The 287,154-nt window shown below is 41.5% G+C and overlaps 9 protein-coding genes, 1 long non-coding RNA gene, 3 other non-coding genes and 2 pseudogenes across 35 annotated transcripts; 8 read left to right on the top strand and 7 right to left on the bottom strand.

Annotated features, from left to right (window-relative positions):
* Nucleotides 1-25,786: 25,786 nt before the first annotated feature.
* LOC112646041 (E3 ubiquitin-protein ligase RING2-like) lies at nt 25,787-27,492 on the top strand (annotated as a pseudogene).
* Nucleotides 27,493-50,722: 23,230 nt separating this feature from the next.
* NUPR2 (nuclear protein 2, transcriptional regulator) lies at nt 50,723-51,600 on the top strand. Its single transcript, XM_025425717.3, has 2 exons — nt 50,723-51,078; nt 51,382-51,600. Exon 1 carries the CDS (start codon nt 50,776-50,778, stop codon nt 51,070-51,072), a length of 297 nt encoding a protein of 98 aa, XP_025281502.1. The 5' UTR covers nt 50,723-50,775; the 3' UTR covers nt 51,073-51,078; nt 51,382-51,600.
* Nucleotides 51,601-56,180: 4,580 nt separating this feature from the next.
* Nucleotides 56,181-60,207, top strand: CHCHD2 (coiled-coil-helix-coiled-coil-helix domain containing 2). Of its 2 annotated transcripts, none has more exons than XM_025425716.3 (4): nt 56,181-56,316; nt 58,131-58,377; nt 59,120-59,270; nt 59,902-60,207. In XM_025425716.3, the coding sequence occupies exons 1-4, from the start codon at nt 56,267-56,269 to the stop codon at nt 59,910-59,912; spliced, it is 459 nt and encodes a 152-aa protein (XP_025281501.1). In that variant the 5' UTR covers nt 56,181-56,266; the 3' UTR covers nt 59,913-60,207. The 2 variants fall into 2 exon arrangements, with proteins under 2 accessions (XP_025281501.1, XP_048966733.1); XM_049110776.1 differs by having other exon boundaries at nt 59,120-59,274; nt 59,908-60,207.
* A 3,744-nt stretch (nt 60,208-63,951) lies between these two features.
* On the top strand, nt 63,952-76,116 carry PHKG1 (phosphorylase kinase catalytic subunit gamma 1). Of its 4 annotated transcripts, none has more exons than XR_003127450.3 (12): nt 63,952-64,146; nt 66,235-66,339; nt 66,852-67,030; nt 67,677-67,731; nt 70,578-70,643; nt 70,890-71,053; nt 71,434-71,524; nt 71,661-71,814; nt 71,990-72,115; nt 72,489-72,750; nt 74,853-75,453; nt 75,830-76,116. XR_003127450.3 is itself a non-coding variant. In XM_025425697.3 (11 exons), exons 2-10 carry the CDS (start codon nt 66,257-66,259, stop codon nt 72,732-72,734), a joined length of 1,164 nt encoding a protein of 387 aa, XP_025281482.1. In that variant the 5' UTR covers nt 63,952-64,146; nt 66,235-66,256; the 3' UTR covers nt 72,735-72,750; nt 75,830-76,116. The 4 variants fall into 4 exon arrangements, 2 of the variants coding, with proteins under 2 accessions (XP_025281482.1, XP_025281483.1); XR_003127449.3 differs by having other exon boundaries at nt 75,827-76,116; XM_025425697.3 differs by lacking the exon at nt 74,853-75,453.
* Nucleotides 73,117-84,177, bottom strand: SUMF2 (sulfatase modifying factor 2). Of its 5 annotated transcripts, none has more exons than XM_025425704.3 (9): nt 83,988-84,161; nt 82,104-82,260; nt 78,671-78,785; nt 78,219-78,263; nt 77,703-77,853; nt 76,854-76,909; nt 75,488-75,572; nt 75,155-75,299; nt 73,117-73,964 (listed from the first exon to the last, which is right to left on the bottom strand). In XM_025425704.3, exons 1-9 carry the CDS (start codon nt 84,049-84,051, stop codon nt 73,880-73,882), a joined length of 903 nt encoding a protein of 300 aa, XP_025281489.3. In that variant the 5' UTR covers nt 84,052-84,161; the 3' UTR covers nt 73,117-73,879. The 5 variants fall into 5 exon arrangements, with proteins under 5 accessions (XP_025281489.3, XP_025281487.3, XP_025281488.3 ...); XM_025425702.3 differs by having other exon boundaries at nt 83,883-84,155; XM_025425703.3 differs by lacking the exon at nt 78,219-78,263 and having other exon boundaries at nt 83,883-84,177.
* A 184-nt stretch (nt 84,178-84,361) lies between these two features.
* CCT6A (chaperonin containing TCP1 subunit 6A) lies at nt 84,362-95,694 on the bottom strand. The gene is made up of 14 exons (XM_025425695.3): nt 95,444-95,694; nt 94,926-94,989; nt 92,976-93,110; nt 92,053-92,226; nt 91,455-91,558; nt 90,732-90,842; nt 90,288-90,447; nt 90,113-90,195; nt 89,085-89,181; nt 88,608-88,755; nt 87,824-87,957; nt 86,987-87,089; nt 85,687-85,759; nt 84,362-85,424 (listed from the first exon to the last, which is right to left on the bottom strand). The coding sequence occupies exons 1-14, from the start codon at nt 95,578-95,580 to the stop codon at nt 85,352-85,354; spliced, it is 1,596 nt and encodes a 531-aa protein (XP_025281480.1). The 5' UTR covers nt 95,581-95,694; the 3' UTR covers nt 84,362-85,351.
* LOC112646404 (small nucleolar RNA SNORA15) lies at nt 88,423-88,562 on the bottom strand. Its single transcript, XR_003127633.1, has one exon. It is a non-coding gene; the product is annotated as a small nucleolar RNA SNORA15 (small nucleolar RNA).
* LOC112646405 (small nucleolar RNA SNORA22) lies at nt 92,331-92,464 on the bottom strand. Its single transcript, XR_003127634.1, has one exon. It is a non-coding gene; the product is annotated as a small nucleolar RNA SNORA22 (small nucleolar RNA).
* Nucleotides 95,695-95,789: 95 nt separating the features above from the next.
* On the top strand, nt 95,790-149,292 carry PSPH (phosphoserine phosphatase). 12 transcript variants are annotated; one of them, XM_035718405.2, is made up of 8 exons: nt 95,806-95,947; nt 132,855-132,909; nt 141,768-141,803; nt 143,347-143,505; nt 144,182-144,316; nt 144,783-144,928; nt 146,386-146,534; nt 148,820-149,292. In XM_035718405.2, exons 4-8 carry the CDS (start codon nt 143,366-143,368, stop codon nt 148,925-148,927), a joined length of 678 nt encoding a protein of 225 aa, XP_035574298.1. In that variant the 5' UTR covers nt 95,806-95,947; nt 132,855-132,909; nt 141,768-141,803; nt 143,347-143,365; the 3' UTR covers nt 148,928-149,292. The 12 variants fall into 12 exon arrangements, with proteins under 12 accessions (XP_035574299.1, XP_035574297.1, XP_035574298.1 ...); XM_049111037.1 differs by having other exon boundaries at nt 95,807-95,947; nt 132,519-132,909; XM_035718404.2 differs by lacking the exon at nt 141,768-141,803 and having other exon boundaries at nt 95,805-95,947; nt 132,519-132,909.
* A 7,654-nt stretch (nt 149,293-156,946) lies between these two features.
* On the bottom strand, nt 156,947-190,492 carry NIPSNAP2 (nipsnap homolog 2). Of its 2 annotated transcripts, none has more exons than XM_025425690.3 (10): nt 190,334-190,492; nt 176,724-176,863; nt 176,596-176,641; nt 173,369-173,463; nt 172,944-173,014; nt 172,001-172,141; nt 170,656-170,687; nt 162,204-162,298; nt 159,765-159,848; nt 156,947-158,107 (listed from the first exon to the last, which is right to left on the bottom strand). In XM_025425690.3, exons 1-10 carry the CDS (start codon nt 190,423-190,425, stop codon nt 158,043-158,045), a joined length of 861 nt encoding a protein of 286 aa, XP_025281475.3. In that variant the 5' UTR covers nt 190,426-190,492; the 3' UTR covers nt 156,947-158,042. The 2 variants fall into 2 exon arrangements, with proteins under 2 accessions (XP_025281475.3, XP_025281476.3); XM_025425691.3 differs by lacking the exon at nt 190,334-190,492 and adding an exon at nt 189,861-190,327.
* Nucleotides 164,201-166,751, top strand: LOC118355145 (probable protein BRICK1; annotated as a pseudogene).
* Nucleotides 190,493-194,855: 4,363 nt separating the features above from the next.
* On the bottom strand, nt 194,856-197,241 carry MRPS17 (mitochondrial ribosomal protein S17). Of its 2 annotated transcripts, none has more exons than XM_049111040.1 (3): nt 197,086-197,241; nt 196,487-196,626; nt 194,856-195,290 (listed from the first exon to the last, which is right to left on the bottom strand). In XM_049111040.1, exons 2-3 carry the CDS (start codon nt 196,607-196,609, stop codon nt 195,021-195,023), a joined length of 393 nt encoding a protein of 130 aa, XP_048966997.1. In that variant the 5' UTR covers nt 196,610-196,626; nt 197,086-197,241; the 3' UTR covers nt 194,856-195,020. The 2 variants fall into 2 exon arrangements, with proteins under 2 accessions (XP_048966997.1, XP_025281478.1); XM_025425693.3 differs by lacking the exon at nt 197,086-197,241 and adding an exon at nt 196,704-197,074.
* A 50-nt stretch (nt 197,242-197,291) lies between these two features.
* LOC112646071 (uncharacterized) lies at nt 197,292-202,379 on the top strand. 2 transcript variants are annotated; one of them, XR_007411087.1, is made up of 4 exons: nt 197,293-197,555; nt 197,878-197,985; nt 201,038-201,253; nt 201,599-202,379. It is a non-coding gene; the product is annotated as an uncharacterized LOC112646071 (long non-coding RNA). The 2 variants fall into 2 exon arrangements; XR_003127446.3 differs by having other exon boundaries at nt 197,292-197,985.
* Nucleotides 202,380-212,924: 10,545 nt separating this feature from the next.
* LOC112646406 (small nucleolar RNA SNORA51) lies at nt 212,925-213,054 on the bottom strand. The gene has a single exon (XR_003127635.1). It is a non-coding gene; the product is annotated as a small nucleolar RNA SNORA51 (small nucleolar RNA).
* A 13,420-nt stretch (nt 213,055-226,474) lies between these two features.
* On the top strand, nt 226,475-281,189 carry ZNF713 (zinc finger protein 713). The gene is made up of 6 exons (XM_025425689.3): nt 226,475-226,574; nt 231,633-232,106; nt 252,002-252,090; nt 269,761-269,887; nt 270,226-270,318; nt 279,750-281,189. The coding sequence occupies exons 1-6, from the start codon at nt 226,475-226,477 to the stop codon at nt 280,775-280,777; spliced, it is 1,911 nt and encodes a 636-aa protein (XP_025281474.3). The 3' UTR covers nt 280,778-281,189.
* Nucleotides 281,190-287,154: the final 5,965 nt, after the last annotated feature.

Raw genomic sequence — 287,154 nt, 5'->3', positions numbered from 1 at the left:
ATTTCAGAGAAAGCATCTTGCATTTTCCCAAGATGCTCTCTTTTTTTAAAATTTTTATTTATTATTTATGATAGTCACAGAGAGAGAGAGAGAGAGAGAGAGAGAGGCAGAGACACAGGCAGAGGGAGAAGCAGGCTCCATGCACCAGGAGCCCGATGTGGGATTCAATCCCGGGTCTCCAGGATCGCGCCCTGGGCCAAAGGCAGGCGCCAAATCGCTTTGCCACCCAGGGATCCCTCTACTCTTTTTTTTTTAAAGATTTATCTATTTGTTTGAGAGAGAGAACTTGAGCGAGGCACAGTGAGGGAGGGGCAGAGGGAAAAGGAGAGAGAGAATCTCAAGCAGACTCCACACTGAGTGTGGAGCTTCATGTGGGGCTCCAACCTAGGATCCTCAAGATCATGACCTGAGCCAAAACTAAGAGTTGGATGCTCAACCAACTAAGACACCCAGGTGCCCCTGAAACTTAGCTTTTAATTCCAAATGCAAAATAAACAACACAAAAATAGAAGACAGCATATTGAAAAGACCCAAGAATCAAAGGAGGAGAGGTGTATCCAGAGGTGTTCCATGAAATTGAATGTGAAGAGATAAGGAAAGGAAAAAATGGGATGTGAAGAAAGCAATCATTGGGCAGGTATTTTTATCAGAAATAGTGTTTATTGGACTCTTGTCCATAAAATATTGCCCATGAAATGAGATTAACATATTTTCCCTTTGGTTCCCAGAATACCAAAAAAGGAGTGGAAAGGAAGACAGAAGAGCAAGGAGAGAATGAAGGACTTGGGTGAGAACTGGGGAAATCCCCAAGAAAGTTGGGGACAGGTCCATGCTTTTGCTTCTCTGCTCTCCCTTTCAATTCTACAATTAGCACAAGAAAGGATTCCAAGCCCTACTTTGGCTTATCTCTTATATTCCTAAATCCATGCCTGTTCCTCAAGTATTTAGTTAGGAAGGAAAGCTGTAAGCTAAGTAAAATCTGCTCCCCCACCACCTCTGGAATTTTCCCCTCGGAAATAGGACACAATAAAGTCCGACAATGCAAGCATTCACTCCAGGGCAGCTAGGGATGCCTTTGTTCTGCTGAACCAGAATGAAGCTTAACTAAATATGCTGGGGAGCAACTTAAGCAAAATGGAAAGAGAAAATGATTTTCCACGTCTAGATGTAGTAAAATACATTAGCAATAGCTTTTGGGTCTAAGAAAATCCAATGAGTTACAAGTAATCAGTTTCATCTTGGCCTAGTGAGATCACAGTTGAAGTAAGTTAATAATGATTAAAGTTAATGAAAAATGTGCCCACATAGTTTGTTTTCTTTAAAGTTGTGTCTTTTTTTAGCCCTACTTTATCGAGGTATGATTAAAATATAAAAAGCTGTGCATACTTAATGCATACCACATGATGAGTTTAGGAGTCAAATCGTGTCCTTTTGGGATCATATGGTAATTAGAATGCTTAAACATTTTAAACATACAGAAATGCTGCCTGGATCACTTAAAAGGCAATGTATGGTAATACTAAGTGTCTAAATTTAGCTGTTTTGTAAAAACTCTCTTTGGTTAGGAGTTTAAAAGACACTAAGTAGGAGTACTCTAGGCCAGAAATTATGTTAGTGAAATTGACACAGTGGCTGTGGGATGAAGGAGAGGGGAGGCAGACAGGAGAGGTGGTCCAGAGGTACAACTCAAAAGGACTTGGAGAGCAAGCAGATCTGGTGGGGAGAGTGAAAGGAGAACTAAAGAAGGCTCCTATCCCATGTCCCCAGGTTAGATGACCAGTGTGACATGTGGTATCAGTCACTGAGCTGGCAGGAATGCATGCCACCATGCAGCCAGTCAATGCACTCTGACCAAGCGCCCGCAGAGGGCTGTGTGGTCTCCAGATTGCTGCCAGATTATGGACAGTTCACTCATCCTGGCTACCTATCTTCACAGTTACAAAATTAAACTTGTTTTAATACTCTAATAACATCGTTGTGTTCAACAGTTGGTGTAGATATTCAGAAGCCCTCAGATAATGTGCACATTTAATAAATTTTATGAGTAGACAAAATAAAATGAATTCCATGAGGTCAAGAGTTATGCCTTTTGGATATCCCATTTGGTAATCCTTCATTCTGCACCCTACACCACTTAACAAGCATGCTGCAAAGTGGCCCTTGGCAGGAGTGGGACAAGTGGGAAGGTCGGCAGGAGACTAAGGAAGTGGCAAGGAATAGAGGGACACAGTCATAGTGACACCCTCCTCTACCTTGTCTCCAGTCTTGTCCACTTCCTTTCTATATAATCCAATAATTTAAAAATTATTTCCTAAGTGTATAATATTTGCTTCATTCAATGACAGAATAGATGATATTTGAATTTACTGAGAAGGAAAACAAGTAAAATACTATTTGGAAACTTTTTAAAAAAATGTACATAACTCAAAGAAACTGAAAAAAAAGTTCAATCAAAAGTTATTAGAGAAAGTAAAAACAATCTTAAGGAACTTAGTGTTTATACAAATCAGTCTGGTTGGTTTCTGGTCCTTCTCTCTTCTCCATTTCTTTCTCCCTCTCAAAGTGTGGGTTTCATTGACAAACTTGGGAAAAAGAGGTGTTGAGGGAACATTCATTATTCAGAACCCCACTGCTGCCCAAGGTCTGCTATGAGTCATAACTAATATACTTCAACTGGGAGCCTGTAACAATGATTTCTCTTTGTGTGAATTCTTGAGCAACACACACTCCTGAGCTAAAAGATACTCCACTCTGTTTGCAATTGGATGCAGCAGATGTGTGATGAAAGATAGGCTATTGTCTCCAACATCAAAGGAGTGAAGGAAGATATTGGTTTGAGAAGCCAATGAGTTCCCAAGATGCCTCCACAGCCTGACCCTGCTGGGTTCACAGGCACTGAATGGGAAGATGAAGGTTTCTGGTCTGGGTCCTATTTTCTCAGAGGCCATGCTCAAAGCTTGGCCTGATCAGAGGAAATTGATGTGGAAGCTCTTCACCATTGTTCTGTCCCATCTTTTGTCCCTCCGTGTCCAATTTCTCAACAAGCAACACTAGAATGTTAAGACAAAGAGTAGTTACTCGACCCTCCAACCAGCTCCAATATTCTTAGAATAAAAACCAAAGACCTTACAGGGGTGCAGAAACTCTTCCTGACAGGCCCCCATGATCCCTCTGACCCCATCTTCTGCCTCTCTCTCCTGCTCCCGCCACACTGGTCTCTCTTTACTCCTCTAACACACCCAGGCATGCTCCTTTCTCAGGGACCCTGCGCTTGCTGATATCTGTGCTGGAAGACTCTCAGATCTTCACGTGACTCCATTTCTCACATCATTCAAGTCTTTGTTCAATTCACCTCCTCAGAGAGGCCTTTCCTACCCCTTCATCTAAACAGTGCCCCCTCACTTTTTATTCCCTTGCCCTGGTTTATTTTTCTTTAAGACTTATCATATCCTAACTTTACATTATATCTTTAATGCTTATTGTTTGTTTACCCCCACCTTCTGGGAGAAGAAATCTACTTGATCAGTGAACGAATGAATGAAGAGAGTGATTGATGACAATGAGCAAATGGTTATTCCCTCTTAATTAGTTCAGATTCAGTAATAGGAAATGCCATCAGATGAAATGTTTTGACGATGGGTAGGATTTCCATATAAAGGTGGCAAATCCCAAAATCTCCTTGTCTTGATACTTATACCTTCTTTTTTTTTTTTAAAGATTTTATTTATTTATTCATGAGAGACACACAGAGAGATAGAGAGGCAGAGACACAGGGAGAGGGAGAAGCAGGGAGCCCGATGATGTGGGACTCGATCCCAGGACCCCAGGATCACCCCCTGGGCTGAAGGCATCCTTATACTCATTCCTTCTAAAGACATTTATTATATGCCTACTATGTGCCAACCACTATACAAAAGGTTCTGAGAGTGAGCAAGATAAGACTCCCACCATGTCATGCTTATGTCCTAATTTGAGGAGGACATATAACTCAAAAAATAAATAACAAGCTATTTAGTGTGGTATCTGCTCTGAGGGAACTAAGCAGGGTGATATGATGGGAAGGAGGATAAGTTCCTTCTTTAGACAAGATAAGAGAGAAATCTTCTGTAGAACTGATACTTGAGCTAAGACCTAAGAGATGGCATGGGAAGTCCATTTTATGCAGGGAAGAACATATGCAAAGGTTCTATGGAGAGAAAACACTTGGTATTTACAGAATCAGAAAAGAAACTCTTGTGGCCAGAAAACAATGAACAAGAGGGAGATGGCAGGCAGAACCAGATCTAGGATTTGCTTTATTTTATTTATTTATTTTATTTTATTTTATACTCAATTCTAAACCATTAAATGCTATCAAGTGGAGGAGTGACATTCTATCATTTATAGTTGAAAATCACTGTATCAGTTATCTATTGCTATATAACAAACCACCTCAAGCTTAGTGGTATAAAATAACAAAAATATTCATTATTATTCTCACAATTCTGGAGGCTGACTGGACTCAACTGGGTGGTTTCAGATCAAGGTCTCTTATGCAGTTGCCTTTAAATATTGGCTGTGGCTAGAGTTATCTCAAGGTTTCCTGGCTCAAATATCTAGTGGGCGGTCTGTTGGCTAGGACCTTAGTTGGGGCTATCTGATAGAACACCTATATATGACCTGTCCCTGTAGCCTTTACTCTCTTAAAAAAAGGCAAATGAGTTGTGAGAGAAACAATCCCAGGAGAGAGAGCCAGGTGGAAGTTATATCATTTTTTATGACCTAGATTTGGAAGTATGGGCATGTGACTAAGTCCATGTTCAAGGGAAAAAGAACTAAATTCTACCTTTTGATGACAGAGTGTCAAAGAATTTGCAGACATGTTTTATTTATTTATTTTTTAAATATTTTATTTATTTATTCATGAGAGACACAGAGAGAGGTGGAGACATGGGAAGAGGGAGAAGCAGGCTCCCTGTGGGGAACCCAATGTGGGACTCGATCCCAGGACCCTGGGATCATGCCCTGAGCCGAAGGCAGATGCTCAACTGCTGAGCCAACCGGGCGCCCTGCAGACATATTTTAAAGCACCATATCCTGGTTCCTGCATGGAAAATAAATTGTATAGGGACAATGGTGGAGGAAGAGAGGCTCCCTAAGCATCAGTGCAGTGTCCAAGGGAAAAAAATGACAATGGAGTGGAGATGAAAGACATTCAGAATGCCAGGACACATTTGGAAGGTAGAAATATCAGGACTTGGTAGTGGATTGGATGTGGGGCACGCGACAGATAATTCTGAAGCCTTTGGTTTGAGCAATAGGGTGAGTATTGGTGCCATTGACTCTGATGGAGAACATTGATGGAGGAACAAGTGACTGAGAGGCGGGAGATGAAAACCAAGAGTTCTCTGCAAGACGCTTGGCTTTTGAGATGCATATTAGATATACAAGTGGAAATAGCAAGGAATCAGTTGAAATTTAATTCGAGTTCAAGAGATAGATGTACTCTTAAGGTATAAATATGCCAACTGTTAAGTTATACATAGCATCCAAAATTAAAGGTTAGAAGAAATCACCTAGCCAAAGGATGTAGACAGACAAGAGGACTAATCTTAGAAATGTTACAACATTTAGGACCCTGTTTGGAGGAAAACATAGCCCAAAAATCACAAGAAAATGCCCCTACAAGTGCTTTGCACTACAGATGAATCAGAAAATAAGAGCACAAGGATAAGAAAACACCACAGAATGAGATGAAAGGAAGATTATAGAACCAAGAGAGCAAAGAGAGGACCAAAATACCACCATTAAAATCTAATCAATTAGAAAAAAAGGAAGAGGATAAATATGATGAAAAATAAAAATTAATCTTGAGATAATCATAGTGAATTCAGAAGATACAAGAAATATATTAAAGCACCCCCAAAATTATTGATTATGGAAATTAGAAAGAGACAATCCAGGTTGTTAATTGATGGCCCTGAGGTAGAGAACCTGGAAAATGAAACAAAAGTTTGCAGAGATATGAAAGAATGTAATCAGCAGTCAAAGGGCACACCATATACGTGGAAAAATTAATATAGAATGGCTGGCCAAGAGCCAATCCTAGCTAAGCTATTAACTTCAAGGATAAAGAAAGCATTCCACAGGGCTTTAGGTAGGAAAGCATGACCTATACATGAGAAAAATCTTCAGCTAGCCACTGAACTATCCATAACCACAGCCAGGGCCAGGTGATAGTAAAGTAATAGCTCAAAGAAATACTACAGTCATAACTGAAAGGATAGGAATCTAGAATATTCCACTCATAAAGATGTCATCCAAGTATAAAATTATTAACCAGAAACTCTCAAACATACACCAACTCGGGAAATAAAGCATATATGAGCTAAAATGGAAACTGCAGCTTAAAAAATCATAATATTTTCATTATCTTTTTTATAACCTTATTGAATCTTGAAACATATCACTTGTGCATAAGCATTTATCTGAAGTTCAGAAAATCCCCCATCTTTAGTTTCATTAGCTTCTATTATATGAAGCAAAATTAAAATAACATGTGTATTTAAAATGCATGTAAAATATGTAAAGCTATTTTTTAATATTTTATTTATTTATTTATTTATTTATTTACTTGCTTATTTATTTGAGAGAGAGAGAGTGGGGAGGAGCATCAGAGGGAGAGGGACAAGCAGACTCCATGCCCAACTCGGAGCTGCATGAATGGCTCAACATCATAACCCTGAGATCATGATCTGAGCTGAAATCAAGAGTTGCTGCTTGACAGACTGAGCCACCCAAGTGCCCCTGTATAGTTACTTTAATCCATTTGTCTATCTACCTATTAAACTATGTATTTGCACAAAAAGATGTATGAAATAATTATCACCTAATGCTAAAAACAGGTGTTTCTTATCTGATGGTAGGAAATTTCATGATTTGTTACTTTCTCCTTTGTACTTTTGTATATAACTTAAATTTTATATAATTACAAATTATTTTTATAAAAACAATAGTCATAAAATTTTTTAAATTAAGCAGTCACTGGGACGCCTGGGTGGCTCAGTGGTTGAGCTTCTGCCTTCAGCTCAGGTCTTGATCCCGGGGTCCTGGGATTGAGTCCTATATCAGGCTCCTTGCATGGAGCCTGCTTCTCCCTCTGCCTGTGTCTCTGCCTCTCTGTGTGTCTTTCATGAATAAATAAATAAAATATTTTTTAAAAATAAATAAATTAGGCAGTCATTAAGAAAGAATTATAAGCAATAATATTTGCTCAGCACTTATTATGTAATAGATATTTTGCACATGTTGGTTAAACTAATCCACATGTAACACATCAAGGTAGGAATTATAAATTCATTTTCCAAAAGAGGAAGCTGAGGCCCATGGGTATTTGTTAATTTTCTAGAGTCACACAGCTAGTAAAGGCAGAGTCTGAACCTTGCCTGATGCCAAAGCCAATGTCCCTCCTACTGGCCTAGCCTCCTGTTGGTTTTATCAAGTTCAACACCATCTCCACGATTTGCCAAGAGGTGGGATGCTGCATGAGTGATCACACACACACACACACACAATACACACATACACACACACACATTTTTACAATATTCCATCTGCCCAGACCAAGAACTTATTATGACAAGCCAAATGCAATATCCATTTCCTGACCAAAGCTGTTATTCAATGTCTTGTGATTTGGGAAATAGTTGCTGATTTCACCCTGACAAGGGTCATCCCTAGGTCTTAAGGGAAGTAGTAATGACAGAGCCTTCTGATCCATGTGGAGGGTTATGATATTCATGTATATCCAGCCCTTTGAGATGCTGTGTTGGCAGGTGGTTGAAGTACAAAGTACTATTGACTCATAGTCCTCTCTGTCCACTTTCATTAGTAATGATATTTTGTTCTTTAGTGTTTGTTCTAAGAATGATTTCAAAAGCCCAAGGAAGCTTATCAGTTTCCAGGTATTCAAATATTTCTTTCACATTGAATGTTTGTGTGAATATATATACAGATTGTATACTCATGTATTCATTGTGTATTCATATTTATACAAATCAAAAAGTTAATTCTTAATGACAGATGAAAGAAAATAGCAATAAAAGTGTAACCCATGCTTTCCAGGTCATGTTGATGTTAGCCTGGAGATGAAAAATGAGGCCATCACCACGGTCCTAGGAGAATGTTATTGGTTTTGTCCTATCCACCTGTTTTCTGGGAACTCCATATGCTATAAAATCCTGAGATGCCCAGGGCATGTGTCACATGTGTTCTTGGCTATTCCTCTGGACCTTCCTCTGATGTGGCAGGCACTTGGTTATATCTCCTGCCATTGTTGGGGTCCAGCGTACCAATGACTGCCAAGGTTATGGCCCACTGAAGGCCCCATTGCTTCCACAATATCCACACAAAGCTAACTCTACTTCCACCTGTCCCTCTACAATCTAGTTTCCATAAGATAGTCAGAGAGGTACATGTAAGACATGAATCAGATCATGTAATTCCCTAATTCCAAGCCCTACAGAGGCATCCCACTACACATCCTAAATGGCTTGTCATGGCAAGGTCTTGTCCCGTATACCTCTCTAACAAGTCTAATATGACTGTGGGCTGGAGGATGATGGATGACAAGAGGAACAGACTGAGCAGGCCTCTCAGAATTACTTTTCCCTGACCCTGGTCCATCACACTTGAACCAAACGTATGTGCTGTGGTGCTCTTCCCTCCTGATGAGTCCTCTATAATATACCCTGACAGCCCCACACTGTCTCCAGGATTTGCCAAGAGGTAGATGCTAGGAAGATTCAATACGTTCATCACCTTTAACATCCCTTACTAAAGTCATATCAGATAAATCAGTATAATCTAAGAGACAAGCCAGGACAAGTCTGGTAGTCACAACCACCTTCAAACTCAACCACTTCCACCCAATTTCTGCCTCTAAGTCTGCTGAAGTGGAGACTCTAAAGCTACCATGGATGCAAACTGCTATGGAGGGTCACCTGGGTGGCTCAGTGGTTGGGTATCTGCCTTTAGCTCAGGGTGTGATCCCACAGTCCCAGGATCAAGTCCCACATCGGGCTCCCCGCATGGAGACTGCTTTTCCTCCCTCTGCCTATGTCTGCCTCTGTGTGTGTGTGTGTGTGTGTGTGTGTGTGTGTGTGTGTGTGTGTAAAATAAAATAAAATAAAATCAGTCTTAAAAAAAAGAAAACTGCTATGGAAAAAATATGGAAAAGGACTATAGAACCATAGACAGAAGTCTCCAACTTGAACAGAAAAGTAAAGAAGATAGCCCAAGTTTTAAGCTCAGTTTTAATGTCAAAGAAAAGTTACCATGAGGGCTTTGTCAAACTAAGCAGTTCTTTTGCCCAATTAATTAAGTGGTATCTGGAGTAGTCAAACACTCCCCAGGAGATTCCAAAAATAACTATTGAGGCATAGAAAGAAAATACTAGAACTTCTATTTATATTTATTTTTACTTTGCCCGTTTCATTCCTCTTTTTGTGTATATCTTATATTCATAATTTTGAATAGAAAATGTATATAACTTAATATACATACATTGTGGTTGCATGGTCAAAAACATTTTATTGATGGGGGTGCAGGAACAAAGTATACAGACCACTACTATAAAAAATGGGAACCCAGGGCAGCCCGGGTGACTCAGCGGTTTAGTGCCACCTTCAGTCCAGGCCTGATCCTGGAGACCCAGGATCGAATCCCACGTCGGGCTCCCTGCATGGAGCCTGCTTCTCCCTCTGCCTGTGTCTCTGCCTCTGTGTGTGTGTGTGTGTGTGTACGTGTGTGTGTGTGTGTGTGTCTCATGAATAAATACATAAAATCTTAAAAAAAAAAGGGGGGGGGGACCCATTTGAAGAGCCTAGGAGCCAGGATATGAGATGAGATATTTTAGTAAAATCACTCTGAAGTGTGGAGAATGAATTACTTTGAGGTGAAAATACAGGCAGAGTCTTTAGATTAGGAGCTATCCAAATCCCCCAGGTGAGGCTTCAACTGAAGCAGTGGGAATGGGAATTGAGAGGGAAATTGTGAGGATGGGGACAGAGGGAATAGAGGATAAGAAATACTCAGCAGACGCAGAATCCACCTGATGATCAATGTGTAGAACAGCAAGGGAAACAGAGAAGTTTCATATGACTCTCAAGTTTCTAGCCTATGTGACTGAGTGGAACCAGCCTCCAGGATAAGGAAGCCACCCATGAGGCAGGAGCTGGATACTAGAGAAACTGCCCATGTCATAGAAATCTGTCAATAGGAACAGAGCGGAAGCAAGAAGGAAAACTTCCTGCAATGTCCTCTCTGTTACCCTCTACCAACAAAGCTGAACATCATCCCAGCTGGCCAAGAAAATATATTTTAAAGGGTCCATCTTTATTTCCACAGATCAGGCAATGAAGAATGGCTTTGAGCTGAGAGGCAATAAATTAGTAATAATGCATAATTCACCTTTGGCTTCTCAGCTACCATGAAAGATTTGCAGTTTCATCTGGGTCCAAATATATGTTTCCATTTCAAGTTTTAGAATTCCATTCTTTTTTTAAAAAAAGATTTTATTTCTTTATTCATGAGAGACACACAGAGAGAGAGGCAGAGACACAGGCAGAGGGAGAAGCAGGCTCCATGCAGGAGCCTGATGTGGGACTTGATCCCAGGACCTCAGGATCATGACCTGAGCCAAAGGCAGACGCTCAACCGCTAAGCCACCCAGGCATCCCTAGAATTCCATTCTTTATCAAGTGAGGCCCCAACTTTTACATAATTCCCTAGTTTCACATGGGAATTTTTTACTTTCATTTAGTGAGACTGTAAATTCTTGTTGTAATTCAGCAACCTACACACTTAAATTTGTATTCAATTTTCAAAAATAGCCCTGTGGATACAAGAAATAAGACATTCTTTTAAGGCTGTCATGGCAACTCTTGGGTTCCCAGACCATGACTTAAGCTGAGTATCAAAGACTTGAGATTATTGGTTTTCTCTCTGTAAGTAAGTGCTCAAGTGCACTCAAAAGGACCACACCATTGTCTTCTTAGTCAGTATTACTGTCATAAACGTCAAGTGCAGCAGCCACTCAGCCTCCAAGGCATGTGTTTCAGTTGGCATTTCATCACAATAAACAACAAATAATAGCTTGATTAATTGTGATGTCACTTCATGTCATAAATTACCCACATCCTATTTTCACTGACAAGGATCTCAGCATTGCACAAGGACGAGAGCATGACCAAACTCATCACCAAATCCCATCTTTGTGGGTCTATCCTGATATCAGTTCTGCCTTTGTCAGGGTCTAATCAGGACACATAAACCACACAGAAGTTGAACAGGTAAAGTTTAATATAAAGAATTATTGTAACAGAAGATCATAATAATGAAAGACTGGCTAGTAAAAAGTAAAAAGAACATTAAAGAATATAAGAATAGCAGATAAAAAGAGTAGCTACTATTTCTAGGTAGAGATAGAGTGCTCAAGGAAGGGCTTATCCTTTAGGGCTGAGATCCAGACCTTTTGGAGGAGGCACAGTTGTGGGTTATTGAAGCCAGAGAAGTCATTGTAGTGCAACTCTAGTGGAGTTGTTAGAAATCTGCCCTCTTGGGATCCCTGGGTGGCGCAGCGGTTTGGCGCCTGCCTTTGGCCCAGGGCGCGATCCTGGAGACCCTGTATCGGATCCCACGTCGGGCTCCCGGTGCAAGGAGCCTGCTTCTCCCTCTGCCTATGTCTCTGCCTCTGCCTCTCTCTCTCTCTCTCTCTATCATAAATAAGTTTTTTTAAAAATGAAATCTGCCCTCTGGAAGTTGCTGGAAATCTATCCTTCAGGGTCCTACATTAAACTGTTAAGTAGATATGTCACTGGAGGCACTCCACTATAAAACCACTCAAGTGGAGTACTAGGGAAACCTACTGACCATAGGTCCTGTAGGAGCCTGGTGCTGGGAAGCTCTGTCTCTACGAAATTAGTACACCAGGAAAAAAAAGTCCCTTCTTCTTGTAGTGTTTCTCCAGCATCCTCTACTGACAGTGTTTCATGTTGTGTCAGCTGGCAAAAGAAACATTTAAAAGACACACCTCCACGTTTGTAAAGCAGGCCTTGAAGGGTGAGTTTGGAACTTAGAGGCAATCAATTGATAACCAGTAGATGATATATCATCTCCACCTGCCAAAGAAAGAAGGGAAGAAAGAAGAAAGGGAGAGTGGAAAGAAGAGAAAGGAAGCTGGGTCCTCCAGGTTTGCAGACTCAGTCTGAGAGAGATGGGAGAAACACCATCGTAACCACACAGGCTAGAGCCACCATAACTCCAAGTCTGCCACCTTTCACTGGACCCTTGATGCTTCCAAGAAGTGGTCTGCATGTCTCGAGTCAGCTTTTTAATCTCCCCTGTTCCTCAAATGCTTCTCTGTGCTCTTTGTGTCCCTAACGCCATGAGTTTGCCTGTCACTTGCAATGACACCATCCATTTCACAAAAACTTGGAAACCCTCAGACAGAAACTTCCTCAACTTTTTGCCCCTAAATCTACCTACTGTCCTTTATTTCATCTTTTTTATTCAGGCTATAAAGCAAGCCTTAATCTCCCATCTGGTGGACCTCCTTTAGCCTTCTCTGGAACCTCACATCAAAAGTTTTCCCACTTTCCTGTATCTTTAATTCATCCCTCCTTTTTTAGTTCCTTCCCATTAACATTAAACTATTCATGTTTCTTCATTTTAAAAAGCCTTCTTTAGACTCAATGTGTTACCCTGTTGCCATCCCCCTCTTTCCTCCATTTCACAGCCAAACCTCTTCATTGAGTTGCCTGCGCTTGCAGTCTTTGCTTTCTCACTTCCCATTTCCTCCTTAACCCACCCAGTCAGTTCTTGCCAGTGACCACCCTGGGCCCTGATCTGCCAGACCCTTTCTAGAATTTACCTTACTTATTCTTTCAGGAATAGTCAATGCCCTTGATCACCTCTGCCTTCCCAATACATTTCTTTGGGTTTCCACTATACTTTTTTGACTCTCTCCTATCTCTAGGCCCTCTTGTTTTTCTCTGTTTGGTTAACTGCATTCTAATCAATGAAGAAGAGTTTATTTGTTCATTATTTAGATCATAATGTCTATATTTTCCCGTTGTCTCTAACACATGATTATCATTATTTACTTTGATGGTCAAATTGTCCCAGGTTTGGCAAGTGGGAACTCCTTCAAATTACCTTCTGTGTCTTTTTTTTTTTTTTTTTTTAAGATTTATTTATTTATTTTAAAGAGAGAGTGAGAGAATGAGCACAGGTTTGGGGACAGGCAGAGGGAGAAGGAGAGAGAGAATCTCAAACAGACTCCTCACTAAGCAAGAAGCCTGATGTGGGGCTTGATCTCACGACCCTGATGTCATGACCTGAGCCAAAATCAAGAGTCAGACGTTTAACTGACTGAACCACCCAGGCATCCCCCTTATATGTCTTTGACATGTTCCCATCATTACTTGAACATTTTTTTTACATCAGAATTTTCCCAGTCCATCTTATACATTCTCTGCCCAAGCCTCGTCTGAAATTAGTCATTTCTCAAGGAGCTCTTTTTAAGTGGGGAGTAGTATTTAAAGCTAGGGTCTGGGCACGAGGCATGCTCATTGCTGTTAGATGTCACTGCTCCCAGGCCCTCTTGGGACAGCACAGGAAATAACTGTAGGTCTACCACCACCCCCAACACACACTTTTATATCTATACTTATATCTTTCTCTACATCATAAAGGATGAATTTGCACCAACAATTCCAATTCCAAGCCAACATCACAGGGCTCATTCTAGTTCCCCCTTTCTATATCTGTACCAATCTTCAAAAGTAAGAAAACTGGCTTCCAGTACCTAATATATACATATCTCTATGAGTTCAATCTCTTGGCTGGAGCCAGTTACTTGACCCCACTCGGTTGCCCTTGCCACCCCACTCTCATGCTGTCTTCAGACATGCCAATATTATTGCCACCTCATTTGGTCTTGTCAAGCCTAAACTGAATTGGAATCCAGGAAAGGGAAAGAGGAAAGGGAAAGAAGCAAGGGAGGGGAAAAGAAAGAAGCAGGGATCCCTGGGTGGCGCAGCGGTTTGGCGCCTGCCTTTGGCCCAGGGCGCGATCCTGGAGACCGGGGATCGAATCCCACGTCGGGCTCCCGGTGCATGGAGCCTGCTTCTCCCTCTGCCTGGGTCTCTGCCTCTCTCTCTCTCTCTCTCTCTCTCTCTCTGTGACTATCATAAATAAATAAAAATTAAAAAAAAGAAAGAAAGAAAGAAGCAAAGAAGGGAATAAGGGAGGGAAAAAGGACAAGAAGTTAGCAGGAAGGTAAAGGAAGCTGGTCCCTCTGGTTGCCAGAGGCCTACCCTGCCTTTCCAGCCTCTCCAACATTTGTGCTTCTTATCCTATGACGTCCTGTCTTTTCTCTCCACTTCTGTCTCTGGGAGAAAGCATCCCTTAACATGACTTTCATCTATTTGATGTTTACACCAAAATATGTATCTCCATTCTGTACCTCTCTTGTGAGTCTCTAACTTAACATATTTGTCTGCTAGAGTCTGCTCTAGGATGGCCACAAGCATCTCAGATTTAACATGTCCCAAAAGCATCTTATTATAGCTCCTCCCCCAAACATGACCTATTTCTGCACTTTTGTGTCAGTAAAAAGCACAAACAAAAGCACTCATTGCTCAAACAGAAACCTAGGCATTACCTTTAACTTCATTCACCAACCTTCATGATTCTGTCTCAGATCTTCTATCACTCATCTTCTCCCTTCTTCACTGCCTCTCCCTTGTTTGGGGTCTCCAGCACTCCCATTGAGCCATCTTCCTATCAGTGCCTCCTCTGCACAACAGCCTGAGTAATGGTTCTACTTCATGAATTTGATCAGGTCACTCCCCCATTTAAATAGTGCTCTACTCACCTTCTGGATAAAGCCCAAACTCAACAGTCCTACCTTGCAAAGCATCATCACTGTCTTCCCCTCTCCATTTTGTCTGTTGTCTAAGTCAACCAAATCTTTTCTCTTCCATCTAGATAACCCATACTCTCTCTTTAAAAAGCCTCTGGAGTGTTTTATCCTCTCTGTTTGGAACACTTTTTTTAAACCATCCACCCTCAACCTGGCTAGCTTCTGCTCATCTGACTCTTGCCAGCTTTGACATTACCTTCTCCCAAAAGCTTTCAAGCCTTCCCCAATTCCCCAAACCTAGGAGAAGTGCTCCTACCATGAATGAATGGAGATTAGGGAGTGTTTCTTATTCATGCTTAATTTCCTAGTGCTCAGCTTAGCACTTGGCCTTGTCAGCACAGTGACAAAATAGTCACTGTAGTAGAATAATGTTCCCCCAAAAGAGATAACCATGTCATAATCCACATGTAACTATGTTACATTAAGGGTACAGATGAAATTAAGGGTGCTAATCAGTTGGCTAGAGACTAAGATTCCTTAAAGGGGCAAGCTGTCTCATTGGACCAAGTTGGTTTCATGCTCATCCTTGAACCAATCATTGTGACCATAGGACTAAGACAAGCTCACTGAAAAATGCTCACTGTGGAAGGACTCAAGAGGAACAGAGGCCTTTTAAGATAGGCCATGAGAGTAACCAGAGAAATAGCTGATCAGGGTCCCAGGGAAGGCACTCTGAATAAGCCAAGGAAGCACAAAGGCTGGAAGGTGGGCTGATATTTGTCTGTATCTTTTTCAGCCATAATCAGGTTGCCCGGGGCTGTAGGAGGACCAAGGAAGAGATCATTGGTAGCTCATGAAGTGAGATTTGGTTAGGAAAAGGAGTGAGACCATGGGGGAACTAATGGGCCAAGTCAAGGCACTAAATATGTCAAAAAGGTTGATGAGTGGGTGGAATCAGTGAGGAGGGGATTGGTAGAAAATAAAATATTAGAGTTCAAGGCTGGAGTGAAGGAGCAGGTCCCCTCAAAGGTAAGACTCTGGGTGTGGCCATGGAAATAGGTGGCTCAGAGAGTTAGATGTTGGAGCTGTTGCAATCATAGTTATCATCATGATATAATAAGTACCTCTTAGGAATTTTTTATTTGTTTATGCTCAACTTTGAAACAGAGAAGATTTAAGGAGGCTCACAAAGATACACACAACAGGGGGTGCCTGGGTGGCTCAGTCAGTTGAGAGTCTGACTCTTGATCCCAGCTCAGGTCATGATCTCAGGCTAGTGAGATCAAGCCCTGTGTTGGGATCTGCACTCAGTGTGGAGTCTGCTGGAGATTCTCTCTCTCCCTCTGCCCCTCCTCCTGCTTGTGCTCTATCTCATTCTCTTCATCTATCTAAATAAATAAGGAGCACCTGGGTGGCTCAGTGGTTGAGCATCTGCCTTCAGCTTAGGTCATGATCCCAGGCTCTGAGATCAAATCCTGCATTAGGCTGCCTGCTTCTCCCTCTACCCATGTCTCTGCCTCTTTGTGTGTCTCATGAATGAATAAATAAATCTTTAAAAAAAAAAAAAGATACACACAACATGTCAACAAGCTAAGGCTGGGTGAGACAATGCTAGAAAGAGAAATTAAGGGTAGACAAGTAACAAGGAGTTGAGAAGTAAAGCTAGTCCATGAAATCCATGCTATGAATTCCTATACACTTGATATTCAGGGCCACAGTTTTGACTCTAAGCTTTCCATTAGCCACTGTAAGGAAGGGAGCAACATAAGCAGTTCCCTGAACATCCTAAAGATTAAAATAAACCAGTGAACAATAATAAATACAACCAGTACTGGTGTTGACTTCAGAAAAGGGTCCTGTTTAGGCCTCAGAGGGGAGAACCCCCATGACATCACAGGGGCTTGGGAGTCCAACAGAACTTACTCCATCTCATCCTGGTTCTGCACTGAAACAACTTCAATAAGCTCTGTAAGCCTCAGTTATCTTGTCTCTTAAGTGTAATAGTCCCTACTTTCCTTGGGCTGCTGTGAGGATAAAATAAGGGACCATGTAAAACACATTTTATGTGAACAATTTTGGGTAACTATTGTGAGTCCAAATCAACAAACTGTTCTGTTCTCAGGTCTGTGTCTTACAGCCAGAAACTTACAAATCTTTTACACTGCCCCTTATTGTACTTTTTGAAAAATAGCAGCCTTAATGAAAATGAAACACAATGGTCCAAAACCTTTGGGACACAGCAAAAGTGGTTCTAAGAAGGAAGTTTATAGCAATCCAGGCTTACCTTAACAGGCAGGAAAAATCTTAAATAAACAACCTAACCTTGCATCTAAAGGGGCTAGAAAAAGAACAACAAAGGAAACCTAAAAAAAGCTGAAGGAAGGAAATAATAAATATTACATCAGAAATAAATGATATACAAACTTTAAAAAATATATAATACATCAATGAAGCCAGGAGTTGATTTTTTGAAAAAAAAGTCAATAAAATTGATATACCACTAGCCAGACTTACTAAGAAAAAAAAAAAAAAGACCTCAAATGAATACAATCATGGGTGAGGGGGGAGAAATAACGACTAACACTATAGAAATACAAATAATCATGAAAGAATATTATGAAAAACTATATGTCAACAAACTGGACAATGTAGAAGAAATCAATAAATTCCTGTAACATATAAACTACGAAAACTGAAACAAGAAGAAGTAGAAAATTTGAGAAGACCAATAACCAGCAAAGAAATTGAGTCAGGGTCACCTGGGTGGCTCAGTGGTTAAGCGTCTGTCTTTGACTCAGGTTGTGATCCCAGGGTCCTGGGATTGAGTCGCACATTGAGTTCTCCACAGGGATCCTGCTTCTTCCTCTGCCTGTGTCTCTGCTTCTCTCTGTGTCTCTCATGAACAAATAAATAAAATACTTCTAAAAAAGATATTGAATCAGTAGCTAAAAAACTCCCAACAAAGTCCAGGGCCAGATGGCTTCACAGGGGAATTCCACTAAATATTTAAAGAGGAGCTAATATCTATTTTAAAACTATCCCAAAAAATAGAGAAGGAAGGAAAACTTCCAAACTGATTCTAAGAAGCCAGCATTACCCTTATACCAAAATCAGATGAAGACACTACTTAACATGAGAATTACAAGCTAATTACAAGCCAATTACAAGCCAATTACAAGCCAATTACAAGCCATATCTGTGATAAATATAGTTGCAAAAATCCTCAATAAAATACGGGCAAACTGAATCCAACAATACATTTAAAAAAATCATTCAAAAAAATAAAATAAAATAAAAATAAAAATAAAAAAATCATTCATCATGATCAAGTGGGATTTATTCCGGGTTGCAAGAATGGTTCAATATTCACAAATCAATCAATCACATCAGGACAAAAAAGGGATAAGAACCATATGATCATTTTAATAGATGCAGAAAAAGCATTTTACAAAGTACAAATCCATTCATGATAATAACTCTTAACAGAATAGCTCTACAGGGAACATACCTCAACAAAATAAAGGCCTTACATGAAAAACCCACAGCTGACATCATACTCAGTTGGGAAAAACTGAGAGCTTTTCCCCTGAGGTCAGGAAGAAGACAGAATGTCCATCACCACTTTTATTCAACATAGTACTGGAGGCTCTAGCCACAGCAATCAGACAGCAAAAAGAAATCAAGGACACCCAAACCTGTAAGGAAGCAGTAAACATTTCACTATTTGCAGATGATATGATATTCAATGTAGAAACCCCAGAGGTGCCTGGGTGGCTCAGTTGGTTAAGCATCTGCCTTCAGCTCAGGTCATGACCCTGGGTTCCTAGGTTCAAGCCCATGTCAGGCTCCCTACTCAGCAAGGGGTATGCTTCTCCCTCTCCCTGCCCCCATTCATGCTCTCTCTTGCTATCTCTCTTTCTCTCAAATTAATAAATATAATCTTTAAAAAAGAAAAAAAAAAAGAAAACCCGAAGATTCCACCAAAAAACTGCTAGAACTGTAAATGAATTCAGTAAAGTCAAAGGATACAAAATGAATGTACACAAATCTGTTACATTTCTATACACCAATAATGAAGCAGCAGAAAAAGAAATGAAGAAAACAATCTCATTTACAATTGTATCCAAAATAATAAGATACCTAAGAATAAACATAACCAAGAGGTAAAATACATATACTCTGAAAACTATAAAACACTGGTGAAAGAAATTAGACACCAAGACATTCCATGTTCCTGGATTAGAAGAACAAATATTGTTAAAATAAAACACCCAAAGTAATCTACAGATTTAATGCAACTCCTATCAAAATAACAGCAGCATTTTTCACAGAACTAGAACAAACAACCCTAAAATCTGTATGGAACCACAAAAGACCTTGAATAACCAAAGCAACATTAAAAAAGCAGAGCAAAACTGGTGGCATCACAATTCCAGACTTCAAGCTATAATACAAAGCTGTAAGTGATCAAAACAGTATGGTACTGGCACAAAAAGAGACACACAGGTCAATAGAACAGAATAGAAAACCCATATATAAACCCACAATTATATGCCCAATTAATGTTCAACAAAGCAGGAAAGAATATCCAATGGGAAAAAGACATCTCTTCAACAAATGGTGTTGGGAAAATTGGACAGTCATGTGCAGAAGAATGAAACTGGACCATTCTCTTACACCATACACAATGATAAATTCAAAATGGATTAAGGAGCTAAACATGAGACAGGAAACTATCAAAATCCTAGAAGGGAACATAGTCAGCAACCTCTTTGACATTGGCCATAGCAGTATTTTTTCTAGATATGCCTCTGAGGCAAAGGAAATAAAAGCAAAATAAACTATTAGGACTTCATCAAAATAAAAAGGTTTCTGCGCAGTGAAGGAAACAATCGACATAACTAAAGGCAACCTACAGAATGGGAGAAGATGTTTGCAAATGACATACCTGCTATAAAGGTTAGTATCCAAAACTTATAAAGAACTTATGTGGCAGCCCTGGTGGTGCAGTGGTTTAGCGCCGCCTGCAGCCCAGGGCGTGATCCTGGGGACCCTGAATCGAGTCCCGCTTCGGGCTCTCTGTGTGGTGCCTGCTTCTCCCTCTGCCTGTGTCTCTGCCTCTCTCTGTCTCTGTGAATAAGTAAATAAAATTTTAAAAGGAAAGAACTTATGCAACTCAACACTCAAAAAATGAATAATCTAATTTTAAAATGGTCAGAAGATATTATCAGACATTTCTTTTTTTTTTTTTAAGATCTTATTTATTTATTCATGAGAGACACACACAAAGAGAGAGAGAGAGGCAGAGAGAGGGAGAAGCAGGCTCCATGCAGGAAGCCTGACATGGGACTTGATCCCGGGTCTCCAGTATCACGACCTGGACTAAAGGCGGCGCTAAACTGCTGAGCCACCGGGGCTGCCCATTACCAGACATTTCTTGAAAGGATATATATAGACGGCCAAAAGACATATGAAGAGATGCTCAACACCACTCATCATTTGGGCAATACAAATCAAAACTACAATGAGGTGTAATCTCCCACCTGTCAGAATGGCTAAAATCAACACACAAGAAACAGGTATTAGCGAGGATGTGGCAACGCAAACTGGTGCAGCTACTCTGGAAAATGGTATGGAGTTCCTCAAAGCTTTAAAAATAGAACTGCCTTACAAGCAACTATTGCACTACTAGGTATTTACCCAAAGAATGCAAAAATACTAAATCAAAGGGATATATGCACCTTGATGCTTATAGTAGCGTTATCTACAATAGCCAAATTATGTAAAGAGCCCATATGTCCATCAACTGATGGATGCATAAAGAGAGGTGTCATATATATACAGTAGAGGGTTTTTTTTTTTTAAGATTTGAGATATTTAATTTTATTTGAGATAGAGAGAGCATGAGCCAGGGCGCAAAGGGCAGAGGGAGAGGGAGAAGCAGGCTCCCTAATGAGCAAAGATCCCGACATGGAGCTCAATCCCAGGACCCCAGGATCATGACTTGAGCTGAACATAGACTCTTAACTGACTGAGCCACCCAGATGCCCCTATGCAATGGAATATTACTCAGCTATACAAAAAAATGAAATCTTGCCATTTGCAATGATGCGGATAGAGCTAGAGAGTATAATGCTAAGCGAAATAAGTCAGAGAAAGACAAATACCATATGATTTCACTCATATGTGGAATTTAACAAAACAAGTAAAGGGGAAAATGAGAGAGAGAGAGAGACAAAGCAAGAAACAGGCTCTTAATTATAGAGAACAAACTGATGGTTACCAGAGGTGAGGTGGGTGGGGGGATAGCTTAAAAGGTGATGGGGAGAGCACTTGTGATGAGCACAGGCTGATGTATGGAAGTGTTGAATTATTATATTGTACACCTGTAACTAATATACCACTGTATGGGATTAAAATAAAACTAACTAGAATTAAAACAAAAACTTAGAAAAAATCAGCCTTTATTCATATTCACCTGTGAAAGAAAATGTCTAGCTACACTAGACAGACTTCTCTGGGCCAAAGCCTCACCTTGGGTGGGTCTTCTATATTGGATGGTGAGTCTTCTCTTATGTAACTGAGACTTCCAATTGTGGGTCTTCCATTGGATGGGACCCAAAGAAGGGCTGATGATGAAATAAAGAAATAAAGATGCCAACAATAACAGAGTAGCTGGCTGGGTACTAGAATTTCTTACAAGAAGTCTCCCAGTCTTCAGATTGCCCAGTCATTCCTTGTAACCTGAAAAAGCCATATGGAATCAGCCCCTCAAAAAGAAGGTACAGCCTTCTCCCATCGCCAAGCCATTCTCTGTGTGGGGGAGGGGCACAAGGACATACAAGGAGCCAAGATTCATGTAAACAACTCTGCAATATTTATTTATGTAAACAAGGACATACAAGGAGCCAAGATTTATGTAAACAACCCTTCCTGTAAAGGAAGGGTTATTACTCCCCTTTCACAAATGAGAAAACTGAGACTCAGGAAGAATAAACACAAGTGGTAGAATCCAGAGGTATGCAGTTAACATCTTGAGTTATAAATAAATACAGTATCCATTTTTATATCACTCTCCTGCACCTCTCTGTGAGCTAGGTGAGGTCAAGACCAGCCCTACTAAACTTTGTGTTTCCAGTTCCTGGCACAAAACCTATCACACAGTAGGCTCCTACTAAAGGCTGAATCAATTAGTCAATAACTAATAACTCAATAACTAATTGACATGAACTAATAATCATATAACCCAAACAGATGCAGTACTATATAATCCCACCCAATACATTTATCCAAACTCTAATAACCCTTGGGAATTGTCCCCTGGATCTGCTGCAGCTTCCAAAGAATTCTGGGATCCCATGGAGCAGTCTAGAGACTCTTGGTAGAAGAAAATGCATTACCAAAAATGTCAGTCCATGGGACTGGGACTTCCAACTTCATTTCACTGCATTGCCTGCCTAAATTATTCAGGTCATGGAACAGTTAAGCAGATTTCTTTTTACCTAAAATTATCCTTCCCTCAACTCCCCCCACACTATGTAGTCCATCAAAATTGTTTTATATAATTTAACCCCAGTGAGAAGCATGATTTTTTTTAGGTCCCAAGAAGCAAAGTGTTTCACGGCCACCTGATGTGTTGTGCTCTGTGTCTTGCTGCAGACCAATAACTCAGCTGCTCCTTGGTGTTGGCTAAGTGCTCCTCCATATCAGAGTGAAGAGGCTGTATTCCTTTACCATGGCCAAGCATTCCCAGAGTCCACCATTTTATAGAAGTCCAATATTTTAAACTAACTGCCTATTGCTATAAAGGTCCAGTAAATACATTCATGATTTCCCTGTTTTTGTGACTTTTGAAGAAACCAAAACCATAAATAATAACTGTTTTATTTTGTTTTACTATATGGTCAGCTATTCTTTGTTTTTAAAGATATTTGTTTATTTACTAATGTTGTGGGGTGAGGGTGGGAGGTGCAGAGAGAGAGGGAGATAGAATCTCAAGCAGGCAAAGCCTGCCTCAGGGCTCAATCTCACGACCCATAAGATCATGACCTGAGCCAAAACCAACAGTTGGACCCTTAACTGACTGAACCACCCAGGCACCCCTATGATCAGCTACTGTTAAAAATAAAAATTGATACCTCTGCATTAATTTATTACTTCATGGTTTATTAGAAAGTATTATCCTGGGGGATCCCAGGGTGGCTCAGCCTTTGGCCCAGGGCACGATCCTGGGGTCCCAGGATCGAGTCCCACATCGGGCTCCCGGCATGGAGCCTGCTTCTCCCTCCTCCTATGTCTCTGCCTCTCTCTCTCTCTCTCTTTCTCTCTCTCTCTCTATGTCTATCATAAATAAATAAATAAATCTTTTAAAAAAAGAAAGTATTATCCCGTATTTTGGTTTATTTGGCCCTTGGAACAACCTGGGAATGTTATTATCTCCATTTTACAAGTGAGAAGTCAGAGGTTGAAAGAGGTTTTATAGCTTGCCTAAGGTCACACAGCAAAGCCAGGACTAAAATCCAGGTCTTTGAATAGCAAATAGCAATCTCTTTATATTGGAAAGAACCTTAGTGATATTTAATTCTGAGCCCAAATGAGAAACTAGTTTGGAGAGGATGAATGACCTTCTCCAGCTCATCCGTCTGGCAGATTTGCTCACAGCAGAGGAAAGGCATTCAATCTCCACTCTTCACACTCTACCTTAAGGATCTGCCATGTTCAAAGTCACACATATACCTCGAGATATAGAAATTATTTGTATTAGTAATCATTTAGTAATTAGGCTGAGTAAACTGAAAAATACTGGTCCCATTCCTTCATCACAAACCTCCAAGGGACTCTCAAAATATCTCAGCTGTGCTAAAATATTGTACTGGAGAATGCTTAAAAACAGGCTGAAACCATTTTTAGATGGTGCTTGTGATATTTTTGTGGTGCTCAAATAGTACGTATTTTTCTGTAATTTGGACAGTAAAATGGACACTGTGGGGATTTTTTGACTGCTGTGCCTGGTGCCAAAGCAGATAAGCCCTAACAGAGCAAAATCCATGGACATTCAGGAAAGGAGGAAGCGAAAGAAACTTCTTTGATAGAAGTACAATGAATATTATTTTGATGTATGTTATGGAAAGTCAAGAAACATCATATTACTCCATTTGTTCAAAACGTTAACTAAAGCACTTACTTCATGCCAATCATTTGAATCACTTGAAATGTGTCAGACAAGTCCCATTTGCCCCTGTTGCTTTATCTTGAGCCATACAGCGTATAGGATTATTTGGCAGGGTTTTTTTTTAAGATTTATTTTTATTTATTTATGATAGACATAGAGAGAGAGAGCGAGAGAGGCAGAGACACAGGCAGAGGGAGAAGCAGTCTCCATGCCAGGAGCCCGACGCGGGACTCGATCCCGGGACTCCCGGATCGCGCCCCGGGCCAAAGGCAGGAGCGAAACCGCTGAGCCACCAGGGATCCCCCTTTGGCAGGGGTTTGGGCCGTGCAGCTCCCCAGCCACCACACTGTCCAGCTTCCACAATACCCACCCCCGCTGCCAGCTCCCTGGGCGGGCTAGACTTTCTCAGGAGTCACATGGCAGTAAAGCACAGGTCCCAGACCTGCACAATCCAACCCCCGAGGCCATTCCCAAAACGCCAACTCTTGAGTTTGCCACTCCACTTCCTCCACCCTTAATATAGTCTCTTTGAAATGATTTGTACTCTTCCAAATCATTATGGGGTGGGGGAGCTTGGTGAGGGGGCTGTAAATTTTATCCTTCACTTAGGGTTATCAATTGAGTAAATATATAGAATATGCAGCTAAATTTGTACATCAGATAAACAACAAATAATGGGGGGAGGTTACTTAAACTAAAAAATTATCAGTTAACAGAAATACAAATTTAACTGGGCATCCCATATGTTACGTGGCAATCCTACTTGTACTCCCTCTTTCCCCAGCTTTGCAACATAAAAGCCATCAGGAGCTCTCAAAGGATGGGGAGCCCAAGCTCAGGACACAGAGGCTTCTTGGATGGAGAAACAAAGAATATTAAAAATCTCTCACCTTTATTTGAGTCTTCCTATGGCAGTGAGACTAAAAGCACAAATGAATAGCTCAATAATTATCTTGCCACTGAAGCAAGGAGATAGCTAAGGGCAAGATTCTTTCTTTTTTTTTTTTTAATTGGAGTTCAATTTGTCAACATATAGTATAACACCCAGTGCTCATCCCGTCAAGTGCCCCCCTCAGTGCCCATCACCCAGTCACCCCCCCCCACCCCGCCCACCTCCCTTTCCACCAGCCCTTGTTCGTTTCCCAGAGTTAGGAGTCTCTCATGTTCTGTCTCAAGGGCAAGATTCTTAAAATACTGTCTCTGTGACAAGGCAAATTTAGGATTCGAACCTGGATTAGATTCTTGGCACTCACAGGTCCAGTCCTGAGACCTTTACAAATCCCCAAACTCATGAATATTACTACAGTGTAGTTTAGTTGAAAATTTTAAGTTATCCTTCAGATTCTCAATGATTCCTATATATACAGGATTTGAAAGTCAGTTATAAAACAGTCTTCCGGCTAAAAAACGATTATATGCCTCTTAGCTTTTCCTACATTTTAGTCACCAGATCTAGCACTGACTTTCACTTCAGGTCATTTTTTCATTAAGAAATATGTTTTGATGGGGTGGCTGGGTGGTTCAGTCAGTTAAGCGTCTACCTTTGGCTCAGATCATAATCTCAGGGTCCTTGGATTGAGTCCCACATAGGGCTCCCTGCTCAGCGGGGAACTTGCTTCTCCCTCACCCATTCCCCCTGCTTGTGCTCTCCGTCTACCAAATAAACAAATAAAATCTTAATTTAAAAAACAGAAATATGTTTTGATATCATGTGGCTGGTACCTGAGTCTGGATGTGGCAGTGGCCAGTGAGTCCTGGGCTGGGGGCAGGAGCCACAATGTCTCAGAATTCAACCATTAAGCAAAATATGGGAACTCTGTTTATATGAATTACAATGAACATCTCAGGTGGCAACAACAGATGGCTTAGAAATTGTAGTTTCATCTTCAAGACTACACAGTCAATTAATATACCCAATTTGTTTGGATATGTTGGAGAACACCATGATTGCAAAGGAGTGTTTACATAGCTTTTGGGCAGACTACACTATCACAGCCCTCAGAAGTGGCAATAAAGAACGTCCTGAGGTGCCTGGGTGGCGCAGTGGATTGAATGTCCACCTCTTGGTTTGGGCTCAGGTCTTGAACTCAGGGTCATGAGATTGAGCCCGAAGTCAGGCTCCATGCTGACCGTGGAGTCTGCTTGGGATTCTCTCTCCCTCTCCCTCTGCCTCTCCCACTCTCTCTCTCTTTCTCTATTAAAAAATAAATGTAAAAAAAAGAATATCTTACCTGTCGAAAAAAGCTAGTTTCTAAAAGATCACGAAGACCAGATTCAAATATTGATGCATTCATCAGCAAGATTTATCCAAGTCATGGAGAATATGAAGTTCATGGAGAGAGAGTACTAGCCATGATCAACAAGCACAATGATCAACAAGCACTCAGTCACAGCACGGATGAAGGACTGAAGATACTGTCCATGAACAGATCATTGCAAGGCAAGAAGCAGCACACTGAAAATGGAACTGGAGCAGAGGACAGTGGCGACAGTTCTTACTGTAGTGATGCTTCCACACACAGTGATCAGGAAGCAGGACCCAAAGATCTGGTCATTCCCAGCATCAGCTTGATAACAGCAATGCAACAGTGGCATTTGATCCAGTCCTAGATGGTGCTACTGAAACAGGAAGTATTCAGGTCTCCTCTCACACTAATGGAAAAAGATGACAGTCCACAGACCAGATATATAAAGGTTTGAGGTGATGCCACTGTTGATCACTTGTCAAGAATCTGGCTGTGAAGTCAGCTTTTGAAGAACTTTGAAGCAAAGGAAAACCAAACCAGATGAGCTGATGCATACCATTTACATAGTAACAGCCAATGGGGAAGTCACTGCATTAAATGGCTCTTTTTCTTTGGAACTGGTCTATGAATAATACTGGAAAGTGAGCAAACTCATGGAACTTTATTTTGTGCCCACAAAGGAGCACAAAGGACCTTTTACTAAAACCATGTCTGAGAAAGAACTTTTTTTTATAGCCTATTTCTTTAATATTAAAGATGCCATCCATGGCTTTACTTTTATGGACAGAATCTTGGATACATTGTTAGGTTTGCTTTATGAGCCAGGCTCATTTACACTATCAGAATCTTTTCTCCTTAATTTGAGATTTCCTCTTTTTTTTTTTTTAAGATTTTATTTATTTATTCAGGAGAGACACAAAGAGAGAGGCAGAGACATACGCAGAGGAGAAGGAGGCTCCCTGTGGGGAGCCCAATGTGGGACTCGATCCCAGGATTCCGGGAATCATGGCCTGAGCGGAAGGCAGACACTCAACCACTAAGCCACCCAAACGCCCTGAGATTTCCTTTTTGGAGGGAACTGTAATTATTTAGTACTTTTTCTTTCCTTTTAAAAATATATCTAAGTTGTATGATTTCACAAATTATTCCATTTTGGAACACCCTTCTGACCCAGCAATGCTTCATAGTTCTGTATTCTTTTTTTTTTTTTTCAAGATTTTATTTTTAAATAATCTCTACATTCAACATGGGGCTTCAACTCACAACCGTGAGATCAAGAGTCACATGTTCTACTGACTGAGCCAGACAGGAACCCCCTAGTTCTGTATTCTTTTTTTGTTTTTGTTTTTGTTTTTGTTTTTGTTTTTTTGTTTTTTTGGTTTTTTTTAATTTATTTTTTATTGGTGTTCAATTTACTAACATACAGAATAACCCCCAGTGCCCGTCACCCATTCACTCCCACCCCCCGCCCTCCTCCCCTTCTACCACCCCTAGTTCGTTTCCCAGAGTTAGCAGTCTTTACGTTCTGTCTCCCTTTCTGATATTTCCCACACATTTCTTCTCCCTTCCCTTATATTCCCTTTCACTATTATTTATATTCCCCAAACGAATGAGAACATATAATGTTTGTCCTTCTCCGACTGACTTACTTCACTCAGCATAATGCCCTCCAGTTCCATCCACGTTGAAGCAAATGGTGGGTATTTGTCATTTCTAATAGCCGAGTAATATTCCATTGTATACATAAACCACATCTTCTTTATCCATTCATCTTTCGTTGGACACCGAGGCTCCTTCCACAGTTTGGCTATCGTGGCCATTGCTGCTATAAACATCGCGGTGCAGGTGTCCCGGAATTTCATTGCATTTGTATCTTTGGGGTAAATCCCCAAAAGTGCAATTGCTGGGTCGTAGGGCAGGTCTATTTTTAACTCTTTGAGGAACCTCCACACAGTTTTCCAGAGTGGCTGCACCAGTTCACATTCCCACCAACAGTGTAAGAGGGTTCCCTTTTCTCCGCATCCTCTCCAACATTTGTGGTTTCCTGCTTTGTTAATTTGCCCCATTCTCACTGGTGTGAGGTGGTATCTCATTGTGGTTTTGATTTGTATTTCCCTGATGGCAAGTGATGCAGAGCATTTTCTCAGATGCATGTTGGCCATGTCTATGTCTTCCTCTGCGAGATTTCTCTTCATGTCTTTTGCCCATTTCCTGATTGGATTGTTTGTTTCTTTGGTGTTGAGTTTAAGAAGTTCTTTATAGATCTTGGAAACTAGCCCTTTATCTGATACGTCTTTTTCAAATATCTTCTCCCATTCTGTAGGTTGTCTTTGAGTTTTGTTGACTGTATCCTTTGCTGTGCAAAAGCTTCTTATCTTGATGAAGTCCCAATAGTTCATTTTTGATTTTGTTTCTTTTGCTTTAGCGATGTACCTTGCAAGAAGTTACTGTGGCCGAGTTCAAAAAGGGTGTTTCCTGTGTTCTTCTCTAGGATTTTGATGGAATCTTGTCTCACATTTAGATCTTTCATCCATTTTGAGTTTATCTTTGTGTATGGTGAAAGAGAGTGGTCTAGTTTCATTCTTCTGCATGTGGATGTCCAATTTTCCCAGCACCATTTATTGAAGAGACTGTCTTTCTTCCAATGGATAGTCTTTCCTCCTTTATCGAATATTAGTTGACCATAAAGTTCAGGGTCCACTTCTGGGTTCTCTAGTTCTGTATTCTTAAGTGAAGATTCTAGTTCTGTATTCTTAGGTGAAGACTCAATTGGCTATCCTTTTCCTTCACCTCAAAAGTTGTCTAGGCCTACAGAATGTTAAATAACATGTGTTTTGACTTTTCCTGGAGTCCTATATATTTATAGTTTCTTACATAAGCTATTGTATCTTTATGAAGACCAGGACTCAAATTTACTGGGCCTAAAAATTCTCATGTTATTATTTTCATGGTGTTTTCTTCCATAATACCTAATTTTTTGTTTTCATTTTTTAAGGCTTTTAAAAATAAATGTATTTAAATTCTATTAATTACCATATAATGTGTTATTGGTTTCAGAGGTAGAGGTCAGTGATTCATCAGTCATATATAACACCCAGTGCTCATCACATCACATGCCCTCCTTCATGCCCATCACCCAGTTACCCCACCCTCCCACCCCCTCCTCCCCAGTGATCCTCAGTTTGTTTCCTATGATTGAGTCTCTTATAGTTTGTCTCCCTCTCTGATTTTGTCGTTTTATTTTTTACTCTCTCTCCTACGATCCTCTGTTTTGTTTCTTAAATTCCACATATGAGATCATAGGATAATTGTCTTTCTCTGATTGTCTTAATTTGCTTAGCTCCTCTAGTTCCCTCCACATCATTGCAAATGGTAATATTTCTTTTTTTATGGAATATCTCATTTCTAAAAAAAGGTTCTTTATGAATTTAGGTCTATTTGTCATGCAATGTTATTTTTCCCCCATTTTTTCCCCTAAGATTTTGGATTTCTGATCCTGGGAAAGAGAAAACAAATAAAATGGCAACTTCTATGAAAACTTGATTTATTTACAGATTTCACTGAAGAAAGAAAAATTGAATTGGTCTTCTGAATTGGTTTTTTGTATTAGCTTTACTGTCACTGCAGTTCCTTTATTATGTGTTTGATGTTTTTTCCTATTAAAATATGGAAATATTTTGTGCTTTAGCCTTGACAAAAGGTACAAGATGTGGTCAAAGCTTTCCTAATTTTTTTCTTATTGGTATCCATGCAAGTTTGAAGAATAATATGGCACATGAAACTAACAATTGGGGGCGGAAGTTTGCTTCTGTTTGAAAAGTGTGTTCAGTATTTTGAGCAATCCTATCAGTTTATAAATTTGGTTCTCTGCTAATCACACTCAAGAGAAGCAAGTTAATGGAGCTTGAGCCTTGCCCTACTGAAAGATAACTCTGCAGAACAATGTCAGCAAGTAGAGTCACTTTGCTCTTCTTAATTTAGTTTTATATTGGGGACAGTGTTGGGCGTTGGCACCAGAGGGCTTTACGAAGACAGATCAGAAATAAGATTGGCTTATGTGTAATTTTTCATCACTGTCTTGATTCCAAGTTTATATTATCACAGTATTTACAAAGACTTGTTTGCACTGAGAAATTAACCTCAGAGAGGTGTGTGGTTTTTTTGTTTGTTTGTTTTTGTTTTGTTTTTTGTTTTTGTTTTTGTTAAGGATGAGTAGTCCTCCAGTAACACTGTAATTAAATAACCTGCCTAGTCACTGTAAATATTTATCTGTCATTTTTTACAGATTGGGGCCAGCTTGATATTTTAAATCTTCAGCCTGATATGGAAACTAAAAGGCTCATTGAATTTTTTAGCATTTTGGGGATCCCTGGGTGGCACAGCAGTTTAGCGCCTGCCTTTGGCCCAGGGTGTGATCCTGGAGTCCTGGGATCGAGTCCCACATCAGGCTCCCTGCATGGGGCCTGCTTCTCCCTCTGCCCGTGTCTCTGCCTCTCTCTCTCTCTCTCTCTCTGTGTCTCTCATGAATAAATAAATAACATCTTTAAAAATAAATAAATAAATAATTTTTTTACCATTTTATTGAGAATATTTAAAATGTTTTTTACAATTTTATTGGTAACCGGTGCCATGATATTTGATGACCACCAAAAATCAGGGGAAATTTGCATTCAGTTCCTTTTCTGGTGTAATGTTAAGTTGTATAGATTGTTAATGTATGTCTACTGAATATAACCCTGGTTTTGTGATATAACTGCTTAGATTTTATTGGTAACGTTAGATTAGTGGCTGCATTAAATAACTAAATTCCTTTTTTTTTTTTTTTTTTAATTTTTATTTATTTATGATAGTCACAGAGAGAGAGAGAGAGGCAGAGACACAGGCAGAGGGAGAAGCAGGCTCCATGCACCGGGAGCCCGACGTGGGATTCGATCCCGGGTCTCCAGGATCGCGCCCTGGGCCAAAGGCAGGCGCCAAACCACTGCGCCACCCAGGGATCCCAAATAACTAAATTCCTATTGTGATTAATGGAGAGTTTTGTTTTGTCTTTTTCTAAGAGGGATTGAGACAGCAAGAGAGAGCATGAGTTGAGGAGGAGTGGGGCAGAAGGAGAGGGAGAGGGAATTCCAGGCAGACTCCGTGTCCTGTATGGAGCCCACGTGGGGCTCGATCTCATGACCCTGAGATCATGACCTGAGCCAAAATCAAGAGTCAGATGCTGAACCACTAAGCCACCCAGGCACTTCTAGGTGCTAGGATTACTATAATAAAAAAATAATAACAACAAATATGGGTGAAGATGTGGATTGGAACCCGATATGTTGTTGATGAGAACATAAAATGGTGCAACTGACCACTTTGGAAAACAGTCTGGCAGTTTCTCCAAAGGTTAAATATACAGTCACCCTATGATGCAACAGTTGCACTCCTAAATCTATACCCCAAAGAAATGAAAACATACGTCCACACAAAAATTTGTACATGAATGTTCATATCAGCAATTTTCCTAATAGCCCAAAAGTGGAAATAAACCAAATGTCCATCAACAATGAATGAACAAATAAAGTGTGGTATATCCATACAATGAAATATTATCCAGCCATAAAAGAAAAGACATATTGGTACATGGACAACATGGATGAACCTTTAAAACACTATGCTAAAAAAAATAATAATAAAATAAAATAAAACACTATGCTTAGTGAAGGAAGCCAAACACAAAAGACCACATATTGTACAATTCCACTAATTTAAAATGTCCAGATTAGACAAATCTATAGAGACAGAAAGTAAGGCAGTGGTTGCTGAAGGCACGGCACAGAGGAATGGCAGAAGTAGATGCAAGGAAGGATAGCAGGTTTCTTTATAGAGTAATAAAAAGCTCCCAAATTGATTGTGGCAATGGATACACAACTCGGAATATTCTAAAAACCACTGAATTGTATACTTTAAAGAAGTAAAGTGTATGGTAGTGACTTACAGCTCACTACAGCTGTTATTAAAAAACAAAGCAAATTTCGGACCCCTGGATGGCTCAATCATTTAAGCATCCAGCTCTTGCTTTCAGCTCAGGTCCTCATCTCAGGATCATGAGATTAAGCCCTGAGTAGAGGTCCACACTCAGCATGGACTCTGCTTGAGATTCTCTGTCTCCCTCTGCCGATCCGCTCCAGTGCTTGCACACTCTCTATAAATAAGTAAATAGATAAGTAAATAAATACGTAAGTAAGTAAATAAATAAATAAATAAATAAAGTATTTTTTAAAAAATAAAGCAAGTTTTTATCACTTGTGACTAAATTTGAGGAGGAGTAGAGAAAACAAAAGAGCACTGAGATATAACACTGGGTGGTTGGTTAACTGAGTCATTAGCTAAGTGGCTTCTGAAACTTCACTAGTAAAACTGCAACCCTGGAAGGCACTCATGCAGAGTCAAATTATGAATGCTAAAGCCATTACAAATGCCCATAGTCGGGATCCCTGGGTGGTGCAGCGGTTTGGCGCCTGCCTTTGGCCCAGGGCGCGATCCTGGAGACCCGGGATCGAATCCCACGTCAGGCTCCCGGTGCATGGAGCCTGCTTCTCCCTCTGCCTATGTCTCTGCCTCTCTCTCTCTGTGTGTGACTATCATAAAAAAAAAAAAAAATGCCCATAGTCTACTTTCTTTGTGTCTTCAAATGAAAAAACTTCAAAATGCCTAAATAGCAAATAATGTAAAATGATAACAGTTGTTTTTTTTAAAAATGATTGTATTTATTTATTAGAAAGAGAGAACAGGTGGAGGGAAGGGGCAGAGGGAGAAGCAGACTCTCCACTGAGCAGGGACTCCAATAGGGACTCCATCCCAGGACCCTGAGATCATGAGCTGAAGGCAGATGCTCAACCACCTGAGCCACCCAGAAGCGCCAGTAGTAGCTGTTTTTTAAAGACTATTTTTTAAATGAAATCTTTAATAATGATACCTAATATTCCATGATAAAGAAGCTGTAATTTCATATTTGCTCAAGTATTGATTTGACTTAGCCAATATGACACCAATCTTGGATAAAGTATGCAAACAACTTAATTTCATTTCCTCATTAATCAAAACTGATGAGGGAAAAATCAATGAGATGTTATAAGCTGTTCAAAGAATCCCCCAAACCACATATACATAAGATTATCAAAAATGATGAAATAAATTTGATTAAATTTAATCGACTATGTGGAGGCCTCCTAAGCCTTAGCATCACAAACCCAATTGCATGGTTGTAGAATTGCAAGGGCCAAAGAGGAACTGATCTGACTTGAGATTTCTTTAATCTAGCTTCCTGTAGTTGGTAAGTTTGGAAAAGACAGTATTATTTTCAAAAATCATTTAAGAATTTCACAAGACTAGGGCACCTGGGTGGCTCAGTGTTTGAGTGTCTACCTTTGGCTCAGGTCATGATCCTGGGATCGAATCTCCATCAGGCTCCCTGCTGGGAGCCTGCTTCTCCCTCTGCCTATGTCTCTGCCTCTTTATCTCTCTGTATCTCTCATAAGTAAATAAATAAAAGCTTTAAAAAAATAACCTACTAAATTATAATACCTCATGTTGACAAAGATGCCCTGAAATGGGCACTTTTTGTGTTTTTAGTGACATTTATATTTATATAAGCCTTCAGGGATAAAAATTGGCAATTTGGGGATCCCTGGGTGGCGCAGCGGTTTAGCGCCTGCCTTTGGCCCAGGGCGCGATCCTGGAGACCGGGGATCGAATCCCACATCGGGCTCCCGGTGCATGGAGCCTGCTTCTCCCTCTGCCTGTGTCTCTGCCTCTCTCTCTCTGTGACTATCATAAATAAATAAAAATTAAAAAAAAACATATAAAAAAATTGGCAATTTGTATCACGGGCAACAAGAAGGCTCATGTTTTATGACTCACTTCTGGAAATATCTCACTTTGGAGATAATTCAACCTAAAGAAAGATCATATGCATAAAGGTAGTGAAAATTTGGAAGGAATTTGAGATAGAGTGGTTATTTTTTTTTACAGATTTTATTTATTCATTAGAGACACAGAAAGAAAGAGAGAGAGAGAGAGAGAGAGGTAGAGACACAGGCAGAGGGAGAAGCAGGCTCCATGCCAGGAGCCCGATGTGGGACTCAATCCCGGGACTCCAGGATCACACCCCTGGGCCAAAGGCAGGCGCTAAACTGCTGAGCCACCCAGGGATCCCAAGACAGAGTAAGGTTAAATAAAATAAAGGACAGTTGTTGTGGGGAATTAAACAATTCTATGGGCACCTAGTGAGAGCTCGGTACATTTTAGATACAGCAATTATTATTATTATTGCTGTTATTATTATTATGGTAATTGTACTCAATATGAAGATTATGTATCATTAAAAATTATCATTGTCAAGTCTATGGAGAACAATGTGTCCTACAGTATAATCATGCAAAAATATATAATATTAAAATATTGTAAATTAATTTACAAGATGACCATGGATGTGTTGGGATACTAGAGTAAGGGTAATTCTTTTTATTTTCTTGTGTTTTCCAAACTCTTAATAATATTGTTTAACATATATATATGTTTATATATATAGAATATAGAATATAATATATATAATGTATTTTATATATGATATATAAATATACAATTTAAATTACAAAGTAAATTATATATAATTTAAATATATAGGGCAGCCCCGGTGGCGCAGCGGTTTGGCACTGCCTGCAGCCCGGGGTGTGATCCTGGAGACCCAGGATCAAGTCCCATGTCGGGCTCCCTGCGTGGAGCCTGCTTCTCCCTCTGCCTCTCTCTCTCTCAATCTCTCTCTCTGTCTATGAATAAATAAATAAAATCTTTTTTAAAAATTTAAATGTATATAAATACTCTATATATAATTTAAAAATAAATTTAAAACATTTTCAGCCCATTATTCATATATATAGCCTCAAGTCCAAATTTTAAAAGCCATATACATCTCCCAAAGTTAATATTATCAAAATGTTCAGAACCTAGTAAAGAGATGTTTGGAGGTATTTTGAGTTTGTCACACACTCGATTGTGATATTCATAATATGAAGAATAAAGTTACTGTCTAAGAATTACACCAGTAAACATTAACAAAATGAAAGCTATCTATACAAAAAAACCTAGCTTAGTACACTTTTTGAAATTTTAATGGAGGTTTGAGAAACACCTGAATCCAAATAAAGTGACTATAAACAAGTTGTAAATGGAGATGAAAAAGCTGTAGCTGAATTAACTTATTGAGAATTGGACAAACTAGAATAGCAGGGATGTACGGGCTAGGTTAGTAGTTCAAACTTAAGAAAGGCACTTACAAAAAAAATCTTTAAAAAAAAAGAAAGAAAGGCACTTAAATCTTGTAAAGGAAAAATTATGACCCTCAAATGTTGACCTATATTATTTTTATTATGATGTTACATAATTACATACAAACAGAAAGCTAGATATAAACACCTTATTCTGGTTTTTGTACCATTCTTTATGTATTTATTCATATATTTATTGAAATGTCACAGAAGTGATTTCATTACAATGACATAAGTAACTGTACAGACTGACTCCAAGTACAGAGTCAAGTTGCCAAAAATCAGAACATGAGGAGCATGCAGTTCCTTAACACCTGTGCACGTGTGCACTCTTGCCCACAACCATCCGTGCTCCAACAATCACAGCACTATGTTCAGACATATCCCCGAGAACTTTTCCCTGGCTTCTGTCAAGTCCTGGGGATGAGAAGAGGTAAATGATCAATGAAAAGAAGCTAGGATGGCTCGACACATCTCTGTTCTGCCAACAACTCACAGAAGGCTGGATATGGAACACTGAGGCAGTATTTCCTTATCCATGCATTATTCTTTTTTTTTTAAGATTTTATTTATTTATTCATGAGACACAGAGAGAGAGAGAGAGGCAGAGACACAGGCAGAGGGAGAAGCAAGGCTCCACGCAGGGAGCCCGAGGTGGGACTCAATCCCAGGTCTCCAGGATCACGTCCTGGGCCGAAGGCGGCACTAAACCGCTGAGCCACCCGGCTGCCCCATCCATGCATTATTCTTACAGCAGCTTATACAGGTATAAAACCAAAGCAGATTTTAAAATTAAATGTAATTGTATAAAATAAGTGAGATTCAAATGAATATTTAAATAATTTAATACAATAGGTGATGTTTTCTGAAAAGGAAATTCAAATCAAACCCACGAGATGGCATTTCCTATCCACTAGAATGGCTAACATTAAAAACAATGACAAGGAAACAGAGCAACTGAAACAATTGTTGGCCGGAAGTGGAGAAACTGAAACAATCATACATTGTTGGAAAATGTAAAATGGTAAAACACTTTGGAAAATGTGGCAGCTTCTCATAAAGTTAAATATCATCTACATTATGACCCCGCAATTTCACTCCTAGATACTTTCCAGAAAAGAAATGAAAATACATGTTTCTTAGATTTCTTCTCTTTTCCCCCATGTTCATTTTTTTTTGTCTCTTAAATTCCACATATGAGTGAAATCATATAGTGTTTGTCTTTCTCTGACTGACTTTACTTAACATGATACTCCCTAGCTCCATCCACATCATTACAAATGGCAAGATTTCATTCTTTTGTATGGCTGAGTAATATTCCATTGCATATATATACAACATCTTCTTTACCCATTCATCAGTTTATGGACATTTGAGCTCTTTCCATAATTTGGCTATTGTAAAAAAACACTGCTATAAATATAGGGATGCATGTATTTTTGTATTCTCTGGGTAAATATCTAGTAGTGCAATTGCTGGATCATAGTGTAGTTCTACTTTTAACTTTCTAGTTTTAACTTTCTAATTTTTTTAGATTTTACTTCTTTATTCATGAGAGACACACAGAGAGAGGCAGAGACATAGGCAGAGGTAGAAGCAGGCTCCATGCAGGAAGCCCAATGTGGGACTTGATACCAGGCCCTGAGCTGAAGGCAGATGCTCATCCATGGAGCCACCCAGGTGCCCCTATTTTTAAATATCTAAAAAATTTTGGATAAGTTTTATATTATATAATAATAGTTTTTTCTTTCAAATTCCACTTGCCCTTATCAAAAGTATATACAAAACGCCTTTTTTCCCCACAATTAACTGAAGTCTAGGTAAAATTGCCTTCATAATTAAGGTTAAGTACCATATTATACTCAAAAATATCTCACTATGCTAGCTAAATAAGGCATAAAAACCTATAAAGCAAAGTGTAATAAAAATTTATGATAAAATGCAGCTACCATACATATTAATAAGCAGGTAAACAGGTGATTATTAGCTGGATTTAGATTTTTTTTCAAAGGCTTTATTTATTCATGAGAGACACAGAGAGACACACAGAGAGTGTCTCTTAACATCCAAATTACCTGAGTTCCTCAAATCCTCACACTTTTAAATTTTTTAATTTAAATTCAATTAACTAACATATAATGTTTCCTGTGATTAAGAGTCTCTTACAGTTTGTCTCCCTCTCTGATTTTGTTTTGCTTTTTTTTTCCTCTCTTCCCCTATGATGTTTTGTTACTTAAATTCCACATATGAGATCATGTAATAATTGTCTTTCTCCAATTGACTTATTTCACTTAACATAATACCCTCTAGTTCCATCCACATTGTTGCAAATGGCAAGATTTCATTTTTTGTTGATGGCTGAGTAGTATTCCAAAATATATAAATAAATAAATAAATAAATAGCTCACATCTTCTTTATCCATTCACCTGTCGACAGACATCTGGGCTCTTTCCATCATTTGGCCATTGTGGACATTGATGCTATAAACATTGGGGTACAGGGGTCCCCTTGGTCACTAGACTTGTACCTTTGGAGTAAATACCCAGTAGTGCAATTGCTAGTCATAGAGTAGCCCTATTTTCAACTTCTTGAGGAACCTCTGTACTGTTTTCCAGAGTGGCTGCACCAATTTGCACTCCCACCAATGGTATAAGAGGATTCCCTTTTCTCCATATCCTTGCCAACACCTGTTGTCTCTTGTGTTGTTAATTTTGGCCAAATAATGTATTTTTAAAGTACTATGTTTCCCAAAAAAAAAAAATAGTGAGAAAAGTGGACTCATTTTTTCAGTTTTGCATGTTTCTCTAATGTCTGGTTTAATACAAGACAGCTGGATTTTCATATCAGTATTCAATCTGTTGTGATACCACACTTCATGTAGGCTCTGGAAAATTCCACTCTACACTAGTGAGAAAATGAGAGCAGCAGATAACATCTTTAACATTGTCATTGAAATAGTTTTCACCTTGTGGATCCCCTTTGTTCACAGTTTGGAAACTACTGACCTAAGCCCTTAGACACATCTAAATTTAGATGGCGTCAATAAAATTAAAAAAGAAAAAACTGGATTATACCTTTTTAAAAATAGTTTTATTTATGAACAGTTATCTGTTAAAATGTAGAGTGAAGTATGCCTGAATGATGGGAAATCTACAGTATGTACTTAAAATTGTCTCTTACAAAATGGGTTTATTATTCAGGCACTCATATAGCATTATTTGGTACTGCTGGTCCAATACCAGAAATCTAGTTTTCTGTTGTTACTTGCTTTTTAAAAAAAAAATTATTGGGCAGCCCTGGTGGCTCAGCGGTTTAGTGCCGACTTCAGCCCAGGGCATGATCCTGGAGACCCAGGATCGAGTCCCAGGTCCAGCTCCCCTCATGGAGCCTACTTTCTCCTTCTGCCTGTGTCTCTGCCTCTGTGTGTGTGTGTGTGTGTGTGTATGTATATCATGAATAAATAAATAAAATATTTAAAAATAATTCATTTACATATTAATTTGAGAGAGAGAGAAAGCATGAGTATGGGAGGGGAGGGACAGAGGGGAGGGGAAAGGAGAGAGAGAATCTCAAGCAGACTCCAAGCTGAGTGCAGAGCCAATGTGGGGCTCGATCCCACCACCCTGAGACTATTACCTGAGCCAAAACCAAGAATCAGATGCTTTTTAAAATTTTTTTTAAGTAGGGGATCCCTGGGTGGTGCAGCGGTTTAGCGCCTGCCTTTGGCCCAAGGCTCGATCCTGGAGACCCAGGATCGAGTCCCACGTCGGGCTCCCGGTGCATGGAGCCTGCTTCTCCCTCTGCCTATGTCTCTGTCTCTCTCTCTGTGTGTGTGACTATCATCAATAAATAAAAATTAAAAAAAAATTTTAAGTAAATTTATTTTTTATTGGTGTTCAATTTGTCAACATACAGAATAACACCCAGTGCTCATCCGGTCAGGTGCCCACCTCAGTGTTCGCCACCCAGTCACCCCCAACCCCTGCCCTCCTCCCCTTCTACCACCCCTAGTTCGTTTCCCAGAGTTAGCAGTCTTTATGTTCTGTCTCCCTTTCTGAAATTTCCCACACATTTCTTCTCCCTTCCCTTATATTCCCTTTCACTATTATTTATATTCCCCAAATGAATGAGAACATACACTGTTTGTCCTTCTCCAATTGACTTACTTCACTCAGCATAATACCCTCCAGTTCCATCCACGTCGAAGCAAATGGTGGGTATTTGTCGTTTCTAATGGCTGAGGAATATTCCATTGTATACATGAACCACATCTTCTTTATCCATTCATCTTTCGATGGACACCGAGGCTCCTTCCACAGTTTGGCTATTGTGGACATTCTGCTATAAACATCGGGGTGCAGGTGTCCCGGTGTAAGAATCAGATGCTTAACGGACTGAGCCACCCAGGTGCCTCCATTGTTACTTGTATTTTAAGCTTTGTTTAGCTCTTAAAGAAAAGCTGTTTATGGCACTATTGACTTCAAATAAGTTCATAGGCTTGATTTCCAACTTTAAAAATCACAATTAGTTTTATAAGAAACTGTCATATTGTCTTTCAAACTGACTGTACCATTTTATATTCCCACCAGCAATGAATGAGAATTCCTATTGTTCCACATCCTCACCAACACTTGGTGTGGTCAGAGTTTTGAAACTTAGCCATTCTAATAAGCTTGCAGTCATGTGTCATTGTTTTAATCTGCAATTCTCTAATGATGTATCATGTTGAGCATATATTTTTTTTACTTTGTTTTTTATTAAGTAGGCTCGACACCCATTGTGGGTCTTTAACTCACGACCCTGACGTCAAGAGTCACAGGTTCTATCAGAGTCAGCCAGGTGCCCCTTGAACATATTTTCTTTTTTTCTTTTTTTAAGATTTTATTTATTTACTCATGAGAGACACAGAGAGAGAGAGAGATGCAGAGACACAGGCAGAGGGAGAAGCAGGCTCCATGTAGGGAGCCCGATGCGGGACTCCATCCTGGGTCTCCAGGATCATGCCCTGGACCGAAGGCAGCGCCAAACTGCTGAGCCACCCGGGCTGTCCTTGAACATATTTTCTTTTCTTTTCTTTTCTTTCTTTCTTTCTTTCTTCTTTCTTTCTTTCTTTCTTTCTTTCTTTCTTTCTTCTTCTTCTTCTTCTTTTTTTTTTTTAGATTTTATTTATTTACTCATGTGAGACAGAGAGAGAGAGAGAGAGAGAGAGAGGCAGAGACACAGGCAGAGGCAGAAAGAGGCTCCACACAGGGAGCCAGATGAGGGACTTGATTCCAGGCCCCCAGGACCACACCCTGGACTGAAGGCGGCGCTAAACCGCTGAGCCACCCAGGCTAGAACACATTTTCATATGCATTTTTGCCATTTGTATATTTTCTTTGGTGAGGTATCTGTTCAGATCTTTTGCCCACTTTAAAAAAAAAGATTTTGTTTATTTGACAGAAAGAGAGAGCACAAGCAGGGTAAGCAGCAGGCAAAGGCAGAGGGAGAAGCAGGCTCCCTGCAGGACTCGATCCCAGGACCCTGAGATCATGACCTGAGCTGAAGGCAGATGCTTAACCAACTGGGTCACCCAGGTGCCCCCTTTTGCCCACTTTTAAGCAGACTGTTAATTTTCTTATTGTTGAGTTTTTAAAGTTATTTGTATATTTTGGATACCAGTTTTTTATCAAATAGCAAGTTCTGCAAAGATTTTCTCCCAGTCTATGGTATGCTTTTTCATTCTCTCAACAGTGTCTTTCACAGAGCAGGAGTTTTTAATTTTAATAAAGTCCAAAATCAAATTTGTCTTTCATAGATCATGCTTTTGATGTTGTATCTAAAGATTTTTCATCTATATTATCTTCTAGGAGTTTTATAGTTTTGCCAGAGGTTGGGGAAGGGAAGGACAGATATGTGGAGTGGGGGGATTTTTAGGGCAATGAAACTATTCTCTGGGATTCAATAATGATGGACACATGTCGTCATTTGTGAAAACACACAGACTATACTACACAAAGAGTGACCCCTAATGTAAACTATTGGACTTTAGATAATAATAATGTATCAGTACTGGCTCATCAATGTAACAAATGCATGACACTAATACAAGATGCAAATCCAGACGAAACAGTGAGCGGTTTGTGGAAACTTTCTATACTTTCCCATCAATTTTCCATAAGCCTAAACAGCTCAAAAATAAACTCTATTAATTTTTTAAATTACATCTACCCCCCAAAACTACTACAAAATAATCAAGTATTACAGAATGAAATTACTAGGGACACCTGGCTGGCTCAGTACGTGGAGCATGCAACCCTTGATCTCAGGGTTTTAGACTGAAGCCCCACGTTGGGTATAGAGATTACATAAAAATAAAAAATCTTTTAAAATGAAATTAAATTCAAGTGAGGCTTTGTTTGTTCATGATTATCAGAACTCATATTTTACCAATACTATGCACAGGCAATTCTTAAAAGCCCAATCTGAAAGGATCAACTCTATCTTCATGGAATTGTTCTGTTCACTTTAAGATATGATTAGGATTGTGGCATATGGAAATCTTCATGAAAATGATTATCTAATCCAATTTGTGCTGAAATTGGGAGCAGAGAGTTTGTTCATGAAGTATTTACTACTTCATTTGCTGTTATAAACTGTTGCCAGTGATATTTACAAAGCAAAAGCCTCACTCTAAAGCTACTTGCCGTGAAAGGTGGTAGCTGGGGCACAAGCTGTTGGCATGCCTCAGTTGTAGGTACTGAATGGGGCACATTTGTCCATCCTCCCTCTCTGTTCCTGAGCCACCCAGGGATCCCCTAAAATATTTTTTTTAATACAAAGATTGGTAGAAAAGATTTTTAAATTTTTTTACTTTTAATTTTTAAAGATTTATTTATTTATTTATTATTTGAGAGAGAGAGAGAGTGAGCAAGCCAGCACACAGAGGGAGAGAGAGAAGCAGACTTCCTGCTGAGTGGTGAGCCCAACTGGGGTCATGATCCCATGACCCCAGTGGAAGGCAGATGCTTAACTGGTTGAGCCACCTAGGCATGGCTAGAATAGATGAGCAGGGAGCCTGATATGGGGCCTGATCCCAGGACCCTGAGATCATGATCCAAACTGAAGGCAGACTGAGTCACCCAGGCGCCCCAAGAATAGTTTTTAAAAAGATTTTATGTATTTATTCATGAGAGACACACACAGAGGGGCAGAGACATAGGCAGAGGGAGAAGCAGGTTCCCTATGGGGAACATGTGTGCGTCTCTCATGAATAAATAAATAAAATCTTTATTTTAATTTTTATTTTTTATTTATTTTTTAAAAGATTTTATTCTTTTATTTTTTTATTTTAAAAATATTTTATTTATTTATTCATGAGAGACACAGAGAGAGAGAGAGGCAGAGACACAGGCAGAGGGAGAAGCAGGCTCCATGCAGGGAGCCCCACATGGGACTCGATCCCGGGTCTCCAGGATCACACCCTGGGGTGAAGGCGGCGCTAAACCACTGAGCCACCCAGGCTGCCCCAATCTGGGGCATATATTTTGATTAGATAGTTTTATCCTTCTATGTTTAAAGCAATTGCTCAAAGGGAAACACTTATTTTTACCATTTTGTTATTTGTTTTAGTACGTATCACACAAAATTTTATGTATTATAGCTTTTTTCATTCCTCATCTCCTTTGTTATGGCTTTCCGTTATGTTTAATTTTTTGTAGTGACACTTTTGATTCCCTTCTCTTTTCCTTTTGTATTCTATAAATATTTTCTTTGTGGTTACCATGAGGATTGCATATCATAAAATTGTAACAATCTATTTCAAATTGATACTATCTTGACTTCAATCACACATATAGGCTTCTTTTATGAAGCTGGTTTCTTGCAAGTGATGGTTCATAACAATTAAAAACTGCACTTGATACAACTAATGCTATTTGTTATTAATATCACAAATTACATCTTTATGTATTGGAAACCCATTGACATAGATTTATAATTATCCCCATGCATGTCTCTTAAATCTTGTAGAATATAAAAAATATAAAAAATATAAAAATTATAGTAACACTGGCTTTTATATTTGCCCATGTATTTGCCATTTACAGAGACCTTTAAATCTTTATATGGCTAAAAGTTAGTCTAGAATCCTTTCATTTTAACCTAGAGGGCTCTGCAGCATTTATTGGAAGACAGATCCAATAAATGGTAATGACCTCCCTTAGCTTTTATTCATCTGGGAATGTCTTATTTTTTCCCTCATTTTTGCTGGATATAGAGTTCTCAGTTGACAGAATTTTTTTAAATTTTTATTTGTTTATGATAGTTACAGAGAGAGAGGCAGAGACATAGGCAGAGGGAGAAGCAGGCTCCATGCACCGGGAGCCCGATGTGGGATTCGATCCCGGGTCTCCAGGATCGCGCCCTGGGCCAAAGGCAGGCACTAAACCGCTGCGCCCCTCAGTTGACAGATTTTGTTTGTTTAAAGCACTTTAAGTACATAATTCCACTCACTCTGGGCCTCCAAAGTTCTTGCCAAGAAATTGGCTGCAAATTTTGTTAAGATTCTATTTTTAAGTAATCTCTGCACACGTTGTGGGGCTCCAACCCACAACACTGAGATCAAGAGTCTCATGTTCTACCAATTGAGCCAGTTAGGTGCCCCAGCTCAAACTTTATTGAGGATCTCTTGTACATGATGAATCACTTTTCTCTTGCTGCTTTCAAGATTCTTGGTCTTTTCTTTTCATAGTTTGATTACAATGTGTTTTTGGTGTTGTCTCTTTGGGTTTAATCCTATTTGGAGTCATTGAGATTGTTGGACTTGTAGGTCCATGTATTTTCTCAAATTTTTGAAGTTTTTAGTCATTAATTCTTCAAATAATCTCTGCCTCTTTCTTCCTCATTTCTCCTTCTAGAACTCCCATAATGCATATGAGTCCATTTGATGATGCCCACATGTTCCTTCAGCTCTGTTCACATTTCTTCACTTTTCACCTCAGGATAATTTCATATGTCCTATCTTCAAGTTCACTGATTCTTTGCCTGCTCAAGATCTGCTGTTGAGCTCCTCTATTTTTAAATTGTTACTTATTTTTTAGCTCAAAAAAATTTTAGTTCCTTTTTGTAATTCCTTTTTGTTGATATTCTCATTTTGTGCACATATAATATTCATGATTTCCTTTAGCTTTTTGTGTTTTTATTTAGCTCTTTCAGGGTACTTAAAGATAATTTAAAAAAAAAAAGGTCTTTGTCTAGTAAGTCTGATGCCTGTCCTTTTTCAGGGATGGTTTCTGTCAATTTATTTTCTTCCTTTAAATGGATCATATTTTCCTGTTTCTTTGTATGTTTTGTAATTTTGTTGATGTTGTTGAAAATTGGGCATTTGAAAGAATCCATCTCTCCTAGTCTTTGCAGACTGGCATCACATTCAAGCAACCCTTCTCTAATTATTCGGCTCTTCTCTAGACCTTGAGATCAGCTCAAGGTGAAAGCTCAAGGTATTTTCATGTCCCTTTGAGTATGTGTCTTCCCTCAACTTGTGTGGCTTTACTAATTCCCCTGTATACATGGCTACTTTTGAAAGTCTTAATTTTCCAGAGTCTCATCCAGCTTCTCATGGCTCTAGATAATCTGTTGTACATCTCCACCTGTAATGTCTTCCCTCAGGCATCTGTGGGTCTGTAATCCCTCTGCAGGTTTCTTGAGCAGTGCTTACCACTTTTCTATCTAAGCTTTGGGTTAGACAAAGCAGATACAAATTCTTCAGCCCCCAGGCAGATCAAATGTTACAAGTAAGTTCTGTTCTGCTCCCTCTGGTTTCAAAGGAAGGAATTGTGGACTGGGCTGCTGCCTCTTTCAGGCCAATATTATTGCTATGCCATGAAAGCTGTGGGGCAAGACTGAGTAAAAACAGTACAAAATTTTCAATGTTTTTGAATGTGGCTTTTTCTTGATTGGATATTTACGTTGTTTGCCAGAATTCCTATAAGGTTTTTGTTTTTGTTTTTTGCTTGTTTGTTTGAATGTCTTCTGTGGGAACAAGAGTTTGGAGCTTCCTAGTCTACTATCTTGCTCATGTCACTTTTGGTGTCTTCATTTTGCCCTTTGCTCCAATACCACCTCCTCAAAATGAACTTCTTTGTTTTTTAAGGTTTTATTTATTTATTCATGAGAGACAGAGAGAGAGAGAGAGGAAGAGGCACATGCAGAGGGAGAAGCAGGCTCCATGCAGGGAGCCCGACATGGGACTTGATCCTGGGTTTCCAGGATCACGCCCTGGGCTGAAGGTGGCGCTAAATCGCTAAGCCACCCAAAATGAACTGCCCAAAATGAACTTCTTTGTCTAAAATATCACATTCATAACATTTTCACGCTTCATATATCTTAATTGCACTTATCACTGAGAGAGCATATACTACATATTTTTTTTATTGTCTGCCTCTTCTAGAATATAAAATTCATAAGAGCAGGGACTTTATCCTGAAAGTCTAAAACAATATCTGGTATATGGTAGATGTTTAGTAAATATATGCCAAATGAATTAATGAGGTTTAAATTATTTAAATTTTCCTCATTTTCATTAACAGTTTTTAAAGGTTTTAGTTGTTTGTACATACATATATGTATTTATTTAACAGGCATTTCTTTTATACCCACTGTGAATAGGAAATGGAGGTATGGGCAAAGGTGTTTCTAATCTTACAGGGGAGCTAGACAAATACAAAAGTAATGCAAATGCATGAATAAATGAGGAAGCGAAAGAGGTGTTGAATATAAGCCATAGTCAGCTCTGAGTTTGCGAATGAGTGTCACAAGTCTCATCAGAGGGATATCAGAGACAAGAGCAAGCTCTGCTATGGCCCAAAGGCAGACACAGGGAGTCACTCCACCATAGGCCTTGGGCAGGCCATATGACCTGGCTGAATCTCCATTTCTCTTTCCTCTACCTTATGAGGTGGTTGCAATAATTCATTAGAAAGTAATGAGATAGGGACACCTGGGTGGCTCAGTGGTTGAGCATCTGCCTTCGGCTCAACATGTGATCCTGTGGTTCCGGGATCAAGTCCTGCACTCAGCTCCCTGCAGGGAGCCTGCTTCTCCCTCTGCCTGTGTCTCTTCCTCTTTCTCTCTCTCTCTCTCTCTCTCTCTGTGTCATGAATAAATAAAATCTTTAAAGTAAATAAATAAAATCTTATTGCAATGATATCATCAGAATTCATTCAGAGCTCTGAGGCAAGATAGCAAAGACAGATCGTAGCACCTGCTTTTAAACATCATCTCAGAAGCTAGACTTGTTTAGCAATCTATGAACTGACAAGTAAGGGGTTTATGTAAAGGGGCATAGTAAAATGGAAGAAACAATTATCTAAGGGTCAGAAGATCTCATTCTTAGCCTGGCTCTGCTTTTTATTAGTTATACAACCTCCAGGAAGTTGTTAAACTGTTTTGTCATCTGGAAAACTGGGACAGTAATATTTCACCGGGTTCTTATAAAGACGAAGAAACATAATATATGACTTTGATTGTTGTATCTAAATCCATTCCCTACCCTAGAAAGATCAATGACTCCTTGGAAGAAATGGCTGATTCCAGGTCTGTGGCATACAATGTATAAGATGAGCCTGGATGAAAATTAAATAAATAAATAAATAAATAAATAAATAAATAAATAAATAAATAAGAGCCTGGATGGACACTGTGGTTCACCAGAAAACAAGACTACTAGGTTAATGCCAATAGAATGTAGGAATCACATGAAGGAGCTCCCACTGGCCAAAGACTGAACAATTTGAGTATTGAAAAAGAATAAAAATGGGGACGCCTGGGTGGCTCAGTGGTTGAGCATCCGCTTTGGCTCAGGGCATGATCCTGGGATCTGGGATCGAGTCCCACATTGGGCTCCATGCATGGACCCTGCTTTTCCCTCTACCTAAGTGTCTCTCTCTCTGTGTGTGTGTGTGTGTGTCTCTTATGAATAAATAAATACATAAAATATTTAAAGAAAATAAAGAATAGTCCCACACGGGCTCCCTCCATGGAGCCTGTTTCTCTTTCTGCCTATGTCTCTGCCTCTCTCTGTGTCTCTCATGAATAAAGGAAATCTTAAAAAAATAAAAATAATAAATAATAATAAAAAAGAATGAAATTGATTGAACACATTGTTTTTTTTAAAAGATCCATGAGTTTATAATGATTCTCAAGAGGAAAAAAAGTAGAGTCTATTAGAACCTGAAAACTTATTTTTTCCTTTTTTTTTTTTTTTAGGTTTTATTTATTTATTCATGAGAGGCAGACATAGAGCGTGATGCAGGCTCCTCACAGGGAGCCCGATATGAGACTCAATTCCTGGGCCTGGGATCACACCCTAAGCTGAAGACAGATGTTCAACCACTGAGCCACCCAGGCATCCCTGAAAACTCTTTATTTTTTTTTAAGATTTTATTTATTCATGAGAGACAGAGAGAGAGGCAGAGACATAGGCAGAGGGAGAAAAAGGCTCCATGCAGGGAGCCTGATGTGGGACTCGATCCCACGTCTCCAGGATCACGCCCTGGGCCGAAGTTGGAGCTAAACTGCTGAGCCACCTGAAAACTCATCTTTAAAAGGCAATTAGGGGCACCTGGCTGGCTCATTTGGAAGAGCATGTGACTCTTGATCTCTGGGTCATGGGTTCAAGCCCCACATTAGGTGTATAGATTACTTAAATAAATAAACTTAAAAAAATAAAAGGGAATTAAATATTTTTAGCCTTTCTTATCAAAATGTATTTCAGAGTAACCAAATGGCCTGGGAATGATTGAATTAAAAAATTACATTTCAATAAAAAATTACATTTCATAGCCCATAATGAAAGCAAATGAACACAATAGCAAATAAAGAAATGAAGTATAGATGAAATCATTAGATAAAAGTTTATGTGGAACCACATTCACAATTGCAAGGCAAGGCTGTTACCACCTGATCTCACTGATCAGTCATAGCATCCCTAAAATTGGAACAGTGAGCTATTGTGGATATCCTGGTGTGATGCCAACACACATTACTTCCTAAGAAGTTTTCTTGTTCCTCAAATTGAATCTGAGTATAAACAACCCTCTAGATCCAATGTCAATTTACAGGAAATATAAAAGAGAGAGGAACAAGTTAAATGATACCAGGAAGCAGCAGACAAATTCACAAAGTGGGACATTTTACAGGACAACTGACCCAATTTCTGCAACACATCACTGTCAGGGGAAAACGGAAAGGACAGGGAAGCTGCCCTAGAATATGAGAGACTTCCTTGTAAGCTTCGTGTATAGATTTCATATATATTTTGAATTGTATTCTGATGTCTCTTAGACAACCAGAGAAATGTGATCCCAGAATTAAGATAATAAGGGGACTGGTTGATTTTTGTCAGGTGTGAAAATAACACTTCAGTTATGTAAGAAATAAATCTGGTTTTTCAGAGCGAAGTATTGAGAAATATAGGAGTGAAAGGACATAAAGTCTGCAGCAGAGAAAGAAAGGGAGATGTGAAGGACATGTGACAGGGTCATTAAGATTGTTGAATCCCTGTGATGGGAGTTCACTGTTTTATACTTTGCACTTTTAAGACATCTGAATATTTTCATAACAACAAATTCTAAAGAGATTTTTTTTTTTAGGGCTGCCTGGGTGGCTCAGCTGGTTAGGCGTCTGCATCCCTCTGGGGTCCCGATCTCAGGTCCTGGGATCCAGCCCCACATGGGCCCTGCTCAGCGGGAGGGGGGGTGTCTCCATCTCCCTCTCTTCATCCCGCTTCAGTTCTCTGCATGCTCATCTCATTCAAGGAAATACAATATTTTTTAAAGAGATTTTTTAAAAAGAACCTGTGTGGGAGAGTAGTAAAAGGATAAATACTAGTTTCTCTCCTTGGCAATAGCAAATGTAACCCGTGGGTGGAAGAGAAAATCCTCTGAGTATTTTATTAAAGACGCTGCCCTGGGACGGGTTCACTTAGAACCACCGACCGCCCCAGAGCGCCGGTGTGTAGGCCGTGACCCCAGGCACGTGCTGCAGGGAGCGGGGGATGGGACTCAGCGGCCACGGCGCTCGGGGGATCACATACGTGCCAAGGGTTGTTGTTTCCTAAGTATGGAAAGACTTCTCATCTATTAAAAAGAAAATCCTCTAGAGGAGAGCCTCAGTTTTTGTGGGAAGAGAATTATCTGGGCTAGTTGAGCCTCCGAAACCCGGCGCTCAGCGCAGGAACTCCGTGAGAGCAGCGCCGAGGCAGGCAGTAACGGGATCACTAGGCGTGGGGGTGGACGCAGGGGCTGGGGCTGGGGCTGGGGCGCAGCAGAGCTCCCCGACTACTCCCGCCCCGCCCCCCTCCCCCAGCCCGCGGGGCCGCACACCCAGCGCACCCAGGGGCCCCCCGCACCGCCACCCTCTGCTCCCGCCCTCACCCCAAGCCCCCGCGCGTCGCGGTCAGCGCCGGCGTCTCCCGACCGAGGACTTGCGCTCCCGCTCGGTTCTGGCGGGGGTCGCAGGCGCGGAGCCCGCTCCGTTACTGTCCCTCCCCGAGCTCAAGTCATTCATGCTCCTGACCAAACCCGGGAGGGTGGAAAGGAGAAGGAGCTAATGGACCCTGGCCTCCCAGCCAGAAATACTCGTATTTAAGAGCTCTCCGATACGCGAGAGTGAGCGCGCGGACCCGCGGAGCAGCGAGCTCCACGCGGCTCGACCCCAGGACCCCGGGATCACGACTTCAGCCGCTCAGGAGCCCCAGACACACGTTTAGCATTTTCATGGATTTCCTTTCAGTCGTTTATACGGACAGAGGTTTTAAGAATCCACCACTGCGATACCAGAGATGGTCTCCAGAAGCGAATGTCTCACGTCCTCCCGTGTCCCCTAACACCAGCTGTACCCGCAGGGGTGCAGGCCCGTCTTCCTTACGCACTCCGTCGCCGGGGTAGGGGCTCGGGGGCGTCCCCGCCGGGCCCACAGGCGGGTTCTGCCGAGGGCCCGTCTCCCGCGGGCGGCGCGGGCTCACGGTTCGCAGCTCTCCCGGCTGGAGCGCCGGGGCGCCGGGTCGCCTTCGGGCTCTGTGACGTCAGCCGCAAGCCCCGCCCCGCGGGCAGGGCGCTCCGGAAGGGCGCGCGCGGGCGGGCGGCCCGCGGGCGGGAGACATGGACGCGGCCCTTCTGGGCGCAGAGGCTCGGGGCCGGCCGCAGCCTCCCGAGGGGTGGCCGCCCGGGAGCTCGGACGAGGAGCTCTACGACTGCCTGGATTACTACTACCTGCGCGACTTCCCGGCCTGCGGGGCCGGGCGCAGCAAGGGTCGCACGCGGCGCGAGCGGGAACTGCGAACCAACTGGCCGGTGCCCGGCGGCCACGAGCGCAAGATCGCGCAGAAGCTCGTCAACGGCCAGCGCAAGCGCCGCCAGCGCCAGCTGCAGCCCAGGGCGCGCACTCGCCTCCCCTGAGCGCAGGTGCGTGTGGGCGGCCGCGGACCCCGCACCCGGGGAAGCCCCGCTCGCGCCGGCCCGCTGCGGCCGCACCCGGCGCAGCGCCCCCTCCCGAGGCCGCTCTGCGCTGGCCTGGCGCCGCTGGACCCCTAACACCAACGTATCTGGGCTGCGCTTAGAATAATGTAGGACTACCTGCTGGATTTTGTAGTTGGGAGAAGAGGATAGGAAACGCAGAAACATCTTTTTAAAAATAGAAGTGGAGGATTTACTTCCAGTGTTTATGCATGGGCTAAAGAGAATTTTCTTTCTGTCCGTTTTCTGCAGGATACCCGAAGGCCTTGATAAAAGTATTTTCTCTGACTCCAGCTGTAATTGGTCGTAAGGGAGAAAATCCATGTTGGTCAACATCACTTTTCGACATCGCTTAAGTTTACTGCTTCAGTATCTTTTCCTTACTGATTGTTAATTAAGTAACATCCAAGTGTCCAAGTGGGTATGCCTTTTTAGGGTTTTTAATTAAAAGCAGCAAGAGTGGCATTTTAATCCTTCTGGTTTTGTTTTTTCCAGTTGCTACGGTAACTCGTTTCCGTTTCAGGTCCAAAAATGAACAAATAAGTTTGTCTTATGCGTAAAGATGAATAGGGGGGAGAACAATGATAGGAATCTGTACAAGATTTCATAGATGTAGTGTGGTTTAATATTTTTTTTTGCCAGAATAGGAATACATTTCGTTGTAATAGTGTGTTTTGAACATTTGCTAGGTTCTCCGCACTGCTGATCTCACAATCCTTTCAGGTGGACGCTGCTACTCTCGTTTTATAGACGGGATTCTACAAAGACCAGTTATAGCAGATACCCAAAAGTATTCACTCCTTACAGCATCAGTTTTCCTCTACTGTAGGCAATATTCTGTGATTCAGAACCATCCCCAAACTCCATGTTCAACAACAAGAGTTGAGTTGTGGCTTAAAAATTATACACAGTATGTCAGAGTGGCTGTCCTCTTCAGTCTGCATTCTTTTAGGTCTCTGTGCACAGTAGGGAGTCCCTGGTTAGGAAAGAAACGTGGTGCTTACTGGAAGGAGCAACCTGAATTTTAATCCTGTGAGTGTTCATTGCTGTGGCATCCAGCAAACTTCTGAGGTAACTATTTTTAAGTTACACCAAGCCTCAGGCTACTCATTTGTAAAATGGGAATGATCCTGGATCACCTTACCAAACCGTGGGTTATAGGTTAAACATATAAAACATCTCATACAGTTAAGACCCTGGCACATAAGAGTTACTCAATAAAATTTTTTAAATTTATAGAACACAACCCCCTCTTCTATTGTCAAAGTCTTATATTCTTCATTTACTAATATTCATTCTTAAAATGTCTCCAGGTGGTGTGCTCTAGTGGGGGTCCTGGCTCTGGAGTCAAACACCTGTACAAACTTGTGCAAGCTGCTTAAACTCCAAGTTCTGTTTCCTTATCTGTAAAATGGGTATAATATAGTACCTATTTAAAGAGTTCTTGTGAGGTGTAAGGAAAGTAATACATGTAAAGCTCTTAGTGCCTAGTATGTAACAGACACATTATTAGTCTATGTGCTGCTGAAGCTAGTACAGCACTGACATTAGTAATGTCCCCACTGCCACTGTCTTGCCCTTCAGGATTTTTCCTTTCCCTACTCTCCTGCTGTGTCTCAGAGGTACTATGTCCAGATTAATCTTCCCAAAAGCTATTTAAACATATTAAAACCTTAAATGACTGCTCTAACCTTGTAGGATAAAGAGCCTAGATTTATATTGTGCTGGAAATCATCTATTGGATCGTCTTAAACTTTTACAACTCCTCAAAACACACTCTGATTAACACATATCTTGTATCCTCATGTATTCGATTCTGCTGCTTCATTGGAATCTGTGCTGTCCTACTCAGCATGCTCTTTTCTGCTTTATCATTTTAGTCTTTTTTTTTCATTTTAGTCTTTCTAAAACAAATTCCACCTCTACTTATTTTAAGTGCCACTTTCTCTCTGAATCTTTCATCCACAGTGAATATCTATTCCTTTGAAATCCATAGAACTTCATTTAAACACCACCTAACCACTTGTGTATATTGTATTTTGTATTTTTAGAGCAACAGTTAAGAATTCACTCACTGGTTTTCTTTCTTTCTTTTTTTGGTCTGGTATGTGCAAGGCTGTATTCATATAAGTATGTCTTAGTTATCCAAAGGGAAATTTAAATTGTGTCAGGACCTTAGTGTCTTAAACATGTTTGTACACAATTCTCAATCTGCCACAATCCCAGACAGATAGAAGCCAGGTTAAAGCAACACTCTGTAAGGTGTTCTAACTAGATTTTGCTCACCTTAGATACTAAAACTTTTATATAAAAAAATAAAAAAATAAAACTTTTATAGTTTAAATACAGTAACTGTAGAAATTCTGCATTAGTTACCTATTGCTGTGTAATAAATTACTCCAAACCCTAGTGGCTGAAAGCAACAAATACTTCTCTTAGTTACCAGAGGTGAAGAATTCAGAAGTGGCTAACAGGCTGGTTTTGACTTATGGTCATGATGTAGGAGAGGAATTAGGCTCTACTTTTTGAAGGAAGTGTCAGAATCTGTGGACCTACTGTAAACCACCATGGTATGTTTAATTAGCACAAGTGTGTTCATTTTAAACAAATTGGAAAATATGAACAAGCAAAAAAAAAAAATCACTATCCAGTAGATAACACCACTACTTAAGTGTACATAGTTCAAGTCTGTAAAATACTATGAACTCTCTCAGAATATAAACATGCTATGTATACTACTTTGTAATCTACTCTTTCACTTAGTATATTGTGAAGACTTTTTATGGCAGGTATTCTTTCATAATATTTAAATAGCTTCATAGCACTTCATCATTTGTATGAATCATGTAATTCTACATTGTAGGACACTTAAGTAATTTATTGATTTTTCCCTATTTCATACAACTTGTTAAATGAACATCTTAAAGCAAACTTCTTTCCACATTCATGACTGTTTCTTGAATTCTTAGATGTGGACTTTCTGGAACAGGTTTGCAGAATTTTAAAACTGGTACCTACCATCTGAGTAGAATTTTATTACAATCATCAGGGGTCCATTCGTCCAAACATTGGTATCAAATATATGTAACAATGCCTGCCAGAGTTACTTGTTCAGATTTCGATCACTGTATAGGATTTGTTGAAAATGATTAAAATCACTATGGAATGAGAAATTGTTACATAAATTTTATTAGAGTGATCTTCAGAATGTTTATACTGGCCAACTACAAATGATATGTAGCAGTATTATGAAATCTTTTTCGTTTTTATTAATTTTAATTTTTACGTGTTCTTAATCTGTTTTTGAATAAAGGTAATACATTAACTTTCAAAATCCAAAAGATAGGGCAGCCGGGGTGGCTCAGCGGTTCAGCGCCACCTTCAGCCCAGGACATGATCCTGGAGACCTGGGATCGAGTCCCATGTCAGGATTCCTGCAGGGAGCCTGCTTCTCCCTTTGCCTGTGTCTCTGCCCCCCCACCCCCCCACCGTGTCTCTCATTGATAAATAAATAAAATTTTTATGAAAAAAATCCAAAAGATAGAAAATGTTTTCAGTAAAAGTCCCCCCTTGGGCCACAGTCACTCTCCTACTGCCTCACGGTTAACAGCTGCAGATATTTCGTGCATATTAAGTCTTCTCTCCAAGCACACTGCACCCAATTCTGCCCTTCTTTCTCTTGACAGTTTATCATCATATCTTTCATAACAATATAGAGTTTATTCCCTTTTATAGCTGTATATTGTGTGCTGCGCCTTTTTAAAAAATTTGTATTCTACTGACAAGAATTTGTTTCCAATCTTTTACTAGGACAAAATAATCTTGCACAAATATCTAATATTCTCTCCTCGGAGTGGGAATTCATGATTCAGCCAGGTGCGATTAAAATCGTCTCTGTTATGGATGTTCATTCTGAGCGCTTGTGCCAGGATGTCCTTATAAGGCTCCTTTCCTCCGTCTCTGCTTATGAATTCTCCAGAGAAATGTCACGTCATTTGTAAAGCTTTCATTAAGTTCTGTGAAAATAAAACTTTTTCATGACAGGTCTTTGGATTATTTACCCTTCGATTCCACGAACATTCTGCTGTTACTGGAGAGAATGCGTTGAACTCCGCGACCTCAGGCGGAAGGGGAAAATTTCTCTTCGACGTGCAAGCCACCTCCGCTCTCTCCCCTTGCCCGGAGCCCTCCCGGGAGCGCCCCGAGCCAGCTCCTCCGCTCCGGAGGCGCGCGGACGCGTCCCAGGGGCCCCGCTCCCTCCAGCCGCCGTGCCCGGCGCTGGTGCGAGCCCCTCCCCGGGGGCCTCACGCCCGGTCTCGCCCACCCTGCCGAGGCTGCCCGTCACGGCGGCTCGGGGTGTGCAGGCTGTCGTGTGTCCCCTCCTGACCCAAAGTCCACGAAGAAAGAGTCTCGTTGGAGCCAGCGCCCGGAAATCATTCACTACACTTTTAATTATCAGTGAACGAGCACTACCCCGATTACGGGCACAAGCGCTATGGCATGTACGAAAAGGGCCCGGAAAGGTAGAGGAGCCACGGTAAGGCATTATTACGGCCTGAGTCCACAGGTAAAATAAAAATGGGATCACCTCAGCTCCGCGGGCCCTGCCTAACGCATCCGCTTTCCTCCGTCCCGCTCACACCATGTGCCCACACGGTGCCTCAAAAGATCCTTACCCAAATACGTAACTTAATGCTGAGGAAAGTTAACTAAGGTCCGGTGGCAGCCGCGCCGACACCGGCCTCCCTCTCAGGGCTGGCTTCGTCCCCCCGTCACCAATAGAAACGTCGGCGGAAGGCAGCGACGCTTTTAAGCAAAAGCGAACGGCTCTGCCTCCCGCTGGGCTGGGAAAACAGGCGCGCGGGGCACCTCCAGGCCTTCCGGTCTCCCGGGGCAGCCTGGCGCGGAGCTCATGACGCACGCCGCGTCCGACCCGGCGCCGGCGTGGCGCGTGCTCTTCCAGTGACCTTCAGGGCCCGCGGAGACGTAGGCGCGCGAGGCCTCTGCCTGTGCGCTGATTGGTCGCACGCCGAGGCCAGCCCCACCCCCTGTTTTCCGGTCTCTGGCTCCCGCCGAAGCCTCTGGGGTCTTCGCCGAGTGTCGGGCTTCTGGGCGCCGTGCTCCTGTCCCAGTAGACATGCCGCGTGGAAGCCGGAGCCGCGCCTCCCGCATGGCTCCTCCGGCCAGGTGAGGCCCTTGCGGGGTCTGGGGCCCTGCCGACGCCGTGACGCATGCGGAGGCCGGGCGGAGGCTGGTGGAGGCCGCGGAGGGGGCGGCGGAGTGCTGGGCGCCGGCCGAGGGCGGGTGTGGGGGTGAGGGGGGTACCGCTGTGAGGTGGGCCCGCCCCCGCCAGGGCATCGTGACTGGGCTTTGGCCACATTTCCCGTTGGTGGCGAACTTTCTGATTTCGAATGCCCGTGAGTTCTTAAAATATTCGAGAGCTCATTTAAAAAATGCTTTACGTTTATTGAAGTGAGCTCTGCACCCGGCGTGGGGCTGGAACCCACGACCCCAGGATCTAGACGCCCCTCCCCCGATTCAACCAGCCCGCCCAGAGCGCATTTTAAGTTAAAACGGTCATATCCTGGAAGTAAATGAGTATTTGTAAGGGTAAACCGGCCCAAGCTTCTGAAGTAAATAAAAAGACAAAACGAGTATCGGTGAAAGGTAGTATAATGGGGAGAATGATTGCATTTCAGTAAACAGGGTAACCTGCGAGCCCACAGAGAGCGGTCCAGAGGCTCGGCCCAGCGACCGAAGCCTCCTTGTACACGACATCGTCTAATTCATAAAACACTTTAGAAATATACTGGTAGGGATCCCTGGGTGGCGCAGCGGTTTGGCGCCTGCCTTTGGCCCAAGGCGCGATCCTGGGGACCCGGGATCGAGTCCCACATCGGGCTCCCTGCATGGAGCCTGCTTCTCCCTCTGCCTGTGTCTCTGCCTCTGTCTCTCTCTCTCTCTGTGTGTGTGTGTGTGACTATCATAAATAAAAAAAAAAAGAAGAAAAAAAAAGAAATATACTGGTAGTTACACTTTAACACCCGTAACCTTAGGGATAGATGTTATTCCTGTTTTCCAGGAATAAGGAAACTGGAGCCTCGGAACAAGTGACTTGTCCGAGGTCACCCTACCAGTAAATAGGAAAGCCAGGTCTGGCCCAAGTCTTCCAACAACCGGTTAGGGTGTTAAACACAGGACCACGTTGCTTCTCTGGAGTGAGGTGGATTGTGTTCAGACTGTATGCTAGGACTGTAGGACAGTCCTTCACTTAAGGGAAAGAAGCTGTTCTCCAGAGGACAGAAAAACCAAATTTTTATAAAGTGATGCCAGATACCACCTGATTGGAAGCAAATTCATAAATTTCCAACCTAGGGGCAGCCCAGGTGGCTCAGCCGCTTAATGCTGCCTTCAGTCCAGGGCCTGATTCTGGACCCCCAGGATTGACCCCCCCGTTGGGCTCCCTGCATGGAGCCTGCTTCTCCCTCTACCTGTGCCTGTGCCTCTCTCTCTCTCTCTCTCTCTCTCTCTCTCGGTCTCTCTGTCTCTCTCTGTGTCTCTCATGAATAAATAAATAAAATCTTAAAAAAATAAACTTCCAACCTAGCCTTATTTGGGGGAAGAGCACCCAAGGAAACAGTCTAAAAATGGCCAGAGGGGACATCATGTGTGAAGACTTATTCTAAAGCAGGATTGAATATTAGTGAAAGCCTCTAGCTGGAAGCCTTACCAATAACATAAAGTCACTTAACACGTATTTTGTATATATGTTATAATACTGTATTCTTAGAATAAAATAAGCTAAAGAAAAGGTTACTGAGAAATCATAAGAGAAAGCACACACAATACTTATACTGTGTTTATTGAAAAAAAATCCACACATACTGGACACATGCAGTTCAAACCTGTGTTGTGTGAACAGTACAGTTTCTTTAGATGACAGTATCCAAGCCTGGTAGGAAGTGGGCACTTTTCATGCTTTTTGTTCTTTTCTTTCTTAGCCGGGCACCTCAGATGAGAGCTGCGCCTAGACCAGCGCCAGCCGCTCAGCCACCAGCAGCAGCTCCGCCATCTGCTGTTGGCTCACCTGCTGCACCCCGACAGCCAGGTCTCATGGCCCAGATGGCAACCACTGCAGCTGGCGTGGCTGTAGGCTCTGCTGTAGGGCACACGATTGGGCATGCCATTACTGGGGGCTTTGGTGGAGGAAGTAACACTGAGCCTTCAAGGCCCGACATCACTTACCAGGTAAGATTTTGGGCAGTGTTTTCTTTCATTGGGTAGGTTACAAGAAAAGCTAGTTATTTGTCAGTTCCTTATGTATAGGAGCTGTGAATCCATGGTCCTCCTAACAGAAAATGGTTTGTCAGAAGCCATGTTTGGCAGTTGAGTTAGTGCTTTAGACCAGCATCAAGTACTGTCCACATTGTATTTGTTCCCAAGGAGTAGAATAGCAGTTCAACCTGATTCATTGTAGAACAGCCATTTTCCCCTTATTTTAAATTTAGTTTCAATCTTAAGTATTGAAAAACCTTTTTAGTAGCTTTAGTAGAGCTCTCTGACCTCTTATCTGGTATTTGCCACTGCCCCTCTTTCTGAAGTATGTGAATTTTCTCCTCTGATGAACCTCAGTGTGGACTCTGTTGTATTTCTGGTGTATTTGACATGCTTATCCGTCTATTTTTCTATTATAGTCCCACTTTCTCCTCTGAACTACATTGAACCCCACTGGTATTTAGATACGCATGTAATCATTTAACTTTATTTGCATCTTTGTTCTTGAATCTTTCTGATTTTACCTGGAATTTTGTTAAAGCCTATTTGCTTTCTGCCTTTAAAATTTCTCACTTTCCATGTTTTTAGGTAGTAACTTTAATTTGCATTTGGTTCTAATTATGTTTCCCCAGTTGACCTCAAAGATATTGGGTACTGTTCTTTGTTCAGGTGTAAATCTAATTTCTCAAGGGTCCTGAATGTTATGCCTTTGCAGGAGCCTCAGGGAACCCAGCCAGCATACCAGCAGCAGTTTGGCCCATGCCACTACGAGATGAAACAGTTCCTGGAGTGTGCCCAGAACCAGGGTGACCTAAAGCTTTGTGAAGGTTTCAGCGAGGTGCTGAAACAGTGCAGATTTGCAAATGGTAGGTAGATCGAGCATCTGCTCAGTTCAGAGCAGGGTACTCCTGGCCCTATAGAGCTATGGGAGTCTTTGTTTATTAAATTAAACTGACAAGTTAGAGGAGATTTTGTTTACATTCTATAAATAATCTAGTTCTTCTAACAAAGACCTGGTCCAGAGGTTTCTAGTCATTATATTAAGCTTTTACCAGTTATGTTGTGTATCTGATTTTTCCTCAGTAGAGATTAGTGTACCAGGTCTTGTTCTGTTTATAGGATGTGGGTGATCTGGCCATAAAGCTGTGAATGTAAGATTACATTCCATTTTCAACGAAGTCCAGGATGGGATATAAAGACTGATAAGTTATTGACGCTTTTCACACCTTATTTGAGAGAAGAGTTTATGCAGTTCCTCAGTGGAATTCTGAGATTTGGGAACACTGGAATGTTGGTAGTGAACTTGTTTTTATGTAATTTCCTCCTATTGCCCTAAAAATTCACAATTTATAAAATGCTCGTTTTCATTTTCCCACCTTCATTTAGGTACGAAACTGATAACCTAGGCTTTCACCCCTCCTTTTACCATATGGAGGGCTTCTGCTTTGCTAAGAATATACAGCTGTTGCTCTTCTGACTTACCTTTTCTCTTTGCAGGATTAGCCTAATCAAGAAGTTCAAATTGGAAGATATGGAAAATCATCTCTCATGACCAAGTTAATTTAGCATAAAAATGTAATTAATAGAGAAGATATAAAGTGTAAAACCACCAGTTAAACCTCTCCTTCATCATTAAATACAGCTTTCTTCAGAATTGTTAATGAATGAGGGTATTTTTAGTATAGAAGTTTATTGAGATGGTTTGAGTTGGGGGCTGGGCAGATGTTTGTGTGCCTCCTTAAATCACCTTTTGTGACGTTATCATTTATGAATTAATTAGAATAAAGTGATTTTCTCCCAAAATAGTGTATTTGAAGTGTAGGATTATTAAGTAGATATGGTATATGCATTCTGAACATACGCATTTTGCAAAAGAACCCAATTTTCTCAGCATGTCTCAAAGTCTGTTTTATAGTCACTGTATTAAATTAGCATTCCACCTGGAGGATCTGACGGGGTTCCCTGAGGAGCTTTTGTAGAAAAGTAAGGAAGTAGCTCACTAGCAAGCATAGTGCTCATTTAAAAGGCTCCAGTTGGAAGGCTAGTGTTTGGTAAACTGAGCGGTAACCAGAAACTTTTAAATACTGTTACTAATCAAGTGAGTGGTAAAGGAAGTACTGGACTAGACCATGACATGAGTGAGTTCATGGCCGGGTCAGCACCACGTGTCACTGCCCTGACCAGTTAATTGGATTAATTGGTCAGAGATGAAAACCATTCTCAATACAGGCACAGTTGCCTACAAATGTTTTTCTTCTATGGAAGGCATTGTAGCTCCCCTTTCCTGAAAGACTCATGCAGTGCCCACTCCATGTTATCTTAAGGAGATGGACTCCGTTTGGGGTGTGCATCATTTTTTAAAAACCCAGCTCCATTCCTCACAACTCAAAAATTTCATTCAGGGGCAGCCCCGGTGGCTCAGCGGTTTAGCGCTGCCCTCAGCCCAGGGCCTGATCCTGGGGTCCCTGGATCGAGTCCCACGTCGGGCTCCTTGCATGGAGCCTGCTTCTCCCTCTACCTGTGTCTCTGCCTTTCTCTCTCTCTCTCTCTCTCTCTCTAATAAATAAATAAAATCTTTAAAAAAAAAACAAAAACAAAACAAAAATTTCATTCACTTCTGGAAGTTGATCTTAAGTCTACCTTGTGCTCTGCACTTTTTCTATTTTCAAAAGTATGTTTCTGAGGCTGGTTTCTTTTCCAATCTCTTGAGTTTCAGAGACCTGTGTTACTGCAAGGTGAGTCAAGTGCTATTTAGTGAGTAGATTTTTCAGTTGCTGCCTCGTCCTCAGCTGTGTTCTTAGAGTGCCCAACTTTTGAGTTCCTGAAAGGGGCCAAGACCATCTTGCTTTGAATCGCCATGTTCCATTCACTCCTAGCAAATCCCCCAGCCCATTCCCTTCTGGATTTCTGTGAAAGCTCAGGACTTGTAAGTTCATAGCCTTAGTGCCCCTCTGTCCAAGGTATGATGGTATAGGGTGGGTACATGTATTGTTGAGTCGGTGGGTCAAGGGAAAATGGAGCACCTGGCTGTCTCTGACTTGACTGAAGAGACAAGTATGTGACTCTTGATCTTGGGGTCATGAGCCCACATTGAGCATAGAGTTTACATTTAAAAAAAATAAACAGGGATCCCTGGGTGGCGCAGCAGTTTGGCGCCTGCCTTTGGCCCAGGGCGCGATCCTGGAGACCCAGGATCGAATCCCACATCGGGCTCCCGGTGCATGGAGCCTGCTTCTCCCTCTGTCTGTGTCTCTGCCTCTCTCTCTCTCTCTCTCTGTGACTATCATAAATAAATTAAAGTTAAAAAAAAATTAAAAATAAATAAATAAAAATAAAAAAAATAAACAGCCGTCAAAAAGAATGAAATCTTGCCATTTGCAACAACATGGAATTAGAGGGCATTATGCTAAGCAAAATAAGAGAAATAGATTATTTCACTCGTGGAATTTAAGAAAATAGATGAACATAGGAGAAAGGAAAAATAAAACGAGGCAAACCATGAAGAACTCTTAAAACTATAGGGAACAAACAGTTGCTGGAGGGGAGGTGGGTGAGGGGTTGGGGTAACTGGGTGATGGGCATTAAGGAGGGCACTTGAAGTAATGACCACCGGATATTATATACAACTGATAAATCACTGAATTCTGTCTCTGAAACTACTACAGAATATGATAATTGAATTTAAATAGAAAAGGTAAAAAAAAGGCACCTGGGTGGCTCAGTGATTGAGCATCTGCCTTCAGGTCAGGTCGTGATCCCAAGGTCCTAGGATCAAGTCCTGCATTGGGCTCCTTGCAGGGAGCCTCCCTTCGCTTGTGTCTCTGCTTCTCTCTGTATCTCATTAATAAATAATATTTAAAAAAAAAAGTTAAAAAAAGGAAAATGAACTGCTGACATCAAAAAAATGCAAGTCTGGCTAGCCTGTCCTCTTCCTGGTAGGAGCCATGGCTACACCGAGACAGGCACAGAATTATCCACTTAAGGACACTGGCCTTTTGCCCTGAGGTCAGAAGGGATTTTGTTAAACATTGAAAGTATAAAGCACAAGTCAAGTCTATAGCTTAGCATCAGGACAACAAAAGGGAGAGGGAGATTAGTGACAGAAGTGAAAGGAGGAGATTGTTTCATCACTGGAGGCAGATGTTGCATCTCAGAAAGCAGAGGCCTTTGTGCATAGGCCCAAGTCATCCCCAACTTCTGTCAATGTAGCAATCCAGCAAATTACCTCCCCAGAGTAGAAATAGATCGTCAGCATGAATAATGGAAAGAGCTGTTGGGCCCACACCTGGGCTTAGTCTAGGCCCTTCTACTCCCCTATTCGGTGACCTTGAGCAAGTCAATTCTCTTTCAAATGGGCTTAATATCAGAGTTTTGGGGTGCAAGTGAAAATGTGTAAGTGCTTTGTGAAATGCTAATCAAATGGGTGCTTGTGGGCTTGGACTATCTGAAGCACTGCATTATCCCTCCATTTATATTAGAATTAGGGGTTTGGAAAAAAGTGGCTTTACAATGAGAGCAATAAGCAAGTGTCTACTGGGCCAGTGTGTTACATACATTATTTCCGATGTCTACCTCTTAAGGTAGAATCCTAGTGATAAGGACCCTCACTCAAAGAGCCCGAAGGTGTACACCGTCCGAGCCCATATGCTTTTCCTGGCACCCAGAGCAACTCCCAGTAGCCCACAGGCTGAAAACCAGATGGGTTAAGGATGAAAATATGGAAGCAGTTCAGAGATGGATTCCTTTTTTTTTTTTTTTAAAGATTTATTTATTTAAAACTTTCTTTTTTTTTTTTAATTTTATTTTATTTTATTTATGATAAGCACAGAGTGAGAGAGAGAGAGAGGCAGAGACACAGGCAGAGGGAGAAGCAGGCTCCATGCACTGGGAGCCTGATGTGGGATTCGATCCCGGGTCTCCAGGATCGCGCCCTGGGCCAAAGGCAGGCGCCAAACCGCTGCGCCACCCAGGGATCTCAGATTTATTTATTTATGATAGACATAGAGAGAGAGAGAGAGAGAGAGAGAGGCAGAGACACAGGAGGAGGGAGAAGCAGGCTCCATGTCCGGAGCCTGACGCGGGACTCGATCCCGGGACTCCAGGATCGCGCCCTGGGCCAAAGGCAGGCGCCAAACCGCTGAGCCACCCAGGGATCCCCAGAGATGGATTCCTAATGGGGATGTTCCCTAACCTTTAAGGCCTGCATTTTGCAGGTCAGCCTCACAAACTCTTCCTGAGTGGGCACCAGTGTCTGGGTCCCTGCGGCAGCCAGGGCTGCACTGTGTGTGTGTCTGTGCTGGGCTTTCTCCAGGGGCCTGCTCTCAAATATGCAGAAATGGCTCCCAGAAAAGTGAATGCATTTCCACCATGGCTAGCTTTGTCTCCTCTAGGCCTGGAGACCAAGGGAGCTCCAGAGGGAAGACTGGTCACCTCTTGCTGTCCTGTGGGCTCCCAGGCCACCGAGTTTCCCTCACCCTCCAGCAGAGGTCACCTCCTGGTGAGACTTGGCCCCCATGAGCCTTGGCCTGCATCCCAGGTCTGCAGTTGTGGTTTATTTCTGGTACGTCAGGCTTCCGTCACCAAGAAGCAGAGCCTGAAGGACGAGCAGCAAAATATCCTGCTGTGGCCACAAGTGTCTGCTGGGGACCTGCTTCAGCCCTCGGCCTGTCCCCTCTCATCAAGGGGCTCTGAGGCCTTTGGGATTCCTGCCACATTCACTCAAGGGCCTGTGAGGATCAAACAGTGAGTAGCCGGGCCAGTGATGGACAAGAGCCAGGCGACAGGCAGAGAGGGAGAGGCTTTGTGGCAGGGAAGACAGGCCCCAAGAGCCGTTAGAACCATGTTTCCCTTCAGAAGCAGCGGGATGGAGAGTGACAGCACTGACTCTGGAAGGCCCCTCGGGATGTCCGCCCACAGAAAGGGGGTTCCTTGTGTTTTAAGGCTGAGTTTGGGGGAGGGATGCTTTGTTCCAAAAGGACCAGGTTACCTATTCCCATTTGGGGACCCTTTCCACGGGAATCTTGGGGAAGGTGCAGGACTGTGTGTGTGGGGGGGGCAATGTTGGCCCCACATGGGGCTTAGAGCAGGGGGATGGCTGCCTGCCTCACTGCAGGAGAGCAGAGAGCAGCAAGAGGCCTCTGAAGCTCTGTCATGCCAGGGAATGGAGGCCCCGAAGGCCTGGAAGGCTTCCTGGGGGGGTCCAGTCCAGATGGACCCTCTGCTCTAAGGGGGCTGGGGAAGGGGAGAGACCGTGGGCTACCAAGTTCTGGGAGGTGCGGGGTACAGATGCCCATCTTGGGAACTTAAAAGGATTTGCAAGGCAATGGGCTTGTTTTTATAGGAACAGATACTTCTGTGCTCAGTTGGGGCTGGCGACTGGGAAGCCTGTGAGCAGCCAGGCGCCCGCTGTTGGCAGAGGACTCTGTTGTTATTCTAATTCTTCCTCTGGTAACCAGGCACCTGGCAGTGGGGACACCAGGCTTCTGGAACAGCTAGCCCCACTTGGCTGGTCAGCAAATTGGCCCCTTGGACAGGCTCGGCCTTCCTGGGTCCAGAAAGGGTCATAGAAGAGGGGCTAGAGGCAGTGTTGGTCCTGCTGAGTATTGGCTTGTGCCCATTTTTCTGTGTGCCCCTCTTCCTGTCAGTAGATGTCTTCTCTGTCCCTCAAATCCTGTATCTGAGGTGGGAGTTTAGTACTCTGCTGGCCTCTATCCCTGAGGCAAAGCCAGCCAGCTCAGCTCCTCTATCCAGGCGTGAGTATCCTGGATTTGGACTGCCCCACACTGTGGCAGGACCCCTCAGGGCTCACTGACCATCATCTGGTATGACACGGGCATTCTGAGGACAGGCCCGTCCTGCTGTCGGGACCCTGAACCAAGGGGATACCTCCAACCATTGACTCACATCCAGGGAGCAGCACTGGGCACAGGGGAAGGAAGGCTGGGACATCCCAGAGATCAGTCTAATGGAGGAGGTGACATCATACACTGGCAAGGGATACCAGAGTCTGGGACCACTGGGCTCCACATCTCTCTGAGCGCCTGGCAGCGTGCTTCTCAAAGAATATGAAAGAAAGAAAGGAAAGCAGAGGAAGAGAGAGGGAAGGAGGGACAGAGGCAGGCCAGCAGGAAGGGAGGTAGAAGGAAGGTGAGAAAAGTCTGCTAAGGGCACAGTGAGTACGGAAGGACAGTGGGAAGCCCTGAAGTGTGTCCTGGAAGGATGGGTGCTTTCAGGGGAGGATAGCTAGGTTGCGGGAGCTAAGGTGAGGCTATAGGAGTGCCCTAGTAAGAAGAGGAAATCAGGAAGCTTCTCATCTTTCCCCAAGTGCTGGGAACAAGCAGGGGAAAAGCAGGACCAGCCTCATCTCTGAGAGGGAACAGCCCTTTAATTTGTCCTCTGCAAAGTTTCTCTGGGGTTCTATCTAAAACCAAGGGTATGCCAGCCAAGTCAGAGCTAATCTTGGGGGCTGATGGCCCAACCTCCTGCCTCTGTCTGCTGTTTCTACTAGAGGAGAACATTCAGGGAGCTACATGGCAGCCTGGGGGTCACAATGTTTACAGCCAGTGAGACGATACAAGCTGGGCTCTTTCCAAAGAGTTTTTCAATTCACACTTATTTTGAACATTAGGCTTGTTCTGTGCCAAGGGATACAGATGAGGAAAGGTTCCAGCCTCAAAAAGTACACCGCCTACGTCAGGATGGCTAACAGCTTCTTCCCTTTTTAAATTTTTTAACTTAAAACTCAATTTAGTTAACATATAGGGTATTACTAGTTTCAGGGGTAGAATTTAGTTGACAGCTTTTTTCTATTTCCCCCTCCGAACCCCTTAGAGTTGCCCCCAAGTTGTGGAGCATGACTCGGGACGAGGCACTGCCAGACTCGTACTCAGCACAGGGCTTCTATGAAAACTATGAGCCCAAGGAGATCCTGGGCAGGTAAGGCCCAGACCTTCCCCAGGAGGTGCTGTCCTGGGCTCCAGCCAGTTCCATGGGCCTGAGCACTGACCCTTTTCCATCCCCAACACACTGTCCACTTGGAGAAACCTTTAGTTTGGGATCCTGCCCTCCTGAACCAGGACAGATGAGAATGGTATGAAAGCACCCAGACAAGAGACTTCTCCCAACTGAGCTCTCTCAGTGCTGTTGACAAGCACATCCAAACCCAGGTTTGTGCCAGCATCAGAGGTCAGGGGTCAGAAGGAAGATTATGGCCTTAGGTGCTGAGAAACAGCACTGAATTAGGAGTCAAGAGTTCTAAGACCAGGCTTGCTACTCATCAGCTCCAGACAAATCACCCTCTGTTTGCCTTCTTCATCCTACTATCCTATCCCCAAAAGCTCACAGGGAGTTAGTTGGTGGATAAGGCAGGGCATCTCTGTTGTGGCTTGGATCTGGGATTCTCCCTGGGGTGAGGGGCCCCTGGGACCACCTGTCCTCTGCACCCCCAGAGGAGTTAGCAGCGTCGTCAGGCGCTGCATCCACAAGCCCACGTGCCAGGAGTATGCTGTGAAGATCATTGACATCACTGGCGGAGGCAGCTTCAGCTCTGCGGAGGTCCAGGAGCTGCGAGAGGCCACACTGAAGGAGGTGGACATCCTGCGCAAGGTCTCTGGGCTCCCCAACATCAGTGAGTAATGGCCCTAGGCCCCAGCAGGTTGCTCCACGATTCCGCTCTAACCACCCATGTCAGGGAGTGCGGCCCCACTGTGCAGCCAGCCAGAACCACCAGAGTCTCCTGCCCCGAGACCCTGCCAGCCCAATGTCCCGAGGTGTGAGGTTCCCAGCTCCATGCCTACCTTGGGGGAGATTTAGGTCTGAGCTTCCTCTTCCAGCCAGACAGAGGGGTTACAGGCAGTCCGGAGCTGGTTGCAGCTTGGGGAATGGGAATGTGAAGTCCCGGGCCAGCCCCTCCCTTGGTGGGCCTCCGTTGGACACCATTCTGATATCCCTTCCAACTTTTTTTTAAGATTTTATTTTATTATTTATTCATGAGAGACAGAGACAGAGAGAAAGAGAGAGAGAGAGAGAGAGGCAGAGACACAGGCAGAGGGAGAAGCAGGCTCCATGCAGGGAGCCCGACGTGGGACTCGATCCCGGGTCTCCAGGATCGCGCCCTAGGCCAAAGGCGGCGCTAGACCGCTGAGCCACCCAGGGATCCCCCTTCCAGCTTTTGAAGTCAGTCCAAGCAGCTTTAATCCTGTTGCCCCTGTACTCTTGCTGCCTCTGCCCAGGGTGCGTTGCTATCTGAGACGAATTAGTCATTTCCATTTCAGTACAGCTGAAGGACACTTATGAGACCAACACTTTCTTCTTCCTGGTGTTTGATCTGTAAGTACCCAGCCCTGGAGCCAGCCACACCCTGGGGCCTGTCGGAGAATGTCCTCTGGTGGTTCCCTATCCAGTGTTTCCTGAAGACCAGTGGCACATAGGATCACCATTGCCTAGGCAGATCAGCCCTGGGGATCAGGCTGCCAGGTCTTGAACCCTGGGTCCATCACTCAGAAGCCAGATGCTTTAAGTATCTGTTTTCTCATGGGTATTAGAGAATAGCAGAGCAAATGGCATGCCATAAATGCTATTATTAACTACAATGATGACAAAGGTACTCATTCAATACTCAGCCTAGACATTGAGGATGCAGCAATAAACAAGACATATATGGTCCCTGACTTCATGTAACAATTTTCAGAAAGTGAACAGAAAACAGTAAAATAAGCCATAATACACCCACACAGTTATGTGCACGTACAGATACATAAAGCAGAGCAGGGGTTAGAGAGAGGTAGGGCTTCTCTAGATGGAGCGAGCGTTCTGGAATGCTCTCCAGAAGGACCTGAGCACAAACCCAGATGAAGTGAGGGAGGGATCAGAGCCAAGACCTGGAGAAGGCACAGCAGAAGGGCAGAAGGAAGAGCCAGAGCAAAGGCCCTGCTGGATGGGCTTCGCATATTACAGGCTTGGCAAGGAAGCCAGGTGGGGGAGTGGAGCAAGCCTGTGGCATTGGCCAAATGTGAGGTCAGGCTATACTGAAAACCAGCTTTTGCAGGCATGTTAGCCATGGTAAGGACTTTGGGGGGTGTGGTGTGTGAGAGCAGGAGGATGATGGGATCTGATTTACTTTTGAAGAGCATCCTACTGACTGTAAGGAGGCAAGAGTGGAAAGGGGGAGGCCTGTGGTATTGAGGCAAGAGGCCTCGAGAAGCAGTGGTAAAGGTTGTATTTGGGGTGTGGCCCAAAGATTGACAGCATCCCTTTGCACCAATAGGGCTCACAAGACGAGCTCCTTGTCATGGGGCCCCTTGCCCACAGAACGCCTTTTAGCTCTGAGAGCTTGTTTTCTCAGGAATAGAAAAATGATACCATCCATTCTATCTTCCTAGGCTCTAAGCATTAAATTTTAACACCACAAAGTGCTCTGTGAACAATGTGTTCAGACTTAATTTTTATTAGAAAAGGTTTCCAGAGAAGGGAGTTCTCCAGTTCCTTGTTCGCCCACACCACTGAGTCCTCACTGAAGAATGTAAATCTCTCTGCTGCATGAGTCATGGTTATGGGGGTGTCTTGATTTGTCCGTATATAACAGCTAAATTAAGGACTAGATTATACTTGAGAAAATCATTCAAGGAGACTTTGTGTTGATAGAACCTTTAATACTGTAGCCATACTGAATATGCACAGGGTTATTATACTTGGAGGCACGATGTAACTTGGTCTGTGTGTACAATCCTGCCAGCTCAGCTCTGGGAAGGCAGCAGCTGGGTGCACCCTGCACAGTACCCAGTGTTGACTAGTAAATTTTTTCGCTGCTGCTAACAATGACTTCTCCTAGCGTCTTTAGAATGGAATTCGAGTGATAAAAACTGGATTCACACACTTGTCTTTTAGGAGCACAGTACAGATATTCTTTTATTTTTAAATAATTTATTTATTCATGAGAGACACAGAGAGAGAAAGAGAGAGAGGCAGAGACACAGGCAGAGGGAGAAGCAGGTCCCATGCAGGGAGCCTGATGTGGGACTCCATCCTGGGACTCTAGGATCATTACCTGGGCCGAAGGCAGGCGCTAAAACCGCTGAGCCACCCAGGGATCTCCCACAGTACAGATATTGTGTAAGTAAGGCTCACCTCTAAAAATTCTAGGTTATCTTCTCACACAGAAACCCCCCTTCCCACCCCACCAGCTAAGCTCAAGGGCTTTCTTGCCTCTATGCCCCTGGCCCAAACCCTTGTGCCTTAGAAATCCTACTGCTTTCCTGGAGGAGTGGGTGGGAGGGGGCAGGGTGCACTTTTCCTTTTTTTTTTTTTTTTTTTTAAATTTTTATTTATTTATGATAGTCACAGAGAGAGAGAGAGGCAGAGACACAGGCAGAGGGAGAAGCAGGCTCCATGCACCGGGAGCCCGATGTGGGATTCGATCCCCGGTCTCCAGGATCGCGCCCTGGGCCAAAGGCAGGCGCCAAACCGCTGCGCCACCCAGGGATCCCTCACTTTTCCTTTTTAACCAGGGGAGACTTTCCTAGGACCCCCAAGACTTAACCAGCCACAGCTGTCCCCTCAGTAGCACTGTTGTGTAGAGCCCTTGGGGGCAGCTCAAATATCCCTAACCTTTGAAGAAGTTGCTTGGGGAAGCTATTTTTAATGTTGCCCTAAGTTGCCCTTGAGGGTATAACTAGGTTGTTCTAACAGGCACCTCTTTCTACATCATCCCAAGAAGTGAGAAGATTGAACTGTAATTCTTAATCCTAAAACGAGCAAGCTTTGCTCCTCCAGCACTTGCACTATTGCTTCTACCATTCATTGCTGGGAAAAATCAAGTGTATCCTCCTGTCCTCGTGATCCGGATCTGGAGCCTTGGGTCCGTGGCTCTGGGTCCCTCTTTCATGTCCCAGCCCTGATGTTGACCCTGACAGATCCCAGTCCATGCCATCACTTCCACAGATGGGGGAAACCCCCAGACAGGTGCCATCTCACCCTTTGAGCATCCTTGCTCTTCTAATCTTCCTAGACAACCTCTAAACTCACTTCCTTGGCATTTCCCTGAAACCTTTGGTCCTTAGTGGGGAGTGTTCTACTTTGTTTCTGGAGATAGGAGGGCAGGAAACAGGTCTCTGGGAGCAGGGTAAGGAGGGGGTGGTCTTGGGACCAACCCAGCTACAAACTCTCTGTCCCTACAGGATGAAGAGAGGGGAGCTCTTTGATTATCTCACTGAGAAGGTCACTCTGAGTGAGAAGGAAACCAGGTAGGGATCCATCTGCTCCCATGGCCATTCCCTGCCCCAGAGTACGAGTGGTACTGCCACCAAAGTCTTAGAGGGGGCATAGCATGCATTTTTCTGGGGTGGGGGTGTGCACTGCAGGCTTCTATATTCCCCTCCGCCCTTCCCCCACTTGTCCTGAGTCCTCCCTCACTGGCAGTCTCACAGATATATGGGCTTTGGTCTCTGCTGAGGAGGAGGTAAGAATAACACGTGCCTGTCCCACCACAGAAAGATCATGAGAGCCCTGCTGGAGGTTATCCGCAACTTGCACAAACTCAACATTGTACATCGGGATCTGAAGCCTGAGAATATCCTCTTGGATGATGACATGAACATTAAGCTCACAGACTTTGGTTTTTCCTGCCAGCTGGAGCCAGGAGAGAAGCTGCGAGGTCTGGTTACATGGCCTCGGCCTATTTCAGGGGCTCAGGCTCTCTCATCTGTGGTCCCAGGAACAGAAAATGCCTGCATTCCTCCCCTAACTCCCCACCCCCTGAATATAAATCCTACTGTTTCAGGCTGTCTCTTCAGGTAAGCCTCTTGCCAGGGCTGAGCCAGGTTCCCACTGCTTGACTTCCAGGCCAGGACACAACAGATCCAGGCAGGTGGTCCTAGAAGCCAGCCCCCAGCCCCTGCCCTTGGCCCTGAAGTCGGTCAGGGTTAGAAGAGTTGCTGCCCAAGCACCATGTCACTTTCATCTCCATTTTGTCCTTTGGACTGTCCTGTTCCAAGTGCCCCCTGCTGACCTATCCTGATGTAACTGTTCCTGCAGAGGTCTGTGGGACTCCCAGCTACCTGGCCCCTGAGATCATTGAGTGCTCCATGAATGATGACCACCCAGGCTATGGGAAGGAGGTGGACATGTGAGTGTGTTGGGCAAGGCAGTGACCCCTAGGCACAGGGATGCCCCCCCATGTCTAGGAGCACCTGCTGGGGAGGGGAGGACATGGCAGGAGCTGCAGCCAGCCCTCCTGCCTTCCTCCGTCCACCTGGCACCAGGTGGAGCATAGGGGTCATCATGTACACCCTGCTGGCCGGCTCCCCACCCTTTTGGCACCGGAAACAGATGCTGATGCTGAGGATGATCATGAGTGGCAACTACCAGTTTGGCTCACCTGAATGGGATGACTATTCAGACACTGTGAAGGATTTGGTGAGAGGCCAGGGCTCCTGGCTCCTGCCTAGGCAAGGGGAAGTTCACGATGGGGTGGGGTGGAGGCACATTGTACTACAAAACGGAGGACCCTCTGGGAAGACCTTGTCTTCTCAGGTGTTGGAGGAGACCCTGGGGCCTTGATGTTTTTGGCTCCCCCTCCTTATTCTCTCAGGTTTCCCGTTTCTTGGTGGTGAACCCCCAGGGCCGCTGTTCTGCAGAAGAGGCCTTAGCGCATCCCTTCTTCCAGCAGTATGTGGTGGAGGAAGTGCGTCACTTTAGCCCCCGGGGCAAGTTCAAGGTACTGAAGTTCCCCTGCCACCGAGGCCCCTGTGGCAGGATTCCTCAAGTCCAAGCCCCCAAGTCCCCTTCCTTCCCCCAGGCACTCCTTTCACGCACAGGGTTTCCAGAGCACTTGTCCCTCCCCTCCACCCCTGTGATGATTCTGGCTCAACTTCTCCTGGCTTTAGAGAAGTCAGAAGTGACCCACCTGGCTGCAACAGCCTATATCTCTGCAGACAGGGGAGGGGTTGGGATGGTAGGGGGACACCAGCAAGGGTGTAGCAGTAGGCACACAAGGCTGTATGGCAACGAGCTCAGGGACTCTCTGCATTGGGAGGAGGAGACAGGCCAGCGGAGGCTGGGTCCAGTTTCTTAGTTCTGACTCTCCACAGGTGATTGCTCTAACAGTACTGGCTTCGGTGCGGATCTATTACCAGTACCGCCGGGTGAAGCCTGTGACCCGGGAGATTGTCATCCGTGACCCCTATGCCCTCCGGCCTCTGCGCCGACTCATTGATGCCTACGCTTTCCGAATCTATGGCCACTGGGTGAAGAAGGGACAACAGCAAAACCGGGCTGCCCTTTTTGAGAACACACCCAAGGCTGTGCTCCTCTCCCTGGCTGAGGAAGATTACTAAGGGGCTGGCAGGTGGGGTAGGTGGGGGTGGGGCAGGCAAGGAGGGAATGCTACAGAAATAGAAGTTGAGGAGGGAAATCACGTCCAGGCCTCTGTCCAGAGGGAGCAGTTGGCCCTGGCCAGGACCCCTGGAACTAGGGCCATTAACCCCTCTCAGAGCTCTGCACAAGAAAAGCAGCATGCTCCCATCACACCTTGTTAAGTGTGGTCAGGGCAGGCCCCATGGAGAGGGAATGAGAGGGCATCTGAGAGTCCTCCTGCTTCTCTATTTCCCAGCTGCACCACCATCTTGGCTCCTTCTCATGGGAGGCCCAGAGTTCCAGACACTTGAGTGTACTTCCCGTAGGGTCCAGGGTGAGGATCAAAGACAGGACAGTCTGAGATACACAATTACAGGGGATTTTACTGACCTCACAACATCCAGTGACATCATGAAAGCAGGTTCTTTTCCAGGGACATGTGTTTACAGGCATATGGAAGCCCACATACAGTTAATAATATAAAGGAAAGGTTCTGGTATTCGTCTCTCTCGAGTATTATTCACTGTAAGACTCCCAAAATGCAGTTTTGTCTGGTACATAACTTGGTTCTCCTAAACCCTTTTAAGATTCACTTTGTGCTTTAAAGAGCCCAGCTACTGCATTCTACATGCAGATAGTAGAAATTAGGTTCTTTCAGAAGTATATGAAACATGACAAACGGGGTGAATGAAGGAAGTATTTTCCTTCTATAGCAGTTTGCTGGGAAAACAAAGAAAAATGGAGAAAATTCTGCCTTGAGAAAACAAAGTCAGATCCCTGAATCAGACACTGAGAAAGTGGGAGGGAACAGATTTAAGAATTTTTAACAAAGTGCCTTTTAGAGTACTCTACCCTGACTGTTGGAGGACTGGCCCCTGTATGGCTAACATCTGACCTCTAAGAGAACACTCTGCTCCCTGGGCACCATCAGTAAGTCGGGTCCCTTCTCCATGACACACTGGTACCCCATTCTGAGGTCACAGTCCTCTCCTGGCCAGGGGAGAAATGGGGGAAGGGGAAGGAGGCCATTCCCAAGGCCAACTCTGAAGAGCCTGGAGTTTGGCTATGGAGGCCAGGGAGAGACGTGGGTACCAGGGAGCTCTTCTTCTTGGCTCTGCATGGCTGTTCACAACTCTCCAGGTAGTCGGCCTATGCTGGAAGCACAGCGGAAGCCTAGATTGTCTGAGGCTGAATCCGGAGTGTTACCCATCCTGCCACCACAGAAGAGGGAAGAGAATAGACTTCATTGAGAACGGGGCCTGGAACCTTACCCAGTTTTCCTTTGTAGGCCCTGCCGTGGCCTGGGGTGCCTGAGGGCTGAGGGCAAGGTTTAGAAAGAAGCCTGGTTATGAGGGCACTGCTGGGGAAAGAGGATAAGAAGGGACCTGGGACGGGGTGGAGGAAGTGTGAGTGAGCAGCCATTAGAGTCTGCTCTGGAAGGTGAGAAAGGCAATGACTAGTAACTTCAAGCTGTTCATAGTCTAGAATAACTCAGCTGAAAAAAGCCTGTTGGTAAGAAGCGAGAATATCATAGTGCCAATAAGTACTTCATACTTTTCAACGAACTTTCACTTATGTTCCTTCATTTGCCATTCCTCAACACCTCTGGCAGGCAGGATTTGTTCAGCATTTAAGGCCCAGAATCAGATACTAGGAAGATTTCAAGGTTTTGCCCAAGACCAACCACTGCTTCATGGACACAACTGATTCAGTGGCAAACCCAGCTTTCTGGTTCCCAGGCCAGTACTTTCCCCACTACTTTGTCCTAAAAAGGAGGCGAGGGAAAGCCAGGGGCCTCAACATATTAAGGAAACATATGCAAACCTGACTTTCTGAGACCAGAGAAACTGTGGTCTCTTTCTAGTCCTTATGGAACCCAGGAATGAGAGGGGTCAGAGGGAGATCAATCAAAATACATCTACAGATGAGCAGAGCAGAGTGTGTCCCAGGAGGGGCTCAGGAACTTGGGACTCAACCATTCAGGTGCCAGCACTAACCATCTGTGTGATACAAGCAGGTCCTAACACCTCTGTGAACCTATTTTTCCTTGACTGTACAACAAAATGGTTCTAGAAAATGATTTTTCATGTGCTTTCCAGCTTGAAGAGTCAATATTTCCATGACCACAGGCCATGACCTTTTATTGAGGTGACCATTACACTCCCCTGCCTATAAGGACAAAGAAAAGCCCTGGTGATGCTAGACACAAAGTCTCTCTGGGTGCTGAGAGCTGGCAAGAAAAGGCAGAAGTTGCCCTGGGCATGTTGGCTTCTCATGGCAAGTGCTGCTTATTCTCCTTTCTGTACTCACAGGGCGCAGAGAGAGGGGTGGAGGTAGTACCAACACAAGCTCTGTGAGAACAGGGCCCAGACCCTCAGCCCCTAGCTGCCGGACTCCTCACCTGGTAGTGACCCGGGCCAGGTGATTGGCAGAGCCATCAGCTGTGTCGATCCAGGATGCCCCCCGGAGAACACGCATGTCCTGGTCAGCAGATGGGTATAGAGATGCCGTCCACTCCCATACGTTGCCCATGAGGTCATAGAGTCCTGAGCACAGCAGGTGGGTCAGCCCCAGGCTGGGCAGCCCTACCTCCAACCCCCCTGCTGCCTTGCGTAGCAAAGGCTTTGGGGAGCAAATGCTCCCCTGGTAGTGTTTCTCTCTGCCTCAACCTTCAGGCAGAATGATCACACCAACCAATCTGTGAGTGTTGACAGCAACGTGGTACGAATCTTACCATAGTTATTCTGTGGAGGGAAAGCATTCACTGGGGAGACTCCGTGGAAGCCATCCTCCGCCTTGTCACCCTTGGGGAACTTTCCCTGAGGAGGAGAAATTTAAGCTAAAATATTTACCAACCTGTTCCAAGGTGGGTGTTCCTGCCTGCCCAGAGGAAAACCAAGGTCATACTGCAGCGTCATCTCGGGTAGGATGAAGGGCATGAGGCAGTGCGCTGAGGTGCCTGCCCTGAGCTCCCACACTAGGCTCCTGTCTTCCACCATCACCTCCTGGCTGGATTAGGAAATGTGCCCACAGTGGTCTACGTCAAGCCCATCCCACTCTCACTTTCTCTCAGCAGCCTCCACCCCTCCACCTTGAGCTTCACGTACTTCAAGGATTTGGGAAGAAAGGCTCCTGCCAGCTCCTTTTGCTCAGCACCACCTGGCTTCTCCAGAATGGCGATGCCTGCCCTGTACTCTTCTACCACCGACAGGTTTAACGCTACCTCATCTGCCCCGACTCTACCATCCTCATCTGTTTTTTACCTCCAAAATGCTTGAAAAAAGGAACCTATGTTTGCTGAAGCACTTTGTTCAATTTGTTCATTCTTCTCATTAAAATTGGGGTTCAGCTCCCCCTGCTCCATGGAAGCTGCTTTTACTAAAGGGAAAGGGAAAGGGTAGTAACTTACTCAACAGCTACTATGTGCTCGGATCTCTTTTAATTTAATCCTTAGAAGGTTGTGAGGCAAGTATTTTCTCCCTTTAAAAAAACTGGCAACTAAGGCTCAAAATGGTTAAGCTCCATTTGGCTTCCTCTCCATTCCACTTCTACTTACATGTTCTTGGGCCACTGCCCACAACCTCAAATTCAGATACCTCCCACCCCACCGTCATTGCAGCTCTACTTCATTTAATCCTGCACAAATTAGCAATTAGCATCGTCCCCAAATCAAATGATATTTTTAGTCCCCTAATTAAAAACCTCTGCCTGCAGGGGAAAATATAAAACCGTATCTTGGCACACCTGGTCCTTCATAATCTGCTAACAAGCCACCATCTACTTTGTCTCGTACACCTCCTGCCTCACTGAATTCGTCCCATCTCTGAATGCTCAGTACCCTTTCCTAATACAGGGCTGACATGTTGTTCCTTCTGCTGCAAATGCCCTTTCCTCTACTTTTCACTTGGCAAACTCTAAGCTCAAATGTCACGTTCTCTGTGGAGTCATCCCCATCACTCAGGCAGTCGTTTACTTCTGCAGCTCTTCAGAGTTACCACTCCCACTAGAACACAAAGCCCCACAGCTCAGGACGATGTCTGGCCTCAGGAGGTCTCAGTCAGTGCTTTGAGAAGGGGCAGGGTGAGGAACTTACATCTTACCTGCCACAGGTTGGTGCGGTTTGGCTGGAACTGGTTTCCCCATGGGTAAACCTGACCTGCCAGGAGGGTAAGGAGACAGCAGGGGAGGGGGAGGTGAAGGGTTGTAGAAGAAGGGAAAGGCAGGAAGAGTAAGGGAACCAAAAGAAGTCAGGAGGTGATGACAAAAGAGAGAGGTTACTCATCACTTTTATTTGCCATGCTTGCCCTCCCTTCCACTCAGTGCCCTGCATTCAGAGGCTCTGGCTTCCTGCTCTGCTCCAGGACAGTACAATCCCAGCTGCGGTTCTTACTAATGCCAGTCTGTAAACTATCTGTTACCAGATCACATCCAGGTAAGTACAGAAATTGAGAGTAAGAATCAAGAAACTTGTCAAGTGGACTTAGACTAGATAAATAAGCAACCTCGTTTAGATTGGATAAGCAACAAGGCTGTAGAGACGTTGAACATGGGGAGTTGCTGTTTCCTCCTCCTAAGTTTAATTAGGACTGCAGAACTTTGTTGTTTATGCAAGTTCTTTCACACCTACAGAAAAGGCAGGCTGGGTAATTCTTCCCTGTGCTATGTTGTTCTGATTAGATTCACTGAGATGTAGTATGTCTGGGTGAAATCTCTAAGAATAACAATTTTATGTCTGTTTCTTCATTTCAGTTTTCCAGTTATTAATTTTTATGGAATTTTACAGACGTATTGGTCTGAGATGAATCAGAAGTGAGAACAATAACTGGCCCTCCACCACACGGTTTAAGAAGCGCTGCTCTAGGGAGTATGGAGCCTTCCCACCCTTCAAAGCTCCCATGCAGGATAGGATAAAGAAAGAATAAAGGGTAGTGAGTTTGCCATCTTTATACCCTTCAAGCCCCCTCGGGCAGCAAACTCCCACTCTTCCTCAGTGGGCAGCCGTTTCCCCTTCCAAGCACAGTAGGCCCGAGCATCATTCCAGCTCACGTGTAGCACTGGGAGCTCCAGTCTCTCTTGGATGCCAGAGTTAGGACCTGCAGGCTGACAGCAGTGAGATAGCTTCTGGGAGCTCATGGAAGTCTGAGGAAAGCTAGGCTTAGAGTGCCTGAGTTGAGCTTTTACCACCAGATTGAGCAAGGAAGTTGGAGGAACTAGCCTGGTGAGTGAGGAGAGGACGAGCATCAGAAAGAGCATAAATATGAGCCAAGGGAGAAAGGGGATGGCGCATTGGGAAAAAAAGATCAGGGCAGAGTTTTGCCATCCATGTTTTTTCTGGCTGCTTCTTTGAAATTTCTGTCACCCTTTTAAATTTAGCATTTCTAGATGGGCAAGGGGTCTAGAGAAGACAGGCCTCCAGAATAAGAGTCAACAGGGGTAGAAAACAAGGCAGATGACTCAATCCTTACCTGCCTCCAGAATGCCCTTTCCACTGGAAGCCACCAGAGAACAGACTGCAAAACAGAAGCAGCATGACTGCAAGGTGCTCTGCCACAGCAAGGGCACCTTCCTGCCTGACACACAGGAGGCAGAACAGATATTGCAGGCTGAGACTCCAGAGGTCCAAGGGGGGTGCTGTTTCTGGGACCCCGAGAGCAGGACATCTCACTACCACTATTAGAGGGATGTCAAGATGTTCTCTTGCCAGTTCAGGGAGTAACCAGAACTCTCCATGTACCTGGTTCCTTACCGAGCCTCAGGCTGCAGAAATCAGCCCAGGGTGAACCCCCAGGAGCGTGTGTTCCTGACTCTTCCATGGAGGAGTTCTCTTGCTACTTCCTTGCCTGCAGCTCTCAGATGTGATTCTCTGTGGTGGCTAACCCACTCCCACTCAATCAGCTGCAAGCCCAGGTTCTCTCACCTCCATTTGATGAGTCACTTTGTTTCTAAGCTCATTGGCGACAAACTCCTCAAAGACAAAACTCCACCCGAACATCTCAGCCTCTGTCCGGTACTTTTTTTCCCTGACAAACTCCCTGAAAAGAGATATTTCACTTGGTTAAGCTCATAAGATTCTATGTCCCACTCTCACCCACTCCAGCTCCAGAAAAACTCAGATATCCTTCTCCTCTAAAACCACACACCACAGAATTTCCCTCAACAATTAACATAAAAGCCCGAGTAGATTTTCTTTTAAAATCTGTTGCTATATGTGTAAATTTACATAGTCAGGCACTCTTTTTAGCAAAGCATATAGTCACTATCACAATCAAAACATAGAGCAAGTCTATCAAACACCTCTGAAAACTCTCTCATGCCTCTACAACCACTCATCTGGTTTCTGTCCCTATAGTTCTGCCTTTCCCAGAATATAAATCCACGTAACTTGAATCATACAGTATGTAACTCTTGGGTCTAGCTTCTTTCACTTAGTGTAATGCTTCTGAAATTCATCTATGTTTTGCCAGTATTGGTAGTCTGTCCCTCTTTGTTGCAGAATATAATTTTATTGTATGGATGTACTGAGTTTTACTTATCCATTCACCAGGTGCAGGTCATCTGGGTTACCTCTGTTTTTGGAGATTATGAATAAAGCTGTTGAGATTTATTTATTTATTTTAAATTTTTTTTAAATTTATTTATGATAGGCACACAGTGAGAGAGAGAGAGAGGCAGAGACACAGGCAAGGGAGAAGCAGGCTCCATGCACCAGGAGCCCGATGTGGGACTCGATCCCGGGTCCCCAGGATCATGCCCTGGGCCAAAGGCAGGCGCTAAACCGCTGCACCACCCAGGGATCCCAGCTGTTGAGATTTAAGGGTGGGGAATGGGTCTCTTTTCTGAAAGGTCTTCACATACTTACTCTCAGAACAATCGCAAGAGGAAAGCAGAACATGTGTTACTATCTCCATCTAACAGGTGAAAAAAACTAAATCAAATAAAAATAATGTGCTGAGATTTTAGAATGGATTTTCACATAGTTTGGTGTGGTACAGAAAATCTCAGCAAGCAAACTGCCAGGGTAAGATGGATTGTTTTCACTGGCTAAAAGTATCCCATCTGTGCCAGCCGTCTGATACGAAAAGACATTCTTCACCCATCAAAGGCGCATTGAGAACAGAGGACGTGATCAGATTTGGTAGCAATAGCTATTTACCAACCTCAGAGCATCTGAATGGTCTGAAAATCTTTTACCAGAAAAGCAGAGACAAATCATGGGTTCTAAGTAAAGTTTAGGGGCTTGCTGGAGATCTATCATGAATAAAGCACAAAAATAAACAAATAAATAAGTCCCAAAATTTGAAATATAAAAAATTTCTATCATAAAATACATCATAATTTGAAATATATCAAAGAAGGCACACTGTGTATCTAGCTAGCTAGCTATGTCTGGTTCACATGATATAGTACAAGCCTCATTAGAAGTAATTTCTCTTTCAATTTTAATAACTTTCCTGTTTAAAAAATTCTTTAAAAAAACACATATAGGTAATGCACAATGTATTACAGAAAATGAGAAAATACAAGTAGATAAAAAGAAAAAAATTGAAATCATCTATTATCACATCAGCAAAGATATATCCATGCATATCCCTTCCTGTTCTGCTGCCCAGCGACTATTTTTAAATAGCTTTAATAAGGTCGTTCCTAAAAAAAAATAAAAATAAAAATAAAGAGTACTTCCCTGGAATTATTTTCATTTGGAAGTCACAAAAACATGGGCAAAATCTGTTAACTAATGCAATGCTGCATCTTCCAATTCTTTTTTTTTTTAATATTTTATTTATTTATGACAGATACAGAGAGAGAGAGAGGCAGAGACACAGGCAGAGGGAGAAGCAGGCTCCATGCACCGGGAGCCCGACGTGGGATTCGATCCCGGGTCTCCAGGATCACGCCCTGGGCCAAAGGCAGGCGCCAAACCGCTGTGCCACCCAGGGATCCCCCAATTCTTTTTAAATGCATATATATTCTATACACATACTTTTTAAAAATAGTGTATATTGTTTGTAAGCTACTTTCTTTGCTTAATATCTCACATTACTTCTTTTTGACAAGATTTTTTTTTTAAGATTTATTATTTATTTATGATAGACATAGAGGGAGAAAGAGAGAGAGAGGCAGAGACACAGGCAGAGGGAGAAGCAGGCTCCATGCCAGGAGCCTGACGTGGGACTCGATCCCGAGACTCCAGGATCGCGCCCTGGGCCAAAGGCAGGCGCTAAACCGCTGAGCCACCCAGGGATCCCCTTGACAACAAGATTTTAATGGCTAAGTATTCTGTGATGTTGATTCAATATGTTTAAGCAATCTTTATGTTGTTAATATTTGTTTAAATGGCATCTTTTTAGATAAATGTTTTTTGGAAGACCTTAATTCTTTCCTTAAGGAACATTTCTGAAGGTGGAATCAGAATCCTTAAGTCAAAAAAAAAAGGCCTGAGAAGTACATCAACCATCCTTATGCTTACTTCAGTCTGTGTCTTCTGAATTAATTTTCCCCATAAATTTTTATCTTAAAGAGTTTTTATTTATTAAAATATTTTATTTATTTATTCATGAAAGATACAGAGACAGAGAGAGGCAGAGACACAGGCAGAGAAGCAGGTTCCACTCAGGGAGCCTGATGCTGGACTTGATCCTGGGACTCCAGGATCATGCCCTGGGCCGAAGGCAGGCACTAAACCACTGAGCCACCCAGGGATTCCTCCTTTTTTTAAAAACCTTTTTTGGGATCCCTGGGTGGCGCAGCGGTTTGGCGCCTGCCTTTGGCCCAGGGCGCGATCCTGGAGATCCGGGATCGAATCCCACATCAGGCTCCCGGTGCATGGAGCCTGCTTCTCTCTCTCTCTCTCTCTCTGTGACTATCATAAATGAATAAAAAATTAAAAACAAAAACAAAAAACCTTTTTTTAAAAACATAATCTGTTTGGTTTTTTTTAAAGATTGATTTATTTATTTATTCAGAGAGAGAGGCAGAGACACAGGCAGAGGGAGAAGCAGGCTCCATGCAGGAAACCCAATGTGGGACTCAATCCCGGGTCTCCAGGATTACACCCCGGGCTGCAGGCGGCGCTAAACCGCTGCACCACTGAGGCTGCCCATCTTAAAAGAGTTTTAAATCCACAATGTAACACGTAGGTCATCTCCCACATTGGCTTTGTGTTCCTGTTCCCTCCTCTTTTCCTCTAACTCTCGAGTCTCTGGACTTCAGATTCTTCATCTGAAAAATGTAGCTTTTTCCCACAGTAGTATTGCAAAGATGGTATGTATTAGTAAACAAGCTACTTTCCTTTTAGATATTAGGAATGAAAAATAGAGCCTCTACCCCTCCTGGGAGAACACTGGAAGTACCTGAAATCTTTGTTGGTGACAGGAAATACATCAATGGCAAAGGGTTTTACTGTCACCTCCCGTACTGGCCCTTCACCATTTCTGCCATCTGGTGAATTTGTTCCCATCTGGAATCTGCCCCCCGGTAGCTGCACCATGCTAGTAGCCTGCCCATTCCCTGCAGAGAAAAAGGAGCACTGTCAGTAATACATGAATAAATATAATACAAGTGACAATATTTGGATTATATGTCATATTCATAATGTAATGAAAAAAACGGAGTTTTCGAAATTTGGCCTTAAATTCTCGTTCTGCCCCTTAATTTGTTGGGCAACCTTTGGCAAATTAGTTAATCTGAGTTTTGATTTCTTTGCCTACAAAATGGAGATAGCATCTATTTCATGGGTGTGGCTGTCTGTAAAATGCTGTGAGCAGATGGTATTTATTCAACAAACATTTATTTCCACCCTTACTGTTCGACTCCTGTACACAACAACTTTTTGTCCCAGCTAGGTAAATCTAGAAACGAATAACCTGAAATATTTCTAGTACCTTTCTACCTATACTTCTGCTCATGTTGTCTCTGCTTCTTCCTCCCCCTTCTTAATGATTTTCACCATTATACCACATGCTCCAGAAAGAAAAGGACTGTATCTATTTTGCCAGTGTATTCCTGGCATTTAGCACAATAATTAGCAAATAGCTGAAGGAGCTCCTTCATATCTGCTGTTTGAACGCCTCAGAAAATCGGAATTAAAAAGATCATCAATTCAATTCCCTGATTTAACAGGAAAAAAACCAATACCCCCAAAAGGAAAATAACTGACAGAGCTGGTTAGCAGGGACTAGGACAAGATCCAAGCGCCTGCCTTATCTTCAACTTCAAGAGGACCCGCGTCCACCCAGGGATCCACCCAGGGACCTCTAAGGACCCTGAGCTCCCCAATGCGGAGCCCCTCCCTTTTTTATGCTTCTCTGCCTTCACCCTCCTGTTCCCATTCTGACACATTCACACCCCTGATCAAATCTACTTCAAGGGAGAAAGAAATGCAGAAAGCAGGGAAATCTCAGACTAAAAGGGAATTAAGAAACTACATACAACTGCAATGTATGAGGTTTATTTGGACGCTAACTCACCACGTAAACTATGACAAACGGTGAATTTGAACACTAACTGGACGTTTAATGGCATTAACGTAGGGAAAGAGCACGGTATTTTTCATGACTTTGTCTTTTCAGCCACTCAAGCTGCGTATTTACAAATAAAACTGTGAATGCCTGGATTCACTTCACAAAGGCTGCAGGGAAATGACAAAGTGGGAGCGATACCAAAACAGCCACATTAACTGTTAACTGGCAACTGTTTAGGCTGCACGATGGGTCCAAGGGGGGAGGGAGTTGCCCAGACTCCAAAACAAAGCACAAATCGCAGAGAAGATGCACCGGAGAGTGCCGTCCCCGGCCGTCCCCCGCCGTCTCCGGCCGTCCCCCGCCGTCCCCCACCGTCTCCGGCCGTCCCCCGCCGTCTCCCGCCGTCCCCCGCCGTCTCCGGCCGTCCCCCGCCGTCTCCGGCCGTCCCCCGCCGTCCCCCGCCGTCTCCGGCCGTCCCCCGCCGTCTCCCGCCGTCCCCCGCCTTCCCCCGCCGTCTCCCGCCGTCCCCCGGCCGTCCCCCGCCGTCCCCCGCCGTCCCCCGGCCGTCCCCCGCCGTCCCCCGCCGTCCCTCGCCGTCCCCCGCCGTCTCCCGCCGTCCCCCGGCCGTCCCCCGCCGTCTCCGGGAGGCCCTGCCGCCGCCCAGCTCACCCAGAGCGGGCGGACCGCCAAGGTCGCCTTCCCGGCCGGGGCACGGAACCCACCCCCGTCCTGGCTCCCCGGGGCACACAGGGCGAGGGCCAGGCCCGCACTGACCCGGCGCGAACCACGGAGCGCACAGGACCAACAGCACAACGAGCAGCGGCGGCGACGGGCCCATCCAGGAGCACTCGCAGCGGACGCACTCCTTGGCCCGCCCCGTGCCGGCCGCCGTAGCGCCTGCTCCGCCCCGCTCCTGAGCGTTTTTGGTTTTTCTTCGGTCAAAGGCTTTGGTTAGTCCCGCATCCGGGCAGCCGGGCACGAAAAACGTGTGGAGCCGGATAGGGGAAGTGCGGTTTTCTCGCGGTATTGTCGAAGGACCCCGCTAACTCCAGAAGCCCCGTCATTACCCCATGATCACATTTGGGCTTTCCTCCCCTTTTCCAATCAAACCTCTTTTGGGCGCTAGGACACCATTTCAAGATCAAAGAAAAGGTCTCAACAACATTTATTGTACACTTATTGTACGCAACTGCCAAGTCCTCAAAAGCACAAAGCCTTCCAGCCCACAACTTCATGGTCAAGGACTATAAAGCAGGAGTGGCAACCTGGTCCACTGGACACGTCCTGTTCCGTAGCCCATGCTTGGATGGCCTCAACTCTGCCCATTTCTCCACCTCATACTTGGAGCCTATTCAACTCCCTGGCCTCTACTCCTCTCATCTTTGTGTCAACTTTTTTTTTTTTTTTTTTAAAGATTTTATTTATTTCTTCATGAGAGAGAGAGAGAGAGAGAGAGAAGCAGAGACAAGCAGAGGGGAGAAGCAGGTTGCAAGCAGGGAGCCCGACGTGGGACTGGATCCCGGGTCTTCAGGATCATGCCCTGGGCCAAAGGCTGCGCCAAACTACTGAGCCACCGGGGCTGCCCGACGACTTTTCTGGGGAGCATCTTACCAAAGCTACTTCGAAAGCATTATAAGTCCCAATGATCCAATAATTTTACTCATAGGAATTTATACTAAAGAAACAGGGATGCTTTCAAAATCTTAAGTTACTTTAAGTATTAATTTATATTACCAACAAACTTAGATGTGTAACAGTAGGAAACTATTGGGTAAATTAAATTGCATCCATTAGTACAAATTATTAAACCATTATTTGTTTTCAAGGAACATTTAATAACAAGGTAGATAACATATTTATTTAACATGGTACTCTTACATCACTGAAGCTAAAGCAAAACATCTGGTTCACTAGGTATAAATAGCCTACTTAATGTGTGTACACTGCAGTGCAATTAAAAAAAATACTGTAATTTTAATTTCAGAACTTCAGAATTTAAGTGTCAATATTCTCTTTTAATATGGGGAAAGAAAATGCTTTTTAAAATTATTTGAAGCTTGGACAAAAATTCCATAGCTATATCCTTAAGGTCTCTCTGTAGTCTTCATGATTCAGATGACACAAAGGAAGCTTCAAATTCAACCTTTCAGAGAAGACATTCCAGCTCGCATGATCTCGTCAACCAGGAGGATGTTGGTGGCAATCACAGTGCTAAAAGGGCAGGGGAAATCAGATAGTTCAGATTTGAGATATGAACCCTAATTCAACTCAATTCTCGACCAAACTGTGCATATTATATCCAATTAACTTTCTCCTCTCCCCTCCAAAACATGGAAGGGTAGCTTAGTTTCTATACTTTCAGTTGATTACATTTTCACAAAAACAAAAAAACCCAAGAAATTAAATGGAACATACCAGATTAAGAATATGATATTCCTAAAGGTTATTTTAATTTTGGCTTTCTTAAACTTACCAAGAGTGAAGAAGCTGTTTCTTTACACAATAGTTATCCCATATGCCTACTTCGGCGGCTACCATTGGCTCACCTGAAAAGTAACCCAGTATTCTTAAAATCTCAGAGAAGAGAGAGAGAGAGAAGCACAGGCACAGGCAGAGGGAGAAGCAGGCTCTATGCAGGGAGTCTGATGTGGGACTCAATCCCGGGTCTCCAGGATCACGCCCTGGGCCAAAGGCAGTGCTAAACCCCTGAGCCACCGGGGCTGCCCTCACACAGCAAATTATAAAGATCAAAATGCTAAGACAACAGAGTATTTTATGATTTGTTCATCATTGATTATTCTATGAACCAAAGTTCCTCAGTCCAATTTTGCTCCAAACCATGACTCTTGTGTCCAGTGTCTTTAAGTGGCTGATCCCTACTCAGAAAACTTCCAGTAATAGTAATACTCCATTTGGTTACCAAATGTTTGAACATCCCTATTTTTCAAGACACATTCATTCTGTTTGTCCATATTAGAGCACTTGAACTATAATCTGGCCAAAATGGGTTTATCATTTCCTTCATCCCAGAAACCTTTTCTATTAACTTGGATGGAAATGCTATTGACAACAAAGGTCTTATGTATGCTGCAGGGGTGTGTATCTCAGTTATCTTTCTTCCACTTTGTACTTAAATATTTTGTGTTACTGCATTTAAGACTAGGGCTTTAAATCATTTAAGATTTGGTCCTGTCTTCTAGCATTATTTGCTATACTCAGCCTTTTTTCACCCATGAATACGATCATCTATTTTCTTATTAAAGTCCCTGATGGAAAACTAAGTAAAAGCCAGCCCAACACGAAATCTTTCTGTATTAACCTGAGCCACCTACTACTACTCAGCAAAATCAACAAATCTATACTCTTTTAAAATTATACAAACGTCCACTCTATTCCCTTTGTTTACTGAATCTAGTCATCCCATTTTTATATCGTATTTCAGAAATCAGGGTTCCCTAGTAACACTGGTGTCAAACTGTAAAGCACCTCTCCAAGATTCATTTGTCTCCATTTTTTTTAAAAAGAATTATTTATTTATTTATTCATAGAGACACAGAGAGAGAGAGAGGCAGAGACACAGGCAGAGGGAGAAGCAGGCTCCCTGCAGGGAACCCAATGCGGGACTTGATCCTGGGTCTCCAGGATCACACCCTGGGCCGCAGGCGGCACTAAACCGCTGCGCCACCGGGGCTGCCCATTTGTTCCTTTTTTGATCCTTCCTGGTTTTATCTCACCGGACTCTAGTTCCCCTACAAATAGCTGCATTCTCTTACCTGTGTTCAAGTCCACACCCACAAGTTGACCTGATTCTGAATGTTCTGCTTGAACTTTAACTAGTGTTTCCTGAAGGTCAAAACCAGAGTTCTGAGCAAGAACCTAAAGCAAAAAAATTTAATCTTTTAAAGGACAGAACCTAAGAAGTGTCAATCTGTAATAAACCATAATTCTAAATAAGAAAAAACAAAAAAACCCATCAAAAAACCTCAATGAAGACAGACCAGTTATTCTCTAAAGTGAACATTAGAGAATAACTAGACATTTGTTACTAACTCATTACTCCACCCCAAGCCCAGCAACACACTGGTCATAAAACTATGCCAAGTGAGCACACAACAGAATAAAAACAAAACGTAAGCTTGTACTCAAGTATAACCCCTATACTGCAAATCCTCTTAAAACAGTTTACCTCCTGCCTCTGAAACTTCAGATATTCAACTCCCTTCCAGAAGAACCAAATACATTTGGATAAGAGATAGCTGTTTTTTTTTTTTTTTTAAAGATTTTATTTATTTATTCATGAGAGACAGAAAGAGAGAGAGAGAGAGAGAGGCAGACACACAGGCAGAGGGAGAAGCAGGATCCATGCAGGGAACCTGATGTGGGACTCGATCCCAGGTCTCCAGAATCATGCTCGCGGCTGAAGGCAGCGCTAAACCAATGAGCCACCCTGGGCTGCCCAAGAGATAGCTTCTTTAGCTATATTCGGGAGAAAGCTGGTAAAACTTGTTTAACTCCAACTCTACATTATGAGAAAGACTCCACGTTAATAAAAAACTTTCATCAGCTAACTCATTTTGATGTAGTTAAGAAAACTGTTAAAGTAGTCATACCTTGGGAATAATGAGCAATGCATCAGCAAATGCTTGAACTCCCAGCTGGGCCCTCCCCTTTACACTGGGCTTATATTTAATCAAGGCTTCTGCCATTGCCACTTCCACTGCACCCGCACCCGGAACTACACAGCCTGTTGGGGGTGGGAAGGAAGGAGAGAAATGATCAACTACGAAGAAAATAAAACTGTGGAATCATTAAGAAAATACATAAAACACAAACATAAAAAGCATTAATTTCTTGAGAATGTGGAATAGCCACAATATTGCATTTGAAAACACTATAAGCAACACATTATGTTTCTAAAATATTATATATTAGAAATATAGATTTCTCTGGAAGAAAAACATTAAATAGCAAAATGCTTCAATTTAACTAGTACTTGGAAGGTTACTATTAGTTCATTTTCTTCTATCACTTTTTTTAAAAAAGATTTTATTTATTTATGAGACAGAGAGAGAGAGAGAGACAAGAGACCTAGGTAGAGGGAGAAGCAGGTTCCCCTTAGGGAGCCCAATGTGGGATTTGATCCCTGAACTCCAGGATTGCGCCCTGAGCCAAAGGCAGACAGTTAACCACTGAGTCACCCAGGTTACCTACTTGTATTCACTTTTAAAAATGATATGCTATGAAAAAGCTTAGCACACCATTAGAGGCATTTTAAAGGGAACACTTTACTTTTGCATGGTGTCTGGCTGTGTAAACTACTGATAAAAAGAACACAGTATTCAGCCATGCTTTTTTTATACTTGTAAAAGAATATAAACACAGTAAGCATCTTACCATCATCAATAGCATTTTTAACAGCCCTCAAGCCATCTCTTATTGCATCTTTGATTTGAGTGAGTGTGTGCTTATTTGGTCCTTTGATCAATAATGTGACAGAGCGAGGATTGTTACACTTCTCAATGAAAGTGAATTTCTCTTCTCCCTATGTGAAAAAGAGGTATTTTCAAAATAGGGTATGTTTGTACCAAGACTGGGAACGACTAGAGGAGCTTATAAAAGAGTAAGTAACATATTAAAAAGGGAACAACATACCCATCACATTAAAGCAAATTACTTCATAAAAAAAGGTCACATATAAAAGCAATGTGATTTTCCCCATCAATGCCTTATCATTACTACACATAACCTTCAAAATGTATGTAAACAAAGCAAGAATATGATCCTAGGTTTGAATGAATTTTTTTTTACTACCGAAGAATTCAAGAACCAAAGAACATTATCATATTATCTTCAGAAAAGAAATACACTTACCAACGTATACTCATAGACAAGTCCTGCATGTCCCAAACAATCAGGATTTAGGTCATCGAAAGAATTTAGAGCTACTCCACCACAAGCAAGAGTCAGCCTGAAATATTGAAGTATTTTAAAGGAGACATATTAAGTAGCTTTGTTATGTTTAAAGAGATTAATAATTTTTAGGAAGCAATCTTTCAGAATTACACACTAAAATTAAATATGCCAAAATGTTATTTTAACTCAAACCTTCAAATTCACCACCACCAAGTTAAAAACCATCTTTTATCCTAACTTGACATTTAACCCACTCTTTCAAAGTCCACAAATACTCTTCTGATAAGAAATCTATAAATAAAACAAGAATTCTTTACCGTGGTGAGCTCTGGGGGAAAAAGCAGTTCTTTGAAACCCCTTGATGCTGTCTCTTGACATAGTAAATGTACATATACATGTCATGGTTTAAAACTAAAGCATACACCAATGTTCACAGCATTATCCACAACAGCCAAAAGGGAGAAACCTAAATGTCCACTGATAAATGAAAAGGTGATAGATATATCCATACAAATGGAATATTATTCATCCTTAACAAGAACAACATTCTAATACATGTTACAACATGGATGAACTCTGAAAACATGCTAAATAAAATAAGCCACACAACAGGACAAATACTGCATGATTCCCTTATATAAGGTACCAATATCATAAAGGCAAAGTAGAAAAGTATTTACTAGGGGGAGGGAAAAGAAAGAGAAAGTTATTGTTTCATTCATGAGAGAATTTCAGTTTGGGAAGATAAAAAAAAAAAAAGAAAAAGTTCTGGAGATGAATGATGATGGTTGTTGCACAATAACGTGAATGAAACCTAATGCCACTGGATTGTACATCTGAAAAGATAAGCCAAATAATAAATTATATATATTTTTCATTCACAATAAAAAAGGAAAAACTTAGTAGGAACAAGAAAAAGTAGTAATTCCACGTAACTTACAAACTAAGTAAAAATTTACATATCTAAGGTAATATGTTATCCATACCTTTCCATATTTCTCCTTTTAGCTCTACGTAGAGCTACTATGCCTTCTTTCGCAAGAGCATCTAAGGAAAAGGGGTCGATTCCCTACAACAAAAACAGTTCGTTACAATAGAAGTCATCTTAAAAATAGCAATGCACAATACAGACTCATTTATGAAGCAAAATTTCATTCTCACCTTTTGATTAATAACAACAAATCCTTTATCTGAATCACCACAGACTTTCTTTTTCAGTTCTATTATTTTTTTAACTCTATCTTCAATGAATTTTCTTTCAGCTTTTACGAGTTTCTCTCTCTCTTCTGCACTCTTGTAAAAAAACCCAGAATTCACTTCTCTATTTAAAAAAAAAAAAGTTATGGGGGAGGAAGGACAATGTTTATTTTTTAAGGAGATAAACCAGCAGCCTCAGAAACTGTGTTAGTCTTGAGACTTAACAGACAGCCACTGAGTTCCAATCCTGCCCCTGGTATGTTTTCAAAGGTTACTTCCTTTAATTCACCCGAACCCAACTGAGGCGTTAGTGTCCTTGCAGTGGTGAAACTTAAATCTCAAAGTGACTTGCCCAAAGTACCAAGCTCCTCCACCTCCCTATTCCATTTGTATGGCCTGTAAACTCACGTTTTTTCATACTCTAACGACACATTGCATGTGAGGATGTATGCATCTTCTACTCTTTTTTTCATATCAGGATGCCGTGCCCCATGGTCCAAAACAAGACCTCTGATTAAGCTGTTGAAACACGTAACAAATTGTTTCGTTATTGATTTCCAAATGATACATAATATATACTAACAAAATTCACATAACTGAATTGAAGCTGCATTAATAATTTTCACATGACTTTATTACTTGAGTCTTTGAAAAAGACTGTTTGGATGAAACCTAGGCAGGTTCGATTATGAAAAAGCAATATCCAGAACACAGTACAAAAACAAGCCATTCAAAATAAAAGTAGTAACTCTTATCTTGTACAGAAAATTCTGCAGAGAGGCAGCTGCAACTGGTAGCCTCTCAAATTGTGATCACCTCCTTTTAAAATGACTTTTGAACTATGTTTTTAAAATGGAATATATATTTTAGAAATTTCCCAATAGTCTATTATGCTTTGTAACCCACAGTTCAATAAATCACTGACATAGCTCATTTTTTTACAGTCATCCTGACTATAAGCACATCATTAGTAACTTCAAGATGAAACACAATTGAGCAAACTAAATATTCATTTAGGCAATACACACAAATTCAAAGAAAAGGAAATCAGCCAAAAAACATGTACTGTATAAAGTGCCTATAAATTTGTAAACACATTGTGTAAATATTTCATAGCATCCTATCACCTACCTTGTATCAGTTTCAGATTTATGTTTCATCTCCATGATTTCAACCATGAAGAGATCAATAGGTTCATCTGGTTTTTTAATGGCCAAAATCGAGTCCACTACAGCCTACAATGAGAGCATAACCATTAAATGATCTTGATTTGCAGAAGTCCACATGCTTACGTTGCTTTTCTTCAGAGAAGTTCACTTTTCTTTAAAAATCTCTGAATTGACCTAAGCCTTTTTCTTCGAGGTAACAGAATACATTATTTGTAAAGGATTGAAATCATTTACGTTTCTGACATCTCAACTTATAATTATGTATAAAGAATCACGGACATCCCTACTATTCTATTAAAAATATCAATGAACCTTTTTATAATGAAATCTCAATTTTATTAATCTTTAATGAAAGCTCCAATTGTATTTTCATAACACGGTCAGGTATACTATTATTTTAGGAACACAAATCTGCTGCTCTTTGCCACAAAAAAAAAACTATTTCACATGGCATGATACTGTGAAGGTTTTAGATAGCACCTTGCAATTCCAACTAGAAAATACACCAGGGGTTTTTAGTATAGGTGTATACTACCAGACACATACCACACTTAACATACCTCTGTTAAGACATCAGCAAGTTCAGCATGCACTTTTGTACGTAGAGATGTTCTGGCCACATCTATAAGTGTTTCCCTGTCCATTTCTTTGCTTACTTTGACTTGTTCCAAAAACTGAAGTGCCTTTTCCTTTGCAGCTTCAAATCCTTCTGTTATTATTCTGGGATGAAGACCCTATAAACATACAATCACATAATCACCACTAACACTGGAATTCTTCAATCAGATGTTAAAGTAAGTTTTAAAGGAATATTCTAGATTATTCACATGCTTGAATATAATGTGCTGACTTTTTGAATACATTTAAAAGGATAAATAGTCCTTTCAATGCAGAGGAAAAGAACAGACATTGCTCTAGCACAGAATCAAAGCCAAGGGAACTATAAAGTACACTTGGGTGTTCACTGTGCAGACCACAGGGAACGTCTAAAACTCAAAACTGTACTCAATAGGACCATTTATCTTTTCAATTTACATCAATTACTAACAAAACAGAGGCAAAGGGTCTGCCTTTTCTCTCTGCCCAAGATTTTCTTAGAATTGGATCACTACTGAGGTTTGCTTTAATCTTCAAACTACTCAAGGCTAAAAATATTCTGTAATTCTTAATTAAACTTGTTTTAGTTGGTTTTCCTTATAAATATGCCTACTCCTGAACATCCTGTTTCTAGATCTCAACTAATAAGCTGTTACAGACATATGTAAATAAATAATATGTAATACAACTTGACCAAAAAAACCTCTGCAGGCCAAGGAAGTTTCCTTAATCTGTCCAGGATCACAATAAACTTGTATTAAGACCAGGATATAGGCTCTGGTTCCTAGATTTAAGCCCCCTACTCTTTACCTTGTACTATCTGGCCTCAGCTACTATTAACACCTCAATTTATAGAAATTTCCGGCAACACAAGAATCATGTATACTTCAGAAATGTAGAGATCCGCCTGTTTCAGTAGCTCTCCAATGATTAGGACATTGGATGTGGTACCATCACCAGTTATGTCATCCTGGGCTGTTGCTACTTTGGCTATTAGGGAGGCTGTTGGGTGTTGAATTTGCTGAAAGTGGAAAAAAAGAAAAAAAAGAATTACTTCAGTGAAAATACTCCAAATATACTTTAAAGCATGTGAAGGGTCTCCTTAAATGCATCGATTTGCATAAACTGCCCAAGTGTTCAGCTATATACCATGCTGATTTAAAACTCACTATTAACTATTTTGTATATCAATTTATGATAACCCAAATATTTTTACATATAGATTTGAGAAGATTATCTCCACTTTACTGATGAGGAAATCTGAGGCTTACTGTTAAGGTCTACTGAAGGTAACAGAATTAACAGTAAGAAATAATTTCAAATCCATGCATGCTTCTTTAGGACTCTTGGGAGAATAAACCAGGTTCCTTCTAAAATTAAACCCCAGCAGCCTCCAGTATTACTTGGAATTGAATAAAAAAATAAAAAGAAAAAAGTTCTCTTTTAGAGCAAAGATCACTAGTGACAGCTAAATCACTGAGAGGTTTTTAAGAACAGGATATGCACTCTATGCCAAACAATGCTCCCGAACTGTTTTTAGTTTTTAAATCTCCTTATTCTCCTGTAATCCAGAAGAGTTCCACAACCTTTTGTTTTTAGGGAAACTGACAGTTTAAGAATCTAGGCCAGATATTTTGCAAACTATCTCATTTAAATTTGTAGATGATAAATATATTATATGGATAATACTGTATGCTTCTTACTGGGTTCATGTGCTTCTCTGAGTATCTACTGTATTACACAATAAAAAACTCAAAACACGGGGGGGAGGGTCATTTCCTTTACTTGGTTTTTAAGTGCTAGATTTTGGAAACTTAGGGATGAGTAAAACAACTGCTCTTCTCAACAGTCTCATACCCTTGGTCAGTGGGGATTTAACAATTAGAGTAGGGATCCCTAGGTGGCCCAGCGGTTTGGCGCCTGCCTTTGGCCCAGGGAGTGATCCTGGAGACCCGGGATCGAATCCCCCGTCGGGCTCCTGGTGCATGGAGCCTGCTTCTCCCTCTGCCTATCTCTCTCTCTCTGTGTGACTATCATAAATAAATAAAAAAAAAGAATTAAAAAAAAAAAACAATTAGAGTAAAGCAGAGTTTTATCTCGCTTTCATTTAGAGATGGGATGTTGACAGAAATCACCCTCTTAAAGAGAGAAAGCAAAACCATTTTGTACCTACCTATATCAATCGCTTTTTTTTTTCAAATTTTAATAGTTAATTTAAACTACAATCCCTTTTTTTAAAATCTATTATTTATTTATGATAGTCACAGAGAGAGAGAGAGGCAGAGACACAGGCAGAGGGAGAAGCAGGCTCCATGCACTGGGAGCCCAACGTGGGACTCGATCCCGGGTCTCCAGGATCGCACCCCGGGCCAAAGACAGGCGCTACACCGCTGCGCCACCCAGGGATCCCAAGATTTTATTTATTTATTCATGAAAGACACACAGGCAGAGACACAGAGGAGAAGCAGGCTCCATGCAGGGAGCCTGACGCAGGACTCGATCCAGGGACCCCAGGATCACGCCCGGGCCAAAGGCAGGCGCCAAACCGCTGAGCCACCCAGGGATCCCCAATAACTAACAATCCTTTAACCACGGATTTACATGGCAAGATTAGGGCTTCAAAAAGAAGTTACCAGACTCCAGGGTTCCTCCTGGCATTGAACTGTCACTACGATTACTGATTCTATTCCTTTTCTACTTCCTCCATGGTCTGAAAGACCTGCTGAGCAATGGTGAACTTCTATCTTGAAAATGAACATTAAAAATCTTCCTGCAAATCACACGTGATATGGAACACCAAGACATTTTTGACTTAGCATACCAAGCGGCCTCTCACCATTTCATGAAGCAGCACATTGCCATCTTTAGTAAGCTTGATGTCTCCAGCACCAGACACGAGCCTGTTCAACGAGCACAAATGAATCGGTGTGACGTTCTCATCGGAGACCTAGTCCATAGTCCCACTGCAGTCGGGCTTCACCCAGATCCTCGGGAGTTGGGGCCACGCGGCTGCTTCTCTGCACCCGGCAGGCAACAGGAACCGGTGCAGCGCCCCGCTCTCCCTTCAGAGAAACAGCTGGCCGAGCCCTCGGGGTCTCCACGGCGCGAGCCGTGCACGCAGGCCGCTTTGTTCTCCGCAGAGGCGGCATCAATTAGAAGGGAAACGGACTGAGCAGGGCGCGGGGGCCACCCGGGAGCGTGCGGGCCGGCAGGGCGACTGCGGCGAGTGCAGAGGCCCCGGCCGGCCCCCCTCCCCCGGCCCGCGGTGCCCGCGCAGCCCATTCCCCTCCTCCCGCCCTCCTCCGCCAGGCTCGCGGCGCCCTCCCCTCCCCCCCACCGCCAACCCCGCCTTACATCTTCATGGTGCCCTTAGGCCCCAAGTTGGTCCTCAGCACGTCCTGCAGCCCCCGGGCCGCGCTGATGTTGACCGCCAGCGCCGCCTGGGCGCGGGCCACCTCGGCCTTGGGGTTCAGGGTCTTCACGGCCGCCATAGCCGACCAGCGGAAGAAGAGGAGGCTCGGCGCGCTGAGGGCCCGCAGCTGGCTCGGCGTGGCCGGGAGGCGCTACCCGGGTCTTCTGGAAAAGTCGGGCGCGTCGCCACGCCCCCAGCGTGCCCGCGCGCCGCTGCCATTGGGCCGCGGCGCTACTGCCCCGCCCCCTGAGCGCCCGCCCCGCCCCCCGCGGCCGCGCGGCGCCGCCATTGCGCCCGGGAGGGCCCTGTTCCGGGTCGGAAGGGCTCGTCGCGGTCCGGCGTGGCCGCCGGCGGGGTCCGGCTCTGCAGCCCCGGGACCTGAGGAGCGAGGCGGGGCGGGGCGAGGCCGCGACTGCAGAGTGAGCGTGGGCCGCTCTCTCCTGGAGGTCTCTGGCCGCAGGGGTAGGGTGGGCTTCCTCCTCCCCGTCGCGCGTGTTGCCCTGCTTCCTCCCCTTGCTTCCTGCCTCGCCGTCACCGGCGTTTTCTGGCCTCCCTACGGTGTGCTTGGAAGGGCTCTCGGTGCTGCGGGGTGCAGAAGTGCACCTGCTCGGGCCCCCGCCCGCTGCTGTCGGTGTTCGGAGCCCAGGGAGGGGAAGATGGCGCGCAGGATGGAAGGTGCTTAGGGCCTTTTTAGCGAGCTTCGGGGTTGGTGCACTGGCGGCGCGGGACACGCTGCTCCCAGGCAGGTGGTCAGACTCAGACTTGCTTGAGTGGTGGTCCCCGTGCTTTGAGAGGGCTCTGTTTTAGTACAAAATTCCGAAAGGTGTGCAGTTGTTTTCTAGTATCCAGTATTCACCACCCCCGTATTATTCAGTAATGTCTTGTGTTTCGTTTTTATAATAACGAAAACCGTTAGAATTCAAAAGTTCCAAAGGGTGTATGATGAAAAGCACGCCCTCGTCCCTCTAGTTCGGCTTCCTTCAGACAAGCACAATTACCCTTAGATATTCTAATTTCCCAGGTGATTTATGAATTTATAAATGTGTATAGTTAAAAGCATTTCCCCCCCACACAAAATGTCAATTTAGAATACACAGTGATGGGTGTACCATACTTAAAGTATGTTGGTGATTGTACCGTATCAATACAAATAGGGATTCCGCATTAACAGCTGCCTGATATTCTTTGTAAGAGTGACAGAATTAACTTGTCATACACCGGTTGATATTTAGGTTGTTCCTAATCTTTTGCTATTGAAGCTGCAGTGAATATCCTGGAATATGATGCTTTTAAGTGGCTTTGTATATTTGAGAATCTCAACAGCACATTATAAATCTGATTAATGGCATTACACAGGAGACTTGTGCTTATCTTACTTGGTATGCATGCGGATTTATTTACTGTGCAGATGTGTGGGAGATATGAGCAGAGATGAAGATTGGAATTTTCAGGCATGTGTTTGCAGGTAGGAAAGGGGAGTGGATCTCCTGAGGTGCAAATTTAAAGGGGCACCAAAACTCAGTAATTGAAATCAATAATATTTTAACGCGATATTTTTAAAAAATCAAATGCAAGAAATCCACAATGAATGGAATTTTAATTAGGCATCTCCATTGACATCACACCACACAAAGTCTCAGCAAAACAGAAAGATCACAGGATCCCTGTAGAGGCATTCTATTTGCATATATCATTCTACTGTTCTCCATATCACACTTCCAAGCAAATGAATGGCTTTCATTATATGATGCAAGAGTATAGCAAGGGAGTGTTGTCTACATGCTAATGTATGTACAGAGCGGGAAAACTTTAGAATGTCTTTGGAGAATTTCACACGAAAGGTCATGTGGGAGCAGATCTATTTCAAGCCATGATTGAAGACGTTGAGGTGGCAGCGGATGTTTAGCTATTTGATTCAGGAGAGATTTCAATAAAGAATAAAATCTTGGGGATCCCTGGGTGGTGCAGCGGTTTGGCGCCTGCCTTTGGCCCAGGGCGCGACCCCGGAGACCCGGGATCGAATCCCACGTCGGGTTCCCGGTGCATGGAGCCTGCTTCTCCCTCTGCCTGTGTCTCTGCCTCTCTCTCTCTCTCTCTCTCTCTGTGACTATCATAAATAAATAAAAAAAAATTAAAAAAAAAATAAAATCTTGATGAAAGAACCCAAATGAGGCAAAGTGGTGCATTAGAAAGACTCCTAGAGTCAAACAATTTGAATTAAATTCTAGTTTTGCAATGTTTACCAGTAGGTGACCTTGGACAAGTTAACTTTTTTGGACTCTATTTCCTAATCTATAAAGTGGAAGTAAGTGACATCTTAGAAAAAAGTAACTGAGATTGCATGTGTCGCATACTTTGTATTGTGCCTGACATGGTAGGTGTGAAGGAAGGTGTGAAGGACGAGGTGAGGTGAGTCTAATGGATTTTTTTTTTTTAAGATTTTATTCATTTATTCATGAAAGACACAGAGAGAGAGGGAGAGGCAGAGAGAGACACAGGCAGAAGGCAGGCTCCATGCAAGGAGCCTGAATGGGACTTGATCCTGGGATTCTAGGATCACACCCTGGGCCAAAGGCAGGCGCCAAACCACTGAGCCACCCAGGGATCCCCAAGTCTAATGGATTTTGAAAGATACATAGACACTGTTCAAAAGAAGAGGGTTTAGGAGAGTAGTTTCCAGACAGAGCAACATGGAAGGAGCTGGCATGCCCACTGAAAGGTGGATACTTAGGATGGAGGGAAGAAGGTTGCAAGAGACAAATCTGGAGAAGTAGCATTTCCTGACTGTCATGTCCTGATTAAGATATCTGTGCCAGCAGTGGGAACCCAATGCACTAGTGATGAAAATTACTCTGGAGGTGGAATGGAGGATGAACTAAGGGAGAAGACTAAGGATAGGGCAGTCAGGAAGAAGGATGTTCAAAATTCCATGCAGAAGGTGATGAGGCATATTTAATGACATAAAGAGTTGTTCTTGATAAGAGGGGGAAATGTTTTATTTATTTATTTAAAGATTTTATTTATTTGACAGAGAGAGAGTACAAGCAGGGGGAACAGGAGCCGGAAAAGGAGAAGCAGACTCCCTGCTGAGCAGGGAGCCTGATGTGGGGCCAATCCCAGGACCCTGAGATCATGACCTGAGCCAAAGACAGATGCTTAACTAACTGAGCCACCCAGGTGCCCTAGGGAAAACGTTTTAAGTAGCCTAATTATATGTCCTCATTTTTGCAGCCACTCTCCATGTATCTATAACAAAACAAGAGTATGCATCAAAATATTAACTTAAAAAATTCAGAATATTTTCACTTTTGCAAACCCCTCAAATTTAGGGGACACTTATATATCCACAAAAGAGAGATGCAGAAATATATACATGAAAATATAAAATATACAAAGTATGTCCAGTGTTTTATTTTTATTAAGTCCCCTAAATATATATATACAAAATCAATAAAGAACCAGAAGAGTATATACCAATATATTTAACATTTTGTTTCTATGTTTGCAAGTCTTATAGGTAAAAAATGGCGTCTTGTTTATTTTATTTAGTATTGTTTATTGAGTGAAGTTGAGCATATATTTTATTTGTAAAAGCCATTTATAGTTCTTTTTCTATGAACTATCTTTCAGTGTCTTTTTTTCTGTTTTCCTGTTTGATTTCTTGTGGATTTTTAGGAGTTCTTTATGTTTTCTGTGTTGCAATTGACTTGTCTAAATACTGCTTGTACAGTATTTTGTATTTATGTCTTTTTTCCAATTAAAATTTTTAAAAATTCTTTTCATGTAGTCACATGTATCCCTCCCTCTTTTTTTCCCCTCTCTTTTATGGGCATTTGGATTTTGTGCTATACTGTGTAAAACAGGCCTTACACTCTTTGTTTTTTTTTTAAGATTTTATTTATTTATTCATGAGAGACAGAGAGGCAGAGACAGGCAGAGGGAGAAGCAGGCTCCATGCAGGGAGCCTGACATGGACTCCATCCCCGGTCTCCAGGATCAGGCCCTGGGCTGAAGGTGGCGCTAAACCGCTGAGCCCCCCAGGCTGCCCAGGCTTTACACTCTTAAAAAAATATTCTTAAAATTCTCCCATGTTTTCTTGTGTATTTCTAAAGGCTTTAGTTTCCATTTTAATCCTTGATTCATTTGAAATTTATTTTGGTAAGGAATGAGATAAGAATCTGTGGTGTTCTAAAAATATGTATTTGGTCTTTGTCCTTGGTTCCCAGCACAGAATTCTGAGTGCTGAGAGTATCTTTTGCTATCCACAAAATCCCCTTTAGAATTCACCTGAATCTGTGCTAATGTGAGTCAAGGTGGTAACCCTAGATAGCCTCAGGATGGGGGCTGGTCACTAGAAAGACCAACCACAGTGATTAGAGGGTGAGGACTCTCAATCCCATGCCCCTATCCTCTGGGGAGTGGAGGTGGGTAGCAGATCAGTTATAAAAATGATTGAATAATCGGGATGGGTAAACACATTGATATCCTGGGAGTGTGGTATATCGAGAGAGCTCGAAAGCTCTGTGCTCCTTCCCCAGTGCCTGGTCTGTATCTCTTACATTTGGTTTCTTCTTGGGTTGTATCCTTTATAATAAACTGTAAACCTAAGTGAAATGATTTCCCAAGTTCTGAGTCAGTCTCAAAAATTTTCAAACTTGAGGAGGGAATTGTGGGAACCCCAAAATTTGCACCCAAGTCAGACAGAAATGGAGTTAGCATGTTTGAAACTGGTGTCTGGTAGAAGCAATCTTCTGGGACTGAGCCATTAATTGCAGGGTCTGTGCTAATTTCAGATAGATTTAAAGTTGAATTGAGTTGCTGGACACCCAGTTTGTGTTGGAGAATCAAGAAAGTTGGTGTCTGACAACTGAACTGGTTATTGGTGTTTGGAAAGAGCTTACACAGAATCTAGTTTTATTTTTTCAAGAATAATTCACGTTTTCCACCATTAATATGTAATGCAATTATTAGCATATGCTGCATTCTCATATGTATCTGGCTCTACTTTAGACTATATTTCATAGCTAAGTCCATAGAAGTAGCAACATTGTATTTACTGTAGTTTTATAGTATTTTCAAAATTTGGTAGGGTTGGATCCTCTTTAGTCTTTCTTCAGAAATTTTCTGCCTATTTTGCGTGTTTGTTTTTCTTCCCAAATGATGTAAGAATTACCTAGTTTTGAAAAATCTGTTTTGACCTTTGCTTTGAAAAATAAGCATGTATTTATTACTTTTTTAAAATAAAACACGTGTTTTATAAGCAGAATATTCAAACTAAAGCAGTGGACATGCAGATAGCAAAAAGACCAGGAGCACAGGCATTCTTGACATAAAAGTGACAAAATTTTGAAACATGTTCTCTTTGGTTACCATTTCTAGTCTAGGTATCTGAAAAGGTCAAAGAAATCCCAGAATTGGGGCAGGTTTAGAATGGGTAGGTGAATAGTATTGATTTGGGGTAGTATTTTTTTTATTATTGGCTGTTCATTCTTTGAGTGTACTTTGTGGTAGAGTACTGTGCTTTGGGTAACATACACACATGAAAAGAGAAGACCCTTTCCTTTAGAGCCTTCCTCGTTTATTAGGCAAACATACAGTAGGACACACAGCTATAATGGTATATTCTCAGTGCCATACTACTAAGGAAGACTTCCCAAGGCAAATATTATTTAAAAAAACTTAAAAAATATATATATGCTTTTCTTATTACAAAGATAATACAGTATATAATAACCATAGGAAAAGTAGCAAAAACAAATTTTGAATGAATTCATAAACTCCCATCAGAGATAACCATTTGTGATGCTTAATTTTATGTGTCAACTTGCCTGGGCCACATTGGTTCCCAGATACTTGGTTAAATGTTATTCTGAAAATTTTTGTGAGGTGTTTTTTTGGATGAGATTAACAATTTAAACTGGTGGACTTTGAGTAAAGCAGGTTTATTCTTTATAATATGGTGGGCCTCACTCAATCAGTTGAAGGCCTTTTTAAAAATAAATTTATTTTTTATTGGTGTTCAATTTGTCAACATACAGAATAACACCCAGTGCTCATCCCTTCAAGTGCCCACCTCAGTGCCCGCCACCCAGTCACCCCCACCCCCCACCCACCTCCCCTTCCACCGCCCCTAGTCTGTTTCCCAGAGTTAGGAGTCTTTCATGTTCTGTGTCCCCCTCTGATATTTCCCACTTATTTTTTCTCCTTTCCCCTTTATTCCCTTTCACTATTTTTTATGTTCCCCAAATGAATGAGACCATACAATATTTGTCCTTCTCCGATTGACTTACTTAACTCAGCATAATACCATCCAGTTCCATCCACGTCGAAGCAAATGGTGGGTATTTGTCGTTTCTAATGGCTGAGTAATATTCCATTGTATACGTAAATCACATATTCTTTATCCATTCATCTTTCGATGGACACCAAGGCTCCTTCCACAGTTTGGCTATTGTGGACATTGCTGCTATAAACATCGGGGTGCAGGTGTCCCGGCATTTCATTGCGTCTGTATCTTTGGGGTAAATCCCCAACAGTGCAATTGCTGGGTCATAGGGCAGATCTATTTTTAACTCTTTGAGGAACCTCCACACAGTTTTCCAGAGTGGCTGCACCAGTTCACATTCCCACCAACAGTGCAAGAGGGTTCCCTTTTTTCCACATCCTCTCCAACATTTGTGGTTTCCTGCTGAAGGCCTTTTTAAACTAAAGACTGACCTCCCTATAGCAAGAAGCAATTCTGCAGCAGACTGCCTTTGGATAAAAACTGTAGCTCCTCCCTGGGTATCCAGTCTGCTGGCATGCTGCAGGTTTTGGATTTATTAAACCTCCACCATCACATGATCCAATTCATTAAAATAAATTTCTCTCTTTCACTCTCAACAGTAGCGAATGCCCTCACTATAGATAGGTATATAGATATATACACACCTCTTTTTGGTTCTATTTGGAGAATCCTGACTAATACAGATTTTGATGCTAAGAGTGGCTCTAAAGGAGCAGAATCTCACTATTGGAGTATCTAATAGATTGGATAATCAAACACAAGAGGCAAGGAACTGGATTACCATGTATGAGATACCTTCAAACATTTTTGTCAAACTAATGAGTATAATGAGATTAACTGTTGCTCCTAAGGTCACTGAATAAAGTGGGGGAAAAAAGGATGAGATCAGGGATTCAAATTCCCAGCCAGCCCAAGCACTGTATAAATGATTGAAAGCTTCTAGGTCTATCCTTAAAGAGATACTTAACTGCAGAGCTGAGATTGCTGAAAACCAAACCCAGAATCTCATCTAGTTAGTAACTGATTTACAGTTTAATTGAAAAATGAAAGCATTGATGAGGAAGGAATGGGATCCTGATATTTGGAATGGGATGTATGAGAATACCCTGATGACACTGGGGACATTGGGCCTGTAAATTCTGTTGCACATTCTTTGCCGATAGAAGCAAGCTGTCTAGGGGGGATCCCTGGGTGGCTCAGCGGTTTAGCGCCTGCCTTCGGCCCAGGGCGTGATCCTGGAGTCCCGGGATTGAGTCCCACATCGGGCTCCCTACATGGAGCCTGCTTCTCCCTCTGCCTGTGTCTCTGTTTCTCTCTCACTCTGTATCTCTCATGAATAAATAAATAAAATCTTTAAAAAAAAAAAAAAGCAAGCCGTCTACCTGTCTGAGATACACCTTCCATGGCACTAGGAAACTGCAGTAGTCTCCTGCAAGGCAGTTGGCTTGAAAGACACTGCTGATTTTCTTCAGAACCCACTCCCACCATTCCTCTTTGCTTCTAGAACTATAAGTAGACTAATATCCCAATAGGCCCTGGAAATACAAGTATATAAAGAAGTGACCCAAATATCCTTGGTCTCAACTCCTGCTATCCTACCCTCTCACTCTCTCTCTCTTTTTTTTTTTTTTTAATTTATTTATTTATGATAGTCACAGAGAGAGAGAGAGAGAGGCAGAGACATAGGCAGAGGGAGAAGCAGGCTCCATGCACCAGGAGCCCGATGTGGGATTTGGTCTCGGGTCTCCAGGATCACGCCCTGGGCCAAAGGCAGGCGCCAAACCGCTGTGCCACGCAGGGATCCCTATCCTACCCTCTCTCTCCCAGCCTTCACCTGTGACCTCATGGGAAGTTCACTGTGATCAGGTGACAGAGGAAGAGAAAACTTGGCTTAAAGTGGTTCTTGAATTACAAGTGGTTGTGCAGGATATGCAGGTACCACCCAAAAGTGGGCAGCTGTGTACATCCATGAAAGGCAATGATAAAGAGAGATCCTCTCAGTAGGCGGGACTTAGAAGTCCATTTTGCTTAGAAGGAGAAATGGCCAGATGAGTTGATTATAAACCAATTCATGGGCTGTGGCCAATGGTTTGGCTGGATGGTCAGGGACTTGGTAAGAACATGATTAGAAAATCGGTGACAAGGGAGTCTGGGAAAGAGATACATAGATTGACTTCCTTGGATGGGTGAAAAACGTGAATATATTTGTGTCCTATATAAATGCTCACCAAAGGGTGACCTCAGTAGAGGAGGATTTTAGTAAGTGGATAGCAGTTGGCCTCTTCAAGCCACTGCTGTCATGGCCCAATGACTTTATTTTAAAAGTGGCCATGATGGCAGAGATGGAGGTTATGATGGAATCAACAATATGGACTTTGATTCACCAAGGCTGACTTGGCCATAGCCACTGCCAGGTGCCCAGTTTGCCAGCAGCAGAGACCAATACTGAGTCTCTGATATGATACTGTTCCTCAAGGTGATGAGCCAGCTACCTGATGGCAGGTTGATTACATTGGACCGCTTCTGTCATGGAAGAGGCAACAGTTTGTTTTTATTGGAATCAACACTTATTCTGGACATGGATTTGCCTTTTCCCGCATCCAGTGTTTCTGCCCAAACTACTATCCATGGAGTTAAAGAATGCCTTATCTGCTATCATGTTATTCTACAGTGTTGCTTCTGGTGAAGGAACTCCCTTTACAGCAAGTGAAGTGTGGCAATGGGCCCATGCTCATGGAATTCACTTGTCTTGCAATGTTCCCCACTATCCTGAAGTAGCTGGTTGATGGGATAGTGGAATGGCTGTTCAGACTCACAGCTCCAGCAGTTACAGTACCCTGTAGGTGGCAGTACCTAGTAGAGCTGGGGGCAAACTTCTCCAGGCGGTTAATGTGCTCTGAATTAGTGTCCAATATATGGTGCTACTTTTCTCATAGCATTCACAGGTCTAGGAATCAAGTGGTGGCAGTGGGAGTGGCATTACTATAACCCACTAGTAAAATTTTTGCTAGCTAGCCCTACAACCACTGGCCTACTGGTCTTAGTTCTAAAGGGAGAAATGCTTCTAACGGGAGCCACAGTAATAGTTCCATTGAATTGGAAATGAAGACTGTCACTTGACCACTTTGGACTCCTCATGCCCTTGAATCCACAGATTTGTCCTTTTTTTTTTTTTTAAGATTTTATTTATTTATTTATTTACTTACTTACTATTTATTTATTTAAGATTTTATTTATTTATTCATGAGAGACAGAGAGAGAGGCAGAGACACAGGCAGAGCGAGAAGCAGGCTCCATGCAGGGAGCCCAATGTGGGACTTGATCCGGGGTCTCCAGGATCACACCTGGGTGGAAGGTGGCACTAAACCACTGAGCCACTCGGGCTGCCCAGATTTTATTTATTTATTAATGAGAGACACAGAGAGATAGGCAGAAGGAGAAGCAGGCTCCCTGCAGGGAGCCCGATGAGGGACTGGATCCTGGGACCCCAGGATTACGCCCTGAGCCAAAGGCAGACACTCAACCGCTAAGCCACCCAAGCATCCCAACAGATTTCTCTTTTAACTTAATGGAGTTTGTTTTTGTCACGTGGAAACATTTTTATTTAGATGTGGTTAGACTTTTTTTTTTTTTAAATTGGAGTTCAGGGCAGCCCCGGTGGCGCAGCGGTTTGGCACCGCCTGCAGCCCGGGGTGTGATCCTGGAGACCCGGGATCGAGTCCCAAGTCGGGCTCCCTGCATGGAGCCTGCTTCTCCCTCTGCCTGTGTCTCTGCCTCTCTCTCTCTCTCTCTCTCTGTCTCTCTCATAAATAAATAAATAAAATCTTTAAAAAAAAAATTTAAAAAAAAAAAAAAAAAAAAAAAAAAAAAAAAAAATAAATTGGAGTTCAATTTGCCAACATATAGCATAATACCCAGTGCTCATCCCACCAAGTGCCCCCCTCAGTGCCCATCACCCAGTCACCCCAACCCTCCACCCACTTCCCCTTCCACTACCCCTTGTTCGTTTCCCAGAGTTAGGTGTCTCTCATGTTTTGTCACCCTCACTGATATTTCCACTCATTTTCTCTCCTTTCCCTTTATTCCCTTACACTAATTTTTATATTCCCCAAATGAATGAGACCATATAATGTTTGTCCTTTTCCGATTGACTTATTTCACTCAGCACAATACCCTCCAGGTCCCTCCACATCGAAGCAAATAGTAGGTATTTGTCGTTTCTAATGGCTGAGAAATATTCCATGGTATACATTATACTAGTTGTGGTTAGACTTATTAATGCTTTTGTGAATTTGAGTACTCAGAAGTACTGCAAAAGTAAGTTTATTTCTCCCTCTACTTGTAATTTTTGTTTTTGAGTATGATATTTACACAATTGCTGATATTTATAACTTTTCATTGTGAATTATAACTGTGAGCAGTATTTTCTCATTTAAAGATATTTGGCCTCCGCCTCATCTTCTATTAAAATTGTTGCTCCTTTCTTTTATTTGCCCTTGACTAGCACACCTTTACTCATCCTATTTCAGTCTTCTGAATCACTTTGAGGTGAGCATCAATAATGCAACATAGAGTTTGGTTTAACTTTTTTTTTTTTTAAAGATTTATTTATTTGACACAGAGCACAAGCAGGGGGAGAGGAAGGCAGAGGAGAGGGAGAAGCAGGCTCCCTGCTGATGTGGGGGTGGATCCCAGGACTCTGAAATCATGACCTGAGCTGAAGGCAGACTCTTAACTAATTGAGCCACCTAAGTACCCCTGTTTTACTTTTTGAGGAATCTGAAAATGTTTTTATTTTAAAAGATGATCAAACCCATCAACATTTGTTAAAATGACAGAAATATTTAGTCTTAATTTTAACATTTTGTGTTATGTCTTTTCCTATACTGTTTGTTTGCTTTGGTATGTGTTATTATGCATATATACTCACAGGTTTTCTGATATTTAAGAAGTTTTATATTTTCTACTGATGATAGTGATAAATATGCCTCTTTAACTTTTAAAAACTGTCTATTTTTTCTTTATCTTCTGATTTCAGTTAACATTTTTCTTACTATTACCACTACACTGTTAAATATGTCATAAATATTACCTTTAACTCCAGCTGTTGTAGATGAAACAACCAGCAAAAACTTACCCTACTTCATTTCTTATATAATCTTTGCCTCCTTTTTTTCCGTAGCATCATTTCTATATTGCTAGAGTATATTACATTTATATTCTGTTTTTTTTTTTTTAATCCTCCATACCTAAGTTTGTCCAGTCTTAGTTTTGTAGTTATATATACTTAATGCCCCTGCTTGTTCCATTGTTGAAGTTTCCCTTGGCATCCATTAGCTGGTAGAAATTTGTTCACTAGTAGTTTTCTCAAGTATTTCCGTGGGAAAAATATTTCCAGCATTCTTTTTTTAAATTTTTTTAAGATTATTTATTTATTCATTCATGAGAGACACAGAGAGGGAGAGAGAGACAGAGACACAGGTAGAGGGAGAAGCAGGCTCTATGCAGGGAGCCTGATGTGGGGGTGTGGGACTCAATCTCGGGACTCCAGAATCATGCCCTGGGCCAAAGGCAGGCGCTAAACCGCTGAGCCACCAAGGGATCCCTATTTCCAGCATTCTTGTATGCTTAAAGCTATTGTTTGTAGCCTTTATGTGAATAATGGTTTAGGTAAAAAAAATCAATGACTTATATTCTATTCTCTTCCGTACCTTGTAGATCAGTGCTTCTACAACTTTAGCCTGCTTTAGGAACATCTAGAGGCTTGTTAAAACACAGATTATGGGTCCCTGTACCCCAAGTTTCTGATTCAATAGTCTAGGGTGGGAACCAAGAATTGTTTTTCTAACGAGTTTCCAGATGATGCTGATGCGGGTTTAAGGATCTTGTTTTGAGAGACACTATAGTAGCTTGTCTTTTTTTTTTTTTTTTTTTTTAGATTTATTTATTTGAGAGAGAGTGCATGTACACAAGTGTGTAGGGGAAGGGCAGAGAGAGACTCAAGCAGACGACCCCCTGAGTGGGGAGCCCAATGCAGGGCTTGGTCTTGTGGCTCTGAGATGGTGACTAGAGTTGAAACCAAGAGTTGAATGCTTAACTGACTGAGCCACCCAGGCCCTCCGTAGCTTGTCTTCTGATACTAAATTCCTCTATGGAGAAGTATAAGGTTATGGTCCCCCACTCTCACCATGTTACTTGATCTATTTTCCTGGCAGCCCAAATTAGCCTTCCATTATTTTTATTATTTATAAATTAATTAATTTGGAGGATCCTGCTTGATTCAGTTCAGTCCCCTCTACTTTGTTATTGATATAACAAATTACATCTTTATGTGTTCTGTACCGGATTTGTATTTATTCTCATGAATTTCTGTCTTACTCCTTTATTTTTATTATTTTTTTAAATATTGTTTTGTTTTAGATTTTATTTATTCATGAGAGACAGAGGGAGAGCGAGAGGCAGAGACACAGGCAGAGGGAGAAGCAGGCTCCATGCAGGGAGCCTGATGTGGGACTCGATCCTGGGACTCCAGGATCATACCCTGGGTCAAAGGCAGACGCTAAACTGCTGAGCCACCCAGGGATCCCTGACATAAGTGTTTCTTATAACACTTTAAATATATTATTCCACTTTCTTCTGGCCTCCAATGTTTCTGCTGAAAAGTGGCTGATAATATTTTTCTCTTTTTTTTTAAGTATTTTCTTTTTTTAAAAGATTTTATTTATTCATGAGACACACACACACACAGAGGGAATGGCAGAGACACAGGCAGAGGGAGAATCAGGCTCCATGCAGGGAGCCCGATGTGGGACTCGATCCCGGGTCTCCAGGGTCACGCCCTGGGCTGAAGGCGGCACTAAACCACTGGGCCACTGGGGCTGTCCCTTTCTCTCTTTTTTAAATTGAAGTATAATTGACGTACAGTGTTCTATTTCTGGTATACATCATGGTGATTCGATATTTTTGTACATTGTAAAATGATCCCCATGATTAGTTACTATTTATCATACAAAATTATTACAATATTAACTTTATTCCTTATGCTATACATGCTCATGACATTTATTTTATAACTAGAATTTTGTACCTCTTTTTTTTTAAGTTCTTTTTTTAAATATTTTTAAATTTATTCATGAAAGACACACACAGAGAGGCAGAGACACAGGCAGAGGAGAAGCAGGCTCCATCCAGGGACTCTGGGATCACGCCCTGAGCCAAAGGCAGATGCTCAACTGCTGAACCACCCAGGTGTCCTGAACTTTGTACCTCTTAATTTCCTGTACCTATTCTCTATTGCTTCATTTATCTATGTGTCTGTTTTTGTGCTAGTACCATACTGTTTTGTTGGTTACAGCTTTGTAGTACAGCTTTAAGTCCAGAATTGTGATGACTCCAGCTTTGGTTTTCTTTTTCAACATTACTTTGACTATTTGGGGTCTTTTCGGGTTCCATACAAACTTTAGCATTGGTTGTTCCAACTCTGTGAAAAATGTTCGTGGTATTTTGTTTTTTTAGATTTTATTTATTCAGTCATTCATAAGAGACACACAAAGAGAGAGAGGCACAGACACAGGGAGAAACAGGCTCCCTGCAGAGAGCCTGACATGGGACTCAATCCCAGGTATCCAGGATCACACCCTAGGCTGAAAGCAGCGCTAAAGCTAAACCGCTGAGCCACCCAGATTGCCCTGCTGGTGGTATTTTGATAGGGATTGCATTGAATGTATAGATTGCTTTGGGAAGTATACATTAGAAAAATAATTGTCCTCCCAATCCATGAACATGGAATATTTTTCCATTTCCTTGGGTCTTCCTCAATTTAAGTGTTCTATAGTTTTTGTTTTTAAGATCTTATTTTTTTTTATTCATGAGAGACACAGAGAGAGAGGCAGAGAGATAGGCAGAGGTAGAAGCAGGCTCCTGACAGGGATCTCTGGACCAGGATCATGCCCAAAGGCAGACACTCCCCCGCTAAGCCACCCAGGTATACCTAAGCACCTAAGTGTTCTATAGTTTTCAGAGTACAACTCTTTTATCTCTTTGGTTAGGGGTGTTCTTAGGTATCTTATAGTTTTTGGTGGAATTGTAAATGGGATAGATTCCTTGATTTCTCTTTCTGTTGCTTCATTGTTAGTGTATAGAAATGCAACAGACTTATGTGTGTTGATTTTATACCCTGTGATTTTGCTGAATTCCAATATCAGTTCCAGTACTTTTTGGTTTTTTACAAAAGTCTCTTTTGGGTTTTCTCCATAGAATCATGTCACCAGTGAAGATTGGAAATTTGACTTCTTCTTTGCTGATTTGGATGCTTTTTATTTCTTTTATTTATTTGATTGTTGATGCTAGGAACTTCCAGTACTATGTTGAACAACAGTCGTGAGAATGGAAATCCCTGTTGTGCTCCTGACTTTAGGGGAGAAGCTCTCTGTTTTTCCCTGTTGAGGATGATATTCACTATGGGTTTTTTGTATATGGCTTTTATGTTATTGAGGTATGTTCCCTCTATTCTTACACAGCAGAGCATTTTAATCAAGAAAAGATGCTAGTATTTTGTCAAATGATTTTTCTGCATCTATTGAAAGGATCATATGGTGATCCATATTAAGTGGTGTATGACATTGATTTGTGGATGTTGAACTACCCTGCAACCCATGAATAGATCCCACTTGGTCTGGTGAATAATTTTTTTTTTTTTTTTTTATGTACTGTTGGATCCTATTAGCTAGTATCTTGGTGAAGATTTTTACACCCATGTTCATCAGGGATATTGTTTGGTAATTCTTTTTGGTGGGATCTGTGGTTTTAGGATCAACCTCCTAGAATGTTTGGAAGTTTTCCTTCCATTTCTGGTTTTTGTAATAGTTTCAGAACAGATATTCATTCTTCTTTAAATGCTTAGTTGAGGGATGCCTGGGTGGCCCAATGGTTGAGTTCCTTTTAACAAGCAGACCAAAACACACCCAGGATCTAGTTTTGTTTGTCTTTGTTGTTGTTATTGATGTTTTTGTTGGTTTTTTCTATCACCTTTTCCTTTATGGACAAAATGACTAGATGGAGAAATTTACCCCAAAAGAAAGAATAGGAGGTAGTACTCACAACCAGGGAGTTAATCAATACAGCTGTAAGTAAGATGTCTTAACTAGAATGAATGAATGAATGAATGAATGAATGAATGAATTTTTATTTACTTTTTCATGAGCGACAGGGGGGAAGGGGGGGGCAGAGACACAGGCAGAGGGAGAAGCAGGCTCCATGCAGGGAGCCAGACGTGGGACTTGATCCCGGGTCTTCCAGGATCAGACCCTGGGCTGAAGGTGGTACTAAACCGCTGAGCCACCTGGGCTGCCCTGAACTAAAATTTAAAAGAACAATTATAGGGAGGAGGGGCAAGATGGTGGAAGAGTAGGGTCTCCAAATCACCTGTCCCTACCAAATTACCTAGATAACCTTCAAATTATCCTGAAAATCTACGAATTCGGCCTGAGATTTAAAGGGAGAACGGCTGGAATGCTACAGTGAGAAGAGTATGCGCTTCTATCAAGGTAGGAAGACGGGGAAAAAAGAAATAAAGAAACAAAAGGCATCCAAGGGGGAGGGGCCCCCGCCGAGGAGCCGGGCTAAGGCTGGGGCGAGTGTCCCCAGGACAGGAGAGCCCTATCCGGGAGAAGCAGGAGCTGGACCAATCTTCCCGGGCGGAAAGGGGCTCGCAGGGAATTGGAGCAGGACCCAAGGAGGGCGGTGGTGACCTCAGGCTCCCTGGGACAGTAACAGAGAAACTGCGCCCTGGGGAGAGCGGGCCGAGCTCCCTGAAGGGCTGCAGCGTAGGTGGGACCTGGAGCAGCTGGGGGGGCTTGGGCAGAGGAAGAGGCTCCGTGCGGAGGGGGCTGCCTGGCCGGTAGCGAGAATCCAACAGCGCAGGCTCCGGAGCTCAGGGCACCGGGACACAGCCCAGGAGCCGACCCTGGGACAGGCAGAGGCCGGGAGGGCCCAGGACAGCAAGGACGCTCCTGCCCCGAGCTGAGCAGATCAGCGGCCCCGCCCTGGAGACTCCAGGCCCTGCAGACAGCTCCGGAGTTACTGCGAGAGCTGACTCCAGGGCTCCAGAGCTGGCCCCGCCACTGGGGTTGTTCCTCCTGGGGTCTCACGGGGTAAACAACCCCCACTGAGCCCTGCACCAGGCAGGGGGCAGAGCAGCTCCCCCAAGCGCTAACACCTGAAAATCAGCACAACAGGCCCCTCCTCCAGAAGACCAGCTAGACGGACAAGTTCCAGGGGAAGTCAACCGACTTAAAGTATACAGAATCAGAAGATATACCCCCGTGGTTTTTCTTTTCTTTTCTTTACTTTTTTTTTTTTTTTTTTTTTGCTTTTTGATTTGTTTCCTTCCCCCACTCTTTTTTCCCTTTCTTTCTTTTTCTTTCTCTTTTTCTTCTTTTTTTTCTTTTTATCTTCCTTTTTTCTTTTTCTCTTTTCTTTCCCTCTTTCTCTCCTCTCTTTTTCTGCTTTTCCCAATACAACTTGCTTTTGGCCACTCTGCACTGAGCAAAATGACTAGAAGGAAAACCTCACCTCAAAAGAAAGAATCAGAAACAGTCCTCTCTCCCACAGAGTTACAAAATCTGGATTACAATTCAATGTCAGAAAGCCAACTCAGAAGCACTATTATACAGCTACTGGTGGCTCTAGAAAAAAGCATAAAGGACTCAAGAGACTTCATGACTGCAGAATTTAGAACTAATCAAGCAGAAATTAAAAATCAATTGAATGAGATGTAATCCAAACTAGAAGTCTTTTTTTTTTTTTTTTTATTGATTTATGATAGTCACACACACACAGAGAGAGGCAGAGACATAGGCAGAGGAAGAAGCAGGCTCCATGCACTGGGAGCCCGACGTGGGATTTGATCCCAGGTCTCCAGGATCGCGCCCTGGGCCAAAGGCAGGCGCCAAACCGCTGCGCCACCCCGGGAACCCCAAACTAGAAGTCCTAACGACGAGGGTTAACGAGGTGGAAGAACGAGTGAGTGACCTAGAAGACAAGTTGATGGCAAAGAGGGAAACTGAGGAAAAAAGAGACAAACAATTAAAAGACCATGAAGATAGATTAAGGGAAATAAACGACAGCCTGAGGAAGAAAAACCTACGTTTAATTGGGGTTCCAGAGGGCACCGAAAGGGACAGGGTGCCAGAATATGTATTTGAACAAATCGTAGCTGAAAAGTTTCCTAATCTGGGAAGAGAAACAGGCATTCAGATCCAGGAAATAGAGAGATTACCCCCCCCCCCAAAATCAATAAAAACCGTTCAACACCTCAACATTTAATAGTTAAGCTTGCAAATTCCAAAGATAAAGAGAAGATCCTTAAAGCAGCAAGAGACAAGAAATCCCTGACTTTTATGGGGAGGAGGATTAGGGTAACAGCAGACCTCTCCACAGAGACTGGCAGGCCAGAAAGGGCTGGCAGGATATATTCAAGGTCCTCAATGAGAAGAACATGCAACCAAGAATACTTTATCCAGCAAGGCTCTCATTCAGAATGGAAGGAGAGATAAAGAGCTTCCAAGACAGGCAGGAACTGAAAGAATATATGACCTCCAAACCAGTTCTGCAAGAAATTTTAAGGGGGACTCTTAAAATTCCCCTTTAAGAAGAAGTTCAGTGGAACAATCCACAAAAACAAGGACTGAATAGATACCATGGTGACACTAAACTCATATCTCTCAATAGTAACTCTGAACGTGAACAGGCTTAATGACCCCATCAAAAGGCGCAGGGTTTCAGATTGGATAAAAAAGCAGGACCCATCTATTTGCTGTCTATAAGAGACTCATTTTAGACAGAAGGACACCTACAGCCTGAGAATAAAAGGTTGGAGAACCATTTACCATTCGAATGGTCCTCAAAAGAAAGCAGGGGTAGCCATCCTTATATCAGATAAACTAAAATTAATCCCGAAGACTGTAGTGAGAGATGAAGAGGGACACTATATCATACTTAAAGGATCTATCCAACAAGAGGACTTAACAATCCTCAATATATATGCCCTGAATGTGGGAGCTGCCAAATATATCAATTAATAACCAAATTGAATATATACTTAGATAATAATACACTTATACTTGGTGACTTCGATCTAGCTCTTTCTATACTCGATAGGTCTTCTAAGCACAACATCTCCAAAGAAACGAGAGCTTTAAATGATACACTGGACCAGATGGATTTCACAGATATCTACAGAACTTTACATCCAAACTCAACTGAATACACATTCTTCTCAAGTGCACATGGAACTTTCTCCAGAATAGACCACATACTGGGTCACAAATCGGGTCTGAACCGATACCAAAAGATTGGGATCGTCCCCTGCATATTCTCAGACCATAATGCCTTGAAATTAGAACTAAATCACAACAAGAAGTTTGGAAGGACCTCAAACACGTGGAGGTTAAGGACCATCCTGCTAAAAGATGAAAGGGTCAACCACGACATTAAGGAAGAATTAAAAAGATTCATGGAAACTAATGAGAATGAAGATACAACCGTTCAAAATCTTTGGGATGCAGCAAAAGCAGTCCTAAGGGGGAAATACATCGCAATACAAGCATCCATTCAAAAACTGGAAAGAACTCAAATACAAAAGCTAACCTTACACATAAAGGAGCTAGAGAAAAAACAGCAGATAGATCCTACACCCAGCAGAAGAAGAGAGTTAATTAAGATTCGAGCAGAACTCAACGAAATTGAGACCAGAAGAACTGTGGAACAGATCAACAGAACCAGGAGTTGGTTTTTTGAAAGAATTAATAAGATACATAAACCATTAGCCAGCCTTATTAAAAAGAAGAGAGAGAAGACTCAAATTAATAAAATCATGAATGAGGGGATCCCTGGGTGGCGCAGCGGTTTAGTGCCTGCCTTTGGCCCAGGGCGTGATCCTGGAGACCCGGGATCGAATCCCACGTGGGGCTCCCAGTGCATGGAGCCTGCTTCTTCCTCTGCCTATGTCTCTGCCTCTCTCTCTCTCTCTGTGTGACTATCATAAATAAATAAAAAAATTAAAAAAAATTAAAAATAAAATCATGAATGAGAAAGGAGAGATCACTACCAACACCAAGGAAATACAAACGATTTTAAAAACATTATGAAGAGGTATACGCCAATAAATTAGGCAATCTAGAAGAAATGGATGCATTCCTGGAAAGCCACAAACTACCAAAACTGGAACAGGAAGAAATAGAAAACCTGAACAGGCCAATAACCAGGGAGGAAATTGAAGCAGTCATCAAAAACCTCCCAAGACACAAAAGTGTAGGGCCAGATGGCTTCCCAGGGTAATTCTATCAAACGTTTATTTATTTATTTATTTATTTATTTATTTATTTATTTTTTATGATAGTCACAGAGAGAGAAAGGGGGGCAGAGACACAGGCATAGGGAGAAGCAGGCTCCATGCACTGGGAGCCCGTTGTGGGATTCGATCCCGGGTCTCCAGGATCGCGCCCTGGGCCAAAGGCAGGCGCCAAACCACTGCGCCACCCAGGGATCCCCTATCAAACGTTTAAAGAAGAAATCATACCTATTCTCCTAAAGCTGTTTGGAAAGATAGAAAGAGATGGAGTACTTCCAAATTCGTTCTATGAGGCCAGCATCACCTTAATTCCAAAACCAGACAAAGACCCCACCAAAAAAGAGAATTACAGACCAATAGCCCTGATGAACATGGACGCAAAAATTCTCAACAAGATATTGGCCAATAGGATCCAAGAGTACATTAAGAAAATTATTCAAAAAAAAAAAAAAAAAGAAAATTATTCACCATGGCCAAATAGGATTTATCCTTGGGACACAAGGCTGGTTCAACACTCGTAAAACAATCCATGTGATTCAGCATATCAGCAAGAGAAAAACCAAGAACCATAGGATCCTCTCATTAGATGCAGAGAAAGCATTTGAGAAAATACAGCATCCATTCCTGATCAAAACTCTTCAGAGTGTAGGGATAGAGGGAACATTTCTCAACATCTTAAAAGCCATCTACGAAAAGCCCACAGCAAATATCATTCTCAATGGGGAAGCACTGGGAGCCTTTCCCCTAAGATCAGGAACAAGACACGGATGTCCACTCTCACCACTGCTATTCAACATAGTACTGGAAGTCCTAGCCTCAGCAATCAGACAACAAAAAGACATTAAAGGCATTCAAATTGGCAAAGAAGAAGTCAAACTCCCTCTTCGCTGATGACATGATACTCTACATAGAAAACCCAAAAGCCTCCACCCCAAGATTGCTAGAACTCATACAGCAATTTGGTAGCGTAGCAGGATACAAAATCAATGCCCAGAAGTCAGTGGCATTTCTATACACTAACAATGAGACTGAAGAAAGAGAAATTAAGGAGTCAATCCCATTTACAATTGCACCCAAAAGCATAAGATACCTAGGAATAAACCTAACCAAAGAGGTAAAGGATCTATACCCAGAAACTATAGAACACCTCTGAAAGAAATTGAGGAAGACACAAAGAGATGGAAAAATATTCCATGCTCATGGATTGGCAGAATTAATATTGTGAAAATGTCAATGTTACCCAGGGCAATTTACACGTTTAATGCAATCCCTATCAAAATACCATGGACTTTCTTCAGAGAGTTAGAACAAATTATTTTGAGATTTGTGTGGAATCAGAAAAGACCCCGAATAGCCAGGGGAATTTTAAAAAAGAAAACCATATCTGGGGGCATCACAATGCCAGATTTCAGGTTGTACTACAAAGCTGTGGTCATCAAGACAGTGTGGTACTGGCACAAAAACAGACACATAGATCAATGGAACAGACTAGAGAACCCAGAAGTGGACCCTCAACTTTATGGTCAACTAATATTCGATAAAGGAGGAAAGACTATCCATTGGAAGAAAGACAGTCTCTTCAATAAATGGTGCTGGGAAAATTGGACATCCACACGCAGAAGAATGAAACTAGACCACTTCCTTGAACCATACACAAAGATAAACTCAAAATGGATGAAAGATCTAAATGTGAGACAAGATTCCATCAAAATCCTAGAGGAGAACACAGGCAACACCCTTTTTGAACTCGGCCACAGTAACTTCTTGCAAGATACATCCACGAAGGCAAAAGAAATGAAAGCAAAAATGAACTATTGGGACTTCATCAAGATAAAAAGCTTTTGCACAGCAAAGGATACAGTCAACAAAACTAAAAGACAACCTACAGAATGGGAGAAGATATTTGCAAATGACGTATCAGATAATGGGCTAGTTTCCACGATCTATAAAGAACTTATTAAACTCAACAGCAACGAAACAAACAATCCAATCATGAAATGGGCAAAAGACATGAACAGAAATCTCACAGAGGAAGACATAGACATGGCCAACATGCACATGAGAAAATGCTCCGCATCACTTGCCATCAGGAAAATACAAATCCAAACCACAATGAGATACCACCTCACACCAGTGAGAATGGGGAAAATTAACAAGGCAGGAAACCACAAATTTTCGAGAGGATGCGGAGAAAAGGGAACCCTCCTGCACTGTTGGTGGGAATGTGAACTGGTGCAGCCACTCTGGAAAACTGTGGAGGTTCCTCAAAGAGTTAAAAATAGACCTGCCCTATGACCTAGCAATTGCACTGTTGGGGATTTACCCCAAAGATACAGATGCAATGAAACGCCGGGACACCTGCACCCCGATGTTTCTAGCAGCAATGGCCACAATAGCCAAACTGTGGAAGGAGCCTCGGTGTCCATCGAAAGATGAATGGATAAAGAAGATGTGGTTCATGTATACAATGGAATATTGCTCAGCCATTAGAAATGACAAATACCCACCATTTGCTTCAACCCACCAATAACTGGAGGGTATTATGCTGAGTTAAGTAAGTCAATCGGAGAAGGACAAACATTATATATTCTCATTCATTTGGGGAATATAAATAATAGTGAAAGGGAATATAAGGGAAGGGAGAAGAAATGTGTGGGACATATCAGGAAGGGAGACAGAACTTAAAGACTCCTAACTCTGGGAAACGAACTAGGGGTGGTGGAAGGGGAAGAGGGCGGGGGTTGGGGGTGAATGGGTGACGGGCACTGAGGGGGACACTTGACGGGATGAGCACTGGGTGTTATTCTGTATGTTGGTAAATTGAACACCAATAAAAAATAAATTTATTAAAAAAAAGATACAGCATAGGCAATATAGTCAGAGGTAGTGTAATAGCATTGTATGGTGACAGATGGTAGCTACATCTGTGGTGAGCATAACAAAACATATAGACTTGTTAAATCACTGTGTTGTACACCTGAGACTATTGTAACACTGCATGTCAACTATACTCAAATACAAAATTTTTAAATAAGGGGATCCCTGGGTGGCGCAGTGGTTTGGCGCCTGCCTTTGGCCCAGGGCACGATCCTGGAGACCCGGGATTGAATCCCACATCGGGCTCCCGGTGCATGGAGCCTGCTTCTCCCTCTGGCTGTGTCTCTGCCTCTCTCTTTCTCTCTCTCTCTCTGTGACTATCATAAATTAAAAAAAAAAAAAGACACAAAATTTTTAAATTAAATACTTTTTGTTTATTAAAAAATAAAAAAATAAAAACTTTCACATGAAAAAATAAATAAAAGAACAATTATAAAGATACTAGCTGGGCTTGAGAAAAGCATACAAGACACTAGAGAATCCCTTACTGTAGAGATTAAGAACTAAAATCTAGTCAGGTCAAAATTTAAATTTTTATAACTATGAATTGCAGTCCCCAAAGGAGACTACAAAAATGAGGGTGAAATCTCAGGGTCCTAGGAGTGAGCCCCACAACAGGTTCACTATTAAGCGGAGTCTGTTTCTCCTGCTGCCTCTGCCCCTCCTCCTGCTGTGCCCTCTCTCTCTCTGTGTCTCCTGCTTGCTCTCTCCCTCTCTCTCAAAAGAAATGAATAAAATCTTTTTAAAAAAGGAACAATCTATAGACACAGCATCTTCATGGGTAGTGCAATGGCACTAAATTCAGATGCTTACTGGACTGAGCCACTCAGGTGCCCCTCTCTGTTCCTTTCTGATCTTTGTTACGTTTGGTCTTCTGCTTTAATATTTCTTGCAGAGCTGGTTTAGTGTTCCCAAGTTCCTTTGGTTTTTGTTTATCTTGGAAATTCCTTATTTCTCCTTCTATTCTGAATGGTATTCTTGCTGGATAAAGTATTTTTGGCTTCATATTTTTCCCATTTCGTACATTGAATATATCATGCCAGTGCTTTCTGTCCTGCCAGGTCTCTGTGGACAGGTATGCTGCCAGCCTTATGTGCCTACCCTTATAGGTTAAGGACCTCTTGTCTCAAGCTGTTTTCAGGATTTTTCCTTTATCTTTGTAATTTGCAAGTTTCAGTATATTATGGGTGTGTGTGTGTGTGTGTTTTAAAGATTTTATTTATTCATGAGAGACACAGAGAGAGGCAGAGACATAGGCAGAGGTAGAAGCCAGGCTCCCTGCAGAGAGCCTGATTCAGGACTCAGTCCCAGGACCCTGGGACCATGACCTGAGCCAAAGGTAGACACTCAACCACTGAGCCACCCAGGTGTCCCTTTATCATGGCACTGCCTTATCTTTGGTGATTTTGAGTGGAGTTCTCTGTGCTTCTTGGACTTGAGTGCCTATTTCCTTCCCTAGATTATGAAAGTTCTCAGCTATAATTTGTTCAAATAAACCTTTTTTTCCTGCTCTACTTCCTCTGGGATTCCTGTAATAGGGACATTATTTTGCTTTATGGCATCACTAAGTTCCCTAAGTCTACCTTCATGACTTAATAGTTTTCTTTCCCTCTTCTTTTCAACTTCATTATTTTCCATAATTTTATCACCCATATCACGGTTCACTCTTCTGCTTCTTTCACCCTCATTTTTGTAGTCTCCCCTGGGGACTGCAATTCATAGTTATAGAATTTTAAATTTTGACCTAACTAGATTTTAGTTCTTAATCTCTACAGTAAGGGATTCTCTAGTGTCTTGTATGCTTTTCTCAAGCCCAGCTAGTACCTTTATAATTGTTCTTTTTTTTTTTAATTTTTATTTATTTATGATAGTCACACACACACAGAGAGAGGCAGAGACACAGGCAGAGGGAGAAGCAGGCTCCATGCACCGGGAGCCCGACGTGGGATTCGATCCTGGGTCTCCAGGATCGTGCCCTGGGCCAAAGGCAGGCGCTAAACCGCTGCGCCACCCAGGGATCCCTATAATTGTTCTTTTAAATTTTAGTTCAGGGCAGCCCAGGTGGCTCAGCGGTTTAGTACCACCTTCAGCCCAGGGTCTGATCCTGGAAGACCTCGGATTGAGTCCCAGGGATCGAGTCCCACGTCGGGCTCCCTGCATGGAGCCTGCTTCTCCTTCTGCCTGTGTCTCTGCCTCTCTCTCTCTCTCTCTCTCTGGTTGCTCATGAAAAGGTAAATAAAATCTTTATAAATAAATAAATACATACATACATTCTAGTTAAGACATCTTACTTATAGCTGTATTGATTAACTCCCTGGTTGTGAGTACTACCTCCTATTCTTTCTTTTGGGGTAAATTTTTCCATCTAGTCATTTTGTCCATAAAGGAAAAGGTGATAGAAAAAGAAAAAACCAACAAAAACAACAACAAAGACAAATAAAACTAGATCTTGGGTGTGTTTTGGTCTGCTTGTTAAAAGGTACTAGACCTCCAATTAAGAAAGAATTGAAAAATAAGGAAATATCTGAAAAAATTTTACTAAAGGACTAAAGAATAAAAATACAAAGTATGCTGGATACCGTTTTCCCCTAGAGTTGAAGCTTGCAGCCTTCTATCAGTAAACTAGGTCGGAGAGATTGTGCTGGTCTTCCGGGGGAGGGACCACATGCGTCACGTGGACCTGCCCTGCCTGGTGAGCGGTACCTTCAGTGGGGAAGGAGGCGGGGTTCCGTGTAGGCAGCACTTTTGTCCGCCAGGTAGCGCTGTTTTGCTCCCTGGAGGCTTTGAGCACAGATGGGCGGGATGACTATGGCAGGGCCCAGGTCTCTAGCCCCAGAACTGAAAATATGCATCCCTGAGTCTTCAGTGAGCTCTCTCAAAAGAGCAATCAAGCACTCTTGTCTACCTGGTTTCTGTCAGAACTCTGTTCACCCTGCATGTGGCTGAGCGTTTTTATCTCAGGCATGCACTGAGTTTCACAACTCTAACTTTTAGGGACTCCTGGGGTGCAGACCCCCACTGTTCTCCCCGGGGCGGGGGGGGGGTGTCTCCCCAGCCTTCTGTCTTTTGCTGGAGCCACTCCACAAAGGTGGTCACAGGACTGTGCAGCAGTTCGCAGTTTACAGCAACACAGAGCAGGAGGCTGGTGCCTAGACTCACTGTCCTCAGTGGGCTTCTGGGCTTCTGTCCCTGGAAGCTGGTGGCACTCAGACACCACCGTGCTTTCTCCCCTGGAGATGCACAAACGGTGTTCCAAGCGGGGTTCCACCCCACTAAGCCACCCGGGCATATTTAGGCCAGGGACGTGTCATCTCCCCACCCCCCCAAACCCCCAGCTGACTTCTAAAGGTTCCCATGTTGTGCTCCACTGCTCTATAATACTTTGGGGCAGCCAAGCAGGCTCCCTCCCCACCGTACCTCAGCTCTATCACACCAGATTCAAGTCTCCACACCTCCTACATTCCAAAGTGGTCGCTTTTCTACCAGTAGACTTGTAGCTTTGTTTTCTCACACTTCAGATAGATTTTTCTGGTGTCCAGAAAGATTTGATAACTATCTAGTTGTATTCGAGCCACGAGTTGAACTTGGGGCCCCCATACTCCTCTGCCATCTTAACTCCTCTCCTGAAGAGGTCTTTACATCCACGAGAAGAACTTTATGGATCTCTAGATTGCATCTCTCACAACTCCCCCATTTCATTCTTCTGGGCCTGATTCAGACACCATTACCTTGGGAAACTGCTCTTACTTTCAAGGCTTCTAGAAGTGAAGACCACACTACGGTTCATCTTAATGGGATTAGTGTCCTGCAGATGTTGGAAAGATGGGGGAGGCCTTGGCATGGATCTCCTGCACTAGGTCCAGGAGCAGGAGGACCTGAAGGAGGCCCTTGGGGACAGCGAGCAGATGCAAGTTCAGCCACTGCCTTCCACCAACAAGGCGGGCAGGGAGCTGCTGATGGATCTTAAACTGTGTCTTTCTTTAAATCAAGTAGCTGTTATTTAGATATCTTTAAATACTTATTTTGTTCTCATGTTTTGGTTATTTGGGAAGCTCAACTGTCCTTATAGTGTGTCTCCCTTGCCTATTGTCTATAGCTATTGTTTTTGTTCTCTTTCATTATCTCATATTGTTGGCTTTGCTCATTTTTATCCTCTGTATTGGTAAGTGCGTTTTTCATAATATCAATTTTTATTTATGTTCTTTTTAGTTTCATCTTTATTGATTCCCCCCTTTGTTCTTTTTTATTTATTTTTTATTTTTATTTTTTAAAAATTCTCTTTATTGGAATTCAATTTGCCAACATATAGCATAACACCCACTGCTCATCCCATCAAGTGCCCCCCTCAGTGCCCATCACCCAGTAACCCCAACCCCCCGCCCACCTCCCTTTCCACCATCCCTTGTTCATTTCCCAGAGTTAGGAGTCTCTCATGTTCTGTCACCCTCTCTGATATTTCCCACTCATTTTCTCTCCTTTCCCCTTTATTCCCTTTCACTATTTTTTATATTCCCCAAATGAATGAGACCATATAATGTTTGTCCTTCTCCGATTGACTTATTTCACTCAGCATAATACCCTCCAGTTCTATCCATGTGGAAGTAATATGCTGACTTTTGTATGTTGACCATATATCCTATTATCCTGTGACCTTTTTAGTTGTAGGAGATTTTTTTTAAATCACTTGGGATTTTCTATGGAGATAATCATGTTATCTGAAAAAAAAAAAAGGACAATTTTTTGTTTTTGTTTTTGTTTTTTGCCTTATTACACTGCCTGGGACTTCCAATATAGTGTCGAATAGGAATGGTGATGAGAGAGGACATTCTTTCCTTATTCCCTATCTTAGGAATTAAGCATCCAGCCTTTTTTTTAAAAGATTTTATTTATTAATTCATGAGAGACACAGAGAGAGGGAGAGACGCAGAGACACAGGCAGAGGGAGAAGCAAGCTCCATGCAGGGAGCCTGATGTGGGACTTAATCCCGGGTCTCCAGGATCACACCCTAGGCCAAAGGCAGTGCTAAACTGCTGAACTACCCGGGTGGCCGTCATGCAGACTTTCTTAATTAAGTATGAGGATATCTTTATGTGTTTTTTTTTTAATTTTTATTTATTTACGATAGTCACACACACACACACACACACACACAAGGAGAGAGGCAGAGACCTAGGCAGAGGGAGAAGCAGGCTCCATGCACCGGGAGTCCGACGTGGGATTCCATCCCGGGTCTCCAGGATCGCGCCCTGGGCCAAAGGCAGGCGCTAAACCGCTGCGCCACCCAGGGATCCCGATATCTTTATGTTTTATGTAGATGCCTTTTTATCAGGATGAAGAAGTTTCCTTCTATGTGTAGTTTGCTGAGAGCTTTTATCATGAATGAATGTTGAATTTTGTCAAATGTTTTTTCTGCATCAATAAGATCATGTGTTTTTTCTTTATATTGTTAACATGGTGTTTTATATTGATTGATTTTCTAATGTTGAATCAGTCTTGCGTATTTGGAATAAATCCCACTTGGTCATGGTGTTTAGTTCTTTTTATTCGTTGCTGGATTTGATTTGCTAATTTTTTCTTGAGAACTTTTGTGCCTCAGTTCCTGAGATACCAATCTATGGCTCCCTTCCCTTCCCTTCCCTTCCCTTCCCTTCCCTTCCCTTCCCTTCCCTTCCCTTCCCTTCCCTTCCCTTCCCTTCCCTTCCCTCCCCTCCCCTCCCCTCCCCTCCCCTCCCCTCCCCTCTCCTCCCCTCCCCTCCCTTCCCCTCTCCTTTCCTCTCCTTTCCCTTCCCTCCCCTCTTTTCCTTTCCTTTCCTTTTCTTGCTTCACCTTTCCCTTTTTTAGTACTACCTTTGTCTAGTTTTGGTATAAGGGTAATACAGGCCTCATGAAATGAATTAGAAAGTATTTCTTCCTTTTCTATTTTCTAGAAGAGCGTGTGTAAAATAGATGTTAATTCTTCCTTAAATGTTTGATAGAATTCTCCAGTGAAGCCATCTTGGCCTGGAAATCTTTTTCAAAAGCTTATTTAAAAAATCTTGCAGATTAAATTTCTTTAATTAACATAGGAATATCTATGTTATATATTTTTCCTATTGGTTAAGTTTGGTAGTTTGTGATTTTCAAAGAAATTGGTCCATTTCATCAAAAATGTGTATAATATGTTCTGAGTATTTCCTTTCTATCCTTTTAGGGTCTATAAGGTCTACAGTGATATCTCCTGTTTCATTCCTACACTGGAAATTTGTGTCTTTTTCTGCTTCCCCCCTTTTTCTGTCAGTATTCTGTCAGTATTGCTAGTTGTCAATTATATTGATCTTTTCAAAGAACTAGCTTTTGGTTTTATAGATTTTCTCTATTTTTTTCTTTTCAATTTTAAAAAATGATTGATTGGTTGATTGATTGATTGATTCATGAGAGACACAGAGAGAGAGGCAGAGACACAGGCAGAGGGAGAAGCAGGCTCCCTGCAGGGGCCTCCTGTGGGACTTGATCCCGGGACTCCAGGATCACACTCTGAACTGAAGCCAGATACTCAACTCCTGAGCTACCCAGGCATCCCAAAAGTCTTAAGTTTTGATTGAATGTTGGGTATTTTGCACTGAATATTTTAGAGACTTAGTTTCCATTATTTTTTTCTAAAGAATGCTTACATTTGTTCTATCAGAAAGTTAAAATAATGGCTAATTGCCTTGTACTTGTGGTGTCTTATACTTTGTTAGGCCACCAGCTGGCCCGAGAGGGCTTCACAAGGCACCTGGGAGACACTCTGGAAGCTCAGCCACACTGGAAGCTCAGCCACGCTGGGCTAAACTCCCCAGGCTGAGCCCAAGACTTTTATATCTGTCCCCCTGTCCCCTCCTGACGTTTCAAGCAAACCCTTTGAAGACGTAGTCCCTTAGTTTTATCCTTAGCTCTCAGTTTTAAAGCAAATACTTTGTTTTGGGACATAATGTTTGCTCCTAAACCGGGGTCCTTCTGGGGTTATAGTGAAAAGCCTAGGATGTGTACAAATCCCTCTACTTTGACAAGATTCAAATGAGTAAACTCTGTTTACTCAGTGGTGCACAGCAGCTGAGATCTCTGTTCAGCTTTCTTTAGCCTTCCACCCACAAATAATAGAGGGCTCAACTGCACTGGCTTAAACAAACAGGATTTTTAAAAAGAAATCTAGAGATGGGTGGCTGTTGGTATTGGGAACCATGGTGCAATCATTTCTAGTTGGTTGCTGCCATTTTTGGGGTTTTTCTTCATGGTTGCAAGATGACCGCTGTACTTCCACTCATCTCATTAATATTAGAGGCTGGAGGAAATAGAAAGGGAGTAGGCCAGTAATGTTATTTTCTTCTCATATTAGGAGAGAAAAAAAGCCTTTCCAGCAATCTCCTCAGCATGTTTCTGTATGAATCCCACTAATCAAATCAGGAATGCATGGTCACCCTAAGTTGAACGAGATCTAGGAAGGTGGATTACAGGATTTCACAATTGGCTGAGACTAGTTAGCAACTTTATTTATTTAAAAATATTTTATTTATTTATTTGACAGAGAGCAAGAGTGATCGAGCGAGTGTACATTAGCAGAGGGACGGCAAGCAGGAGAGGGAGAAGCAGGCTCCCCACTGAGCAGAGAGCCTGACGTGGGGTTCAATCTCAGGACCCTGGGATCATGACCTGAGCTCAAGGCAGATGCTTAACTGACTGAGCTACCCAGGTGCCCCCAGTTACCAACTTTAGATAACTTTTTTGATAATCATTTGACTTAGCAATTTGAGGCATTTATTTATTGATTCATTTATTTTAGATTTTGTTTTACTTATTTTTTTATTGTGGTATAGGTGACATATAACCTATGTTTCAGGTATACAACATAATGATTTGATATTTGTATATATGGTGAAATGATCACAATAAGTCAATATCCATCACCATACATATTTACAATTTTTTTCTTAGGATGAGAACTACTCTCTTAGCAACTTTCAGATATGCAACACAGTATCATTAACTGCACAACCATGTTGTGCATTACAGTGAGATAATAAAAATATATATTTGTTCACCCTCGTTCTTGGCACAGAGCTCCAGAATTCTTGTTATTTCCTAAGTGATAAGAATACCAGGAGCATCTCTTGTTTTAATATTGGTTTTTGACTTCCGGTTTTTCTTTTTAAGATTTTATTTATTCATTCATGAGAGACACACACAGAGAGAGGCAGAGACATAGGCAGAGGGAGAAGCAGGCTCCCTGCAGAGACCCCAATGTGGGACTTGATCCCAGGACCCTGGGATCACACCTTGAGCTGAAGGCAGACGCTCAATCACTGAACCACCAGGCCTCCCTGACTTCTGTAGCTGAAACAGAGTTCCTAAAACCCTTATAATTTCCTGGGTGATAAGAGCATCTTGTGTTCTAATGGAGCAACTCTGAGTGGGCTTCTGGATGAGTTCTAATCACCAGAAAGACCAGTCCATGATTAGAAGCTTGGAATTTTCAGCCCTGCCTCCCATTCTCTTGAGAAGAGAGAGGGCTGTAAATGGAGTTAATGATTGATCATGCCTACACGATGAAAACTCCGTAAGATTCCAAAAGTATGGTGTTCAAAGAGCTTCCAGGTTGGTGAACACACCCTCCCTGGGGAAGGTGATATACCCCAATCTCATGGGGTCTGAAGCTCCTGTGCTTGGGACTCTCCCAGACTTCACCCTATATATCTCTTCATCTGGTTGTCCATCTGTACCCTTAGTAAGCTGGTAAATGTAAGTAAGTGTTTCTTGAGTTCTGTAAACCACTCTAGCAAATCAGTTAAACCTAAAGAGGGGGTCATTGGAACCTCTCCGATATATAGCCAATCGATCAGAAGCACAGATAATAACCTGAGTATCTGAAGATTGTGTGTTGGGGGGCAGTCTTGTGGGATTGGGCCCTTCATCTGTGGGATATCATGCTTTGAGAAGATAGTGTCAGAATTGAGTTAGGAGTATAGGATATAGGAACATCTGGTGTTGCAGAGAATTATTTGATGTGGGGTAAAACTACCACATCTGATGACCAGAAGTAAAGTGTTTTGTGTAAGTAGTAAAGGACAGCACAGGAAGAAAGAATTGGGTTTTGCTTCCTACATGGGAAGGAAAAAAACCTGAGTTTTCTCATTTTAATCATATACCTCTAACTTATTTATTTTATAACTGGAAATTTGTAATTTTTGGGCACCTTCACCTATTTCACCCTCTACCTACTCCTAAAGCGATTTAGTTTTAACTGATTCACAAATTATTACAAAAGTAATAAATGTTTTAAAACTAATCTCAACCAATATGAAACCAAATAAATTAGAAAGGTAAATTCTTCATTCTTTTTACTCCCCAGGATTAATTGCTTGCCAGAATTACTATTGACATGCACAGAGTTTTCTTCTTTCAGAAATGAGAATCAAACTGTATATATAGTTCTGGAGCCACTTCTTTCATAGGACATATCATAGGCATATTTCCATGGTGTGACTTATTTTGAATGTCAATATTTACATTAAGTTGTATTTTTCTTTAACTATATTCTTTTGTTTTTTTAATATTTAATTTATTTATTCATAGAGATAGAGAGAGGCAGAGACACAGGCAGAGGGAGAAGCAGGCATCATACAGAGAGCCTGACCTGGGACTCGATCCAGGGTCTCCAGGATCACGCCCTGGGCTGCAGGCGGCATTAAACCGCTGCGCCACCGGGGCTGCCCTTAACTATATTCTTTTGAAACATGATATTTCAGTGTGTTAGTATTTAATGTATTGATATACAAATATCACAAAAATATATATACACATACACATGGATATTAAAAAAATATCTGTATACTCACTGCCATTAAAGAACTCTATAATTTCTTCCCAGTCTCATTTTCTTTCCTGTATCCAGAAGTAACTACCATCCTCAATTTTATTTAAGTACCTTTTATGATATTAAATGATATTCTCTTTTTTTTAAGTTTCTGGTCAATGACTCTTTATATGTATACACTATTGTTGTGAACATTCTTATATGTGACTCCTGCTACTCATGTGTGAGTTTCTTCTGAGTGTATTCCTGAGGTGGAATCCCTGGGTTATAGAAAATGTGCATGTTCAGTGTTACTGAATGTTATATTGTTTTCTGGAGTGATTGTTCCAATTTACTCCATTTTAGAAGGCTATTTTATTAGCACTGAATTATTTTTAAAATGTACATGATCCTAATATAGTTAATCATCAGTCAATATGCTAGCTTATAAAAATGTGATCTATAGGAAACCTTTCAGGAACACTACTAGTATTACCTGTATTACTTTTTACTAACCAATTATGATGAAAACTTTGCAAATAATTTGCTACTGTTTTATTATCCTGCACTTTTATTTGATTCACATGTGCTATTTAACATTATTCCAGAAGAACAATGAAGCATATTATGATGTGTTTGTATAGTTATGCCTTGTCAGGGAAGATTACTTGGTGATTCTTAGATGTATCTGTGACCACCCATTAGCTTCCTCTGAACTTTTTTTTTTTTAATATGGTTTTTGTTTATAACCTGCCACCTTATGACCACAAGTGCTAGTACAGGTGTAATTGGGAGGTGGGTACAGAGGCCAGATTTTATTTAGTACAAATATTTTATTTGAAATCTGCTTCATATTAAACATCTTTGAAATATGAATTATAGCAGATATTAATTCTACTTTTTCACGTTATTGTACTTGGATTTCTTTTCCCTAGAAATACTAGAACATAAATTACCATTTATGTTCATATACAAGTATTTGGTGTTTAACATCTTGTTCTTTTATTTTTATTTTTTAAATTATTTATTTATTCATGAGAGACACAGAAAGAGAGGCAGAGACACAGGCAGAGGGAGAAGCAGGCTCCATGAGGTGGGACTCGATCCCCGGTGCCCAGGATAACACCCTGGGCTGCAGGCGGCGCTAAACCGCTGTGCCACCGGGGCTGCCCATCTTGTTTTTTTTATTATACTTCTTTCTAAATTACTACAAAATATAAACAGTTTCTTAACTAGATTGTTTTTTAGACTCCCGTATTTTGCTCTCCTCCCATTCGTGGTATCATTTTTTTACTTCACATTTTAAAACATCAAAATTCCTCCTGTCTGTTCTTCAGATCAGAACCGTCTTGGGCAGATCTGGGAGAAATTAAATCAGGTGTGTCCCAAACCTGCAACCATTTTCTTACAAATGACATCTGACAGTACTAACTTTCAAGGGCCCGCCTGGCGCAAGAGCAGCAGCGCTCTTACAATTCTGGACAGGATTGTGTTCTTGAGAGGTTCTGTAGCCAAAGGCAGGGATGCTCTGGCCAAGTGGGCTCTGCTCCAGCAGCTGCGACCCCTCTGCCCCAGGGACCACTTGGAGGGAGCCTGCAGAACTGTTGGCATCTGAGGTTTCAGGCCGTGTTTTAGGGAGGGGCCCCAGCCCAGCTCCAGCCAGCTGAGCCAGAGCTCCCCTTTATTTATTATAGTCCACTCAAAAGGAGCTTAGCAAGTGACTCCTAGACGAAAACTGGATGACAAGAAAAAAAAGAATGTAGATTCATTTGTCCACTCATGGTTTTCTGCATTTTAGTTGCCAATATAAGTAGGTTTGCTCTTTTAATTGCAGCATAGTTGACATGTAGTAGGAATATTAGCAGTTACTGAAATTCTCTTGGAGACCTCCATTCCTGCAAGAACAAGAGGTCCAACGCGGATTCAGAAAAGGTCCCTAAGGAGCTTTCGTTCGCGGCCACAGCAGCACAGAGCCCCCGGCCGCCCCCGCCGGCCCCTGCCCCGAGGGTGCGGGCGGGGAGCGCTTCCGCCCTCCTCCGCGCGGTGCGGGCGGGGTGCGCGCCCGGGGCCGCGGGGGCCGAGCCCCGCCGGGGGAGGGGCGGGCGGGCGGGGAGCCCCACCCCGGGGCGGGCCGGCTCACCCCAGCGCCGCGCCGCGCCGCCAGCCTGCTGAGCCCCGCGCGCCGATCCGCGGCTCCCGGGGTCTGCCTGGTACGCCCCGCGGGCCCGCACAGGTCACCGCCGCCCGGTCGGAGCGCCGCCAGCGGACGTGAAGCGGGAGGCGCGGCCGGGGGACGGGAGCCGGGAGCCGGGAGCCGCGGCGGCCCAGGAGGCAGCAGCCGGCGGCGGGGTGAGTCTGGGCATGTGTGTCTCCCTCCCTGTGCTCAGCTTTCTCCTCTGCCGCTCGGCCTCTTCCGCAGCCACGGCTTCGCACTTTGCCTGTGTTTTTATTAACCGGGATAGGTAAACAAAAAATGTCATGGGGTTTCGGGGTTTCTTTTCATCCATGTACTTTTGAAGAGGTGTCCCTTGCTTCATCCCCTTGCTGCCTGTTACCAAACAGCATGAATGAATGATGCAATCCTGCTCAGGGCAGTCAGGACAGGATTCGGAAAACCTCGGACATTAAGAGTTGCTGTGTCTGACTTTCTCATCTTTCCCATCAGAATTAGAATTTTATTTTTTATTTTTATTTATTTATTTAGTATATTTTTTATTGGAGTTCGATTTGCCAACATATAGTATAACCCAGTGCTCATCCCATCAAGTGCCCTCGTATTTATTTATTCATGAGAGATGCAGAGAAGAGGCAGAGAGATACAGGCAGAGGGAGAAGCAGGCGCCTCACAGGGAGCCCGACGCAGGGACTCGATCCCGGGACTCCAGGATCACCTCCTGGGCGGAAGGCAGATGCTCAACCACTGAGCCACCTAGGCGTCACCACCACCCCCCGCCCTTTTAAATTTGGTTAAATGATTTTTTAAAAATGTAATGAATTACTTTTTTATTTAAATTCAGTTTGCCATGGGACGCCTTGGTGGCTCCGCGGTTGAGCGTGGGCCTTCGCTCATTCTTCGGCGTGACCCCAGAATCCCGGATGGAGCCCCCCATCCGGCTCCCTGCGTGAAGCCTGCTCTCCCTTTGCCTGTGTCTCTGCTTCTCTCTCTCTCTCTCATGAGTAAATAAATAAATAATTACAAAAAATAAATTCAATTTGCCAACATATAGTATAACACTCAGTTCTCATTTCATCAAGTGCCCTCCCCAGTGCCCGTCACCGACTTACCCCATCCTCCCTCCACCTCCCTCTCTGCAACCCTTTGTTTGTTTCCCAGAGTTAGGAGTCTCTCTCATGGTTTATCTTCCTCTGTAATTTTTCCCACTCAGTTCTCCTCCTTTCCCTTATAATCCCTTTCACTATTTCTTATATTCCCCATTTGAGTGAAACCATAGGTTGATTGTCCTTCTCCGATTGACTTACTTTACTCAGCACAATACCGTCCAGTTCCATCCACGTGGAAGCTAATGGTGGGTATTTGTCGTTTCTGACGTCTGAGTAATATTCCATTGTGTATATAGACCACATCTTCTTTATCCATCTGTGGAAGGACACCGAGGCTCCTTCCACAGTTTGGCTGTTGTGGACATTGCTGCTGTGAACACTGGGGTGCAGGTGTCCCCGCGTTTCACTGCATCTGTATCTTTGGGGTAAATATCGAGTCATGCAATTGCTGGGTCATAGGGTAGCTCTATCTTTAACTTCTTGAGGAACCTCCACACAGTTTTCCAGAGTGGCTGTACCAGTTTGCATTCCCACCAACAATGCAAGAGGGTTCCCCTTTGGGAGAGGGAGGATCTTAAGCAGGCTCTATGCCCAGTGTGGAGCCCCATGCAGGGGGGGCTTGATCTCACCACCTTGAGATCTTGATTCTGAGCTGAAATCACGAGTCAGATGCTTAACTGACTGCACTACCCATGTGTCCCACAAGGGTATCTTGAGCAGAAGTTTTTCATCTTGATGAAATCATTCTATCATGTTTTCCTTATATTGTTCACGCTTTGGGGATTCTTAAAGAACGTTTTGCCTATCTCAAAGCTGTTATACTAGCTATCTATTGCTGTGTAATGAATTACCACCAAACTTAGCAACTTAAAACAACAAACATTTATTTTTTTCACAGTCACCATAGGGCAGCTACCAACGTGGGCAACTGCCCTTCCTTAGAGCAGTGGGCGAAGGCTGGGCCAAGATGGAAGCCATATTCCTTTCTTTGCTTTTGAGATTAACTCAAAAATTGGATGAAAGGGTATGCAACCCCTTTTGAGTTCAGTAAGGACTACATTTTAAACCTTCTGCATTATTTATTTCCATTCTGGATCCCTTCCTTTTCAACCTCTTCGCTTTTTCTTGCCTCATCTTCTTAACTATTTCTTTTACCTTTTTTTCTTCTGAGTTTTGGAACTTCTATTTACAGTTTTAATTATGAGGATTTTAATTCAAAATTGTTGGCTTTGTTCCCTTGATATTGGGCAACAGGACTCTTCTGTGACTGTTCTGGGCATGTTGGCGACTTTGTCTACTCGTTTTGAAGACAGCAGGATCTGTTTTGCAGAGTCTGCAATACACCTGAGTCAGCTCCTCTGTGTCTGCATTTTGTTCTCTCAGTAAATCCTCTTCCCCTTCCCTCTCCTTAGCATTCTGCTGATCAGGTGGAGGTGATTTCCTGTCCGATCTGAAGCTTTTGCAGAATTAAAGCCAGCAAAGAAGACGTGTTTATTCCTCTGCAGTGCTGAAAGGAGGCAGAAGTCAAACGTTTCGCAAGGGAAGCAGTCTTAGGGAACTTTGCATCTGACCCTTATTTTGTGCCAGTCCTACCAGTGGGCAGAAGGAGCTAGACTGTTCTTGTCTTTCTTGTGTCTGGACCTTGATGTCCATTTCCACCTCTCCTTCTGGCTCTTCCTCTTGCAGAACTCACAAGATCTCTCGTAAAGAGATTTGTGGTCAGAACTTTATGCTGCATTTTTATTCAGGAAAGAAGCAGGAAGAGAAGAGTCTCATTTCCTAGGAATCCAGCACTGGAGAGACGTGAGTCCGATTTATCTTTGTTGTTATTTAGCTGTGACCAGTTTTCTCTTCACTTGAATAAGATTGTCTGCTATAATGTATGTGGGATGCATAAAATCAGGTTCCCTAGAACAACTGTTCTTTTTTTAAATCATAAAATATATTATATTTTTTTTTAATTTTTTTTAATTTATTTATTTATGATAGTCACAGAGAGAGAGAGAGAGAGGCAGAGACACAGGCAGAGGGAGAAGCAGGCTCCATGCACCGGGAGCCCGACGTGGGATTCGATCCCGGGTCTCCAGGATCGCGCCCTGGGCCAAAGGCAGGCGCCAAACCGCTGCGCCACCCAGGGATCCCAATCATAAAATATATTATAAATGCATTGTGGGGGGAGCACCTGGAGGGCTCAGTGGATTAAGTATCTGCTCAAGTCCTGGGATCGCCCCATGTCAGGCTCTCTGCTCTGTGGGGAGCCTGCTTCTCCTTCTCCCTCTGCTGCTCCTCCTGCTTGTGGGCTCTCTCTCTCTCTCTGTCAAATAAATAAATAAAACCTTTAAAAAAAAATTAGTGCATTGGTCAGGAACGGTAGGCCTAGTTACCTTTGACTCTCCTCTGACCCAGAAGCTTGTCAAGCTGCCTTTGTGCAGTGCCCAGAGGGCCTGAAACAGACTCACCCCTCCTACCCAAGGTGACATCTGCCTAAGCCTACTAAGTTTTGTTCTCTTGCATGTGCTTGATCTCCACAACCTCTGTACCAGCTTATATATGTTTTTACACAAGTGAAGGTAAGAGGTCAATCCTAACAAAAGAGTAAGTTGGTGAAGGCGATTTTGGATGCCTCTTCTGAGACACATAGATGGAGAAGTTCAAAGAGAGTTTAGGTGAACAGGTTTTTTCCCTCCTATGCAAAATCAGATCTCCTAAGGCTGGCCCTGAAGGAAAATTTGCTTTTGTACTTTTGGAACTAGGGGTGAGGGGGGGTTATCAGCCTTTGCTTCTTTACCGTTTGGTCCTCTCTTTCCCCAAGACGGGCCAGCCGGGTGCCTGGTGGACGGGAGACCTGTTCTGACCCACAGAAGGGCAGTGCTTCAGTGGTCAGCATTGGGCCTCGGAGCTGCCTTGTCAAAGCACATACCCTTCCACCAGGGTCTTTTCCACTCCCAGTCCTGTCCCCCTCGCAGGGCCAGATGCAAGGGATCCAGAGTCTATTCTCTAGCAATGATTTTTGTGTGTGTGGTCTCCTAATGTACACAATTTACTTTTTTTTTTTTCACAATTTACTTTGAAGCACCTGAACTTATTTATTTTTTTTATTGGAGTTCAATTTGCCAACATATAGCATAACACCCAGTGCTCATCCCATCAAGTGAAGCACCTGAACTTAGCAGACTTTTTCCCCCTGGTAGCCAAGAGGATTTTGACTGTGAATTCTGAGTGACATGAACAAGGAGACAGTGCATGCTTCACAGTGCATGCTGGGAAAGGCTGACGCAAGCTGAGGCCACTTTTTTTTTTTTCACAATTTACTTTGAAGCACCTGAACTTATTTATTTTTTTTATTGGAGTTCAATTTGCCAACATATAGCATAACACCCAGTGCTCATCCCATCAAGTGAAGCACCTGAACTTAGCAGACTTTTTCCCCCTGGTAGCCAAGAGGATTTTGACTGTGAATTCTGAGTGACATGAACAAGGAGACAGTGCATGCTTCACAGTGCATGCTGGGAAAAGCTGACACAAGCTGAGGCCACTTGTTCTGAAGTCTGAGCAGGGAGCTGAAAGCTGCGTGACCCTTGGGGTGGAGGGCATTTCCCCTGACCTGAGTGTTGTGTGGACAAGTTTAAGGGTCGAAATCCATAATCCAGCTCTGTCTCCTTGGGAGGGTGTGGAGAAAGAATCAGCCTTCCTAGTAAATTCATTGCAATGTTTGTCTCCAACATCCTATTTTCTCTGCCTTTGGTACCAGAGTGCCACCCAGAAGGCAGGGGTCAGTGATTCTGAGTCACAGGTCAGGACTAGTGTCCATCGGGGGGTCTGGAAATCCGTCCTCACTGCATTTGAGGAAATGTGTGTTTCCTTGCGTATTTGAGGCTGATGGTCTGCTTGAAGCTACTGCTGTTGTCAGTGGTTGGGGAGAGCCTCAGGTCACTGGCTTCTCAGACATGGACAGTCTGAACTTGTCTGAACATGGACAGTCTGAACATGGACAGACATGGACTTGTCTGAACCCCTCAGTGAGACTGGCAGCCTCTTGGAGACAGTGCCTGTGCTGAACTTCTCCAGCCTTAAGCTGGGCACAGGGTGGCAGTGTGCACTGGCTTTGGCCTTAGAAGGTTTGAGGCTTTAGGAGCCTGTCAGTTATTTATTTATTTATTTATTTATTTATTTATTTATTTATTTATTTATATTTTTAAAATTTTTATTGGAGTTCAATTTGCCAATATATAGCATATCACCCAGTGCTCATCCCGTCAAGTGCCCCCCTCAGTGCCCGTTACCCAGTCACCTCCAACCCCTGCCCACCTCCCTTTCCACTACCCCTTGTTGTATCTCTCATGTTTTGTCACCCTCACTGATATTTTCACTCATTTTCTCTCCTTTCCCCAATATTCCCTTTCACTATTTTTTATATTCCCCGTTTGAGTGAAACTATATAATGATTGTCCTTCTCCGATTGACTTACTTCACTCAGCATAATACCCTCCAGTTCCATCCACGTTGAAGCAAATGGTGGGTATTCGTCCTTTCTGGTGGCTGAGTAATTGTATACATAGACCACATCTTCTTTATCCATTCATCTTTTGATGGACACCAAAGGAGCCTGTCCGTTATTCTCCTAAGTGCCCACTCTGAGTTACATTGTACTGCCTCATGCACAGCCTTTAGCCTGTCCCATTGATCTCATTTTAGCTCTTCTTACATATTTGTCTGTTCGTGGCTTTCTTTCTATTTACATGATTCATTCTCTATGCTCAGTGGGGTTGCATTGCACCAAGCATTGCTTCTCCACCGATAGACCGCTGTCTTTTTTTTCTTTTTTTTAAGATTTTATTTATTTATGAGAGACACAGAGGCAGAGACACAGGCAGAGGTAGAAGCAGGTTCTATGTGGGGAACCCTATACGGGACTCGATCCTAGGACCCTGGGATCACGCCCTGAGCTGAAGGCAGATGTGTAACCACTTAGCTACCCAGGTGTCCCTAGACCCCTGTCTTTTAGGCTTGTGGAGCGAGCCTGCCTAGCCATGTGTTATGAGTTTGGATTGATTTCCTCTAGTCCAGAGCCCAGTAGGTAGTTACTGAGCCACAGACAGGGTAGGGTAGCAAGCTATTTGGTGTTCCCCAGCTTGTTGGAAACTTGATTTATGAAACCTGTTTCTATCTGCTGGTCTCCCAAAGAATGTGCAGACTTTCTTCTTTCACTGTTAATGAATGATAACCCATTGTGTTGTCCAGCTAGCAGAACTTTGGTCTGAGTTCTTGATGAAAATGTTTGACATTTCCTGAGTCCGCATAGGTTTTTTAAAAAAATTTATTTATTTATTCATGAGAGACACACACACACACAGAGAGGCAGATACACAGGCAGAGGGAGAAGCAGGCTCCATGCAGGGAACCTGATGTGGGATTTGATCCCAGGACCCCAGGATCATGGCCCTGAGCAAAAGACAGATGCTCAACCATGGAGCCACCCAGGCATCCCTGATTAATTAATTCTAATTAATTATTTGAAGGGGTGGGAAGGAAATAAAACAGTATCAGGAAGGTTATTTAATCTTCATCTTGAAGAATAAATAGGAATTTGTCCACTAGGTATGAGGGATTAGGTGATTTTAGGCAGAGGGAACAGCATTTGCAAAAGCACAGAGGTTTAAAAAACCATGACAGGGGCAGCCGGGGTGGCTCCATGGTTTAGCGCTGCCTTCAGCCCAGGGCGTGATCGTGGAGACCCAGGATCAAGTCCCACGTTGGGCTCCCTGCATGGAGCCTGCTTCTCCCTCTGCCTGTGTCTCTGCCTCTCTCTCTGTGTCTCTCATGAATAAATAAATAAACTCTTCTTTAAAAAATTAAAAAATAAAAAACTATGACATATTTAGAGAAGAAGACATCCTGTGTATATCTTGAGCATAAGTGTTGTGTGTGTGTGTGTGTGTGTGTGTGTGTGTGTGTTGGAGAAGAGCAATGAGTGATAGATTGGTGAAATAGATAGGATCCAAATCATGAAGAGCATAAACTAATTGAATAACGGAGACATTATGTTAATCGATATGCTGATAATGGGGAATGGATTTGCAAGGGCATTGTTAAGTCTGATATGATTAAGTCTTAATGTGATTTGATTCTGGAATCCTCAGAAGCCAGACATGAATACAGGCAGGTACAGGAGTATATTTAAAATTAAAATGTAAAATTAAAATGTAATGGCCATGTTAAAAAACAGTCCTTACATTTTAGAAATATACACTGAAATATTTTGGATGAAATTATGTGATTTGATTCAAGATAATGAGAAAAGGTGGAGGTGTTTGGGTGTGATATTATGATTTATTTTATTTATTTATTTATTTGTAAATTTTTATTATTTTTTAAATATTTATTTTTATTTATTTATGATAGACATAGAGAGAGAGAGAGAGAGAGAGGCAGAGACAGGCAGAGGGAGAAGCAGGCTCCATGCAGGGAGTCCGACATGGGACTCGATCCCGGTTCTCCAGGATCACACCCCCGGCTGCAGGCGGCGCTAAAGCGCTGCGCCACTGGGGCTGCCCTATGATTTATAATAAGAAACATATTTAGGCATCTCTGGCACAAAGCTCTTAAAACCCTTGGAACTTCCTGTGATGAGAGTGATAAAGGTGTTCTTATGTCAGTGAGGTGACTTTTGGACTGTATGCACCTAACGATGGAGCTATCTGCCAGTGGAACTGACCTTGGTGACTAGAGGATTGGAATATTTAGTCTTATATCCCTGACCTCTGGAGAGCAGAGAGGGGTTGGTGATCTAGCCAGTCACCAATGGCCAATGATTTAATCAGTCATGCCTTTGTGATGACTAAAAACCCAAAAGACAGGGTTTGGAGAGCTCCCATGTTGGGTTGGTGAACACATGGAGGTGCGGAAGAATGGTAGGCTCAGGGAGGGTATGGAAGCTCTGTGCTTCTTCCGACATAACTTGACCTGTGTGTCTCTTCCATCTGACAAGTAAAACATGTCTCTGAGTTCTATGAACCATTCTAGCAAATCAGTCAAACCCAAGGAGGAAGTTGTTGGTGCCTTTGCTCAATATAGCTAATTGATCAGAAGCTCAGGTGACAACCTGGACTTGGCACTGGGTCTTTTTTTTTTTTTTTTTTTAAGATTTTATTTATTCATGAGAGACACAGAAAGAGAGGCAGAGACACAGGGAGAGGAAGAAGCAGGCTCCCTGCAGGGACTCAAACACAGGGTCCCGGGATCACGCCCTGAGCTGAAGGCAGGTGCTCAACCTCTGAGCCACCCAGGGTCCCTGACACGAGGGTCTTAAATGTGTGTGTGTGTGTGTGTGTGTGTGTGTGTGTGTGTTTGTGTGTGTGGTGGTGGTGGTGGTAGGGGGTTCAGTCTTGTGGAGCTTAACCTGTGGAATCTGGTACTATCTCAATACATAGTGTCAGAATTGAGTTGAATGATAGGGGACACCAGGTGGTGTCTAAGAATTGCTCAGATGTGTGGGAATTCCCCATGTTGGAATTGGGGTACAGAACCTTTTATAATGGAGTTGTTGATGAAGCACCACTTGCTTGGATCATTGAAGCAGGGTGATGCATACATGGAATTCATGTATTTGTTCACTCTATTTTTCTATGTATTTGAAATTCTCTGCAATAAAAACCTAAAAAAAATAGTTATCGCATGTACTTCACAATGATATCATTTCATTTATTCAACCTTCAGAAATTAATTGACATCTACTCAAAAGAAGCTCAAAATAAGTGTTTTGGGGAATTTTGGATCTTAGTATGAAGAGCTTGCAATCCAGGAGTGGAGGTGACACGCACATAAATAAGTTTAAGATAATTAGGAATGTTATGAATTTCATATATTGAAAACAGGTCTACATGAAGTACTGTGGAAGTTCTGGGGAGAAATTTTTTTCAGCCCCAGGGAATCAGGGAAGACTTGGTAGTGAAGACGGCATTTGAGCTTTATTCATTCACTTACTCAACAAATCTTATTAAGCTATGTGCCTGCTACTGTTCTTAGTCCTAAGGATCCAGCAGTGAACAAAGCTTATAAAATGAGGACAGACGGACAATACTTGGTAAACATAATGAGTATCATTTATCGTATGTTAGAAGATGATAGATGGGGATCCCTGGGTGGCGCAGCGGTCCTGGAGACCTGGGATCGAATCCCACGTCGGGCTCCCAGTGCATGGAGCCTGCTTCTCCGTCTGCCTGTGTCTCTGCCTCTCTCTCTCTCTGTGATTATCATAAATAAATAAAAATTAAAAAAAAAAAAAGAAGATGACAGATGTTACAGAAAAAAGAAAAAGACATAGGGATATTAGTAAGGTTGGGTTAAGGATAAGGAGAGAGAGGTTGCAGTGATAAATAGGGTGGTCAGGGCTGGCTCATGGAAGAAGGTGATACTTGGGCCAACCCCTTTTTTAAAAAATTCATTGTTTTTTTAAATTGAAGTATAGTTGACACCTAGTATTATTTGGGCAAACTCCTGATAAAGGATTTGGCCAAGTGGGTATCTAAGTGAAGAGCATTCCCACGAGGGGCACAGCTGGAGCGAAGGCCCTGAGTGGGGAGTTGGCTCAGTGCATTTCCAGAGCAGCAGGAAGACCAGTGTGGCTGGAGCAGAGTGAGCAGGGGGACACAAGTAGGAAATGAGATCAGAGAGGTAATGGGGAGGGCGTGGTGGTGGTGGTGGTGGTACCAGGGGAGGGACAGACCTTAGAGGTAGTTGTAAAAGCTTTGGCGTTTACTCTTAATAAAATGAGGAGCTGTTGAAGGATTTTGAACTAGAAGTGTGACGTGATTTGTTTAGTAGCTTACAATGATTACTTTGTCGGTTATGTTGAGAACAGAAACGGGGGGGGGGGCTTTTAGGAGGCTGTTGGTACAGTCTTGGCAAGAAACTTTGGCAACTCAGGCTAGAGGGATAGACATGGATGGGGTGAGAAGTGGAGAAGTGGTCAGATTGTGCTTGGACTTTAAAGGTAGAAGCAACACAGTTTCCTGGATGATTGTTTTGGGACTGTCGAGGGAGAGAAAGAAGGCGCAAGATGGCAGTTTGGGGGCAAGAAGATCAGGAGTACAGTTTTAGGCATGTGTAGTTTGGGATGTTTATCAGATACCCAAGTGAGGTCAGGTCGGTGGTTGGAGTTGAGAGTTTGGGAGACAGGACTGGGCTCCAGGTCTGTGTTGGGGGTCACTATCATAGAGGTGACATGTAAAGCCCCGAGCCTGTATGGCTCCATTGAGGGAGTGGGTATGGTCAGAGGAGACCAGGGGTGGACCGTGGGTCACTGCAACATTCAGAGAAGCAATCAGCAAAGGAGCTCAGTCGCTAAGAGGGGATGATGTGTGAACCTGGGAAATCGGTCCTCTGAGGTGAGGGATTGGCTTTAACAGGAGCATGACAGGGGTGGAAAGAGATTATAGATAATTAGTAGAATATGTATTTAGTATTCATGTATTTTTTAAAAGATTTATTTATTTGAGAGAGCGGGGAGGGGGTAGGGCAGAGAGATACTGTGCTGAGAGCAGAGCCGATGTGAGACTGGATCCTAGGACCCCCAGATCATGACCTGAGCTGCTTAACTGTCTGTGCCACTCTTGTATTCTTGTATTTTTAATAGTTTTCTGCTTAATAGAAACTTCATTCACATTGAGGCTGATGTTAGAGTTTAATACTCTGTTACCTTACTGGATGCATTAATTTGCCTCCTTTTCCCCTGTTTCTGTGGGTCTCCAGTGAAACTCCTGTTTCCCATTTGAAGCACTCTTTTGTAAGGGTTCCAAACAAGGGTCAGCAATTTTTCTGTCAAGGGCCAGATGGTGAATATTTTAGGCTGTGGGGGCCTCCGTCTCTGTTGCTGCTCCTTCCCATTGTTGTGTGAAGGCAGCTCTGGATGCATAAACCGGTGAGCGTGGCTGTGTTCTGCTGAAACTCTACTTATGGACACTGGATTTTGAAATTTATAGGTTTTGTGTGTCACAGAGTTTTATTCTATTGATTTTTTTCACAGTTATTTAAAATATAGAGGTGCCTAGGTGGCTCAGTTGGTGATCTCACCTCAGGTCTTGATCTCACCTCAGGTCTTCATCTCAGGGTTGTGAGTTCAAGCCCCGTGTTGGGCTCTGTGCTGGGTATGGTGCCTACTTGAAAAAAAGAAAATAAAGGGGTGCCTGGGTGGCTCAGATGATTAAGCATCTGCCTTGGCTTAGGTCATGATCTTTAGGTCCTAGGATCAAGCTCTGAGTTGGGCTCCTAGCTCAGTGGAGAGTCTGCTTCTCCCTTTCCCTCTGCCTCTCCCTCTGTTTGTGCTCTCTCTCAAAGGAATAAATAAGGGAGACCCAGTGGTGCAGCGGTTTAGTGCCGCCTGCAGCCCGGGGTGTGATCCTGGGGACCGGGGATCGAGTCCCGCATCAGGCTTCCTGCATGGAGCCTGTTTCTCCCTCTGCCTGTGTTTCTGCCTCTCTTTCTCTGAATAAATAAATAAATCTTAAAAAAAGAAATAAATAAAAAATCTTTAATAAATAAATAAAATAAATGAAATGTGAAAATTAGTCTTACTTCACAGGCTGTACAAAAACAGGTTGTAGTTGATTTGCCTACTGGCTATAGTTTGCCAGCCCTGCTGTAAAATGTTTTTTTCTCCTCAGGTCAACTTTGGCTTGGATCATTCTGCCAGACGCAAGGTTAGAAATCAGTTAGGAAGCAGGTTGGCCAGCTCCTTTGAGTCTGTTTTTAGCCGTTATCTGTTCTGTTCTTTTTTCTTTCTTTTCTTTTCTTTCTTTCTTTTCTTTTCTTTCTCCCTTCCCTTCCCTGGACTCGATCCAGGGACTCTGGGACCACGCCCCAAGTCAAAGCCAAAGGTGGCTCAACCGCTGAGCCACCCAGGCGTCTCAACCAGCATCTGTTCTAAATATAGGTTATTTGCATCATCTGTGTGGCCTCGTACATGACATATTTGATGAGAGGTGTAGGCAATTTTTAGGATCCCATTTACCCCTAATATTCTAGTCCAGTGATTTGCTTAAAAAACACAAAACTCTTGGGGGCACCTGGGTGGCTCCCTCAGTGAAGTGTCTGCCTTCGGCTCAGGGCATGATTCTCAGGTCCCGGGATGGAGCCCCACGTCGAGGTACCTGCTCCACAGGAAGCCTGCTTCTCCCTTTCTCTCTGCCCCTCTCCTAGCTTATGCTCTCTCTCTCAAATAAATAAATAAAATAAAAATATAAGATTCTGAAAATTCCTTTTTTTTTTTTTTAAGCTTCTTCAGCACTGTGGTCTCCAGTCCCTTCCTGTGAGCCTGACCTCCTCTTCTGTTTCCTTCCCAGGCCCCTGAGCTGACCCTTTCCATTTCTGCAGGCTCTGCCCTTAGCCCTCTTCTTTCCCTGCTCTCTCCACTGTGCTGACTTTCGTCAGGCCATACCCTCAATTATGGCCTCTGTATTGGTGACTAATCCATGTGCGGTTCAGATGCGGTTCAAGCTCTGACCTCTTCCACGGCAAAAAGCCTTTCAAGGTTTCCTGTTACCTGGATGGTATGATCCAAACTCCTCAGCCTGGCCCAGAGCCCCCCTTCGTGCACCGCCTGGCAGCTGGACTCCGTGGGGCAGCTTCCAGGATCTCATCCATCCTTCTGCTCCTTGCCTCTGCCACACCCTCCTCTCTGCATCATGGCCCTATCTTCTTGCCTCCACCTCCCTGCTCTCTCCTCCCTGCACACGCCCAACTGATACACTGCTGTTTGAGAACCCACTCAGGCCACTTAACCTTTCAAGGTTCTTTTTTTTTTTCTTTTTTATTTTTTACCCCTTCAAGGTTCAGTTCGAATGACTGTCCTTGGGAAGCCCTGTTTCAGGGCAAGGTTAAGCATTTTCTCTCTGTGCCCATAGTATCTTAGGCACATTTCCACTTCAGCACTTGCCTTATTGCTATTATTATTAGGTCAAAAATAGTTGAATATTGGTTGAACATCAGATACATTTATAAGCTAGTACCTTCATTAGAGTGATTCCTGGGAGAAGAGTTTGGCCCACCTCATCTTTGTCTCCTCAGAGCCTGACATTTAGAAGATGCTTACTTTTTGTTAAAAAATGAATAAATCCTTGAGTCCATGTTTATGTGGGATATGCTTGACTTTGATATGAATCAAAGTATATTGGCATTAGTAGGCAAAATTGGATCTTCTTGTGATGATGGGTCTTTAAATATATTTATCTTTTCTTGTTGTAGGAGGAAGATTCTTTCAAGGATGGTCTCCCATTCAGAATTGAGGAAGCTTTTCTGTTCAGCTGACGCAGTGTGCTTTGATGTTGATAGCACAGTCATCAGAGAAGAAGGAATTGATGAGCTAGCCAGATTCTGTGGAGTTGAGGATGCTGTGTCAGAAATGTAGGAACAGTATTCAGTCACTTTATGAAATGAGAAATAATTGCAAAACAGTGACATTTGGATGACAGGCAGGACCATAATTCCCCTATTTTTAGTCCCTGACTGCCGATCATGGGCAGTAAGCTTCTTTTATCACTTTGAGCCGAGTTGGGTAGTGTACATCATCCTGTCATCCATTTATGCAAATTCTCATGGCAAAAAAAAAAAAATAGTTGCCTCTGACAAATAAATATGGATGACATGCTCTTAGTTTGGTCAGAGAAACGATGACCATAACCAACCAAAGAAGAATGACGGGGTAGGGGATCGTTAAGCACCCAGTGCTTTGTGACATGGCTAGTTTTGGTTCAGTCTCTCAGTTTCTGCCTGGGTGAGACTCCTCCCTCCTGCCTGCCCTCCCCATTGCTGCCTACAATCACCAGGTCATGGACCATTTCATGTTCAGCTGCATTTGATACAAGACATGGCCACATAATACTAATATGATTCTCAAGCAAACTTGCAGGAAGTTTATTCCCAGGCCTCAGTCCCATGGCATTGTAGCATGTCTGCTGTATGGTGGGGCTCTGGGTAGCACCTTCCTTGTGGGCAAATGTGGGGGGAGCTGGGGAGGTAAGGCCTGTGAACCAAAGGGTCATCTGACATGGCTAGCCTGATTGTTGGGTCTTCCTCCTAGGACCCGGCGAGCCATGGGTGGAGCAGTGCCTTTCAAGGCTGCCCTCACAGAGCGCTTAGCTCTGATCCAGCCCTCCAGGGAACAGGTGCAAAGGCTCATAGCAGAGCACCCCCCACACCTGACCCCTGGCATAAGGTAAGAGGAGCCCGGGTCTGGGTGCTGGCTGTCTGTCAGCACCTGTGTTTTGGGGCACATCCTCTGAAGAGTATCTCACCATTGCTCTAACAGCCCCTTCTGCCTGCTTCTTTGAGCTCTTCCCTGTGGTCCTGTCAGACTGGTTGGCCCCGCCCAAGTCATCTGCCCTTCTCCCTTCCCCCCTACTCCCTACGGAGAGCCCAAGCTTCCTCTTCATTTTGTGTTTCTAGGTTCATGGGCAGAATAGAGTTGTGGGATGGTTTCCTAAGCAATCCAACCCCACCTATTAATTTCTAAGTGCATTTTGAAAAACACACATACAACATAATTAACCAGGCAATAATACCTTGTCCAATGTATTTGGGCAAATGCTTCCAGGGGAAAAAATGTATTTTACTTTTCACATTTCATGTTTTTTCTTTTATATTAATCAGTGTTTTGGTGTTTTATATTTCTTTTTTTGCAGGGAGCTAGTAAGTCACCTGCAAGAGCGAAATGTTCAGGTTTTCCTAATATCTGGTGGCTTTAGGAGCATTGTAGAGCACGTTGCTTCAAAGCTCAATATCCCATCAACCAATGTATTTGCCAATAGGCTGAAGTTTTACTTTAATGGTAAGACTTTAATGGTATCATTTTCCCTTTCTGGTCAGTTTTAGTGTTCAATAAATAATGTAATGTGTGTTGGAATGCAACTGAAGCACGGCAGCCTCAGAGTTAAATATTGAGATGAAGGATTCTCTCTTTTTAAATTTAATTTAATTTATGTTACTTTATTTAAATTCAGTTAATTAATATATAGTATATTGTTAGTTTCAGGGGTAGAGTTCAGTGATTCATCAGTTGCCCAAACACCCAGTGCTTATAACATCAAGTGCCCTCCTTAATGCCCATCACCCAGTTACACCTCCCCATCTCCCCTCTCTCTCTAGTTTGTTTCCTAGAGTTGAGAATTTCTTATGGTTTGTCTATGATTTTGTCTTGTTTTATTTTTTCCACCCTTCCCCTATGATCCTCTGCTTTGTTTCTTAAATTCCACATATGACTGAGATCATATGAAGTTGTCTTTCTGTGATTGACTTATTTTGCTTAGCGTAATACCCTCTAGTTTTTGTTTTGTTTTGTTTTTTGTTCGAGATGAAGGATTCTCTTGACCGATGTCTTTTGCTCCTTGGTATGCTTTGCTCTGTAAAATAGACTTAGGCCATCATCTCTCCTGGTTTTAGTGTCCATATAATCCCTCTCTGTATATAAATGTCTGCATTTGATTCCTGGGTACCCAGGTGACTCATTTTTGTTACATGTCATATTTCAGGTTTTTGAGAGTTCTATGTATTTCAACCAGTTTAGGCTCAGGAAGGAGAGGTTGTTAGCAGCAAGTCGCTGCCTTTGAAGCGCCCCTGGCCCCTCTCTGGATCGTTGCAGAGCTGCAGCTGTTTTACTACCATCTCAGGAGGTCTCTAGTTATGGCAAGGGGTGGCTGACATCCTTAAAACTAAATATTAATTTAAAACATTTTAAATGTGTTGACAGAACATTTTTGAAGGGTCTACACGTAGGTAGAGCTCATAAAAAAATGTAGAGAGTGAGTGTGGTAATTGCTGTAAGAAAGAAAATTGATCACATGTAAGTTGGAATCTCCTCCTAGATGAAATAATATAGTAACTTTTTAAAAACCTTTAGTGTGTTATTGTTTCATGGTGTTCTGGCCCAGCAGCAGGCTTGAGAACTACGACTGTGACAGCTTAGAGGACAAAACTGATCGGCCTCATGGTGTTTAAGCCCTAAAGGAGCAAACGCAGAGAGAGGTGCCTGCCTTTATAAAGCCATGCTTGTTATGCGGAGGAATAGGTGTGGGAGTCCAGGCTGTGTCACTTTACTGAGGCCATTTTTAGCCTTCTTGGTGACATTTAAGGGAGGGTATCATCTGTGCACAAAGCTGGCCCTACTGATATAATTCTGCGATCACTGACCTTGTTTTTGTTTTGTTTTGTTTTGTTTGTTTTTTGTGATTGCGATGAGTTTTATTTATTTATTTTTTTCACTGACACTGTTTTTACTGCTCTTTTAAGGTGAATATGCAGGTTTTGATGAGATGCAGCCAACAGCTGAATCTGGTGGGAAAGGAAAAGTTATTAAGCTTTTAAAGGAAAAATTTCAATTTAAGAAAATAGTCATGATTGGAGATGGAGCCACAGACATGGAAGCCTGCCCTCCTGCTGTATGTATCAAGTGTGCTAGTTTTTTTCTGGTTGTATTTTTGTTTTAGATGGCTGAGTAAGAAATCCATAAGATTGGTGAGAGGAAAATAAGAACATACTAGGTATCATGGTAACAAACCAAAACAAATGAAACAACTCAATATCGATATGTCAACTGACTTCTTGCAAATCTAAGGAAGAAAACCTTTTAGCGACCCTGTTCTCGCAACATGGCTGCTACCTCTTGGCCCAAGTGTTGGCTCCAGGTTTGGCTTCATCTCCCCCAATAATTCCAGATAATAATACAGCCCTTAATACTGTAACCAAAATGTTAATGTCTCATTATATTTGATACACTATTTCTTCATACATTACCCTCTCCTTTGTACTGATTAGGGAACTGAGGCTCATAGAGGTTTAATAATGTACCTGTGTTAAACTATTTTATTCTGGGATGCCTGGTGGCTCAGTGGTTGAGCTCCTGTCTTTGGCTCAAGGCGTGATCCTGGGGTCCTGGGATCAAGTCCCATGTCGGGCTCCCTGCAGGGAGCCTGCTTCTCCCTCTGCCTGTGTCTCTGCCCCTGTCTGAGTCTCTCATGAATAAATAAGTAAAATCTTTAAAAAAATAAATAAAGCATTTTATTCTTCTGAATAAATGCCGTTTTCTGAAACTAGCAGGAAACACATACTGGATAGCTCGTGTCCTGAATATCCTGTGTGTCCTTTTCATGTAGGACTTTGCCCTTATCGTGTCATTCTAAATGAAGAAAACTTGAACCAAATATAGTGGTGAACTTTTTATTACCTACTTTCCTGAAATCTAAAAATAGTTTTCTCTGAATGATTAACCTAAAGGGGTTAAAGAATTTTGGATCCTTTTAGCTGACTTGAGTCAATTCAAGATGAGACATCTTTAGAGGATTCACAGCCACCACGGGGTTGACTAAGTCATAGATGCTGGGCTGGTTTAGGGAGGAGTGTGTAGAAGTAAAGGGTACAGAGTTCTGTCAGGGAGCTCCTAATCCTGACATCGAGAAATGACAAAATCAGACATTCCAGAGGACCCTGCCAGTCATCAGAGGGTGACGTGGCCCGACTGAACCAAGAGCGAGGGTGCACATGCTGTGTGAAGTCCTCAGAGGTGGAGGGTTGGCCGCCATCACCTGAAGCCCTGGCCGGACCGAGGAAGTGTCCAGAGGCAGGGAGGCAGCAGAGAACAGTGTCCTAGGCACAGACCTGGGCGGTCAGCTGGCAGGAGCCGCATATACAGGCTTTCTCTTCAGCAGCTGTGGAAGACTTGACGCATCAGGCACTGTGGTGTTGCCGTCAGGTCCTGGGAAGCCTTGGGAGGCTTCTGGACAGAGAAGGAATGAGTCAGTGTGTCAGGACAGCCAAGCTGGGGCTGGCATGCAGAAAGGGCTGCCACATGGCAGGAAGCTCAGTGAGGGGGCTAAATTTAACTGGAAGGTAAGAATCTCATTACTTTTGCCCAGCCCCCCCCCCCCCCGCCCCGCCTTGTGTAGTTTGAAAAAAAAGTGAAGATGCAAGTAAAAGATTTTTGAATTTCCAAATTACGTCTGTTGTACCTATATCCTGGCAGAAAAAGAGAAAAAAAACATTTTAAAAGATCACTGACAACAGGAAGGTATCACTTGGTAGAAATTAAGGAAACAAAAAAAAAAAAAAAAAAATTAAGGAAACAAGGTCATTAGTTGAAACCTTAAATAATCTTGATGATGGAAAGTAGGGGGCAGCCAGCAGACCCTGGGCTGTTGTCTTGTCTCCTTCAGCCCAGGACAATCCACGCCCTGGGAGGGAGGACTGTTGGGTTCACACAGGGTGCCTGTCAGGAAGTGCCTGCTCTGGTCCTGGTTGAGGCCCCAGGGGCCCTCAGCTGTACCCCAGGCTTCTCTTCCACCTGCCCTCTTCAAGATTGCCTGGCTTGGCTGTAGCTGCCTCCAGTGTAGAACTCAGATGGTTGCCACCTGATGTGATTTTATCTTTCTAAACAGTTGTATTGGTTTTAAGAGGGCTTAACTTCTCCATGAAGCTTGCAGTGTCCCCTGGCCTGGATGGGGTGCAGTGCACGGACTCATTCATTCTTGGGACACTGGAGCCAGGGAGGCTCCCAGGGCGCTGGGGAGGCTTCCCCTCCAGGCTGGGCTCCACTTAACACAGTTTCTTTTTTCAAACAACTCTTACTGTCCCAGGCTGCTGCTGTTTCCTCCCCCTCTCCTTCCTCCTCCTTGTCCTCCTCCTCTTCTTCTTTTTAAAAGTCTTTCCTTTTTTTTTTTCACTTTCTTAGGATGTTTTCATTGGATTTGGAGGAAATGTGATCAGACAACAAGTAAAAGACAACGCAGAATGGTACATCACTGATTTTGTAGAGCTTTTGGGAGAACTGGAAGAGTAATACCAATTTTTATATGGTTCATTTTTTCAGGTTAATTTTTAAAAGTCACAGAGTTTGATACTGTTTGCTTACAATTGCCTATTACAACTTAATGTATAGATTTGGTATTGATTATCTGTACTTCCAAGTAAACTATGGAAAATCACTTTAACTGCAGTCCCAGTATTATTATGACCATTAATTACCTGGACAGTTTTATAATCAGAATTCTTTATGTATTTTCCTAGTGATATTTTATTTGAGACTTTTTAAAGGAGGATAGTAAATTAAACACCTTTCCTATTGGAAATATGGGTTAGGCAGCTTTAAGTGAATATTGGTTTTCCTTTGATAGGTAAATAAAAGTTTATCCATTTATCAGCACAGATTGGTGGCATTGTCAATTCTGGCTATCATGCGTTTCAAGTACGTTCAATGTTTGAATAGAAACAACCTCCAGAAAAGGGAACCCTCTTACACTGTTGGTGGGAATGTGAACTGGTGCAGCCACTCTGGAAAACTGTGTGGAGGTTCCTCAAAGAGTTAAAAATAGACCTGCCCTACGCCCCAGCAATTGCACTGCTGGGGATTTACCCCAAAGATACAGATGCAGTGAAACGCCGGGACACCTGCACCCCGATGTTCATAGCAGCAATGGCCACAATAGCCAAACTGTGGAAGCAGCCTCGGTGTCCATCGAAAGATGAATGGATAAAGAAGATGTGGTTCATGTATACAATGGGATATTACTCAGCCATTAGAAACGACAAATACCCAGCATTTGCTTCGACGTGGATGGAACTGGAGGGTATTATGCTGAGTGAAGTAAGTCAATCGGAGAAGGACAAACACTATATTGTCTCATTCATTTGGGGAATATAAATAATAGTGAAACGGAATAGAAAGGAAGGGAGAAATGTGTGGGAAATATCAGAAAGGGAGACAGAGGAATCCCTGGGTGGCACAGCGGTTTGGCACCTGTCTTTGGCCCAGGGTGCGATCCTGGAGACCCAGGATCGAATCCCACGTCGGGCTCCTGGTGCATGGAGCCTGCTTCTCCTTCTGCCTATGTCTCTGCCTCTCTCTCTCTGTGTGACTATCATAAATAATAAATAAAAATTTTTAAAAACTTATAAAAAAAAAAAAGGGAGACAGAACATAAAGACTCCTAACTCTGGGAAACAAACTAGGGGTGGTGGAAGGGGAGGAGGGCAGGGGGTGGGTGTGACTGGGTGACGGGCACTGAAGGGGGCACTTGAAGGGATGAGCACTGGGTGTTATTCTCTATGTTGGCAAATTGATCACCAATAAAAAATAAATTTATTATTAAAAAAATAAAAAAAGAAACAACCTCCAGGCAAGGAACCACCACTCGTGCTTGTCACCACTCGGCCTACCAACCCTTGCCCTGGGCCAGAGGGGTGGATGTGCTTTAGTAGCTCTTGGAGCTACTAAATTTGTAGCTCCAATTTGTCATGTTGGTAATGTTAAAAAAAAAAAAAAAGGCTTTAAAAAATGGAGCCTTAAATAAAAGTAGTGACATTATAAAAAGGGTATTTGATAATCACATGAAATAAAAGAACTAAAAACACATTTTACTCATCCCAAATAAGTTTTGCCTTAAATGAATTAAGAAATACCTCCTCATTGGGATGCCCCAGTAGCTCAGGGGTTGAGCGTCTGCCTGTGACTCGGGGTGGGATCCCAGAATCCAGGATCGAGTCCCTAGTCAGGATCCCTGTGAGGAGCCTGCTTGCTTCTCCCTCTGCCTATGTCTCTGCCTCTTTCTCCCTGTTTCTCATGAATAAATAAATAAAATCTTAAAAAAAAAGAAAAAGAAAGAAATACCTCCTCATAGCCTACATGAACCATTCTTTCTTAACAGATCACTTGGAAAGACCTGAAAGCCAGGTTTGTGTTTATTCTCTGCAGTGCCAAGAAAGAGAAATTTCAGAACATGCTTTGAAAGTATGCAGTTATATACACTCCCTGGTAGAAAAGTAGGGGGGAGAGGGTAAAGCACAGGTTTAGAGAGAGGCAGGCAGTAGATAATTAAGTGGAAGAGGCTACAGGATTTAATGTAGGAAATTATTTGAAAAATTCATAATTTAACCAAATAATCAAATTTGGCCAAATAATCAGGTAGTTATTTAGTCAAATAAATGAGATGAATCAGATTCCCTTCCAAATCCAAGTTGCAGTAGGAGAAGCATGACCTCGGTTTGGCAACATTGAAATGAGCCTCCCAAAAACAAGGCAGTTGTTTCGCAATCGTGCATCCTGGCCGGCAGCTCCCCCGGAAGCTGTTCTGGGGCATTTGTACTTTCCGCTGGGCCAAGCTCTGGCAGGAGCAGGCGTGCCAGGTCCGCTGCGAGCTGCGAGCTGCCAGGCCCCAGGCCGCGCCTTCCACAGTCAGTGGCCGGAGCCGCTGTGCGCACCGCGTCTGGCTCGGAGGCACCCGCCGGGCTGAGAAATCGTGCGCCGCACGGACCTTCCGCGCCGCCGCAGCGCCCTCGGGCCCACGGGCCGCCCCGCTCCCGGCGCACTGCTCAGCAGCCGCGCACCGTCCCCTGCCTGGTGGGTTGCGGTGAGTCTGACATGACGCCGGAACAGCCGGCCTCTTCCGCGCTTTTCCAGCTCTGGACCCGCGGCAAACAGCCCTGGCTCCCCGGGGCTGCGTGCGGGAGTCGAGAGCGCTGGCGCTGTGACGCCGCCTCCCGTCCCCGTGGCGCCGCCTCCCGTCCCCGTGGCGCCGCCTCCCGTCCCCGTGACTCCGCCTCCCGTCCCCGTGGCGCCGCCTCCCGTCCCCGTGACTCCGCCTCCCGTCCCCGTGGCGCCGCCTCCCGTCCCCGTGACTCCGCCTCCCGTCCCCGTGGCACCGCCTCCCGTCCCCGTGACTCCGCCTCCCGTCCCCGTGGCGCCGCCTCCCGTCCCCGTGACACCGCCTCCCGTCCCCGTGGCGCCGCCTCCCGTCCCCGTGGCGCCGCCTCCCGTCCCCGTGACCCCGCCTCCCGTCCCCGTGGCACCGCCTCCCGTCCCCGTGACTCCGCCTCCCGTCCCCGTGGCGCCGCCTCCCGTCCCCGTGGCGCCGCCTCCCGTCCCCGTGACACCGCCTCCCGTCCCCGTGACTCCGCCTCCCGTCCCCGTGGCGCCGCCTCCCGTCCCCGTGACTCCGCCTCCCGTCCCCGTGGCGCCGCCTCCCGTCCCCGTGACTCCGCCTCCCGTCCCCGTGACTCCGCCTCCCGTCCCCGTGGCGCCGCCTCCCGTCCTTGTGACGCCGCCTCCCGTCCCCGTGGCGCCGCCTCCCGTCCCCGTGACTCCGCCTCCCGTCCCCGTGGCGCCGCCTCCCGTCCCCGTGACACCGCCTCCCGTCCCCGTGACTCCGCCTCCCGTCCCCGTGGCGCCGCCTCCCGTCCTTGTGACGCCGCCTCCCGTCCCCGTGGCGCCGCCTCCCGTCCCCGTGACTCCGCCTCCCGTCCCCGTGGCGCCGTTCTTCATTCCGATCGCGCACACCACTTACGTAAACCAAAAGTCAAGAATTGAAATTGTTGATGGCATTAAATTGAAACAGGAGGCGTCCCTCAAAGCTTTTCTGTGCTCATGGGCCTCCTCTCGTGCTCACAGCCCTGCTCTGGTTCCCTGCTTTGCTGTTTCTCTCTTTTCCGGAGACGCTGCTTCTCCGTGACCTCTAGGCCCCGTCGGCCTGGCGCGCCAAGGGAGGTCCCAGGGTTCCAGCCGTCAGCCTCAGTAGGTGTGGCCACAGGGATGACCCCGAACTGCTGTGAGCAGGTTCAGAAGACCTGGGCAGTGATCTGACCATGAGTCACCGCGCTCACAGTCCTTTTCCAACACGTTTTTGCATGTGTCCTCATGTGATTCTCACAACCCTGGGGTCAGTCGTATAGATATCGCTGTTAAACAGACGGCAGTGGGCTCACAAAAGTTAATGACTGCTACAAGGTCACATTCGGAGCAGGAGCTCGGGCCAGTGATTTCCACGGCAGGCGTCATCTTATGCGTTACTAAGGGAGTTAACGATTTACTGGGGCCGGGAGAGTCTACGCAAGCTAACACTTAACACTTTGATCACAAGTGTTGATGTGTATTGATACAGTAGATGAGTTTTATTCCCGAGAATGGAAGACCTGTTTTATGAAATATTCAGGTGGTGTCATTTGTAATGGTCACTGAACTCTGCAAAAAGTACTAGTTTTAGTACTAGTTAGTACCAGTTAATAGAGGACCGTTCAGTACTTTGCTGATCAGTTTTCAACTCTGAACATACTTTGATGTATGCTTATTGTTTTCCTTTTGAATTTTTTTACTTGTGAGCTTACCTAGGCATATCATCTTAATTTCCAAGGATTGCTAGAGTTTGCATCAAAATAGTATGAATTAAAAAAAAAAAAGTATGAATAAAGACACTGCCCTACTGTCTGAGAGCTCATGTATTTTCCAGTTGGAACTGCCGGACTCCACACTTCCTCTTTTCCCATCTTCCCTTTCTCCCTCTCCATTTATTTCCCCCTCCCTTCCTTCTATGCATTCATCAAGCACATTTTTGAACATCTGTGTCCTGGCCAGAAACTGAAGGCATAAAGTTAATAAATATAATGTGAACTGAAGAAAAGGCCTTTTGACAAGCAGCCATGAGAATATGGGGTAAAGAAGTGGGTTCTTTCAAGTGCTGGTCTGGAGTAGGGCAAAGTGTAGGTTCTAGAGGGCTTTCAAAAGAGAAGGGATGGTGTCACATGAATGATAAAAATGAGTTGGCTCGTGCAAGTAATATTCATCAGACTTACACCCAGCAAATGGAAAATGAGTTTGGAAGTTTTGAATATTCCCAATGAAAATTCATAGTGAGACCAAATAATACAATTTGTTCTTCTAAGGGGGGGGGGGGCTAATAAAAAGATTTGACAAATTGGGCAGAACTGGTAAAATAAAGTGATTATTTGATAAATTAAGTGTAATGAGAGAATGTTTTTGTAAGTCACCAAGAGACCGCCATGTCACTAAATTAGTGGCCAGTCTTCTGAGGTCACCTAACGCCATCTTGCGGCAGCATTGACACGGGTGACCCCATCCTTGATGGACTTCGTTCACTTAGTGCTCATGACATCCCACTTCTGTGAGCTTTTTCCTGTTTCCACGGTGGTTTTTCACTCTCTTCCTGGTTCCTCCTTACCCTGGCCCTCTTCTCTATCTACACTCACTCTCCTAACACCTTAAATTCTGTATGCAGACAATTCATAAATGCCCATCTCCAGGTGAGACTGTGCTTCTGACCTGCAGAATCCACACGTGCCTACCTGCCTACCACGTGAATATCTCAAATTCAACAAAACATTCCTGATCTTCACTTCCTCAAATCTGTTGCACCGACTCCACCTACAGCCTTCCCCTCTCCAGTGTGGAGGCCAAAACTTGGGCCACTTGATTTTTCTCTTTCATTCGCACTCCACAGTTAATCATTCAGGAAATTATCTCGACTCCGCTGTCAAGATATATTTAGAATTTCACCATTCTCCCTATTCCCACTGCCATCCCTTGTCCAAGCCACCATTTAAAAGGTAAGTCAGGGCACCTGGGTGGTTAGTCAATTAAAGAATCTGCCTTCGGCTCAGGTCATAGTCATAGGGTCCTGGGTTCGATCCCCACGTCGGGCGCCCTGCTCAGTGTGGAGTCTGCTTCTCCCTCTAACCCTCCCCCATGCTTGTGCTCTCTCGCTCTCTCAAATAAATTAAATTAAATGAAATGTAAATCAGATCATGCCCTTCCTTTGCTCAAAACCTTCTAATGGATCCCATCTCACAGTAAAAGTCAAAGTCCTTCCAGTGGCCTCTAGCACCCTCCTGATCCAGCCCATGATCTCTGTCTTCTCCCACCCAGTCCTCCCTCTGTGTTTCAGGTGATGGTATTCATACTGCTCCCATGCATGCCAGGCATGACCCTGCCTTGGGACCTCTGCTATAGCCCTTCCCCCAGCATGAAGGGATTCCCTTCCAAACCCTGGCTAACGTTTTTGCTTAAATCTCAGCTTTTCAGTGAGGCCAACTCTGACCAGACATATTTAATACTGTATACTGCCTCTCCCAGCTACCCTTAAGATACCTGACCGGTTACCCTGTTCTACCTTCCCCCACTAGAGCATCTGTCAATTTCTACCATATCATGTAACTTACAGTAGTCTGTATTTTAACTGCCAGTCTCTTCTCATGACTGTAAACTTCACAAAGGCAGAGATTATGTTTTGTTCGTGATGTTATTCTCTGTGTCTGACTTTGGCACATAACAGAAACTCAATATTTGTTAAGTTAAAGGAAGACTAAAGCCTAGCGTGAGGCAGACTGCTTTGTGAAATCCAAGACTTAATTAGGACAAAAATTCCTCTTCCTAGAGTCGGGTATATTCTGAAATAGCCTCGTTTTACAGTTGGTTCGTTGCTCTGTGCTTTTCTGAACAGAAAGCTCCTTTAAAAAAGCAACACAGAAGAGAAAAGCAAAGTTTCAAAAAGAAAATGTCATTTTTTAAAAAATTTTTATTTATTTATGATAGTCACACACACAGAGAGAGAGGCAGAGACATAGGCAGAGGGAGAAGCAGGCTCCATGCACCGAGAGCCCGACGTGGGATTCGATCCCAGGTCTCCAGTATCGCGCCCTGGGCCAAAGGCAGGCGCTAAACCGCTGCGCCACCCAGGGATCCCAGAAAATGTCATTCTTAAATATTCTATTTGGCATCCAGACATCCTGGTGCTCACCAGATACTGAATGGCTTCTAGATGAGGGTTTGGGTAGATAATACAATTTGGAGAGCCTCATCTAACTCATCTAACAACTGTGAGCTCAGTTAATTGATGGTTAATTTTATATGTCTTGACTGCTCTAAGGGATGTCCAGATAGCTGGTAACACATCTCTGGGTCTATGAGGGGTGTTTCTGGAAGATTAGCATTTGATTCAACAGAATGAGTAAACAGATCCATTCTCATCAGTAGGTGAGCATCGTCTAATCCTTTGGGGGCCCAAGTGGAACAGGGCAAAGGGTAAATGCACTCTCTCTGATGGAGCTGGGATGTTCATCTTCTGTTTGCAGACACTGGAGCTCCTCATTCTGGGCCTCTGGCCTTGCATTGGGGTTAAACCATCAGCTCTCCTGATTCTCAGGCCTTTGGACTTGGGACAGAATTATACCATTGGTTTTCTTGGTTCTCTAGCTGGCAAATGGCAGATTCTGGGACTTCTTGGCTTCCCAAACCACATGAGCCAATTTCAGCAAGTCTCTTCTTATGTTTATCTGTATCTAGATATCCTATTGGTTCTTTTTCCCTGGAGAACCCTAATACTCCAGTGAATGATAGAAAATTCCAGACTTCTGCAGGGTTCACTTCAAGTCCACATAATTTGAAGTGAAAATTCCCTCTGTTCCTAGTTTTTTTCCAGTGCTGAATAAGATCACCAGTAAAGGTAATTTGCTAAGAATACTAACTCTACCATTTTTCTTTACATAGTTTAGAAAGCATTTTCACATAAACAGTTCTTTCATTCACATCCTACAAACATGCTCTGAGCATCCAATCAGAAGAACTGCTAAAATGCAGATTTTCTATGACAGAGCTCACCATATCTTCTCCCTCCTATTGCTTCCTGTGGTGCTAAGAAGTCACAAAAATTCAGAGCTGAAGGGATGTTAAATGCCACCGGATTCCACCTCCCCATTTTATAGATTAAGGGAACTGAACACCAAAGAGGGGAAGTGAGTACCTCATCAAGGAGCAGACCATGGACTTGAAAGCACCTGTTGTGCCAGCAGCCCCATCCTCCCAAACACTGTGCACCAGTTCACCCACATCCATTCCTCAAAACATTCCAAAATGGTTAGGGAGAAGCGGATGAGCTTATTTAGTATTTTGTAGACTAACATATAGACTCACTCATCTGTAGACTCACATATACTCACTCAACAGGGGACAAGGTGTTTTTCAAGAAGGACAGGGTCATTTTCAGCACAAGTTCATAAAAAAGACTGCAAACATGTATATGTGAAAATCAAGAGGGTTTTATTGATTTTTATATGTTCTTGGAGAAAACCACATGTAAAAGATTGACATTTGATATGAGATTTATTCACTTTGTTTTACACATAAATTCTTTAATTTGGGGGTCAGATGTAATTTTTCACTTTAACAGGACTTTCACATTACAGTCACAAAATTGGCACACTATATTAAAAAACTAAATCAAACAGAGCTAGACAAAGTATGCATTTTATTCCAACTTAAATCCCAACATGCACCACCCCTCATACATGATCTTAGAAGTATCTACTGTGGGCTTTACTAAAATATTAACTACAGAATGCTTGAGGTCACATATGATTGTTTACAAAATAAAACCTCTTTTCCTAATGCTACTCATTTTATTATAGAAAAATATTACAAATAAAAATTAGTGCTATTCAAGGTGTTCATTTCAAAATCACATATGATACACAGGTTTAACCCATTATCTCCCCTCATACAGAGATATCACAATACATGATGTAAAGCCTGAATTACTGATTAAATGTACCTTAGCAGCCACTACCAGCTTAGTACTGACATGTTTACTATGCCGACTGATTAAAAATAAGAGTGAATTCAAACATTTTCTGGTACTGGGTATACTTCTAATTTGTTCCTAGTCTGAGACTCAGAAAAACTGCTAGAGTAACATAACAAAATCTATATTTCTTCCTGATACAAGAAATTTGTATAAAAATCTGTAATTACAAAACAGATTTGCTTTTTATAAAGAAATTGCTAACTTTTTTTTCATTGTTAGATTCATGTTTGGAGATGATTCAAATTTTAATTTTGGCCCTCTTTTCCCAGATGGTAGAGAGGGGTGGCTGGTAGAAGGTATATTCAACAAACACAGGGATGTTTCAAAGAGGACTACAGAGCACTGTTACAATCAAACTGTAATAGTTTCCTTTCCTGTGATTATGTAAATTTTAAAGAAAAGAGGTTTCTCATAAGCTATATACAGCAGTTACACACTTCAGTGTTTCTTTTTCACTTGAAATACAATTAAAATTAATTTATAACAAATACTTGTCACATAAATTTATGTAGGCACATAAAATCTGTAGCTTTACTGGAGGGGTGAAGTCTTCAGTGGGATCATGATTCTAGATTCCATTTCCTGAATAAGTGGGACTGAAAACAAGGATCAAGGTTATTGTGCTTGTTCTTTTCCAAACAGATGATGGTAAATATACAGTAACAAAGAATGTTCAGAAGAACGTTCAGAAGACATGGTGCTTGAAATCAGAACAGCGTACTGGAAAGTATAGGACTGATCTTGGGGACAGAAATATACAAGTTAATGGTAGATGAGTTAACATCCTAGGAGATGTTAAAATTAAAGCAGATTCTGTCTGGAGGTCTGTTTCATTTGTAGGAACTTAGGAAAGTCCATGTTGCAAGAAAAATGGTGCCTTCTCAAAAGGTTGAGAACTGAACTAAAGTTTTTTTTTTTAAATGATGGTTTGTTTATTTATTTATTTTAAAGATTTTATCCTTTTTTTGAAAGATAGAGACAGAGAGAGCACAAGCAGGGAGCAGAAGGAGAAGCAGACTCCCCGCTGAGCAGGGAGCCCAACGCAGGGTTCGATCTTGGGACTCTGGGATCATGACCTGAGCTCAAAGCGGAGCCACCCAGATACTCCTGACCTAAAAGTTATATAAAATCAAATAATACTGCATGTGGCTATATCTTGTGTAAAGGAACAGACAGATGGCACTTCTAAAACCGTCACTGCTGGGGCAGCCCGGCTGGCTCAGCGGTTTAGCGCTGCCTTTAGCTCAGGGTGTGATCCTGGAGACCCGGGATCGAGTCCCACATCGGCCTGCTTCTCCCTCTGCCTGTGTCTCTGCCTCTCTCTCTGTGTGTGTGTGTGTCTCTCATTAATAAATAAATAAAATCTTTAAAAAAATAAATAAATAAAATAAAAATAAAAAATAAAACTGTCACTGTTGAGTAAAATACACCTCTGGGAACTAATGAAAGTGTAAGAATAAGCAACAAAGTCACATTAGATGCTTTGAACTAAAAGACAAGATAATACTTATTTTCTAGACAAAGTACTCTTTGATTTTCTTAGTAGTGTATGGGCTTAAAATGTACCTGATATGCAACGTGATTGGTACTTACTACCTCTGTCAGTATTGCTGGCTTGTATTCAGCCCAGGTGTTCTTATAAAAATCAAGCAACCAGGTTTTCATAGTATCCGTGCACAGGCATACACATGTGCGTACAGAAAGTCAAAATGTCAAAGTAATTTTCAAAATTACTTTTTAATGGCTGTTATTAAATTATAATTTGGGGGGAATAAGTAACTTTGATGAGAAAGGGAAAGCTGAGAAAAACATTGTGTAATAAATATTCAGAGAATATAGAAAAATACAAAACAAGGTAAATGTTGTCAAACTTAAAACATATAAGGGTCTGAAAACTGTACCAGACAACATACACACTTGCTTTTTTTTTTTTTTAATTTTATTTTTAAACTCTTCACCCAACTTGGGACTCGAACTCACAACCTCATGAGATCAAGAGTCACAGGCTCCACCAACTGCTCCTTCTCCCCTACATACTTGAAAGAATGAAAGCTTCTTATTGAAAAGAAGGCATGTCATTATTAAAGAAAACTCTGCTTATTCTCCATCCCCCCACTGGCCTTAATGATTCACCACCCTGGAACAACATACTTTTTTTTTTTTTTTTTTAAAGTACACATTAGCTTTGGGGTGAAAAAATGTAAAACAGTAAGATGAGATGAATGACAAGTTTTAGCTCTATGAAGGTTTTACCTGTATAATATACCAATTCTTCCCAGCCATGTTTATGCCATGCTGCATTCCGTATATCTTCCCTGGACTGAAGATCCTTGTAAGCTGAAAAATAACCACACAGCATCAGCAAGACTTAAACCAAACAAGATGTGATACATTCTACCAGTATGTCTGTCAGGTATGGAGTCAGCTGCTCAGCTGGTTTTCTCAGAAAGACCGCTTTGGGAATTTAATACTGAGCTGGGATCATTGTGAGCTGGTTATTCTTTTTTTTTTTTTTTTTTTTGAGCTGGTTATTCTGAGCAAAATTATGTTAGGCCTTTTGAGAGAAGCAAAATAAATAATTATTTAACTTTACAATCTAATGCATCCAAGACCTACCACTTTTCAAGCCCAGTGAATTTCCTCAATAACATGTTAAATTCATAATCAGAAGCTGTAAGACACCTGGGTGGCTCGTGGTTGAGCGTAGGCTTTCAGTTCAGGGCATGATCCTGGGATCCTGGGATTAAGTTCCACATCGGGCTCCCTGCATGGAGCCTGCTTCTCCCTCTTCCTATGTCTCTTTCTCTCTCTCTGTGTCTCTCGTGAATAAATAAAATCTTTAAAAAAAACCCCAAAAAACAACTTTCTTAAAAAACAACAACAAACAACTGTAAGACTATAGATAAGCAATATTCAATTCAATTTTGCTCAACATTTCCAAAGCACTACAGGGATGTGGGTGAGAGACTGTGTTCAATGCAGTGGACAGCAAAAAGACAAGTAAAGGCAAGGTCAGTCCCTCCTGAGCACTATGGTATACAGATCTACAGCGAAGAGGCTGGACAGAGTTGTCTGGAAGGTGTGATCTGACCAGGTGGGTCTTGAAGGTTGAAAAGATGTCATCGACAGGAACAGAAGAGAAAAGTGGTTCAGGTGGAGAGAAGGGCATCAGTCTTTGGTGTCATGTGGTACAATTCAGGTGCCTTGGTTTCTGACTCCCAGCCTGGGCAAGATCCTTCCAACTACTGACCAGGGAAGCACCTCCTAGGCATCTTGATGGGGAAGGGGGAGGGCTGCCCAGTCAAGACTCAAAGGACAAAAATCAGGGCTTCCAGTTTTTATTCTGAAACATACACCTGTTCTCCATAGGTTTCCTTCTCCTGACGAGAAGACCTACCCATGTTTATCTACGAGTGTAACCATCTAAAGATAAAATTTCTCTGAACTAGTAATGGAGTATAAATTTATAACATAAAATTTGGAAGATGCTGAAAGATAGATGGAAAAAAAATCTTTTATCTCTCACCACCCAGAGCAAAACAGCATGAACATGACAAGCAGCAGCATTCCAACTGAGGTCAGGTGCATGGCCAGTAAACCTTGCAGGGAGCACAGGTTAGAGATGGCTGCATTCTTATTTCTTAATTTCAAATTTTCATTTCCTTAATTAAAATTCTTTTTATTATGGTAAAATATGCATAGCAAAATTAACATTTTTTAAAAAAAGTTTTTATTTATTTATTTATTTGAGAGGGAGAGATCCATCATCATACCCATCACGTTTCTCTGTCCACCTGCCACGCTAACACAGCAGGCAGGCAGGATGCAGCCCTTGGTGGGACCAATAGGTCAAACTGATACCTCAGTTAATTAACGTGGTCTAGAAATGAGTTATGATTTTTATTTTTTAACTTTTTTTTTTTTAAAGCAGGCTTCACACTGGGCATGAACTCAAGACCCTGAGATTAAGATGTGAGCTGGGGTCAAGAGTCAGATGCTTAACTGACTGAGCCACCCACCCACCCCTTCATTTCTTTAATACTAATAAACATATACAAATGTGCCCAAAATGTACCAAGCTATTAGACCCAGTGGTTGTTCTAGCAGGGAGACAGACAGAAATAGCCACAAAGGGACAACCTACACAGGCATACTGGGCTCTGGGGGCTCAGGAGGAGTGGGTTCACTGGGTGGCAAGGGGATGCATAGGAGTCTGGTCCTGAGAGATACCAAACATGAGGTCAAGCAAAAGTGGGTGGGGATGGAAAAGGTGACAGGGAGGAGGTCCTCTGGAACAATGGATCGAGAGGCAGGCAGTGAGTGAGCATGTGGGGAGCTCCCTCTCTGGATAAAATGCAGGAGTGTTCCTAATGTGTTCTGAGAAGTGTCTAGAAGAGGATGATAGCTTTATCGTCTTCCCTCTCCCATGGCTCCTTGCTTCACTTCTGTTATTCCTTTCACCATTATCCCCACTCTCATGTCAGCTTGCTAATGTGCCCCAAGCCTATGGGCCTTTCACTGTTGACCCCTTTCCTTCTAGATAGCCCAGCACTTACTTTCTATCTGTGATGTTTGGATTTGCTACAGTGTTTAAAGTTAGTGATTTGAGATGTGCTTTATTGCCTAGTATGGCTTATTTGGTAATGGACCCTAAAGTCCCAGGAACACAAAAATGAAGGAACAAATACATACCCCAGAGATGATGTACCATATATAGCTGCCCAATCTGAGAGAAGAATCCTCCCACAGCTTCATTCCCGTCCTGTCTGAAGCGAATTGCACGAGCCCTGTAAGGAAAAATGACAACGTTCAGCTACTGAATTAGGTATGTTAAAACAAATCAGACTTCTTCCCTTCTCAAACAATATGAAGATGAATTGTTTTTAATTATCAAATGCAATCTAAAGTTATTTTAACGTAGATAACATATATAAGATGTAAATGTACTTTTCTGTAGCTATAATAGTCATTTTGGGGGAAGTGGACAGTAATTAATGACTACTAAAATCGGTGTTTGAGAATACATGGTTGCACTGCTGATTCTTGACAGTCAAGAAAATTGGCAGAAAATAGGGCCCATCAACTTAAAGACTGCTTCCCCAAGAATGTGGTGAGATAAAATGAGGGAAATGTGGATGTCCAGACACTTAAGATGCCAGAAGTTACTGTATCTAAGGGAGGCAGGGACCACCCCTGGATAATGGGGTTTAACACAGAGATGAAGGGGCACACCTACAAAGCAGCTGCAGACCATGAATTCTGAAAAACACATTGAAGAATCATGAATGTGGAGCTTCCTGGCATGTATACACCATCACTATAAAAACTAAAGTTGCCTCATGGCATTATAATAGCATCATATGGTGACACATGGTGGACACACTTGTGGTGAGCACAGCATAATGTATAGACTTGTCAAATCACTGCGCTGTACACCTGAAGCTGGCTTAACAGGTGTGAACTATATTTCAATATAAAATGAAACAAAACCTCTGGCTCTTGTTTTGTTCTTTCTTACCATATTAAACCATCAGGAAAATGAGTACCAAATGGCATTCCTATGTGTGGAAGAATGTGTATATACAGGTATCTACGTGTGTAACATGAAATTGTGATTATTGGCTAAAAATTGGCACTTAGCTTAAACTTTCCGTTTTAGGATTTCCTACTGCAAAAGGTATCAGGCTCCTTAAACATCTTTTCATATTTATACCAGGTACTTTACTTTTATATTTAGTGATGCACCTGAAATCCTAAAATGATTCTTTTAAAAAGTATATAGGGGCACCTGGGTGCCTCAATCAGTTAAGTATCCCACTCTCAATTTAGGCTCAGGTCATGATCTCAGGGTCCTGGGATTGAGCCCATTGTCGGGCTCCACACTGAGCAGGGAGTCTGCTTCTCTCCCTCTTCCTATGCCCCTCCCACAACTTGTGCACATACGCGTGCTCTCTCTCTCAAATAAATCTTTAAAAGCATAGCTGGAAAAAAAATAAAATAAAAATAAAAGCATAGCTGGAGTCTCTCAGAGACTCCACACCACAGACCACTCAGTATATTTACATCAACACTGCCCAGATTTAGGTCTGCAGTCTGTAACATCAAGTTACCAGAATTGACAGGATTTGGGAAGACAGATTCATTCTAGTTAATTTAAAGGAGCTGGAGGCATATGAACAAGGATTCCAATCTACTAACATATACAGACACAACTCTTGAGGGACAAGATATTTGAGTTGGCTTGACTAGTACATTCTTGTCCTGGAGGCACACTTCAAAACACCTGAATTAGAACATCTCAAGGCAGGGCAAGGGCAATCACAGTAGGAGTGATAAAGCTAAACTCCTTGAGACTGATTTGTCCATCTCAGCTCTCATCCCCATGAGCTCAACTCTGTGGGGGACACAAGCTTTCAGGTTCTTTTGTGGTGAAGGAGGGATCTCTTGCTGTTGCCCCCATGGGCTAACCTCAAATGATATTAAATTCCTTAATCTTTATATTTAGGATTAAATGATCAATAACTTCAATAAAGGGGAAAGGAGAAAAAATGAGTGGGAAATATCAGAAAGGGAGACAGAACACGAGACTCCTAACTCTGGGAAACAAACTAGGGTTGGTGGAAGGGGAGGTGGGCGGGGGGTGGGGGTAACTGGGTGACGGGCACTGAGGGGGGCACTTGATGGGATGAGCACTAGGTGTTATTCTATATGTTGGCAAATTGAACACCAATAAAAAATAAATTTATAAAAAAATGATCAATAACTTCACAAAAATTACAAATCTGATTGGTAAATTATTGAAATTAAGCAAATCACTGTAACGTGCATTCTAACTCAGGGAAAAACTGTCTTTCATTGTGTGATAAATATACAGGATTATTCATTCCATTATGAATTTTTCTAATTGAGGTACAGTAGGCAAAGAAAACATACTTGCCTTAGCCTGGTAATAATCAGAAGCATGTACTGAAGAGGAGATCACCATCTTAAATAGTTACCTATGTGCCAAAATATAAATTGAATGCTGAACTGACTTTATAAATACTTTCAAAATAATTGAAGAATAACCTCAGTACTTCCTTGTGAAGTCTACAGTGGGCAAGTCTTAATTAGTAATGTGCAAAAACAGAAATAATGAATGATCCTATCCTGTGGGCAATTAAATTATTACGTGTATAAGGCCCTTCCCTAAAACTGGTCCCTTAATAAAATGGTGCCTAGAAGAATAGTGATATAAAATTAACTATGTATATCTTAGTTTTCAAATTAAAAAAAATTCTAACTTGCATTATGTAGCATTTGATAACCCAAGAAAAAAAGATTTATTAGAAATAAGAATCACAGGGGCATCCAGACGGCTCAGTCAGTAGATTGTGTGACTCTTGATCTCTGGGTTGTGGGTACAAGTCCCATGCTGGGTGTAGAGATTACTTAAAAACAAAATCTTAAAAAAAAAAAAAAAAAAAGAAGAATACAGAACTTTTTTTTTTTTTTTGGTGCTAAATGAGATCTTACAAATTATACAGTTTAAAGCAACAAATTTTATAACTGAAAAAGAAGACATATAAGTTGAAAGTAAGTAAAAAGATTCTCATTTAAAGAAAATGAGATATATTTTATATGGCCAATATATATATTTTATATGGCCAATAACCTGCTCTTGGGTCTCTCTTAATTACTGAGGCTTTATGCTATTATATTATTTATTTTTTTCTCACAATAGTCAGGATTTTCAAAAACTATATAAAATTATAATGGTGGCTCCTCTTCAGGTGGCAGCCATAGCGGGCCAAGAGGATCCGGTGCAGCGGGAGATTCACCAGGACTGGGCAAACCGGGGATACATTGAGGTCATCACCAGCAGCATCAAGAAGATCGTGGACTTTCTCAACTCATTCGGTATGTCTTGTCGTTCAAGACTTGCAAAACTAAACAAGAAACTGACAGCCCTCGAGTGGAGAATAGAGTACATTGAAGCATAGGTGACAAAAGGTGAGACTCTCACCTAGAACTATGCCATGCTGCTGCTGGGAAGTTGCTTTATGGAACACAGGCTGACGTGGGAAAGGCCCCAGGAGCCTCAGTTCCTTCCTCTCTTATTATAGAGCAACAGGGCTTATTCTTGTTTTTCTTTTTTCAAAAGTGTGGCCTTTGGGCTCTGCCATGTACATTGATGTGTGATGTGGCATGTGGGAAGAAGTCCAGGGGAACTCTTGGAACCAACATTAGGCATTTTACCTTTTAAGTAACGTTTTGTAGAACTGTTCATCAGTGTGTTTGAAGCGCTCAGAGCCAGTTGCCTGGTACTCTTTGTTAAGGTCCTCTCCATCTCTCTCTCTGACTTTCCTTATAGCTCTCATTGCCTCTGCATTGATTCTATAAACAGTCTTTGTCTCCTTTCCACCTTTGGCGTGGGGGGTGGGAGGCAGTCCTGGCTGAGACACTTACACCCGGGCAAGGTGGCCACCAGAGAATGTCAATGCTAACCTACCAGTTTCTTGTCCTTGAGGGGAGGTCAAGGCCAGACCCCCACTTGGCTTGAAGGGTCATTTTCAGAATTTTCTTTCTGTCACTTGGGGTATCTTTGCCTCTCATATTTCCCTAATAAACTCAATTAAAAAATTATAATGGTAAAAGTTGGTGTTTTGTCATAATACTAATGAGCATGCTTCTCATGTTTCACTACCAAGTTTAATGTAGCTGTTAAGATGGAAGAAATGGATAGTTTTATCATTTAAATCAGGGTTTTCAAAGTAGACCCTCAGACTAAATCCAACCTTCTGTAGCTTGTTTTCATGGCCCAGAACTTAAGAATGATTTCTACCTTTTTAAATGCTTGAAAAAAATCACACCAAAAGAATATTTCATGATACATGAACATCATGACATTCAAATTTCAGCATCCATAAATAAAGTTTTGTTGGAACACAGCTATGCTCATGCATTTACAATCACTCCTGGCCGCTTTCTCACTAAAATAGCAGGGTTAAGTAATTGTTTTGCACACAGAATGGTCCACAAAGCCTAAGATATTTACTATCTGATCCTTTACAGAAAAGTTTTGCCAACCCTTAATTTAAATAAAATATTCTATACTCTTAATTTTTAAAGTGTTTATTAGAAATTAGTGCCACTAATAAAATAAAACTGAACATGTATTATTTTTAAGTTGTTTTTAAATTTGTGGCCATTGAAACACTCTAGCCACCTAGACTTTTAAAACAGCAATACTTTACTATTTTTATATTTCAGATCCTTTCAAAAAGAAATGAACACTGTAGAAACAGATAAAGTTCCCTTTGCACTCCTCCTCATCCCATCTGCTTCCCTCTTCCTCCACTGGTTACTACTTTTTGGAAACAGCTGCCTCTCATGCATGGTTTTATATTTCTATTTCATATGTATGTATCCATAAACAATAATATATCTTTTATATAACTCCTGGTATAAATAAATAAATAACTCTGTTTAAATAACTCTCCTGTTATATCATTTTAAAATTTACCTAACAGACATCATGTTGTACATACTCTCTAACTTGCTGTATACATTCCCAACTTGGTGTTTTCAATATTGATCCATATTGAAATGTTTTACTTTAACCACCATCTCAGATTCTACTGCATGAATACACTATAATCCATTACTCTCAGACACACAGGTTGTTCAAAGGTTTGGCAATTTACTTTTTCTTACATAACCACCAGTTTCTGCCATCCATTCAACTTTTACCGAGCACCTAGGATGTGCCAGGCCTTGTGGACAGAGGTGTAGACCTGGAAACTGGAGTCTTCCCTGGGGTGACAAAGCTCTAACAGAGGCTAGAGGCAGTGAACTGGGGGGTGCAGAGCCCAGACTCCAATTTCACACTTGATTGTGTTGTATTTATCAATTTCCTCATTTCAAATTATCCTTGGATTCACAGTATAAATTCTCTTTAGTGAGGGGTGTCATTAGCAGCTTTACTGAGGTATATTTTATATACCATAAGATTCAATTAGATGTATACTTTTTAAGTAAATTTACAGACTTGTGCAATTATCACAATTCAATTGTGCTAAGATCCCGTGCCCATCTACAATCATCTTGTGTTCCCACCCATAGCCCCAGGAAACCACTCATCTTTCTCTCTGTAGATTTGCCTTTTCTGGATACTTTGTACATATGGAATCAGAGACTATGTGCTCCCTTGGGGTCTTTCACATAGTATGTATTTGTAGTGCACACCAGTAGTTCACTCCTCTTTATTGTTCAATAGTATTCCATTATGTGGATATACCACAGCTTGTTTATCCATTCCTCTGCTGATGGGCATTTAGATTGTTTCCATTGTTTGGTTATTATGAAAAATGTTATAGTCAGCATATATGAGCTTATATGGATGCACGGTTTCATTCTCTTGGGTATATACGCTGCAGTTCTAACTGCTGAGCCATATGGTAATTTCATGTGTAATATTTTGAGTAACTGCCTGTTTTCCCAAGTGGCTGCACCATTTTACATTCCCACCAGCAATGTATGAGGGCTCCAATTTATTTGCAACTTCATCAACATGTATAATCATCTGTTTTTTTAGTTATACCCATCTGAATGTGTGTAAAGTCTTATATCCTTGTGGTTTTATTTTACATTTTCTTAATGACTTAGAGTGTTGAGCACTTTTTCATGTGCTTTTTAGGTATTTACACATCTCCTTTGGTGGAATGTCTATTTAAATCCTTTGCCTACTGAAAGAAATTTTTTACAATTTATTTTATGATTATTACTTATTTTTTTCGTAGTAAAAAACATTAAACTTATCTCAGCCTTTTCACAGTTCAGTAGTGTCAAGTACATTCACATTGCTGGGCAACAGATCTCCAGAACTTTTTCATCTTGCAAAACTGAAACTTGAGGGATGCCTGGGTGGATTAGCGGTTGGGCATCTGCCTTTGGCTCAGGTCGTGATCCCGTGGTCCTGGGATTGAGTCCCACATCTGGCTCCCTGCATGGAGCCTGCTTCTCCCTCTGCCTGTGTCTCTGCCTCTCTGTGTGTCTCTCATGAATAAATAAATAAAATCTTAAAAAAAAAAACCAAAAAACCTGAAACTTGATACCCACTAAATACCAAGCTCCCTCCACCTGGACTCTGGTAACTATTTGTTTTCCATTACTGTGATTTTGGCTACGTTAGGTATTTGTATTAGTGGAATCATATAGTATTTATCTTTTTTTTTTCTTTTTTCCAATAGTATTTATCCTTTTATGACTACCTTACTTTAATGTGCTCAAGGCTCATCCATATTGTAGCACATGGCAGAATTTCCTTCTTTGAAAGGCTGCATAATATTCCTTTACATGTATATATCACATTTTCTTTATTCATCTTCAACGGATATTTGGGTTGCTTCGACCTCTTGGCTACTGTGGCTAATGTTGGAATGAACATGAATGTGAAAATAGCTCCTTGAGATGCTGCTTTGAATTCTTTTGATTATATAACTAGAAGGATGGCTGCTGGATCATACGATAATTCTATTTTTAATATTTTGAGGAACCTCAGTACTGTTTTCCCTAGTGGCTGCAATAGTTTACATTCTTCCTGACAATGGACAAAGATCCCAACTTCTCTGTATCTTCACCAACACTTGTTATTTTCTGTTCTTTTGATAATAGCCATCAGAGACGGTGTGAGATAATATCTCACAGTGGCTTTTGATTTGCATTTCTCTTATGATTAATGATGCTGAACATCTTTTCATATGCTTTTTGGCTGTTTGTAGATCTTAGGAGAATTGTTTATTCAAATCCTCTGTCCACTTTTTAACTGGGTTATTTGTCTTATTATTGAGTTGTAGGATTTCTTTATATATGCTGGACACAAGTCCTTTATTTGAAATGATTTGTAAAATTTTCTCCCAGTCTATGACTTGCCTTTTAATTTTTTAAATGATGCCCTTTGAATTGTAAATGTTTAATTTTGATGAATTATAATTTATCATTTTCTTTGGTGGACTGTGACTTTGGTATTATAGCTAAGAACTCTTTGCTTAGCTCTAGGTCACAAAGATTCTCTATGTCTTCTCAAAGTTTTGCTATAGTTAATTTTGGTATTTATGTGAGGTAGGGTCCAAACTCATCCTTTTGCAAAAATATCCAGTTGTTTCAGCATACTTTGGTGAAAAAACTACCTGTCCCCACAGGACTGTCTTGGTGCATGGATTGAAAACTAATGGCTCATATATGTGAGTTTATTTCTGGACTTGCACTTCTGTTCCATTGATCTGTATGTCTGTTCTTATGCCAGTACCACACTGTCTTGATTAATCTAGCTTTGTAGTCAGTTTTGAGACTGAGAAGTATGAATCCTCCAACTTTGTTCTTTTTTAAGGTTGTTTTAACTCTTTTGGGTCCTTTGAATTTTTGAACCCTGCTGGGGTTTTGATTGGGATTGTGGTGAATTTATGAATAAGCAAAATTGTTATTTTGCTACTTAAATGAAGAAAAAAAAAAAACCCAAGCAACTGTGTCATTGTGGTGCTGTTTATGTGATAAAAACGGCATTTCAAAAAAGGTAATATCTTTTTTTTTTTTTTTTTTTCAAAAAAGGTAATATCAAAGAAGAATATGAAATACCTAATGCAACACTGGGGTTTTATTTAAAAAAACAACAACAACAACCAAAACCAGAAAAAAAACAGAAACCTTACCTCTTAGATATATATATAAAATATTTATGGATGAAATGACATGTTATTCTGGATTTACTTTCAAATAATCTGGGTTGGGAGAGGCAAACCTAAGCAAGATTGGCCATGTGTTGGTAACTATTGAAGCTAAGTAATGGGTATGTAAGGTGTGTGTGGGGGGGATCCATGGTGATATTCTCTCTAGTTTTGTATCTGTTCAAAAAATTTCATAATAGAGGGATGCCTGGGTGGCTCAGTGGTAGGGAACCTGCTTCTCCCTCTGCCTGTCTCTCTGTGTCTCTCAATGAATAAATAAATGACATCTTTAAAAAAAATTTTCATAACAGCAACATCAAATAAAACAGTCGAGTATCAAATCATGGCTTCATCCTCAGATTTTATTTCTAGAATTAACACTATGGCCTAAAATAATCTATTAATAAGATTACAAACTCACCATTTGGTAATATACTCACCAGTAATTACCCCATTCAATCATAGTTCCTGGCTGAAAAGAGATTTGGATTTTGGTCTGTTAGTTCTTCTGTGAAGAAATATGGAAATAGTAGTATAAAAAATATCAAATGACAAAACTAACTTAAAAGTTACTTTTAATAATGTAAAGTGCAACAAATAAAACATGTAACAAAATAATACTATTCACCATGCTCATATCTATCCCATAGTGGGAGTAATATTCTATTCTATTTCATATAAGAAGATAATATTTACAGTAAGTCATCCAATTATGGTTATCAAGACTATGGTTAGGTCCATCCTCCAGATTTATTGAACTCCTGATAAAATTGTTGGTACCCATTCAGACTATTGTGAAATTAAAAAGAAATTCAATTTAATTGGATCACTATTTTTTTCCCAGTATAATGCTGAGTATTAGACTACTAAGATCTACTGCTGGTATATATTCCTTTTAACAATGTTGCTATGCTGCTATCTGGGGTTTCTTTGTAGTAGTCACTTCATGGGGAAACATCATGAATGTCTTTATAAAATATTCCCTTTGATTCTTACAATGCTCTGTAATTTATTCAGCAGTCTCACATTTGTTAGTTGCTCTAATTCAATTATAGCAGATGCTACATATTATACCTAGTTCCGCATTTTAGGTCTTTCTTCTTAAAAATAGCAATGCTGGGATGCCTGGTGGTTCAGTGGCTGGGCATCTGCCTTCCACCCAGGGTGTGATCCTGGGATCCGGGATCGAGTCCCACATCCGGCTCCCTGCATGGAGCCTGCTTCTCCCTCTGCCTGTGTCTCTGCCTCTCTCTCTCTCTCTCTCTCTCTCATGAATAAATAAATAAAATCTTCAAAAAAATAGTAATGCTCTATGGAAAAATGTCAAATAAAAAACACTATATAGGGATCCCTGGGTGGCGCAGCGGTTTAGCGCCTGCCTTTGGCCCAGGGCCCGATCCTGGAGACCCGGGATCGAATCCCACGTCGGGCTCCCGGTGCATGGAGCCTGCTTCTCCCTCTGCCTGTGTCTCTGCCTCTCTCTCTCTCTCTCTCTCTCTGTGACTATCATAAATAAAAAAAAAAAAAAAAAAAACACTATATAAAGATTATATGAAACAAAAGAGCTTAGGAGATGAAATGAAAGAGAATAAGATAAAAAAAAAAAGGAAAGAAGACAGGAATGGGCATTGGAGAAAACAAACCAATCAAGATATTATGCCAAACACACATCACAAAATGTAAACTTAACTTTTGCTATTGGCATTAAGGGGTGCTCACATCTCCTCACAGAATAATGAGAGGGCTGTTAACTTAGAGATTTCTAGTTTAGGTTTCAGTACTTACTCGGAGCTGGTAAGATCTGAGTTCATATATATTAGGTCCTGACCGTGGGATAGGCTCATTCCAGAAACTGAATTCCAACAGCAGCTGATTCTTCCTAGAGAGAAGCATGTTGCTTCTTGCGTTGCGGAATTCCACAAATTCCTTTGAGGGAAAAAATGTGCTGATGATATCCTTTAGTGTTTACATATAAACCCATTTTTGTATCATTTATGTTCCTCCTATAATAGAATACTATCATAAATAGGGTCCTAGGTGGCCTGAGACAGCCCCCAGCTTACATTTTGTTGAACTGGCAAAATAACTATTAGCATTCACTTTCACTCTCAAAAGTATCCAGGTTTAGATGACAAACTACATAGCCATCCTAATTATTTAAATAACAATGTAAGCAAATTCAATTTCCTACATTTTTGAGTTCTCCTAACAGTGTCTGACAACATATTAATAGAAGTGACACAGAGACTACAAAATACCAGATGGTCCAAAAGCCACTTATATTTGGACTGGGAATCTATCTACACAAAAGGTTTTCTTTCCTAATAATGTGTGGCTGTTAAAATTCTCTTCATTGACCTGCACCTATTACTGAAGGGAGGGGGAGGAAGGAAGTCAGCCCAAGGGAGAGACTATGTGGCTGGCAGTTCCTGAAGCAGATTAAGTGTTGGGTAATCCAGGGCTGACTGTGTCTACCATGCTGACTTACTGGCATGAAAGTACTAGCTCACGAGTTTCAAAATACAACTGACTTTTACAATAAGAACTGCTATGTTAATAGTATTACAACTGGTTAATTATGTTTTGATACAACTTTAAGAATCCAAATAATAAAACTTTTACTACAAAAAAATTTATTATTAAAAAAATGATGATAGAAAAGTCATTTAATTATGTCCTATCATTTATTACATCACTAGTCTGAATAAACATTTTTCAAAATCACTACCTGATTTTCTCTGAGTTTATTCATGACTTCTGTGAGGGCTGGATAGCCTCCTTCATACCTCCAGAGGTGGACTGAAATATATTTTTAAAAGGTAACATACATTTAGAGTTTCATGATACTCCTTACCTTGAAAATAATCTACATATACACAATGTTAACATCATACGAAACTGTAATGAGCCACGTGTTGGCATATGAGTTACACCATAGAGTTTCAATAATGGATTCAAATGTTAAAGCAAAAAAAAACCAAAAAATTAGTAGTTTTTGCAATCAGTTGCTGGATAAACTACTTTAACAATAAAACTAGACTAAGACTTATAAGGCTTTGATTATAAAAACAAGCATTAAATTTAGTATTATTTAGGTCATTAACAGTAAAGGCTTGGGGACAAAGGTTTATTCCAAAGACTTCTGCTTCCTACCAGCTTGATCCTGCTCGCCATACCACGTGTTCCAAGTCCCCACCAAAGTACAAGGGTAATGCTTATCTTCGTGAATCTTTGGCAACACCTCTTGACTTAAAGAGAAGAAATAGCAACACTAATTAAACTGACAAGATTATACCAGGTAGACAACACATGGTCAGCAGTAGGAAAAAGGCCATCTACTCTGACAACTGATCTCAGAATATATTTATGATAAAATGATGTACAGAATTAAACTTTTAGCTGAATTCTGCTGCACTCTAATTTTCCACTTATCAGACAGAGGCTTAGGTTTCTGTTATCCCAACTACCTAGAATAGTTGTAAACAACTCAAGTACAGTGATAAAAATGGATAAGGAAGAGCCAAAGGTCCCAGGATTCCAGGAACTACATGGGTCTACTATTTGCTATTTCAGGAGGGGGGCGGATGGGAGAAGTACCTAGGAAGGGTGAAGTCTCTAAAAGCTAAGTTCTGCTGGTTCCCAAGACAAGAAGGAGAGAAACAGGAATAGTAGAAAAACAGCACAGAAGAAATAAGAGAAGAAAGTAATGTTTAAGATCGGGAGACAACAGAAGCAGCATGAGCAGGCAGCTAGCAGAGGCAGAGAACAAGCTGGCTGTAAGGAGGAAGAGGATGGAGCTAGAACACAATAGAATCCGGAAGCAACGCAGCTCCAACTGTCCCAGAGGGCATCAACATGGCAGAAGAATCCAAATTAAAATGCAACATGGACCATAACATGGGTTCGATTCCATTTAACCAGCAGACAGGATTTAACAAGTACCATATAATCCCATGTTGCATCCCACCCCACCCCTGCAGTTCATTACCAGGGGTTGTACAGGAGCAGTGGCAAAGCTGTGACAGGTCCTGGCAGTATGTTAATTTAACCATGGAAACCTTTGTATGGTACAGATTAGTATACAGAGCAAGGCAAAAGGAAGAGCCATAACTGTGCCATCCCAAAATAAAAGCTAAACATGCATATTTTTTGAAGAGAAAAATTATGTACAGTACAGATTCAACAATAAATGCAAAAGGATTTCAAGGGTCAGAAATGGAACCTGTTCCAACTATTTGTTGACACTGAGTGCCAATTAAGTGAGTGATCACTATCAGAGGCTGGGCCACCAGAACTGAGTGCACATGCAATTAAGAGAGAAAAGCTCAGAATTGTCTCTAATGTCTAGCTAAATGAAAACCCATACATGTTTATGACCCAGTACAATGACCACATTTTTTTTTAAAGATTTTATTTATTTATTCATGAGAGACACACAGAGAGAGAGGCAGAGACACAGACAGAGGGAGAAGCAGGCTCCCTGTGGGGAAACAGACGCGGGACTTGATCCCGGATCCCAGGATCACACCCTGGACTGAAGGCAGATACTCAACCGCTGGGCCACCCAGGGATCCCCTAATGACCACATTTTGAAGGGTGAAATGCCACCCTTCAAAAAATACATATGGTGTGATCATCGTACTGGGTCAAAAAGATTAATATTAGAAATAACATGGGACTGATAGAAATCAGGGGTGGGGAAAAATGGATTATGTGAAGTTATTGGAAATGGATTTCCTTTTTTGTCATGACAACCCTGAATGGGAGCCAGTGTAGAAGAAAACCTGTACAGATGACCCACGTGGAGTCCAGAAAGGGGCTGGGGCCTGATGATGGGGCCCAGGTTTTTCACCAATACGAAGGCATATCTTTTTTGCTGGGGACTCCAAAGCTGTTCTGGGAAACCCTGGCCTTACATGAATGACAGCTGTAAGGCAGGTAGTACTTGTACTCAGAATTGGATGCGCTGGGCAGAACCTCATCATTGGGCCCCTAAAAACCAGGAAGGAGTTAAGTCTTTATATACTGGAAACAGGGAGCTGCTGAAAGTATCAGAGAAAAGAAAAAAACATGATGCAGGGAAAGCAGACTCAGGGAGATCAATTTGACAAACTTCGAAGTAATGGATTGGGTGTGGGGCAAGGTACAGATACAACCTTGAGGCCAAGAAGGCAGTCAAAAAGGATGCTACTTAGAAATGGGGCTTAACCAGCTGGGAGAGGGAGATGGAGAAGGAGATGAAACGAATCAAAATGCGTATCAAATGAAGAATGCACCAATTGCATAGGACTAAGGAAAAGGTTAAATAAAACCATGGTGAGTGACATATGTGAGAAGAGTCAGGTGATTCTAATGTTGAGGTTGAAGGCAGAGAAAGACATCTGAATGGAAATATGAATAGACAGGAGATGAATATCTGAGACAGGAGATGAAGTGATACAAACAGGACAAGAAAGATAATCCAGGGAAACATTACCACGGACAAGAAATTTCATTTTAGGAAAAAAGATTTAGAAGTAAGATCTGCTTTGTCTTAGGACATTTTTAAATAAAAAGAACTGTGTTGAGGTGATTAAGAAACTCTATGCTAATGTTATATTTCACGAATCACCTCCCAAAATAACAAAAGATTTTTGCATCTGAAAATTATACTGATTCTGGTGACAAAATCATTTGCTTTTTCATGAAGGTAGCAGATAAGAAAGGTAAAAAAAATGCTTTTAAATGATACTTGCTCAAAATCAATCATTAAAATACAATTTGCTACCTTAAATGAGAACAAATGCACTTAATTCTCTCTTTAGTCTTGAAGTTTACAAATTCTGTAAGAGCATATGGATCTCATTATTGTTTGGGAATCTGCCAAAGGGACTTTAATCCTGGTAACTGGAAGACTTGAGAAGAAATGGTGGCTATATTCAAATACATATAGGACTTTCATGTGAAATTTTACTCAGGAGTAAAGCTGGAAACAATGGAGGTCGAGGTCACCAGGGTGTGAGTTCTAATTCCTAACACTAAAAGCTGTCCAGAGATGGAATGTATGAATGTACTTAAACACAGGCAGTCATGAAGATCTGCAGAAAGGACTCAAGCACGGATGAGTAGATGGACTAGATGGCCTTACAAGGTACCTGCTTCCAACCTTAAGAGGCTGGAACATTCTAACGTCTGAGCACTTATGTGATAAGTTAGCCGTGTGAGTCCTTAAAATCAAAATGTCCTTGGCAATCCCACACAAAGCTCAATTTAAGAGCCTCTGAACATTCAGCTTCAAGAAGAGGGATCAAAGATCTCACTCTGCTGTCTAGTGTTAGCTGAACCAACAAATATTCAAATTGTTAATTTTCCCCAAGTAAAGTATAGTCTGGTATACACACCAAATTTTGTTGTATGCTTCTAGGCATTCCGGTTTAACATTGTGAACTGAAACAAAAGAAAATTCAACGATAAACTTATGAACAAAGGGAAAAAAGTCAACTATGAAGATAGCAAACCTATCACTCACACTGCAATTTATATAGACTGCTTGTTTCCTTTTTGGCCAGGAGATTAGAGTGAGCATCTTTTCTTGGATCAACTTTCCGGACAAATAAGGATTTTAACCAGCTGTCTTCTCGAGGTCTATTATTGGAGGATGTCAATCTCCTATGGAATAACAAAATATAAAAATTTGAGTCTCATTAGTGGTATGAAGATTTTAGGATCTTGAGATAATGTCACATAGTACATTGTTTTCGTAAAAGCAATCCATTCAGCAAACACTCCTTGAGCACCTATTCTAGGCATTGTTATAGAACCTGGGGTACGCAAAATTCTGTTAGGATAGCATGCAATCTAAACAGCAGGAGCAAACTGTAAAAGATGTAACTTGTGTTTCTCCTAAGAGAGCTATTTTTTTTGTTTTAAAGTTATAACTATAGTTGGTATACAATGTTTTCAGGTGTACAACATACTGATTCAGTTATATATAAGTGCAGGTACCATCGGTCATCATCCAGCATTACCACAGTATTATTGACTATATTGTCCATGTTTTACTTTTTCATCTCTGTGACTTATTTTATAACTGGAAGTTTGCACTTTTTTTTTTTTTTAAGATTGTATTCATTTATTTGGGGGGTGGGGAGGGCGAGAGAGAGAATCTCAAGCAGGCTCCATGCCCAGTGCAAAGCCCGACCTGGAGCTTGACTTCGCGACTGAGATCATGACTTGAGCCAAAATTGGACACTTAACCAATGGAGCCACCCAGGTGCCCCTGGAAGCTTGCACCTCTTAATCCTACTTTGCCGATCTCCTCATCCTACCTCCCCTCTGGTAGTCACCAGTTTGTTTTCTACATTTAACAGTTGGTTTCTTTATTTGTTTTTTAGATTCCACATATAAGTGAAATTGTGTGGTATTTGTTTTTCTCTTATTTTACTTAGCACAATACCCTTCAGTTCCACCCATGTTGTCACAAATGGAAAGATCTTACTTTTTTATGGCTGAGTAATATTCCATTGTGTATATACATACCATATCTTTTTTTTTTTTTTATGATAGTCACACAGAGAGAGAGAGAGAGGCAGAGACACAGGAGGAGGGAGAAGCAGGCTCCATGCCGGGAGCCCGACGTGGGATTCGATCCCGGGTCTCCAGGATCGTGCCCTGGGCCAAAGGCAGGTGTCAAACCGCTGCGCCACCCAGGGTTCCCCATACCATATCTTTATCCATTCATCTATTGATAAACATTTGGGTTGCTTCCATATCTTGGCTATTGTAAATAATGCTGCAATAAATATATGGGTGCATGTATCTTTTTAAATGAGTTTGTTTTCTTTAGTTAAATACCCAGTAGTGGAATTACTAGATTGTATGGTATTTTTCTTTTTCCCTATATTCCTTAGGCTGTACCCCTCGTCCTTGTGCCTTATTCATAACTGGAAGCCCTGTACCTTCTACTCCTCTTTATGTTTCTAATAATTTTTTGAGGACCCCTCCATATTGTTTTCCACAACGGCCGAACCAATTTACATTCCCACCACTAGTGCATAAGGGTTCCCTTTTCTCCACATCCTTGCCAACACTTGTTATTTTTTATCTTTTTGATAATAGCCATTCTGACACATAGGTGATATTCACTGTACTTCTGATTTGCATTTCCCTGACGACTGTGATGCTGAATATCTTTTTACAGAGTTCATGTTTATCTTTGCCATTTTTGCTATGTGTTTTTCCCTGCTCCAAAGCAATTTCTGACCTAGAAAAAATACATATGGTAACCTAGAGTAGTTGAGTTCATAGAGAAAGAAAGTAATATAGTGGTTGCTAGGGGCTGAGGTGAGAGGAGAATGGGGAGTTACTGTTTAATGGGCACAGAGTTTGGGAAAGTGAGAGTTCTAGAGATGAATGGTTATAATGGTTGTACAACAGTGTGAATTTACTTAATGCTACTACTAAATTGTATACTTAAATATGACTAAAATAGTAAGTTCTATGTTATATGCACTTAACAACAATAAAAGGTAAAATATACAGGGAAAATGAAATAGATTCTTTCTTTAAAAATTTTTTTAAAAAAGATTTATTTATTTATGATAGAGAGAGAGAGAGAGAGGCAGAGACACAGGAGGAGGGAGAAGCAGGCTCCATGCTGGGAGCCCAATGCAGGACTCGATCCCGGGACTCCAGGATCGCGCCCTGGGCCAAAGGCAGGCGCCAAACCACTGAGCCACCCAGGGATCCCCTAGATTCTTTCTTTAAAAAATTATATTGGAGCACTCTGGGTGGCTCAGTTGGTTAAGTGTCTGATTTCACCACAGGTCATAGTCTTGGGGTCCTGGGATCAAGCCCAGAGTCGGGCTCCTTGCTTGGCAGGGAGTCTGCTTCTCCCTCTCCCTCTCCTCCAACTTGTTCTCACTCTCAAATAAATAAATGAAATCTTAAAAAAAATTAAAACACTATTTTACCCCTGAACTCAATTAACTTTAGAATCAAGTTTAACTCTAACATAAACCTAAGAATACAAATTTTATTGACACATAATTTTTAATTTTCACCTTATAACTGAATTTCTACTAATCTACATGCACTGGTATGCTGTTATTTCTGAAATAAATTATGTGGAAAAAGCAGGTACAGAACAGTACCATAAATACACAAAGTAAACTGTCAATAGTAGTGACATCTGGGGAATGTGAACTGGGCATGGGTTGGGAGTAGAGTTTTTTCTTTTCATTGCATAGCCTTCTGAACTATTTGACAATTTTCCATATACCTATTTTTATACGTAAAAATTGGCAAAAATATCTCAAGGTATATGCTTAGAGTCTTTTATAGGGTAGGTATATATAACCTAAACAAGATTTTAAAAAATTAGAGCCTGGGTGAATAAAATATCTCAGAATAAATTTAACCACGGAGGTGAAAGACCTGCACTCTGAAAATTATAAGACACTGATGAAACAAACTGAATATGAGGCAAATAAATGGAAAGATATTCCATGCTTATGGATTGGAAGAGTTTCACCACATGCAGAAGAATGACACTGGACCGCTTTCTTAGACCATATACAGAAATAAACTCAAAGTGGATTAAATACCTAAATGTAAGATCTGAAACCATTAAACTCCTAAAAGAAAACATAGGCAGTAAACTCTTAGACATCAGTCTTAACAATATTTTTTTTTGTTTTTTTCTCTTTGTCAAGGGAAACAAAATCTCAAATCAGACTCCATCAAACTAAAAAGCTTTTTCCCAGCAAAGGAAATCATCAACAAAATGAAAAGTCTGAATGGGAGAAGATATTCATAAAAAGATCTATATAATGAGGGGTTAATGTCCAAAATATATTAAGAACTCATACAACTCAACACCAAAAAACAATCTGATGAAAAAATATAGCATAGGGAATAGAGTTGATAATATTGTAATAATTTTCATAATGTAGATCAATGTGGAATCACTCAGTTATACATGAAACTTAGATAATATTGTATGCCAACCACACTTCAATTAAAAAAAACTAGAACATGGATGAGACTTTTATCTAATCTCTCATAATCACAATCAAATGACATGCTGTGTCCTTTTATCTTCCTCATTTTAATTCAGATTTATATAGAGTGAAATCTACTCTTTTTTGGCATATAGTTCTACAAGTTTGGCAAATGCACAATTTTCTAACCACCACCATAGTGAGATATGGAACAGTTCCTTCACTGCCTAAAATTCCTTTTTTTTTGGTTGTTAAAAATTGAAGCATAGTTGATAACATTGTTACATGTTTTATGTGTACAACACAGTGATTCAACAAGTCTATATGCTACACTGTGCTCACCACAAGTGTAGCTACCATCAGGCACAGGTTGTTAGAATACTACATACTATGTTCCCTGTGCTGTACTTTTCATACCAGTGACTTATTCATTCCATACTGGAAACTTACATCTCCCACTCCTTTTGTAACGAACACTTCTCCCCATTTTCAACTGCTAACACCACTGATCTGTTCTATGTCCCTATGGGTTTGCTTTTTCCAGAATGTCTTGTTTATAGAATAATGCAGATGCAGCCTTTTGAGTCTGTGCCCATTCTCTCTGTATAATCCCTTTTGTAACTGATGGCCATTGTCTCTGTCCAGGCCTATTACAGCATACTCATAATTCTAATCTTAGGTTGGGATGCTGACAGGCTGGTATGAGCTTTTTCTTGAGGTTTTCTAAGGAAACATTACATGATTTTCTACAGACTATTTCCAACTTGCTTATCAGGCCTGCTAAGGCCACAGATACTACAAAGCAATGTAAGAAGAAAAGGGAGAGTGACCCCAGGTATTAAGGAAGAGGACCTAGAATTTAAAGAAAGACGGAAGAAAAGAATTTAAAGAATTTAAAGAAGAGGTAAGAAAAACTCTCAGAAGATGCAAATTTCCCAATGCTTTATGAGATGAACTTGTGCATTCTACATTACAACAATACAAAAATTCCTATGCTTATTCAACTATGGTGCTTTAGAAATAATACTACATTTCAAACGTTAATAGCCTTTATTTTTTTGCTAAAAAAAAAAAATCAACAAACATTACAATTTTCTCCTAAGATGTTCTTTCTTTTTTAAGTTCTTTTAATTTTAAAAACCAATCATTGGTATTCACTAAAAACCAGATAAAAACAAATAGCTAATACCAAATAAAGACTTCTGAATGATGTAAGCTTACAAATCTGCAAACATAAAATACACAAACATAATATTATCAATAAAATGTTTTCTACAATAATCAATTAATATAAAAGAGTACTTTTTCAATCCTTCAAAGATTAAAAAGCAGCAAACTCATTAAACAGGTAAAATAAGTTAATAGTAGTACTGTACATGCAATTTTTCTTGTAAGTACAGGACAAAAATAAATAGTTCTAAGTGATATTTGTAAAAACAAGTTGGACATTCTTACACATTGCTTTTACTATATGCTAAAATTTCTTAGAATTAAGAAAGTGTTAATGGTGGTATACCTCAGGGAGGGATAGAGAGTTAAGGCAGGAGAGACATGGCTTTACTCATAAGTCTGTACTGTTTTTTTACTTGTGTGTGTATATATCTATAAATACACATTTAAAAAAAATTTGAGCACAATTGATATACCATGTTACATTAGTTTCAGCTATACAACTTAGTGATTTGACAATTTTTATTCATTATGCTATTTTCACCAAGTGTAGCTCTTATCTGGTTACATTGCTCTCACAATATCAATGACTGTATTCCTTATGCTGTGCCTTTACTTTTGCATATTTTTAAGTACATATTTAGTCCCCCAGTAAAATCACTTAAAGCAGTTAGGACAGCACCTGATATAGGGTGAAAGGTTAAAAACTGAAGTTCTTAAATCTACTTTTTCGATTAAAAGCAATAAATTATACATAAAATTATTAGCTTTTTAGCAAAACCCCAAACCATACGGTGTTTCTCTTTTCAATTCATTCTGATTATATAAATAAATAAATTCTGAAGGCAATTCTCCATAATGACCATGGTAAAATTTATGTCAATAAAAACAAACAGGGCAGCCCTGGTGGCTCAGCAGTTTAGCGCCGCCTGCAGCCCAGGGCATGATCCTGGAGACCCTGGATCGAGTCCCAGGTCAGGTTCTCTGTATGATGCCTGCTTCTCCCTCTGCCTGTGTCTCTGCCTCTCTCTCTCTCTGTCTCTATGAATAAATAAAATCTTAAAAAAATAAAATAAAAATAAAAACAAACACATTTTGCCAATTTAAATCTTTTAAAGATTTATTTTTAGATATTTGCTTAATAATACCATGAAACACAAGGGTAAGCATATAAAATTAGTGATATACAAAGTAAAAAGTCTTAAGATTTGTTAATGAGACTATATAATTCCAGTTTTTTATTTTATTTTTTAAGTTCACTAGACAGAAACTGTGTTTAAAAATTGGGGAGGGGGGTCTACATAAATTTTAAGAGCTTAGGAATAACTATTATAAGAAAGGGGTACAATTAAAGTTTCTTTTTTTTTTTTAATTTTTTTTAATTTTTATTTATTTATGATAGTCACAGAGAGAGAGAGAGAGAGAGGTGCAGAGACACTGGCAGAGGGAGAAGCAGGCTCCATGCACCGGGAGCCCGACGTGGGATTCGATCCTGGGTCTCCAGGATCGCGCCCTGGGCCAAAGGCAGGCGCCAAACCGCTGCGCCACCCAGGGATCCCACAATTAAAGTTTCTAAAAATATCAGCATTAGGTAATTTCATTTAAAATAACAAATATTCACCAAAGCAACCACTAGTAAGTTTTTAATGGATACTTCCAGAAATGCAGACATGCATCAGCATGTATATATACAGATATTTAATTTCTATGACATCTAATACCCTATAAACTGAGAACATTTATTAGTACCTTGTTTCCAGGTTTTTCCTGGTATAGGCAATTTAGATATCCATTAACAGGGACTGGTCAACTCAATTTGAAATATCCCAAATCAGAATAGAATGATATCATTAAAAAGAATAAAGTAGATCTACATGCATTGATATGTTGATATTTCTGAAATAAATTATGTGGAAAAAGCAGGTACAGAACAGTACCATGAATACACAACATGAACTGTCAATAGTAGTGACATCTGGGGAATGTGGCTGGGCATGGGGTGGGAGTAAAGTTTTTTCTTTTCATTGTATAGCCTCTGTACATATAATACTTTTATACTTATAAGTTAGCTATAAAAGTGCATGTTTAGAGAGTCTTTTATAGGATAGGCACATAGGTATATTGGCAAACTAAATTTGGAAGGGGCAAGATCTCAAAGTAATTTTTTCCTCCTCTTTACAATTTAAGGGGGTTACAAATTAATAAATACTTCCTGTTAGGCACTGAATTAGGTAGCTTCTCTATGTCATCTCATTCAATCCACAGTATAGTCTAGCAAGAGAGGTTATTACCACATTCTAAAGCTTGGCTCAGAGAATTTAAATGACATGAGCTAAGAAGTGGCAAAATGAAAATATGAACCCAGATCTAACTATAAAGTTCAAAATATTCTAATAAGAGATCCCCCCAAACATAAATCTCCCCAGTTGAGCATTCTCCCAGGTTTTAATAACACCAAAGACATTTACTTTAAGATGGGTAAAATGAGGTAAAGGATATGGAAACACTGTAATCTACAGATAAGCCTAAGAAATAGCAGCATGGACACACAACCCGAGTGCTGTTTGCTTGTTGACCTGAGTAGCAATTGTCTCGACAAATAAAGAACAGTCCAGTCCTGCACTGCCCCCAGTTGATGGTCAAACTGTGAAATCTTTTCAGTGTCAAGTGACCAAAGCTGCCTAATGTGCCCTGTCCATCTAGCTGTCTAAGCTGAATCATGGAAGAGAACCGAGCAACTGTGCCAACAGCTGTCAGGGTGATAAGATCTGGGCTGGGGTTCTTCACTGAGAAGGACAAACAGCACCATCAGTAGTCTTTGTAACATCATACAAATGTTGTATACCACTTCACAGAGGGTGAAGAGGTAGGGGGTAGCACATTCTACAATACATTAAATTTTATTTTTATTGTTTTTCAAAGATTCTATGTAATCTTTACATCCAACTTGGGGGCTGGAGAGATCAGGAGTTGCATGCTCTACCAACTGAGCCAGCAGGTGCCCCACAAAACATTAGACTTTAAGTAGAATAAATATTATGTGCCATGGGACACCTGAGTGGCACAAGTGGTTAAGTGTCTGACTCTTCGTTTCAGCTCAGGTCGTAATCTCTGGTGAGATCAAGCCCTACGTCGGGCTCCACACTCAGCTCAGGGTTTGCTTGAGACTCTCTCTCCCTCCCCCCTTCATGTCCTCTCTCTCTCTAAAATAAATAAATAAATCTTTAAAAAAATAAGCATTATATACCAGGTTCTGTGGATATAAAGGTGAATGAGACAGATAGACGCCTTGCCTATTTAGTCTCAAGAAATAACCAGTAAACACCCAGAGTGGTCTCAGATACTGTAAACTTAAAATACACACACACACACACACACACACACACACACACACACACAGTGAGAGCTCATGGGGATGCACCATTGGACCACTGGCTTGGCTTGTAAGGAGAGAGAGGAATGCCAGGGGAGACATTCTGGCTCTGTCTTAAGAGGACAACAGACAGGTGGACAAAGCAGGCAATAATTCCAGTCAAAGGGAACATGTTCAGGGGCATGGAGTCTGTGAAACTGTTGGCATATTTCTGGAATAGCAAAGAGTTCAGTAAGGCAGGAGAACCGGGTGTGGGAAGATAGTGGGAGAAAGAACAGAAAAGCAAGGGGGGCAGGGTGGTTAGGCTCTTGTGCACCACACCCAGCAGCCAGATTTTATCCTGTACATGGTGCAATGCAAACATGTTCTCAAAAAAGATCTAGGTAAAAAAAAAAGATCTAGGTGTGAAAAGCAGCCTGGTAGTGGTATGGTAGGTAGACTGCAACAATAAAGGCCCAGAGAGTGGCTTCTGGGCTTCCTCCTGGTGGCCCTGTCCAGCAGTGCCAGGCACAGGAGGCATTCAATATTCACTGGATGGACCAAAGGAGAGTCCTGGATAACGGTTATGGGAGTAGGAAGGAAAGGGAAGAAATACCTTCAAAAGATATTCCTGAGGTGAAAAAGAAGACACGGGTCCTGATTCGGTATCTAGACAGTATTGTGGTTTAGTTGGAGCAAATCACAAATGAGAAATAAATTTACCAGACACCAAGGATGAGGCAGCAGTGGTGAAATGGACTTCATTCATTTGAGCGCCAAACACTATTGACGGTGCAGTGCCTGTGCCAAGCACTGGGCCAGGCTGTGGATATAAAGATGAATATCCTTGGCCCTGACTTCACAGAGCTCAGTTTGCTGGTGGGAGCAGAAAGACAACCAAGATCACAGCCCAACGTGAGATAAGCTCCTCAATGGACACAGAAGGTAGTGGCTGTGCTGGGTGGGGGCGGAGGAAACGGAGTCTAAGTTGGCCTGGGGGAGACATGAACCAATTCTCTGAAAGAAGCACATGTTGAACTGAAAACTTGAAAGATGAGGAGCACTTGTCAGGTGGATGCCCATGAGAGGAAGCAGAACCATACCTGCCAAAGCCAGGAGTATGTGAATATAGCTGGAGGTGAGGGGGAGAGAGGCAGCTGCATGAAAGAAGTCATTATGTGACTCTCCTCCTCACCACCAACCCTCCTGCTACCCCAACAAACCTGCTCTCCACAGTGCAGCTTCAGAGAGCTATCCCCTTTTATTTTTAAAAATTGTACGAAGCGGCGCCAGGATGGCTCAGTTGGTTAAGCATCTGCCTTCAGCTCAGGTCATGATCTCAGGGTCCTGGGATTGAGCCCCACGTTGGGCTCCCTGCTCAGTGGGAGGTCTGCTTCTCCCTCCTCCCCCCCACTCAAATAAATAAACTCTTAAAAAAAAAAAAAACTTCACAAAGACAAAGGAACAGTATAATAAAGACTTCTATATCCTGCATGTAGGTGAAAAAAGTGACATTTTATCATTTAAAATTTTCTATATAGATTTGCTTCTTTATTTTTACCAAACTATTTGAAAGCAGAGTATAGACATGACAGTACTTTATCCCTAAATACTTCAGCATGCACCTCCTGAGAATGAAGACAAAACCATGGTACGATGCTCACATCTGAGGAAAAGAATAATTCTAATGTCCCCTTCATACATTAAACTATCTCCAGTTGTTTCCAAACTGTTATAAGTTTTCCTTGGCAAGGGTGGGATGGGATGGGAAAGAAAAGGGAGCAGTACCCAGCCCAGGTTTATGTACTGGACATCTTCCTATAGGAAAAAGTTCTGCTCAGAATTCTTTAGTTGCCCCCTTCACCAACAGCTTCAAGTCCTCACTCTTCATGGGACTCCAGACAAGTGTTGCCAAGAGTTAGGCAAGGGAACCAGGGAGATGGTGAGAGAGAAGGCAGAGCCAAGACATGCTGGAGGTAGAACTGACAGATCTGGCAAGTGTCTAGCTGGGAGATGGTGGGCCTGGGGCCACGAAATGGAAGACGGGCCAGTACTTGAGAGAGAACCCAGGAAGAACAGGCAGGTTCTGTAGGAGGCAGATGAGTTAAATTCTGGGTACAGTAAGCATCTCAAGCAGGACATTAGTGTAATGTCCACGAAGCAAATGCAACTCCAGGCCTGTCACTGAGCAGAGCTAGGTAAGCGGTGCTAGCATATATCTCCTGGGAAGACAGCATCCTTCCCTTCTGAAATCCCTCTTGCAAGGTCACACACGGATCCCTGCGGGCAAATCCAGTCTTCTGTCATCTTTACTTTTTAGCAACATCTGGCACAGCTGGCCACCACCTCGTTGAAATACCTCCCTTTGGGCACTGCCACAAACAGCAACCTCATTGGCTTTCCCACATTCCCCTTGCTCCCTCTCCTTCCTACATTTAGCCTGTGAAAGTTGTTTTAATTTCATTCAATTGTAGTACTGGTTTCAAAAGTAGAATTAAGTGATTCATCACTTACATATAACATACAGTGCTCATCCCAACAAGTGCCCTCCTTAATGCCCATCCCTTTTTGTTCTCCATATCTGAGTCTTTTATGGTTTGCCTGTTTGTATCTCATTTTATTTTTTCTTCCCTGTTTTGTGACTTAAATTGTACATATGACTGAAATCATATTTGTCTTTCTCTGACTTATTTTGCTTACAATAATACACGCCAGTTCCATGTTGCAAGTGGCAAGATTTCATTCTTTATGATCACTAATATTCCAGTGTACATATATACCACATCTTCTTTATCTATTCATTGGTGGACAGACATCTGGGCTCTTTCCATAATGTGGCTAGCCTGTGGAGGTTGACATCTCAAAGCCTGTTTCTCAGCCCTTTCTCTCTTTTTTTTTTTTTTAAATTCTTATATGCTGGTCTTTATTTTTTTTTTTTAAGATTTTATTTATTATTTATGATAGTCACACGGAGAGGGGGAGAGGGGGAGAGAGAGAGAGAGAGAGAGAGAGGCAGAGATACAGGCAGAGGGAGAAGCAGGCTCCATGCACCGGGAGCCCGACGTGGGATTCGATCCCGGGTCTCCAGGATCGCGCCCTGGGCCAAAGGCAGGCGCCAAACCGCTGCGCCACCCAGGGATCCCTCTCAGCCCTTTCTCTATCCACACTCTTCAAGCAATCTCATCCATTCCTATGAATAATGTTTTGTTAAGAAGATTTTCAATTAAATGCAAAACAGTATAACAAAACCTACATATCTATCAACATTTAGCATTCCTATATACTGACAACTCCCAAATGTAACCTGTAGTCCAGACATCTCCTTTGAAGAGTCAAAAAGATCAAATAGGCCAAATACCTTTCCATTTGAATAGCTCACAGCCATCTCCAACTTTACCAGGTTCAGAAGTGCTCTGGATTCCCCCTTCCTGTTCTTCCTTCTCTGAATTAGGAGCAAGCTCCCAGATGGCAACAACTTTATTCACTGATATTTCCCAACAGCACCTGGCACATTATGGGCACTCATATGCCTATAGAACAAGGGACTTTCAGGAAATGGCACCAGCATCTGCCCAGTTGGCCACGACCCTTGATTCTGTCTGCTTTCCAAATCAGACTGGTATGTTAAAAACACAGGCCAGATCCTGTCACACTAGAATTTATATCTTTAAATGTCTTCCATGGCTTTCAGTATAAATTCCAAACTCTCTAAAATGGCTTGCAAGGCCTGGAATTATGGGGCTACTGCTCCCTGCCACCTGTCTTCTAGCCTCTCTTCCCTTTACTATGCTCCCCTTCCTAGGCTTTTCTGGAGCTTGCTGGTATGCCTCACTCCTTCCCAGTCAGGGCTTTCCTGCACACTGACCCTTCAGGTTTCAGCTCAACGGCACCTTCTTGGAGAGGCCTTCCATGATTTCATGTGGTAGGTTCCCTGAGGTTCTCTCACACCACCTACCTCAATCTTTAAGTCTGTATGGGTTTTTACCTCTGCCATATGGCTTGCTGGGCATAGTGACCCATAGTGACTATTATGCTGAGTTCCACAAAACTTCAAAAACATATACATTCATATACATTCAGTATTTGTAGAAGCAGTGAATTAATTGGGTCTAGACTGAGTCCTAAAGAACATCTACAGTTAAGGCAGTCAAAAGATACAAGGGGCCTGAGAGAGTAATCCAAGAGCTGACATGTTGGGCTTCAGTTTCAAGAGCATTTGGCCCCACAAGAAGTGGGGGTACTGGGCAGACCCAGGTCCAAATCTCCAGTTTACTAGTTTTGTGACTATGGGATCTATAGGTGAATATGCTGGGTCTTTTTGGAAAAAAGAAAATATGAATTTCATAGTTTCTTATCACCTGTGTGAAAAAAAATAAGACACACAGCAGATGCTCAGTAACAGAATGAAAATAAAAGGTTGATTTGTTCATCAACTTGGAAACATAAACATCAAATTTGGAAACACAAGGGGGATCCCTGGGTGGCTCCGCGGTTTGGCGCCTGCCTTTGGCCCAGGGCGCGATCCTGGAGACCCGGGATCGAGTCCCGCATCAGGCTCCTGGCATGGAGCCTGCTTCTCCCTCCTCCTGTGTCTCTGCCTGCCTCTCTCTCTCTGTGTCTATCATAAATAAATAAATCTTTAAAAAAAAAGTTGGAAACTCAAGCTGGACATCAGTCCTAGGAAGGGTGCCAGGCCTGAAGCCTGATAAACTTGAGTTCAAATGCCTTTTCCAGCTAGAGGTCTCACCTCCATGGAGATTACGTCTCATCTATAAAATGCAGATCCTGTTACTTAAGATTGGTACTAGGATTAAATTAAATAAACTCTCTGGCCCATAATAAGAGTTTAAAGAACAGGCAGTCCCTTTACTCTTTCGTTAAGCAGCAACTGAATTTAGTTCTAGAGGCTCGTTATTAAACCACAGATAACGTTTAAATGATAAATGTAAAGAAAGCAAGAAAGCAAATCTATGTAAGTCAGTAGGAGCTTGGTTTTTGATGGAAAACAGGACATGGATGTGTCAGAGGGATGAATTCAGGAGAGCCGAATATTTAATCCACAGAGGCTAGAAAAAGTTTAAAGTTGAACCCAAGGCCTACTTGGGGCTGATGCCTTGTAAAACCTTTCTGATCCGTCACCTACTTCTCCATCCCACTCCGGCGGCCGGCAGCGTCGAGCCCACCCCGCGACGGCCCCGCGCTCCCGGGGCTCACCGGCAGGCGCTCTTCTTCCCCCTGGAGCTCGTGCTGTCCGCAGCGCCCTCGCAGAGCGGACCCCAGGCCCTGCGCACAGCCCGCCCTGGGCGCCCGCGGGCAGCCGGATGCCGAGTCCAGGGCCTGGGGTCGCGCCGGGTCAAGGTCCCCCAGGCCAGGCCCACACGGCGCGCGGACGTGGCCTGGGCACCGGGCGCCGTCCCCGCCGTGACCTTGAGCACGACGGCCGGGACCGCGCTCTGACTGTGCCGAGGCCCTCAGCCGCCCCGCCCCGGCCCGGCCCGGCCCGGCCCCCGCTGCCCCGGCGGGCCTGCTCGAGGGAGCGCTAGCGGGCCGTGGACCCGCGCCCTCCGCCCTGGCGGCCACTCCCCGGCCGGTCCCGGGAGGGGCAGCGCTGCTCACCGGAGCGCAGGCTGCAGGCTGCAGGGAGCGGCCCGCCGCAGGACGCCGCCGGCCCAGGCCGCTCCGCAGGCCTGCACGACTCGCGCCGCCATCTTGCTCTGGCGCCTGGGCTCCCGCCGCGCGGGCCGCCGCTGACGCCGCCGACGCCGCCGCCGCCCCACGGCCACCACCGCGACCCCTCCCCCGGCCGGCCCGCCGAGGCGGGGGTGGGGCGGAGGGCGGGGCCCGCCGAGCGGGGCGGGGCGGGGCGGGGCGGGGCCGCCGGGGTGAGGGCGGGGCCGCCAGGGGCAACTGACGGCGAAGCAGGAGAGGACATCGCCCCCTGCGGAAGAAGCTGGGTGTCGTGACCCGCCTGCGCAGGAGAAATATGAGCAGACGTTACTGTACAGTACCGGCCCGGCTCAGCGGTTTAGCGTGGCCTTCGGCCCAGGGCCTGATCCTGGGTCCTGGGATCGAGTCCCACGTCAGGCTCCCGGCATGGAGCCAGCTTCTCCCTCTGCCTGTGTCTCTGCCTGTGTCTCTCATGAATAAATAAATAAGATCTTAAAACAAACAAACAAAACAAACAAAAAAAAAACGTTCTGGATTGTTTGTTGCTTGGGTGCTGAGTTTGATAAGTCCAGTTATGAAATGAGCAGAAGATATGAACAAAAATTTCTCTAAAGACATACACATGGCCAACAAGCACATGAGAAAATGCTCCGCATTGCTTTTTATTAGGGAAATACAAATCGAAACCACAATGAGATACCACCTCACACCAGTGAGAATGACGAAAATAACAAGACAGGAAACAACAAATGTTGGAGAGGATGTGGAGAAGGGGAATCTTCTTGCACTGTAGGTGGGAATGTGAACTGGTGCAGCCACTCTGGAAAACTGTGTGGAGGTTCCTCAGAGTTAAAAATAGTTACCCTACACCCAGCAATTGCACTGCTGGGAATTTACCCCAAAGATACGGATGTAGTGAAACCCAGGACACCTGCACCCAATGTTCATAGCAGCAACGTCCACAACAGCCAAACCGTGTAAGGAGCTTGATGTCCTTCGACAGATGAATGGATAAAGAAGATATGCTATATGTATACAATGGAATATTACTCAGACATCAGAAAGGATGAATACCTACCATTTGATTCGACGTGGATGGAACTGGAGGGTATTATGCTGAGTGAAGTAAGTCAATCGAAGAAGGACAAACATCATATGGTTTCACTTATATGGGGAATATAAGAAATAGTGAAAGGGATTATAAGGGAAAGGAGGGGAACTGAGTGCGAAAAATCAGAGAGGGAGACAAACCATGAGAGACTCCTAACTCTGGGAAACAAAGGGTTGCAGAAGGGGAGGTGGATGGGAATAATGGGATAACTGTGTCGCAGGCACTAAGGAGGGCACTTGATGGGATGAGCACTGGTGTTATATGTTGGCAAATTGAATTTAAATTAAAAAGAATCATTCTGGATGTAAAGATATTCAAGTTATCTTGTGGTCTGGGGACTACATTGTTCCCGTTCATCCCAAGCCTGGTTGGTGCTGCCGCCCCCATCTGTTAGGGCAGGATATAAACCAACAACTGGCCGAGTGTGTCAGGTGTTGGCAGGAAGAGGCTCACAAGAGGCAACATGAGAGAGGGCACTGAGGGGACACGAGTTGACCCATGGAAGGGAGGGCATCTCAGGCCAAGAAGTAGGTCATGATGGCACGATTTATGGAAAATGTATCCTGGGTAAGATAAAAGCCACAAATGTAACCTTGAAAGCTGCAACCAAGACAAGTTAGGCAGAAAGGGAGTCAGTGAGAGAAGGGGGAGAAACAGGGAATAGGCCCCAGCTGAGGGGAGCATTTGGAGGGCAGTCCAAATCTGCGGAGGCCAAGAGGAAACTGCCCTCAGGACTGCGAAGCTGGGATGTCTCTGTGATCCAGGCAGGCCTCTGCCTAAGAGGGGTGGGGGCAGGAGCTGGGCTTCCTGGAGGCAAAGGCAGCATTGGAGTTTTCTGACTGGAGGACTATTTGAACATGTTAATAATGTCAGGGAGCCACCATGGAGGACATAAAGGGTCCGGTGGATGGAGGAGTGGCAAGGATTTGCTCCAGACCGGGGACATACATATCTCTTGGAGGCCATTGGAAAAAAGACCAAGGGACACAGGACAAGAGACCAGAGGCTGTGTGGCTGAGCGGGTTCCTGATCTCAACTGGCTTATGCTTAGTGAGCTGGTTAAGAAACCCAGATAGACAGGGCAGCCCCGATGGCCCAGCGGTTTGCCATTGCCTTCAGCCCGGGGTATGATCCTGGAGACCCTGGATCCACCCCTCGTCAGGCTCCCTGCATGGAGCCTGCTTCTCCCCTCTGCCTGTGTGCCTCTCTCTGTCTGTCATAAATAAATAAAATAAAGAAAGAAAGAAAGAAAGAAAGAAAGAAAGAAAGAAAGAAAGAAAGAAAGAAAGAAGAAAGAAAGAAAGAAAGAAAGAAAGAAAGAAAGAAAGAAAGAAAGAAAAGAAAGAAAGAAAAGAAAAGAAAAAAAAAGCAAAGCTGTTAGACCCAAAAGGGAGGCCAAAATGAGCTTTCCCCAGAGCAGAAAGGATATGTCCCAATCCTCCACTGCAGGAAGCAAGCTTCTTCAAGCCAGTGATGTCAGTGTACCCTTTGTGACTTTCTCACACATTCTCCCAACTTCCCAGCTATTTTTTAAGAGACCAATGCTTTAAAATATATTTTCCTGAAAAAAAAATTTTTTTTCCTGAGATGTAAGCTTGGTAAATATTTCTTGATGTTGCTTTTGTGCTACTTAGAATTAGGCCACTTACTCTGCATTTTTCCCTCCACTATCCTCTTGCTCTGGAGGACCATTAACCCAATGCTTTTTACTGGTGGGGCGGGGGATGGGGAAGTACTCTTATCTCACAGGTGTACAGCTTAGGTTACTCAATGCCACTAAAGAAATACAGGGCATATTCCTGGAACATAATTTTTACACCAAGATTATTAGGAAAAATATCTTAAGATATTAAAAAAGAGTATATATAAGCATTTTAAATATGAGGTTTTTGAGATGGCTTGCACAGGTGTCCTGTTTTTTCCGGGATAACAGGTTCCATTTAACACTGGACCTAGACACTCTTTTGCTTGTTGGAACATCATCTACCCTTTTCCTCTTTCCTCACCCAGTTCAGTTTTGATCTTAGGACTAATCTTTGAACAGATCTGTCTATCCCTCTAATCTTTCCCCTTCCAGTCCCATTCTTTACACCGATGCTATTACTTTTATTGGTGTGAATCTAATTATATCATTCTCTTTAAAAATGTAAAAAACCCACAACCACTTACAGTATAATTTCCACCTATTTCTCTACCTGAACTCCACTCATGTTTAAAATATCCCAGCAGTCGTCATCAGCTTGCAGAACCCCTTGGTTATGCTCCTTTCTCTCATACTTTCAGGATTTTACACCACCTGGAATGCCCTTTCCACAACCCTCACCTATTAGCCTGGAGACTGTTCTTTTAAGATTCCATTCAAGCACTATCTAGCCTTTTCCGGGAAGTTATCCTAATTTCTTCCCCCAACCCACCAAGTGCCTCTCTGCTATGAAGAAACATGCACATACCTCCCGTGCTAGACTATGAGCCTTGAGTGGGTGGGCAGTGGTTATGGTTACTGCTGAAACCCTGTGCTTGTACAATACACATACTAGTTACACCAAAATATGCTCCAAGTTTCTAGAAGCCAGGAAACTGAAATATATAACTCATTGTTTCTTCAGGTTAAAATCTAGGTTCATAGTTTATTAAAAAGCAGCAACAAAATTGAAACTCTCCAACTAAAAAAAAAAAAAAAAACTCTCTAACTCAAGTGCACAGTGTGAGAAACTCTAAAACTTTATCAATGTATCAGATTATATGCACTCAGTCCTATGAAACTACTCTAGAATACAGGATGAAAGAAAAGTGACAGAATTTTCAAGTTTTATTTTCTATGTGTCAACATTTTTTAATTTTTTTTTTTTTTCGTTTATTTATGATAGTCACACACAGAGAGAGAGAGAGGCAGAGACATAGGCAGAGGGAGAAGCAGGCTCCATGCACCGGGAGCCCGATGTGGGATTCGATCCCGGGTCTCCAGGATCGCGCCCTGGGCCAAAGGCAGGCGCTAAACCGCTGCGCCACCCAGGGATCCCTGTGTCAACATTTTTAATACAGACTGTAATCTGATAAAGTCTGACCCTAATCTGTTATTTCCATTTGTAACTGGCTAAATAATAGAAAACAATTTAAATTAATTTCAAATATATGCCACCAAAAATAAATATTCACCTAATGTGGTCTGATTGGTTTTATAATATCAAAAGGTTTTTTTCTTCCCCGAATAAAGATTCTAAGGTAATTTCAAGATTCCTTTGAATGAAAAAAAATATACCTTCTAAAACAGTGAACTTACAAAACAATGCAGGGGAATGCTGGGCACACTTAGTGTAAGAGGAAACTTTATGTCCAGTGAAAAGGAAATTTAAACATGACTTTAAACTTTGGTGAAAATTTTTAATAAGGTCTTTACTTCATTTACTTTTAGCTATTCCATAAACATTGGAACAGAAATCGGACAGTTTGAAACTTAGAAAAATTTCTTTTTCCGTAAAGCAAACTTATAAATCTTTCCCTTTGGCTCCTTTTTCCAACCCTCCTTCACTGTGCTGAAGAACTATTGAGCTCTTTTAGATTTTTTGTTAGGCAGGTGGTTTCCAAGCTGACTGGGTTTTCCAGGTAGGTAGTTCCTGCACAGGGTTTTCTGGTCACAGGATCTATGACCTGTCCAACCTTGAAAATGATTTCAGCCAGTTCATGTTTCACGTGCTTTGTTCGTGGAACAGGTAGAGCTTTGAGAAGCACAATATCCCCAACTGTGCACTGCTGAAGGGCATCATGAGCAAAGTAGGTTTTTCGCTTATTAAAATACTGTTGAGAGAAAGAGGAACAAATCAGTAGTTCCCATCTGTGATCTGACCATGCAGTATAGGCTATGAAAAAGTAATGCACAGAAAACAAACTGGGACTTGGAGGGAAAAAAAAAAAAAAATACAGTTAAGGAGGCTTCTTCTTCTTTTTAAGATTTTATTTATTTATTCATGGAGACACAGCGACATAGGCAAAGGGAGAAGCAGGCTCCCTGTAGGGAGCCCGATGTGGGACTTGATCCCAGGACCCCAGGATCACACCCTGAGCCAAAGGAAGGTGCTCAACCACTGAGCCACCCAGGTGCCCTGCTGTTGTTGTGTTTAATAAAATACCACTTTATTTCACTCTTTAACTCACCTGGTGCCCCATACCCTTAACCCTCTGCTGTTGTGTTTTTCATCCTAGAAAACAAAGAGCATTTCTACCTACCTGTGCACCCAACCTGGAATGCAGAACCATCCCTGGCACTTTCCTCTTCCTCCGTTGCACATCTAACAAATCAAGGACCCTGTCCCTTCTTTCTAAAATCTGCTTTTCTCACTCCATTCCCATTGCTCCAAGGACTGTTCAGGTCCTTATATCCACTCCAGACTTTTTGTAATAGCCTTCTTACCCACTTCCTTACCTCCAGTCCTCATCCTTAGGTCTCTGTCTTCCTTTACTCATAGGATGAAATCCCTGAATACCACATACAAGACCTCTGTCACCCAGCTTCCATTGTTCTTGCATTCAGTCAACAACAGTTAGTGCCAACTTAGGGTCAAGCTCTGCGCTTGGCGTTGCCAAACCGTGTGTTGTCCCTGTACAGTCTCATGCCCTTTAATGGCTGAAAGAACTTCCAAAAACCACTCATCATGGCTCCTCCAAACCCGGTCCTCTGAATAAGAGCCTTTTTGAGATTCAGCTTAAGGATGCTCTCCTTCAGCGATGTGGGAAGAAACAGGTGTCCTGCTCCCTGCTCTCAGTACTTTGCACAGGGAATGACTATAGCAGTTACCAGACTGAGTTGAAATTAACTTTATGTGTCACTAGAATTTGAGAGTGAACCACGATCAGTTCAATTTGTTACACCCACAGATCAGCCCAGTGTCTGGCTTGCAGCAGATGGTCGGTCTATCTGTACTGATGGGCACCTTTCTCTGCTCAGAACATGGTGGTGTTTTATCAATGCCACCGGAAGAAGGGACGTCTCTCACCTTTAATAAATAGGGATCCAGGACAAGCCTGGTCACTCTCACTTTAGCTGTTTTTTGCATTGCTGTTCCAATGACCTTCCCCACGATCCATTTGGCGTGGACGGATGAACGAACGATTGACATTCTGTGGCTTTGGTCACCTGAAAAACAAATTTCAACGTTGAATATGCTGGTGGTTAGGACTCACCTGATGAATTTTGTTACTCGAACTGCTGACGTTGAGCAACGGTTTCTGTCAGCCTTCTGAAATCAGCACTGTTTCCTCAGTCCAAGCTCTCATCTTGACGCCGTTTACAAAGGTGTCACGGTCATCTAGGCCTCAGTTTCCCCAGGGTCTGCTCGCAGGTGAGCTCTGGGCGCTCCGCAGCGCTCGTGCACGAGGGCCCTCGCTGCCCCGTCCTTCTCGCCTATCCCGAAGGCTCCAGCGCCGCTGCAGCCCAGAGGACTTGGCGGAGGGCTCTGGCGTCCAACTTCGCAGGACACCTTCCCAGGGGCCTGCCTTTCTGGGTGCGTCCGACCGGGCCCGGGTCCGTTGGGGTGACCGATCCTCAAACCCCGCACTACCCGGGGGTCAGGCCACTCACCGCGCCTCCACTCACCGCGCCTCCAGGCACTCCCCGGGACCGCCTCTCTCCTCCGAATTCACCCCTTGCAGAAGCGGCGCGACAGTCAGAGCACTACTTTCCCCGCGCGGGTCGTACGGCTCGCCTCGGAGCGTGATGACGTCACGTTCTTGCAAGTAGCTCCGCGTCAGACGTCTCCTCTCATTGGGCCGTGTGTCACCTCAGCTATGGGCGGGGTAAAGGCAGGGCTCCGCCCACTTCCCCTTAAAGGAACCCCGGACCGTCTATAACCGGGAGATTTTGTACCTGACTTTTCTCCATGCGCGGGGCCGCTGGAGTATTCCGGTCTTTTATTTAACTATTCCATTCGGTTTCCTCTTCTTATGCTGGGCTCCCAGACTTGGACAAGGCCTTCCAAATCAGAGGAACCTCATTCATTCATCCAACGCCGCTAAATGCTTACACTTACGCGTTCCACCCCACGTCCGCTTTCAAGAAAAACTTCAGTAGGATTTTGTGCCCAATTTGATTTTCGGTGTTATTTCTCCATATCTGCGAGACGGAGAGAAGTCCAGCATTGGCACATATTTGTGTGTGACAATTATGAAGAAGTTAGATGGGCCGTTAGTCTTCTCGGACCGAGGAGGACAGGGAAGTCAGGAAGTCCAGAGAAACAGAACAGCAGGCTCCGGGCAGACAATCTGAGGGCCACAATATGGGTGTGGGCCGTGCTTGGCCACCGAAACATCTTAGCAACTGCTGAGGGAAGACTGGGAAAATAAGAGTTCTCCCATTCATCAGCCTGTCCAACACCCATTTCTTTTTTAGCCAACAGGTGCACGACTTTTCTCACTCCGCGCTGGGCAAAAAGATGATTCACAGGACACTCCCGCTTCCAGACAGCCCACAGTCCAGTCAGGACGGATGGGTAAAGAAGTAAGTGTACGACTGTCGGTCATGGAACCTTGAGAAAGGACTGCATGAGTTTGCAGAGAGAGGACACTTGATCAATACATTGCCCTTGAACAGGGGCTACAGCTTGAGGGGAGATGGACATGGGCTGTGGAGAGGGCATGTGAGGCGGAAAGGAGAGCATGTGCAGGAGTGCTGGGGTTTGAGAGGCAGTATGGTGAGCAGGAGACTGATACTGCCCGGTTATAGGATCAGGAAGAGAGTGGAGGGATTCAAGTTGGTCAGGGATGGGCTCCACCTGGGAAGCATTTCTTAAGGGCCTCACTTTTACCTCTAAGTGATGAGACCCCTTTGAGAGAAATGAATAGTTTTGCTAGACTTCAATATCATTGTGGTAGGAGAATGGAACACAGATTGGAGAGATTGGAGGCTAAATGCTTTGTCAGGGATAGTGAAAACCTAAATTAGAGCAGTGGGAATGAAAGAAAGTGGGTTGGAGAAGTGACTGGGAAATTGGCCATGTGAGGCAAAGGGACAGAGAGGAGGTAACACTATGTGTAATATGGCATATAAATAACAGAAGCTTATTTTCTCACAGTTCCGGAGGCTAGAAGTCTGAGGTCAAGGTCCCTATCTGGTGAAGGCTCTTTTCCTGGCTTGCAAATGATCACTTTCTTGCTATGTCCTCACATGGCCTTTCTTCTGTGTATGTGTGCACAGGGAGAGAGAGAAAACAGACAGGAGGTGTTTTCTTTTTCTTTAACTCTAATCCATTGGATTAGGGCCCGACCTTTATGCCCTCATTTAATCTTAAATGTGTCCTTAAGGTCTTGACTTCAAATACCATCACATTGGGGGTTAGGGCTTCAACATACATATGAATGGGGGGGGGGGCACAATTCAGTCCATAGCAATAAAATCAAAGAAGCAAAGTAAAAGCCTTGTAATCTTAAATTCGATTTGGGAATACAGTTTGAGCACATGATTTATTTTTCTCCAAAAAAAGTTTTTCTTGCAGGATTCCTGGGTGGCTCAGTGGTTGAGTGTCTGTCTTTGGCTCAGGTAGTGATCCTGGATGAGTCCCGCATCGGGCTCCCCACAGGGAGCCTGCTTCCCCCTCTGCCTATGTCTCTGTGTCTCTCATGAATAAATAAATAAAATCTAAAACAAACAAACAAAAAAGTTTCTCTAGGAAGCCTAAAAACCCAGGATTAATCAGTTCCTAGCACCCAGAAAAAATGGTATTTATATACCATTTTTCTCTGAAAGAAACAAAGGATCCTTGAAAAATGACTGAGCAGGAAATGTGTGAGTGAAACTTGGGACATCCTGTGTCAGAAATCAAGAGAGCTATTAAAGATGAATGGAGTCAGGTCAGAAGCCTACCCGAAGCAGTTCCCACTGAACTAAGATGAAATTATAAGAGGCTAAAGAGAATTATAACTGCAATGGATTGAAAAACATGAAATATATAAAAATCCATGAGTTCATAAAGGTACTTAAAAGTAAAGCCCTGGTTGCTTTGGGGAGTCCTAGGGCACCAAGTCAATAATTTGAAAAATAAAAGAAATCCATCTATCATAAAATATGATACAAAATGCATTTCAAAATGACCAAATAATTAATGCATAAGGAATGACAGAATTAAAAAAGATTTTTTTTTGCAACCACTAATGAAATGATGAATAATATCACTAAAGGTTAACAAAATTATTAAAAGATTGATGGGCAACGTCATAATAAAAAGCAGAGTGATACTACCTGAGCCACCAATTAATCTTACTATCAGTAAAAGTGAGTCAACTGGACATTATACATCTTTTGATGTAAAAGAAGAAAGTATATAGCATGACTATAAAATGATATTGCATAAAAAGTGATCTGAATCTATTCAATTTTCTAAATCTAATCACCATTTTACAATGAATACAAGAGATAGAGGAACAAGTTAAATAACACCAGGAGCAAGTAACCTTTGAAATAAAAAACCTAGTAGATGGGTTTTTGGTAGATTAGATAGAGCTGAAGGGGGACTTAGTAAACTGCAAGGTAAACCATAAGAAATTATTCAGAGTGTAGCAGAGATGAAAGTGTGGCGAGTAGATTGAGAAGCTCTGAAAACCCAGAAGACTCCACCCCAAGATTGCTAGAACTCATACAACAATTCGGCAGCATGGCAGGATACAAAATCAATGCCCAGAAATCAGTGGCATATCTATACACTAACAATGAAGAAAGAGAAAGACTGAAGAAAGATAAAATAAGGAGTCAACCCCATTTACAACTGCACCCAAAAGCAGAAGATACCTAGTAATAAACCTAACCAAAGAGGTAAAGGATCTATATCCTAGAAACTACAGAACACTTCTGAAAGAAATTGAGGAAGACACAAAGAGATGGGAAAATATTCCATGCTCATGAATTGGCCTTAGGAAGCATGGTTCTACTTCTGCTCATTCAAACAATCTTCTTGACTCTTCCCAGTCCTAGATAATGTGCTGAGATAGTGTGCATTAGTAACATAACATCAGGAAGCATAGACAATAGGATAGAGTAGAAATTATTTGTGAGACTTGGATTGGAGAAACTTTGTATGTTTAGAAGGTTCCCAGGGTTACCCTCAGGTTCAGTAAATCACTAGAAGGATTTCTAGATTACTCACTCTTGTCAGGCAGGACATTCCAAGGACTTACAAGATTACCTCCCAGGAGCCAGGGCAAAGTGCCAAACCTTTCTTTGGGTATGATTTATCTTTTACTAAACAGCTTGGTATGTCAAATACCCTCCTATATAAGGGCTTTTCTAGCTTCCAAGAGTGTGTATAACCTCTACAGAATTCCAAAAATTATAAAATCATAAGCTGCCAGACCTTCTTAATGATTAGACTTAGAAGTCCAGAACAACACTTCTTTTGCATTTCTGTTGGATAAAGTAAGTCAGAAGCTGATCCAGATTCAATGTGTGAACGGGGCTACACAAGAGCATAAATATCAGGAAATGTGGAGACTGCTTACCGTGATCCTTTCTTATTTTATTTTATTTTATTTTTTTAAATTTTTTTATTTATTTATGATAGGCATGCAGTGAGAGAGAGAGAGGCAGAGACACAGGCAGAGGGAGAAGCAGGCTCCATGCACCGGGAGCCCGACGCGGGACTCGATCCCGAGTCTCCAGGATCGCGCCCTGGGCCAAAGGCAAGCGCCAAACCGCTGCGCCACCCAGGGATCCCATCCTTTCTTATTTTATAATTTTAATTCCAGTGGTTAAACATTAAAGAATTTCTTATGGTGAGGTAAGTGTGAGTTTTGTTTGTAGTCTTTTCCTTCATGTCCTTTTATATAATAAGGTTTGTACAAACAAAACAAAGCAACACCAAAAAACCAACCCCCCCCCCCCCCAAAAAAAAAACCTTTGGTTCAGACTACACTGTTGTTTGGATTCGTTCTAATTATGCTTTGTCTCATTCTCACAGAATGAGGGTTTTTTCTGTAGATCTGTTATGGTTTTCTTGTGATGAATCATCACATTCTAGAATTCTCCAAGTATGAATTATCCCTGGGGGATCTTTGCATTATCATACCATGAAATGGCTCTTCATGATGAGTTTTGAACTTTTTTGTTTTTTCTTTGGATTCAGGCCTAGTACCCTAGATTTTGAAAGACAAACAGTTCTTTGGGGGAAGAAATAAAACCAAAAATAAATTTTACAAGAAATATATAGTTCCCCCCACTCCTACCCTGACAAGGCCTGGTCATGACCCTGAAACCCAAGGAATGAATGTAGAAGACGGAAGAACCAGTGAGCAGAGGACAAAAGTGATTGTAAATGATGTTGCCATTTGGTTGTACAAGGTGAACAGAGGATATTTAACCAGAGTACTGGATGAAGAAAAGGTTGACAAGGAAACTAAAAAGAAGTTATGGTCCTTGAGTACTAGAGGACAAGGTTTTGAAAGATCGGGTTCTGGAGTCTGGATCAGCTCTGATTCTAAGGATACTATAATATATATATTATAATAATATGTAATATGTATATATATATATATAGTAATCTGAAGTCAGTGTAGGAAGGTTTTTGGGAGTTTCTGAACTCTACAAAATTGTACATGTAAAATATGGTGTGTATCTACAGGCCTTTGTGGGAAAGTAGTCAATGGCTTTTATCAGATTCTCGAAGAGGTCTGTGATCCTGTTCCTCCCAAATTAAGAAATTACTGCTTTATACCCAGATAACTACAACAGACTTTGAGTTCATGATACAGCTACTTTAGGCTTTTGATTTAAATCTATCCAAGACACTGCTACCCTGTTAACCTTCCCATTTTGTAATAGTTCTGTAGCTTCCACTTTGTACCAGAAGCACTTTGTATCTCTGCTTTACATCTAACTAAAATAAATTTATATATATATAAATTATATATATACATGTATATGTATATATATGTATGTATGTATATGTGTGTGTGTGTGTGTGTGTGTGTGTGTGTATAGTAATCGAGAAGATCCATGCCCAGGAAAATGAAACCTAGCTATCATGCTGGAGAAACAGATTCTGTTCTATATTTCAATTGCTGTAATTATCATCTTATTAAATAAAAGTTACTGAGGTAACATTGAGTAAATTTATCTGCCTTCAGGCTTGTTACATGAAAAGTATATATTACTTCACTTACCTAAATTTGTAACGTGCCCAGCATAATATCTTCACAGATTGTGTGCACAACAAATATTTATTACCTTGTATGTTATTCATCATTTGAATGTTTCTGAGTAGGCATTTAAGAAATCTTCATTAAATGAGTATATGGTAACAGATAATGTTTATAATACGATGTGCTAGGCACTATGACAAATTTTTAAAATTTAAGTTTAAGTTAGTAGTGTATAGTCTATTATTTATTTCGGGAGTAGAATATGGTGATTCATCCCTTACATATAACATCCGGTGCTCAATCCAACAAATGACCTCCTTAATGCCCATCATTTATTTAGCCCATCCTCCCACCCACCTCCCATCCAGAAACCTTCAGTTTGTTCTCTATGTTTAAGAGTCTTTTATGGTTTGCCTCTCTGTGTTTATCTTATTTTATTTTTCCTTCCCTTCCCCTATGTTCTTCTGTTTTGTTTCTTAAATTCTACATGAGTGAAATCATATATTTGTCTTTCTATGACTGACTTACTTCACTTAGCATACTGCCCTCTAGTTCCATCCACGTTTTTGCAAATGGCAGGACTTCATTCTTTTTGACCATTGAGTAATATGTCATTGTACATATATATGCTGCCTCTTTTTCTTCTTCCTTTTTTTTTAAAGCAAAATATCTCCTGTGATTCTGCCTGATCTCCCTGCTAAGCACTTTTTCGTCAGGGAAAACTCCGGTGTGGATTTTTAAAGTTCCTGCTTCTCCAGGGCTGGGCTTTCCTGTCCTGGAGGCTTTTGCAGCTTGGCGTTAGCCCGGATCCTCATGGTGCCCCTCCCCCACTTTATTCTTTTTTATTTTTTTCACCTTCCTACCTTGTTACAAGTGAAAACTCATCTCTCTGTAGCATTCCAGCTGTTCTCTCTTTACATCTCAGGTTGAATTTGTAGGTGTTCAGGATGTTTTGAAAGTTTTTTAGGTAAATTTGTGGGACCACATGGGTTGAGGACCTGTACTGTTCTGCCATCTTGCTGCAGTCTCCCAAAATAACTAACTTTCTTTCTTTCTTTCTTTCTTTTTCTTTTTCTTCTTTCTTTCTTTCTTTCTTTCTTTCTTTCTTTCTTTCTTTCTTCTTCTGTCTTTCTTTCTTTCTTTCTTTCTTTCTTTCTTTCTTCTTTCTTTCTTTCAAAATAACTTTATTTAAAAAAATATTTTGGGGGCAGCCCAGGTGGCTCAGCAGTTTAGCCCACCTTCGGCCCAGGGCCTGATGCTGGGGTCCTGGGATCAAGTCCCATGTCAGGCTCCCTGCATGGATCCTGCTTCTCCCTCTGCCTGTGTCTCTGCCTCTCTCTCTCTTTCTGTGTGTCTCTCATGAATAAATAAATAAAATCTTAAAAAATATATTTTTATTTAAATTCCATTTGCCAACATACATTATAACATCAAGTGCCCTCCTCAGTGCCTGTCACCCAGCTGCCCCATCCTCCTACCCACCTCTCCTTCCCCAACCCTTTGTTCATTTCCCAGAGTTAGGACTCTCTCATGGTTTGTCTTCCTCTCTAATTTTTCCCACTCATTTTCCCTCCTTTCCCCTATAATCTGTTTCACTATTTCTTATATTCCCTGTAAGAGTGAAACCATATGATGATTGTCCTACTTTGACTGACTTACTTCACTCCGATTGTTCTATCCAGGTCAAAACAAATGGTGGGTATTCGTCCTTTCTGATGGCTGAGCAATATTCCATTGTATACATAGACCATATCTTCTTTATCCATTCATCTGTTGAAGGACATTGAGGCTCCTTCCACAGTTTGGCTATTGTGGACATTGCTGCTGTGAACGTTAGGGTGCAGGTCCCAGCATTTCACTACATCTGTATTTTTTTGGGTAAATACCCAGTAGTGAAATTACTGGGTATTTTTAACTTCTTGAGGAACCTCCACATAGTTTTCCAAAGTGGCTGTACCAGTTCGCATTCCCACCAACAGTGCAAGAGGGTTCCCCTTTCTCCATATCCTATCCAACAGTTGTTTCCTGTTTGTTAATTTTCCCCATTCTCACTGGTGTGAGGTGCTATCTCATTGTGGTTTTGATTTGTATTTCCCTGATGGCAAGTGATGCGGAGCATTTTCTCATGTGCTTGTTGGCCATGTCTATGTCTTCTTTGGTGAAGTTTTTGTTCATATCTTTTGCCCATTTTATTTATTTATTATTTATTTTTAAATATTTATTTATTTTTTTTGGAGTTCAATTTGCCAACATATAGCATAACACCCAGTGCTCATCCCATCAAGTGCCCCCCTCAGTGCCTGTCACCCAGTCACCCCCACCCACCGCCCCCTTTCTACCACCCTTTGTTCGTTTCCCAGAGTTAGGAGTATCTCATGTTCTGTCTCCCTTTCTGATATTTCAAACTCATTTTTTCTCCTTTCCCTTTTATTCCCTTTCACTATTTTTTATAAATTTATTTTTTATTGGTGTTCAATTTGCCAACAAATAGAATAACACACGGTGATCATCCCATCACGTACCCCCCTCAGTGCCCGTCACCCAGTCACCCCAACCTCCCGCCCACCTCCCATTCCACCACCCCTTGTTCGTTTCCCAGGGTTAGGAGTCCCTCATGTTCTGTCACCCTCTCTGATATTTCCCCACTCATTTTCTCTCCTTTCCCTTTCATTCCCTTTCACTATTTTTATATTCCCCAAATGAATGAGACCATATAATGTTTGTCCTTCTCGGATTGTCTTATTCACTTAGCATAATACCCTCCAGTTCCATCCATGTAGAAGCAAAAGGTGGATATTTGTCGTTTCTAATGGCTGAGTAATATTCCATTGTATACATAGACCACATCTTCTTTACCCATTCATCTTACGATGGACACCGAGGCTTCTTCCACAGTTTGGGTATTGTGGACATTGTTGCTATAAACATCAGGGTGCAGATGTCCCAGCATTTCACTGCATCTGTATCTTTGGGGTAAATCCCCAGCAGTGCAATTGCTGGATCATAGGGCAGATCTATTTTTAACTCTTTGAGGAACCTCCTCACAGTTTTCCAGAGTGGCTGCACCAGTTCACATTCCCACCAACAGTGAAAGAGGGTTCCCCTTTCTCCACATCCTCCCCAACATTTGTGGTTTCCTGCCTTGTTAATTTTCCCCATTCTCACTGGTGTGAGGTGGTATCTCATTGTGGTTTTGATTTGTATTTCCCTGATGGCAAGTGATGGGGAGCATTTTCTCATGTGCTTGTTGGCCATGTCTATGTCTTCCTCTTTTTTTTTTTCTACCTCAGCCTTTATTTATTTTTTAATAAATTAATTTTTTAATTGGTGTTCAATTTACCAACATACAGAATAACACCCAGTGCTCATCCCGTCAAGTGTTCCCCTCAGTGCCCGTCACCCACTCACCCCAGCCCCCGCCCTCCTCCCCTTCCACCACCCCCAGTTCCTTTCCCAGAGTTAGGAGTCTTTATGTTCTGTCTCCCTTTCCTGATATTTCCCACACATTTCTTCTCCCTTCCCTTATATTCCCTTTCACTATTATTTATATTCCCCAAATGAATGAGAACATACAATGTTTGTCCTTCTCCGATTGACTTACTTCACTCAGCATAATACCCTCCAGTTCCATCCACGTTGAAGCAAATGGTGGGTATTTGTCGTTTCTAATGGCTGAGCAATATTCCATTGTATACATAAACCACATCTTTATCCATTCATCTTTCGATGGACACCGAGGCTCCTGCCACAGTTTGGCTATTGTGGACATTGCTGCTATAAACATCGGGGTGCAGGTGTCCCGGCGTTTCATTGCATCTGAATCTTTGGGGTAAATCCCCAACAGTGCAATTGCTGGGTCATAGGGAAGGTCTATTTTTAACTCTTTGAGGAACCTCCTCACAGTTTTCCAGAGTGGCTGCACCAGTTCACATTCCCACCAACAGTGGAAGAGGGTTCCCTTTTCTCCGCATCCTCTCCAGCATTTGTGGTTTCCTGCCTTGTTAATTTTCCCCATTCTCACTGGTGTGAGGTGGTATCTCATTGTGGTTTTGATTTGTATTTCCCTGATAGCAAGTGATGCAGAGCCTTTTCTCATGTGCATGTTGGCCATGTCTAGGTCTTCCTCTGTGAGATTTCTCTTCATGTCTTTTGCCCATTTCATGACTGGATTTTTTGTTTCTTTGGTGTTGAGTTTAAGAAGTTCTTTATAGATCTTGGAAACTAGCCCATTATCTGATATGTCATTTGCAAATATCTTCTCCCATTCTGTAGGTGGTCCTTTGGTTTTGTTGACTGTATCCTTTGCTGTGCAAAAGCTTCTTATCTTGATGAAGTCCCAACAGTTCATTTTTGATTTTGTTTCTTTTGCCTTCGTGGATGTATCTTGCAAGAAGTTACTGTGGCCGAGTTCATAAAGGGTGTTGCCTGTGTTCTCCTCTAGGATTTTGATGGAATCTTGTCTCACATTTAGATCTTTCATCCATTTTGAGTTTATCTTTGTGTATGGTGAAAGAGAGTGGTCTAGTTTCATTCTTCTGCATGTGGATGTCCAATTTTCCCAGCACCATTTATTGAAGAGACTGTCTTTCTTCCAATGGATAGTCTTTCCTCCTTTATCGAATATTAGTTGACCATAAAGTTGAGGGTCCACTTCTGGGTTCTCTATTCTGTTCCATTGATCTATGTGTCTGTTTTTGTGCCAGTACCACACTGTCTTGATGACCACAGCTTTGTAGTACAACCTGAAGTCTGGCATTGTGATGCCCCCAGCTATGGTTTTCTTTTTCTTTTTTTTTTTTTCCAGCTATGGTTTTCTTTTTTAAAATTCCCCTGGCTATTCGGGGTCTTTTCTGATTCCACACAAATCTTAAAATAATTTGTTCTAACTCTCTGAAGAAAGTCCATGGTATTTTGATAGGGATTGCATTAAACGTGTAAATTGCCCTGGGTAACATTGACATTTTCACAATATTAATTCTGCCAATCCATGAGCATGGAATATTTTTCCATCTCTTTGTGTCTTCCTCAATTTCTCTCAAAAGTGTTCTGTAGTTTTTAGGCTATAGGTCCTTTACCTCTTTGGTTAGGTTTATTCCTAGGTATCTTCTGCTTTTGGGTGCAATTGTAAATGGGATTGACTCCTTAATTTCTCTTTCTTCAGTCTCATTGTTAGTGTATAGAAATGCCACTGACTTCTGGGCATTGATTTTGTATCCCACCACATTGCCAAATTGCTGTATGAGTTCTAGCAATCTTGGGGTGGAGTCTTTTGGGTTTTCTGTGTAGAGTATCAGGTCATTGGCGAAGAAGGAGAGTTTTAGTTCTTCTTTGCCAATTTGAATGTCTTTTATTTCATTTTGTTGCCTGATTGCTGAGGCTAGGACTTCTAGTACTAGGTTGAATAGCAGTGGTGAGAGTGGACATCCCTGTCTTGTTCCTGATCTTAGGGGAAAAGCTCCCAGTGTTTCCCCATTGAGAATGATATTTGATGTGGGCTTTTCATAGTTGGGTTTTAAGATGTTGAGGAATGTTCTCTCTATCCCTACACTCAGAAGAGTTTTGATCAGGAATGGATGCTGTATTTTGTCAAATCATCTATTTGCCCATTTCATGATTGGATTGTTTGCTTCTTGGGTGTTGAGTTTAATAAGCTCTTTATAGATCTTGGATACTAGCGCTTTATCTGATATGTCATTTACAAATATCTTCTCACATTCTGTAGGTTGTCTTTTAGTTTTGTTGACTGACATCTATTTAGAGGATCATATGGTTCTTGTTTTTTCTCTTGCTGATATGATGAATCACATTGATTGCTGTACAAGTGTTGAACCAGCCTTGCATCCTGGGGATAAATCCCTTTGGTCATGGTGAATAATGTTCTTAATGTATTGTTGGATCCTATTGGCTAGGATCTTGTTGAGAATTTTTGCATCCATGTTCATCAGGGATATTGGTCTATAATTCTCCGTTTTGGTGGGGTCTTTGTCTGCTTTTGGAATTAAGGTGATGCTGGCCTCATAGAACGACTTTGGAAGTACTCCATCTCTTTCTATCTTTCCAAACAGCTTTAGTAGATTAGGTATGGTTTCTTCTTTAAACATTTGATAGAATTCCCCTGGGAAGCCATCTGGCCCTGGACTTTTGTGTCTTGGGAGCTTTTTGATGACTGCTTCAGTTTCCTCCCTGGTTATTGGCCTGTTCAGGTTTTCAATTTCTTCCTCTTCCAGTTTTGGTAGTTTGTGGTTTTCCAGAAATGCTTCAATTTCTTCTAGATTGACTAATTTATTGGCGTAAAGCTGCTCATAATAAGTTTTTAAGATCGTTTGTATTTCCTTGGTATTGGTGGTGATCTCTCCTTTCTCATTCATGATTTTATTAATTTGAGTCTTCTCTCTCTTTTTTTTTCTCTCTTCTTTTCAATAAGGCTGGCTAGTGGTTTATCTATCTTATTAATTCTTTCAAAGAATCAATTACTGGTTTTGTTAATCTGTTCCACAGTTCTTTTGGTCTCTATTTCATTGAGTTCTGTTCGAATCTTTATTAGTTCTTCTCTTCTGCTGGGTGTAGGATCTATTTGCTGTTTTTTCTCCAGCTCCTTTAGGTGCAAGGTTAGCTTTTGTATTTGAGTTCTTTCCAGTTTTTTGATAGATGCTTGTATTGCGATGTATTTCCCCCTCAGGACTCTTTTTGCTGTATCCCAAAGATTTTGAACGGTAGTATCTTCATTCTCATTAGTTTCCATGAATCTTTTTAATTCTTCCCTGATTTCCTGGTTGACCCTTTCATCTTTTAGCAGGTTGGTCCTTAACCTCCACGTTTTAGAAATCCTTCCAAACTTCTTGTTGTGATTTAGTTCTAATTTCAAGGCATTATGGTCTGAAAATATACAGGGGACGATCCCAATCCTTTGGTATCAGTTAAGACCTGATTTGTGACCCAGTATGTGGTCTATTCTGGAGAAAGTTCCATGTGCACTTGAGAAGAATGTGTATTCGGTTGCGTTTGGATGTAAAGTGCTGTAAATAACTGTGAATTCCATCTAGTCTAGTGTATCATTTAAAGCTCTTGTTTCTTTGGAGATTTTGTACTTAGAATATCTGTCGATTGTAGAAAGCACTACATTCAAGTCACCAAGTATAAGTGTATTATTATCTAAGTATGCCTTAACTTTGGTTATTAATTGATTGATATACTTGGCACCTCCCACATTCAGGGCATAAATATTCATGATTGTTAGGTCCACTTGTTGGATAGATCCTTTAAGTATGATATAGTGTCCCTCTTCATCTCTTACTACAGTCTTTGGGATAAACTTTATCTGATATAAGGATGGCTATCCCTGCTTTCTTTTTAGGACCATTTTAATGGTAAATAGTTCTCCAACCTTTTATTTTCAGGCTGTAGGTGTCCTTATGTCTAAAACGAGTCTCTTGTAGACAGCAAATAGATGGGTCTTGCTTTTTTTTATCCAGTCTGAAACCCTGCACCTTCTGATGGGGTCATTAAGCCCATTCACGTTCAGAGTTACTATTGAAAGATATGAATTTAGTGTCATCATGATACCTATTCAGTCCCTGTTTTTGTGGATTGTTTTCTTGGACTTCCTCTTTGTATTACAGAGTCCGTCTTAGTATTTCTTGCAGAGCTGGTTAAATGGTCACATATTCTTTCAATTTCTGCTTATCTTGGAAGCTCTTCATCTCTCCTTCTATTCTGAATGAGAGCCTTTCTGGATAAAGTATTCTTGGCTGCAGGTTCTTCTTATTTAGGACCCTGAATATATCCTGCCAGCCCTTTCTGGCCTGCTATGTCTCTGTGGAGAGGTTTGCTGTTATCCTAATGCTTCTCCCCATAAAAGTTAGGGATCTCTTGTCTCTTGCTGCTTTAAGGGTTTTCTCTTTATCTTTGGAATTTGCAAGTTTCACTATTAAATGTTGAGTGTTGAATGGTTTTTATTGATTTTTTTGGGGGGGAATCTATCTCCTGGATCTGAATGGCTGTTTCCTTCCCCAAATTAGGAACATTCTCAGCTATGATTTGTTCAAATATGCTTTCTGGTCCTCTGGCCCTCTTGGCGCTCTCTAGAACCACAATTAAATGTAGATTTTTCCTTCTGAGGCTGTCATTTATTTCCCTCAACCTTTCCTCATGGTCTTTTATTGTTTTTCTTTTTTTCACTCAGCTTCCTTCCTTGCCATCAACTTGTTTTCTATGTTGCTCACTCTTTCTTCTACCTCATTAACCCTCATCATTAGGACCTCCAGTTTGGATTGCATCTCATTTAATTTATTTTTAATTTTGGCCTGATTAGATCTATATTCTGCAGTCATGAAGTCTCTTGATTCTTTTATGTTTTTTTTTTTTTCAGAGCCACCAGTAGCTTTATAATTGTGCTTCTGAATTGGCTTTCTGATGTTGAATTGTAATCCAAGGTCTGTAACTCTGTGGCAGAGAGTACTGTTTCTGATTATTTCTTTTGTGGTGAGTTCTTTCTAGTCATTTTGCTCAGTGCAGCATGGCTGTATGAGTGGGCTGAGCAAGAATATCAACTACAACCTAAGTAAATTTCACCCTAGTTGCAACGAAGAGGAGAAAAAAAAAAGAAAAAGAAAAAAGAATAAAAAAGGGAGACGAAAAAAAGCAGGGGACTGGGAGATGTTGGTGGTGACGAAGTTGTAGTGGAGGGAGAATGTAGTCTACCTGAGGGGTTCTAGAGGGTGAACTTCTGAGTATATTAAGTTCTGTATGTTTGAAGATGCTCAGTCCCAAATTTATATAAACCAGAAATACTTGTAGAAGCCCCCAACACTGACCACCAAAACATAAATGAGATAAAAGAGGGGGGAAGAATATGAATGAGGAATCTCACAAAATAAACAGCACAGTATACCACTTTGTTCTGGGTGCATGCTGGTCATGACTTAGAAGGTATTAATTTAAGCCATTGTAGAACAAAATGAGGCAGAGAAAACAAAAAAAAAAATCTTGTATATCTCCCAAAATTAAGTTGAGTATGTTGAAAGGAATCTAAAAGTGGAAAATATATTTAGGACCTGTAATTGTAGAAATATGAACGTCAAAAAGGAAGAATGTTAAAAATGAAGAGATAGTAAAGTATTGTAGTTAAGGTGGGAAAAGAGAAAAATATTGGAATATTTTAGTCTGATATAAAAACAAATTGTACTGGAAAAAGGGACAAAAAGGGGAGGCCCTCTACTTCTATATACTATAAATCCATGGACTTCCCCTGGAGCTTACCAGCGCTGCTGGGTCAAGAACTTGCTCTTCCCCTGTCCTTCCCGCTGGTCTTCTGGGGGAGGGGCCTGCTGTGCTGACTCTCATGTGCGTGTACCTGGGGGTGCTGCCCCACCCCCCGCCAGATGCCGGGTTCAGTGGTAGCTGTTGGCCCCATGAGGCTTCTGTTTCTGGTGGCCCAGCTCTGTCCCAGGCACAGGGTGACATCAGGAGGAACAAGAACAATGGTGGCGGCCAGGTTTCCAGCCCTGGAGTCAGCTCGCCACAGTGACTACCGCAGCTTCTAGTCTGCACTGGCCTAGATGCTCCCAGGCTGGCGCGGGTGCACTGATCTGCACATCTTGGGGGAACCTAGCAGCAGGAGAGTCCTCACTGTTCTGTGCCCTCCCCGCCTCCACCACTCCAGGGTGGCGGGCGTGGAGCGCAGGATCGTGAGCTGTGTCCGCTCAGCGCCCTGGGATCCGGGCCCTGTGGTGCTGGAATCGCACTCCCGGAGCCGCAGCTCCCGAAAGCAGCAGGGTGCAGCCCCCTCCGCCTGGAGCCCCCGCCTGACCGACCCGCTTCCCCCCATGCCCCACTGGATCCGCACTCTAGCCCTTTACCGAAATGGGCCCACAGTTTGAAAGCCACTGTTTCCTTGTTGATGTTCTGCTTAGATTATCTGTCCATTGCTGTAAGTAGGGCATTAAAGTCCCCTCCTATTACTGTATTATTATTGATTAGTTCCACTATGTTTTTTATTAATATACTACTTAATATATTTTGGTGACCCTATGTTGGGTGCATAAATATTTACAATTGTTATATCTTCTTGTTGGATTACCCCTTTCTTATTACATAGTGTCTTTCTTTGTCTCTTGTTATGATATTTGGTTTAAGGTTTATTTTGTTTGGTATAAGCATCTCTACTCTGGATTTCTTTAGGTATCTTTTTGCATGATAGATATTTCTCCATCCTCTCACTTTCAATCTGCAGATTTCCTTAGATTGAAATGAGTCTCCTGTAGGTAGCATAGAGAGGGGTCTTGTTTCTTTATCCATCTGTCTTTTTTTCCTCCAGGTCACCGATTCATAACACAGACCAGGCAAAGGGCCTAGGTTGGGGTGAATAAGGGTCGGTTTAATTACTCTGCCTTCCCTTTCTGTACAGTGTAAGAACACAGCATATGGTAAGCACCAGGAGGCTTAAACTTAGATGTTTCTATTGGAGCATTTAAGTCCATTTACATTCAAAGTAATTATCGGTAGATACTTATTTATTGTGTTGTTTTGTTTAATATACTAAGTTTGGGGTGCCTGGCTAGTTTAGCATGTGACTCTTGATCTTGGGGTTGTAAATTCAAGCCCCATGTTGAGCATAGAAATTACTTAAAAATAAAATCTTAAGGGGCTCCTGAGTGGTTCTGTGGTTGAGCATCTGTCTTTGGCTCCAGGGAGGCTCCTTCTCCCTCTGCCCCTGTCTCTGTCTCTTTCTCTGTGTCTCTCATAAATAAATAAAATAAAATTTACAATAATCTTAAAAAAATAAATCCATAAATAAGATATGGTACAAACACACAGACACACACACACACACACACACACATGCACACTGGAATACTACTCAACAATCAAGAAAATGAAATCTTGCCATATGAAATGAATGACATGAATGGAACTAGAGGGTATTATGCTAAGGAAAATAAGTCAGTCAGAGAAAGACAAATACCATATGATTTCACTCATATGTGGAATTTAAGAAACAAAACAGATGAACATATAGGATTGGGGAAAAAAAAAAGGGAGAGAAATGAACCACAAGAGACTCTTAACAATAGAGAAGAAACTGAGGGTTGCTGGAGGGAGGTGGGTAGGGGATGGGCTAGATGGATGATGGATATGAAGGAGGACATGTATTATGATGAGCATTGGGTGTTGTACGTAAGTGATGAATCACTGAATTCTACTCCTGAAGCCACTATTGCACTGTATGTTAACTAACTAGAATTTAAACAAAAAACTGAAAATAAATAAATAAATTCACTAAGTTTGTGGCAATTTGTTATAGCAGCAATAGAAAACTAATGAACTCTATCTTTGCTCAGTGTTCTTTGAACTGCCTTTTATGTATTCCATGCCAAAAGACTACCTATTCATCCTTAAGATCCTGATTCAATCAACACTTCTTTTCAAAAACCATTTCCAAAGCTTCTAGTTAAATAACAGTTCCTTTATGCTCCAACAATACTTGCAGTTGTTATGGCTTATTCCCATTTTGGTTGTCTTATTCTGTAATCATTTATGTCCTGTGCTGTTTTGTCCTGAGTTTATGGTCTTTGGAGAGAGAAGGCCCAAGACTCCTTTTTTAATTTCCACATAGCATCTATTCAAATGCTTTGCACAGAATGGGCTACATACCATAAGGTTTTCTATAAACAGTGCGTTCTCTTCATGGCATGTATATTTTTGAACTACGGTGTTGGATAGAGTTGAGGAAGTGTGAAATAGTGCAAGTTACTAAAATCTGACTGAGTTCATATTAACAATGCTCTGAACCTAAGCAGTGAACTTCTTCCAATGTCTGTAAGCAAACCCAAAAAGTGACCTTAAGAAAAAACAGAAGAAAGAAATCAAATTGAAAGCAGAAATTAATAACTTAGAAAATAAGAGGATAGCGGAATAAACTAGTCAATTAAACCCAAATCATTACGGCCATTTTTTTTTTATAAAATGACTATTGGATAGATATAATCTATTGTGAGGTAAAAAAACAATATCTGTAGGCCAATCAACTGAATTAGCAAATACACACTAGAGAATGGGATGGATGGTTTATAAACTAACAGGAATTTTGAGATGTGGAGTGTTATGTTGATATTGACATTTTGGCTTAAGAAGGAAGTGTGAATTATATCTACACCTATACCTAGTTGAGAAGAGATAAATAGGTAGGAGTAAGGAACACACAGCACAGGCTTTTGCAATGGGAAGGCCACAACAAGATAAAGAACAACCGGCTGTACTAATAAGTTCAGACATAAAAATGTGGCATGGATGACTGTATTTTTCATATCTCCTATCCCACATGTTATTCATACAATATGATCTTGGCACTCCTCCCATCAAGTGGAGACTCACTTCCTCATTTCTCCTTAACTGGGACTGGCCTAGTGACTGCCTGGACTAATAAAATATGATGGAACCAATGATTTGTGACTTTTGAGGCAATGTCATAAAGGGTCATGCAGTTTCACCTTGTTCTTTTGGGGTGCTTCCTCTGAGGAAGCTTAAGCAGCCTGTGGAGAAGCCTACTTAGAAAGGAAAGAAAAGGACGCTTCTGGTACATCATCCAGGTGGAGCTCACGGCCAATGATTGGCACCAATTTGCCAGCTATGAAAGTTAGGGCTCTAGCTCCTAGTCAAGTTCCTCCTGGTGATGCTGTGAGCATAGGTGACTTGTTCCCATTAAGTCATGACCAATCTGCAGATTGATGAGAGAAATAAATGGTTTTTATGGTTTTAATCCAATGAGTCTGGGGGTAGTTTTTTTTTAATGAAGTACTAATTCCCCAGAAGAGGTAAGAACACCAAAGTCCCTCAGAGGTAGATTGTCCTAGGACATTCTAAGAGGGAGCACAGATGCTGATGCTCAGATCCAGTGTTAAGAAGGCTAATGTGTGCTGTATGACTGTGTTATCTGGCTGGAAGACTCTCCTGGGGGTCAGCACATCACAAGCTAAAAGTTACCTGATCCCACAAACAAAACCTCTTACTGTGGAAGTGGGAAGAAGAGTTGGAAACCACATGCCCTCTCCCCAGAAGCATTTCCAAAGTCCAATGTATGATGCAGATAATAATCTAATTGTTATATAAAGTTAGAGAGGGGGTGATGCCCATGGGCTGGTGTGGGTTAATGCTAGGTACATGTCCAGCAGTATGAAAGCATAAAACATAGTCAAGGAGAGCAACAGTTTGGCTCCTCCTCACACCCCCAACACACACACACACACACACACACACACACACACACAGACACACAGAGTAAAAATTAATAAAAGGAAACCTTGTTTAGGATGGTATTAAAAGGTCCGCAGGGGGAGCTTTCCCAACCTACTACCCAGCATCAATTACAGACCCAACAGAAAGTCTGTTCTACTTTAGGTACTATATTAGGTACTACATTACTATCCCAGCAAAAGGAAGAAAGATGTCCTCCTTCCCCAGCAATAGCCTAGCTAATAAAGGACTGTCATAATTCAGCCAGTGCGAAGCCACTATACTTCAAACTCCCAGTTTATGCCAAAGGACTTTTGGTTTCTAACAGCCTTCCTATCTTTCCCCTTTCCTTGATAAAAGAGCATTCCTCTCCTTTGTGCTGCAGACTTGCCTATGATTTTGCCATCACTTGCTTATTCTGAATTGCAATTTTCTGCTATTTCTGGATATTTAATTCTTGCTGGTAAAATAACTGGGAGTTTTATTTTTAAGGTTAACATTACTTAAGTGATCAGAAGTGGGATCCAGGGATGTCTGCGTGGCTCAGTCCATTAAGCATCTGACTCTTGATTTTGGCTCAGGTCATGATCTCAAGGTTATGAGATCAAGTCCCATGTCAGGCTCTGCACTCGGTGGGGGGGGTCCACTTGAGAATCTCTCCTTCCCTCTCCCTTTGCCCCTTACCCTACTTGTGACCACTCTCTCTCTGAAATAAATAAGTAAAACAAATAATGAAAAAAAGAAAAGAAATGGGATCCACAGAAGATCTGAGGCTGGAGAGCAAACAGGTGCAAGTACCCATAGAGCCAACTGGGCTCACTGCTTTCTCTCTAACCCTGGAGTGTAAGGATAATTTTCTCCTAGATTTTGAGCTCTGCTCTTTGTATTCAAGCTCTCCAAGCTTTATTCAGGATTTGTTTTAAGACCTTCACACTCCCCCCCTCCCCGAATACTCATTTGGCCTTCAGTCTGATTTTTTTTTGGTTCCTGTTGAAATTGTACTGGCCTTTGGTCTGTTTCCTTCTGGGATCAGTCTATTCCATTTCCAGCCTGTGCTGTTTAAGAACTCTCTTTTTGTTCTAGAGAAAAACCTCAAGGAGTGGTATCCTGGTCACCAAAATGCTTTGGGGGCAACCCACCTTCCCCCAGGGACTTTTATGTTTAAATATGGTCCCATCCACATGTGCATTTATAACTCAATGGAATGACTTAACCAAAAGTAATTAGAACCTTAATTACTATTATGGGAAACTTTCAGTCTTTTCAAACTTATTTACTAAAAATTAAATGAGAAATCTGGGGGGAATGGAGGGTTAGAAGTACGGTAGGGTTATGTCAATGGGATGAGTAGGTGTGGGGTTAGGGATAGGGCTAGGATTAGAAGTGTATGTTTAGGGGTAGGGCTAGGGCTATGGGCAGGTGCAGTGGTAGGTGTAGGGATAGAAGTAGAGGTGGGGTGGGTTGAATTGTATCAGGACATTTGGGGTTAGTGTTATGATTACACTAGAGTTAGGCAGGATTTGGGTTATGGGTATGGGTAGGTTTAGGTGTGGAATAGAGTTAAGGGTAGGAGTAGGTTTAGTTGTAGGTGATGGATAGGTATAGGTCTGGGGTAGTTGTAGCTGTAGTGGTAGTGTTAGGTGTAGGAGTAGGTGTACAAGTAGGGGTAGGGTTAGTTAGTTATAGTGGTTGGGGTAGGATTAGGGTTCATTGTGGGAGTAGCAGTTAGGGGAAGATTAGGGTAAGCGGAGGGTGAAGGGGTATGTGTATGGATATGCATAGGAGTAGGTATAGGTATATGGTTAGGGGTTGGAGTAGGTTTAGGGGTAGGTATATGGTTAGGGGCAGGGTAAATGGTAGGGCTAGGTTTAGGTTTAGTTGTAGGATAGGGGAAGGGTTAATTTTAGGGGTAGTGTTAGCATAGAGGGTATATTTAGGTGTAGGGGTAGGAGTAGGGAGGGATAGGGTTAGGGATACTTGTAGGAGTAGGGGTAATGTTAAAAAAATGAGAAATCTGTGGCTCCTAGAAGAAAAAAACTTAATGGGATGTCCATTGTAAGTGGTGCCTTGAGGCTTCCAAATGCTTTCAGGATTCTAAGTTTGCCTCTTTGCAAAATGATATTTCTAAATTAACTGAGGCAAACAAATAATTGAAAGAAGTCAACATGGCTTCTCATGCCTCTTTTCCCCCCCTCCCCTTGTCCTCTTTGTCTGCAGACACCTGGTAGCCACTTTGTGCTCAGGTTCATTTAACCCTCAGTTCCATTTAACTCTATTCTCTCCACTGAACTTCCTTTTTCCTTTAAATCTTTCCCTACTTGCTCCTCTCTTGAACCTACTAAAACCTGCCTCTATTTATTTTTTAAAAGAGTTTGTTTGACAGAAAGAGCACAAGTAGGCAGAGTGGCAGGCAGATGGAGAGGGAAAAGCAGGCTCTGAGCAGGGAGCCTGATGTGGGGCCAATCCTAGCACCCTGAGATCATGACCTGAGCCAAAGGCATATGCTCAACCACTGAGCCACCCAGCCCCCATAAAACCTGCCTCTTTAAAGTTAAGTCTTCTGAGGCTCTAAATAAACTACATATTTCTTATGTTCCTTGGACTAAGGCTATAGTTAGAAAGTTTCCTAAAGTGACTGAGGACCCCTTTAAGTTTGCCAAAGAATTTTAAATAGTTATTGAAACTCACAAACCTGTTTCTTTTTAAGATTGATTCCAATTAGTTCACATGCTTGTTGATGAGGATCAGGCCAAACATTGAATGAAACAAGCTTGAAAGGAATATCCTGAATGAGATTTAGAGAAACAAACCTCTAATTTTTGGCAAGATGCTAGAATACTTACCAGAAATCTCCATTGAGCATTTACAGTAGCTTTCCTAAGCCTGCTGATTGGAACAAAATTCAGGCATGGACATGAAGCCTGATAAACATGTTCATGACTATTTAAATCAACTCCAAATTATCTTTTAAGACAGGTCTGGTTTTCCTTTAGATGTGGAATCCTCTCTGGGCAGCACTTAACACTGTGCTAATTAACAAAATGAACTGGAATCTTTCTTTAGTTAAAAGGACCAGGATGGAATGGAAAACTATGTTCACTCCAGATTATTATAGACTGCAAGGTTCAGGGCCTCATTATCCCCAGAACAAGTCCCTGTAACACCCCAATTTTACCTGTAGGGATAGATCTGGATAATTACAAGGTTATTTAAAAAACCAATGGTATATAGTGTAATGAGCACTGGATGTTCTATAAGACTGTTGAATCACTGAACTCTATCCCTGAAACCAGTAATATATGTTAATTAATAAAATTTAAATAAAATGTAAAAAAACCAATGGCTGAGGATGAAGCCTTGTCCAGGACCTGTGAGCAATAAATAACATTGCTATCCCTTGGCAGCCTGTTGTTCCAAACTCCCAAGTGCAACTGACATTCATTCCCACTGAGAGCAAATTTTTTTTACTATAATTGATCTATGTAGTGCATTTTTAGTATTCTAGTTGAAAAGAACAGCCAATATCTTTTTTTAATTTAAATTCAATTTAGTTAAATATACTGTATTATTAGTTTCAGGGATAGAATTTAGTAATTCATTAGTTGCATATAACACCCAGTGCTCATTACCTCAAGTGCCCTCCTTAATGCCCATCACCTAGTTACCCCATCTATCCACCCACCTCCCCTCCAACAACTCTGTTTCCTATAGTTAAGAGTCTCTTATGGTTTGCCTCCCTCTGTGTTTTCATTTTATTTTATTTTTCCTTCCCTTCCCCTTATGTTCATCTGTTTTGTTTCTTAAATTCCACATGAGTGAAATCATAGGGTATTTGTCTATCTCTTTTCTTTTTCTTTTTTCTTGTTTCTGGTTTTTGGCTTTTTATTTTTAATACTTTGTTTTAAAATTGGTTTTCATTTTAGTGGTCCTTTTGTTTTATTTTGTTCTGTTCTTTTTATTTTCTGGTCTCTGACCTGTTCAGAATCATCTAGGGTGTATTTTATTAGGTAGTTGTTGATATTTTTGACTGAGTCTGCTCATACAGCTACTCTGCACTGGACAAAATGACTAGAAGGAAGAATTCACCACAAAAAAAAGAACCAGAAACACTACTCTCTGCCACAGTGTTACAGGATTTGGATTTTAATATAATGTCAGAAATTCAATTCAGAAGTATAATTATAAAGCTACTGGTGGCTCTGGAAAAAGGCATAAAGGACTCTAGAGACTTTGTTACTGCAGAATTGAGATCTAATCAGGCCAAAATTAAATAGATTAAATGAGATGCAATCCAAACTGAATGTTCTAACTGCTAGGGTTAATGAGGTGGAAGAGAGAGTGGGTGACATAGGAGACAAGTTGATGGTAAGGAAGGAAGCTGAGGAAAAAGAGAAAAACAATTAAGAGCCCATAAGGAAAGGCTTAGGGAAATAAATGATAGCTGGAGAAGCAAGAATATACGTCTAATTGGGGTCCCAGAAGAGAGAGAGAGAGAGAGAGAACCACAAAGTATGTTTGAACACATGATAGCTGAGAGTTTCCCTAATCTGGGGAAAGAAACAGGCATTCAGATCCAAGAGATAGAGATGACCCCCCCCCCAATCTATAAAAACTGTTCAACACCTGAATATTTAATAGGGAAACTTGCAAATTTCAAAGATAAAGAGAAAATTCTAAAAGCAGCTCAACACAAGAGATTATTAACTTATATGGGGATAGGGGATGCCTGGGTGACTCAGTGGTTGATGGTCTGCCTTTGGCCCAGGGTGTGATCCTGGAGTACCAGGATCAAGTCCCATCAGGCTTAATGCATGGAACCTGCCTCTCTGTCTGCCTATGTCTCTGGCTCTCTCTCTCTCTTTCAGTGTGTGTATCTTTCGTGAACAAATAAAACTTTAAAAAGCAAAACTTAAATGGGGAGAAATACCAGATTAACATCAGACCTCTCCATAGAGAACTGTCAGGCCAGAAAGGGCTGGCATGATATATACAGGGTACTAAAGAAAAACATGCAGCCAAGAATACTTTATCCAGTACAACTGTCATTCAGAATAGAAGGAGAGATAAAGGATAGGCAGAAACTGAAAGCATATGTGATCACCAAACTGGCTTTGCAAGAAATATTAAGGGAGACCCTGTAAAAGAAAGAGAGAGGGATCCCTGGGTGGCGCAGCGGTTTGGCGCCTGCCTTTGGCCCAGGGCGCGATCCTGGAGATCCGGGATGGAATCCCACGTCGGGCTCCCGGTGCGTGAAGCCTGCTTCTCCCTCTGCCTGTGTCTCTGCCTCTCTCTCTCTCACTGTGTGCCTATCATGAATAAATAAAAATAAAAAAATAAAAAAAAAAGAAAGAGAGAGCCCGGAGAAACAATCCACAGAAACAGGGACTGAATAGGTAATACGATGACACTAAATTCCTATCTTTCATTAGTTACTCTGAATGTGAATTGGCTAAATGACCCCATCAAATGATGCAGGGGTTCAGAATGGATAAAAACACCAGACCCACCTATATGCTGTCTACAAGAGACTCATTTTAGACCTAAGGACACCACCAGCCTGAAAATGAAGGGGTGGAGAACCATTTACCATTCAAATGGTCCTCAAAAGAAAGCTGGGGTAGCAATCCTCATGTCAGATAAATTAAAGTTTATCCCAAAGACTAGCAAGAGATGAAGAGGGACACTATATCAACCTTAAAGGGTCTAGCAAACAAGAAGACCTACAGTCCTGAATAGTTACGGCCGTAATGTGGGAGCTGCCAAATATATCAATCAATTAATAACCAAAGTAAATATACACTTAGATAATAACACACTAGTAATAGGAGACTTCAACATAGTGCTCTCATTAAGACACAGATCTTCTTTTTTTAAATTTTTATTTATTTATGATAGTCACCCAGAGAGAGAGAGGCAGAGACATAGGCAGAGGGAGAAGCAGGCTCCATGCACCGGGTGCCCGACGTGGGATTCGATCCCGGGTCTCCAGGATCGCGCCCTGGGCCAAAGGCAGGCGCCAAACCGCTGCGCCACCCAGGGATCCCAAAACACAGATCTTCTAAACAGAACATCACCAAAGAAACAGGGGCCTTGAATGATACACTGGACCAGATAGATTTCACAGATTATTAAAGAACTTTGAATCCAAACACAACTGAATACACATTCTTCTCAAGTGCGCATGGAACTTTCTCCAGAATAGACCACATAATGGGTCCTGAATCAGGTCTCAACTGATACCAAAAGATTGGGATTGTCCCCTGCACATTTTCAGACCATGATGCTTTGCAACTAGAACTCAATCACAAGAAGAAATTTGGAAGAAACTCAAACACGTGGAGGTTAAGGACCATCCTGCTAAAAGATGAAAGGGTCAACCAGGAAATTAGAGAAGAATTAAAAATATTAATGGAAATTAATGAAAATGAAGATGCAATCATTCAAAATCGTTGGAATAAGGCAAAAGCAGTCCTAAGAGGGAAATACATTGCAATACAAGCCTCCCTCAAAAAACTGGAAAAAACTCAAATACACAAGCTAACCTCACACCTAAAGTAATTGGAGAAAGAACAGTAAGTAAAACCTACACCAAGCAGAAGAGAGATAATAACGATTTGAGCAGAACTCAATGAAACAGAGACCAGAAGAACTGTAGAACAGATCAACAAAACCAGGAATTGGTTCTTTGAAAGAATTAATAAGATATATAAACTCCTAGATGGCCATATTAAAAACAAAAGAGAGAAGACTTAAATTAATAAAATCATGAATGAAAGAGGAGAGATCACAACCAATACCAAGGAAATATAAATGATTTTTAAAGACGTATTACAAGTGCCTGTATGCCAACAAATTAGGCAGTATGGAAGAGATGGATGTATTTCTGGAAAACCACAAATTACCAAAACTGGATCAGGAAGAAATAGAAAAGCTGAACAGGCCAATAACCAGGGAGGAAATTGAAGCAGTCATCAAAAACCTCCCAAGACACAAAAGTCTAGGGCTAGATGGCTTCCCAGGGGAATTTTATCAAACATTTAAAAAAGAAATAATACTTATTCTACTAAAGCTGTTCCAAAGGATAGAAAGGGATGGAATACTACCAAACATGTTTTATGAGGCCAGCATTACTTTGATTCCAAAACCAGACAAAGACCCCACCAAAAAGGGAAATTATAGACCAATATCCCTGATGAACACAGATGCAAAAATTCTCACCAACATACAAGCCAATAGGATCCAGTAGTACATTAAGAAGATGATTCACCATGACCAAGTGGGATGTATCCCTGGGATGCAAGTTGGTTTAACACTCATAAAGCAATCAACGTGATAGATCACATCAACAAGAGAAAAAACAAGAACCACATGATCCTCTTAATAGATGCTGAGAAAGAGAGAAAGCATTTGACAAAATACAGCATCCATTCCTGATCAAAACTCTTGTGTATAGGGGTAGAGGGAACATTACTCAATATCTTAAAAGCCAACTATGAAAATCCCACAGCAAATATCATTCTCAATGGGGAAGCAGTGAGAGCCTTTCCCCTAAGAACAGGAATATGACAGGGATGTCCACTCTCACCACTGTTATTCATAGTACTATGAAGTACTAGACATAGTACTAGAAGTCTTAGCCTCAGCAATCAGATAACAACAAAAAAATAAAAGGCATTCAAATTGGCAAAGAAGAAGTCAAACTCTCCCTCTTCACAGATGACATGATACTGTATATAGAAAACCCAAAAGTCTCCACCCCAAGATTGCTACAACTGGTACAGCAATTCAGCAATGAGGCAGGATACAAAATAAATGCACAGAAATGAGTAGCATTTCTATACACTAACTATGAGACTAAAGAAAGAGAAATTAAGGAGTCAGTCCCATTTACAATTGTGCTGAAAACCATAAAATAGCTAGGAATAAACCTAACCAAAGAGGTAAAGGATCTATACTCTAAAAACTACAGAACTCTTATGAAATAAACTGAAGAACTTGTAAAGAGATGGAAAAACATTCCATGCTCATGGAATAGAAGAATAAATATTGTGATAATGTCTATGCTATCCAGGGCAATTTACATGTTCAATGGAATCCCTATCAAAATACCATGGACTTTCTTCAGAGAGTTGGAACAAATCATCTTAAGATTTGTATGGAATCAGAAAAGACCCCGAAAGGCCAGAGGAATATTAAAAAGGAAACCAAATCCGGGGGCATCACAATGCTGGATTTCAAGTTGTACTACAAAGCTGTGATCGTCAAGACCATTATGGTACTGACCCAAAAACAGACACATAGATCAATGGAACAGAATAGAGAACCCAGGAATAGGCCAACTCTATAGTCAACTAATCTTTGACAAAGCAGGAAAGAATATCCACTGGAAAAAGGACAGTCTCTCCAATAAATAGTGCTGGGAAAATTGGGCAGCCATGTGCAGAATAATGAAACTGGATCATTCTCTTACACCAGACACAAAGATACACTCAAAATGGATGAAAGATCTAAGTGTGAGACAAGATTCCATCAAAATCCTAGAGGAGAACACAGGCAACACCCTTTTTGAGGTTGGCCACGGCAACTTCTTGTAAGATATATCTATGAAGGCAAGGGAAATAAAAGTAAAAATGAACTATTGGGACATAATCAAGATAAAAAGCTGCTGCACAGCAAAAAAGACAGTCAACAAAACTAAAAGACAACCTACAGAATGGGAGGAGATATTTGCAAATGACATATTAGAGAAAGGGATAGTATCCAAGATCTATAAAGAACTTATTAAACTCAACAGCAAAGAAACAAAGAATCCAGTCATGAAATGGGCAGAAGACATGAACAGTAATTTCACCAAAGAAGACATACACATGGCCAACAAGCACATGAGAAAATGCTCCACATCACTTGTCATCTGGAAAATACAAATCAAAACCACAATGAGATACCACCTCACACCAGTGAGAATGGCAAAAATTAACAAGACAGGAAAACAACAAATTTGGAGAGGATATGGAGAAAGGGGAATCCTTTTGCACTGTGGTGAGATTGCAAACTGGTACAGCCACTCTGGAAAACAGTGTGGAGGGTTCTAAAAGAGTTAAAAATAGAGCTACCCTACGACCCAGCAATTGCCCTACAGGGTATTTACCCCAAAGATACAGATGCAATGAGACGCTGAGACTCCTGCACCCCAATGTTTACAGCAGCAATGTACACAATAGCCAAACTGTGGAAGGAGCCACAATGTACTTCGACAGATGAATGGATACAGAAGATGTTGTAAATACATACAGTAGATATTACTCAGCCATCAGAAAGGACGAATAGCCAGCATTTGCTTTGACATGGATGGAACTGGAGGGGTTATGCTGAGTGAAATAAGTCATTTGGAGGAAGACAATCATCATATGTTTCCACTCACATGTGGAATATAAGAAATAATGAAAGGGATTATATGGGAAAGGAGGGAAACTAAGTGGGAAAATTTAGAAAGGGACATAAAGAATGAGTGACTCCTAACTCTGGGAAACACAATGAGTTGCAGAAGAAAATTGGTACAGCCACTCTGGAAAAGAGTGACATGAAATTTGTCTTGTGGTTGTGTTCTGGTTTCATATCATCGTGGTCAGAGAGGACACCTGATGACCTAGAACAGTTTGAATGTGTTGAGACTTCGCTTATGGCCCATGGTGTGAGTTCTGCTGGAGAATGCTCCATGTGAACTTCAAAAGAATGTGTGTTTTGCTGTTTTAGAATGGAATTTTAAGAAATAAGAAATAATAAGGGATAACAAGAAATATTAGGGGATGAGGGGATGGGCTAATTGGGTGACGGGCACTAAGGTGGCATGCGATGTGATGACCACTGGGTGTTGTAGTATATGTTGGAAAATTGAATTTAAATAAAACATATTTTTTTTCAAGACACATCTATATGCTGTCTACAAGAAACTCATTTCAGACCTAAAGGCACATGCAGATGAAAGTGAGGAGATGGGGAATCATTTATCACATAAATTGATATAAAAAGAAAGTTGGAATAGCAATAGTTATATTAGACAAGGTAGACTTTATTTTTTATTTTTAAAATATATTTTTTTTGTTTATTCATGAGATTCAGGGAGGGAGAGAGAGAGAGAGAGAGAGAGAGGCAGAGACATACGCAGAGGGATAAGCAGGCTCCATGCAGGGAGCCTGATGTGGGACTTGATCCCTGGACTCCAGGGTCATGCCCTGAGCCGAAGGCAGGTGCTAAACTGCTGAGCCACCCAGGCATCCCCAAAGTAGACTTTAAAATGAAGTCTGCATGAGACAAAAAAAAGTACACTATATAATCATAAAGTAGAAAATCCAACAAGAAGACATCACAATTGTAAATTTTTATATACATAAACATGGGAGCAGCCAAATACATAAAATAGTAATAATAGACATAAAGGAACTAATCTATAGTAAGACAATGATAGTAGGGAATTGTAATACTCCACTTATATTAATAGACAGGTGATCCAAACAGAAAATCAAGGAGACAATATCTTTGAATGAATGACACACTGGAACATATAGATTTAACAGATATATTCAGAACATTCCATTCTAAAACAGCAAAATACACATTCTTTTGAAGTTCACATGGAGCATTCTCCAGCAGAGCTCACATCATGGGCCATAAGCGAAGTCTCAACACATTCAAACAATTCTAGGTCACCAGGTGTCCTGTCTGACCACGATGGTATGAAACCAGAACGCAACCACAAGACAAATCTGGGAAGACCATAGATGCATCTAGGTTAAGGAATATGCTACTAAACAATGAATGGGTCATCTAAGAAATCAAAAGGAAATAAAAAAAGAGACAAAAAAATGAAAATATAATGGTCCAAAATCTTCGGGTGGCATCAAATGTGGTTCTAGGAGGAAAATTTATAGCAACAGGCCTACCTCAAGAAGCGTGAGAAATCTCAGATGAGCAACTTTTTTTACACCTAAGGGAGCTAGGAAAAGAACAAACAAAATCCCCACCAGTAGAAGGAAGGAAACAATAAAGATTACTGTGGAAATAAACAATATAGAAATTTTTTTAAAAAGAACTGATTAGGGCAGCCCCGGTGGCTTAGTGGTTTGGAGCTGCCTTCGGCCCAGGGCTTGATCCTGGAGACCATGGATTGACTCCCACGTCAGGCTCCCTGCATGGAGCCTGCTTCTCCCTCTGCCTGTGTCTCTGCATCTCTCTCTCTCTCTCTCTCTCTCTCTGTCTCTAATAAATAAATAAATCTTAAAAAAAGAACTGATTAGGGCAGCCCTGGAGGCTCAGTGGTTTAGCACTGCCTTTGACCCAGGGCCTGTTCCTGAAGACCCAGGATTGAGTCTTGCATTGGGCTCCCGATGAGAGCCTGCTTGGAGCCTGCTTCTCCTTCTGCCTGTGTCTCTGCCTCTCTCTCTCTCTCTCTCTGTGTGTGTGTCTCTCATGAATGAATAAATAAAAAATCTTAAAAATAAAGAACTGATTAGGGGTGACTGGGTGGCTCAGTCAGTTAAGCAGCCTCAGGCTCAAGTCAGGATCCTGAAGTCCTGGAATCAAGTTCTGCATTGGGCTCCTGCTCAGTGGGGAGCTTGCTTCTCCCTCTCCCTCTGCTGCTTCCTCTGCTTATGCTCGTTCTTCTTTTCTTTTCTTTTCTTTTCTTTTCTTTTCTTTTCTTTTCTTTTCTTTCTTTCTTTTCTTTTCTTTTCTTTTCTTCTTTTTAAAGATTTATTTATTTATTCATGAGACACAGGTAGAGGGAGAAGCAGGCTCACCACAGGGAGCCCAATGTGGGACCCTGATTCTGGATCCCGGGATCACGACCTGAGCTGAAGGCAGGCGCCCAACCGCTGAGGTACCCAGGCGTCCCTGCTTATTGCTTATGCTCTTTCTTTCTTTTTTTTTTTTTCTCTCTCTCTCAAAATCAAAAAACAAAAACCAAAAAACAAAACAGATTAATGTAACCAGAAATTGATTCTTTGAAAAAAGAATTAACATTGATGATCTTTAGCCATACCCATCAAACAGAGTGAGAAAGAGGACTCAAACAAAAATTATTTTTATTGAATAAATATATAGTTATGAATTGTAAAAACTACAAGGAAATTAAAGAAGAGAATAACCAATCCCACAGAAATACAAAGGATTTTAAGAGATTATGAAAAATTATATGTCAACAAATTGGACAATCTAGAAGAAATGGATAAATTCCTAGAAACATATAACCTACCAAAACTAATGAAGGAACACAAAATTTGGGCAGATCAATTACTAGCAATGAAATTAAATCAGTAATCAAAAAACTCTCAACAAACAAAAGTCCAGGACCAGACAGTGACACAGGTGAATTCTGTCAAAGATTTAAAGATGACTTAATACCTTTTCTTCTCAAACTATTCTAAAAAATAAAGAGGACGGAAAACTTCCAAATTCATTCTATGAGACCAGCATTAGCCTGACACCAAAACAGAAAAGAACACTACATCTCTGATAAAAATAGATAAAAAATCCTTCACAAAATACTTGCAAATAAAACCCAATGATACATTAAAAAAATCACTAGCCACAATTAAGTGGGATTTACTCCCAGTGGGGGGGAAAAAAAAAGAGTGGTTTATTTATTTTTTATTTTTTTTATTTTTTTAAAAGAGTGGTTTAATGTTTGCAAATCAGTCAACATGCTACATCACATCAAGAGAAAGGATAGGGCAGCCTGGGTGGCTCAGTGATTTATTGCCGCCTTCAGCCCAGTGTGTGATCTGGAGACCCAGGATCGAGTCCCACGTCGGGCTCCTGCATGGAGCCTGCTTTTCCCTCTGCCTGTGTTTCTGCGCCTCTCTCTCTCTCTGTCTCTCATGAATAAATAAATAAAATCTTAAAAAAAAGGAGAAAGGATAAAAACCATTAGATCATTTTAATAGACACAGAAAAAGTATTTGACAAATTACAACACCCATTGATGATAAAAGCCCTCAACAAAGTAGGTTTAGAAGGAACATACCTCAATATAATAAAGGTCAAATGTGACAAACCTACAGTGAATATCATACTCAATGGTAAAAAACTGAGAGTTTTTCCCCTAAGGTCAGGAAGAAGACAAGGATATCCACTCTCACCAGTTTTATTCAACACAGTACGTAATGTCCTCACCACAGCAACTAGACAACAAAAAGAAATATAAGGCACCCAAACTGGTAAGGAAGAAGTAAAACTTTCCCTGTTTGCAGAAAGCCTGAAAGACTCCACCAAAAAACTACTAGAACTGACAAATGAATTCAGCAATGTCCCAGGATACAAAGCCAATATAAAGCATTCTATATGCTAACAATAAAGCAGCAGAAAGAGGAATTAAGAAAACTATCCCATTCACAATTGCACCGAAAATAATAAAATATCTAGGAATAGACTTAACCAAAGAAGTAAAAGATCTGTTCTCTGAAAACTATAAAACACTGATGAAAGAAACTGAAGACATTCCATCCTTATGAATTGGAAGAACAAATATTTTTAAAAAATATTTTGTTTATTTATTCATGAGAGACACAGACAGAGGCAGAGACATAGGCAGAGGGAGAAGCAGGCCCCCTGCAGGGAGTCTGATGCAGGACTCAATCCCAGGATCCTTGGATCACCACCTGAGCGTAAGGCAGACGTTCAACCTTTGAGCCAAACCACATGTCCTGGAAGAACAAATGTTGTTAAAATGTCTATAAAACCTAAAGCAATCTACACATTTAATGCAATACCTATCAAAATACCAACAGCATTTTTCACAGAGCTAGAACAAACAATCCGACAATTTTAATGGAACCACAAAAGCCCCTGAATAGCCAAAGCAATTTTGAGAAAGAAAACCAAAGTTGGAGGTATCACAATTCCACATTTCAAGTTATATTACAAAGCTATCATAATCAAAACAGTATAATACTGGCATAAACATAGATAAGTCCATGGAACAGATTAGAAAACCTAGGAATAAACCTACAATTGTATGGTCAACTTATTTATGAGAAAGCAGGAAAGAATATCCAATAGGAAAAAGACAGTATCTTCAACAAATGGTGTTGGGAAAACTGGAGAACATGCAAAAAAATAAAACTGGACATCTTTCTTACATCAATGACAAAAATAAGTTCAACATTGATGAAAGACCTAAAACATAAAATACCTAGAAGAGAGCACAGGCAGTAGTTTCTCTGACATTGGCTATAGCAACATTTTTCTAGGTATGTCTCTTGAGGTAAGGGAAACAAAACCAAAAATAAGCTATTGGGACTACCTCAAAATAAAAAGCTTCTGCACAGTGAAAGTAACAATCAACAAAAACTAGAAAGTAACCTACTGAATAGAAGAAAATATTTGCAATAACATATCTGATTAAAGGTTGGCATCAAAAATATACAAAGAATTTATAAAACTCAAAACCCAAAAAACAAATAATCCAATTTCAAAATGGGCAAAAGACATGAATAGACATTTTTCCAAACAAGACATCCAGATAGCCAAGAGACACATGAAAAGTTGCTCAACATCACTCATCATCAGGGAAATGCAAATCAAAATTACAATAAGCTATCACCTTACACCTGGCAGAATGGCTAAAATAAAAAACACAATAAACAAGTGTTGGTGAAGATGAGGAGAAAAAGGAACCCTCATACACTATTGGTGGGGATGCAAACTGGTGCAGCCACTCTGGTAAGTGTGGAGGTTCCTCAAATAGTTAAAAATAGAACTGCCCTACAATTCAGCAATGGCACCATCTGGTATTTACACAAATAATGAAAAACAAACACTAATTCAAATTGAGATATGCACCCCCATGTTTATAGCAGCTTTATCTATAATAGGCAAATCTGGAAACGGCCCACACGGCCATTAACTGATGAATCTACAAAGAAGTAGTATATATACACAACATATTACTCAGCCATCCAAAAGAATGAAGTCTTGCCATTTGCAACAACATGGAAAGACCTAGAGTGTATCATGCTAAGTGAAATAAGTCAGTCAGAGAAAGACAAATACCATGTGATTTCACTCATATGTGGAATTTAAGAAACAAAACAAGCAAAGGGGAGAAAAAAGAGAGAAGCCAAGAAACTGACTCTTAAGTGTAGATAACAAACGTGATTACCAGAGGGGAGATGAAAAGAGATGAAGAGGATAAGAATTCACTTATCATGATAGGCGCCGAGTAATATATTGTACACCCGAATTACTATATTGCACACCTGAAACTAATATAACGCTATTAACTACACTGGATTAAGCTAATTTAATTTTAAAAATCTCAATGTAAATACAAATATCGCTTCTGTATTCCCCAATCCTTTAACTATGCAGTTGAAGAGCTGGCATCTAACCTTCATCTAGAAGTGATTTATCTTCCATTTGACATGATCAAAAACAAATAGAAGAAATTAGGGGATTGTATAAATGCCTTCCCAGCAATGAATGTGCTCCATTTAAATGATAGGCTTGTGGATGTCAGTATGTGACAGTTTCTATTTGAAAAGTTTCCGAAGATGAAATAAGATATTTTAGAGTAAACTTAACGGATCAACCATTGTGATGGAATTTGGTGATGGAGAACATTTTGAATTCCAGCTCAACAAAATATTCCCCTACTTAAAGAATTTTATAAAAAAAAATAAAAAAATAAAAGAATTTTATTCCCCTCAGTAGACCTGCAGCACAACAAAGCAAGCTATTCATTCATCACAGTTTGAGCATCTAACTACAAATGGGGCGGGGACTGGTACTCAGGGCCGCGGGGGCGCCTCGGCCAGCAGCTCCTCTGCCGGGAACCGGCCACGGGAGGGTCCTGGGCCGCGTCGCCGCCCCGAGCCCCCAAGCCTCCTCTACGTGCCACCGCCTCCCATCAGGGGCGCTCCGCGAGGCCCGGGCAGGGGGCCACGCCGCGCCCCCGCCGCGCCTCCCCCGGGCCTCCCCCGCCGCTGCGCTCTGCTCCCACCGCGCACGCTGGAGGCCGGCCGCCGGAGCGCCCCAGCGCATGCGCACCGGAGCCCCAGCCGGCACGGCGCGGGCGCGGGCGCGGCCGCCGCCGCGGGGAAGCGCGTCGGAGCCCGCCGGCGTCGGGGGGGACGGTCCGGCAGCGGGGGCCTCGCTTGGGCGGCTCTGGCCGGGGCGGGAGGGTCCTCGTCACCCTGTCCCCCGGAGTTAGGACGGCGGCGGCGGCAGGGGGCGGAGTCGCCCCGCGCCCTTTGTCGGTGGAGGCCGGTGAGTGAGGCGCGGGCCCAGGGGGTGGGGGTGGGGAGTGGGGACGGCGGAGGTGCGGGTGGCCCCCTGCGCTCCGCCCCGGCAGCGCCCCCTCTGCGCCCGGAGGGCCTCCCCATCCAGAGACTCTGCCCCGAGTTGCCTCTGGGCTCTCCGCAGTGGGGGTTTCTGTAGGTGAAGGTGGGACCATTTGTTGGAAAGTTTATCGCCATCTCAACATTATTAAAACATTCACCTTTACTTTTTCTCTAATGGTTTTAAAGGATTTTTAAAGTATCTTTGTTTACATTTCTACCTATATGTTGTTAGGTGTTCATTTTGTGTTAGGAATCTACCTTTTCCCCACTTGTCCTGCCGTTAGATATTGAATCATTTTCCCACCGAATTGAAGTGACACTTTTATTATATTCTGCAGGCGTGTCTACTTTGTGACCTTGAGTCTGTTTCCAGACGATTTCTCACAGCTCTGACAGTTTATGCACTCATACCGTTTTTAGTGTAAAATATATTTTAATATGTGGCAGAGCAAATCCTCCTTAAATATGTTCTTGGATATAATGGTCAGTTTCTTTTGATGCATACGAAATAGTGGAAAATGTAAAGATACAAAAATGATAATTCTCTAAGAGACAGATTTGATGTGGTAGCAGATAGTTATTAAATGAGGGAATGTTTGTTGAAAGTCAGCATGTTGAAATCTTTTACATGTTTCCCTATTGCCATCAGGATAATGTCTGCTTTCTTAGAAGTGCCCTCAAAGCCCTTTATGATTTTACTATTGCAGACTGTTTTGTCTTCCTCCCTTGTACATCATGCTGTAGCCATACCAAACTACTTAAACATGATACACAACCGTCTGGGAAAAATTCATTAATTTGATTATGTCAAAATTTTATTTTTTTATTTATTTTATTTTTTTATTTTTTTATGCCAAAATTTTAAATTTCTGTATTCAGAGAGAGCAAAGACCTAAAAGTCAACACATGAAAATATTTGCAGCATGTGTAAGAGACAGAGGGTTAATGTCCATTATATGTAAAGAGCCTCTGATAATAGCAAAAAAAAAAAAAAAAAAAAAAGGGGGAAGGGAAATGGGCAAAGGATATGCATAGGCAATTTATAGTAGAAATATAAGTAAACAAAAAATTTTAATGCTTAACCTCATAAATAACCATTCGATGCAAATGAAGACAAAGATATTTTCACTCAGTACACTGGAAATATATAAAAATACTGATGATAAAAGGTGTTGAGGAAAGTGCTGCAGAAAAAAAAAAGTGCTGGGGAAAAGGTTACCAGTTGTAAAATAGAGTAAGGTAGTTTATTTTGAAGTTAACAAACAAAGATTTCTAATACTGAGTAAAGGATGCCATAGAACCATGGCACATAGTATGGTGTGCGTTAAGTAGGGATGTGGTAATATTATATATGTTCATAAATGCCCAAAAAAGGATGTACACCGAATGACAGTGAAGTACTTCCAGGGAGGGAAGTAGAAGAGTGATTGAACATCACTCAGTGTTACTCATAGACTCCCATGTTTTGTGTACTTATGTTTTCATGTAAAATGTATAAAAAAAACTTGTGTATATCTATAACTTGTGTAAGGAAAAAAAGATGCAGAAAAATTTAAAATTAAGGAAAGCAGTAAAGAATAAAAGACAAATGATAACATGGAGACTACATTTGTTTATGTTATCACAAGAGAGTTGCTGTTTACTGTGTTTGTGTTTGGGGACCCCAAAACCATCTTGTAGGTTCAGTGATTTGCTAAACGGACTCCTAGAACTCAGTGAAATTGTTATACTTACAGTAGCATGAGTAGTACAGTGAAAAGATACAGATTAAAACCAGCAACAAAAAAAGCAAGAGACCAGGTACAAGCTTCCAGTTGTCTTCTCTCAATGAGAGTAATGCAGATACTGTTTAATTCTCCCAGAAGTGATATGTAATAACACATATGCAGCGTTACCAATCAGGATTCTCATCCAAACTTTGGCATCCAGAGTGTTGATTAGAAGTAGGTCATGTAGGCATAGCTGACCACCTTTGTTACTGACCTTCAGTCTCCAGTCCCTCCAGAAGTCAAGCTGATACCACATGGCCCAGGAATCCTACCATAAATCCTATTTTAGCATAGCATATTTGACCTCCGGAAGCCTGAGGTAAACAGACACTCATAACAGGCAGGATATTGCAAGGTATTATAGGTTCTCTCTCAGGAACTAGGCCAGGGCCGAGCTTTTTCTTAAAATGTGCAGAGTTTGGACCACCCAGACCCACTCAGTTAATCCCTTCCTGCACACTATTTACTCTGTAATAAAGATTTCTTACAAATCAATAAGTAAAAGGCAAAGTGATAGAAAGGTGGACAAATGACACAAGGGTAAGAGTTCAAAACATGAAATAGGAAAGCTAAAAATAGAGAAGTTCTGCTTCCCATGTTATCTATGAGTTACATACTAAAGTAGCAATAATATACTATTTAAATACTATATGTAAAAAGAATGTTTACTATTCTTGGCTAATGTTCACTGTTATATATTGTTGATGAATTAGTTAATTCTTCAGTGCATTTTACCTTTGTTTTGATCCAGCAGTTCCAATTCTAGGAATTTATCCTAAAGAAATAATCAGACAAGATTATGTCAAAACTGTATGTTTGGTGTTGTCTATAACAGCAAAAGAAAGAAAGGCTCCCAGAAATGTTTATTAATAATGAAGTTGTTAAATAAATTTTGGGCATTGCATGCAATTGATTATACTATGACACTAATATTTAAATTTTTTATTGTTTTTTATTTGTTTATATATCTTCTTATAGATGTTTATTATCATTTTTAAATTGAGTATACTTAACATATGGTGTTATATTAACTTCAGGTATACAATAAGTGATTAATCAATTCTACATATTGCTCCATGCTTATCATAAGTATACTCTTTAATCCTCATCACCTATTTCATCTATTCCCCTCCCCCCCCCCCCAGTTCATCCCCCCTACTCACCTCCCCTCTGGTAACTATCAATTCTTTATAGTTAAGAGTCTTTTACTTGGCTTGTCTCGTCTTTTTTTTTTCTTTTTTTTTTATTTCTTTTGTTAAATACCACATATGAATAAAATAATATGGTATGTGTCTTTCTCTGACAGACTTATTTTGCTTAGCATGATATTCTCTAGCTTCATCCATGCTGTTTTCATTCTTTTTGGTGGCTGAGTTAATATTCCATTGTGTATATCTATGCCACATCTTTTTTTTTAAAGATTTTATTTATTTATTCATAGAGACAGAGAGAGAGGCAGAGACACAGGCAGAGAGAGAAGCAGGCATCATATAGAGAGCCTGACGTGCATCATATAGAGAGAAGCAGGCATCATATAGAGAGCCTCTCGATCCAGGGTCCCCAGGATCACACCGTGGGCTGTAGACGGTGCTAAACCGCTGCGCCACCGGGGCTGCCCTCCTTTTTTTTTTTTTTTTTACAATTTGTTTTTGTTTTTCTTATATGGAAAGTAACTTTTTAAATTTAAATTTTGTTAGCACATAGTGCAATATTGGTTTCTGGAGTAGAATTCAGTGATTCATCACTTACAACAACACCTGGTCCTCCTCTCAAGTCCCCTCTTTAATACCCATCAGCCATCCAGCCCATCCCCCACCCACATTTCTCCATCAACCCTGTTTGTTTTCTGCCTTTAAGCGTTACTTATGGCTTGCTTCCCTCTCTCCTTTTTTTTCAATCCTCCCATTAGTTCGCCTGTTTTTTTTCTTAAATTCCACATGAGTGAAATCATATGGTATTTGTCTTTCTCTGACTCATTTCACTTAGCATAATACACTCCAGCTCCATCCACATCATTGGAAATGACAAGATTTCATTCTTTTTGATGGTTGAATCCTATTCCATTCTAAATATATACCATGTATTCCTTATCCATTCATCAGTGGATGGGCATGGCATTTGGGCTCTCCATAGTTTGGCTGTTGATAATGCTGCTCTAAACATCGGGGTGCATGTACCCCTTCGAATATGTATTTTTGTATCATTTGGGTAAATACGTAATAGTGTAATTGCTGGATCACAGAGTGGTTCTATTTTTAACTTTTAAGGAACCTCCAAACTGTTCTCCAAAGTGGCTGCACCGGTTTGCATTCCCACCAACAGTGCAAGATGGCTCCCTGTTATCTACATCCTTGCGAACACCTGTTGTTTCTTGTGTTGTTAATTTTAACCATGCTGACAGATGTGAGGCCACATTTTTTAATCCATCTATTGATAGACACAGGCTGATTTATTTATTTATTTATTTATTTATTTATTTTAATTTATTTTTTATTGGTGTTCAATTTACCAACATACAGAATAACCCCCAGTGCCCATCACCCATCACTCCCACCCCTCGCCCTCCTCCACTTCTACCACCCCTAGTTCGTTTCCCAGACTTAGCAGTCTTTACGTTCTGTCTCCCTTTCTGATATTTTCCACACATTTCTTCTCCCTTCCCTTATATTCCCTTTCACTATTATTTATATTCCCCAAATGAATGAGAACGTATGATGTATGTCCTTCTCCATTGACTTATTTCACTCAGCATAATACCCTCCAGTTCCATCCACGTCGAAGCAAATGCTGGGTATTTGTCATTTCTAATAGCTGAGTAATATTCCATTGTATACATGAACCACATCTTCTTTATCCATTCATCTTTCGATGGACACCGAGGCTCCTTCCAAAGCTTGGCTATTGTGGCCATTGCTGCTATAAACATCGGGGTGCAGGTGTCCCTGCGTTTCATTGCATCTGTATCTTTGGGGTAAATCCCCAACAGTGCAATTGCTGGGTTGTAGGGCAGGTCTATTTTTAACTCTTTGAGGAACCTCCACACAGTTTTCCAGAGTGGCTGCACCAGTTCACATTCCCACCAACAGTGTAAGAAGGTTCCCTTTTCTCCGCATCCTCTCCAACATTTGAGGTCCTTCCAAACTTCTTGTTGTGATTTAGTTCTAATTTCAAGGCATTATGGTCTGAGAATATGCAGGGGACGATCCCAATCTTTTGGTATCGATTCAGACCCGATTTGTGACCCAGTATGTGGTCTATTCTGGAGAAAGTTCCATGTGCACTTGAGAAGAATGTGTATTCAGTTGAGTTTGGATGTAAAGTTCTGTAGATATCTGTGAAATCCATCTGGTCCAGTGTATCATTTAAAGCTCTCGTTTCTTTGGAGATGTGCTTAGAAGACCTATCGAGTATAGAAAGAGCTAGATTGAAGTCACCAAGTATAAGTGTATTATTATCTAAGTATTTCTTCACTTTGGTTATCAATTGATTTATATATTTGGCAGCTCCCACATTCGGGGCATATATATTGAGGATTGTTAAGTCCTCTTGTTGGATAGATCCTTTAAGTATGAGATAGTGTCCCTCTTCATCTCTCACTACAGTCTTCGGGGTAAATTTTAGTTTATCTGATATAAGGATGGCTACCCCTGCTTTCTTTTGAGGACCATTCGAATGGTAAATGGTTCTCCAACCTTTTATTTTCAGGCTGTAGGTGTCCTTCTGTCTAAAATGAGTCTCTTGTAGACAGCAAATAGATGGGTCCTGCTTTTTTATCCAGCCTGAAACCCTGCGCCTTTTGATGGGGTCATTAAGCCCGTTCACGTTCAGAGTTACTATTGAGAGATACGAGTTTAGTGTCATCATGATATCTATTCAGTCCTTGTTTTTGTGGACTGTTCCACTGAACTTCTTCTTAAAGGGGAATTTTAAGAGTCCCCCTTAAAATTTCTTTCAGAGCTGGTTTGGAGGTCACATATTCTTTTAGTTGCTGCCTGTCTTGGAAGCTCTTTATCTCTCCTTCCATTTTGAATGAGAGCCTTGCTGGATAAAGTATTCTTGGTTGCATGTTCTTCTCATTGAGGACCCTGAATATATCCTGCCAGCCCTTTCTGGCCTGCCAGGTCTCTGTGGAGAGGTCTGCTGTTACCCTAATCCTCCTCCCCATAAAAGTCAGGGATTTCTTGTCTCTTGCTGCTTTAAGGATCTTCTCTTTATCTTTGGAATTTGCAAGCTTCACTATTAAATGTCGAGGTGTTGAACGGTTTTTATTGATTTTAGGGGGGATCTCTCTATTTCCTGGATCTGAATGCCTGTTTCCCTTCCCAGATTAGGAAAGTTTTCAGCTATCATTTGTTCAAATACATATTCTGGCCCTCTGGCCCTTTCGGCACCCTCGGGAACCCCAATTAAACGTAGGTTTTTTTTCCTCAGGTTGTCGTTTATTTCCTTAATCTATCTTCATGGTCTTTTGATTGTCTCTTTTCCTCAGTTTCCCTCTTTGCCATCAACTTGTCTTCTAGGTCACTCACTCGTTCTTCCACTTCGTTAACCCTCGTTTTTTTTTTTTTTTTTTTTTAATTTATTTATGATAGTCACACAGAGAGAGAGAGAGAGAGAGAGAGAGTTAGAGACACAGGCAGAGGGAGAAGCAGGCTCCATGCACCGGGAGCCCGACGTGGGATTCGATCCCGGGTCTCCAGGATCACGCCCTGGGCCAAAGGCAGGCGCCAAACCGCTGCGCCATCCAGGCATCCCTAACCCTCGTTGTTAGAGGACTTCTAGTTTGGATTGCATCTCATTCAATTGATTTTTAATTTCTGCCTGATTAGCTCTAAATTCTGCAGTCATGAAGTCTCTTGAGTCCTTTATGCTTTTTTTCTAGAGCCACCAGTAGCTGTATAATAGTGCTTCTGAATTGGCTTTCTGACATTGAATTGTAATCCAGATTTTGTAACTCTGTGGGAGAGAGGACTGTTTCTGATTCTTTTTTTTGAGGTGAGGTTTTCCTTCTAGTCATTTTGCTCAGTGCAGAGTGGCCAAAAAGCAAGTTGTATTGGGAAAGGAGAAAAAGAGAGGAGAGAAAGAAGGAAAGAAAAGAGAAAGAGAAAAAAAAGGAAGAAAAAAAGAAAAAAAAAAGGAAGAAAAAGAGAAAGAAAAAGAAAGGGAAAAAAGGGTGGGGGAAGCAAACATTCAAAAAGCAAAACAAAACAAAACAAAAAAACAAAAAAACAAAAAACCCACGGGGGAGTATCTTCTGATTCTGTATACTTTAAGTCCCTTGACTTCCCTGGAACTTGTCCATCTAGCTGGTCTTCTGGGAGAGGGGCCTGTTGTGCTGATTTTCAGGTGTTAGCACTTGGGGGAGCTGCTCTGCCCCCTGCCTGGTGCAGGGCTCAGTGGGGGTTGTTCACCCCGTGAGGCCCCAGGAGGAACAACCCCAGTGGCGGGCCAGCTCTGCAGCCCTGGAGTCAGCTCCCGCAGTAGCTCCAGAGCTCTGTGTCTGCAGGGCCTGGAGGCTCCGGGGTGGGGCCGCTGATCTGCTCAGGTCGGGGTAGGAGCGTCCTTGCTGTCCTTGGCCCTCCCGGCCTCTGCCTGTCCCTTGGGAGGCTGGATTCTGGGCTGTCCCGGTGCCCTGTGCTCCCGGTCTGCGCTGTTGGATTCCCGCTCCCGCCCCGCAGCCCCCTCCGCACGGAGCCTCTTCCTCTGCCCGAGCCCCTCCGAGCTGCTCCGGTCCTGCCGTGCGAGCTGCAGTCATTTAGGGAGCTCGGCTGCGGGGTATGTCGCACTCTCCTGGGCGCGCAGTTGCTCTGTTACTGTCCCAGGGAGCCTGAGGGCATCCTCGCCCTCCTGGGGTCCTGCTCCAACTCCCTGCGAGCCCCTTTCCGCCCGGGAAGGTTGGTGCAGCTCCTGCTTCTCCGGGACGGGGCTCTCCTGTCCTGGGGACACTCGCCCCCGCCTCAGCCCGGCTCCTCGTGGGGCCCCTCCCCCTTGGAGGCCTTTTGTGTCTTTATTTCTTTTTCCCCCGTCTTCCTACCTTGATAGACGCACGAACTCTTCTCAGTGTAGCATTCCAGGTGTTCTCTCTTTAAATCTCAGGCCGAATTCATGGGTTTTCAGGATAATTTGAAGGTTTTCTAGGTATTTGGTGGGGACAGGTGATTTGGGGACCCTGCTCTTCCGCCGTCTTGCCCCTCCCTCTCCACATACTGCTTTATAATTAGGCTATTGTAAACAGTGCTGCACAAATACAGAATTGCATTTATCCCTTTGAATTACTGTGTTTTAATTTTGGGGTAAATACTCACTAGTGCCATTGCTGGATTATAGGTCAGTTCTATTTTTAACTTTTTGAGAAACCTCCACACTGTTTACCAGAGTGGTTGCACCAGTTGCATTCCCACCAACAGTACAAGAGGGTTCCTTTCTCTCCACATCCTCACTGACATCTGTTGTTTCTTGTGTTGTTTATTTTAGCCATTCTACCAGGTGTGAGGTGATACCTCATTGTAGTTTTGATTTGCATTTCCTTGATGATGGGTGATATTGAGCATCTTTTCATGTGCCTCTTGGCCATCCGGATGTCTTCTTTGGAGAAATGTATGTTCACTTCTTATTTGTTTACTTATATGTTTGTTTCTTTGTTTAAAATATTCCTGACATGGAGCTTAGTAAGGGGTTGAACTCATGACCCTGAGATCAAGACCTGAATAGAGAATGAGAGTCAGGCACTTAACCAATTGAGCCACTCAGGCACCCCAGGTCTGTTCTTCTGCTTATTTTTAATTGGATTACTTGGGTTTGGGCTGTTAAGTTCTATAAGTTCTTTATATATTTTGGGTATTAACTCTTCATCAGATATATCATTTGCAAATGTCTTTTCCCATTCAGTAGGTTACCTTTTAGTTTTGTTGATTGTTTCCTTTAATGTGCAGAAGTGTTTTATTTTGATGAAATCCCAATAATTTATTTTTACTTTTATTTCCCTCACTTCAGGAGACATATCTAGAAAAATGTTGCTATAGTCAGTGTCAGAGACATTACTGCCTATGCTCTTTTCTTGGGTTTTTATGGTTTCAAGTCTCACATTTATCTATAATCCATTTTTAATTGATATTTGTGTATGGTATAAGAAAGTGGTCCAGTTTCATTCTCTTGCACATAGCTGTTCAGTTTTCCCAACACTATTTGTTAAAGAGACTGTATGACTGATTTTTTAAATGATATTTAGAGTTTTGTTTTCTGTGTAGATATACACAATATTGTCAATTAAAATCCAGGTTTCAAAAAAGAAAATTATGCATATAACAATGACATATACAATATTATAACATGTGTATATTTGCATAGAAAAAGTCTGCAAGTATGTATCCCAAAAAAGTAACTGCTTATCTCTGGGTAATGGTATGATTTTCTTTTTGCTTTTCCATATCTACAAAAGTTTTTGTTTTATTATTTGTCAGAGAATAAAGTGAAGGTATTTCCAAGAAGGGATGTGGAGAGGGATCCCTCTGGCTGCAGTGTGAAGAAAACATTGGACTAAAGTTAAGGACTAGTTCGATGAGTGTGGCAGTAGTAGTCAAAGTGAGAGATGGTAGTGGCCTGAATCAAGGTAGTGGAAATGAAAATGGAACTCTATATTCAAGGGGGTAGATTTACCAGGACTTGACTTTATTTTTTATTCTTTTTTAATTTTTAAAGTTTTTTTTAATTTTTATTTATTTATGATAGTCACAGAGAGAGAGAGAGAGAGGCAGAGACACAGGCAGAGGGAGAAGCAGGCTCCATGCACTGGGAGCCTGACATGGGATTCGATCCCGGGTCTCCAGGATCGCGCCCTGGGCCAAAGGCAGGCGCTAAACCACTGCGCCACCCAGGGATCCCAGGACTTGACTTTAATTGAAGAGAGGGACTAAGGGAAGAAAGAGATCAGAAATGGCATTCAGGTTTCAGGCTTGATGGTGCTATTAATTGAGATAAGGGAATTTAACAGGATAGTAAGAATAATATGTAGCATGTAGATATGGCTACCATGTGCTATTATTATGCTTTAAATGTTTTCAGAATATCCACCACTTAATCCTCACAACAAACCTTGAGATAAGTAGTTAGTAGTTTGACAGATGAGGAAAGAGGCATAGAAAGGTAAAGTAACTTATGCAACCAAACTCATACAGCTAGTAAGTTGTAAAACTGGGAATGAAATCCAATCAGTCTGGCTACAGAGTTGGTGTTTATATATACTTTATTGCAAATATATGATAAGAGGCTAAAGAGAGAATGAGTTTTGGACATGTTAGGTTGGAGAAATCCGAGAGACATCTGCCTGAGGGTGTCCAGTAAGGTGGTTGGGTTATGTATGTGGTTATGTACCTCAAAGAAATGATCAGTGAAGCCATGGCAGTGGATAAACCTGAAGGAAGCCACCTGAGAGTAAATACAAGAGAATAAATATAAATACTAACAAATGGATGGACCTAACTGTATTACAAGTGAATGACATAACCACACTGAAGTAAGTGGCAAAGAAAACACCAAACTCAAATAACTTTAGGAAACACTATCTTGGTAGATATTGTATAACTAAAGACAAAGAGAGCTCTACATTTGATGCCGTAATCAAGTCAATAAATGTGTTTCTCACAGGGATAGGAGTTAATTCTGAAACTATGTATATACTAAAATTGAACAAATAAATATAGGGAGGATACTAAGAGTCAACAATTTTTTACTGTTGAAGAAAGAAGTTACCAATGAGGAAAGGAGGAAGACTAAAATGAGCCCTGAGGCATTAGATTGGAATCAGAAGTGTCAATATGAACTCATGGCATTTAATACATAGATGAACACAATAGAAGTATGTATGTGTATGATTAATATGCACACATACATACCTCCCCTGTCTCTGCTAGAGGTCTGGAAGCAATGTTACCCCAGTAGCAGTGAGCACACCTAGCACCCAGATCTTTGTTTCTCAGCATTTCTCCAATAAAAAGAGCTCAGACTCTTTGGACAGGTAGTTGATTTCCAAGGCCTGAGCAGGGATAATATAAGAGCCTGAAATATCTTATGGTGCCAGGAATTGATCAAAATAGGGTAGAGGCTGGTCAAAATAACATAAGAGGCTTCTACTGACCAAAACTGAAACAATTTGTACAATAAAATAAATAATGATAACGTTACACTTTATGAAACAAGATACATACCCATGAGTTCATAGAGCTATAAATAAATTAGTACTTAGAAGACCTAATGAGTATAGAAAGAGCTAGATTGAAGTCACCAAGTATAAGTGTATTATTATCTAAGTATTTCTTCACTTTGGTTAATAATTGATTTATATATTTGGCAGCTCCCACATTCGGGGCATATATATTGAGGATTGTTAAGTCCTCTTGTTGAATAGATCCTTTAAGTATGAGATAGTGTCCCTCTTCATCTCTCACTACAGTCTTCGGGGTAAATTTTAGTTTATCTGATATAAGGATGGCTACCCCTGCTTTCTTTTGAGGACCATTCGAATGGTAAATGGTTCTCCAACCTTTTATTTTCAGGCTGTAGGTGTCCTTCTGTCTAAAATGAGTCTCTTGTAGACAGCAAATAGATGGGTCCTGCTTTTTTATCCAGTCTGAAACCCTGCGCCTTTTGATGGGGTCATTAAGCCCGTTCACGTTCAGAGTTACTATTGAGAGATACGAGTTTAGTGTCATCATGATATCTATTCAGTCCTTGTTTTTGTGGACTGTTCCACTGAACTTCTTCTTAAAGGGGAATTTTAAGAGTCCCCCTTAAAATTTCTTTCAGAGCTGGTTTGGAGGTCACATATTCTTTTAGTTGCTGCCTGTCTTGGAAGCTCTTTATCTCTCCTTCCATTTTGAATGAGAGCCTTGCTGGATAAAGTATTCTTGGTTGCATGTTCTTCTCATTGAGGACCCTGAATATATCCTGCCAGCCCTTTCTGGCCTGCCAGGTCTCTGTGGAGAGGTCTGCTGTTACCCTAATCCTCCTCCCCATAAAAGTCAGGGATTTCTTGTCTCTTGCTGCTTTAAGGATCTTCTCTTTATCTTTGGAATTTGCAAGCTTCACTATTAAATGTCGAGGTGTTGAACGGTTTTTATTGATTTTAGGGGGGATCTCTCTATTTCCTGGATCTGGATGCCTGTTTCCCTTCCCAGATTAGGAAAGTTTTCAGCTATCATTTGTTCAAATACATATTCTGGCCCTCTGCCCCTTTCGGCGCCCTTGGGAACCCCAATTAAACGTAGGTTTTTCTTTCTAAGGCTGTCGTTTATTTCCCTTAATCTATCTTCATGGTCTTTTAATTGTTTGTCTCTTTTTTCCTCAGTTTCCCTCTTTGCTATCAACTTGTCTTCTATGTCACTCACTCGTTCTTCCACCTCGTTAACCCTCGTCGTTAGGACTTCTAGTTTGGATTGCATCTCATTCAATTGATTTTTAATTTCTGCCTGATTAGCTCTAAATTCTGCAGTCATGAAGTCTCTTGAGTCCTTTATGCTTTTTTCTAGAGCCACCAGTAGCTGTATAATAGTGCTTCTGAATTGGCTTTCTGACATTGAATTGTAATCCAGATTTTGTAACTGTGGGAGAGAGGACTGTTTCTGATTCTTTTTTTGAGGTGAGGTTTTCCTTCTAGTCATTTTGCTCAGTGCAGAGTGGCCAAAAGCAAGTTGTATTGGGAAAAAGAGAAAAAGAGAGGAGAGAAAGAAGGAAAGAAAAGAGAAAGAGAAAAAAAAGGGAAGAAAAAAAAAACGAAAAAAAAAAGGAAGAAAAAGAGAAAGAAAAAGAAAGGAGGAAAAAAAGGGGGTGGGGGAAGGAAACAAATCAAAAAGCAAAACAAAACAAAAAAAGAATCACGGGGGAGTATCTTCTGATTCTGTGTACTTTAAGTCCCTTGGCTTCTCCTGGAAGTTGTCAGTCTAGCTAGTGTTCTGGGGGAGGGGCCTGTTGTGCTGATTTTCAGGTGTTAGCAGTTGGGGGAGCTGCTGTGCCCCCTGCCTGGTGCAGGGCTCAGTGGGGGTTGTTTGCCCCGTGAGGCCGCAGGAGGAACAGCCCCAGTGGCGGGGCAGCTCTGGAGCCCTGGATTCAGCTCCGGCAGGAACTCCGTCTGCAGGGCCTGGAGGCTCCGGGCGGGGCCGCTGATCTGCTCAGCTGGGGCAGGATCGTCCTCGCTGTCCTGGGCCCTCCCGGCCTCTGCCTGTCCCGGGGGAGGCCGGATCCTGGGCTGTGTCCCGGCGCCCTGTGCTCCGGAGCCTGCGCTGTTGGATTCGCGCTCCCGGGCCGCGCAACCCCCTCCGCGGAGCTGCCGCCCGAGCCCCTCCTGGAACCGCGCAGCCCCCTCCGCACGGAGCCTCTTCCTCTGCCCGAGCCCCCCCCCCCCCCCCTCTCCCGAGCTGCTCCGGGTCCCGCTGTGCGCGCTGCAGCCCTTAGGGAGCTCGGCGCACTCTCCCGGGGCGCAGGTGTCTGTTAGTGTCCCCGGGAGCCCGAGGGCATCCCCGCCCTCCTGGGTCCTGCTCCGACTCCCCACGAGCCCCTTTCCCCCGGGAAGGTCGGTGCAGCTCCTGCTCCTCCGGGTCGGGGCTCTCCTGTCCTGGGGACACTCGCCCCCGCCTCAGCCCGGCTCCTCGCGGAGCCCCTCCCCCTTGGAGGCCTTTGTTTCTTTACTTCTTTTTTCCCATCTTCCTACCTTGATAGATGCGCGAACTCTTCTCACTGTAGCATTCCAGCTGGTCTCTTTAAATCTCAGGCCGAATTGATAGATTTTCAGGATAATTTGAAGGTTTTCTAGGTAATTTGGTGGGGACAGGTGATTTGGAGACCCTACTCTCCCGCCATCTTGCTCCTCCCCCCTAAATTAGTAAATAAGTAATAGATAAGGAGCAGTTTTTCCTTACAGAAAAATTCCAATTAATAAATTAGTGGGAAAGAGAGAAATAGAGAAATGACCATTAAACAAACACCATATTACTAATTTTTGGAGACAAGATACATTGATGGATGCTAAATTTAGTGGGTTTAACATATGATCTCACTCATGTGGAGTTTAGAAAAAAAACAGATGAACGTATGGGAAGGGGGAAAAGAAATGAAAGAGGGAAGCAAGCAAGCCATAAATGACTCCTTTTTTTTTTTAAGATTTTATTTATTTATTCATGAGAGACACGCAGAGACATCAGCAGAGGGAGGAGCAGACTCCCTGTGAATAGCCTGATGTAGTACTCGAGTCCAGGACCCTGGGATCATGACTTGAGCCACATGCTCAACTGCTGAACCACCCACGCACCCCTCATAAGTGACTCTTTTTTTTTTTTTTAAGAATTTATTTATTCATGACAGAGAGAGCAGAGACACAGGTAGAGGGAGAAGCAGGCTCCATGCAGGGAGCCCGACATGGGACTCGATCCTGGGTCTCCAGGATCACACCCCGGGCCAAAGACAACGCTAAACCACTGAGCCACCGGGGCTGCCCTCATAAGTGACTCTTAAAGGCAGAGAACAAATTGGGTGTTGATGAGGGACATGGGTGGGGGATGGGCTGGATGGTTGATGGGTAGTAAAGAGGGCACTTGTGAGGAGCAACAGGTGTTGTATGTAAGTCATGAATCACTGAATTCTCCACAAACCAATATTACACTGTAAGTTGACAAAATTTTTTTAAATTTCAGGCAAGCTAAAAAAAATTAAAAATTAAATTAATGAGTTTGAGAAGAACCTGGATATTTGTTATTGGCTTAAAGTATCTCCTAAAAGATATTTACTTATTAGCTACAAAAGGAAAAGATGGTAGCTTTACAGTGGAGAAATGGGGTAAACACCACCTGAACCCAGCGATAAAGCTTAACATCATTAATGAGGTATATCAACATGATAAGCCCATTAATATGATGTACTAAGAAAGATACAAGGTCATTTCTGTGGTATTCTTCCCAAAAATACTTAACTTCATTTGGCAAACTCAAATTAAAAGACCCTGCAAAATAACTCAGCAGTACTCTTTAAAAATAGTAAGCTCATGAAAGATAGAAAGGCTAAGAAACTTAAAGATTAGAGAAGACAAAGGGGACAAAAAGCAACTAAATGCCATAGGAGATCCTGGATCAGAGAAAAAATACTAATGTAGAAACTGGTAAATTTTGAATACTTTGAGTTAATAGTATTGTACCAATTTAAATTCCTGGGTTTGATTATTGTACTCTGGTCATATAAAGCACTAACATTAGGACAAGTGGTGTAAATGGTATGTGGGAATTATGTACTGCTTTTGCAACTTTACTGTAAGTTTAAAATTGGCTCAAAATAAAAAGTTTAAAAATTAAAAAATAGAAGAGCAAACACCAGAACCCTTTCATTTACTTATTAAGCAAATATTATTGATACCTACTATTAGCCACATACTGAGAGCATCAAATGTAGAATACTAAATAAGGCAGAACAAATTCCTGCCTTCATGGAGGTTAACATCACACAATGGTGAAGTATAAATAAAAATGGCGACTATACAAATAATGACAATGATAAAGGTGCTAGCAAAACCAGGAGGGTATAAATGAGGGACCTCCCTAGGTTTGTATATCAAAACCTTCATTGATTTAAGCTAAGACCTGAAGGGAGAGTAGTATTGTCTGGGGAGGAGGTAGGGAGATAAAGCACGCATGGCACACTTAAGGACGTAAAAGCACAACAGTGTAGATGAAGACTGAAGCAAATGGGAGTAGCTCGAGAGGTCAGGAAGCAGGTCATAGGATTTTTTATGGCTTTGTACTGCAGCCTAAGAACTGTAGAGAGCCACTAAAAAATTTCAAAGTGAGGTACTGTTTCAAAGTCAGGTTTGCATACTTTATAAGTAAAGATGCCTTTACCTCACCTGTGGAGGAAGCAGAAATAGATATTGGAAAATCCTAAGGAACAACAATATGTAGATGGTAAGCAGAGGAAAAGGGACTAGTGCATAGTCCACTGAGAAGGACTGTGGACATAAAGCAAAACACAGTTGTCAGCAGCGTCAGATACCCATCAGAGCTCAAGAAGTAATGAACTCCATTGCTTGAACAACATAAGGGTTTTGGATATTCCTAACCAGAGCAATTTCAGTAGTGTGCTGATGGCAGAACAGCAGAAAGATCATACATAGATAATTTAAAAATAAATGGATAATGAAGTAGAGAAAAGTATTGACAATCCTTTGCAGAGTTGTAGCCTTGAAAAAAGAATGGATGCCAGTTACAAATGGGCACATAGCCAGGGAAAATTTTTAATGTTGAGAGAGAGATTAAAAAATTTTAAATTGGGGCACCTGGGTGGCTCAGTCAGTTAAGTGTCTGCCTCCAGCTCAGGTCATGATCCTGGGATGAGCCCTGCATGGGGCTCTTGACTCAGCAGGGGGCCTGCTCTCTCTGCCTTTGTCCCTCATGTGCACTCTCTCTCTCTCTCAAGTAAATAAATAAATCTTTAAAAAAAAAAGATTTTAAATTAGGAAGGAGTCAATAAATGTGACAGATAAAGTTGAAGATAGGAATGAGAAAGTACATGCTAGATTCAGGCTTGTAGGGAACCTGGAGAAAATGGTCTGATTCCAGGGAAGGAATACTTTTAATGCAAATCTCTGGGCCAAGAATACCCACCCAGTGATGCCATTTCATTACATCTGGGACAGGACCAGTGGATCTGCTTCTCAGCAAATGGCATGATACCAAGGATCTTCAGACCACACTTTGAGGAGCACTGCTGCTTTTTCTATTTTTCCCTTACATGAAGCTACTCCTGTCTTTACTTCCTTTCCCATCCAGTCTAGAATCTAAGGTCTCCTGATTTACAGTTTAATGTTTTGTAAGGTAAGGAAGACTTCAGAAGTGCTATGGTACTAGATGTAGGTGACTGAAGTAGAATGACGATGAAAATCATTGGCATGGAGGAAGTGAAGGAAATGAGAGGCTCTGATAGTTGTTCTGAATTCCTGCATCAGAATCACTTGTGAGACATTTAAAAAATGAGTAGATGCCAGACTTCACCTCAACAGATTCTGGTTTAGTAGCTCTTGGGTGGAGCCTGGACATGTATACATTTACATATGTATAGTTTAGAATCTGGGCTTTGTCTAATACACAGCCCAGATTGAGAAAACATGAGTTTTCTACATGATCCATGAAGTTCACTCAGAAAAAGATGTTATCCCTAAAGTCATTCTTCATCTGAATTGATTATAATTCTTGTATTCCTTAGACAGTCAAGGAAATTTGTTACCTTCCAAGCTATCATGGCTACTTATTTGAAAAAGCCTGTGGGATTACTAGAAAAGTCTGGAAAAGTCTGTGTGTGTGTGTTGTATGAAAAAATTACAATTTGGGGGTGGGGAGTGGTTGGTTTAGAGGGGTTTTGTGTGTGTATCTTTCCAATACAGGAATTGAAAGGGAAATTATGAGAAGAAAGGAGATCAGATACCAACAATGAAAAGGTACAGAACAAGTACTAAGGAGAACTTCAGTGTATCCTAGAAGGAACGTAGAGCTGTGAACCAGGGATCTTCAGTTTCAGATCCCTCATTAAACCAAAACACTGAGAACTAAATCTGCATTTCCAAGTGTGTGTTCTCTGGAGACTTAGTCTTATCAGATGCCATAAAAAATTCTCAACTAAACTTGCATAGACTATATCATATATTTGACACTCCCCATCCCCTTGGGTTCACACATGTGACAGAGAAACATGTTCTGCCTCACTTGGTAAATGTTTTTATTGTTGTGAATAGTTGGTTTTGAAGTGATTGGGTTTGAAATGTCAAGCATTTTCAGAAGATTGCTGGTGGCTCTTCAGAGAGTAGGACCCTTGTAGAGCTTTGGCTTGGACCAATAGGACCTGCCTTTTTTTTTTTTTTTTTTTTTTTAAGATTTTATTTATTTATTCATGATAGTCACAGAGAGAGAGAGAGGCAGAGACACAGGCAGAGGGAGAAGCAGGCTCCATGCACCGGGAGCCCGACGTGGGATTCGATCCCGGGTCTCCAAGATCGCGCCCTGGGCCAAAGGCAGGCGCCAAACCGCTGCGCCACCCAGGGATCCCAGGACCTGCTTTTTAAAGTGCTTTTAAATTAGGCCTGAAAGGTCTGCCTCTTAGTTGACTGGTTGTAAAGCTGTGGATTTGTGCCATATCTTGAGTGGTGGGTGGCTACCTCATCTAATAGACCATTCCACTGGAACTGTGATTTTCTTTGTTTAAAAAACTTGCTTCTCAGGAAATGACTTCATTCTTCAGTTCCATCACTAACTTTTGAGAGAAATTTTCAGGCTAACCTTTGTGAACAGAAAAAGAATGTATCCTTCCATATTTCTTAGCAATTCAAAGTATTTTACCCTGTTGTTAATGTTGGTGAAAGTCTTTCTGAAAATCTTTCACTAAGCAAGGACCATGTGTTTTCTAGTCTGAGAAGAGAGTGGGTAGGAACTGAGGCTAAAGTTTGTTGTAGCTGATGGATATGTATATCTCTGCTTTTTGTAATATGTGAATCTAAGAAATTTTAAAAATGCTTTTTGAATGTTTTTAAAGAATCCCATACTGTAGTATGTCCTATCTTTATGAATGGTAGTTTATATGTTTCTTTACAGACTCTCTAGGTCCCTAGTTGACTCAGACTGCTGGATTTTTGTTGACTGGTGCATCTCATTACAGGTGCTCAACCTGATATTGTGTCTTACAAGATCCCTGCCAGGAGAGAGATTTGAATGTCATAGTGAAGTCCATACATGAAGAATCGATGCCTTTAGTGGAAAAAACAGTAATAGCCATCTTCAGGAATCCCCACATCTCAATTCTGCATGACAAAGCAAGATTCTAAGAGTGGCTGCCCCTGAGAAGCTGAAATCTTGTGGATAGTTTTTGGCTCCTGAGGCTCTCATCAGAGATGAGGCACCTTTAATACCTGGGAGTGACTATTCTCCATAAGGCACTGGAAAATCAACTTGCAGGGACTGACAAGGACACTGAGACTGTTAGTCCTAGTGTGTCTCCTGACGGTCCTTCTAGAAGAGAGCAGATCTTTGGTGACATTACAACTTAGGAACTGTACAGAGGTGTAGGAATCATGGTGGTGCACTGAATCTGGCACTCAGAAAAGAAGGTGAACACTCTTAAAACTGAGAAGAGTGAAATCTCCTTTGTATATGAGAAAGATCGTGTTAAAAAGAGCAAAAGAGGGATGCCTGGGTAGCTCAGCGGTTGAGCGCCTGCCTTTGGCTCCGGGCATGATCCCAGTGTCCTGGGATCAAGTCCCGCATTGGGCTCCCTGTGAGGAGCCTGCTTCTCCCTCTGCCTGTGTCTCTGCCTCTCTCTGTGTGTCTCCCATGAATAAATAAATAAAATTAAAAAAAAAAACAAAAAACGAGTAAAGGAGAGAAGATCTTTGGAGTTTGAGTTTGGGAATGAATTTATCACCTTAAAGAATAAGATTAGGCCCTTAACAGGTTTTTTTGTATCAGCTCATCTCAGTGGATCTCATCTCCTACTTAAAATCACTGGGCGACTTTAGATTTAAGATGCTGTTTCCTAGGCCCACCCCAGACCATTTTGGATAATCCTGGATTTATCCAAATCTCTGGACTGGATGGGTGATGGGCATTAAGTGGGGGTATGTGTTATGATAAGCACTTGGTATTGTATGTAAGTGATGATTCACTGAATTCCACTCCTAAAACCAATATTGCACTGTATGTTAAACTAACTAGAATTTAAATAAAATTAAAAGAAACAAAAACGAAAAACCAAATCTCTGGGAATAGGGGCTGAACATTGGCATTTAAAAAAAATCCTTGAAGTGTGTAGTCAGGGCTAAAATCCACTGAGCTTTCTTGAGCTTCCTATATGCCACAATAAGAGAAAGAGAAGATCCTACACTGAATTCCTCAATAAGTTATTCAACCTTTAAGCTTTTGTCTTAGAGGGCTTCTCTCTAAACTGTCTGCCATCCTGACAGGAACTAACATTCCAAAGGTTAGTTTCAGCATTAACGTCATGTGTTTACCAGATGCTTCTTTTTTCTTTTTCCCAGTTATGCCCTCTTACAATGCTATACTTTCCCAAGGGGAGAACATGGAGGAAAAGGGATCGAATGATGGATCACAGATAGTCAGGTCTCAGGTAAGTTCAGTTTTACTCTTTTCTGAAATGCTGTTATAATTCTAAGAACGTGGGCACTTTTATTTTTCAATTCTCAGAAGTGAATCCAGAGTCCTTTAGACTGTTAGGACAGATGATAATCTCTATAGGATGTTTCCCATTCACCTTATATACCCTTTATAGCTCTTCTCTCCTTCCCAGCATTTTTAGTAGATCATGGGCTCAGGTCTGTAAAAGAAAAAGTAGATCATGGGCTGGATATTGTAAAAGAAAAAGAAGCCATAGACTATCTTTTAATCACCCATCACTTAAGCATTTCAGCAGACTTTAAACAACACTTGCCATTCTCTGCAAACAATGACTGCCATTCTCTCTGTAAACATGATGTCCAGGTCACAATGACTACTTGGAACTAATGAGGTTATTTAATATGCCTGAGGACATCTGCCAGGAGTTAATGTTTATCAAGAGTCTGTTGTACCTTTTGCAAAAACTGTCTAAGCCTGTTGCTAACTATTTTAGAATTCGATTATGTATTATGTAAACTGATGAGGTGTAACTATGACAAGGATTTGTTTCAGATGCTTTGGAAAGACCTTATAAATGTCAGTCACTTTTTAAAAAATTGCTATCAAATTATGTGTGAGCAAACTGTAACACACTGAAGGAAAATCATAAAAATCTTAGAGGATTCTACACCTATATTATTTCCAAACTGTCACTTGCTTATTGCATTTTAATGAAACAGAAACTGATGCGTTAGGAGTATGGACATTTCATTATTAAAATCACTCTCATAGAAAAGGCTTGGTTTCACATCAAAAGATGAGCAAATGAGTATGAAGTTATATATTTGAAATGAAAGTGTTAAGATATCTTTTGTGGATCTCAACTTTAACCAATTTTTAGCTTAACACACCAGATACTAGTATCAAATGCTTTAGATTATATGAGATAAACATTGTCTATAGGTACCCAATAAACTCATCAGAGGAGATTTTACCCAGTGAAACCTATAATATTCAGAAAAGTGTAATGTTGGATGCTGCTAAGCATGCAAAATACAACAAATACAAGAGGTACTCAGAGAAGGGAGAAATCTTTTTTTTTTAATAATTTATTTTTTATTGGTGTTCAGTTTGCCAACATACAGAAAAACACCCAGTGCTCATCCCATCAAGTGCCCCCCTCAGTGCCCATCACCCATTCACCCCCAACCCCCGCCCTTCTCCCCTTCCACCACCCCTAGTTCATTTCCCAGAGTTAGGAGTCTTTATGTTCTGTCACCCTTTCTGATATTTCATACCCATTTCTTCTCCCTTCCCTTCTATTCCCTTTCACTATTATTTATATTTGAGAAGGGAGAAATCTGATTTGAGACTAGAGGAATGAGAGTAGACTTCATAAAGAAGGTGGAGTTTGAATTTTTGCTAATATCGGTAATTTGAAGATTAACGAAGACAGGACCATTGCAGACAGGAAATAAAATTTGTGCAAGAGCAGCGACAATAAGGAAGAAGTAGATTGTCAGCTGCAGCTGAGCATTATTTGGTACATTGCTGCTTTGGGATCTTTGGATTGCAGGGAATAGGCTTATATTCAGTTCACTCTTAATTATAAGGCTCCTCCACAGACAGTGGAAGACATCAAGACATCAAGAACTCAAGTGAATCAGTGAACTGCTTCTTGGCATTCCAGCCAAAGGGGTTTGTTTTAATTCTCCAGAACCCCTTGTTATGTTAAGAAACAAGGTAGTTCATTCAACAGGTAATTTTTGAGCAGCTACAATGTGCCAGCAATTGTGCTTGGTGTGAGAAATACATCAGTAAGCAAAAGAGATATTCTTTTTTTTCTTAATAAACTTATTTTTTATTGGTGTTCAGTTTGTCAACATACAAAATAACACCCAGTGCTCATCCTGTCAAGTGCCCACCTCAGTGCCCGTCACTCAGTCACCCCCACCCCCACCCTACCTCCCCTTCAACTACCCCCAGTTCATTTCCCAGAGTTAGGACTCTTTCATGTTCTGTCTCCCTTTCTGATATTTCCCACTTATTTATTCTCCTTTCTCCTTTATTCCCTTTCACTATTTTTTATATTCTCCAATGAATGAGACCATATAATGTTTGTCCTTCTCCAATTGACTTACTGCACTCAGCATAATACCCTCCAGCTCCGTCCACGTCGAAGCAAATGATGGGTATTTGTCATTTCTAATGGCTAAGTAATATTCCATTGTATACATGAACCACGTCTTCTTTATCCATTCATCTTTCGATGGACACCGAGGCTCCTGCCACAGTTTGGCTATTGTGGACATTGCTGCTAGAAACATTGGGGTGCAGGTGTCCCAGCGTTTCATTGCATCTGTATCTTTGGGGTAAATCCCAGCAGTGCAATTACTGGGTCGTAGGGCAGATCTATTTTTAACTCTTTGAGGAATCTCCACACAGTTTTCCAGAGTGGCTGCACCAGTTCACATTCCCACCTACAGTGCAAGAAGATTCCCCTTCTCCACATCCTCTCCAACATTTGTGGTTTCCTGCCTTGTTAATTTTCCCCATTCTCACTGGTGTGAGGTGGTATCTCATTGTGGTTTTAATTTGTATTTCCCTGATGGCAAGTGATGCAGAGCATTTTCTCATGTGCGTGTTGGCCATGTCTATGTCTTCCTCTGTGAGATTTCTCTTCATGTCTTTTGCCTATTTCCTGATTGGATTTTTTGTTTCTTAGGTGTTGAGTTTAATAAGCTCTATGTAGATCTTGGAAACTAGCCCTTTATCTGATAGGTCATTTGCAAATATCTTCTCCCATTCTGTAGGTTGTCTTTTAGTTTTGTTGACTATATCCTTTGCTGTGCAAAAGCTTCTTATCTTGATGAAGTCCCAATAGTTCATTTTTGCTTTTATTTCTTTTGCCTTCGTAGATATATCTTGCAAGAAGTTACTGTGGCCGAGTTCAAAAAGGGGGTTGCCTGTGTTCTCCTCTAGGATTTTGATGGAATCTTGTCTCACATTTAGATCTTTCATCCATTTTGAGTTTATCTTTGTGTATGGTGCAAGAGAGTGGTTTAGTTTCATTCTTCTGCATGTGGATGTCCAATTTTCCCAGCACCATTTATTGAAGAGACTGTCTTCCAGTGGATAGTCTTTCCTCCTTTATCGAATATTAGTTGACCATAAAGTTCAGGGTCTACTTCTGGGTTCTCTATTCTGTTCCATTGATCTATGTGTCTGTTTTTGTGCCAGTACCACACTGTCTTGATGACCACAGCTTTGTAGTACAACCTGAAATCTGGCAGTGTGAAGCCCCCAGCTATGGTTTTCTTTTTTAAAATTCCCCTGGCTATTCGGAGTCCTTTCTGATTCCACACAAATCTTAAAATAATTTGTTCTAACTCTCTGAAGAAAGTCCATGGTATTTTGATAGGGATTGCATTAAACGTGTAAATTGCCCTGGGTAACATTGACATTTTCACAATATTAATTCTGCCAATCCATGAGCATGGAATATTTTTCCATCTCTTTGTGTCTTCCTCAATTTCTTTCAGAGGTGTTCTATAGTTTTGAGGGTATAGATCCTTTACCTCTTTGGTTAGGTTTATTCCTAGGTATCTTCTGCTTTTGGGTGCAATTGTAAATGGGATTGACTCCTTAATTTCTCTTTCTTCAGTCTCATTGTTAGTGTATAGAAATGCCACTGACTTCTGGGCATTGATTTTGTATCCTGCCACGCTACCAAATTGCTGTATGAGTTCTAGCAATCTTGGGGTGGAGACTTTTGGGTTTTCTATGTAGAGTATCATGTCATCGGCGAAGAGGGAGAGTTTGACTTCTTCTTTGCCAACTAAAATGCCTTTAATGTCTTTTTGTTGTCTGATTGCTGAGGCTAGGACTTCCAGTACTATGTTGAATAGCAGTGGTGAGAGTTACATCCCTGTGTTGTTCCTGATCTTAGGGGAAAGGCTCCCGGTGCTTCCCCATTGAGAATGATATTTGCTGTGGGCTTTTCGTAGATGGCTTTTAAGATGTTGAGAAATGTTCCCTCTATCCCTACACTCTGAAGAGTTTTGATCAGGAATGGATGCTGTATTTTGTCAAATGCTTTCTCTGCATCTAATGAGAGGATCCTATGGTTCTTGGTTTTTCTCTTGCTGATATGCTGAATCACATTGATTGTTTTACGAGTGTTGAACCAGCCTTGTGTCCCGGGGATAAATCCTACTTGTCATGGTGAATAATTTTCTTAATGTGCTGTTGGATCCTATTGGCTAGTATCTTGTTGAGAATTTTTGCATCCATGTTCATCAGGGATATTGGTCTGTAATTCTCCTTTTTGGTGGGGTCTTTGTCTGGTTTTGGAATTAAGGTGATGCTGGCCTCATAGAAGGAATTTGGAAGTACTCCATCTCTTTCTGTCTTTCCAAACAGCTTTAGTAGAATAGGTATGATTTCTTCTTTAAACGTTTTTTAGAATTCCCCTGGGAAGCCATCTGGCCCTACACTTTTGTGTCTTGGGAGGTTTTTGATGACTGCTTCAATTTCCTCCCTGGTTATTGGCCTGTTCAGGTTTTCTGTTTCTTCCTGTTCCAGTTTTGGTACTTTGTGGCTTTCCAGGAATGTGCCCATTTCTTCTAGATTGCCTAATTTATTGGCGTATAGCTGTTCATAATATGTTTTTAAAATCGTTTGTATTTCCTTGGTGTTGGTAGTGATCTCTCCTTTCTCATTCATGATTTTATTAATTTGAGTCTTCTCTCTCTTCTTTTTAATAAGGCTGGCTAATGGTTTATCTGTCTTATTAATCCTTTCAAAGAACCAACTCCTGGTTTTGTTGATCTGTTCCACAGTTCTTCTGGTTTCGATTTCGTTGAGTTCTGCTCAAATCTTTATTAACTCTCTTCTTCTGCTGGATGTAGGATCTAATTTCTGTTTTTTTCTCTAGCTCCTTTAGGTGTAAGGTTAGCTTTTGTATTTGAGTTCTTTCCAGTTTTTGGATGGATGCTTGTATTGCGATGTATTTCCCCCTTAGGACTGCTTTTGCTGCATCCCAATATTTTGAATGGTTGTATCTTCATTCTCATTAGTTTCCATGAATCTTTTTCATTCTTCCTTAATGTCCTGGTTGACCCTTTCATCTTTTAGCAGGATGGTCCTTAACCTCCACGTGTTTGAAGTCCTTCCAAACTTCTTGTTGTGATTTAGTTCTAATTTCAAGGCATTATGGTCTGAGAATATGCAGAGGACGATCCCAATCTTTTGGTATCGGTTCAGACCCGATTTGTGACCCAGTATGTGGTCTATTCTGGAGAAAGTTCCATGTGCCCTTGAGAAGAATGTGTATTCATTTGCATTTGGATGTAAAGTTCTGTAGATATCTGTGAAATCCATCTGGTCCAGTGTATCATTTAAAGCTTTTGTTTCTTTGGAGATGTTGTGCTTAGAAGACCTATCGAATGTAGAAAGTGCTAGATTGAAGTCACCAAGTATAAGTGTATTATTATCTAAGTATGTCTTAACTTTGGTTATTAATTGATTGATATATTTGGTAGGTCCCACATTTGGGGCATATATATTGAGGATTGTTAAATCCTCTTGTTGGGTAGATCCTTTAAGTATGAGATAGTGTCCCTCTTCATCTCTCACTACATTTTTAGGGATAAATTTTAGTTTATCTGATATAAGGATGGCTACCCCGGCTTTGTTTTGAGGACCATTTGAATGGTAAATGGTTCTCCAACCTTTTATTTTCAGGCTGTAGGTGTCCTTCTGTCTAAAATGAGTCTCTTATAGACAGCAATTAGATGGGTCCTGTTTTTTATCCAGTCTGAAACCCTGCGCCTTTTGATGGTGTCATTAAGCCTGTTCACGTTCAGGGTTACTATTGAAAGATATGAGTTTGGTGTCATCATGATATCTCTTCAGTCCTTGTTTTTGTGGATTGTTCCTTTGGACTTCTTCTTAAAGGGGAATTTTAAGAGTCTCCCTTAAAATTTCTTGCAGAGTGGTTTGGAGGCCACATATTCTTTCAGTTCCTGCCTGTCTTGGAAGCTCTTTATCTCTCCTTCCATTTTGAATGAGAGCCTTGCTGGATAAAGTATTCTTGGTTGCATGTTCTTCTCATTTAGGACCCTGGATATATCCTGCCAGCCCTTTCTGGCCTGCCAGGTCTCTGTGGAGAGGTCTGCTGTTACCCTTACCCTAATACTCCTCCCTAGAAGGTTCAGGGATTTCTTGTCTCTTGCTGCTTTAAGGATCTTCTCTTTATCTTTGGAATTTGCAAGCTTCACTCTTAAATGTCGAGGTGTTGAACGGTTTTTATTGATTTTAGGGGGGGTATCTCTCTATTTCCTGGATCTGAATGCCTGTTTCCCTTCCCAGATTAGGAAAGTTTTCAGCTATCATTTGTTCAAATACATATTCTGGCCCTCTGGCCCTTTTGGCCCCCTCGGAAACCCCAATTAAACGTAGGTTTTTCTTCCTCAGGCTGTCGTTTATTTCCCTTAATCTGTCTTCCTGGTCTTTTAATTGTCTGTCTCTTTTTTCCTGAGTTTCCTTCTTTGCCATCAACTTGTCTTCTATGTCACTCACTCATTCTTCCACCTCGTTAACCCTCGTCGTTAGTGGACTTCTAGTTTGGATTGCATCTCATTCAATTGATTTTTAATTTCTGCCTGATTGGATCTAAATTCTGCAGTCATGAAGTCTCTTGAGTCCTTTATGCTTTTTTCTAGAGCCACCAGTAGCTGTATGATAGTGCTTCTGAATTGGCTTTCTGACATTGAATTGTAATCCAGATTTTGTAACTGTGTGGGAGAGAGGACTGTTTCTGATTCTTTCTTTTGAGGTGGTTTTCCTTCTAGTCCTTTTGCTCAGTGCAGAGTGGCCAAAAACAAGTTGTATTGGGAAAAGGAGAAAAAGAGAGAGAAGGAAGGAAAGAAAAGAGAAAAAGAAAAAAGGAAGAAAAAAGTAAAAAAGAAGAAAAAGAGAAAGAAAAAGAAAGAAAGAAGGGAAAAAAGGGTGGGGGAAGCAATCAGAAATCAAAAAGAAAAAAAAGCAAACCAAAACAAACAAACATCTTCTGATTCTGTATACTTTAAGTCCCTTGGCTTCCCCTGGAACTTGTCCGTCTAGCTGGTCTTCTGGGGGAGGGGCCTGCTGTGCTGATTTTCAGGTGTTAGCACTTGGGCGAGCTGCTCTGCCCCTGCCTGGTGCAGGGCTCAGTGGGGGTTATTTACCCCGTGAGGCCCCAGGAGGAACAACCCCAGTGGTGGGGCCTGCCCTGCGCCCTGGAGTCTGCTTCAGCAGTAACTCCGGAGCTCTCTGTCTGCAGGGCCTGGAGGCTCCGGGTCGGGGCCGCTGATCTGCTCAGCTCGGGGCAGGAGCGTCCTTGCTGTCCTGGGCCCTCCCGGCCTCTGCCTGCCCGGGGGAGGCTGGATCTTGGTCTGTGTCCCGGTGCCCTGTGCTCCGGGCCCTGCGCTGTTGGATTCGCACTCCCGGCAGCGCAGCCCCCTCCGCACGGAGCATCTTCCTCTCCCGGAGCCACCGCCGAGCTGCTCCCGGGCCCCGCTGCCCCCTCCACGGAGCTGCCGCCCAAGCCCCTCCGATCTGCTCCCAGGTCAATGTGTGCGCGCTGCAGCCCTTATGGAGCTCGGTGCACTCTCCCAGGAGCGCAAGTGTCTGTTAGTGTCCCAGGGAGCCTGAGGGCATCCCCGCCCTCCTGGGTTCCTGCTCCAACTCCCTGCGAGGCCTTTCCGCCCGGGAAGGTTGGTGCAGCTCCTGCTTCTCTGGGACGGGGCTCTCCTGTCCTGGGGACACTCGCCCCGGCGTTAGCCTGGCTCCTCGCGGGGCCCCTCCCCCTTGGATGCCTTTTGTTTCTTTATTTCTTTTTCCCCATCTTCCTACCTGGATAGAAGCACGAACTCTTCTGACTGTAGCGTTTTAGCTGTTCTCTCTTAAATCTCAGGCCGAATTCGTAGATTTTCAGGATGATTTGAAGGTTATCTAGGTAATTTGGTGGAGACAGGTGATTTGGGAACCCTACTCTTCCGCCCTCTTGCCCCTCCCCCTCCTTCAATGCCATCCTGATGAAAATACCGCAAGCATTTTTTTTGCAGAGCTAGCACAATCCTAAGATTTTTATGGAACCAGAAAAGACTCTAAATAGCCAAAGTGATGTTGAGAAAGAAACCAAAGCAGGAGGTATTAGAATCCCGGACTTTAAGCTGTATTAGAAAGCTGTGATCATCAAGATAGTGTGGTACTGGCAGGAAAACAAACACATAGATCAATTGAACAGAATAGAGAACGCACAAATGGACCCAGAACTATATGGCCAGTTAATCTTTGACAAACCAGGAAAAAATATCCAGTGGAAAAAGGACAGTCTCTTCAACAAATGGTACTGGGAAAACTGGACAGCCACATGCAGGAGAATGAGACTAAACTACATCCTTACACCATGCACAAAAATAAATTCAAAATGGATGAAAGACTTAAATGTAAGACAGCAATCCATCAAAATCCTAGGGGAGAACACAGGCAGCAACCTCTGTGTCATCAGCTGCAGCAACTTTTTTACTGGGCACATCACCACAGAAAGGGAAACACAAAAAATGAAGTAATGGAACTTCATCAAGATAAAAAGCCTTCTGCACAGCAAAGGAAACAATCATCAAACTAAAAGGCAGCCTATGGAATGGGAGAAGATATTTGCAAATGACATATCTGAAAAAGGGTTAGTATTCAAAATCTATAAAGAACTTATCAAACTCAACACTCAAAACAAAACAAAACAAAACAAATAATCCAGTTAAGAAATGGGCAGAAGATTTTCTCAGCACTATTTGTTGAAGAGACTGTCCTTTTCCAGTGGATAGTCTTTCCTGCTTTGTCAAATATTAATTGACCATAGAGTTGAGGGCCCATTTCTGGGTTCTCTATTGAGCCACGTGCAGAAGAATGAAACTGGACCATTCTCTTACAGCATACACAAAGGTAAACTCAAAATGGATGAGAGATCTAAATGTGAGACAATAATCCATCAAAATCTTAGAGGAGAACACAGGCAACACCGTTTTTGAACTTGGCCACAACAACTTCTTGCAAGATACATCTATGAAGGCAAGGGAAACAAAAGCAAAAATGAACTATTGGGACTTAAGATAAAAAGCTTCTGCACAGCAAAAGAAACAGTCAATGAAACTAAAAGACAACTTACAGAATGGGAGAAGATATTTGCAAATGACCTATCAGATAAAGGGCTAGTTTCCAAGATCTATAAAGAACCTATTAAACTCAACAGTAAAGAAACAATCCAATCATGAAATGGACAAAAGACATGAACAGAAATTGAACAGACATGTTCAATTGTTGAAACACGAACAGACATGTTCATTGTTCAGACATGAACACCAAAGAAGATATACACATGGCCAACAAGCACATGAGAAAATGCTTGCCATCAAGGAAACACAAATCAAAACCACAATGAGATACCACCTCATACCAGTGAGAATGGTAAAAATAACAAGACAGGAAACAATAAATGTTGGAGAGGATGTGGAGAAAAGGGAACCCTCTTTACTGTTGGTGGGAATGTGAACTGGTGCAGCCACTCTGGAAAGCTGTGTGGAGGTTCCTCAAAGAGTTAAAAATAGAGCTACTTTACGACCTAGCAATTGCACTGCTGGGGATTTACCCCAAAGAATACAGATGCAGTGAAAATCCAAAACACCTGCACCCCAATGTTTATAGCAGCAATGTCCACAATATCCAAACTGTGGGAGGAGTCTTGGTGTCCATTGAAAGATGACTAGATAAAGAAGATGTTGTCTATATATGCAATGGAATATATAGACCCAGACATTAGAAATGACGAATACCCACCATTTGCTTCTATGTGGCTAAAAATGGAGGGTATTATGCCGAGTGAAGAAGTCCGTCAGTTAACTACCTAAAATTTAAATTAAAAAACTGCAAAAATAAATTAATAAATAGAATTAAGACATGGGGATGTAATGTATAGCAGGGGGACTATAGTCAATAATATTGTATTGCAGATTAGGAAGTTGCTAAGAAAGTAAATCTTAAAAGTTTTGACCATCAGAAAAAAAATTTGGTAACTTTGTATGGTAAGAGATGATAAATAGACAATATGGTTATCATTTGGCAATGTATGTAAATGTGGAATCATTATGTTGTACACCTGAAACTAACACAATTTATCTCCATTATACTTCAATAAGAAATGGGAGAATTACTTTATAACCTTCACTGGGGAAAGGCTTTATAATTACTGGGAATCTAGATGCCATAAAAGAAAAGACTCATGGGTTCCACTCCTTAAAAAAATATCCAGAAATCTGCATGACAAAAGAAACTATTAGCAAAGTAAAAAGACATTGGCAAATGAAGAAAAATATTTTGCCAGTCAGATAACTGTGGGCTAATCTTTTTTTTTAATAAATTTATTTTTTATTGGTGTTCAGTTTGTCCACATACAGAATAACACCCAGTGCTCATCCCGTCAAGTGGTGGGCTAATCTTTGAAATATATAAAACAGGCCTCTAAGTCAGTAAGAAATTAGGATCCAATTAAAATGTGGACAAATAGCATAAAAAGAGAATTTACAGAAAAAAATTAGAACTTAAACGCAAGGAAAATGTTCCTCTATACTCATAACAAGAGGAAATTTAAAAGTAGAGAAAGCTTGATATTTTATCAAGCTTCATATATACCATGAGTTTGATATTTTCCATAAGCTTAATAACATAGTCTTTTGACTAAACTTTTGGAGAAACTGGCACTCTCTTCACTGCTGGCATGAGTGTGTAACAAATTGAATTTTCAGAAAAATGACCAAAACGGGATGGCTCAGTGGTTGAGTGTCTGCCTTTGGCTCAGGGCATGATCCTGGAGTCCTGGGATTGAGTTCCGCATCGAGCTCTCTGCATGGAGCTTGCTTCTCCTCCCTCTTCCTGTGTCTCTGCGTCTCTCTCTCTGTCTCTCATGAATAAATAAATAAAATCTTTAAAAAAAAGAACAAAACATCTCCCATCGGAAACACTTTTTTTTTTTTTTTTTTTTTTTTACAATATTACTTTGATACTCATTGTATCAAGAGACATTGAGTTCTATATTCCCTCCATTGAATCTGGGCAAGCATGTGATCAGTGGAAGTGAAGCTATATGACTTCCAAGGCAAGTCAAAAAGCAGTGGGACCTCATTTGACCTCATTCTCTTTGGATGCTTGCTACCTTGTCATGAAGTCCAGCTACCTTGTCATGAAGAAAGCCAAACAGCTTCCATGGAGAAGCCCACCTGGAGAGGAACTAATGCTCACAGCTCTAGTGGCTCTCAGCTGAAAGCCAGCATCAACTTGCCAGTCATGGGAGTAAGCCATCTTGAAAGTGGTTTCCTCAATCCAAAGTCAAGCCCTCCTAGCTGATGCCACATAGATCAGAGGCAAGCTGCCTCCACTGAGTCCTGCCCAGATTTCAGATTTGTAAATAAAAGAGATGATAATTGCTGGGGATTTTTTTTTTTTAATTCATGAGAGACACAGAGAGAGAGAGAGGCAGAGACAGGCAGAGGGAGAAGCAGGCTCCATACAGAGAGCCTGACGTGGGACTCGATCCCAGATCTCCAGGATCATGCCCTGGGCTGAAGGCAGCGCTAAACCACTGAGCCACCTGGGCTGCCCTTGCTGGGTATTTTTTAAAATTTTTATTTATTTGAGAGAGAAAGAGCGAGCAAGCACCAGCAGGGGCAGTGGAAGAGGGAGAAGCAGGCTTCCCATTGAACCACAACCCTGAGATCATGACCTGAACCAAAGGCAGATGCTAAATGGACTGAGGCACCTAGCCATCCTAATAATTGCTGTTTTAGTACCCTACATGTTGGAGTGTTTTTATTATATATCAATAGATAACTATTACCAATTTTGGACCTGGAAGTGGGATACTGCCAAAACAGAGATCTGGAACATATGGCATTGGCTTTGAAACAGAGCCAGTTGAGTAATAGAGGATAGAAAGGAAAAGACTGTTAGTGAAATCATAAAGAGCTTAAAGGAGAGCTAGAAGCTTAAAGGATCTTTGTCAGGGCTTAAAGGCTAGTTAAGAAAATGTTGCTATAAGTTGGGGGAAAGGAGACCTTCAAAGAAAAAATATTGAGCAATGTTATCACCTTCATAATAAGGACAATAGAAAATATACTTACTGAACTCAGTGATCTATCTAAGATTTTCAGGTAGAAAATTGAAAGCCCCAACTGCTTTAGGCTTCTGACTACCTAACGTAAAATGTAAAAGAAAAACATAGGCTGAAAAAAGAATGGTTAAATATAAGAAACCAAGAGTTACTAGGTTTGGAAATAAAACTTTCTCATTTACATCTCTCAACATGTGCACAGTGCAGCTGCATTTTAGAATTGCGATGAACTGCTGTTCAGTTGATTGGCTGTGTCTCAAGTGACTATTTCTGTGCCTTTCCCCCACCATTGTATATTGGGGGCAGGGGTTGAGGATGGGCCAAATAACTACTTCTTTACTTCACAGGTCGTGGCATTCAAGGCCCCATACCTGAGGAACTGCACTCTTAAGATTATGATCTGTATGTGGACTTAATTTAGATGACAAGATCCTGGACTTCAAGCAGATGCCATAATGGAATGAAATTTGGGGGTCTTGGGGAAGAAGATGGGTGTTTTTTGCACTTGAGAGGGATGTGATTTTTGTTTGAAGTAAGCTCCATGCCCAGCATGGAACTCAACACAGAGCTTGAATGCACAACCCTAAGATCAAGACGTGAGTTGAGGTCAAGAGTCAGATACTTAACCAACTGAGCCAACCAAGTGCCCCTGCGTTTTTATATTCTAGAAGGTAGACTATGGAAGATAGTAATTTCCAAAAAAATGGCATACATAATTTCTGCCACCCCACAGACTCCTCTTATAATGTGACTTAAAAACTTCATCAAGAGGTGAGGGACTGTCTCTTCCCTCTGGATCTGGGCAGGCCTGAGTATAGAAGTGAGTAATGTGATCACTGAGGTTGGATCATAAAAAGTGGTTCTCTTGTGAAGTTTGTACTCAAGATCCAACTATCATGCCATGAAGAAGCCAAAGCAGCCTGTCCAAAGGCCCATAGGGAGAGAGACTGAGGCCCCTAGCTGAGCACCCTTCTGACAACCAGTACAAACTTACAGCCATATGAGCAAGCCATCTTAAAAATGAATCTGACAGCCCAACGTTGAGCCACTCCAGCTGAAACCAAATGGGACAAAATTAAGCTAGTCCCACTGAGTCCTGCCTGTGTTTCAGATTTTGTGAGCAAAATAAATAGTAGTGGTTTTGAGCTGCTAAATTTTGGGGTGGTTTGTTATGCAACAATAGACTGTTATAGGATGTAAATTGATTGAACCCTTATAAGAAATCAGTTTGACAGTATATATCAGAATTACAGATATTCTTTTATTAGATATCTTACTTTGGGAAATTGATTCTTCAGATAGACTTGTTCACAGTTGGAAAATAATATATATACAAGATAGTTCACTGTAGCATTATTTATAATAGCAAGAGTAGAAAACAGTGAAAATGTTCTTTAATAGACTAGTTAAATAAATTGTGTAATGTTCACACAATAGAGTATCATGCAGCTATAAAAAAAAGAATGATGAAGATATCCATGAACCGATTCCCAGGACAAACTAGTGAGGAAAGCAAAATGCAAAAGAGTATCTACTGTGCACTACTTTTTGTGTAAGAAAGAAAGAAAGGGAAATAAAAGCATACATATGTATGTATTTGCTCATTTGAGCAAAAAGGAACACCAGAAGATTGAAAATCTGAGATTGGTTGCCAACAGCTCTTGAATGAGAATGGGTGAAAAAGATAGGTGGAATGGGGGTGGGTGGCGGAGGTTGTTGGTGAGGGGAGGAGAGGGAGGAAGTATGGGAGGAGGGCCTAAAATTGAGTGCAACCAAAATAAATGAACCAAACTGGATTTCCGCTTACTGAAAAGCCAACTGAAGGAAACAAGAAAAGGGGTTAATCTTTAAACCTGAATAGTTGGACTTGACCCATTGGCTAAAAACAAAGCAACGGTGAACATTGAACTCTTATTTTAGACTTATTTTGTGGAGAGATATGAGTTAGCATGAAGAGAGAGGAGGATAAAATGAACTCTGCCACACTGGATTAGAATTAGAAGTATCAGTATGAACTCATGGGTCTTTATATAGAAATGGCTGTGGAGTTGTGTGTGTGTTCATGTAAACATACATCATTACATACATACTTCTGTTTCCCATTTTTTTTTCAACAACCACTGAAAGGTGCTAGAAGTGATAATCCAATTAGTGTTGAACACAACTAATGCCTGCATCTTAGTTTTTAAATGCCATTCTCCATTAAAAGGAGCTAGACAAAAAAAAAAAAAAAAAGGAACTAGACAGAACACTCAGTATTTGACCAACAGAACATAAGACACTGCAACTCTGCATATCCTCTAGTTAGAAGTAGAGCTACTAAGTATTTGACCATTAGAAGAAACTACGGATCCTTGGAGAAATGACTAGTTCCAGCCATGAGGCAGAAAAACACAAAATGTACCTTGAAAGAACATTTTTTCTGTCCCCAAAAGTAAAGTGCACAAAGTATGATAAGGATGTGTCAGAAGGACACAGAAACCAGTTTGAAGGGCTCCTACTGGCTAAATCTAGGACAATCAGAGCATTAAAATAAGTAACAATAATAAATGATTGTAACTTACTGAATAAAATAAGTAAATAAATCCACCTGATATAAATTAATGAATGAATAAGAATGGAAACCTCTTCATCACAGTAGAAAGCTAACTTATACAAAGAATGATGGATTTAGAAAAGCACCATTTAGCAACTATCATAATTAAAATTGATTCAGGCAAGAAGTATCAGTGCTAAAACTACTAGGTGAAAGTTTGAGGAAGAACAAGATATTTATACAGTTGCAAAATATGTCCCCCAGAAGATACTTATTATAGGATGAAATAGTAATTTACCAGCCGAAATTACTGGTAAATACCACCTTAACCAAATTATCAAAGGTAACATTGCCAGTAGTGGAACTAGTCAATAATGTGTGTTTCCTGATACAGTTCATTGAGAAGAATCCAGTATCCTTTCCATACTATCCCTACCAAAAGTATTGTGTGAATCTATTCATAAGGAAATATTAGAGAAGTCCAAACTGAGGTTTATTTTCAAAATAACTAGCCTATACTTTTCCAAATATCTGTTACAAAATGTAAAGAAAGACTTAGTAACTGTTGCAGATTAAAGGAGAGAAAAGATGGAAGATAAAGTACTTGGTCTTGAATTTTTTTCTTATAAAGGACATTATTAGGACACTTAGTGAAATCTGAATAAATATATAGTTTAGATAACAGTACTGTATCTACTGTATCAATGTTAATTTCCTGATTTTGATCATTTTGCTGTTATGTAAGAGAATTCCTTGTTTTTAGAGAATAAACCTCTGAATTTTTTTACTTCTGAAATTTTTTTTTTTACTTCTGAATTTTTTTAGAGGTAAAGGGGCATCATACCTGCAACTTTTAAACAGTCTAGAAAAATTATAGAAAGAAAAAGGGAGAAAAGAGGAAGGAATTTTTTTATTCCTGTAACTTTTAAGTCAAATTACATCAAAAAAAATTTTTAGTTTAAAAACAATAATAGGGATCCCTGGGTGGCGCAGTGGTTTAGTGCCTGCCTTTGGCCCAGGGCGCGATCCTGGAGACCCGGGATCGAATCCCACGTCGGGCTCCCAGTGCATGGACCCTGCTTCTCCCTCTGCCTATGTCTCTGCCTCTCTCTCTCTCTGTGTGACTATCATAAATAAATAAAATTAAAAAAATAAAAATAAAAACAATAATAAGGAAGCCATATCCTAATATGTCTGAAATGGAAATATTTCCAGCATTAAGTTGTTAAGTTAGAAAACAATGTGTATAATATGTTATCTTTGAGGTTAAAAAAAAGTGGGTAGAAGTAAGAACCCACATTTATATTTGCACAAAGAATTCTGGGGAAATGCACTAAAAACTATAAATAGTGATTAGGAGTAAGAACTGGATAGAGAGGAAAGAAGTCTGGGAGAGATTTTTTTTTTTACTAAATACTTTTTGGTGTGTCTTTATATTAACTAACATATTAATATTCTAATTAAAATATAATTTAAGTAAAGTTTTTTTAAAGAAGTAAAAAAGAAAATATAAGAAGAAACCAGTAACCTAAGTGTAAGAGCATCATTAGAAGGTATAGAAAGAAAGAGAAAATACTAATTAAAACAGCCAAAAAGGAACTACAAATGCAGATATTAAAGAATGTAAACTGTAAATTCATAGTTTTCCTCACCCTGGTGCTACCCTCAAGAAACATGGGGAGTGTGAAATGGAAATTATAAGTAAAAGTCACAAGAGGGAAAATATTCATAAAAGCAGAAAAGACATCTTTGTGGTATGATGGAAACCTAGGCTTTAGGATAAGATCGAAGATAAAATCCAGTTCCTGCTAATTAATTAGTTGTATGTCCTTGGATAAATAATTTCTTCCAGCCTTGGTGATTCATCTCTAAATTGCCTATGTCACTTAAGTGAAATATGTTTTCGAGAGATATGTTATCAAAGCATGAAAATTAATTTAAATAAAATGCCAGTCCTGGACTTAGATATTGACTGTTAACTTATGGGGGAAAGAACTTACTCGTAACACTACACTTATTCTGAAGAGTTGAGTTACTATATCCAGAAATTGGTGGTATTTTGGAGGGATTAAGTAGTAAGGGAAGAGGGGGAGGTATATATTTGTTGTATTATGTGCCTGTGTTTATATATCTGTGTCTCTTAAAGCAGAAGGATTGTTCAAAAGCATTGACAATGGAGGAAATTTAAAGGTGACCCTTTTTTATTTGAATTTCCTACCTGTAACAAGGTAGTCTATTTTTTTAGAAGATTTTATTTATTCATGAGAGACACCAAGGAGCAGAGACATAGGCAGAGGGAGAAGCAGGCTCCCTGTTGGGAACCCCTTATGGGACTTGATTCTGGGCCCTGAGGATCACATCCTGAGCTGAAGGCAAACCCTCAGCCACTGAACCAACCAGGTGCCCCACAAGGTAGACTATTTTACTGATCCCCACATGCATAATGTGTCCTCTACTCTAAACATGTTTGCCCTTGTTGCTTGCTTGCTTCTCTTTCTTTCACCCACTGGAATATCCTTTCTCTCCAGTTCTGTCCAGAGTTTAAGAATATGTTAAGGATCTGTTGAAGATACACAAAATCTACAAACTCTGACACCTCCTTACCATATTTCAACCAATCCTGCATTCTTTATTTTTTTAAATCTTGTATTCTTTTATTTCTGAAATTTTATAGCATGAATTTCCCTTTTTTTTTAATTGTTTAGATGATGAGAGCCTTTCCTTTGCAACAAACTGTAAAAAGCTTAAAAGCAAGCATTGTTTCATGCATGTTTTTGTCTGTCTTGAAAGATGATAGATACTAATTGTTGTTTCAAAAATCTTGACCTAGATTACTCAGCTTACAACGACTCAGACCTTTCCCACTGCTACACCTTTGTCCCTACCCCTAAGGGACAAAAAAATGGTTTCTGGCTAAGCAGGGATATACTTGATATTTTCAGGAATCCCTGACATTCCAGGATGTGGCTGTGAACTTCACCAGAGAGGAGTGGGACCAGCTGTATCCTGCTCAGAAGAACCTTTACCGAGACGTGATGCTAGAGAACTATAGGAATCTGGTAGCACTGGGTAAGGATGTTGTCCCTGTAAAACTAGAAACCATGCTAAATGGGCTTATTTCCTTAATTACTGAAAATTTCCAAATCTTTTGTGAATATGGTTCAGGCCAGGATAGAATGCTAAGCAGTGTTGGAGACAGAGGATCTCTGTTTCCTGCTGTGTCTTCTCAGGTAAAAGATCTTGATTTTATTGAGTGTGAGATGGGTAGCTTTATTTTGCTGCCTCTGAAATTTCCCCTTTCCAAATCCAGAGGCCCTAAAGACTAAAAAGGTTGGAAATGAGTTCTAAGAGAAATTTTTGTCCCAAGTACAAACTTCTGTGACATACATTTTTTTTTCCATGAATAGGGCATCAACTTTATAAGCCAGAGGTGATCTCTCAGTTGGAGCAAGAGGAGCAGTGGGTGATGGAAAGAGACAGCCCACTGGAGAGTCATGCAGGTGAGAAGCAAGCTTTTGGGTATTGGCTCAGTGAAGAGAAGCAGTCACTCTTGAAATATTCATTGGAATGTGGTCCAAGTCTCTGCCTCTGGGATTTAAAGAATATTGAGGCCTTTTTAAAAATTCAGTTTATGTTTGGCTTTTTCCCAAAATGGAAATGGCCCTCTCATTTTTCCCAATTAAATATAATTAAATATATTAAATATACTTCTTATTAAAAAACACAAACAAAAGTTAGTTTGAAGGCATTAATTTTAATGTTCATAAATACCTTGATGTTGTAAATCTCCACATGGCACTTTCTGTTTTTCTATTCATATATCCTCAGTATTCTTTAAATCTTTTCCATATCAAAGATCTTCTGCCATTTTGACCTACTTTTCATTCTTTTTCCTGTTAATATCACACTCTGTAAACTAGTCTAAAACTTATAGCCTTAATTTTAATTCTTTTGATTTACCTTTATGATATGACCCCATCCTATCTGCACTATTAAAATTATTTTCTTGGAGATTACCACTAACTTCCTTCAGTCAAATCTAGTGGCTAAAAAAAAGTGATTGTCCCCTCTGATCTTGTATTTGATTGTGTTGACTTGACTTTCTTGAAATTCTCTTCTGTTCTGGCTTGTAACATACACAATTCTTGCCTCTTACAGTCTGTGTCCTTTATCTCTATCTGCTTCACTGCCTTCCCTCCTTTTTAATTCTCCTCCCTTGTATTTTCCTGTAGGAGTACAAGGCTTGATGTTTTGCTCTGTAGTACATTGCTTTAAAGTAGCTCTTTGATGACATTTTCCTATTTCTGTATTTCTAGCCTCAATATTTCCCCCACATTCTCTTCCCAGATATTGGATATTTTTTTGTTTATGAATGTCATGCTATCATTTTAATTAAGTATTTCATAACCTGGATCTGTTGACTTTATGCCCTCTCTTTAAAGCATTCATTAAATCTGAGAGTTTTTGACCAAAAATATCCAAACCATAGCTCCCTGTTGTTGACATACCACTACAATGTTCTTTCTGGTTATATTCACAAGTAGCCAGATACTGAGTTAGGTATTTTCCACTTTGGTTTATTAATCCAGACTAACCTACCCCATCTCTATCTAGTTTCTACTCTGATTCTTGGCCCTGGCACCTGGTTTTCCCATTTGGACTTGGTTTTCTGTTATTCAAACTTTTGCATCTTTTTCAAAGTGGCTTTGACTTGGCTACCCTTCTGGCTTTTAGTGCTCTGGGTCATCTTGGGCAGGAAACCTGCCTCAATGAGCCTGAATTTTGGTCCAACCAGTTCTGGCATTCCATGGGTAAAAGCTGATAATTAAACTGTCTTTTCAGGAACCCATGACATTTTCCCCAACAACAGTAGGTAATGTTATTTGTATGAATCTCTACACCCTGAAACCTGGAAAGGAGGAAGCTAAAGGAAGAAAATTAAAAACTCCCTTCCCAGATGAATTGCAGCATAGGCACTTTCAGCAGAAGGTAAAGGTATTCTTTCCCTCAGGTATATATTTTTTCCCCATAGGCATATCCATTTGTAGGACCCATGCTATCTCCATTGTGTCCCTATCCACAGACACTCAGCTAGAGAAAATAATTGCTAACTTAAGAAAATTTCCAGAACTAACTTTGTGGATGCCTAAGGCTCTTGGTTCACAGATGTGCTTGAACAAATCATTTCCTTGTACCCTCCTTGTCAGGCACAAGCAGTCTGGCAGTCTCCTTCAAGGGGACAACTTGCATTTTTGCATTATCCTGTAAGCCATAGAGATGCAGTGACTGGTTCCGCTTATGAGGATGTGGTAAAACATTTCTGTTGATGGACTCATCTAAGTCTGACTTGCCCTCTGAGGTATTGCTTGCCTTACTGGCATCTATCTACTGATGCCTATTTACCTAGAAACGTCTTCCTCAGTAAGGTAAGACCTGGAAAATGTCCAATGTATTTAGCAACAAGAAGGTTAGTAATTATATTAATAAGAGAAACAACAGGGGAGTGACTAGAAGAACAATCAGTTATACATCTTTCAGTGAACAGGTGAAAAGGTAGAGCTGGTAAATATGCAGTGTTCTTACAAGAAGCTAGAATGAAGGAGACAATAGAGGATATATGGGAGAATAGAAGGTAATGTCAAAAGAGGTTTGTTCTAAGCAGGAATGGTTTTAGCTTGTTTGTAATACTGAAGGGGAGGGGTTAATAGAGGGGAATAAGTAGAAAATGCATACAAAATATGGAGCAAGGCTCTAGAAGAGATGGAAATGGGATTGGAAAGAGATTAGGGTGATTTTGTATATAAATAAGTTTGTTGATGGAAGATTTGGGGGAGTTCACACATGGTTATTTCTATTTTCTTGGTAAAGTAGGAGGCAAGGTCTATTGAATGTAAAGTAATGGTGGGGAATAAGTACAGAACTTGAGGATCACTTGCTTTAGCTTATTAAGGTCAATGGAAGCTAACTAAAGATGAATCAGGAGATTACCAAGCAGTTTTGAGGGTCCAAATGAGATTTTACACTATGCATTTGTGGTTTCCATTGTCCATGCATATGCCATTTCTCCTGTTTTACTTGGCACCAGAAAGGCTTCTTAGAGCCCAGGCTGAGGGCCTGTTAGATGGCTAGAACTAAAGAAGGAAAACTGAGAGTTTGTTAATTCAGGTGATTTGACATAGATTCCAGGAAGTGACAAGAAGTGGGCTGGAAACTAGAAAACAACAGAAGAGTTAAAGTGGTGGAGGTCTAGATGAGATCAGAATGATCTCTAGATGAGATCTACATCCCCGTAGAACGTGAACAAGGGCAGATCTACTCACTAAGCAAGAGAGTGTGACACTGAATGTGAGATTCTTTATATGGATCTAAGTTCAGAGTATAACTGTATATAACCAGGTAAATAATTGTTGAAGTGGAGTAAAGATAAAAACACAAACAGCTATCAGAAAATAAGATGGAAGATAAGAACCCATTTAATAGTAACCAGAAAGATAAAACACAAAGAAGTAAACTTTTAACAAGAGATGTGCAACACTTGCATGAGGAAAACTTTAAAACACTCTGACAGACACAAAAATAAACTTGAATAAATGGACATACCAAGATATCAGTGTCCCTATATACATATAATGTAATCCCATAAAAAGTGCCTTCAAGATTTTAGAGGGATCTAGATAAGCTCATTCTAAAGTTCATGTTGAGAAACCAAAACCAAAATAATCTGGAAAATCTGAAAGGAAAAACAATAAAAAAGGATTATCTCAACTAGAAATATAGTAAAAATTTAAGAACAAGGCAGACCAACTGCACAGAGTAGAAAATCCAGAAATAGACCCAGGACTTTCATATATGATAAAGGCATTATTTCAAATCAGGAAGGAGAAAATAGACATCTTAATAAAATAGTATTGAGACAACTGGTATTTAAAAGTAGACTTTTAAAAAAATTTGTGTATAATTGGCATACTATGTTACATTAGTTTCAGGTGCACAACATAGTGATTCATCTTTATGCTGTGCTCATCACAAGTAGTATTATGGAAGGTAGACCTTTTAATGAATAGTGGGTAGCCATCTGAAAAGAGATAAAATTGGATCCATAACTTACCCCTTAAACCAAGATACTCCAGGGGCACCTGGGTGGCTCAATGGTTGAACATCTGCCGTTGGCTCAGGTCATGATCCCAGGGTCTTGGGATTGAGTCCCACATCAGGCTCCTCACAGGGAGCCTGCTTCTCCCTCTGCTTATGTCTCTGCCTCTCTCGCTCTGTGTCTCTCATGAATAAAGTCTTTATTTTTTCTAATAATAAATTTATTTTTTATTGGTGTTCAGTTTGCCAACATACAGAATAACATCCAGTGCTCATCCCGTCAAGTGCCCCCCTCAGTGCCCGTCACCCATTCACCCCCACCATCCCCCCTCCTCCCCTTCTACCACCCCTAGTTCGTTTCCCAGAGTTAGGAGTCTTTATGTCTATCTCCCTTTCTGATATTTCCTACCCATTTCTTCTCCCTTCTCCTCTATTCCCTTTCGCTATTATTTATATTCCCCAAATGAATGAGACCATACACTGTTTGTCCTCCAATTGACTCATTTCACTCAGCATAATACCCTCCAGTTCCATCCACGTTGAAGCAAATGGTGGGTATTTGTTATGGCTGAGTAATATTCCATTGTACACATATACCACATCTTTATCCATTCATCTTTTGATGGACACCAAGGCTCCTTCCACAGTTTGGCTATTGTGGACATTGCTGCTAGAAACATTGGGGTGCAGGTGTCCCGGCGTTTCATTGCATCTGCATCTTTGGGGTAAATCACCAACAGTGCAATTGCTGGGTTGTAGGGCAGGTCTATTTTTAACTCTTTGAGGAACCTCCACACAGTTTTCTAGAGTATCTGCACCATAAAGTCTTTAGACCAAGATACTCCAAAGGAATCAGACTTTATTTCATTTTATTTTTTTAAAAGATTTTATTTATTTTTTCATGAGACACACACACACACACACACACACACACACACACAGGCAGAGACACAGGCAGAGGGAGAAGCAGGCTCCATGCAGGGAGCCTGACATGGGACTCCATCCCAGGTCTCCAGGATCAGGCCCTGGGCTGAAGGCGGCACTAAACCACTGAGCCACCCAGTCTTCCCAGAATTAGAGACTTTAAATTTAAAATATGAAACCATAAGAGACGTAGGAGAAATCTTTTATAACCTTGAAATGGGGAAGTCATTTCGGACTATGATTCAAAATCTGAAAGTCATAAAACAGAAGATTTCTATATTCAACAGATACAAATCCCCAAACTCTGCATGGTATAGAATAATAAGATTAAAAAGGCAAATGACAAGGAAGGGAAATATTTGCAACTTATATCAAAGGGCTAAGCTCTTATTAATAAAAGGCTGCTGTAAATCAGTAAGAGTCCAACAGCCTAATAGAAGTGTACACATATATGAACAGTTCCTAGATAAAGGAATACAAATATGTTTAATGTAGGAAAAAATATTCAGTCTCACAGTAAGAGAAACACAAATCAAAACTACACCAGATTATCTTTTCTCACCTATCAGTTTAGCAAAAGTCCAAAAATTTGTCTGCACACACTGTTGGTAAGTCAATAGGGGAAAAAGCACTCTCATACATTGCTAGTGTAAGATGAACATAAAGATGTCTTAGATTGTCAAAGGGGGCTACCTTTCCAGATAACTCTATTAGGTGTTGTAGACTCTTTGGATGAACAAAACATTGTCTAGAGTCACATGTTTTTGTAAACAATTTTAAGGGAATCCAGCCACACTTACTCTGCCACTTGTATTGTGTGTGGCTGTTTTCACACTATAACAGTGGAGTTGAGTAAACAATAAGTCCATATGACCTGAAAAACCTTAAATATTTACTATATGACACTTTAGAGAAAAAACTTACCTCTGCTAAAACAATAGTTTTTACTTATTTATAGCCACCACTTTCATTAAGAAATGCATTTTTATTTTTATTTTTTTATTATTATTTTTTTAAGAAATGAATTTTTTTTTTTTTTTATGATAGAGAGAGAGAGAGGCAGAGACACAGGCAGAGGGAGAAGCAGGCTCCATGCACTGGGAGCCTGACGTGGGATTCGATCCCGGGTCTCCAGGATCGCGCCCTGGGGCAAAGGCAGGCGCCAAACTGCTGCGCCACCCAGGGATCCCAAGAAATGCATTTTTATTGCAACCCATAAGATATATATACAATCTATAAAAGTGAGACAAAGGATTATCTCAAATAGGGGCACCTGGGTTGCTCATTCAGTTGAGTGTCTGCCTTCAGCTCAGGTCCTGAGGTTGAGCCCCAGGTGAGGCTTCTTGCTTAGTGGGGAGTCTGCCTCTCTCTCTCTTCCTCTGCCTTCACCATTGCTTGTTCTCTCTCTCTCTCAAATAAGTAAAATCTTAAAAAATTTTTACCAATGTTTATCCTTACTGATACCGTGATAGTTTCTAATTGTTTTTAGCCTATTTTGTTTTTTTCCAGCTTTTAATTTATTTTCTACCCACTAAATTAATATTATAACCCACTATAAATCATGGCACTTTTTTTAATTAACAAAAGAGAACTAGAAATACTATAGTGCTTTGCACATAGAAAGGATAAACTTTAAAATGTTTTCCTCCTTTCCTTTCTCCCTAATTCTTTTTTTAAGATTTTATTTATTTATTCATAGAGATAGAGAGAGAGAGAGAGAGAGAGAGAGAGAGAGAGAAGCAGAGACACAGGCAGAGGGAGAAGCAGGCTCCATGCAGGGAGCCCGATGTGGGACTCGATCCCAGGTCTCCAGGATCATACCCTGGGCTGAAGGCGGCACTAAACCGCTGCACCACCCGGGCTGCCCTCCCTAATTCTTCTCTTTTCTCCCTCCTCTCTCCCATCCTTTTCTCCCTTCTTCTTTTCTTTCTTGTTTCCTTCCTTCCTGCTTCTAAATAATTCAGTTCAAAAGGCATTGAATGAGGCTAAGTAGGGTAAGTTGTCTACTAGGTGAGGTTTGGAGTAGTTCAAAAGGCCCTTCATGATGTTCAAGTTGCCCAGTGGCATCACAATACGCTTATACTAAGATCTTATCCAGAAGGTATCCCTTCTTAGATGCAAAGCAGGTCAGAAGTCTAGGTATCCTAGAAATCTAATTTTATTGAAAGTTCATAACCCCAAGAGTTGATTCAGGGAATATGGAATCGGTGGGGACAAATAGTAACCACATTGAGACTACAGTAGTCTATGCAAATCTCCTATTTTTCTTTATGTAGAACTCTACATAAAGAATAATGAAAGAGGGATCCCTCGGTGGTGCAGTGGTTTAGCGCCTGCCTTTGGCCCAGGGCGCAATCCTGGAGACCCGGGATCGAATCCCACGTTGGGCTCCCGGTACATGGAGCCTACTTCTCCCTCTGCCTATGTCTCTGCCTCTCTCTCTCTCTCTCTCTCTGTGACTATCATAAATAAATAAAAATTAAAAAAAAAAAAAGAATAATGAAAGAATAATGAAAGCCTAATAAACTAAAGAGACTTAGTCTGTAGCTGTAACTATGATATTACACTTACTTAATTTAGAACTAGGACACAAAAGAGAATGCATGTCATTCTCACAGTGTAGGCAGGGGAAGATCTTCTGCTCCCATGTCTGAAAACACTTTCTTCCCAAGTAGCACTTTTTCTATAATCTGAGACAACAGAGGGGTAAGCAATGTAAGGTCTGACATGGAAATGTGTTCATGATATGCAGTAATGTAAAAACAAAATGCAGAGGCACCTGGGTGGCTCTATTAAGCTCTGGACTCTTGATTTTAGCTCAGGTCATGATTTCAGGGTTGTGAGATCATGCCCTACATCATCCAGTGGGTGTGGATTCTCTCTCTGCCTGTCCCCCACTCACTCTTTCTTAAAAACAAACCAAAAACAAACAAACAAACAAAAAAACCAACACAAAATACAAAACAATATTATGGTGTAATTCCACTTTATTTTCCCAGGACAATGCTTGGCATAATTATTAATTGTGCTCCTTTTTGCTGTCAAGTGTCCTAATTAGGATGATAATCATATGTGCAAGCCTCAAGGGCAACATTCCTTCAGCTTTTATATACATTATCTATGATTGGAAGACCAAGACTAGTGCATGACCTACATTTTAGAAAGCTAAAGCAGTCCAAGAGTCAAGAACAGGTGACTGATGAAATAGCTTTTGTAGGTGAGCCAAGAGAAACTGTTGAATTAGGATCATCTGGACTACCCAAGTTTGTCAAGACAAGGTATCATGAGTGTTTATGAGTCAGCCACTGTGATCTTTGATCTTGTCCTGTAGGATTCGTTGCTATAGGGCTGTTCCCAAGGGACTGTCTGAAGTAGAATTTTATCTATCTAGATCATGGAAAATGAGAGGAGAAAAAGAGGTCCAGCTAGGGCCTCCCAAAAGTCATAAAAGTTTCCAAAGTGAGTCCTGTTTAACTTTCTGCCAGGGTAGAATGTGAAGCCACCCAATCCTACAAAAATTGGCCTGTCTTAATCCTTCCCTCCACACAGCTTCTATCCTCCATCTCTTGTTAGAAGGGAACTAGACAGAGGCACCTGGGTGGCTCAGCCAGTTAAGTGCCTAACTATTGATTTTGGCTCAGGTCATGATCTCAGGGTCATGAGATCAAGCCCAGCATCAGGCTCTGTGCTGGGTGTGGAGCCTCCTTAAAATTCTCTCTTTCTCCCTCTGCTCTTCTCCACCTAAACAACAACAACAAAAACAGAACGATTAGTGAGTGAAGGAAGACATGGGCAGGGAAATAGATAAAATGGGGAAAGAAGTGAGAGCGTAGTCAAGTAAAAAAAATAGCAGGGAGAGAATAGAGTGGGGAAAGAGATAGGTGGTGGGGAAAGAGGAAAAAATGATTCTAACAGCTCAGGGGAAGGAAAGGGGATTAATTTTGGAGTTTTAATTACCAAACAGGTGACAACATTTTAATTACCAAATAGACTGTATTTGTAATTTACTGTAACAGTAAGAATATCTGTTATCTAAGAATTAGGGGGAACCATGAAACCTGCCCAAATCTTCATCCAGAAGCAGAATAATAATGCCCTCCCCAAATTAAGTTTAAAGAAATGGTGGGAGACTGAAATGAAATTCTGTTTTTATCACAATTAATCCTTATTCAAAATATGATTTATATTTATATTTGTATGAACAGGAAAAAAATCTGATAGGCTCCAAACTATTACCAATAATGACCTCTAAGGGGGTGAAATTCTTCCTTTATGCATATCCACCTTATTTGAATATGTTATTATAAGCAAATATTCATTTTATCATTTTATTTTTTTAAGATTTTATTTATTCATGAGATACACACAGGCGGAGGCAGAGACATAGGCAGAGGGAGAAGCAGGCTCCCTGCAGGAGCCCAATGTGAGAGTCAATCCCAGGACCTGGAATCATGCCCTGAGCTGAAGGCAGATGCTCAACTGCTGGTGTCCCCATTTTATAATTTTAAACAAAAGATTAAAAATAAGAAATACTTTTTAAATAAACAAGTAGCTGGCACTAAAATAGAATAACCCACAGATGAGATTTATAGGGTGATGCCCTCGAACTGTCTTCTCCAAGTACAATCTTTCCTCTAGTATCTCCCACCTCTAACCGCAGACTTTTCTCTGGTATTTATTATTCTTCTATTTCCTTTCATCCATGGATACTCTTGGATGTCCTCTTATAACTACCATACATGTTTGTCATCCTTTTATAGTCTTCTCCCTTGTTACATGGCCATATTTTAAAACTTAAACCACATGTGATTTGTCTGCATTACTATAAGTTTCACTTGGTAATTCATTGTGCAACAATTTCTTTTTCAAAACAGAGAAGGTGGCAAAGTACTTGTATGTTCTGAATTTCTTTTAGATGGGGAGAATAGACCTGAAATCAAAAAATCAACTCCAAACCGGAATATTTCTGATAAAAATCAAAATCATGATATGGTAATGGAGAGACTAACAGGAGACAGTTTCTGGTACTCCATCTTAGGAAGACTCTGGAATTTTGATTACCAGTTAGAGTTTAACCAAGAAATCCAGCAGGGACATTTAGCACAAGTATCTTTGACCCACAAAAAGATCACACAGGAGAGAAACCTTGACTGTGATAGATTTGGAGAAAACTATAACGTGAACTCAAACCTTATTATGCATCAGAGAATTCCTTCAATTAAAATACCCCTTAGTTTGGACACACAAGGAAATCGCATCAAACATAATTCAGACTTGATTTACTATCAGGGGAACTATGTAAGAAAGAATCCTTATAAATATGAGTGTGGAAAAATCTTCAATCAACATATTCTTCTTACTAATCATATTCATACTGAAGAGAAACTCAGTGAATGTGGGAAGGTCTTCAACCACAACTCATCTCTTACTCAACCTCAGATAGTCCTTACAGGAGAGAAGCCCTATAAGTGTGATGAATGTGGGAAAAGATTCAGCCAGAGGATACATCTTATTCAACATCAGAGAATTCACACAGGAGAAAAACCTTTTGTATGTAATGAATGTGGAAAAGCCTTCCGTCAACATTCATCCTTTACTCAACATCTGAGAATTCATACTGGAGAGAAGCCGTATAAATGTAATCAATGTGGTAAAGCCTTTAGCCGTATCACATCCCTTACTGAACATCATCGACTTCATACTGGAGAGAAACCATATGAATGTAGTTTTTGTGGGAAAGCCTTCAGCCAGAGGACACATCTTAACCAGCATGAGAGAACTCATACAGGAGAAAAACCTTATAAATGTAATGAATGTGACAAAGCCTTTAGCCAGAGTGCACACCTTAATCAACATAGGAAAATCCATACTCGGGAGAAATTATGTGAATACAGTAAATGTGAGAAACCCTTAGGTCCCAGTCCTTCACTTACCCAGCAGTAGCACATAACTTATGGTGGAAAAATCATATGAATATATAAATGTATGAAAACTAGGTCAGATCTTTTTATCCAATTCAATATCATTATTCACAGAGGAAAAAAAAGCTTATAAAAAACTTTTAATGCATTGAAACTAAAATAAATTTAGGTCTTAAATTAGTAGCATATTCCCAGGAGAGGATATATAGTGAAAATAATTTATTTTATAAATAAGATTATATTAAGAATCATGTTCCAAATCTGAAATCAAACTTTTTTTTAATGCCTAGAAACCTTGTAGGCAATAATCTGTAATTATTCACCTGTAACTTTTATGATACAAAGTTTTTTAAAAATTATGTAAGCTTTAAGGCAGTGATGCAGTGTAATGACTCAATAACTTGAAATAAACATAAAAGTATTTCTCAAACTCAGTCATTTGTGTGTTTCCTTTACAGTTTTTATCATACTCAGTATTAATATATTTGCTTAAAGGGGATTAACATTTTTAACCTTGTCCTAGGAAATAATATTTGTGGAAATTATGAGTTTTATATGTCAGTTATATTTGTCATATAAACATTTATTTATCAAAATGTATATAACTTCTAAGTTAAAAATATTCATTTGCTATACTACCTAAATTTTCTATACCTTCATTTGAGAAACAATGTGACAGGATATGGCAGTATTTGTTTTTGTGTGACTTTTTTTTTAAGCAGCTTTTGCATTTTCATCAAACAAGTCCTAGGATCATCGTAAGAGTCTTGGAGGAAACTGAGGGTCATAGTGATGAACTTTAAAAAGTGATGCAGAGAAATCTACTTTTCTATCATGTTGTTCTAGTTTTAAATTTCCTTATAGCAAACAGATGGTTTTAATTAAAATGGGTATTAGAAGTAATGGTTAATTACTACTGGTAAAGGCTTTGATCAAAGTTTATTTTGCAACCAAAAACAACAACAACAAAAACAACATATCTACAAAGAGTCTTAAGGGCTCCAATACAAGGTAGTGTAATGACACAGGTGACAAGTGAAAACAATGGGATTTTCAGAAGAGTTTCAGCAAAACTTGGATAATCCTAGAAAAGAAGTGTCTGGGCTGAACCAGACCACAGTTGGCCAAGGATTTTCACCAGTTCTTCATAATATAAGGGAATTATAAAATTAGAGGCTTATTAAATAACATTTAGGGTCATAAATGATTATGCTTATCTTAGTTGTACAGTAAACGATGTTATTCTGGGATGAATTTATTTTCATGTCCTTTGTCCTCTTCAAAATGTTGCATTTTAAGGAGTGAACCTCAAGTATATTGATTACATAAAAATACTGGTTTTTGGAGTAGACAAACCAGAGGAATACTCATTCAAAAACCATTAGTTAGTTACGACTTATTTCTCTCTGGAAGGGCAAGACAATATCTTTTCACATATATTAGTTCATCTGGTCCATCCAACCAGGTGTTATTGCCTTCTTTTTTTTTTTTTTTTTGATATTGCCTTCTTTTAAGAAAAGATATACATAAGGTTACACATAATAATAAATGACTTCTTAAGGATTTCTCACTAGAAATGTCAATAGAGGAATACTTGGGTGGCTTGGTGGTGGAGCGTCTGCCTTTGGCTCAGGGTGTGATCCTGGGTCCTGGGATCAAGTCCTGCATTAGGCTCTCTGCAGGAAAGCTGCTTCTTCTCTTTGCCTATGACTCTGCCTCTCTATGTCTCCCATGAATAAATAAACTTCAAAAGATGTCACTAGAATATGGATCATCTACTAATTCAGTGGATAAAAACAGTGCCTGGAACACTATGCAAACATTTGTTAAATATACTAAATAAAGTTGTGTATTTGAGGTTTTTTCCAGTTTTTTGAGGGAGGCTTGTATTGTGAGGTATTTCCCTCTTAAGACCACTTTTGCTATATCCCAAAGATTTTGAACAGTTGTATCTTCATTTTCATTAGTTTCCATGAATCTTTTTAATTCTCTAATTTTCTGGTTGACCAATTCATCTCTTTGGATGCTCTTTAACCTGCTTATGTTTGAGGTTCTTCCAAATTTCTTCTTGTGATTGAGTTCTAGTTGCAAAGCATCATGGTCTGAAAATATACAGGAGACAATCCCAATCTTTTGGTATCGGTTGAGACTTGATTTGTGACCCAGTATGTGGTCTGTTCTGGAGAAAATTCCACGTGCACTTGAGAAGAATGTGTATTCAGTTGCATTAGGATGCAATGTTCTGTATATATCTGTGAAATCTTTTTGGTCCAGTGTATCACTCAAGGACCTTGTTTCTTTGGTGATGTTTTGCTTAGAGCACTATGGTGAAGTCTCGTGTGTTATTATCTAAGTGTTCCTTTCCTTTGGTTATGGATTGATTGATATACTTGGCAGCTCCCACATTATGGGCATAAATATTCAGGATTGTTAGGTCTTCTTGTTGGTTAGACCCTTTAAGTTTGATATAGTCTCCCTCTTCATCTCTTACTAAGTCTTTGGGATAGACTTTAACTTATCTGATATGAGGATTGCTACCCCAGCTTTCTTTTGAGGACCATTTGAATGGTAAATGGTTCTCCACCCCTTCATTTTCAGGCTGGTGGTCTAAAATGAGTCTCTCATAGACAGTATATAGGTGGGTCTTGTTTTTTTATCCATTCCGATACCCTGCATCTTTTGATGGGATCATTTAGCCCATTCACATTCAGAGTAACTATTGAAAGATATTAATTTAGTGTCATCATACTACCTATTCAGTCCCTGTTTCTGTGGATTGTTTCTCTGGACTCTTTCTTTTACAGGTCCCCGTTAATGTTTCTTGCAGAGCCAGTTTGGTGGTCACATATTCTTTCAGTTTCTCCCTATCCTGTAAGCTCTTTATCTCTCCTTGTATTCTGAATGAGCGCCTTTCTGGATAAAATATTCTTGGCTGCATGTTCTTCTTTAGTATCCTTTATATATCATGCCAGCCCTTTCTGGCCTGCCAAGTCACTGTGGAGAGGTCTGCTGTTCATCTAATATTTCTCCCCATATAAGTTAAGAATCTCTTGTCTTGCACTGCTTTAAGAATTTTCTCTTTATCTTTAAATTTGCAAGTTTCACTATTAAATGTCGAGGTGTTGAATGGTTTTTATTGAAATTTTTTATGGGGGGGTTCTCTCTCTCTCTGTCTTGGATCTGAATGTCTGTTTCCTTACTCATATTTGGGAAGTTCTCAACTATGATTTGTTCAAATATACTTTGTGGTCATCTCTCCCTCTCAGCCTCTTCTGGAACCCCAGTTATATGTAAATTCATCCTTCTCAGGCTATCATTTATTTCCCTAAGCCTTTCCTTGTGGGCTCTTAATCGCGTTTCTCTTTTTTCCTAAGCTTCCTTCCTTACCATCAACTTGTTCTATGTCACTCACTCTTTCTTCCACCTCATTAACACTAGCAGTTAGAACATCCAGTTTGGATTGCATCTCATTGAATCTATTTAATTTTGGCCTGATTAGATCTCAATTCTGCATTAATGAATTCTCTAGAGTAATTTATGCTTTTTTGCAGAGCCACCAGTGGTTTTATAATTGTACTTCTGAATTGAATTTCTGACATAATATTGAAATCCATATTCTGTAACTCTGCTGCAGAGAGTACTGTTTCTGGTTCTTCTTTTGTGATGAATTCTTCCTTCTAGTCCTTTTATTCAGTGCAGAGTGGCTGTATGAGTGGGCTGAGTAAAAAATATCAACTACAACCAAAGTAAAATACACCCTAGATGATTTTGAAGAGGTCTGAGACCAGAAAATGGAAAAAAAAAAAAAAAAAGCTGAACAAAACAAAACAAAAGGACAACTAAAGTGAAAAAGAAGTATTAAAACAAAGTAGTGGGGCAGCCCCAGTAGGACAGTGGTTTGGCGCCGCCTGCAGCCCGGGGTGTGATCCTGGAGACCCGGGATCAAGTCCCACGTAGGGTTCCCTGCATGGAGCCTGCTTCTCCCTCTGCCTGTGACTCTGCCTCTCTCTCTGAATAAATAAAATCTTAAAAAAAAATTAAAAAATAAAAAGTAGTGAAAATTAAAGGCCAAAAACCACAAAGAAGGGGAAAAAAAAGTAAAGAAGAAAACGAAAAAAAAAAAAAAACCGGTTGGGAGATGATGGTGGTGAAGAAGTGGTAGTGAAGGGAGAATATAGTCTACCTGAAGGGTCCTAGAGGTCGATTCTCTTGATTCTGAGTGTATTTTGTTCTGTATGTTAGAAGATGCTCAATCCCAAATTTATATAAACCAGCAATACTTGTAGATAGACACAACATTGACCACCAAAACATAAATGAGATAAAAGAAGGAGACAGAATGGGAATGAAGAGAGAATATAATATTACAGAATGAACCAGCACACTATTCCACTTGGTTCTGGGTGCTACTGGTCATGTTTTAGAAGATATTAACTTCCACCATTGTAAAACAAAACGAGGCAGAAAAAAACAAAAAAACACAAATCAAATACCCATATCTCATATATTGAACAAAATGAAATTGAATACGTTGAAGGAAATCCAGAAGTTAAATTTAAGACACATAATTGTAGAAAAAGGAAAGTCAAACAGGAGAAACTTAAAAAGGAAAAGCTAGTAACATTGTAGTTAAGGTGAGAAAAGAGAAAAAATATTGGGAATTTTTAGTCTGATATAAAAATGAGTGGTAAGAGGGTTCCCTTTTCTCCACATCCTCTTCAACATTTGTGGTTTCCTGCCTTGTTAATGTTCCCCATTCTCACTGGTGTGAGGTGGTATCTCATTGTGGTTTGGATTTGCATTTTCCTGATGGCAAGTGATGCGGAGCATTTTCTCATGTGCATGTTGGCCATGTCTATGTCTTCCTTTGTGAGATTTCTCTTCATGTCTTTTGCCCATTTCATGATTGGATTGTTTGTTTCTTTGGTGTCGAGTTTAATAAGTTCTTTATAGATCTTGGAAACTATAAGGGAAGGGAGAAGAAATGTGTGGGAAATATCAGAAAGGGAGACAGACAGAACATAAAGACTCCTAATGCTGGGAAACGAACTAGGGGTGGTGGAAGGGGAGGAGGGCGGGGGGTGGGAGTGAGTGGGTGACGGGCACTGAGGGGGACACTTGACGGGATGAGCACTGGGTGTTATTCTGTATGTTGGTAAATTGAACACCAATAAAAATTAATTAATTAAAAAATAAACATTCTGATAAAGAAAAAAAAATACTGATTCAAAAAAAAAAAAAAAGATCTTGGAAACTAGCCCTTTATCTGATACGTCATTTGCAAATATCTTCTCCCATTCTGTAGGTTGTCTTTTAGTTTTGTTGACTGTATCCTCTGCTGTACAAAAGCTTCTTATCTGGATGAAGTCCCAATAGTTCATTTTTGCTTTTGTTTCTTTTGCCTTCGTGGATGTATCTTGCAAGAAGTTACTGTGGCTGAGTTCAAAAAGGGTGTTGCCTGTGTTCTCCTCTAGGATTTTGATTGAATCTTGTCTCATATTTAGATCTTTCATCCATTTTGAGTTTATCTTTGTGTATGGTGAAAGAGTGGTCTAGTGTCATTCTTCTGCATGTGGATGTCCAATTTTCCCAGCACCATTTATTGAAGAGACTGTCTTTCTTCCAGTGGATAGTCTTTCCTCCTTTATCGAATATTAGTTGACCATAAAGTTCAGGGTCTACTTCTGGGTTCTCTGTTCTGTTCCATTGATCTATGTGTCTGTTTTTGTGCCAGTACCACACTGTCTTGATGACCACAGGTTTGTAGTACACCCTGAAATCTGGCATTGTGATGCCCCCAGATATGGTTTTCTTTTTTAGAATTCCCCTGGCTATTCGGGGTCTTATCTAATTCCACACAAATCTTAAAATAATTTGTTCTAATTTTCTGAAGAAAGTCCATGGTATTTTGATAGGGATTGCATTAAACATGTAAATTGCCCTGGATAACATTGACATTTTCACAATATTAATTCTGCCAATCCATGAGCATGGAATATTTTTCCATCTCTTTGTGTCTTCCTCAATTTCTTTCAGAAGTGTTCTATAGTTTTTAGGGTATGGGTCCTTTACCTCTTTGGTTAGGTTTATTCCTAGGTATCTTCTGCTTTTGGGTGCAATTGTAAATGGGATTGACTCCTTAATTTCTGTCTTCAGTCTCATTGTTAGTGTATAGAAATACCATTAATTTCTGGGCATTGATTTTGTATCCTGCCACGCTACCAAATTGCTGTATGAGTTCTAGCAATCTTGGGGTGGAGGCTTTTGGGTTTTCTATGTAGAGTATCATGTCATCGGCGAAGAGGGAGAGTTTGACTTCTTTGCCAATTTGTTTTTTTTGGTTTTTTTTTTAATTTTTATTTATTTATGATAGTCACAGAGAGAGAGAGAGAGAGGCAG

The sequence above is a fragment of the Canis lupus genome, chromosome 6 (assembly GCF_003254725.2).
Source record: "Canis lupus dingo isolate Sandy chromosome 6, ASM325472v2, whole genome shotgun sequence".
In the NCBI taxonomy this organism is placed as follows: Eukaryota; Metazoa; Chordata; class Mammalia; order Carnivora; family Canidae; genus Canis; species Canis lupus.
This window is presented reverse-complemented; position numbering and strand designations above follow the sequence as displayed.

Bases quoted from the DNA above. Each gene is read 5' to 3' on its own strand.
- CCT6A (XM_025425695.3), bottom strand. From the start codon at position 95,580: ATGGCGGCCGTGAAGACCCTGAACCCCAAGGCCGAGGTGGCCCGCGCC. The intron at 87,958-88,607 runs GTAAGATGCTTA...CACCCCCAACAG, and splicing joins TAAAAATGCTATTGATGATG to GCTGTGTAGTTCCGGGTGCG. The intron at 85,425-85,686 runs GTAAGTTTAAGA...CTGCCCTTTTAG, and splicing joins AAACAGCTTCTTCACTCTTG to CACTGTGATTGCCACCAACA.
- CHCHD2 (XM_049110776.1), top strand. From the start codon at position 56,267: ATGCCGCGTGGAAGCCGGAGCCGCGCCTCCCGCATGGCTCCTCCGGCC. The intron at 56,317-58,130 runs GTGAGGCCCTTG...TTTCTTTCTTAG, and splicing joins CGCATGGCTCCTCCGGCCAG to CCGGGCACCTCAGATGAGAG. The intron at 59,275-59,907 runs GTAGATCGAGCA...TTGCAGGATTAG, and splicing joins TGCAGATTTGCAAATGGTAG to CCTAATCAAGAAGTTCAAAT.
- SUMF2 (XM_025425702.3), bottom strand. From the start codon at position 84,051: ATGGGCCCGTCGCCGCCGCTGCTCGTTGTGCTGTTGGTCCTGTGCGCT. The intron at 76,910-77,702 runs GTATAAAGATGG...CCCTCCTGGCAG, and splicing joins TGCCCGAGGGGGCTTGAAGG to GTCAGGTTTACCCATGGGGA. The intron at 73,965-75,154 runs GTGAGGAGTCCG...CTGTGGTGGCAG, and splicing joins CTGGCCCGGGTCACTACCAG to GATGGGTAACACTCCGGATT.
- NUPR2 (XM_025425717.3), top strand. From the start codon at position 50,776: ATGGACGCGGCCCTTCTGGGCGCAGAGGCTCGGGGCCGGCCGCAGCCT.
- NIPSNAP2 (XM_025425690.3), bottom strand. From the start codon at position 190,425: ATGGCGGCGCGAGTCGTGCAGGCCTGCGGAGCGGCCTGGGCCGGCGGC. The intron at 176,864-190,333 runs GTGAGCAGCGCT...GTTATTCCATAG, and splicing joins AGCCTGCAGCCTGCGCTCCG to GAGATTGACATCCTCCAATA. The intron at 173,464-176,595 runs GTGTGTATACCA...CTTCTCTTTAAG, and splicing joins GAAGCATACAACAAAATTTG to TCAAGAGGTGTTGCCAAAGA.
- PSPH (XM_035718406.2), top strand. From the start codon at position 143,366: ATGGTCTCCCATTCAGAATTGAGGAAGCTTTTCTGTTCAGCTGACGCA. The intron at 143,506-144,181 runs GTAGGAACAGTA...TCTTCCTCCTAG, and splicing joins GAGGATGCTGTGTCAGAAAT to GACCCGGCGAGCCATGGGTG. The intron at 144,929-146,385 runs GTAAGACTTTAA...TGCTCTTTTAAG, and splicing joins GCTGAAGTTTTACTTTAATG to GTGAATATGCAGGTTTTGAT.
- ZNF713 (XM_025425689.3), top strand. From the start codon at position 226,475: ATGGAGCATTCTCCAGCAGAGCTCACATCATGGGCCATAAGCGAAGTC. The intron at 252,091-269,760 runs GTAAGTTCAGTT...TGATATTTTCAG, and splicing joins CACAGATAGTCAGGTCTCAG to GAATCCCTGACATTCCAGGA. The intron at 270,319-279,749 runs GTGAGAAGCAAG...AATTTCTTTTAG, and splicing joins CCCACTGGAGAGTCATGCAG to ATGGGGAGAATAGACCTGAA.
- MRPS17 (XM_049111040.1), bottom strand. From the start codon at position 196,609: ATGTCAATCGTTCGTTCATCCGTCCACGCCAAATGGATCGTGGGGAAG. The intron at 195,291-196,486 runs GTGAGAGACGTC...TTCTCTCAACAG, and splicing joins TGGATCCCTATTTATTAAAG to TATTTTAATAAGCGAAAAAC.
- PHKG1 (XM_025425697.3), top strand. From the start codon at position 66,257: ATGACTCGGGACGAGGCACTGCCAGACTCGTACTCAGCACAGGGCTTC. The intron at 71,525-71,660 runs GTGAGTGTGTTG...ACCTGGCACCAG, and splicing joins TATGGGAAGGAGGTGGACAT to GTGGAGCATAGGGGTCATCA. The intron at 71,815-71,989 runs GTGAGAGGCCAG...TTATTCTCTCAG, and splicing joins CAGACACTGTGAAGGATTTG to GTTTCCCGTTTCTTGGTGGT.